The sequence below is a fragment of the Sceloporus occidentalis genome, unplaced genomic scaffold (assembly GCF_023333645.1).
Source record: "Sceloporus occidentalis isolate IW3139 unplaced genomic scaffold, rSceOcc1.0.p SCAF_2, whole genome shotgun sequence".
NCBI lineage: Eukaryota > Metazoa > Chordata > Lepidosauria > Squamata > Phrynosomatidae > Sceloporus > Sceloporus occidentalis.
The window spans coordinates 30,628,055-30,916,412 of NW_028316982.1; the positions used below are offsets into that span (position 1 = coordinate 30,628,055).

Genomic DNA, 288,358 nt, shown 5'->3' on the forward strand with positions numbered 1-288,358 from the left:
AGTAGTTGGTTGTGGCACCAGAGCGAAGCATCAACTACCATTCTCAGAATTCCGGAGCATGGAGCCAGGGCAGTTCAAGTGGAATCAAACCGGATCATTTCTGCAGTGCGGATGCAGCAGCGAGAGAAGCCAGCCGCCGCCTCTCCTCCTCCTCCTCCTCCTCCCTGACTCCTCCCTGACTCCTCCCTCCTGCAGTTTCTGAACAGCGCAGAGCGAACCCAAGAGCCGCTTCTGCCTTCTTTTTTCCCCCAAAGCCTGAGCGAGAGAGAGTTCATCCTCCTTTCCTCCCTTCTTTCCTTCTTTCTTCAGCCAGCAGCGTGAGCCAGAGCTGCTGCTGCTGCTGCTTTTTCTTCTTTGCGATCTGGCCGCCGCCTTGGACTTTCTTTACTTGGATCATCTCTGGAAGGATCAGCCAAAGAGAGACGAAAAGACATCATATTGGGCTGCTTCCTCTGGCTCAGGCATCTTTGGCTGGGTGTGTGTGTGTGTGTGTGTGTGGCATTTGTGGGGATGTGGGCGGGGGTTGTGTATGTGTGTGGGCTTTTTGTATACCTGCTCTTTCAAGGGCTGGGAAGACTTGAGTGTCTGCTGAGGAGGGTTCCAAGAAAAGAGGAGATCCCCCTTTAAGCCCAAGAATCAACTTGGGAAAGGAGATCAGAAATCCACTTTAGATGAACCTACTAAGGAAGATCAGAAATGAATATGAATATGTTGATGTTTATATGAACTTGGGAAAGGAGATCAGAAACCCACTTTGGATAAACCTGGTAAGGAAGACCAGAAACCCATTGTGGATAAACTTGGGAAAGGAGACCAGAACCCCACTGTGGGGCTACCACCAGATGAAAACTCCTCGCATTCAGCCACCAGATGAAAACTCCTGGAACTAAGGAGAAGGCAAACTAAGACCCATCTCCTTCACCTTGCCCAAGGATGGTCACTCAGAGCAATGCCTCACTAAATGGGACCAACCACCCCAACCAGGACGTCATGGACCTGCCCCAAGATCAACAGCCTCTCAACCTTTTCCTTTTCTGTGTGACCTTTGTCATCACCTTCACGGCCCTCCTGGGAGGCCTCTACTCCTTGGTATCTCTCCTGAGGATGCCAAACAAAAGCACCCTTTCCATGCTGGTGACTTCATTGACTGTGGATGACCTGATCAGCGTGGGGCCGGCGACCATCTTCATGTTCAAGCTGTGGTTGAACGAGATGCTCCCCCCGACTTTGTGCACTACTTCAGCACTGCTCTACTTGTTTCAGGGCTTTTCCAGCAATCTGATGGGCTCCTTGGTCATTTCATACAACTTCTACAGCCTCAACAAGATGGAAACCGGACACAGGGCAACCAAAAGGCCTGTGAGCATGATCTGGGCCGTTCTCACCATTTGGATGGTCAGTTTGCTGATCTGCATTTTGCCTCTCTGTGGCTGGGGCACTTATGGCTCGACCTCTTGGGGATGTTTTGCAGACTGCACCAGTTCTTACATCTTGTTTCTCTTCATCATCTACTCCTTCTGTTTCTTCCTTCTCCTTGTGCTCTCCATCCCGCTCATTTATCAGCTGTTGTGCTCAGATGAGCAACTGCATCTTTATGATGATTATCATCAAATCACCCGCGGATATTTCTCACCTGGGTCACCCCCAGTGGGTATCCACACCCTGCCCCTCTCTCCAGAGGATATGGAGAATAAAAGCTTGAAGCATTTTCAAAATGCTGGCCAGAACGCTGACCCCAGGATCCAGCAAGGTCCTGCAGATGACCGCTGTAGAGTGGACAGCTACGGCACACAAAACATACCATATCACAGCCGAAACTTCACTGTGGAATTTGCTCAGAAGCGCTTCTCGCTGATTCTGGCTCTGACCAAAGTAATTCTTTGGCTCCCAATGATGGTAAAAACAACCCACGTTTCTTTCTTTTCTCTGTTATGGTCTGGTTAGGAAGTGTCTAGTTAAATTTAGAATGATGAGCCCCCAAGCACAGAGTAAAGGAGGCACTGTGTTTCTCCATAGAGCTTAAAAACTTTTATCCTGTGTGTTGAACACTAGTTAGTTTAGATAAAAGTTACTTTCTCATTTGGTTTGTGTGTCTCTCTCTCCCCTATCCCTTTCTGTTAGCTACCAAGAGTTAAGCGGAATCTCCACCAGTGACTCATGACATGCATTATAGTAATTTTAATCTGATCTGTCTTTTTTAGCACACTGGGAAATCTAGTGATCAGGATGACCTCTTAAACATACTGTGGGCACGAACCCCCCATATCCTTGTATTCTGGTAGAAATGGCTAGGCTATTATGTGTGTGTCTTGATTATCTAAATTTGGCTGAACAGGTTTGTATGTATGAATGGATTTGTAAGATTTGTATTAAGTTTTCGTAGTTGTACTACTCCTGTACATGTGGTTTTTGTGACTGACACAGTGACACACAATCTTGGCTCTGGTTAATCAACATTGTGGTTCTGACTTTATGCTGTGATAATCATTCTACAAGTACACATTGCAGAATGATTCAAAGAGTGAAACTAGTTGGAAGGGTGGACTGGGGGCTTTTGCTCCAGGAAAATAGGCAGGAAGCAGGATTACTATATGGGCTTATTCAGAGCATCTGCCAAAGATTTTTTTTCCCCATTTACCAGTGGCAAAGCACACCCTTAGCCCCTAGGGTCATTGACTGGTTTATGGCTGTAAAATTGAAATGAAAGACCATGTTTGCTTATAAATTCTGTAAATAGCAAGCCTTGCTGAGAATCATCTTGATGAATATGCTGGTGCAGAGAACAGGTCAGGCAGTGTTTGCATGAATCTTTGAAAGTCCTCCTTTTATCTTGCATTCAGTGCTACACAGCACTTGTGAATCCACTGTTGCCTTGGACTTGAGCTTTCTCTGTTTCTTCAGATCCTTTCCTCAAACCCTCAAACGCTTATTTTTTTAAAGTTAAATCTGAAATCTTGAGCCCTTGAGTTAAATCTGAAATCTTACACCCAAGTGAGGCTGTGACTGCAATACTGTGCACACTTTCTTGAGAGTAAGGCCCATTAAATGTTGAATAAGTTGGGCTTACCTCTGAGCAGGTGTGCACAGGCTTCAGCTGCAAGTACATGTGATTTCACTAGTTCATAAACACTCTGTATTAACTTTCCCTCTTCTCCTTCTGTCATTTCCGTGCTGATGAAATTTAGATTGTAAGCTCCATGGGGGCAGGCACTTGCTTCTTCACTGATGAAATACAGTTCATTGAAGGCATTGTATAAATCATCAGTCATCACTCTCATCATCTCAAGGGTTTGTCTTTCTGTCTCCCAGCATTACCTCAAAAGACTTTTATTAATAGCTCGGGGTCAAAGCTACTTCTCTGCTACAGCTGAGGCATCAATATTTATTGTTTGGCTTGAAGCAACCAGCACTCTGAGAAGCACAGATGGGAGTTGTGTTAGAATATTTACTTTTCAGCATCTGTCAGGATTCAAAGTCACACAGCTCAGTTGGAATAGTTACCAGGAATGTTAGTTTACAGCTCTGCAAGCACCTGAGCGACTAAAAGGCTTACATATCTTTTTAGTAGGCATATATTTTTGGTCGGCATTTCTCTAATTGTTTATCTGCACAGTTAGTGCACAACACATACACACATACTTCTAAGCCTCTATTGGTTGTGGCATGCATTCTTTTCAACTGACACTCTAAATGCATTTTAATTGAAACCATTACATATTTAATAGGCAATGAGTGACTGGCAATTAAATAAAAGCTTAGAGCTTTTGTTCTCCATCAAAAAAAATGGGAGTTAATGAAGGCACAGGAAAAGCTGGATACTTGTCTCAAAGTGCTTAATAGATGAATGCTTGATTATAGAGAAAACCCAATACATCTATCCTTTGTATAGCTTTCTTGGGGGATGATTTGAAATCTTGACTGCAGAAATTTCTGAAGTGGAGAATATAATTCCCTTTGTTGGACAAAAAGAAAAATATCCAACAAATGAAATGGGCTTCTCTGCTTCAGAAATTTCTGCAGTCAGATTTCAAATCACCTATGTAGTAGACCACACAAATATATACAGGCAAAACCATGTTGGGCTTTCTCTATAATAAAGGAGCTATCTATTGAGCACTTTGAAACATGTCCTGTGGATTTTATTGGGTGCTCTTTGGAATTAATGAAAGCAGCCAGCATATTCCTAAGGCAAGGCTGGAAATCATAAACCTTTTCAGATGTTGTTGGATTCCAAGTCCCAGCAACCCTAGCCAGCATAGACAGTGGTGAAGAATGCTGGGTGTTACCGCTCAAAAACATCTGGAGAACCACATGAGTCACACTCCTGTTTTAAGGAGTAATATGTTAACAGCTTCAAAAATTTTAAATAAAAGAATGGTCATATAGAATTATGTTCCACTAGAAAGCATGATATAGTGCTTTCAGTGTTGGACTAGGACTCTGGAGAGCAGGGTTCAAATCTCCACTTGGGCACTGGGTGACCCTCAGCAAGCCAGACTGTCTCAGCCTCAGATGATAGCGATGGCAAACCTTCTCTGAATAAATTTGCCAAGAAAACCCTGTGATAGGTTTGCCTTAGAGTTGTAATAAGTTGGAAATGACTTGAAGGCACACAGAATGTGCATGCACATACACACACAACACAGCGTGCAGAGATTATAAAAAAGAAATGAAGGACCATCCCACCAGCTTCATTCAATCCCTGAACAAATATATGGCCATGCAATTCCACACAGTGGCTTCAACAGTCCTTATGCATTTTAAAAACACCACTTCACACATTACATTTTGAGGCAGACACTTACAAGGTGTTTACTTTATAGCAAGAGTAGTGAAGCGGCAGCTCAATTCAATTTCAGATAAATTCTCAGGGTCCACATTTCATTGATGAGCAGGCTCAAAGGCAGGATATTTAATCTTAAGGCCATTTTAGTCAGTAAGGCCTGTTACAGACAGCCAAAATAAAGCTGCTTCGAGTCACAGTGGAGCTATGCTGTTTCAATGATGCATGCGTCCTAAGAGTCCAGAAGCCACACCAAAGCCACGCTCCAGTCCTTAGGGCTGGAGCGTGGCTTTGGTGCGACTTCTGGACTCTTAGGACGCATGCATCATTGAAACAGCATAGCTCCACTGTGACTCGAAGCAGCTTTATTTTGGCTGTCTGTAACAGGCTGTAAGCTTCAGAAGAGGTGTAACTAAGCTTCAGAAGACTTTTAGAATGGGAAAAAAGACTTGTACTGTTAGAATGATGGGGAAATCTGGGAAAACCATTTACCAAGGGCATCATGGGGAAGGAGGCATGGAAGTTTCAAAAAACCCAGATATGCTCCTGGGAAGGCTGGATTCAAATGAAACACCTCAAGCTTCCCACCTTGCTTGGATATGGAATATATGCACTTGTGAACACTCCTCCTGGAGCTGCATCTCCCTTTTGAATGTATCATGAGGGCCAAAACTAGGTTTGCTTCCATACCACATATTAAATAACTCTCAGTTGCCAGAACATCGTAAAATGAAAAGTAACTAGTGCATGTTCCATATGGCCTATGGGGAGCTGTCTAAGAATGCTGGAAATAAAATAGTGACAAAACAGTTGCAGAGTTAGAAATTCTAGTTATATGTATCTTTTGCGTTCTCTTTGCACTCCCATTGTAACATTTATGGAAGGGATTTTCCAGGCCTTGATTGGGGGGGGGGGGTGATTTGGGGGGCTGTCTTAATTGCTGGAATGTAGTAATAGAGGAATATAAGTACAACCTATTTCAGAGAAACAGATGAAACAAGATAGGAGAAGTAGGGTTGACTCACAATTGAGATTGCAACATTTTTGGATTACACTGGACCAAAGCACCAGTGGTAATATTGTCTAGGAGATTATGGCAGTTGGGCCCCTCCAAAAATAACATTTTCAATTCACATGTCTGGATAGAGTCTGTAAAATCTTTATCCTGCCCACTGTAGTGGCTGTAAGAAACTGTAGAGCTCTGAATGAAAAGGATTGCAACCTGTTAATGAGTGGTGTAGTGCTGCAACCCTATACATATCTCAGATTAAGTCCCATTGAAGTCACTTACACTTACATGTGAGCAGACTTAATAATAATAATAATAATAATAATAATAATAATAATAATAATGTTTTATTTATATACTGCTATTCCAAAGATCATAGTGGTGAACAGCAAGTAAGCTAATTAGCAAGTAAGCTAATTTGCCCCCAACAGTCTGGGTACTCATTTTAGCGACCTCGGAAGGATGCAAGCCTGAGTCGAGCTTGGGCCCTTTTGCTGGTCTTGAACTCGCAACCTTGTGGTTTTGAGTGAATGGCTGCAGTACAGGCATTTAACCACTGTGCCACCAGGGCTCCTTAGAATTAGACTTAGACTTGCATAGAATTTGGCTGCATCGTGGCCTCAATCTCTGTTGTTACAGATGTTCTGTGGTCTTCATTGTTCCCAAATTTCAGAACAGATAGAGACTGTGCAAGTAATTGTGGGGTCTCTTTTGCTTTGCGAAATCCTAGCATTTTGATATGAATTTAATGGTCATAGCTCCATTTTATGGAACCCTGGTACATTTTGTTGGGATTATTTAGAATTCTCTGACAGATGAAGTGGAAATCCCAGGATTCTATAGGATGCAGCCATGGCAGTAAAACTGCTATCAAAGTGCTATGATAGGGTAATGTGAAAGAGACTCTGTCTCTCTGTGTGTGTAACATTTCTGTTTACCCTTTACAAGATTTATCATTGTCTTTACTCAAGATAGCTGCCTGCTACTTAATTTCTTTGAAATGCTTCTTTCTTTCAGATACAAATGGTGGTTCAACATACCATTGGGTTTCAAAGCCTCTCCTTTGAGATATTCAGCTTTCTCCTAACTTTGCTAGCTGTCACTGTCACTCCAGTGTTTGTCCTGTCAGAACACTGGAGTCACCTGCCTTGTGGCTGTATCATCAACTGCAAAAAGAACATCTATGCTGTCTCTTCAGAAGAAAGCAAGAGTAAGTACAGAAGGATCGGGGGGAAGGAGTCTAGGCTCTTAATTCTTCACGATTATGAACAGATTGAATCAGACTCGGTAGAATATACTGAAGCTACTGTGTTTGTGTTGTTGTTTGACTGTCTTTTCTATCATACTCTATAGCAATGCTGGAGAAAGTGCAGTCCCCTAAACCCACATTTGCAGTGATCAAAATCTTGTGGCAGTCTCCTCAAGTTCTTCAAAACATCCCCATTTTTTAAAAAATGTGCTTGATTTTCTGCCTGAAAAGTACCCCATACCACCTAAAACTATGTGTAGACCCAGTGGTTTCCCTCCCAGATGAATTCTCCACCCTAATTTTTAAAGATGGTTTTTGGCCAAAAATGGTGACCAGAGATGACATGACATCACCACTGCACCATGTTGTGCCAGTGCAGACCATGTGTTTATCTTCTCCTTTCTCATTTTCTCTGTGTGGTGTGGGCTCCACACTGTGTAAGACATGCATGTCTTCCTTGATTCCTCAAGTAAACTTTAAGACCAATTTTCCATCCGTGGGACTCCTGGAGGCTGTATTGTACCTTGTTAAAACTGAATGGAAGGTTGCTTCTCTTTTTTTTAAAAGATACTCTTTATTGATCATTAAAACAAGGGTCATACATCCTGTTTCTGGTACATCACACTTTCTGGCCATTCCTGTAAGTACGATCCATGTTGCAGGGAAGTTGTTTCTCAGTAGGGAGGCTGCTGCCTACAAGAAAAGTTAGAGTGTATGTTGTCCACAGGTCACATGTTCTTAACCCTTCATTTAGAGCTACAGCGAGTGTCGAGTGTTGTTATGGTGGAGATATTTAAATTTACTTGTGCTGAACTGCTTGCAACAAATGATGGAAAACTTGATTATTTTCTTGAAATGGGATGAAGTGTGAAAGTGGTATAAAAATTGCTTGCTTTTTGTATGGTGTTACATAAACTGTAAAACATAGTTTATGTTTATGTTTCTGTCTTATAATATTAATTAAGAGTGTGATTTATACATATAAACAATTTACACATATAATTAAGAGTGTGGATGAAGACTGAATGAAGGAGTGGAATGGTGGATGGAGTCAGATTGCATACACATAGTGATAGGGATGTACATCCTTGGGGATTTTGTCCTCCCACACAAGGACAAATAATTACTGTCATTTTTCTCCCCATTGAGAGAGAAAACAAAAATTTTAATGCAGTATTCTCTCTGTATTTGAGCATCCCAAAATATTCTGGATATTTGAATACTGGGGGAACAAACTGCACAAAAGTATTGCTGCTCTAATATTATTCTTCCAGACAGGGCTTCCAAAGTGTTGGATGTGCCATTATTATTATTATTATTATCATCATCATCATCATCATCATCATTATTATTATTATTATTTTGACCAGGAAATGAATAATAGGTTGAGAGAGGGAGATTGGGATGTTATGCTGGAAAGATGAGAGATAGGGGGAGAGTCTGGAAGAAGACAGAGAGGAGGAGGGTCTGAATGTAGAAGGAAGGAGACTGCTTGAGGGATTATTGTATTGGGAAACATGGATTTGGTTTGTGAGTAGTGTATAAAAAAACTGCACTTGCAAGGGTTGATGTGTTGGAGAATAAAGAGTGAAACTATATCCACAGTCAATTTTAAAATGTTTTTAGTAAAATTATATTTGTCATTCCTCATAACCAAACCTATATCCTGGTCATTATAACTAGGATTATAGTCTAGAGATGTATAAAAACCTCAGGACACACTTTTAACCAAACCAGATCCAGAATATCCTGGTAGCAGTAATTTCGCTTTCTATATATTTGCCTGCCTGAGGATTGAAGTCTTCTCAAAGGGCCCTTCTCTGTCACCCATCAGTGTAGCAATGCATTGTGAGAGGACATAGGAGAAGGTCTTCTCTATTGTGACACCCCATTTGTGCAATGCCCTTCTGCTGGCTCTGTTCTGGTGCCAAGTTATTACAGGCTTTGGTACCTACCCCCCCCCCCCACCCCCCGTATATGTACATGACTTTGAACTGTATTAACCCTTTAAGCAGTTTCTAATTATTTAATATGTTTTCACTCTGTTTAAACTATTTTTAAAAATCTGAATTGTTTTAAAATTCTATGATATTCATATGGTCCCCTTGAGATCCTAGGATAAAGAATGACATCTCAATCTGAAATAATTGCTAGGAAGAAAGTTAGAAGGTATTTTTGGATTTGTCACTCTGCAGGGTGAAGGAACATCTGTGGTGGGGATTTAAAGTGCAATGTCCACAGGAGATGGTTTATGATGAGATCACCATGGTAGTATGGCTGGACTCTTTGACACTCTTTTGTCCTGCTGGGCACTATATTGTCATTTCCCAGAATGTTGTTATATCAAGGTGAACATGAGTCAGCAGTGTGATGTGGCAGCCAAGAAAGCCAATGCGATTCTTGATTGCATCAATTGGAGTATAGTGTCAGGATCAAGGGAAGTGATAGTACCACTGTATTCTGTTTGGTTAGGCCTCACTTGGAATATTGTGCAGTTCTAGGCATCTCAGTTCAAGAAGGATATTGACAAGCTGGAAGGTGTCCGGAGGAGGGCGAAAAATCTGAAAACCATGCCTTATCCAGAGTGGGATTAGGGATCTGGGTATGTTTAACCTGAAGAAAAGACAGTTTAGAGGGGACATGATAGTCATGTTTAAATATTTGAAGGGATGTCATATCGAAGAGTGAACAGGCTTGTTTTCTATGGTTCCAGAGACTAGGAACTTTATCGCGCACTTTTTTTTTTGCTCGTTATGGGAACTGTAAGGCGACTCTCATGTGCATGTGCAACCAGCCAAAAACGGATTGTATCGCACACTAAAGCATTCTCCAAAAGGCCCTGTTCTGTCCCCTGGTGCCAAGCCGTCCCCATTCAGTGCTGATGGGCACCATTTTCCTCAGTCGGAAAACTTCCGACCAGAACATTTAGCACTCCTTAGCACTGAACGGGGACGGTTTGGCACCGGGGGACGGAACGGGGCCTTTTGGAGGATGCTTTGGTGTGTAATAAAATCTGTTTTTGGCTGGTTGCACACACACATGAGAGTCCCCTTCCAGTTCCCATAATGAGCAAAAAAAAGTGTGTGATAAAGTTCTAGGACAAGCAGCAATGGATTCAAACTATAGGAAAACAGATTCCACCTAAATCTCAGGAGGAACTTCTTAACAGTCAGAACTGTTTGACAGTGGACTATGCTGCCTGAGAGTGTGGTGGAGTTTCCATCTTTGGAGTTTTTTAAACAGAGGCTGGATGGCCATCTATTGGGGATGCTTTGATTGTGTCTTCCTGTATGCAGAGGGTTGGATTTGATGGCCCCCGTGGTCTCTTCCAAATCTATGATTCTGTGATTCTGTGAGGTAAATACTACAACATGACTGTTCTGAAGAGCATTTTTCTGGAAGGATGGGTGAAATAATTGCCTTTTTGCACATTTATTCACTTCATCTCCTGAACCTGAATATGGACATAATGCAGCTTGTTATTTATTATTATTATTTTGTTTGTTTGTTTATCCCCAAAGTGGGATACAAGGCGGCTAACAACATATATAAAACACAACAATTAAAATTGTACAATTAAAATCATAAAAATACAAAAAATTACAAATATAAAATTTAAAACATACCAAGTTAAAATTAATAAACTAAGACCAACCTTCCCGTCCCCCACTGTGGTCAGAAAACTGTACATTACTGGCTTACTCTACAAACGAAAAAATGTGTTTCATAACATGTGCATATATCAAAATTGCACAAATCTAAAATGCATAATATTATGCTTTAGTTAGTGGGTAGATGAGAGTTAACAGATGGATAGACTCAATCAAATAAGCCACTGTCCAGAGTTTGCAACTAGACCTGAGAAAGGCTGTTGATGACAGGGAGACTTGGAGATCTCCCATTTATAGGGTCACCCTAAGTTGAAATTGACTTGAAGGTAGTTAACAACAAAAATGAGGGTGTGTGTATGTAACTGCGTGAATTTCATAGGGTTTTTTTTTTTTAAGGCAGTGAATACTCAGTGGTGGTTTTGCCAGTTCCTCCCTCTGAAATATAGCTCACACCATCTGGTATTCATTGGTGGTCTCCCATTCAAATACTAACCAGGGTTGACCCTGCTCAGCTTCCAATAACAGAAGGTCCAACATTCACTTTAGTGGTGTCTACTACTATGTGACATTTCATCTAAAGTCATGCCACACCACAGCCACCAGAGATGTGTCGCTCTACCAAGCTTGCGGTTTGATTTCATAAAGCTTCTCATTTGTATTGGGGGATGATTTTTTCAAATATATACGTTTTTGGTGTGCATTTTTCAACTATGTGTATTTTGTTTATTTTCATTTTCATACCTAAATATATTTTGTGTACTAATCTACCCTGGTCCTAAATACCAATGTAGCTGTAGTTCTGTGTGGATTCTTTAACAAAATGTGGCGCTGCAGGATGAAAACATCCGATCCAACAGGATGAGGGTTAAACACTGGTGGAGTACGCTAACATAAGTTAATAGGTATGCCACTGAACAGCATGATATTCCAAGACAGCTGGAGTTTCCCTCCTCCCCATGCAGGCAGCCCACGTAGACTACATTACAGTTGTCATGGTTCTTAATAAAAAAAAATCATCTTGAGTCACCCCAGAGCAAAATGATTCGCACCAGGAAGAAGCTTTTCTCTCAAAGCTGAAACTTCCTCTGGATCTTTTAGAACCTATTTCCTAACTGCAGTATTTGCTGTGTATGAAGAAATGATTTGTTACAGATACCATGTGGCTCTCTGGCTCTGATACAATATTTGCAGAGTGAAATATGTGGCAGATGGTAAGGCAACAACTCTTGTCGTCATTCAAACAGGAACATTTTCTTTCATTTTGTTTATACTAAGGGCTATTCTGTTTCCCCACCACTGCCACCAAACAGAATGCTTACTCAGAGTTCATGATTCTCTGGCAAATTAAATAACTCAGACTTTAGTTAGTGTGTTTGATACCAAAGCAATACAGAAATGTGGTGCCTACATATGTTTAGAACCTGTATTTCTTTGAGTAGTCTTGTTAAAAACCATGTCTCCAATTATTTATATTTCTAGTTTGTTCCAAAGGACAAGAGCAGCAAGAAACAATTCAAAGCATGGGTGGATCTTGAGATGCTGTTGATCTCCAACTTCCATCAGCCCTAGCCAGGATGGCCAGTGGTCAGGGAAGCTGGGAGGTATAGCCTGAAAATATCTGGATTGCCCAATACTCCTAATCCCTGATTTAAAGTACAGGTTGAGTTTCCCTTATTGCTTGGCACCATAAGTATTTTGGATTTCAAAATTTTCAAACTTTTATTTTGGAATAGCTTTATTTGCATATATGTACATAAAGAGATAACTTGGAGATAGGACACAGGTCTACACACAATATTCATTTATATTGTATATGCACCTTATACACATAGCCTGAAGAGAATTTTATACAATTTTTAAAAAATTCATGTGAAATAAAGTTTCTGAACCTTCAGAAAGCAAAGATGTCACTGTCTCAGCTCCTTTTGAAAAATGTTTTGATTTTTGGAGTATTTCTGATTTCAGAATTTCAGATAAGGGAGACTCAACCTGTATTGATTTAGAGATCATCTACATTCAGAGTAGGGCTGCCTATGAGCTCTAATGTGCAACCTGTGTACCTCTCAACAAACAGATGGTGCTTTTAGCTTGGAGAGCACCACTCAAACTTGCTAGAACAGCTGGGATCTGGTTTCTCCATTTCCATTTTCCTTTGAGGAGAAGTAAAAAAGGAGAAAGTGACTAGCATTATCAAAATTGATGCAACTGACTAATACGTTCCTTAATGTGAGGTCAGGTCGGGGCCAAGGCAACCACATGCTGCGGCCCTGATCCAGGATTTTTCAGGTCCAAAAAGGAGCGGCAAAATGCCACTCCTTTTTGGGCCTGAAAAGAGGTGCTCTTCTGCACTCTTGCAGTGTACAGCGTCTGGTCACTGTGTCACAGGAATGCCCCAACTCTGCCTGACATCTGGTCAGTCATGTGGCATGATGCCGGACTGACGCAGAGTCAGGGTGTGCGGCATGCAGTCACCATGCCCCCACGCCACCGGGAAACTGGCTCAAACTGCTGGTCTGTTCAGCCCCTTACTTCCACCATTCCTGGTCCCAGGTCAGAAGTTATACATCTGAAACTGCTGGATGATGTGCTGGGGACCAAGCTTACATGCAACTTCACTGTGGTACATGCTGCTCTGAATTCTGTGCTCACTGTGCTTTCTGAATGAATCCCCAAATCCCCAAGAAAAGTTCAATTAAAATTAGACTGAAATGGTTTTAATGTAATAGATGCCAAACCCCAAACCATCTGCGGATTTAAATCATTCACCCAGAAAAAGTCAAAAGAAGACTGAGATTTCAAACATTGGATTGCATCTAGACTAAGGGTTTATTCAGAATGCTGAAAAGCCTTGGGAGTTGCGCCTGGGTATTGAGATTTTTTTTGCAACAGTCCAAATGATGCAGTTCCTGTTCTGGTCTATTTCTGGTGAATTCTTGGGGCTAACTGTGATATTTTAAACAGTGAGAAAAAAGTGTGTTTTTCCTTGCTTCCGGAACTTTCCAGTTTATTTAGGATTCATGTTCATTTCTGTCTCTATGATCTTGACTCCCCCATGTACTCTTGGGTGACAGCACTGATGACATTGTGAATGGGAGTGTGTCTATCACCAAGAAGATCTTCCTTCCCTGATGACACTTCCTGGGAGGAGAGAAGGGCCTGTCCACACCATAATTCAAGGAAAAGAAGAGAAAAGGACAAAATCCCAGGAATGAATGGATAAATGACTGGATGCAGGAATGAGAACAACATCTAACAATGGAAACAGAGTAGCCCAACAATTACAGTGGACCCTTGTTATATGATGGGGTTTGGTTCCAAGATCCCCCGTGTATAACAAAATCCATGGATACTCAAGTTCCATTAAATATAATGACATAGCAAAATGGTGTCCCTTATAAAAATGGAAAATCGTGGTTTGATATTTCAAATTTATACTTTTTTGGGAACATTTTCAAAATGTTGATGCTTGAATCCGTGTATAAAAAAATCCGTGTATAAGGGAATCTTGGCTGTCAGGAAGAGCCTTGAGTTAGTTGCACTTACTTCCCAGTGAAATCAGATTTAATTAACTTACAGAGCCATCCTGTGCATGTCTTGTGAATAATAAACCACATTGAGTGCAATGAGACCAATTCCCATTTACTTAGGTGGCAGGGCCATTGAAGTCAATGGGTATTACTTCAGAGTGGATGTACATATAAATGCACTGTGAATTTTCAAACCAATCCCACTAAAACAGTGATTCCCAAAATTTGGTCCTCTAAGTGTTTTGGACTTCAGCTCCCAGATGCCCCAGCTAGCTTGGCCAATAGTCAGGAATTCTGGGAGCTGAGGTCAAAAGCATCTGGAGAACCAAAGTTTGGGAAGCACTGCACTAACATTAAGCCATGATTAACTTTGTCCCATTGGGAAACAGGTGGATGGATAGATGCATGGATGGGTAGATTAGATTAGATTAGATTAGATTAGATTAGATTAGATTAATTAGATTAGATCTATAGAAGAATCTAAGAGGCCAGCCTTTCCTGTTCCATATCCTGTACAAAATGAAGATCAAACCTATTTCTGGTACCTGGGGAACTATTTATATTTTCTTCCTTAAAAATGAATTAGCTAATATTACTTGATTTCAAATGGAACTTTCATCCGTGGTGAAAGTGGTTTGGGGGAAAAAAATCAACCCTTTCCAAGGTATACAGTTCAGAGACAGAAAATATATGTATGAAACCACAACTGTATAATACTTTTAGGCTGTAACACAAATGTCACAGGACTTGCCCTCTCAGAAGTATCTCTGTCTTCAGCCTTGACATGTATGTGCCTTAAGTCAGTACCAACTGTGCTTTTGAATTTTTGGAACATGATTTGTTTCATTTATGTTGTGATAATGTGCACTAAACTTGTTCCGATAGCCAGCTTTTGAGGGATTTTTAAATTTTAAAATTTGCACATTTCTCCTGCTTATGTTTTTAATGGAAATGCCTGATTCCTTTCTTTAGCCAGAAGAAGAGGCTTTGAATTCAACCTGTCATTTCATCAAGGTTATGGAATCTATAAGATATCCCATGACAACCGTCACAGTGATGATAGCAATTCCATATCATACCACAGCTTGCTCAACTATGATTGTGACAACACAAAAGAAGCTCAAAAGGAAAGCAACAAAATTGAGTTCAGCACCATCTCTCTCGAGAACAGCTCCCTGCTTAAGGAGACAGTCAACAAGTGCAAGAAAACAGTTGGTACTGACACAAAACAAGACCTCAGCAAGGATAAGTTCATAGACTGCCTGCGTTCTGACAAAATAGGAACATATAAGAAAGAAGATATCAGGAATAATGAGAAATGTACTTTTTTTGAAGGACAGGAAAGAAGGCTTTCACATGAGGAGGGACGGAAACCAGAACTTTCAGACTGGGAATGGTGCAGAAGTAAGTCAGAACGGACTCCTCGACAGGTAGTGTCTTAATTTCATTTTGAAATCCTTTGTTATTTATATTTTCTTGATGGTCTCTTCTTTCTTCTAAGTCATCCAAGTTGTATCTGGAAAGAATCTAAGTATCTCTGTAACTGAGATGTATATAAAGCTCAATCAAAAGATTTATTTATAAGCCAGTCAAGCCAATGTACTTCAGTTTAATGGAGTGCATTTTTCTTTATTTCACTGGCAACAGGTAATCACCAAGTACATTGGTTCAACTGCATTGCAGATAAGAGACAGCCATGAATGTGTTTAACCTTAAGGTCTATTCCATAATATAGTTAGATTTTGGATTAATTAAATAAATTTTGTCAAAACCTAGCCAAGTTAGATTTGCTAAATTTATAAGCAGAATGAAATGTAATAGCACATCAAAATCCACATTTTTACAATGTGTTGTCTGTATTGCAGCCCAGGAAAGTGTGCACATTAAGGAATGATGTGCACAAAGATGCATGAGGGGTAGATTTGGAAAATCTTGCATGCAAAATGCTTATATTAGGGACATGTGCAGAAAAATGTGTACACATTTCACACTTTTCACACACTACATATATTGCACATTTGTGGGGCACAAAGACTTTTGGGTGGATGACCACAGATTTCACAAAATGGTGTAAATGTGGTCTAAAATAAGCATGCAGTCAGGGAAATGGGAAATCATCACAATTAACTTTAATTTATTTAAATTATCTATAAATTAGCTTCCCTTACACAATAAATCAATTTTCTTTCCATTTCAAGGACAGGAGTATTTCATATACCCAGAGGTATCTTGATTTCCAATTACTCCTAGTCATTTCCTACATTGTAGCAGCTCTTTCTTTTTCATATTCAAACTGCAATATTTCCTCACGATTTCTGTTGGTTTTTTTTTCAAGTTAGTGAATGAAGTTAACAGCAATTATATAAGCCCTATTCAAGTCTTCAATAAAAGGTTGAAAGTAAACAGAGAGAGGAGGGGGGAGGGAGCCAGCATGGTATAGTGGTTTAAGTATTGGACTAGGACTCTGGAGACCAGAGTTCAATTTCCAGCTTGGCCATGAAACCCACTGGGTGACTTTGGGCAAGTCACACCCTCTCAGTTTCAAGGAAAGGCAGTGGCAAACCTCCTTTGAACAAATCCATGGCAAGAAAGCCCCCCATGGGTTGCCAAGCTGGAAACTACTGGAAGGCTCACAACTACAAGTGTGTGTGTGCGTGCCCATGTGGACCCATGCCTTCAAGTCCTGTTGACTTATGTTGACCCCATAAAGTTCATAGGGTTTTCTTGGGCAAGGAATACTCAGAGGTGGCTTTGCCAGTTCCTTCCTCTGAAATATAGCCAACAGCATCTGATATTTATCAGTGGTCTCCCATCCAAATATTAGGCAGAGAACAAAGGGGAGGGCACATAAAGTCTGTTAAAAGATGCTTCTTTGTCAGAGGCTTTGTTAACTGAGGTATGCCTGGATACATCTATCTCTGTATAAAGACAGCTGCCATAATATAGTGGTTTGAGTGCTGGACTATAACTCTGGTCCCCCTCTTGGCCTTGGGTGAGTCACACTCAGTCCCAGGAAACCCCGTGATAGGATCCCCTTAGGGTTGTGACAAGTCAGAAATTACTTCAAGGCATACAATAACAATAAATGAAGAGAGGTGTGTAAACTAAGGCCCATTCCGCACGGGCCTTTGCAGCACCCCATCACGTGCTAGGGGATGGCCGAGGACCTAGCGTCCATACCGGCCTCACCCCTAGCACGTGACGGGGGCGTAAAAATGGCCACACCCTATACACACGGGTGCGGCCATTTTTACGTGCCAGACACTTAGTGTCCGCACGTAGCGTCACGAAAATGATGTGTCGAGTGCGCCATTGGCGCCTCGTCGCGTCATTTCCGCGATGCAAGAAGAAGCCCCATTTTGGCGCTTCTTTTTAGCTGCGCCGGGAAGCCTTGCGGTTTGGCCGCTGGGGCTTCTCAGTGTAACTAATGACAGCGCAGGCAGAGCGCTGCTTTTCGACGCTCTGTAACGCGCCTAAGAGAGACATATAAGCCTGCACTGGTCAGTCAGTCTGTTGCCATGTTAGTCAGAGTTTCTGAATGACTGAGTAATGAATGAACAAAACAGAACTTTAATTAGCTATGAAGATACAGAGAATAAACAGAGAGACACAGCTAGACAAAATGTATGAACACAGCTTGTAACATTTTGCATTCAGTCTTATCCAGAGAAGAAATTCTGGACTTTATTTTGTTGCTAAGCATCCTCACGCCATGTTCCTACCCGTGTCTTTTAATTAGCTCTGCACCTTGAATGACTTTTGAAGTGCAAAACTAAAAAAGTGTAAGAAATGATTAATGCTTTATGTGAAACTGTTCCATTGATCCACTGCTATTACCATACCAACATACCAGTCATTCTCTGCTGACTGTAAGATCAGTGTGGCACCCTTGATATGCAACTATAGTTTTGTGGTAGCCATTTTTCAGTCTTGGACTCATATATCTCCTGTGGGTCAGTAATGCAAATTTTCCATGCAAAAGACTTGTGTAGTTTGCCCTCCCAGGTTCTTGTATCAATCATGTAGGATTGTATCCTAGAAAAATGTCTTCCATGCCAATGCCACTCTGTGTGAGAAGCGTATGTGTGTTCATGACTAAGCCATTGATATTTCACTTATTTGAACAGGAGATGGAAGTGATGGAGGAACTAAAATCTGTGAGATACTGATGGAAAACTGGGAGATTTCCAGTTTTAGTTTGCTTCCCTTCAATTTTAATATTGTTTGTATCTGACAAAGGAGAGAAATTGGAGCTGAGCACTCAGTGAATTCATGGATATTCTACTGCTAACAATTAATGATTTAGAAGAAACACTTTACAGGAATATATTTTGTGTACTCACCTAGCTCTGCTATGAAAACTAAAGTGAACACCTGCTGTTTTTAAATCTCTGCTCCTTATTAAAAATGTTTGCATTCTGCTTTCCCAATGTTAAGCTGTGAAAGGGCATGCCAGGGCAGATATTCAGATTCAGCTCATGCCTATTCTTCTCAGTTATTTGAGACTCCATAATGCCTTGTCACCAATTCCTGGAAGTGAGAGGATGAGTCCCCTCTTTCTTTCTTTTTTTGGCTCCTAGCCTCACTTGTCCTTACCCCATCTTTAACCCTATTCACTGATTTAGTAGTAAATTCTGAAGTGCAGACATTTGTCATGAACTTTCTTATAGCTGTGCTTGCAAGGAAAATTCAAAAATCCAATGGTTGACTTGATTCATATCAACAAACATATTGCAGTAGTTTTCATTTCCACCAAGTGTGTGTCTTTTGCAAAGTAAAGAGTCCTAAGTACCCTTTCAGGACCAAGCAACTCCCAACTTATTTTCTATTACAATACGGGTGGCTCACAAAAATACATTTGCTAGTAAAATGTACCAGTCCCCACCATGCTCTGTGAAAACTGCAGCTGAACTCAAAGGTCATAGAAGGCCTGATGTGGAAAGAGTGTCTGCAAATTAAAAAGTCATGGTGCTTTGACCCTTTAAGCCCTGAATTTGCTACATCACTGCTCATAGGTCAGCTTGGTATGTGACCTTCACTCAAGGCCTAAGTTAATCAGCTCTGGTCCAATGCATGTTTTGTGGCGGGTTCTTAGAAATAAATCTCATTGCATTCAGCAAGGTTTACTCACTGTTGTATGAAAGACTGAAGCCTAAATAACTCTTTGGATCCTGACTCGTGCAGTAACCCAGCATTGTGCTAAACAGAGGCAAATTCCCCTCAAAGGCTCATAGACATGCCCAGATTTTTAACAAATATATGTTTATTATATTACAACAATAAAAAACAATAGTTAAAAACAACGTAACATTCACACAAAATCATCTTCTTGTGTTTTTACAGAAAAGTTAACTGACTTATTTGTTGATAAATTATACAATCTTTCCCCAATCATTACTTCCTTGAATTGCAACATATTCTGGTTCATTCTTGTACAGTCAGCCCTTCTTATACACGGATTTTTTATACACGGATTTAAGCATACACGGTTTGAAAATGTTCCAAAAAAGTATACATTTACCTTGATGTTCCATTTTTTATTAGGGACACCATTTTGCTATGTCATTATACTTAATGGGACTTGAGCATACACGGATTTTGTTATACACGGGGGATCTTGGAACCAAACCCCAGCGTATAACAAGGATCCACTGTATTCATAACCATCTTATCTTATAAATCCAGTTTTTTTTATAAGATAAAAATGACATATAGAGATATTTCTATATCATTATTCCAGTTCAACAAAATTTAAACATTATTCATTTTTCTCTTCTGCCCAGTATTCTTGAATGCATGGAAGAAAGGGGCAACAGCATGGTGATAGCACATGTTGTGCCACATAAAGTTCTCAGGTTCTATATGCAGCACCTCTATTTAAAAGTGTCTCATATCTCTAGAGAATTTGGAGAGCTGGTGCCAGTTTAAACAGATCAAGGCTAGACAATCTCTGTGGATCTGGAGGTTGCCATGCTCCAAAAACAAAACACAATGGTGGTGTTAAGGCATGCAGGAAGCATGTTATTATTTCAGTGATGCTCCCTGAATATATACAGACAAAAAGATAAATAAAGCCAAAAATATCCTTCTCCCCCCAAAAATTGCCCCACCCAGAGCAAACCAGTCTTCAGCTCTCACCAACAGGCAAAATGACTCACCTGAGGCTATCATGCTTTTGGACATATAAGATTACATGACTCATTGGGAATGATGATAATGCTTAATAAAGTGGAAGGCAGTAGAGAAAGAGGAAGATCAACTTCCTTTTCTTTAAATACTGGCACTGGCAGTATTCCAAAATGTCATATTAAATATAATTGGGAGATCATGGCATTGTGGTTCCATCACTATCTGTAAAAAGTCTTTGGATGTTTGGCAGAAAGATCCCACTGCCATAGCTTCCAGAGTGCTAGGAGGGCCAGCCACAAAAAGTACCTCTTGCCAAGATAGCTCTATGTAGTGATACTTAAGAACTACAACCTGCTGTCCATGTGATCAGTCTCTTTTATCCCAGAAACAGAGTTTATAATTTTCTAGTCCATGAGCAGTAAACTAATGACCTTCTAGATGATATTGGACTGTTAAGTCCAAACATCCCTAACCAGCACTGTCAGTAGCATGCAAGATGGAGGATCTGGGGCATTGTCATATGTAACTTTTCCAGACTATGCTGGCTAGGAGATTGTGCAAGATTTACTTTAAAAGTAACATTTCCAAATTCTGAATAGCCAGATGGCAGCTGCAAGTCAACAATATCTAGAGGGCAACAAGTAGCCCATCCCTGTCCTAAAGAGATATTTTCCTAGCTACTGATTGATGCCTGTACTTTCTCCCTTTCTCTGTGTTGCCTTTTATTCCTTTATTTTGTGATTCTCGCTCACACACTGCATGCATATATATATATATAGAGAGAGAGAGAGAGAGAGTCTTTGACATTTTGCAAATGTTGTCATGCCCCCATGCTCTGCTAGATCTAAAAACCCAAGGCTTCAGTCCACAAGGTCTATTTGCTTCCTGATTCCAGCAATAATGGGCAGACTGTCACAGTTCTGACATTCATTCTTTTGAATGAATGGGGCAAAGGAAGAAGAGAATTCTGGAGAGTGCAAAACAAAAAACCTAACAACCCCAGAACTGACTACTGTACCCTAGGGCAATGGCAAGATGGATGAACCAAGTATTTTGGTATGATTAATCACTGTTTTAGTACTCCAGTAAATTCCAAAGCATGTGGCATTTCCTTTCCTGACAGTTCCTAATAATCTTCTATTTTCAGCTTTTCAGTAAAGGCATGTCCGTGACATGCATCATAGAGAGAATTGAGTGATGCAACTATTGGTTATACGCACATACAGTATGCTCTTCTCTGTGATGCTTTGAAAATAAATACTCAAAAGAATAGCACAGTGATAATGTGCTTCAGAGGGAATTTTTAATATTTTCAAGGCAGTGCAGACATTAAGAAAGTATATCCCTGCCCCCCCCCCCAAAAAATCCACTTTTTCTTTTTGAGCCTACATGCAAAAATGGCCCATTCAATAATTTAATCAAACAAACCAGTAATTTAATCAAACAAGAGTGCAACAGTTTGATTTGTGTTCAAAATGCACCACACCTTGGGTTGCTAGAGTTGGAACACTACATCTGACCCTGAGATTTTGGCTCCAAACCCTGCAATCTAGGGATGATTCTTTGTGGTGTTCCAGGCAGCAGGTAATAGTGGCATTATTAAGCATGATATCTTAAATGGAGTGTGCCCACTGTATCATAGGGATTTGGTTCCATGGCCCCCTGTGGATACCAAAAACCACAGGTGCTCAAGTACTCTACCATTTTGTATGGCCCTCCACCATTTTATATACTGTACTTTATAAGGACTAGAGTCTACTTACTATTTTATATACAGTATAAGGACTCACCTGCTTAACTGAGCAGTCCCAGGGCAGAGGTGGAGGAAGCCTTTATGCACCAGCCTGAATATGGCACCTTTGAGCAACCCAGCCATCAGGCATGCATTCTTCAAACTACATCCCCCCCATGCATGAAATCATTGCAGTTGGGCAGCCATGCAGGCATGCAAAGGCCACCACTGCTGGGCGAAGACACTGCAACTAGGCAGCTATACTAAGATGCTGCAGCTGAGCAGCCATGCAAATGCTGCTGCCAGGCAGCCATGCAAAGGTGATACAGCCTGGTGAAGAGATCTCAGGATTTCTTTTTCTTTTTAATATTAAATTGTTTGAAGTTCATAGTGGATTAAATCTCCAGATCCAGAGCCTGTGGATAAGGCAAGCCCACTTCAGCCACCATTGCAGAGAATGTGGCATTCAAATTAGCAAACATCAAGTCTAACAAATGAAGAAAAATATACACACAGAGATTATTCTGTCACTTTGATGAATGGGGAAAAGGGGCCAGGCCCTGAGAGCTGGGACTCATAATCACACTTGAGTGGATATTGTAGTACTCCTTACAGCAAACCTATAACAAAGATCAAGGTTACTATCTTTGTCAAGTAGGACTTAAAACAAAATAACTGCATGTGTTTTCATTCAATAACAGCAATGCAATCAGGTTTCCCGCCAACCAACCATGACTTCCTCTAGGAACTGTAGTATTTATCTGTATGTTAAATTGTCAGGGTTCAATTGGTTATCCCCAACTACAGCTCTCTTTGTTGGCCTGGACAACTAATAACTGTATCCAGTCATCTCTGCTGTTCCCCAAGACTATGCCATTTCCTCTGCCATCCCATTTTTAAAGGACTGTATTTCTAGAAAACTTAAGGTTCCCCAGGCATGCTGACACTTTCTTCTAGTTTCTCATTTACTCCATTATCACACAGTTGCTCTCAGCAAAACCACCTGAGTTCACTATTAAAGGAAGTGATATAACAGCAGGGCAGCACACAGTGATCTACGTAAAGCCACCTAGTAGAATCATAGCAGAAATTATGTATAAGCCTAGGTGTCCTGATGTGTGGTTTAATCACTGTACTATACCAGCTCTCTTTATTTCTTTTCCTTCACCCAATAATTAGTTCTCACACTGTTATAACAGTGGCATGGCTTTATTTAGTTATTTATTAAAATAGTAATATGCTGCCTTTGGAAATACAATATATAACTACAAACATCAAAAGACAATACAGGCTGTGTATCCCTTAGCCAAAAATCCAGAATGTTCCAAACTGCAAAACTTTTTTTCATGGCTGGCTGAGATAGTGACACTTTTGCTTTCTGATGGTACCTTTTACATAAACCTTGCTTCGTGCACAAAATTATTTTAAGAATTATATAATAATAATAATAATAATAATAATAATAATAATTTGTTTTATTTATATACCGCTATTCCAAAGATCATAGCGGTGAACAGCAAGTAAGCTAATTAGCAAGTAAGCTAATTTGCCCCCAACAGTCTGGGTACTCATTTTAGCGACCTCGGAAGGATGCAAGCCTGAGTCGAGCTTGGGCCCTTTTGCTGGTCTTGAACTCGCAACCTTGTGGTTTCGAGTGAATGGCTGCAGTACAGGCATTTAACCACTGCGCCACCAGGGCTCCTATATAAAATATAAAATTACCTTCAAGCTATGTGTATAAGCTATATATGAAACATACATTAATTTTATGTTTAGACTTGGATTGCATCTCGAAGACATCATTCTAATGTATATGGAAATATTCCAAAATCTGGGAGGGGGAGGGAATCTGAAACATTTCTGATCCCACACATTTTGGATAAGGGATACTCAACTGGTAATACATTATTATAACAAGATTTCCTTTTTTAAAAAATCCACAAATGACCAATAACAATAACGCATCAGAAAATTTTCAAAGATTGTATTTCATTATTGTGACCTTAAGGAGAATGTATGCCAGGGTTTTCTTGGTAAGATTTGTTCTAAGAGCATTTTTTCATTGACCTGCTCTGAGGCTGAGAGTGTGTGACTTACACAAGGACACAAAGCGGTTTCCCATAGCCACCAAGTGGAGAGTTGAACATTGGTTTCCAGAACCCTAGGCAAACACCCAAATCACTACACCACACTGGTGGTCCTTTAAGTTTATAGAGGTAACTAAATCCTAGATCCAACATTCAACATTAATTAATTAATTAGTTTATGTATTATTTGTTACAGTTATATCTTGGCTTTCTTTCCAGGAGCCCTGGCGGCGTAGTGGTTAAATGCCTGTACTGCAGCCACTCACTCAAAACCATAAGGTTGCAAGTTCAAGACCAGAAAAAAGGGCTCAAGCTCAACTCAGGCTTGCATCCTTCCAAGGTTGCTAAAATGAGTATTCAGACTGTTGGGGGCAAATTAGCTTACAGTTGTAAACCGCTTAGACACTGCTTAGGCGGTATGAAGAGGTATATAAATGAAGCTTGTTTGTTGTTTGTTCTTTTAGTGAGCTCAAGGTGACTTACATCTCTCTCCTTTCCTCAGTTTTATCCTCACAACACTGAAAAGAAGGTCTATGTGAAAGTGAGTTACTGGGCCAAAGTCTTAAGTTCATGGCTCAGTGAGGATTTGAACTCTCAGTCTAACCGCTGCACCATGTTGGCACCATAGCAGAGATAGCGATTATGCAGACATGGGCTACATGCAGCTTGCCAGGATTACCCTTCATGCTGGAAAAACATACAGCCTAAAATGGTAGTTACATCAGTAAAAGCCTTCAGGATGCATGATTAGCCATTTAAGGGCTATTTTGCAACTGCCTTTGCCTGTGTTAGACTGGAAATTGTCTTTTTTCAAAGCTGGAAGCAATCTTCCGACTTTGAACAAACACAGGTGTAGCCAGCTGAGGTGGAGGTGGGGAATGAAAACTGAGCAGGTGCAGCCCTTGAATCCTGAATGCATGCATTTCTCAGCACTATATTATGAACTGTTTGCATAGTGGTATAGCAAATGGGTTTGGATTGCCAGCCTTTTTCCTCCATTTTCTCTTTAGTGTCATCTTGAGCTGGCAGAATCAGTGCAGTGTAATGTGCTCCTTATGTCATGATCATAAAGCATTTCTCTCTGATGGCAAACTCAGTCACTGCAATGCATTAGGTCAAATAAATTTGACTGAGCTTTGTTCTCTTACCCTTCCAAGCTACTTTGTACCATGGTAGTTTTCTGTTTTGTTTAGGGTTGCCAGATCTCAGGGCCTGGCCATTCTTCCCTGGTCCTCAGAGTGCAAGGGAAAAATCTCAGGGTGAGAGCACTCCTGTGAAAACTACCCAGAGCTCATTCTTGGATCATTATTGCTACAGGCTAAGCATGCCAGATCTCAGGGCCTGGCTCTATTGGTGCATCTACATGGTAGAAATGATGGAATTTGACCCTACTTTAATGCCATGGCTCCCTCCTATAATCCTGCGATTTTTAGTTTTGAGAGACACCGGGACTCTTTGGCAGAGAAGACTAAAGATCTTGTAAAGGTACAATTCCAAGATTCCATATGATGGAGCTGCAGCATTTAAAGTGGTGTCAAACTCCATTCTTTTTACAGTGTAGATGCACCCTCCCTCTCCAGTTTTTGTGGGTTATGTCCACGTGGGAGCCAGAGAGCAGATTCTCTAGTTCTGGTGGGCTCAGTTCAAGGCAAGAGGAAAGGGCCTTGTGCTAACCTTCTGTACATCTAGCAGAGTAACAGCTTGAAACAATGTGTAGGGCTTAATTGGTTTGTTGTTCCAGTTTCCAAACACTCCAGGGATTCTATGTTTTTACTTATTTTGCTTCATTCCCACCCCCCATTGTGGCACCAGAGCTTAGCCTCCACTATTCTTTGCATCCACCTTCTGGCTAGAGCAAGTAAAGGTAAAGTCTCCCCTTTACCATGGTGGGATACAAACCGCCGCTTTGCGGCGCTTCCCCGCCGCTGCCGTTTGCTCCGCGCGGGAGCTGCAGCAGTCAAACCGCGCGGCTCCCGCGCGGAGCAAAAAAGAAGCTCCATTTCGGAGCTTCTTCTTGCGGCGCCTCTATGACGTCGCGAGGCGCCTGGCGCGGACTCGCGACGTCATAGGCGCTGCGACACGTCTGGACGCTATGCGTCCAGTACGTAAAGATGGCGGCGCCCATGTAGAAGGGGCGCCGCCATCTTGTACGTATAGGATACGTACTAGGGTTAGGGGGGTGCGGAAGCACCGCCCCTTCCTAACCCTAGTACGTATCCTATACGTACTATATGGCGGTTTGTATCCCGCCCATGATTGTCAAGTTGTGTCCAACTGTAGGAGGTGGTGCTCATCTCTGTTACTAAGCCATTATCAAAGACGACTCTGTGATCATGTGGCCAGTATGACTGCACAGAATGTTGTTACCTTCGCACTGAAGTGGTACTTATTTATCTACTTGCGCTTTTACATGCTTTTCAACTGCTAGGTTGGCAGTAGCTGGGGCTAGTTTTGGGAGCTCATTCCATCACATAGCACTTGGGCCTCAAACTTCTGGCCTGCCGATCTCACAATCATCAGGGTCAGCATCTTAACTGCTGAGCCACCCATCCCTAGGTTGGATTAAATGTTCTTTATCACATCTCCCTAAGTAAGTGAGAAGCAATAATCCCTCCATTTCACCTTGATCTGGAAACAATCCCTTTAGCCAAGATTTCTGTCTTAATTTTCCAATAGCCAAATATATTCTGTGTGTGTGTGTGTGTGCTTGTGTATCTGTCTTTGAATGACAAACTGAGCAACTGCATCTCACATATAATGTATAGCACTTAGTGACATCACTAAGTTTTGGACTGGAAACTTTAGGCCCTAAAATGACCCTGAACCCTACTGCAGGCTGCCTGGGCTGCTATAGACAGTATAGTCTTGGCAGGATATTATAGACAATTTTCTGTTCAGAGCAAAGTCTAAGACCTTTTCATACTACACATGTATAGTGCTGTGATTCCACTGTTATGGTTCCATCCTATGGAATCCTGGGATTTGCACTTTAGAGAGGGATATTTACAAACCCCAAGATTCCATAGAAGGTAGATATGACACTTAAAAGTGAGATCATAGTGCTGTAATTGTGAATAGTGGCAAGGGTGCCTGAAAACTTTCTTTTCTTGAATGAGAACACTCAGGTGTTCATACAAACAGTGCTTCAAAGCAGTTAAAAACAGAGCTAGTGAGAGTGTTTCTGTTTTCTCCCCTGCCCAACACAGATCTTGGAAAACTTATTTCCATTCAAGGAAATATTTTTTTTAACTGCTAGATTTTTAATTATTGAAATTACATGCTCTGAGCAGCTATGTTCAATACTTAATGAATCAGGCTTAATGATATCAACATGTGCAGCCTGAATAAAATCAACTTGGCCCAAAGGCTTTAATAAAAAGCTAAATTTTTACTTGGCACCAAAATGATTCCAATCTTGAAGCTAGTTGGGACTCCAAGGAGAGGGAATTCCATAACCAAGGTGCCACAACAGAAAAGGCCCTCTCCTCTGTCTTCCCACAATGTATTTCCCCTACTGATGGGACCCCTCCAGTAGATCTCAATCCTCAGGCAGGGATATATATATAGAGGCACTCCTTCAAGTAGTGAGGTCTCAAGCTGTTTAGGGCTTTAAATGTTATTACCAGCACCTTGGCTCAGAATGGAAATGCTTGCTGAGACGCTGGAGATGTCAAAGTCCGTAGGCGGCTTCCCTGGGTCGGTGCGCAGTTGCGCAGGTGTCCACTTGAACCCAGGGAGCCGCCCGGCAGTAATAACAACAACAACACAGCCGCAAGCACAGTTCTTTGGAGGCAGACACGGAGGCGGGACAGGGGAGGAAGCCATGCAAGCCGGCTATATGCGTGCTGCTGCCACCAGATAGCAGTATTATTGTTGTTGTTGTTGCTATATTGATTTACATATTCATTTAAATATGAATTGCTTTTCCCAGTTTAAGAGCCAGCTTACAAAAGTTAAAACAGATATATCTTAAAATGTAGATTATACTAAAGTTAAAAATATAATGAAAGCATCAATAAAACTAAAAGCAGTGACAAACCACTAAAAAGAAGAACTTTAAACACAGCACATAAAAGACCCTTATCCCCTGAACTGTCAGCCTCAAAGATCTGCTAAAACAAAAATGTTTTCCACTGCCTATGGATGGACAGTAGCAAAGAGGTTGCCAGAAACTATAGGCAGGGCATTCTCAAACCTGAAAGCAGTCACCAAGAAGGCCTCCTTCCATGTTCCCACCAGATGTAACTGTGCGAGTGGTGAAGGAGATGTAAGGGCCTCCTCAGAAGATCTCAATCCACAGGCAGGCTCATATGTGGAGATGTTGTCCTTCAGATAACCTGGACTTGAGTGCTGATGCCTTCAGATAACCTGGACTTGAGTGCTGATAGCAAGTACATTTCACTTATCAATGCACTTAAGCACTCCCTAAGTAGTTTACAAAGTGTAAGCTAATTGCCCCCAACAAGCTGGGTACTCATTTTAGCGACCTCAGAAGGATGCAAGCCTGAGTTGAGCCTGAGCCCCTGGATGGTATTGAACTTGCAACCTTAGTGAGTGGCTACAGTACAGACATTTAACTACTGTGCCACCAGGGCTCCTCCAATAAGGGGAGATTATTCCATTATTTGGAAGGGAGAGCATATCAGGAAAGACCTCCTTCCACATCCTTTCACAATGCATTGCCCTGATTGATGAGACACACACAGAGGTGGTCCCCTCTATTGGAAAGCTGCACTTCTTTGCAGCTTCCACACCTTACATTAACCAAAAATATCCTTTTTTCAAAACATGAACAAAAAATTTAAACCAAAAGTGACTTTCTGGTGACTTCAAGTTTCAATTTGAAGACCCAATATGGCCCCTCGCAGAGGTGCATCTGTGTACCAAAGGTAACCTTTGGACCATTTGCACTAGTGTATACTAATGTTAACTGAGAGGACTCCAGATTTTGGATGAATTAAGAAGGTTTTATTTAGAAAAATGCAGAGTGCAATCACACACAGAAGATAGCAGTTCAAACAAACACATCGTACAGAGCTAACTGAAATGGAACTATGAAAGGAGATAGTGAGATTTGCAATGGTGTTATAATTCCCTGTCTGATTAGAAGATTGTGGGAAGCTGGAGTAGCTCAGACTGGGAGGTCTGAGAGCAACACGGAACATACAGAGCTGTGTATGAGGAATGGGCTGTATGCACAGAGGTTAGGTTTTGAAACCATATTTAAAACTTAAAACTAGCTCTAACTGATGGGTTATCTAGCCAGATAACAGAAGCTGAAAGACTTCTCCCAGGAATTGACAATGAGATTCCAGACTGATTGATGGCTTTAGTTTTGGGAGTTTGTTGCTTTGGCCAATAAGCCGACTTACCTCTTCCAGCTTCAATTCTGGGTCTAGGATGTAAAACCCGGGACAAAATGTAGGACAAAATCTAGACCAAACTGTAGGACAACTGCAGGACAAAACTCAGCCCAAAATGTAGGACATTTAAGAAAAATGGAGGGCCTTAAATGTCCTACATTTTGGGCTGAGTTTTGTCCTGCAGTTGTCCTACAGTTTGGTCTAGATTTTGTCCTACATTTTGTCCCGGGTTTTAGTGGACAATTATGGTAACCCTACCCTAGATGTTATCATAACTAAATCGCCACCAATCTATGCAGGATGCCACTGCCTAGATGCATCCTGGGTCGAAACCTTGCTCAGCCTGCACTTTTTCAAAGTCAGGGAGCTTCTGGGTTAAAAAAGTGAGACTTCAACCTGGAATGCATCTGGGCAGTAGGATCCTGCATAGATTGGTGGCAATTTAGTTATGATAACATCCGGGGGCATCCTGGATCCAGAATTGAAGCTGGAAGAGGTAAACCAGCTTATTGGCCAAAGCGATAAGCTCCTCAGTATAACAAAAACAGTGAATGGATCAGGATATCTCTGAGATAGATGGATCAAGAACTTTGTCTGGGGACACAATAAGAGGTAGGCATAGAGAGATTGGCTTACTGCTCTGAGTGTAAGGGGATCCTTTGTCTCAGGTTCTGAGAGTAAATGAAGATTACTTGGGGGAAGGAAGGAAGGAGTAGTTTAGATTTGATGGTTTTGATTATCTGGATGTACAAGTGCCTTGGGAAAAACAAGCCTTCTTTCCTGGGAACCTGACCTAGTGTTCCTGAAAGATCATCAATCTCTCAAAACATGCTATCTTCAGATATAAGGAATCCAAAATACAGTGTGGGGTATGCAGGAGTACTTAATAGTATCCACAGGGGATCGTGGAACCAAACCCCAGCAGATTCCAAGGGCCTACTGTATTTGCTGTGTTTGCCTTCCCTATTTATATAGGATGACTAAACTGCATTTCTAAATAGTTTTACATTACTGTAATATTAGAAATTTGGGGACTGATGAAAATTTCATTGGGAAAGCAGAATTCTTGAGTGGGGCCGTGCCTTCATTCCCCCCCACTCGGTTACTGCATTCCTGGCCCCTGAAGATTATTTGGTTGGAAAAATGGCCCCCTGATAACCCTGTACTTTTGCCTATCTCTGAACTGTGGGATAAATGTTCTACTGAGAATACAGACACTGACACATCTGAGCAAGAACACAAGTCCTCTGCCCTTTGACACTCCTTACATGCTTCCTTATAGCCTTGTTCTCCTACATCACCAGTAATAGCAAAACAGGAGGGATGCTGTGAGGTTCTTGTGCCAAGTAGGTTGTACCTTCCACATTTTGTTTCACCATGCTGGGGTTTGATGTGGGCTGCCCACAGTGCAGGTTTTTTTTTACAATAACAAGAAAATAGTAGTTAAAATTCTTTTTAATGTGTCGTCTTACCATGATCTAGAGCTCTCCATTGACAAATGCTGGAAAATTAATGAGACTCCCTGTCTCAGTTTCCAAAGCCTTAATGACTTCATGGTGAGAATCAGTGATTAGTTCCATTTCTGAAAAATGCACATATACCACACTTTTTGGAATGCAAAAGAATACAGAGGGCAAATCTTGAGGAGGATATGACTTCAAGTACATGTAAGTCACAGAACTGATTTTCTCTTAAATTAATTCTCAAGTGTCTGAGAAGGTGGTGTCTGATGAAAGGGGCGAGGGAAGCTTCTTCTCCAACAGAAGGACAGATGGTGGCACTCAGTGTAAACTTTCTAATCCTTCCCACTTTCTATTTTTAAAATTTTCTTTAAAAATCAAGTTTCACACTTTCAGTGTATTATCAGGTTTACATCTTATGGTTTATATTTTCAAAATCCTTACCCCCAGCCAGGAGTAATTCTGTCACTATCTTTGCATGAGGCAAAGATGACCTAGATAATTGATGACTGGCAGTGCAAGATCATATATAAGAGTGCATCTAGACTGCAGAAATTATGCAGCTTGACACCCCTTTAACTGCCATGGCTTCATCCTACAAAGCCTTGGGATGTGTAGTTTTGTGAAGCATCAGTACTCTGTGGCAGAAAAGGCTATATACCGTGCAAAACTGCAGATCCCATGATTCCATAGCATGGATGGATAGGATGGAGCTATGGCACTTAAAACAGTGTCAAATTGCATTGTTTCTACAGTGTAGATGATCCCACATCCTTTCATGCATTACTGTTGCATTGCTTCAGCTATCACTTGTACCAACAAGAACTCTTTGCAACTGGACATTGAGGATGTCCATATATTATAGGCACTGCATTACTGTTTAGGTTATTTTCATCTAACTACAGTGGAGTTGGAAGAGTGGGAGAATCAGTTCAGGGACAAACTGGTTTTCTGCTGAATTGATACTAGGCCAGCATGTTGGTCACTACCTGCCAGCAATAGATAGGACTATCCCACTACTGGCATGCTTCCTTCAATGTGATCACCCAGTTCTTGTAGTCTTCTTCTCTGAATCCTATTTTTAATTCTATTGGGCCAATACAGACAGAGCAAAATAAAGCTGCTTTGGGTCACTTTGGACAGATGCTGTTTAAATATGCATGTGTCCCAGGAGGCCAGAAGCTGTGCTAAAGCTGCGCTCCAGTCCTTAGAACTGGAGCATGGCTTTGGCATGACTTCTGGCTTCTTAGGACGCATGCATCATTGAAACAGCATACCTCCAAAGTGACCCGAAGCAGCTTTATTTTGCCCTGTCTGTACAGGTTTTATTGTTATCATTAAGCAATATTACCTTCTTTATTCATTACCTGTAACAAGTAAGACCTGCAACAAAACAGAGTGGAGAAGAATAATCCTATTCAGGATTACAGACAGACAAGTACTTTTAAAGTATACATCATTCACTTCCCCTTTGCTCTCTCCCATTCCCATTTTTCGTTTCTGCCAGTGAATATTTCATGTCATTTCAAGTTTGAGTTCCAAAGTGAAGCAGTTCCTCAGGCAATGGGCCAGTACACACCGCCATAAAGCAGCGTGTTCCTGGCAATACTAGGGTTAAGGAGTGCGCACCAACTGCACACTCCCTAACCCTAGTAGGAGTGAGGGGCACCATCGTTACACGGCGCCGTCCACATGGCATGCGTAACAATGATGTCACATATGCACCACGTCCAAACATCATGGAGTGCACATGACATGTCCACGCTGCCCCAGGCTGCTTATGGTGGCCTGGTGGCAGCATGGAAAGGTTCTCCAAAACAGAGCTCCTTTTGGGCTCCCGCATCGTTAGTGCGGCAACCAAATGCCCACACCAACAATGCAGAGGGGAAAGGGACCCCAGCGGCCAGCCCTTCTCCTCTTTAGCGCCAGGGTGCCATTGACGCCCAGGACAAAAGGGCATCCCTTTTTCAGGCCAAAGAGAAGTGGCATTTTGCTGCTTCTCTATGGCCTGGAAAAACAGCAGATTGGGGCCGCAGGGTTGCCGGTGAGGCTGCCCTGGCCCCAATCCACCGTGAAAAAGGGCGGTCTGTACCGCACCTTTGTTACCTCAATAGGTTCTGGGCCCTTTCACATCACATCATTATAACACTGTGTTCCACTTTAACTGCTGTGGTGGCATCCTATGGAATCCTAGGATTTATAGTTTGGTGAAGCAAGCTATAGAATTCTCTCTGGCAGAGAAGTCTAAGAACAAACCAACTGCAAGTCCTGGGATTCCATAAATTGTTTCCATGGCAGTTAAAGTGGAATATAATGCTATGATTGTGTAAGGGCCTCTATTCTCAAGAGGAAGGGATATATTCATTAAGAACTTCCTTTCTTTTAGAAACAATGCATAGTAGCACAACTATTTTACAATAATGCGCAACACCTCTTTTAGCCCTATACGTATTCCATCATGTATCTATGTAAAGTATGTCTTAGAATTTTGTCATGCCCGTGTCTAGTTTCTGCCTGACAGAAACAGAACAAAGGTGAGCCACTCGCAGTGCAAATAAACCACAATGAAAAAGCATCAAGGAGAAACCAGACAGTTGCATGACAGAATCCTAAGATATATTTAATATATCACAGTGATGCAATGTGAGAGAGAGGTTTGCAGAGAAATGTTCATTCTTTATTCTTGACTTTGGAATAAGTGGAAGGCCAGAAGCAGACTTCTTCAGCCTTACAGATGCTGTTACTACAATTTACTACATTATTGATCACTGGCCATGCTATCTGTGGGTGGAGGGTAGTGGGTTGGCTGCCCTAAAATATTTTTCTAATTCCATTTGGGAGGATGCTGCATAACCAACATATTGGGAACAGTAGAGAGTCAATTCCATTCATATCTCAGAAGCAACTGTCATATGGTATGAAGATTGGAGCTTCTGTTGGTTCACTGACTGGAAGACATCAGAATCATTGAGATAGAATGGTGTTGGCTGGGAGATTGTCATGCCATAGTATTCATGCTCTTTTAAAATGCTTACTGCCCTGCTAGACTCTGTCTTCATGGACCAAATAAAATAGGCTCCTCTCCCCCCATCCTTTTGGTGAGGAGGCCAGACGATGCACAGACCAAACCCTGGTTCTGGTAAGAACAGACTGGAAAACGGCTGGCCTGGTCAACATCAGAACTGGGATATAAATCCTTAATGTACATTAAAATAACTTACTGTTTGTTATGGATTTTCCCAGAAGAACTGGAGCTCTCCATTCCAGTGTGTCCTGCTCTGCTGCCTAGTGCATCTGTCACTGCTGCCAATCACTCTCTCTGAGGTCAGAACATGCTGGGTGCCTTGTTCTGACTTCAGAGTGAAGTGACCTGCAGTGGCAGCAGACATGGCAGGTGGCTGAGCATGAGAACAGAGAACCTTTGCAACAGGAGAGTATTGGAGCAACTCCAGGATACTCTGGGTTGCCTCATGCTAAGGCAAACAGCCGTAATTTTATTATCAGTCTTCCATTCTACACAAGTGTACTGAGAAGTAAATCTGACTGACGTCAGTTCAGTAACACTGAAGTAATTCCCCTGGAAGGAAGGCTTGCTACATTTGGAGCTTTTAAGCCTAGAAAAAAATGGTGAGTAATGGACAGCCAGTATATATGTGTGTGTGTGTGTGTGTGTGTGTGTGTGTGTGTGTGTGTGTGGGAGAGGGAGAGAGAGGAGAGAATTAGGTTTTAAACTTCAGCATTTGCTGCTGCAAAGTGTAATGAAGGTTAGGAACTCAATAGGCTTTAAAAGGGGATTGGACAACTTCATGGAGGGTGGGACTATTGATGGTAGTCCTTAGAGATACATGTTTCCTACAGTACAAAATGGAGTATGTCCCTTTATATTAATGGGGAGGGGGAGATTACAGATTGAAGTACATGGATGCTATCACACTCTTGTCCTGCTGGCATACCTCCTATGGGCAACTGGTTGGCCACTGTATGAACAAAGTCCTGGATTTGATAGGCCTTAGTTCTGATCAAGTATGTCTCTTCTTATGTTCTTATGGGACTTATTCCCAGCTCTAGATCTATTTCATTCTTGAGTCAAATTGCAAAAAAACAAAATAAAATAAAAATAAAAAACAAAAATGTGATTCCTAATCACAAACATTTATTTGTTATATGACAAACAGCTGCATAAATCAGGCAATTGTGAAATGCACCCCCCCCCCCTGCTTTTGTAGTACAACTCAAAACAAAACACTTATCATTGTCAGCAACTTTAATTTCCTTTGTGTTATGACTTTGAAGACCTTATTCTCAATACAGAATGCTGACTTATTCTAAGAGCAGAACTAAAACAACAACAACAACAATAAATACCTCTAACAAACAGTAACAGACAAACAATCTGACATTAAAACAGCCAAGATAATATGCTGTTGAGGCAGGAAATACATTGTGAGAAAGCTTTGAAGGTCATCACAACATATTAAATGTAGTGGTCCTTAATGGCATAAGCTCAGTATTTCAAGGTCGCTAAACTACTTCATGTGAAGTGGGTTTTGTTTTTGTTTTTTTGCTTTTTTGTTTTGTTTTGCTTTTTTTTTTTTTTTTTTTTTTGAAGTGGAAACTGTTCCTGAAATATTTAGCATTAAACCCAACAAATCATTTTTCTTTCTTTGTTTCTTTGTTAACTGCCATCAAGTTGACTTTGACATGACAGCTCTATGACTTATGTCAGCTCCTTCAGGTCACTCTCTCATCAGCAGTTCTGCTTTGGTCTTGCAGACTCAGCCTTGTGGCTTCCTTGATTGCCTTTATCCATCTGAAATGTAATCTTCCTCTTTTCCTATTGCCTTCTACCTTACCAAACATATTGTCTTTTCTAAGGAATCATGTCTTCGCATGATATGTCCAAAGGATGACAGTTTCAGTTCTAGTCATCTTGGCTTCAATCCCACCATTGTGGAAATGTAATGCCATTGCGGGCCAACAATCTTGCAACACCAAAGGTGCATCTACACTAGGAATAATGCACTTTGACAGCATTTTAACTGTGATGGCTCCATCCTACAGAATCCTCAGAGATGTAGTTTTGTAAGGCACCATAACTCTGTGGCAGAGAGGGCTAGAGACCTTGTAAAACTACAAATTGCAGGATTCCATAGGATGGAGTTACAGCACTTAAAGTAGTGTCAAACTGCATTATTTCTGCAGGGTAGATTCATCCCAACAACTGTAGAGACCATTAAAACTGTATATAGCAGTGCTTTTCTCTCCTTTTATTTATTTTGTTTTGACAGTGGACCAGAGCATAAGCCTTCTATTCCCACACAAGGCAACACAAAACAAGCAACTTGTGGCATTCCAACCTGATGTATTTGCTTGCTTGCTTGCTTGCTTGGTGTGGCTAATGCACTATATCTCCTTCTTTCTTTCTACCTCAGGAGCTCTATAGTACTCTGACTTGATGTCCTATTTATGACATGCAAACATTTATTTATTTATTTATTTATTTATTTATTTATTTATTTATTTTATATACCACCTTTCTCCAATGTCATTTAACTTAATTTAAAGCTGACCTTCTTTTAGTGAAATTGCTGGCATAATGTTGGTGTATGTCTTTTCTTGGTTATTGCAGAGGAAGGAATTCACCACATCTCTTGTGCATCCTCTTGATCAGACCATTTGATGGTGAGGAGAGAGGAATGATCATCAGAGAGGCATCCAGCTATGTCCCTGTAGTCAGATGCACAGTAACAGCATGATCCTCCAGGACCTCCAGAGGTTCCCTGCAAGGTCCCAGAGAATATCTTTGTCATTGTGCATCTTGCAATAGGATATAGCCAGATACTTCCCTACTGCCCCAAGCTCTCTATGGGCCACTAAATGGCCATGTTGCAGGCTGGGAGGCAGGCTACAGGTGAGCTCTGCAGGAGGAAACAGATTAGCAAGTGTGCTCCCCGAGTAGAATGTTGTGCTCCATCTTTTCACGCAGGCGCTTGGCCTGAACTGAGCTGAGATGCAGATTGGGAGAACATTGTTGGTCTGGTGGAACAGTTAGTACAGTACAGTAACTAAATTGCCTCTTCAAGGAACAACTGGGTGCTTTTTTCTCTACATCTGTAAAAGGACTGGCATGAAGAGATGGACAGATTAGCCTCTGTAAGCAGAGCAGCCATTTTAGTAAAAGGTTGAATTTATGGAAACAGAAGACAAAACCTCAGCTCTACTTATGCCTGATTGTTGTTCTTGTGTGCCTTCAGGGTTTTCCCCCTGCAACTTATGGCAAGTGGTTCGAGCACTAGGACTCTGGAGACCAGGGTTTAAATCCCGGTTTGGCCATGAAAACCCACTGGGTGACCTTGGGCAAGTCACATGCTCTCAGTCTCAGAGGAAGCAATGGCAAATCCCCTCTGAACAACTTGCCATCTGGGCAAGACATAGAAGATAGGGATTCTTGGAGATGTCTCATCCACAGAGTCTCCATGAGTTAGAACTGACTCAAGGGCAATAACAACAACAATAAGGTTTGTGTTGAGTCTGACCAAAGACCAGTGTAGTCCAGCATTTTATTTGAACAGTGGCCAACCAGATACTGTGGAATGCCCACAAGTACAGCATGAGTGCAGTAACAGCTGGCTGCACATGCTGCCTTCATCTGACACTGAGAAGAAGGCTACCTTTGATACCAGATGTAATATATATCCATTGGTACTTGTAGCTACTGATTACCTTGCCTGATTTTATCCCTGCCTGTTGAAGTGATATCAAAAGCACATCCTCCAGTAGTTCTTCCATCCACAGATGAAAATGAGGGCATGTGTGGCCACACTCCATCAGAATGTTGCCATGATTACCAAAGTTATTAATAAGAAAGAACACACAAACTAGAAGAGGCTACAGTGGTTTTCTGTTGCTGGAGCCTACTGAGAAGGTGAAGATTCAGCCCACTCTTTTCCCTTCTCCCTTCTGAATTGGGCACAAACTACTTTTGCATTCTGAACTCAGACATCAGCTATTGACATTAGCCTGGGACAAAAGGGAAAGGTGAGGAGGGAGGAGAGAAAAACTGGGACAATTTGAATAGGTCTGAAAAACTGGGTTGATAGAGGAATAATTGGGACTTTCCCTGCCAAATTGGGACAGTTGGGGAGCATAAAATGTGGTGGCATTGAGAAATACTATTATTTTCACTCAATGAGCATTATTTTCCCTGTGTAAAAGTGAATTCCCAGTCAAAAGTAAGTGAAGCAGATAGATGTAAAAAGCAATAATAATAATAATAATAATAATAATAATAATAACTCAGTGTGATTAATTATATATCTCACTGAGAAGCTCTTTATTTTCTAACCTTTGATGTAAGAGAAATGTTTCCAAAATTGGACAAGTTGACCATTCCTTCTCAGTTGAATGCTTTTGCTGAACCGAACTGGATGCAAATATATTACTGAAGGGCTTTAGTTGTGATGGGCTCCCTTGGCCTGACAGGACCATGGAGAATTCCACTCATTCTTTTAGGAGACTGTGCCAATTTTTCTCTTGATTTATAACTTCATTGGTCAACTGCTGCCAGTGATTTGCTTCAAGAGGATCTATTACGCACACAGAACCTATTTAGGTGCACAACATATGGAAGGGAACAAGATGGACTGAATGTTGTATGTTCTTCAATGAGATTTGCTGCTGCAAAGCCAGGTTGAGATAAATACGCAACAGCACAGTTCACCAGACTGTCAACAAAGACATCAGAGAATGACACTCTTTCAGCTGACATATAGATCTGGAGGCTGAAATAGCTCATTTCTTACACTATTGCTGAATGCTATATTCATTTGTTCATTCAACATAACATTTCAGTGTGGGCCTCCTACATTTCCTGAGAGGACAAGATCCCAAGGCCACTTCTGTAGCTTTAAAAACTCCATAGAAAGAAAAACTGCATCACATAAGTACAGCATTTCCCATAGTAAACTATTAAATCCTCCCCAAAACTGTTTGCAGCCCATTCCTGAAAGGCTTGGCAGTTTATCTTCCAGAATCATTGCCCATTTTCTCAGTATTTTTTTTAAAAAAAACTGGACATAGTGGTCTGTCTAAGATTAGAAGCATTTTAAGTACAATGTAGCACATTAAGAACAGACTAGAAACTATGGAAGCAAAAAATAAATAATCATTTATACAGCAGTCAAATCCATAAAAATATCACAGGAGGTAAATTTAGCTGTTACAGCTTGTCTTTTGGAATATCTCCAGCTTTCTTTTTTATGTGAATGTGCTTCCAGATATAAATGTGGACAGATTGTCATTGTTCTGCCTTTTTCATTGCTTTCCATACCATTTGGTGTGGCCTCGTATATTTCTGTCATTCCACAAGCAGCCCTGAATTTATTATTGGCTCTTTAGAGAAGACAACAATTGTGACTGCTCTCTCTCTGTCTCTCATTCTCTCTCTCATTCCACCTGGTTATTTTTTTAAAAAAATTTAAAAAATAATTTGGAATACTATTTATCGCAAAGGAAATAGGGAACAGGAAACATTTTCTATGCATTCTAAAAATATAGTTTGCATTCCTTTGAAATTATTGGGAGGTCCAAATCCATTTCTCTAGTTTTGTCTTATTTCCAGTGGTGTTATACTTTTGGTTAGGTTTCTTTGTGTGCTTTTTTTAATATTTTTATTAATTAACTGTTTTAATCCTTTTATTAATTAATTAATTCTTATGTATGGATACATATCCTTTTGTGTTCCCTGCAGATTTGTATCCTGTTTCTCCCCTTTACTCTCCTATTCCACCACCACTCCAACACCACAGTCCTATTGATCTGACATTCAGTGAACACATTGAAAAATGGGAGCAGGTTCCTTCAGTTCCACAAGTTCAGCCAAATGTCTGGATTCAGCCTACACAAATCCAGCTATGAGGACAAAGATCCTATCATTTGCAGGTTCCTTACTGCATGGAAAGAACCTATATGTGCAGAACTTGCACATACTCAAATTCTATTCAGAACATTATAGGTCATTTATTTGAGATACCAGCTCCCACTTTATTTATCAGGGTGACTTACTCACCTTCTTCAAAAAAATTTCTGAAGACAATTCCAAGTAGCCATTTCTATTTCTGTGTTCTGTCCCTAAAGAATGGACCACAAAGATTCCTCCCCTTCCACAAAAATAATTACCATCTACATTCATGTAGACCACTTCTAGTGAAAGCTTTTATGTGACACATACTTGCTGGCTGTGGATCAAATCAGGAAAACAGGTCACATTTTCCCTATTTTATCTTCTGCCTTGACCACATGCTTCCTATTGGTGATTGAAAGTGATGCCCCTTCTCTGGTGTTAGTGGACCATCACCTATGAGTCCTAATAGACGTATCTGGAAATGGAAATGATGGGTGGTAGCAGCAGTGACAGTGCTCCAAGGAGCATTAGGAAGGTTGGAGCCATGAATTAAGTAGCCTACTTTGTCCTGAAATAAACTCAGTATGCAGGTCTCTTCAAAGCATTGTGAGAAATTCACATGCTTGCTCCATGCCATCTATCATACATTGAAATGCTGGAATAATCAGTCTATAGTAGACATCTGCAGGGGTGCAGCTTATTGATACTGGTCCTGAGTCACAAGCTCACAGCCAGTGGGAAGCTGCAATAGGTACTATTCACGATTGCTAGATTTCACCTCCAGGATCAGAGTCAATATGCCTCTGAATGCAAAGCACTGGGAAACAGCAGCGAGACACCTATTGCCTTTATGTCAAACTTGGGGCTTTCCATGGGATCCAATTTGTCAGTCTGAGAAACAGGATGCTGGACGAGGAGTGCTGTATATCTACATGTTACTTTAATTGTCTGATTAGACCAAAGGCCTGTCTTGAGTGTGTCCACATTACGGTTAAAGCACTTTGACACTATTTTAATTGCTGTGGCTCCATCCTATAGAATCCTGGGAATTGTAGTTTGGGGAGGTACTTGGAATTCCTTGTTAGAGAGCTCTAATGTGGCAATTCAGGGGAAATAACTAGAAATCTCTATCAGGAAATTCTAATTACCTCCACAAACTACAAATGATACAACCTATAAGAAAGAGCCACAGGAATTAAAATGGTGTCACAGTGTTATGCATTATGTGGTCTTTGGTTTGAACTAGCAGGGCTCTTATTATCTTCCTATATGATGCTGCTGCACTGCTGCATCAGATAAGCTATTCAGAAACAGCAATGGTCAATGGTTGCTAGAGGACTTCATGGCAACTTTCCATTTGGAAACTACATGCACAAGAAGATTCTAAATACATTTAGGTTTGCCAGATGTCTACCTTCTGCTCAGCTTTCTTTCCTGAAAGCCATTACTTTGCATCCTGCACTCCTCTCCAAGACTGGCTTCAATGCTACAATTGTCAGATGCAATATAATACAGATACGTACAGTATTATATGAAAGGGTATTTAATGCATCCTTTGGTCTTGCTGTTCTCTTGCAGTAAATGCATTCAAACATGTCCACCCACAGATCAATGTCAGGAATGGAGTACTTGTAATTAATAAAAAGAAGGAAAGTATATGTGAGACTACTTCCAATATAGGACTATTTCTAACTCCAGTTTACCCTCAGTTGGTCTGGGAAGCTGCTGCTGTATGTTAAAATGACTCGTTCAATTGCCCATACTTTCACTGCCCAAACTTGCTCAAAGGCAGAATTTCTTTCCTAAAGTTCCATATAGTGAATATTGATTTAATATGGGAATTACTGTCCAAAAACATCTGGCGGCCAAATGTATCCAGTGGAACCTGCAGCTATGTTAGAAAATCTCCCCCCATAGCCAAGCCAGAGTGACTTGGCTGCATTTGCATTCCACCTCAAAATGCCATGGGTTCCCAATAGAAATTCATAGCCCACTACTTTATTCAGCTGGGACTTGCAGATGAAAGGAAGTCTGGAGGTAGCTAGTTCAAACTAATAGATTGAATTAGGGAAGCAAGGTAAAAATCCCAAGCTTGGAAACATTAGTATGTAAGTATGTATTTATTGGACCAGGGGTAGGCAACCTGCGGCCCGCGGGCCGGATGCGGCCCGGCGAGGCCTTGGGACCGGCCCCAGGCCGGTTCTGCCGCCGATTGCTGCCAGGGCCTTTGGCGTGTCGTGCAAGGGGCATGGTGGGGCAATTGTCTATAGAAGCCTCAGAAACATGCATTTATCTTAACATTTTTTTAAAAATCAGCAAATTTTTTCGCGTGTCCTCCATTTTTTATTTAAAAAGTGCCCTCCATTTGAAAATTTTGTCCTACACTTGTCCTGGTTTATTTATTTATTTAATTTTTTAAAAATTATTTAATTATTTATTTTTTGGCTTCGGCCCCCCAGTTGTCTGAGGGACAGCAACCCGGCCCCCAGCTCAAAAGGGTTGCCTACCCCTGTATTGGACTATGCCTCACTCTGCAACTCCCCCAGCTACCAGATCACTGCCTGAAGAATTCTGGGGTTTGTAGTCCAAAAAAGTAACATTCCAAGATCTGTTCCAGCCAATAAAATCCTGTCTGTAAGCAGAAGCCAGATGTGATCTAAGGCGGGTTACACACCGCCATTAAAGTACGAGCAGAGCGCGTACTAGGGTTAGGGAGGTGCGGTGCTTCCGCACCTCCCTAACCCTAATACGCGCTCTGCACGTAAAAAATGATGGCGGCCATTCCAGATGGCCGCCGCCATGAGGACATCACAGCTGCGCTGCCTCTATATGGGGCGGCGTGGACGTGACGTCCTCACTCCGCGCCAGGGCGCCTAGTGCGCCCTTAGCGCGGACCAGGAAGGAGCTCCATTTCGGAGCTCCTTCCTGGTTTGCGGCGCCGCTTTGCGTCACTGGGCTCAGCCTTCAGACGGCTGCGCCCAGCGAAGCAAGGGAGAAAGGGGCCAAGCGGCCCCTTTCTTCTCCTCCCCGCCGCCACGGGGTGTCCTTGGTGCTTGAAGCCCCAAGGACACCCCTTTTCAGGCTGCAGGGAAGCGGCATTTTGCCGCTTCCCCGCAGCCTGAAAAGCAGCGGATCGGGGCCTCAGCGGCTGCCGTTCTAACAGCTGAGGCCCCGATACACCGGGGGAAGGGGCGGGTACAGCCCGCCCCAAATGGGCAGTCTGTAACCCGCCAAAATTAGAGTCCCTATTCTGGTAATGTGTGTGTGGGGGGGGATGTCTCTTCCTCCACACAATGGTGGATCATGATTCTAGTGTCTGGGGAACAGTCAATTATCTCTTGATTTTAGTCTAGGGTTTAAAGGAGCTATACAAATACTGAACCTATTTTGGGAACAGGGTTTAGCATTTTGGATAGTACCTTTAAAGTTCAGACTAAAACCTGAATTCATTAGTCCTACTGACATAGAAGCTACCAGCCATCAGTGTTTCTTTCTCTCTTTTACTCACCACCTCACTATCTGTACTTGTACTATTGTATTTCCTGTCCTAATAGCATTAAATTCCAGTTGTTATAACACTTTTCTGAAGTCAGTCCTTTTGAAATCTGTTAGATTTACTCTAGAGTAAATATGCTCAGAAAATGGGGCTGATGCCTCACCAGCAGAGTAGAATTTGACATTCAGTTTCACAGTAATCATTTCAGGGACGTAGCCAAGGGGGAGGGTTCTTGGGGTCCGGACCCCCTCATTAGAAAAATGAATGGTGTGTGCTGCTGCCCCACCATGCCCAAGCTCCATTATAATGGTGGCACTTAGTCTGGACCCCCCCCCCTTCCTAAAATTCTGGCTACGTCCCTGATCATTTGCTGGCTAGAATTGTAATAATAGTTTCAGAACTCTTGCTAACTCTCAGATTGTAGACTAGTATGACTCGTGACAGATAAAATAACTGAAAATGATTTCTGCACTGCAGATTAGACTTCTCACTCTAAGACTGGCAGATGAGACCAATGATAATAATCTTAAACCAGGATGGTGCTAGACTACCCAAATAATAGAAAGACCAGGGGAATTGGTGACTAAAAAGATACTTTTCATGCCATAACTATGTTTAGAAAAGATTCTTCCCATTTAGAAAATTGCTTCATCCTCCTTTAATGGAAAAAAACATCTTTTACCTGGTGCATTTGAATTATTTTGCTCTTATCAAGAACTGAATAAACAGATTCTGCATTACTTACTTACTTTTCTCCTCTTCCTATTTTTTTTAAATGAATAATTACAATTATGCTTTTAAAGAAATAAATGTAGTGTATAATGTGTGGTAGGATAAATATGAACTTAAATGGAGTATGAGTTCCTAATACTTCTTAAGCTAGTCTTAACAAATACATTTTGTGGCATAATGTACAAAGACAGGAACATGCTAATGAGAAAATAATTGTTTTTCAGAGTATTTCAAATTAAGATGTGAACAAAAATCATTGGATTCTTTCCTTAAAAATAATAAGAAGAAAGGTACTTTCTCTTTTAGCTTCAGGTGCTTTCCTTTAAAATTCAGTCATATCTTCTTTACAAGCACCAAGATATTTCTTTTACATTTGTAGTAAAATCAAACTCTGTTCAAACAGTACCACTAGGTATCAAATTCAGAAAGGGGCTTCAGAGAACAGTGTTCATCACCCACTGGTTATATTGACTAGGGCTTCTGGGACTTCTAGTCTAAAAACATCTGGAGGCATACATGATTCCCATGTCATTGGAGTGCAGTTCCCAGCAGTCTTGAGCAATGTAGCCAGTAGTGATAGGAGATGTGGTCCAACAAAGTGGAGGGCTGCATGCTTCCAACCTTAGCTCCAATTTCTGGAGTGTAGATCAACCATTCCCCTGGACAATATGCCATCAGAGGCATGGGGACTCTGTTTTGTTGTTGTTTGTCTTCCAAGCCATTTCTGACTTATAACGACACTAAAGTGAACCTATCATGAGGTTTTCTTGGCAAGATTTGTTCAGAGGAGGCTTGCCACTGCCTTCCCCTCAGGCTGAGGATATGTGACTCTATAAACATACATAAAAGCAGAAGAACCCTGTTGCACCAGACCATAGCTCTATCTTCAATATCCTGCTTATCCAGTGGTTTACCAGTTGCCTGTGGGAACTGTCAGCAGGACATGTGTACAGCTGCCTTTCCCCCTCATGATCCCCAGCAAATGATTCCCAGACATAGGACTCTATCACACAGAGGAGGCAAGCATCATTCAAATGTGATTAAAACATAGTAAGGGCACAATCCAGGGGAAGATGATCACACCCCTGCATGCTTCTCCCATTCATGTCCTATGCCTAAACTGTAATGGATGTATCATTGGGTAATAACGGGAGTTTCCATTATTACCCAATGACGTGTCCATTACAATTTATGCACAGGACATAAATGGGAGGAGCACACAGGGTGTGTGATAATCTTCCCCCCGATTGCATTATTACCATGTTTTAATCATGTATTAATAATGTTTGCCTCCCGTGTAATAGAGTCCAGAGAGAAGTGATATGTAGCCATCACACCCAGTAGCCACTGATGGCCCTCTTACCTCAGTAAATTTCTCCAACCTCTTTCATCCAAGATGAAAGCAGCACTACAGCTTGCAACAGTTAATTCTACTGTTTAATTTAACAGTAACTAGGCGCAGCCTGAAGAGGTATTGTACTTTCTTATAGTTAGACTTATACCATTATTCAGCTCAAGCAGATGATTCTGGGGTTTAGTACTCTGGCAGAACAGGGAACAGCTTCTCCCTACCTACTTTCTCCACACCTAGATTTTACTAGGACAGTAGACAGCAGAAAGGTGGCAGTCTCTTCCAGCTCTATGATTCTATGAAAGGAAATGGAATAACATCAGAGAGTGGACACAATCCACCCTTAATTAGCTACTTGGCCTTCTCAGTCAGAACCAGTAGCAATGAACAAGAAGAAACTACTTCCATAGTGATTACAGATATCTATTCTATTCAGCAAGAATACACTCATATTGATGAAGCCCAAGAAATCTCATATGACCTATGGGATACAGTCCTGTTTTCCAGCAATCTAATTATACCAGCCTGAAGCTACCTCACTTTGGACTCGGTGTGTGTTAGAACAATCCATCTTCATTCATCTCCTTTTTCTGTGCACTTCAGAGGCACTAAATGGATTTTAGATAGAAACTCCAGGCTACACACATTCAGATGTAGTGAGGGCAGAAGAACTCCCATACGTTTACAGCAAGAGTCAGGATAGCAACAGGTGGCTGGCTACCAAACGCACTGCACCATTATGTACATTTCCTACCGATTATTTGGAAATGCATTCAAAAATGTCTTCTCTGTTTTGCCAGTCTCCATTGTGGAGCTGGAATGTTGTTTTCGGCTTTTTCCAGACAATCTAATTTTCGGTTCAAACTTAATTTCCACATCTTTTAAAAGAACAAAGAGAATAAAGGGCCTAGCCTCAGAATATAGACTAGACAGTGGTGTTTAATCTTTTATTGCCCCCTCCCAAATCATCTTTGAGAATCTGATGATTGCTAAGGACCTAACAGATAGTTCATGGACTCCCTGAAACCCACCCATGCCATGGCCCTCCTAGGAGTCCATGTTTCACAGGTTAAGAAACCATGTATTAGCATGATTAAGATGCATTTTGGAAAGTCCTTGTCCTTGACATTTATTTTCTTGCTGAAGAACTAGGGTCAGTCCTACTGTTAGATGATTAAAAAAAACTATTGTGTCATGGTTTGAGTTTGAACCCTGGTCTCCAAAGTCAAAGTCCCAAATCCCAGCTGAGTGGATGACACTGGCCAAGTCACATTCTCTCAGCCTCAGAGGAAGTCAATGGCAAACCTCCTCTGAACAAATCTTGCCAAGAAAGCCCCATGAGTCAGAAACAACATGAAGGCACACAATAAGAAGTTAGGTGGTAGACATAAGGAGCTAGCACTGACAACCTAAGAGAGTTACATCCTGACAACTTTGGTCATTTCCCTTTCTGTTTAAAAACTTTCCATGCCTCAAGCAGCAAAGTATAGTGAATCAGCCCCATGAATCTCTTACTAAGGCAACTAATGTATTGTCATTTACAGGCTGACTTTTTACTTTTTTCAAGCTAGACTTGGATATCAAATAGGCCTAACTATCCAAACCTTTCCTATGCTTGCACAGAGATAGTTCTCTCTGGCTTCATGGGGTTTACTTTAAAACAATCATGTATAGTAGTGGTTCCCAAACTCAGGTCTTCCAGGTGTTTTGGACTGCAGCACCAAGAAACTTCTGTCATTTTGACCAATGGTCTGGGATTTTGGGAGTTTTAAGTCCAAAAACTTAGAAAACCAGAGTTTGGGAATCCCTGGTGTACAGGATCATAGACTTGGCCTGCATCTGTACTCCAAAAATAATGCAGTTTTGACCCACTGCTTTAACTGCCTGGGATTTGTTGTGGCACCAAAGCTCTCTGAGAGAGGCTAAATATCTCACAAAACCAGAATACCATACCATTGAGCCAGGGTGGTTAAAGCAATGTTAAACTGCATTATTTTTGCAGTGCAGATGTAGCCCAGGGATATTCAGCACCCTTTTGTCTTCTTTTTTTAAGGGTTCTTTTACCTCTTGGACCAGGGCCATGCCATCCGATGGCCTCCAGCAGTTTTGGACTACAACTCTCACAGTCCCTAACCATTGGCCATGGCAGGATGGGAAAGATGTCAGGGATGATGGGAGTTGTAGCTCTTCACCTCTGGCTCGAACTCACCACCTTGTTACGCACCGGCGCTGACCAGTTTTGGCCAGAGCAGCAGAGTTACAGAGAATAGGCTGAAGACCCTGACAAACTCTCCAAGCCTTCTCACTCTTGCTTCCACAGAAGTCTTCCTACTTCTTCAGGATCCAGCTGGCTCTTGTATCTTGACTCAAGACACCAGACAACTCAGTAGTCTTATATAAAAGATCTACTTTATTCTACTATATACAGCTCCAAAACTATCCAATACTCCTCACTACTATCCACTACTACCCACAAAATACATTGGGATTCATAGCCATTATTATAGTCATTGCAAAATACCACCCACTGTTGTCTGTTTCCACCCAGTGGGCGTGTACATCCACTCTCATTGGTTTTCTTGGTTCAACCCATAATTAATGATTTCATCATTTCACCTTGTCCACTTAACAATTCTCAGGTGTGTTCAATTATCCACTTTGCATTTCTGTCCTTGGCATTTAGGACTTGTTAATTGCATTACCTTTTACACCTGTGTGGCTTCTAATTGCTTCTGCTGAGTCACCCTGACTCTTACATACATGTTTTATTTCATTCACTGTATATCCCATGTTGCATTTTCCTTAACAAAAGATGCAAGCTGTGAGACCAAATAACTGGAGCCCAGAGGTTCCTCACCCATTTTAAAACATAGTCTTATTGCCCTTAGGCAGCAGAGTCTGAAAAGCTGAAGGAATATAGGGAAAAGAAACAAAGAAGAGAAAGAAAACTTCCACAATTTATTTTGCTCATGATATAATTTTTTATGTACAGACACCAATAAATTGGTGCATTGGACCTTTGTGTACCTGTGGCAGCTGATGGAGGGACTTCCCTTTATCTTTTCTAGTCTCCCCGCTACCCCCACAACATTTCTTCTTCCCTTGTTGATTTGTTAGATTTATTAACTGGAATATATATGGTCTGGGCACCTTGGTCTTGGAGCAGTTTTTGAAGGTCCTGTAAGAAAGAAGAGCTACCATTTTATGTGGGTGGACTGGGTGGGTTAGGAAAAGGAAGTTTAAATTATATTACAGTCTGTTGCAGAAGGTCTTGTGCTGTGCTGTTATAATTCAGCACAAACAATTGTGGTTGTTGTTGTATCCAAAAGTGATGTATTTTATGCTGTTGATTAAATTAAAAGCATCCAAGAGAGGACACACTCGGTGCACAGCAACAAAAACAATAAGTGAGAAATAATTTTGTTTTTGACAATGGATTCTTGACTTGTGGAAGCAAGATTAAATAATAGCATTTTTTCTTTCTTTCCAGCGCTCTGGTGGTGCTTTAGCTCTTCCTTTGTGCGCATTTCAAGGGACTGTATCTCTCCATGCGCCCACAGGAAAAACCCTCTCTTTGTCAACATATGAGGTAAGCACAGAAGGACAGAAAATTACACCCACGTCAAAGAAAATTGAAGTATATCGCTCCAAAAGTGTGGGCCATGAGCCAAACCCCGAGGATTCTCCAACCACCTTTGCTGATACCAATGTGAAGATTCACTTAGAGGTGCTTGAAATCTGTGATAATGAAGAAGCCATGGACACTGTATCGATCATCAGTAATATCAGTCAGTCATCTACCCAAGTCCGGTCTCCATCGCTGCGTTATTCTCGGAAAGAAAACAGATTTGTCTCATGTGATTTAGGGGAAACAGCTTCCTATTCACTCTTCATACCATCGAACAATCCCAGCACTGATATTAACATATCCATTCCTGATACTGTGGAAGCTCACAGGCAGAATAGTAAAAAGCAACATCTGGAGAAAGAAGGTTATCAAGAAGAGATACAAATGTTAAACAAAGCATACAGGAGAAGAGAAGAAGATGGTGTCAACAACTAAAATACAAAATACAAAAAACAAAACAAAAAAAAAACAGTTTGAGAAATCAGACCTGAGTAACTGGAAGATCCTGGGATTTATAATCAAATCCTCCACCCCATTTCCATGCTCTCTTCACAATGTTATATTGTTGCTAAGAAAGGTCATCCCTCTCCCCTTATCTCTAGAATTGCTGCTAAACTCAGAGGGAACAAAGAAATCTGAGGGGAGTGGCAGGCAATGTTACCATCCCTGCTTATTGAAAGCTCCCAGTGCTTCACCCTACAACTCCCTGCCCTGACATGCCCCTGAAATGGACTATGAGCAATCTGAGTTATGGAGCTGGCTTAGTGGATTTCCTTCTTTCTATTGGAGTGAATTGGGGAGGGTGTGTGTGTTAAAAGATGAAAATTAAACCACTTGCCTACCCACCCATTCATTCTGGTTACAGTGAGCTGATATGATATTGAATGTGCAAGTGTCCTTACCTTGAATTACCCCTATCACAGCCTCCCTTTGATATCAGTGGGGTATAAGCAGCCTAACTGTGTGCAGGATTTCAGCCAAAGCTTTTAATGTATTTCTAATTTTGACAGCAGGGGAAAGATCATGCTTTTCTAAATCAATACTTACTACCATTTCTTCTGATTTTTAGTCTTGGGCTACCTACTTATGAGGCACATAAAAAAGAATTCCCATCTGGGTGTTTACTATACTTTAAATATATTTTGTTAACCATCATCTGTACAAATTAGACATTTTAAAATGAAAATGGTTGTAATGATACATGAAATCTGGCTGCATCTTTTGATGGATTTCTCTGCTTTTCTGCCTGATGTTCAGTGGTGCAGCTAGGTAATTTTAAACTTGGGCTTAATGGACGTACAGCCTGCTCTCTGGAAACCATGTTGTATGGCTTCAGTTGTTAGACATTCAGCTAATATTTCTCTTATCCATGACCCCATATGAGCACCATCATGTGAATAGAAATAAATGATACAGAAGACATCTTCAGCTACCCTGATATTAAACACATGTATAGGTATATCTGTTAATGAAGCTGGTGGATTCCTGGGCATTACTTCTTTAACAGAAAAGTTGGTACCAGAAGCAGAATAGGGCTATACACTACAAAAAAAGACAGTTCATCATGTTTCAGCAAATATTTTGTCCAAAACTAATATACACCTCTGAAATAATACTACCAGGTCAGGCAAGCTTTGTGTAAGTTAAAAAAATAGTTTTGAAACTTCTAGAGATCACTTGAAGGCTTCTTCAAAAATGCATCCAGGGACGACTTTTTATCTCCACAGCACTCCCACTTATGATATTCATTTTGGTAGGCTTTTCTACATGGGGCTGGAGGATGGGAGCTGGTGAGGCTTACCTGCTTTCCTCTTTTCTTTTTGTTTTGCTATTCATGCATACTCAGCAAGGGAATCTGAAGACAACTGTCCTTTACCTTGCCTGTTGTAGGCAGGCAAACACAAATAGAGTAGCCTTGGCTAGAGTACATTCCTATTCTTTCCCAGCTCAGGTTTCTATTGCATTATTTACTGCACACACACTGCTGTCACCTGACATCGAAAGTCTGCATTTCTCCAGCTCTCCTTCACCATCCTCTCAATGGTGGTGCAGCTAAAAAACCCAACTTCCAGCTATACAGAAGAAGGAAAGGTCCAAGTGCTGGGGGCATAAAAAGATTTTGTAAAAAAGCAGCTTGTCAGAAGCTTTGTTAACTGAGGTATGCCTGTACTTGGGAATGCGTACCATTTTGTTGTTGAAAAGGACACTAGGTCCTGTTACAAACTGCCAAAATGAAGCTGCTTTGGGTCTCTTTGGAAGTATGCTGTTTAAATTATGCATGCACTCTAAGAATCCGGAAGCTGCACCAAAGCTGCACTCCAGTGCTTAGCAATGGAGTGTGGCTTTGGCGCAACCTCCAGACTCTTAGGACCCATGCATCATTTAAATAGCATACCTCCAAAGAGACCCGAAGCAGCTTTATTTTGGCAGTCTGTAACAGGCCAATGTTGTTAAAGTAAAAATAAGTGAAATGGGTCCCTGATCTATAAATATACATCTGTTCAGCTGGATAACCCCAACTATAAAGTGGATTTAAATAGTTTTAAAAGTAAGAACACCTGTTTTGGTGAGTAGCATTGGTTCCAGCATGGTCACATAGGTCCCAGTGCTAAAGCCAAGCATGTTTTCCACTGTTTCTATCACCTATTGCATTCTGGATGGTCATGGGCACAGAGAGCTGGGCTGTGGAGCCCTGTAGTTAAGACCTGAGGTCCATTCCCTAGCTGCATCACTGCCCATGAGCTCAAATACCAACTGATATTTTCTCTGCACTCACATGTGCCATCTTTTATGAACTATGGATGTAAAGTGGGCTGTGCATTGAAAAAGATAGTACCGTTTATTTTAAAAAGTATTTGCAATGTAAATTCAATCCTTTGCTTTCAGTGGGCAATGCATTGGGATATACATCATCATTTGTAAATTCTTGGCTGGCTTGTAAATCAAGCCATCAATCAGAAAGAGAAAGAAAGTTGGATACAAATAACTGTCCATGGTAGCAGAACTACAGGAGCTGTGTCACAACCAGCCTAATTAATAATTTTGTGGCTCTGGAAAATCCAATGTACTTATCCAGTTCAATGGACGAGTGGCAGAGTATACACAGTGTTCAAGGAGTTCCAAGATAATACTGCAGGTATGTTGATTTTCCAGTTTTAATGCAAAATGCAACGTTAAACCTGGGTAACAAAATGCAAAGGTCTACATCTTGTAAATAAGGCCATGTGCCTTTTGACATAATTGCTTTGTGTTGCATTACACAATCTATAATTCAGGCTGAGCCACGTGTTGCTGTGTTTAGCCCTGACAATCCAGGCCAAAAAACTGCAGTTTGTAGACATTAGTCACCAATAGTCTTATGTTAATACAGTAACAAGACTTGTTTTCATCAAGTTTCATTATCACATAATCACAGAGCCAGAGAACTGGGGAGTAAGTAGTTAACTGCCGATGTTTTGTAGTATGAACAAAAAACTAATCCACCCATTACCCTTATAGATGCCCCAGTGTTCACACAACTCCTATAGGTATGAACAGGCTACCCACTGACTTCAGCAAAAGGGACATCGCTGTATATAAATCCATATGTGCATACTGAGTTATGTTCCCATTACAACAAATAGAGATACTATTGTATTTTGTTCAAATGGGGGATCTTCAAAGCTACAAGAAATATTTGAATGCACACAACACTGAATCACTCTGAAGGCTACATATCTGATCTCATTTAAGATGGAAAGCCAAGATGTGCCAAAACATTTTGTTGGAACCAACCTTGTTTCAGACTTTGTATCAGAAAGTGAACTCCTACTTTTGCCTGACTTGCATTGGCCTAGTCTTAAAGGTAACTCTTACATAGTCTTAACAGTAAAAGTAACAGCTACGGGTAACTCATCCCCAATACTTTCACAACCTCCTAGTAGGTATTGATTTATGTGGGAATAGTTCTCATAGTACATTGTGAAATTTTCCAATATACAATGCCCAGTTAAATCATGATTCCACTTTAACTGCCATGGTTCTATCTTGTGGAACCCTGGGACTTGCAGTTTAGAGAAGGGTGTTTAAAATTCTTATCTGGGCAGCTCCAGTGATGCACCAAATAACAAATCCCAGCATTCCATAGGAAGCAGCTATATTTAATGTGAAAGGACCCTAGATTAAGTAGTACACCAGACCAAGTAGTACATGTCTCTGGTGATTATTGAAAGTTTGAGACTACCTCAAACAACCTATTTCCATAGGAAACCCACAGGGCTATGACTGCAAAAAGAGCACCTTATGGAAAACATCTAGTTTCATGGACCAACTCATCCTTATTCCAGTCATGTTCTTATGATGGAAACAAAAAGAGGCTCAGGTGCCTGGCTATGATTCACTGGTACTCCATCTGCATTGAACCCAACAGGCTGTTAATCACAGTGATTTGTTTATCTTTCATTCTAACCTGATTTCCATCAACACAAAAGAGGATTTTCAATTTGGTCATTTTAAGGAAAAGTATTCTTCAGATTATTGATTCCAAACAGCTATGATCTGTTTTGTTTTTTGTTGTCACAAGCTGGAACTCAGAAATGCAAGAGAACATTTGGATTATGCTTCCCCCGAGCTGAAAAGTGACTTGCCAAAGTGTCAGAGCCCTGTTTGATCCTGTCTTAAAGCCGCCAGACTTTTCAGCCTAGCTAGATTAGCATTAGTGCTGCAATTTTTGTCTTGGTTGGCCAGCTGGGGGTCTGCTTTATAGTAATTTCTCAGTGATCTCAGAGCTTGGGGCAGGAGAATACTTTTTTGGACTAGAATTCCCGGAATCTCCCAGGCACCATGGTCCATGTTCCAAGCAGGATGGTGCATTACCCCACTTCTTTTCAAGTAGGCCTGTGATCTTCCCATTTCTTTTTCACATGGCTATAGCTGCTTCTGACCCATCCATCTCACTTCCATTTGTTTTCCCCCCATTTTGAATCCATCCCATTTTTTCCAAACTATCACACTTCTACTACTCCTACCCAATTTCAGGTACAGGCCCTTAAGGAGAAAGTTTTATAAAATAAATGAAATCAAACAATGAAAATTTTACCTTCCATCTAGTGATGGGTAACAATTTCGTGTATTACAATTTCATTATTACATTCAGTTTACCAAAGTTCAGAAACATTTTCATTTTTGTGATACAAAGAACTTGAGATTTGTTTGTTTTTGGGTGAAAACTAGAATCCCTAGAATTTACCAAGTAGATATAAATCCTTGAGTACTTAACCTTTGAAAGTTTTTGTTTCAGTCCCCATGTTAGTGCTGAATTAGTGTTGGTACCTCCTTTTTGTAAAAGGGGCTCCATTTTAACATGTAAATAGTAGGCAGATACAACATGGTCCTCTAAATGCCAGGAGTAGTTGTATCTCCTGAAAAGAGCTAATGCAAATGGGGGCAATTTAATTTCATCTCATTTTTGAAGAATGTGCCAAAATATCCATTTATTCATATTCAAAATGGAAAGAGGTTGAGGTTTGAATTCATCAGAAAAAGAAACTATTATATTTCTGCAAACGCTATTCTCATCTCAGCCCCATCCTTTGAAAGCGAGCCAGTTTTTCAGGACACTTCAGACCATCCTCTGAGGTTTTGTAATTCTTGGTAAACATGTAGACAAGTATGATAATTTGCAGGAGTTGACTCTGAGCCCTTGCAAAGCTTGTGATGGGCTTGGCTTTATATATTTATTTATTTTCCTTTTCTAAGGAGCAACAACGTGGAGAATTTAATGAAGAAATTGCCATGCTCATTGTAAGAAGCAATGATGTAGAAGCAGGAAATAGTTAATCCCACAAACTGTATTGATAGATGTATAAAAGAAATAAAGAATGGCATTTTTAGGTAGAAAAGCTTGGATGTAGAATAGTATAGCTGCATCCAGACCTCCCTTGAGAAATTTCACTAGGCTTACTGACAGTTTTCTGTGTTTTTCTTTTCTGTTTCTCCCAAGCAAAGTCTTTCAAATTTGCCTAAAGTACTCCTTTAGGTTAAGGGGGATGAAGTTCCTGGGGGCTGGGGGTAGCTTTAGTCTGTGAGATTCACCTCAGGCTACACACACCTCGAAATAAAACTGGAAGTGGCTGCAAGTTTAAATTGTAAAAACAGCTTTTTACAAAACCTGGTTTACAGTGCTCCTAAAATTTAGGCTAAACCTAGTTGCAAATGAAGCAGGTTGTATCCCATGGTACAAAAGAAACCCCTAAATTCATCCAGAGTTTTAAAAGACTCTAGCAGATTTGGTTGGACATGTGTCTGCAACACGGAGAAGGTGAAAGCCCAGTCAGATGATTCTGAATGTAGCCCACTGTGTTTGAATCTCCTTGTAGGGGGAGAATCACTGGTTTTCTTTTTCCACTGAAATTTCAGAAATGTTTCTTGCAAACATCCACCTTCAAATTAAGTTTCCACATTAGGTTTTGACAAGATTGTGGCTATCAGCATTGTACTAAGCCCAATATGACCAACTGTGGTTTCTTCAACTTTGCTCAAATGTCTCTCCTCAGGAGAATCTCTCAATGAATCTCCAAATGCTACAGCAGGCAAAAAGCCAAGGCATTCTCCAGTCCACATGGAAATCATGTGTTGCTTGCTATTTAAGATGACATGATATAATTAAGAGCCACCCATCCTGGGCTTATGGGACAAAAATATGAACTATGAAGTGGCAACAAGGCAGTAAAGGGGACATTTGGGATGTAAGGCATCAAATACTTCAGCCATCTTTGCTTTCAGAATCTTGCTTGTTTACTTTTTAGAGAGTTCAGTATTTTGTGTAGGAAACAATTTTACAGACAATATTTTAACACTGCTTAGTTGTATTTATCTTGGGTTAGAATTTAGATAATGCATTACAACAGAACATACAAGCAGTTCTCGACCCAACCTAATTGTAAAGTATCATAATACTGGTGTATCATAGAAAAAGAATAAATTTCCTTCTATGACAGTTCTGTACACTTCTCTTTGCTATGTGCCTGACTTGTTTGTGTTTCCTTTTCTAACCCCAGCTAAACATGGTCAAAATGTGAATGGCCAGACATTACCCATTTGTCTACTAAAAGCTACTCCTATTGTGCTCAAAGAGACAGGTTATTTCTCCCTTCTTCTGGATCATGAATTAGCCAGCGCTGGAAATGGTGCATCGTTTCTCATTTTTAGAAACCCAGCTGGATTTAAATTTTTAAAACTCTTAAATATCTAATGAGAAATGATTTCATCCTTTATTCCTTTGAATACACCCCCCCCCAATAACCTTTAATGTGTCTCAGAACACAGGCTTGACATTTGTGGGCAGAAGGTTGGCTGTCAAACTGACCTTTTTGAAGGTGACTTCAAAGTGATGAGATCTAGTCAGCCCAGCTACAGGGAAGACAAATCTTAGGAAAATATGAAAACCTGTTACATTTTACACCTGAGCTTACTGGATGGCAGTAGTTTTAGGCACTGAATAATACATTAAAAGTCATATTGAAAACATTGGGGAACTTAATCTTTAGAACAATCTCTATTACTTACAAAGATTCCACCATTCAATTTTTATTTAATTGGACTACATAGCTTAACAGAACGACCTACAATTTCTCTAAACATTTGGAATTCTGTCTCTGTCTTGATAAAACTAAACCCCACTGCCTAGCTGGCAATTCTATTATTGGTGTGTGTGTGTGTGTGTGTGTGTGTGTGTATTATGGCGGGTTACAAACCGCCATATAGTACGCGACGAGCGCGTACTAGGGTTAGGAAGGGGCGGTGCTTCTGCACCCCCTAACCCTAGTACGCGCTCCGCGTGCACAAAATGGCGGCGGGAGTTCCACACGGCCGCCGCCATCTTGACGTAGCGGACGCACTGCGTCCGCACGGCACCCCAGAAATGACGCCGCGAGCGCACGACTAGTGCCTTGCGGCGTCTCTTCCGGGGCCTGAGAAGGAGCGCGATTTCTGCACTCCTTCTCTGCAGCGTCCGGGAGCCACGTGGTTTAAAGGCTGCGGCTCCCGGACGCTGCAAGCGGAGGCGGAGCCAGACCGCTGCTTTTCGGCGGTCTGTAACCCGCCATTGTCTCCTGTTCAGTGACACATCCCAGACCTGGGATGGTAATCTAGCCACAACTCTATAAAGCACTTTGCTGTATCTCCTGTGTTACCTTTATTCAGTAACTACATAGCTCCAGTAGTTAAAATGATCCAAACTAACGGCATAGATATAGCAGCAAATTTCGATCACCTTAATAGAATATACTTCTATGTAACCATGTTCAGCGCCAAAAGTACAGCAACTGGATCATGGATTGCAAAACCCAGTATTACAGGACGTGGAATCAAATCTGTTTCCCATCTTGAAGAACCCTTGCAATGTAACATCAGTCTTCTATATTAGTCATTAATTCTTTAAGGTAAATCCCTCCTTGAGTATCTCTAATAGATTTTGTTATTGTGCTAATGGATTATTTCCATAAACACCTTGCAGGGCTTCAGAATTTAGCAGAATAATGAATACATGATTACTGTGGAGTGGCTTTTTGCTTCCCTGCCATGGCACATCGTATAATATTATACTGTGCTCATAAGTCAAAGAATAAACACATTTTCGATTCTCTTTTCTAGATGCATAAGTAGTGCTTCATCTACAATTCCCAAATCATAGAACCAGTGAAGGGTTTATGCAATGTTTGCATGCAATTTTTAAGTAATAACTTTGAAATTATAGGCTGCTCTGAGCACTGCTGACTGACTGAACAGGATACTAATATTTCTAATAAATACTAAATTATGCAGAGGGAATCTCTCTGCAGCAGCCACAAACGTAAATGCTATTTATTCTTATCCAAACTTAGTTGATTTTTCTGGCCATTATTCCCAAATAACTCACCAAATCACCCCCACACAAACACACAAACACCATAAAACTGAGTTTTAAAATTTTCATAGATTGCTTCTGATGTTGTTAACTACCTTCAAATCAAACTTGACTTATGACAACCCCATGAATGAGAAACCTCCAAGTCAATCATCAACAGCCCAGACCAAGTCTTGCTGACTTAGGGTCATGGCTTCCTTGATTAGGGAGTTTATCAGACAAGGAAAATTGGAAGTATAATCCAATGGCAATCCGAACGCAATCATGGGGTTTAACGTTATTGTGTGATAGACTACCACACGCAATTTCGGGGGATGGGAAGTCAGTCCGAACACAATCATGGGGTTTCACGTTATTGCATGATAGACTACCACACACAAATTCGGGCAATGGCAAGCTATTTTCGGGAAATTGGGAGTCAGTTTGAACACAATTAGAATTCATGTAAATTTACTGAACTAGCGAATTCACGTGAATGCATTCTGGCCCCACATTCTTTTCATTCGAAATTAAGAGAAATCCCTCCCGTGTGATAAACTCCTGAGTCTATTCATCTGGAATGTGGTCTTCTCTTTTCCTATTGTCTTCTGCCTTAGCGAGCATTATTGTATTTTGTGGCCAAAATATGCCAGCCTCAGTTTAGTAATCTTGGCTTCTAGGGAGAGTTCAGCTGCGTACATAGAAATGGGACAATCTTAACTTTCAATGATGTATCCTTACATTTCAGGATCTTGTCCTTCACAGTTGCCCTTCCAAGTCCTAATCTTCTTCTGATTCCTTGACTGCAGAATTCTGATTAATGACTGAGCCAAGGTTTGGAACATCTTGGACTATTTCAATGGTCCAAAACACACTCCAGAAATAATCCAGTTTGAGATCACTTGTAGTTTATTGTGGGACCAGAGCTTTTTGACAGAGAAGGCTAAATATCTCACAAAATTCTAGTTCCCATAATTCCCTAGTATTGAGTCAGGGCAGTTAAAGCGATCTCAAACTGGATTATTTCTGCAGTGTGTTTTAGACCAAGGTCTCTGCAACTGATGAAAGAAGCCTTTGCTGAAAATTACCCTCTTTCCCCCTTTGCTGAGCAATGTCTGCACATGGAGCAACCGCATGGCAGGATTAATGATCAAAAACAGGCAAACAACCCTCCCAGTGCGTCTTCTTTCAAAAACAAGGCAGCAGTCACAGTAGTTTGTGCAAAAGAAACACACACACAAAAAAACCCCCAGAATAAAACAAAAGCCCCTGTGCTGTTTGCAGGGGGGAGGGATGTTGAAGAACAAATCAAAGCTAGTGTTATCTCACCCAGCTTGGGAAAAACATTTTTGTTCCTTCTGCACAGGAATAAAAAGAACATCCTTATATCCCTAGGAAAGACAGCAGGATGCAATGATGTGCAGTAGGGCTATGCAGGCTATAGCATGGAGATCAAATACCCCCCCCCCCGCCCCCCAGTTCTGAAAATTATGGCATCAAACAATCACAGGGAAAACGAGGTGATATTTCAATGATGAACATCCTTGTTTTTACATTTTCCTGTAATTGTTCTTTATCACATTCTCTGTGATCACATTTGAATCTAACGATTTCTGGAACTTCCAACAATCAGAGAGCCTCAGTGTTCTATAGAGGTACACCTTAAATGCTTTTAATTGGATTCACTGAATTTGCTTCTCTGTTTGATGAGACTATCTTGCTTTGAGCGACTGAATGGAAAGCATTAATCTTTCATACAGTACTTTCAGAACACCATGTAACTACCTCATCATTTTACACCAGGACGAAAGGAAAGAATTATAATAATGAAAGATAACGTGTTATTGAGTTGGCTAATCAGAAAAAGGAAGAAAGAAGAAAGTAGGCAAGCAGAGGGAGAGAAGAAAAGCTATTCCGACACCTTTTTGAGCAGCTTTTAAAGTAAACCCTGAGGGAGAGCTGGAACAAGCTGGGGGCATCCGATTCAGCAAAATCATCCCTGTGGGATGAAGGGGAAATTGGTTTGGATTGCTTAAATGTAGATAGAATGGAAATAGGCCACAGAGATATAATAATATATGATAGCCAGACAAAGAGGCCAAATTGCCACAGGTGAAAACGCACAAGCCAAAGGCATCTGATGTGAGAAACAGTATGGTTCCCAACTGGCAAAGACGTCAGGCAAGGATGTGTTTCTATCATCCCATTATTATGCAAAAAAATCATACACAAAGCAGGTTTAAACTCAGGAGAAGGAGGAATGAAGCTAGGAGGAACATCAATGATCTAATGCAGATGATGACACCATATTCCTAGTGGAGACCCTCACAGATTTGGAACAATGATTAAGGAAAGTCAAAGAAGAAAGTGCCAAGGCAGGTTTAATGCTGAACACAGAGAAAAGAAAAATAATGACCACAAGGGAAATACAGGAATTCAACCTAGTCAATGAGGAAATTGAAATAGTTAAAGAATCCCCATACCTTGGCTCAAACATAGATCAGAATGGGGCCTGCGGTCAAGAAATCAGAAGATTAGGAATAGAGAGAATATGAAAGAACTAGACAAGATCGTAAAGTGTAAAGACATACAAGTGAGCACTACAGTGTGGACCGTCCAAGCCATCGTATTTCCTATTACCATGTATGCATGTGAGAGCTGGATGGTGAGGAAAGCAAACAGGGAGGAAATGAATTCATTTGAGATGTGGTGCTGGAGAAGAGTGCTGAGGATCCCATGGATGGCCAAAAGAGCAAACAAATGAGCCCTAGAGCAGACCAAGCCCAAAATCTCCCTGGAAGCCAAGATGACAAAACTGAGGCTGTCGTAGTTCGGACAGTCATGAGAAGGCATGACTCATTAGAAAAGACAACAATGCTAGGAAAGGTGGAGGTAGGACAAAGTCCAGATGCATGGTTATGGGTATGAGTTTACAGGACCTAAGCAGAGCAATGTAGGAAAGAGGGTTTTGGAGATGTCTCATCCACAGGGTTGCCTTGAGTCAGGTTGACTACCAGAAAAAAAGCTGTCTGTTCAACTTGCATGCAGAACATATTACAGTGGACCCTTGTTATACGCTGGGGTTTGGTTCCAAGATCCCCTGTGTATAACAAAATCATGTATGCTCAAGTCCCATTAAATATAATGACATAGCAAAATGATGTCCCTTATAAGAAATGGAAAATCAAGGTTTGATATTTGAAATTTATACTTTTTTGGAACATTTTCAAACCGTGTATGCTTGAATCTGTGTATAAAAAAATCTGTGTATAAGAAGGGCCCACTGTATAAGAAAAGCAGGCTGGACACAGAAGAAGGAGGAGTGAAAATAGGAGGAAGGAATATCAACAATCTAAGATAGGCAGATGACACCATACTACTAGCAGTAAACCTCAAATACTAAGGAAGATCAAAGAAGAAAGTGCAAAGGCAGGCTTAATGTTCAACATTTAGGCCCGTTACAGACGGGTGTAATAGTACGGACTGGGTCCATACTAGGGTTAGAAAGGGGTGTCCCTTCCGGACGCCCCTAACCCTAGTACGGATCGAGTCCGTACAAAATGGCGGCGCCTGTTCCACATGGGGGCCACCATTGCTACATCACCACCACGCCGCCTCCAAACGAGGTGGCACAGTTGTGACATACTGGCGCTGCGCCAGAAGGAGCTCCAAAACGGAGCTCCTTCCGGGATTTGCGTCATTGGCGCAGCCTTTAGATGGCTGTGGCAGTGACGCAAGGCAGAAAGGGGCCGAATGGCCCCTTTTTGCTTGTCCCCGCCACCGTCGAGTGTCCTTGGGGCATGAAGCCCCAAGGACACCCCTTTCCAGGCCATGGGGAAGCAGCCTGGAAAGCGGCAGATCGGGGCCCCAGAGGCTGCTGTTCTGGCAGCTGAGGCCCCGATCCGGCAGGGAAAGGAGCACCTACAGGCCGCCTGAAAGGGGCGGTCTGTAACACGCCATAGAAAACCAAAATAATGACCATTGAAGACTTTCACAAGTTCAAGCTAGACAATGAAGAAATAGAAACAGTAAAAGAATCCCCATACTTGGGATGAAACATTGATAGAAATGGGGACTGCAATCAGGAAATCAGAAGAAGATTAAGAATGGGGAGGGTGGCTATGAAAGAACTAGAAAGGAATCTAAAATGCAAAGACATACAACTCAGTACAACAGTTAGAATCATACAAGCCATGGACAGCCAAAAGCACAAACAAATAGGTTCTAGAGCAAATCAAGCCAGAAACCTCCCTGGAAGCCAAAATGGCCAAACTGAGGCTGTTGTATTTCGGTCACTTCATGAGAAGGAAGGACTCTTTGGAAAAGGCAATAATGCTGGGAAAGGTGGAGGGAGGAAGGAAGAGGGGAAGGCCTCATGCCAGATGGATGGACTCTATTAAGGAGGTCACTATGGGTTTTAGGGGTTGCAGGAATTAAGCAGAGCAGTGGAGGGCTGGGCAGGGGGTCTTGGATATGCCTCATCCATAGGGCCGCCATGAGCTGAGATAGACTCCAAGGCAGTTAACAAACAACAACAAACAAACAAAGTATGTATATGTCTTCATTCAATTAGAAGACTCTGGGCAAAGATGGGAGAGCTGGTGTCTTGCCTTTTAAAGCTGAATCTAGAGATAGGCTGCATCCACACAGCAGAAATAATCCGGTTTGAGGCCACTAACTGCCTCAGCTCAGTGCTAGGAATTCCTAGGGATTGTCCTTCATTGTGGCACCAGATACACAACTAAGCACAAAAGGTAGTCTACTCTGACAGAGAAGGCTCAATGTCCCACAAAACTCCCAATGCCCAGAATCCCCTAGCACTGAGCCAGGGCAGTTAAAGTGGTCTCAAACTGGATTATTGTCTGCAGGGTGCTCTGGACCGTAGGCTGCATCCACACAGCAGAAATAATCCAGTTTGACGCCACTTTATTTGCCATGGCTCAATGCTATGGAATTCTGGGAGTGGTAGCTCCTTGTGGCGCCAGAGCTTTGCTAAAGGCCTAGAAAAAACCCCAGGATTTCATAGGGACTAGCATTATTTCTATTATATATATTATTATGATGACATACTATTTGTGTTGTTTATACTATTGTTATACATTTGTTATTTATATTAATATAAACTTATACTATGACATATAGACTATTATTTCTAGTGTTGAAAATCTTCAAGAGGTTTACACATATATATATATAGATAGATAGTATATGCTATTTATATTATTATACTATATATAGATATAAATTATATTAATTATACTGTACTTTTATAAATAGCATAGACTATTATTTCTATCATCTTCAAGAGGCTCGATCGTCGGCGGAGGGAATCGAACCCAGGTCTCCGGAGCCGTAGCCCAACGCTCTAACCACTACGCTACACCGGCTCTGACGCAACGTTGAGGGAGGCAATCTTAAACGTGATGCGAGGTGGGCGGGGCTTCTGGAACCCCACCAACCAACGACCGTTCTCTGGCTGAGGCGGGGGTTTAGAGACGCGGCAGCCGCCTCCCTTAAGCCACTATTCCCCTTCTCCTCTTCTTCCATCAAGCGGCAGCCCCCCCTTCCCCTCCCTCTTGGAGCCGACGGGAGGGGGGCTGGGAAAACACAGAGAGAAAGGGAACGGGGGAAAAATGCCCTCATCGTCCTCATGTACGCATGCGCGGTAGCATCGGTTGTTTCCGGGGCGGAAGTGACGCGCATCTCTGGGGCCGGATTTGGAGTTCCGCTTCCGGTGCGCTCCTTGACCGGTTCTTTTTTCTCCTCAGTCTTTCCTTCGACGTTGAGAAGATGAGTTACGAACACCGCCGGGACTGGAGCCGCGGGGGCGGGCCTCGGGCCTCCCAGGCTGCCTCTTCCTCGTCCGCCGCTGCTACTTCTTCCTCTTCTGGCCGCGGAGGGAGAGGAGGAGGAGGAGGCCGGGGCCGCCCTCCTCCGCACCTGAAGGGCCGCGAGATCGGCCTGTGGTACGCGCGGCGGCAGGGCGAGAAGAGCAAGGAGGCCGAGAGGCAGCAGGTGGGGCTCTGGGGAGAGAGAGAGAGAGAGGCCCTTTTGCCAGACTGAGCTCCATGGATAATTCGGTTTTACTTACTGTGTATTTTATTTAATATTATTATGTATTTTATAACGTATTATATGCTATATATTGTTATTACCATATATATATATATATAAACAAACAAACATAATATGCTAATCAGCACAAATCCCCAACCCACAGTTTAAAACATGAGAGCATGAAAAACAGAACCAGTTATTAAAATCACAATAAAACTAAGCCCCATTAAAATGAGGCGTTTAAGGGAGAGTCAAGGAGGCATATGCTATGTAATATGTTATATACTATTATCATATGCTATTATTATTGTTTGTTTTATTTAGAGTGTGTATATATATATATATATACACACACACACACATTTTTTTATCGCTGGTCAAATTGTATTTTTTTGGGTAAGGCAGCAGAAAAACAACAAACAAAACCACAGCAGTGTTATTTATTTACTTTATTTATATTTCTTTAGGATATTTAATACCCCGCTCTTTGGCCACAAAGGCCCTCAGAGTGGCTTACAATTACTATTATTATTATTATTATTATTAGTTTTTTTATTGGACAGTTCCCTGCCCTCAGGCTTACAAAGCAAAGCTGTTTGCTTTCTGAAATTGTGAACATACTGTGTTGTTTCTCTTTTATTTTCATGTGCTATGATATTATTATTATTATTATTATTATTATATTTATTCATCAGTATCCCGCTCTTTTCCCAGAACTGGGGCTCAGAGCAGCTTCACAACATTAAAAACGGTACAATTTAAAACATGGGTGGGGGTGGGGATTACATTAAAAAGGAATTGAGTTGTTACAGCATTAAAACAGTTATTCAAAGAATAAAACACGTTTTAAAAAGATAAAACACACACACACTCTCTCTCTCTATAAAACTATATCAAATTTTTAAAATGATAGTATTTATAAAATTAAATTTTGTAAAAGGATACCAAAATGCAGCCACATAAATGCCACACACCAATATTGTAATAGGAGGAGCTGCAAAGAAGCCCTCATGAACCTGGCTAAGACTAGCTTCAACTTGGCTGGAGGTGAGGCATGATGTGAATGGTTGTTATGTCAGGACTTGGAGGGCCATAGGTTCCCCACCCCTGGCTTAAAGCAATTGTTCCACTCTGTTCCAACAGATATTTTGGCTTTCATGGTTTTTTTGTGGGTTTTTTGGGCTAACTGAAAAACCCACAAAAAACTATTGATATTTTGGACTTTCGGGTCCCAGAAGCTAGTGGTCTCAGAAGGCCAGAGTTTGGGAGTCACTGAAAGACACTGAAAGACACAACACTCAAAGAAAGGAGGAGAGGATTAAGTCCAGCAGAACCTGCCTCATCTGTTTATTTATTTATTGCATTTGTACCCTGCTCTTCAGCAATGAACACAGAGCAGCAGATTACCTTCGCTTTATGCGTATAAAGTTCATATGAAACATAAATTGATTTTGTGTTCAGACTTGGGTCCCATCCCCAAGACATCTCACTTTGCAAAACAGGTATTCCAAAATCCATAGAAAATCCTGAAATTTCGAATTCTCGCAGTCTGAAGCATTTTAGATAAGGGAGACTCAGCCTGTAGCACACTGTACAGCTTACGCCATAAAGTGGTTACATGGTTTGGAGGCCTGCAAAAAGAAGTGTGCTGTGTGTGTGCATAAGACGGAGGCTTCCGTTTTTAATCTGCACCTTCCACAGGATGGTACAGAATGTGAAGGCAATCCTTTTTCTGGCCTTATCTTCACAATCTATCCACTGCATTTCCTGTAATGTAGGAGGTGGTTAGGCTGAATGGTCAGGAGAGGGGCAAAGTGACACAGGGGAGCTTAATGGCTGCTTGGAGCCTGGAGTCTGCCTGTTCTTGCAGACACTCTCAGTGGATGGAGGGTGCTTGTTTCTGCTGGCTGCCTGTTGATCTGGATATTCAGCAAAACTGTAACATTGTTTCTTTCCCATGATACCATTAATTGCTAAAGCAGCTGAAATATTAATATAATTAAATCCTAACTCTGGAGAATGCTTTGTTGTCAAAATGCACTTTCTTTCTCCATACAGAGGGCTGTGGTGCGTATGGATGAGCGCAGGGAAGAACAGATTGTACAGTTGTTGAACACTGTCCAGAATAAAAATGAAAAAGAGCAAGAAGCCATATCTTGGTGGTCTGACGAAGAAGGGTAATAAGTCTGTTGCATCCTTTTTGTCTCTGGTCAAATTGTAATTTTATGTAAGGCAACAACAAACAGCTGTATTACAAAGCAAAGCAGTTTGCTTTCTCAAATTGTGAACATACTGTGCTATTTCAGCATAAAAAATTGAGGGAGTCCTGCAGCAGCTTTGAGGCTAGCTGAGAAAAATAAATTTCTACCATAATTTTCATTCCATTTAGTGTATTTAGACTTGCACTTAGGGCGGAAAAATGAAATGCACAGATATAGGATGGGGGATACCTGGCTGAATGAAACTACGTGTGAAAGGGATCAAAGCAGTCAGAGAAGATCAAAGTAGACCACAAGTTAAACATGAGTCAACAGTGCAATGCAGCAGCTAAAAAGGCCAATGCAATTTTAGGTTGCATCAATAAAAGTATAGTGTCTAGATCAGGGGAAGTAATAGTGCCACTATATTCTGCTTTGGTCAGACCCCACCTGGAATATTGTGTCCAGTTGCGGACACCACAATTTAAAAAGGACACTGAGAAATTGGAGCATGTCCAAAGGAGGGCGACTAAAATGGTGAAGGGCCTGGAAACCAAGCCCTATGAGGAACGACTTAGGGAGCCTGGAGAAGAGAAGGTTAAGGGGTGATATGATAGCCCTGTTTAAATATTTGAAGGAATGTCATATTGAGGAAGGAGCAAGCTTGTTTCTGCTGCTCCACAGAACAGGACCTGGAACAGTGGATGCAAGCTGCAGGAAAAGAGATTCCACCTCAACATTAAGAGGAACGTCCTTACGGGAAGGGCTGTTTGACAGTGGAACAAACTCCCTCAGAGTGTGGTGGAATCTACTTCTTTGGAGGTCTTTAAGTAGAGGCTGGATGGCCATCTATCGGGGATGGCTTGATTGAGAGTTCCTGCATGGCAGGGGCGTTGGACTGGATGGCCCTTGCAGGCTCTTCCAACTCTACGATTCTATGACTCTAGACCCCACTCTACAGCCACAAAATCTTTCAGAGAGACTTACAAATGGTTAATTAGACAGTTCCTTGTGCTCAGGCTTACAATCTAAAAAAGACATGATAAAAAAAGAAGAATGGCAGTGGGGAAAGGGACAATGTCCAGGAGATGCCATTTCTTCTCTTCCTCTCAGGCCAGAGTGGTGGCAATTTGAATGGAAGGCGGGCTTCCATTGGTCTCTGGAACTAGGCATGGTGGAACCGTGCCGGCTGGTTCTTGTCCATCACAGTTTCTTTTGTATGATATTTTTATGAAGCAGCACATTACAAAACTGTTGCTTAAATATTTGCCCCTGCAGTGCCTAGGGATATAAGTGGATAGTTCAGTTGACTGGGATTTAAATTTGCTTATGTTCTTACAAAGTTTATCATAACATGGTATGACAACTACCATATATACTCGACTGTAAGTCGACCTCATGTATACGTTCAGGGCAGGTTTTGGGAACAAAATTATGGATTTTGAAATGACCCTTGGATAAGTCAAGGATAACATTTCGGGACATGCAACAAAGGATCTAAATGATGAAGCCAAGGAAAACAATGCCAAAGAACCTACAAAATTATGGAGGCATAACTGTTTTGGCTCACACTAAAGGCTGGGTAGAAGAGTGAATAGAGGGAGTTTAATAAGAGTTCAAGTATAGTGTTAGGAAACCTGGGTTTTTGGGGTCAACTTTTTGACTAAAATTTGTAGACTTGTACATGAGTATATACAGTAAAAAAATGAGTGAATAATAGAATCGTGTAGTTCGGATAAATCACAAGGGTCATCCATTCCACCCCCATCCTGCAAGAATGCACAATATAGAATCATAGAGTGGAAGAGACCACAAGGATGATCTGGTCCAACTCCCTGTAGTCTACCTGCATAGTAGATTCTCCCCAAATAAACAGCTGTATTTGTTCTATCTTTCTGCTGCTGGTATTACTGTAGTGTTATTCCAGATGACTTGCTCAGATCTCTGTAGTTGTAGGTAGCACAGAAGAGAATAACCCTTTGCCCTCCAGTTACTTGGAGCAATCCATTGCCATTAAAGTCAGAGTTTTAACTTTAAAATAACAGGACATATTTTGGGATAGTGCTGAAAAATAAGCAGAAGGAAAATAGATGTGTGGTGCAGGAGAGAACAAAGGTCAGGCGGGCAGAACAGTGACTTAGCATCCCCATTTGAAAGAGCTTCCAAAACTAGTAGCACCAAATTAGTCATAACTAGACAGAGGTTTATAGGTCAAATATATTCAAGGTTTCTGTTATGTACTCATTTACTAGGAAGTAAAGTCTATTCAACTCAGTGAAATTTACTCCTGGGCTTCTGAGTAGACCAGTTTAGAATGACACATTAATGTTCATTTGACAAAAGTTGCATGACTTATATATAATTAAATCCTTTTCAGGTACACAAAAGAGATTCCTGCCAAACCAAAGCCTGTTGTGGAGAAACCAGTTGTGGAAAAGGCCCCTCAGAGAACTAGACCAACTTTTGAAAAAACATTCCTAGATCAAGATTCAGAATATCTCTTACAAGAAAGCAGGCCAGATAATGATTTAGATGAGCAACTTAAAGAAGAACTGAAAAAGAAAAGGAATGATTCCAGATATATTGAGATGCAGGTAGTAGGAACTTCTGAAATGGTGGACATGGCTCTTATAAGTCATGCAAATTCATTTTTTGTTAAATTTTTGAAATAATTATTTATATCTTGATAAAGAAGTGCTCTGTCACTTGATGTTGTGAACACTGCTAATTCTACTTTTCTATGCCTTCCTACCTTTGTTGGAAAAGGCATCAACATAGTTGGTGTGTTGCAGTTGATCTTTCAGATTGTGTACTCTATGTAGCTGCAAAAGAGAAAAGTAGTTCTCACAGATTCAATTACTACTTCAATATTGGATCGGTGTTTTCTGGTTATCATAGGTGATACCAATAAACTATATGATACTAAAAATACTTAGCCAACTTAGTTATAAACATGAGATACTTTTGTTAACCTTATTTTTATTTTTTGATTTGCAGAGATTTCGTGAGAAGCTGCCTTCTTACGGAATGAGAAAGGTAAGAACCTTGAAATGATGTACTTTATCTTTATAGTTGGGATGTCTAGGCTTAACATGAACTAATCTTAACCCAAATGAGTATTAAGAACTCAGAACTGAAATATTAAATCTGCATAAAATCTGTATTAAATCTGTAGGATAATTATTTCTGGGAAGGGATAAGAATTTAGTAGTATTATGTTACATTAAATTCATTTATTGAAGTGATTTAGATTTACAGAGCAATCTTGTGGATCTGAGTTGGGGAGAATCTGTGATAGAGCTATTGTCATTGCTTATACCCTGTTGGACTTGTGCTGGCTGGAGTAAAAAATGCTTTCTGCATGCGTGTTTTTGTTATTTTGTTATTTTTGTTTGTTTTCACATCCTTTCGTTCCTTCCAGATCGTGGGAAAACGTGCGAGGTCCAGCACTGATGTATTGTCCTCTCTTATATAGGGTGTTTTTGTGGCACTGAAGGACTTTGAATCCTTTTTCCTTTTAGACCTGCTCCTGACACATCCCTTCCACCCATTTGTCACTGGATCAATGCTCTGCTTTTGGAGCACTGGTGACAGTGGACGTTTCTATCACCACAACAAGGATACCTTTGGTGGTAAATCGTCTCCTCTGCCAGTACATTTCTAGGACCACCTATTGTATTTGGTCATCTTTGGACACTTTCTCACCAATGGGAAAGTGCCCTTAAGTGCTAATAACATGTTTGGTTTCTCTATTGCTATCTGAAATGTGCAGCAAGAACACCACACAAGCAGATCCAGGAAGCACAAGTTGACTATATGAAGCTTACATATTTATCTATTCATGGTTTTGGAAAATGTTCTGGTCTTTTCCACATTATTGTTCATAATGGACAGTTATAGGTATTTTAGTTTATCTTTTTAATAGTGAGGATGGTGATTAAAATGAAGGCCTCTAACCTGAACTTTGTAGCCATTTATGTTGGGCAAATTGATCTCTCTCATGCTGCTAGCCTACCTATGTTCTGGTCCAAGAAGAGATCTTGAGTTGATGGAAATTGTTTTAGAAAGAATCTGGTTCACTATGCAGATGCTTCTGCTTCATGTATTCCTTTCCATGAGACAATGAACAGCTTGCGTAGGCTGTTAGAGTGTGCAAGTTTCTGTCTCTGACAGGGTTGGTGAAATGGCAGTTTATAAACAAGATTTGAAGTTCTGGACTTTTATCTTTATTAGGATGAGGTTTTGAATCTGTTTCAAATCTTCATGAATGAATGAATACTTAAAGGCATATATGTGCATATCAAATTACACATGGTATACTTTTTGTCTTTTTAAAATAGGAGCTTGTAAACCTCATAAACAGCAGTCAGGTTACCGTTATAAGTGGTGAGACTGGGTGTGGAAAGACCACACAAGTTACCCAGTTCATTTTGGATGACTATATTGAAAGAGGGAAGGGATCTTCTTGCCGGATTGTATGTACTCAGCCTAGGAGGATCAGTGCTATTTCTGTAAGTTTTATTTGTTTCTCAGTGAAATAGTAATTAGGTTCATCAGCAAAAATACTGATTTTCAATGACATGATTATTTTAATATTAAGGTAGCAGAGAGAGTTGCAGCTGAAAGGGCTGAAGCATGTGGTAATGGAAGGAGCACTGGATATCAAATTCGTCTTGAAAGGTACTTGATTATTATTTTATACTTTGTATGTGTCAAGAAGAAAGTAGAACTTGGAACTTTTTTTTTAGAGGGGAATTTTTTAATATTTTAATGTCTATATTTCAATGTACTTGCTATAGATTAAATATTACTTGCCCTTGTGGCCTCCAGTGTCTAATCCTGGTGAAATAGGACACAGTTTTTTTTAACTGAGCCTTTGTAAGACACAAAAATAGTGTTTTTTCACAGCCTTGAGTGACTCAGTAGTTTTGAAGGTAATCATCATATGCACACTTTCCAGGCACCTACATGCGATAATGTAGGAACTCAAGATAATGTGGTTAAGCTTTTCAGTTCTTTACTAGTTTTACAAGGAGGCAGGTCTTCTCTTTATACAAGTACAGCACTCTTACATTGTCAAATGTTAAATAGTTACTGGTCCTATGAACTATTGAATCCACAGAAATATATTTGGATAACCAGTTTTTGCTAGATCAGTAAAAATATCTTTGGATAAGCTATTTTTCCTATTTTTTCTCATTAACCCCAGGTAAATTTGTATGTTTTATGCTCCTGGAAATATGGAAATAAATCTTTCACAGATATAAGATCATAGAGTTGGAAGAGACCGCAAGGGCCATCCAGTCCAACCCCCTGCCATGCAGGAAATCTAACTCAAAGCATCCCCGACAGATGGCCATCCAGTCTCTGTTTAAAGACCTCTAAGGAAGGAGACTCCATTACACTCTGAGGGAGTTGTTCCACTGTTCAACAAATGCAGCAAAGGTCTTTACCTTGCAGTACTACAGAGTAGCTGCTTGAGACAGATCTCCAACAATATAAGAACAAAGTTAAAAAGCAAAAATGGAAGCATTTACTTTGTTTTGGTATTAAAGAAACACAGATGAGCAACCGTTTCTGATTGTTCATAAGTATTTGGAAATAAAGTGGGGACACTCAAAGCAGAAAGGTTACAGTATGGGCTGTTCAGGTGCTGTTTCATTTTGCAGGTAAATCTTGAGGAGAGGATGGTTCAGAGGGACCATTCTGTCAGTACTGACAGAATTCCAGTGAGCATGTCTGAATGCATGCTTGTCTGCAGTAGAACTTATCCCCACCCCGATGTGTCTATAAAATTTCAGACTCTTAATTACACAATGACACATTGCATATTTGAATCTTACTAAGTGAGTGCTAGTGCTGAAGGCATAGCGACTGTCATTATAACACTTATAAGTATGTGTCCTTCTTCTAGCTTTTCAGTAATGTTTCAAGTGCAACAAAAAAGGGAACTGAAGTGTTCTTAATGAATCTCTTTTTCAGCCGGTTGCCAAGGAGACAAGGTTCAATTTTGTACTGCACAACAGGAATTGTCCTGCAGTGGCTCCAGTCAGACAAGTATGTACCTTCCTGTTTCAGAATAAGCTAGTAAATGCTTCAAGGATATATTCAATGAATTTTATCAAATGAGTGGTTGCTGCTTGTAGCATTAACTACTCCCATTTATTCTTAATTTATTCCTGTTTCTGATAAACATGATGACTATGAGCTCTTTTTTATTGTTGTAGGCTTTTGTCCAGTGTAAGTCATGTAATCCTTGATGAAATCCATGAGAGAAATCTACAATCAGATGTATTAATGACAATCATTAAAGATCTCCTGAGTATACGGCTAGACCTGAAAGTAATACTGATGAGTGCTACACTGAATGCTGAGAAGTTTTCAGAATATTTTGGTTTGTGAAATTATCTATACTTTGACATATGAAAAAAAAATCTTATTTTTGCCAGTATTCTGGACTTCATAGTATATAGTATATTTATAGAAATAAATGGTATATAGATTAATCATAATAGAGAAATTCAAATGTGCATGAAAACATTTAATAGTATTTGCATTCCATTATGTGTAGATGAGAATTCCTGAAGAAACATAAAGAGTTCTGTGGCCCATGCACAATTTTAAAGGGAATATTTTAGGAGGCAGCTCTTTTTTGGAATATGTTGTGCCACTGAACTGTAATCCTAAAATTCCATTGTATAAACCAATATTTTGATGTTGGAGAAACATAGCAGTTTCTATGATTTGTGTTATTTGTAGAAACACTTTGCAAACCACAATAACAGTATTACTCAGATATAAATGTTCATATGAGCAAACAACACCTTTCTATGAATGCAACCCTTCACAGTCCCACGTTGCTCACAGTGTGCCACTACCAGTGACAACTGGTCTTTAACTAACAAACATTTAAAGCCTAGGTGCAGGAAAAATGCTCCTTATTGTAGTCTTCTTTGTATGTGTGTTTGGGTATCTCTGTTTTCCTCAGGCAGTTTAAATCTCCACGAGTATCTAATTTGAAACGTCTTCATATATAAACAAGTGTGGTCTTCCTACTGAAAACAACAGGAAAAAAACATATTTCTTTCAGGGGGAGGGTTTTGTTTGTTTTTGACTCCAACTTGTGATGACCTTATAGGGTTTTCTTGGCCAGGTTTATTCAGAAGTTTGCCATTGCCTTCCTCTTAGACTGTGAGACTGACCTGCCCAGGGTCAGCCAGTGGGTTTCCACAGCTAAGCAAGTATTCAAAACCTGGTTTTGTTTTGTTTTTTGTTTTGTTTTGTTTTGTTTTGTTTTTTGCAGTACTAGTCCAACATTCAAAATACTACAACATGCTAGATCCTTGATTACTCCTTGATTGCCTTTGATTACTGGATCAATAAAACCTTTAGGAAATTTGTAAAAATGAAATGGTTCTAATAAATTCTTTTCTTACTTTTCTGTAACAGACAATTGTCCTATGATCCACATTCCTGGCTTCACGTATCCTGTCAAGGAGTACCTTTTAGAAGATGTAATAGAGATGCTTAGGTTAGTCTGAAAACAATATTTTGAGCTACTTCTTCTTCACTGTAGCAGTAAAAGTTATATCAATATGCAGTTATTTTTGCCTTGTATGGAATGATACTGATTTGCTAATACATATTCGCTAATACATCTGTAATTTTGTCTACTTCTCAAGGTACATTCCAGAAAACACAGATCACAGACCACACTGGAAGAAGAGGTTTATGCAAGGACATATAACCAGGCCAGAGAAAGAAGAAAAAGAAGAAATTTATCAAGAGCGCTGGCCAGATTACTTAAGGCAGATTAGAGGACGGTAGGGTTTTTAAAAAATTAATTGTTTGTTGGACAGTTAATTGTAAAATGATAACACTTCCTGGGCAGCAAGCTATATTGAACATAATGGAGTTTCCTTTTGAGAAAATATGTAAGGGATTTCATTGCATAAATATCAACATCCATTCAGAAATCTCAGACATCTCAGCAATATTTCAGTACTGGACAGAATTAAGTTATTTTATTCAGTGAAATGTACTGAATTATGAACAGTAGCATATGCCAGTACCTTGGATTAAGAAAGATACTCATGTGTCACAGACTAGAAAGTTTTTGCACTATTCTGAAAACAAATAGAATTTTTCTATTTCTGTTATGTTTTAGTAGATTTTGCTGTTAGCCTTGTCTGAATGTATATTGACATACTATTATTTTTCAAAGCTGTGTTCATGCCAGATTTAGTTGTTGTACATTAGTTTAATTGATGCTTTTAATTGATGCATAATTTCATAGGTATTCAGAAAGTACAGTTGATGCACTGGAAATGATGGATGATGATAAAATTGACCTTAATTTGATTGCTGCACTGATCAAATATATTGCTCTTGAGGAAGAGGTGAGTTTCAGGCTGTTAGCTGTTAGATTTAATTATTTTCCCCTGTAATTACGATGGCTGTAATCCATCTAAAACTATATCTAAATCTGGTTGATCTAGCTTCCTGAAGAGGAGGCTTTTCCTGCAACATTGTACATGTGTACTCAGAAAACACATTAAATGTAAGATTGTAGTCTTAAGCACATGGAGCCCTGGTGGTGCAGTGGTTAAATGCCTGTACTGCAGCCATTCACTCAAAACCACAAGGTTGTGAGTTCAAGACCAGCAAAAGGGCCCAAGCTCGACTCAGGCTTGCATCCTTCCGAGGTCGCTAAAATGAGTACCCAGACTGTTGGGGGCAAATTAGCTTACTTGCTAATTAGCTTACTTACTGTTCACCACTATGATCTTTGGAATAGCGGTATATAAATAAAACAAATTAAATTATTATTATGGTGAGCTCTGTGAAATCACTGACATTTACAAATGTTTACAATTGAATTGTCATAATTGGACATTAGAAAATAATTAGGTGTTAGTTCTATGATGTGCTTTTGGAAGAAAAGATTTTGTAACCAATTTACACTTGTCATTTTTCTGATCCTACTATGAGAGAGATGGAACCATTGTGATTGAGTTATTCTTCGTCATAGATACTAATGTTAATCTTAACTCTTTATTTTCTTTATTTTTCAGTCTTTGCTGTACTTTTGCAATCATGCACCTCATTGTTACTAAGTACTTGCTAAACTATCAGTGTCTAATGCTTTGATTATTTCAAATACTCAAGAGGCATTAAAAGAAGAAAATAGAAATAAATACCTGTTTACAAGCCAGTTCCACAAATACTTTTGGAGGTGTTCTGGTTTTAACAGGACACTTCAAATGATACATTCACATTATTTCTTCTTTAACTGCATGTTTTGACTTACATTTAAACAGGGAACCCCATTTTTAACATTTTTCTTTCTTGATCAGTGGAGAAGGCACAAACATCCACTGTAGTCTACCTCTAATGGTTTGGTGATTGTCAGAGGGGGAAAGGGGAACATGGCGAGTAAGCTGATCAATGTGAGTCAAAGATGTTGCTCAGACAACATGCAAGTGGGAACCTTGCTTTTTCATGAAATTGTTGGTGTGAATTATGGCTTACTTTTATGCCTGAATGCAGTCAAAGTGTGTGATATATTTGTTGGTTTAAATATATATTCATGTTTTCTTTATATTCATGCTTATGTAGGAAGGTGCAATACTGGTATTTCTTCCTGGATGGGACAACATTAGCACTCTACATGACCTTCTCACATCTCAACTTATGTTTAAGTCAGGTAAAATTTCATCACTGAATATGTTTTTTTAAAGTAAGAGCATGTTGCATTAGACTCTGTTTCCCAAATCTTCAAACATTTTTTCTTCTGATAGGCTTGCAGTGTCTTGATTGTTGACATTGTATTAACACAGCTATTTGTGTATCCTTGTTTAGCATACATAATCTGTAAAACCAAATCTGTAAGACTTGGCCTTAAGAATTCAAATAGTACTTCAAATGGACACTAAATTCTCTTAGGTTTGGCAGTGATCCTGTACACAAATTAAGACACACATATTAGGAAGAAAATCTACTGAGCTCTTTGGACTAATGTCTTTAAATGGTCTACTAAAAAGTACAGTGGACCCTTGTTATACACTAGGGTTTGGTTCCAAGATCCCCTGTGGATAACAAAATCTGTGGATGCTCAAGTCCCCATTAAATATAATGACAGAACAAAATGGTGTCCCTTATAAAAATGGAAAATCAAGGTTTGATGTTTGAAATTTATACTTTTTTAACATTTTCAAACTGCTTGAATCCATATATAAAAAATCCATGTATAAGAAGGGCTGTCTGTACTGGACATAGTTGTTAACAACATTAACATGTGAGGTCAAAGGCTTTCACAGCTGGCATCCATATTTTTTGTGGGTTTTTTGGGCTATAAGGCCATGTTCTAGAAGAGTTTATACATACCCCCACTCTCTTCCATGCCAGCATTCTCTGAAGATGCCATCCACAGCTGCTGGTGAAACATCAGGAATAAACTCTTCTAGAACACGGCCTCGTAGCCTGAAAAACCCACAAAAAAACCTGCATGCCATCTGTTAGAGCCTCCGACTTCACATGTTAATGTTGTTAAAGCTCCTGGACAAATTCAGGCAGGGTGATTTTACATCAGTGTGGAATTAGCGCAGAAGCCTTACCAGATTATTCTTCCAAAAGAATAAAAAAAAAAAATCTCACTTGCTTCTATATATGCTTTCCTAAACAGCACATGGTACCCTTCTATAAAACATGGTTTGGAAGGGAGCAATATTTTTCTACCCTTACTGTGACCTAACTTAGAAAAGCATTTGCAGCTTTACATTTCCAGTGTATGTCATCCACTTATTTGAAGGGGAGATACAATAACATTCCCGTGTCTCAAAAACCTTGCATCTGTGAGTGAGGGGAAGTGGAAGACATTTAACACTATCTACTGCAGTGTTCTTTATATCCAGCTCCTTGTCAAAAGTTCCTTAATTATATTCTCATTTCTAAGTGCCCTTCCCTTGAGCAGATCTGCATTTTGTTAGCCAATAATAATGTTCATATCACCATTATGGTTGCAAATATGCCCTGTTTGCTAATAAGCAATTATCTATGCATCAAAATCATTTGTAGGAACTATTTTCAAATGTTGCAGATAGCTGGTTTTCTATTCTGGATATTTAAACTTTAGTACAAATGTGATCTTTTAGTATGGTTATTATTGAATATACTTGACTATAAGTCAACCTCATGTATATGTTGGGGGCAGGTTGACAGGCCAAAATTATGCATTTTGATATGATCCGTGGTTAATTCAAGGATAACATTTAGGGACATGTAATAAAGGATCTAAAGTAGGCCTGCACAACAACTAAAGGATGAAGCAGAGGAAAACAATGCCAAAGAATTTACAGAAATCCATCAAGCATAACTGTTTGTGCTCACCCTAAAGGTTGGAGGGATGAAAGAGTAGGGGTGGGTCGGTGCTTCCAGGGCAGGTTGCGCTCTTGCCTTTCACCAGAGGATGGTTCTTCTGTAAAAAGTACAGCACTTAAATTGACCCATGGATAAGTTGACTCAGGTTTTTTGGGTCAATATTTTGACTAAAATTTCTAGACTTATACATGAGTATATACAGTATATCCTATCTAGTTCTTTGTTGGTATTTTATTTATTTTACTGATAGTAATGACTTTGAATTGTGATGGCTTAAAGCTTTTAGCAATAAAGATTCTACTACTGTTCATACAACTATGCCTCTCTTTTATTCTTCCTCATGTATTCATTTTTGTGAGATCTGCTTTCCAACTGAATTTTACATGGTGTTCTATGTCTTAATTTTCAGAAAGGTTCATCATCATACCTTTGCATTCACTGATGCCTACTGTTAACCAGACTGAAGTAAGTAGTGTAACTAGTAATCATAATTTTAATAACACTTTTTCTGCAGTAGAGAGTGTATTCTGCACAGCATTCTAAATTTTATTCAGTATTTAAACAATATCAAAATGAGTATTAAAGGTGAATTGTGTTTACTGTATGCTTCATTAAATTGAGTATTATTAGGAAAATGTAAAGCAGATTTCTTCCTTAACTGTTAATAAGATTACGATCAACTTCAGATAGTACTTACCCTGGAATCGGCACATAAATGCTTCTCATGAACTCACACATTCTGTTTTCCCTATGAACAAAGGGTGTGTTCATACTTTTGGCAATTATAGCTGCTGGATACAGTTTTAACTGTTGTGGCTGTGTCCTGTGGAATCTTAGAATTTGTAATTTGGTTAGGTTCTTAATAGTCTTGGCTAGAGAGCATGAATCCAATTCTCTCAGCTACAAAACTGTAGCTCTCTAGGAGAGAAGTATGGTGAAGTACTTAACTAAAATGCAAATCCTACAATTCTGTTGGGTGGTATCATTATTCTATAGGATGGGACCATCATGGTTAAAGTTATTATTATAATTCTTCTTATTATTATAGTTTATTTATATAGCGCCATAAGTTTACACAGCGCTTTACATAGTCATCAACCAAGATACAGATAAAACCTGCCTATGGTGTACAATCTAAAATCAAAAGCAGCAAAAATTAAAAAATAACAACTTATAGTAATACAATATGTAAAAATACATAGCAAATAACAATAAGAATCAAGTAACATGGCAGATCACACTAATGATAAAAAGTGAAGAAATAGATAGCAATTTACAGCAACAGTAAAAAATGGATAGCAATTAACATGGCAAAACAGATACAATAGGATATTAATCCCCATTCTCAACCCCCTGTCCTGGTCCTGAAAACCAATATTAAACAGCCTCAGCTGTTCCCTTGGTGGAAAAAGGCACAGGCAGCCTCCCAGTTTGGCTTGGAGCTGGATGGTGGTGTTGAAGGCAGGGCAGAAGACGCCTCAGAGAGCCTTAGTCCCGCTCCCTGTCCAAGTCCTTTGCCTCAGCTGTTGCCGGTGGAAAAAGGCATAGGCAGCCTCCCAGTTTGGCTTGGATAAAATGGTATCAAAGTACTGCATGAATACAAGCAAAGCCTATAATGGCCAAATTGGATAGAGTGATGTTGCTTTGTACACAATATCTGTCTGTCCACTTGCTTTTTAAGAGATTTAAGAGGTTAAAGCTTGTGGGTAGAGCCCAGACTTAATCATATGTAGACGAGATGTCCTGAAATCAATTTGTCATACTGTATAATGTTGTTTATATTTTTCTGTTATAATAATATGTTTCAAGGATCCATTAATGCAAGACTGGGGAATCTTTGCCCTGCAATGTTTATCTCTGTGCTGGCTAATGCTGTTGAAAATTGTATTATAACAATAACTGCAGGCTAGCCAGTTTTCCACCCTTGCATTACTTGCTCTGCTGTGTAAATGGTGTGTTTCAGATGAAACAGTTTTGAGTTTAGCAAAAGTTTTTAGCATGAGAAATAGATTCCTCATATGCCTTCTTTCTCTCTGACTTGGTTTTTGGCACACTTCCCTATAGGTGTTTAAGAAAACCCCTCCTGGAGTTCGTAAAATTGTAATTGCTACCAACATTGCTGAGACTAGGTAAATGTTTTTTTTTTTCTGCAACACTTTAAATAAATTTGTTGGTAGAATACCTTAACAACAAAAAGTGTAAGTTATTTAATTCCTTTGGGCAATATAAGTAGTAATAGAAAGTAAAATATATTCAGCAAAACTTCTTGTTCTGTTTTGAGTCATTATTAGAGAATTGAATTTCAAAGTTTGTTATAGGATTGCTATACAAATGGAGGATCCTTTTATGTATCTATTCAAAAATTGCAGTTCTGAACTTAAACCAGGTTCAAAAATAACCTTTATCTCAGTGCATACAATGCAAATCTAAATTGAACAATTAAATTCTAATTTATACAGAAAAAAATGACTGATGACTTGTGACTCGTCACTCAAGGATGCAAATCACTCTTTGCTACACTCCAGAAACTCCATCTAGGACACCCTGGGGGTGTGGCCACCCCACATTGGGAACTCTTGCTTTAATGCTCGATTTCCTAAACAATGATAGTCAATGTTCTTGATTGTATGGCCTCCTACAGAAAGATAATTTGTGCATATTGATTGTCTTAGTAACTTTTCAGTGCCAGCCATTTTTCACTGAGTAAAAACTAACAATTTATCTTCTCAATTCCGCAGCATTACCATAGATGATGTGGTGTATGTTATAGATGGAGGGAAGATAAAGGAAACTAATTTTGATACACAGAACAACATTAGCACGATGGCTGCTGAGTGGGTTAGCAAAGCAAATGCTAAGCAAAGGAAAGGTAGAGCAGGAAGGTAAGAGTGATAGCTATCCTTATAAAATTAATAGACACTTGGTTGCCATAATTGTATTCTTGTTAGAACATTTAACTCCACATCTTAATCCTTTCAGTGTTGTGACTCTTGGTTCTGAGGCTTTTCCTGTTGGAACTTTATTTGCTGGTTTGGTAGCACTAAATTTCAATACGTATTCATTTTGATAGGTTTTTATGGATGAAACACCTAATATAGTATAGCATCATCAGTATAATTTAAGAACAAATAGTATATAATTTGAGCTAATACCAATACGTACATCATTTTGTGTCTTTACCCACCTGAAAAAGTAGGTTTTAACCTATAGAAGTTATCTTTTAATTTGCATGCTGCCGCAGAGTGAACACAAGTAGAACTAATACAGAACTAGTAGAACTACTTTATACGTAAAGGTATTCCCCGTTAGAATAGCATGTAGAACTACAGGTCCTACCACCATCAGCTAATATCAATTAATATTCCTGTTCATTGCTATAAAATATAAAGCCTTGTAGCTATTATGGTAGAACTGTCCCACTTTGTTGCACAGGTTTGTTCCCCAAATTATTGTATACCTCTAAAATTTCTACCGTAAGACCATGCTAAAAGTATCTGTTTTCTAACTGTATCTATTTTAGTTTGTTTTCTTTTTTGTAAAAATGTTACTTCTCCATAGAATAAAAACAGTGCTTTAACAGCTGTACTTTTAAACAGTATCCTCATTACTATACTTCTGTTTGAGAAGAAAATACATGATAAAGAATACTTATTTTCTTACAGAGTCCAGCCAGGTCAGTGCTATCACTTGTACAATGGTCTTCGTGCAAGTCTGCTGGATGATTACCAGTTGCCAGAAATCTTGAGGACACCTTTGGAAGAACTTTGTTTGCAAATAAAGGTAATGCATATTATCAGCTGTAAGTTCTAGGAGAAACAAACCACTCTTAATAAACAATATTGCATTGTCTATCGCTAGGGAATTTACCAAAGTGTTTTTGATCCAGATTGGGTACATATTGGGGGCTTCTATTATCTATATCATCCGTACCTATGCGTTCATAATATACTAGCATTTTTTCTTAACTAACACTGCACTGCTTCTGCATCAATTTGCATTGCAACTCTCCTGCTACTCATTTTTGCAAATTAGCCATTGGACTTTTGTATGAAGTAACAACAATCTGGCAAGGTATAGAAATCTATTGCCATTATCTTGAGGGGGATGACCTTTCCAATGAAGTATGGTAATTGTCCTCTGTTTCAGCCTTTCAGGGGAGTCAGAAGCACTTGGCTGTTAGGTTTTTAGTGAGATTTCATTGTTTCTTCCTGTGAAATTTTACCATATGTACTCCTTTGTAGCCATTATTTGTGCTTCTGCAGTTCTGTTTTATTGTTTTCATACTGTAAGTGTATCAGACTTTGCAGAAAGAGGACTTAAAACTCTTTTTTAAAAACTGCAGTTTGTATGAGCTGGGTTGTTAAAGCTGCATAGTTGAGTGCTTTACCCTGGCAGTTTGGCAAGCTTGTTTTAAAATTAAAAAAATGCAATCAAGCACCTTTTAAAAAAAATAAAATGGGAAAGTTTAAATAATATCTGAAGTTAAATAATAAAGGCAAAATCCAATTGTTAATCCCAGCCAGAGCAGCACCATTTAAATGATGGGACTTATGTAAGTGAGCTGCCAGGTTCCTATTAATTCAGTAGGTCTACTCTAATTACAGCTAATTGCGTTTGCATTTATCTTTACATATATGTATGATAAACTCCATGAGCCTTCTGCATGAGAGCCTGGGATTCAAAGAACAAGCTTTGTTTGTTTGTTTGTTTGTTTGTTTTACTATCCCTGTCTTTGTACTAGCCATGTGGTGTGAACAACTAATCTTTATTCTATCACATTAGCTACTCCCCCTCTGTTTCAAATGATGCAACATGCAGCACTAAGATGAACATGTCCAGAGCCCTGTTGGACATACAGATTTAGGTTCAAAATATTAGTTCAGAGCTTGGATGTTTTGTTTCTTAACTACCAGACTACTTCTATAGTATGGCGTGTTATAGCCCGCCCATTTGGGGCGGGCTGCACCCGCCCCTTTCCCCGGTGTATCAGGGCCTCAGCTGCCAGAACGGCAGCCGCTGAGGCCCCGATCCGCCGCTTTTCAGGCTGCGGGGAAGCAGCAAAATGCCGCTTCCCCGCGGCCTGAAAAGGGGTGTCCCTGGGGCTTCAAGCCCCAAGGACACCCCGCGGCAGCGGGTAGAAGGAGAAAGGGGCCGCTTGGCCCCTTTCTCCATTGCTTCGCTGGGCGCAGCCGTCTGAAGGCTGCGCCCAGCGAAGCAAAGCGCCACCGCAAACCAGGAAGGAGCTCCAAAACGGAGCTCCTTCCTGGTCCGCGGAAAGGGCGCCCTAGGCGCCCTGGCGCGGAGTGAGGACGTCACGTCCGCGCTGCCCCATGTAGAGGAGGCGCGGCCGTGAAGTCCTCATGACGGCGGCCGTCTGGAACGGCCGCCGTCATTTTTTAAGCGCAGAGCGCGTATTAGGGTTAGGGAGGTGCGGAAGCACCGCACCTCCCTAACCCTAGTACGCGATCTGCGCGTACCTTCATGGCGGTTTGTAACCCGCCTTTGTTTTGTTTTGTTTTTATTTATATACTGCTATTCCAAAGATCATAGCGGTGAACAGCAAGTAAGCTAATTAGCAAGTAAGCTAATTTGCCCCCAACAGTCTGGGTACTCATTTTAGCGACCTCGGAAGGATGCAAGCCTGAGTCGAGCTTGGGCCCTTTTGCTGGTCTTGAACTCGCAACCTTGTGGTTTTGAGTGAATGGCTACAGTACAGGCATTTAACCACTGCGCCACCAGGGCTCTGGTTTAATACTGAAATAATAATAATAAGCAATAAATTGACTATATGAGAACAGGTCCTATGCCATCTGTCTTTCATATATTATTCTGAACTCTCAATAAATACAAACCATAGTTTGTTGGTTTAGATGCAGCTAAGCATGTTTGAGTAGAGCCTTTGACTGTGTAATAATTTTGTTTTTCACACAATTTCTGTTCTTGTAACTAGTCCATATCTTGAAGTGTTATGTAATTAAACAATTGTCAATGCCTAACAATTGTAAGTAGAAGTTTGTTGTTAATCAGCTCATGTCAGGGTCCTTTTTGGTGGTATGCAATTTAAATTCTGTAGTTAGCATTTTATGTTTGTTTAGCACTCAGTCTATGTAAAAAGAAATATTTCCATGTCTGGTAAGGAGATATCTGAAAACCTTTCAAGTCTTCCTGCCACCCAGGAAGTTGATGATCACATAACCATAACATTTGCATCTGATTTTGTTGACCTGGAGTCCTGTTTCAATTCTTCATATTTTTGCCTAGAAGAGAGCTCAGTCTGTCTGAGTTCAATATTATCTTCTTGGTCTAGCAGCTCGTCTTTTATTGTATTTTCAAAGATTATTATTTTGTATCTTCCTTTTTATTATCTACATCTTCTCTCCTCTCCCTGCCCATCTTCAACCCTCACATATCAATTTCAGCAATACCTGTCCCTTCACTAGGAGATTTTTTGCAATCACCTTTTCATTTCATTTCCTTCCTTCCTGGGGGAACAACCTGTGTCTGCCTGGGAGCGGGGCTTTTAATCTGGTTATCTTGGACCTGGACAGGCTCGGGGAAAAGGTTATATTATAGTAATGTGGTCCTTTCTTTTCTGGGTGGAAGGAGAAGCAAACGTATCCTTTTGAATACCTCATTGATACCAGACAGAGGAAGTTTCAAAGTAAGTACCAGTGTCCTGTTCCATGGTGATTGTCAGTCATAAAGATCACTTGTTTAAATGTAGTTCGCCTTAAATTATAAATGTATATGAACTTGGTTTTCTTTCAGATTTTAAAGCTTGGAGGAATTGCTCATTTTCTGAGTAAGGTAATGGATCCACCATCGAGGGATGCAGTGTTGCTGTCCATAAAACATCTCATGCAGCTGGTAACTTTCTACATATTCTACATATTATTAAACCTGTCCAGACTTGTGAATGTTCAGTCAATATAATTAACAAAAAAACAAACAAACCAAAAAATGAAAAAAGGCATTAAGACTACTCCCTGATACCCTCATTTCTCAGTACAGTGGTACCTCGGGATACGAAATACCCAGGTTACGAAATTTTCGGGATACGAAAAAATCCCATAGGGAATTATTGTTCCGCGTTACGAAAGTTTTTTCGGGTTACGAAAAAACTTTTGGTGCTTTTTTCGGCTTTTTCGCACGGAATCGCGGCTTTTCCCCATTAGCGCCTATGGCAATTCGGCTTACGAAGGCTTTTCGGGTTACGAAAGCGGCCGCGGAACGAATTAATTTCGTAACCCGAGGCACCACTGTACGAGGATTTTTATTATTTTTGTTTTGTTTTGTATCAAGGAACACTTTTTTACTGGATACATTTATAACTCAGCTTTCCTCCACTGAGCTCTCTTCATGAGGTTTTCTTCTAATCCACTTCATCCTTACACCTTGTAGCAACTGAAACTCAGAGAGTATGAATGACTCTGTGGGTATTGGAACCTGTATGTGTTAAGCATCACTCCAACATTCTGATCCCACACTATTTCTTGAATGAGCCTTTGTCCAAAATCCATTTGAAGACAGTGAACCTGAGAAGAAATTTATTTTATTTTATTTTTAAGAAGAATTTTAAATTAAGAATTTAAAAATTGATTTTTTGTTTTATTGTTGAGAAATTGTTTATAATTTACCAACAAAATTTTCTTACTGTGACCAGAAAGCATTCAGTCATGTTTCCTGATTATGTGTTATAGCTGTTAGCATTTGGAAGGTGTTGACTATGTTAACGTTCAGAAAAGCTTTAAAATAGTGGAAGGAAAGATGGAGTGTATTTTAAAAAGCAGGAGAAACTTGTTTGGAAAGTAACACTTTGTGAAAAGGTCTATACAAAGAAATAAAGAACAGATTCATCTATAAAGCTGACAAACAAATTTGTCAATACAGGAATTAACATAGAATATTAAAGACGCTAAAGCTTCAGTTTAATAAGATAGTTGTCGACAAATAAATTTCAGAGGTCCAGTACTTCTTGGCATTACTTTTTTATTGTTCTCCCTTATCACCACTATATCCTCTTCCTAACAGAATGCATTGGATAGGCAAGAAGAACTTACCCCCCTTGGAGTCCATTTGGCCAGGTTACCGGTGGAGCCTCACATAGGAAAGATGATTCTCTTCGGAGCTTTATTCTGTTGCTTAGATCCTGTTCTCACTATTGCAGCCAGCCTCAGCTTCAAGGATCCTTTTGTTATTCCTTTGGTAAAGTATTTAACAAGAGACTTAAAAAGAAATATAAAAACTTTAATACTTTGTTCTAAAACGTTAAGAAGTTGACTTACAGAACACTGGGTTTGTAATTTCAGCCTTCCCCCCCAAAAAAAAAAAACCCTTTCAGTTGCTTCAGTTTAAAGATTATTTTAATTTGTTATATTACTCATTTATTTCTTAAAACAAAAATACATAATTTAGCTCAACTCTTTTTATTATTTAAGGGTAAAGAAAAAGTAGCAGATGCAAGAAGAAAGGAACTATCAAAGAATTCTAAAAGTGATCACCTCACAGTTGTGAACGCTTTTCAGGTAGATATATTCTGAGTAAGATTATTCATATGTTACCAAGATTGACTTTCATTATACAGTTGGCCCTTCTTATACATGGATTTTTTTATACACAGATTCAAGCATCCATGGTTTGAAAATGTTAAAAAAAAAAAAGTATAAATTTCAAATATCAAACCTTGATTTTCCATTTTTTATAAGGGACACCATTTGGTATGTCATATTTAATGAGACTTGAGCAGCCACGGATTTTGTTATCTACAGCGAATCTTGGAACCAAACCCCAGCATATAACAAGGGTCCACTGTATACAGATGAATTCTTGAGGATGATTATTAGTTCAGTCTCTTTTTTTTTATAATAGTCTTTATTAAATTTTAGTAATAGCATAAAAACATACAACAACAGCACAACATAATATACATCATTACATATGACAGTTACAAACATACAAAGCAGATAAACCCCATCCAACCCACAATCTCCAAACATACCCACACAAATAGACAACAAATGACTTCCCTCGGAGGGACAGAAGGGATCTTTTGTTCCGCAAAGTTCCTTAATACAAAAAAAACCCTAAAAGAAGAAAATATCCCTTTCTTATGAAATAATACAGCAGTACAAATAAGCATTAATTTTAAACTCTGTGGTACTTTCCAGAGTTGCATTCATACATTTATAACTTATGTACTTATTTTTAGTTTAACAGTTCCACAATTAATGACAACAATCAGCATCGCTTAACTATACATCAAAAAAAGAAGAAAAAAAGAAAAACGTCAAACGATAATTATTTAGTTACCAAATAAAATTGTGGGTCTTGTTTTCAGACTCTAAAAAGATTACCATAGGCTGCCAATTCATTTTCCTCTTATCCCAACTCAGGTTCAGAACAAAGCATGTACGTTTATCCAATTCCATAAAGTCTAAAAGTTTAAGCAGCCAAGCATTCCAAGTAGGATGGACATCTCCTTTCCAACAAGAGGCAAAGACCAATCTAGCCGCCGAAATCATGTAAAATAATAATTTTCCATGTTTGTTTTCCAGCTTATCATCTGTAATCATATTCAATAGAAAGATTTTTGGATCAAATTTAAATTCGTAATTTATGATTTGTTGCATTTTGACATGAATCTGAACCCAATATTTCTTTGCATGTACACATTCCCACCACATATGTATAAACGATCCCAGACCTTTTTTACAGTCTCTTCTTGTTTTACTAATGGAGATGAACTTAATAGTTTTTTTCTATAAATAGTTTATTTTTATATTCCAAGAATTATTATGCCAATTTCTACTGTGATTTGCCCTAAATAATTACTGATTTCATTTTGTATATATGTCTCTTCCAACTTTAAATTTGTCTAGTGACTCTCTTTGTTTTTCAGTGCTACAATTGATTTTGCCATTGTGGAGCTTTAGAGATGTGAAAGCCTGAGAGGCAGGCAGGGGATAGTATAATTCAGAACCCCTCTGCCCCATTTTTTATATATATAATATTTCCCAAAGCCTGCTTTCTGGAAAAATTGAAAGAAAGGAAAATTGACTTTAGAATATTTTCTTTTGGAATAATTAATCAATGTTTAAACGAGGTGTTCATATATATTTGCTTTCCTAAAATTGTTTCTGAAAGCTGAATAACAAAGGCCTGTTACAGACTGCCAAAATAAAGCTGCTTCGGGTCTCTTTGGAGGCATGCTGTTTAAATGATGCATGCATCCTAAGAATCCGGAAACTGCACCAAAGCTGCTCTCCAGTGCTTAGGAATGGAGTATGGCTTTGGCGCGACCTCCGGACTCTTAGGACCCATGCATCATTTCAATATCATACCTCCAAAGAGACCCGAAGCAGCTTTATTTTGGCAGTCTGTAACAGGCCTAAAAGACTTATTTAAGACAGGGCACATCTTAAAGTATCTGAAAATTGCACTTGCTCTTCTTGGTTTCTTTTGTTTCTGTTTATGCAGATAAATTGTTTATGTCTCCTTGACATTATAGAAGACTAGAAGAGATGAAATGATTTTCTCTGTTTTATGTTGATAGTTTCTTCTATATTTTGTGTGTGTGTTTGAAAAGAGGAGTCATGTTTTTAATAAAGTGAACAAACCAAAGAGGTTCCTTTCAGTTTAGGACTTTGCAGCATGTACAAAACAAACGTTTTTAAAAAATGAATTCACTTTGTTACTACTAACAGATTGAATTAAAGTTCAGTATTTTAATATACCAAACACAATTTCATGCTAAATACAATTGTGTAATAGAATCATTAGGTATATGATACATCTTATGTTTCTAAAAGCAACTCAATCTGTCAAGGACACAAATACCATGCTTTCCCCCTGAGTTTTCTGAAAGTTTCCTTTTCTAGGAGAAAAAAATTGTTCTCCCTTCCCAAAATGGTTTCAAAATTCCCAGAAATTTTACATCAATATGGAGCTTACTCTTTCCCACATAATGGAATAAAAGAAATATAATAAAGGACTTTATATTATTTAACTGGATTAATACTAAACATACTGTGTTTTCAGGGTTGGGAAGAAGCTCGACGACGTGGCTTCAGGTGTGAGAAGGATTATTGCTGGGAGTATTTTCTTTCTCCAAATACTTTGCAGGTAATATTTTGTCTCTGGTTTTTTAAAAATTGTGTTTTTGAAACTTTTTGGACAGAGCTGTAAGATCTTATTGGTGAATTTGTTTTGTTCTTTTAGATGCTTAGTAACATGAAAGGGCAGTTTGCTGAGCATCTTCTTGCAGCTGGGTTTGTAAATAGCAGAAGTCCCAGAGATCCCAAATCCAACATTAACTCAGGTAAATTCTGAAAAAAGGAGCAATGAAGTAGGTCTACTCAGTTCTCCAATTGTTAATTCTGCTGCACTTCACTCCTTCAGTGAATTCTGTCTTCTTTTCCAGACAATGAGAAGGTATTGAAAGCTGTTATCTGTGCTGGCTTGTATCCAAAGGTTGCAAAAATTCGAGCAAACTTCAACAAAAAGAGGAAAATGTAAGGCTTTTGATAGTTTATGCTCAGATTCTTTACTGAGAATATATGGAGATTTGGGTGTTACGATATAATGTACATGTCACAAAATATGAAAATGCAGCAAATAGTTTTCAGTATATTGTGTACTGACTATTGTCAGAAGCAAATGTTTGAGTGAGCTTACCTGCTGAAATTTAGTTTGTGCAAAGACCATTTGAGATGGTTGAGGAAAGAAAATTAAGTTCAAAAAGTTTCAGTTCAGTAGAAAAGCATTTGTGAGGCAAAAAAGATAGTCCTGGGCCTGAAATACATGGGCCAAATAAAACGGCTTCCGACCACTGTGGCGGCATAGGATTCAAATAATACACACTCCAAAGCAATCAGAAACCACTCCAAGGACATGGTCTGGTCCTTTATCATTAAAAAAATCTAATATAATATTTTTGAAAGCCATTGTAAGTCATTTCTATCATGATTGAAAATGATTGGGTCTTCAGATAGGTACAAATAAAATTGACTTTTTAATTGAGCAGTTGCAGTAGTATCCTTTTGCCAGCAGAGGGAGCTGCAGAAAAGCTTCTGTTCTTCCCTTTCCACAATCAGATGATACCTGTATATTACCTGATGGAGGGTTAATAAAAAATAACACTAACTATATTTTATCTGGATTGTGTTGAATAAAAGTAAGCATAATGGAGGAAAATAGCTTTTCATTATGCTTTGTATTGTTTTCCTCTGTTGAAAGTGCACTAAATTTCTAAACAAAAATCTGAATAACGGATAATATGCTTATACAGTCTGTGCTCCACATTCACAGGGTTTAAAGGCGCAAGACCCCTGCAAAAGTGGAAAAAAACATGAATATGTGAGGGAAGGTGGGAGGGGCATGTGTATGTGCTCCTCTTACCCCTCATGCACACACACCACTCCCATCTTTCCCCGTGCTTTGGCTGGCTTCCCTCAGCTGTTCAAAGCATGGGGGAAGGTGGGAACCCTTCCTGGCTGCTCCCTCCCTCCTGGGCTTTTTTCCCTGAGGGGAAAAACCTGGGAGGAAGAGGAGGAGGAGCATGTGCTTGGCCTTCCCAGCCATGCCCTGGACAAACTCACAAATAATCAAGTCTATGAATGTTAAATCCACAAAAGTGGAGAGCCAACTGTATAGATAACATAGTCCCATATTATCTCCATTGCATTGTTGGGATTGCCATTATTATTTTCCTCATTTCAAGCAAAAAGGAAAATCAAATGTGTGTGTACAAGAGAGTTCAAAAGTGTTTTCTAATGGACATCTTCACAAAATCATTTTGTTGCTATTGGTTTGCATTTGGGAACTTTGAAAGAAACTGTTTAAAATATGTCTTTCAATTGTATTTTGTTCTTTCACGTGTAATATCTAATTTAGAGGATGGCTTTTAACACATGGATTGCAGCAACATGTTCTAGATTAGATCTAGACTTTGCTCCTCTGTAAACAGAAGGCGGCTTATGTTTATGGAGCTTTCATCTATTGGAAACTTCCCACTGGCAGAAGAGGAGGGGCTGGCAACTTTCTGTCCATCCATGTGAAGTTTCTGTGCAGTTCAGGACATTTCCCCCACAAAACCCAGAGTAGCATTGGAGGATGTGGGAAGGAAGTGGAGGGAAATAGCACCCATGGGACCCCAATGAGTTCAAGACAAGCTTACATCTTTCACCTCTTCTGTATCTAATTTACTTGTACCTGAATTCTGACACTTCTCTATATTTTAAGGGTTAAAGTATCCACTAAAACAGATCGAACAGTTAACATTCATCCCAAATCTGTGAACGTTGAGGAGACAGAATTCCATTACAGCTGGCTTGTTTACCATTTGAAAATGCGGACCAGTAGTGTGAGTTAATCTTTGTTTACTTCCTTTTAAATACACCTTGGTGTTGATTCTTTACTGTCCCTCATTGCTGTCCACAACCACCACCCCATACACACACTTTCTTCAGAGGCTGTGACTCTTTAGGGTGGTATTCCTTTGATTCTCGTGGTTCTGTTTTCCCCACTGATCCTCTGTAATTCACCTGGAAAATGGAAAAGTGCTGAATGAGAGACAGTTCATGGGATGGGTGTAGATTTTTTACAAGTCTCAGTCTTTTTCTCCTCCACCCCCCCCCCCCCACTTAATTTTACTTTACTAGAAAAAACACCTTATACAGCTCTTGCTCATGTGACATGCTGTTGTGTAAAGCAAAAAACCATGATAAACTTATTAGGTGATCAGTTTTTGGCTTCACAAAACCTTGTTTACAAAGTTTTCAATACTCAGCTCCCATGCAATCCATACTCTTTTCAGTATGGCTCTGATGAGATAAGAAGCTTTTACATCCATTTTATATACTTGGGCTGCATCTGCACTGTAGAAATAATGCAATTTGATACATCGTAATTGCCATGCCTCAAAGCTATGGGATTCTGGGATTTGTTGTTTTGTGAGATATTTAGCATTCTCTATGAGAGCACTCTGGTGCCATAACAAACTACATAGTCCATAGCATTGAGCAACGGCAGTTAAAGTGTTGTCAAATTGAAATATTCCTGCTGTGCAGATGCAGCCCAAAAATTCTCAACTTGCCTTTCTAAATTGAATCAGTTTATTGGTTCAGATCACACAAAAAGTCATAGTTGATCGAAAATTGAGGTAAATATTTTCATGTCCCAGTTTGTGGATGCTGGAAGAGAAGAAGGGTAAAACACTCATTTTGGAAGGGAGGCTTGCACCCACTACTTCCAAGCACAGCCACACCTATGTAAGATCAAGCAACCCAAGGTCTAATTCTGAGAGTGCTGCTGAGTATAGCCTACTATTCTTAATATACTGTGTGCTGCATGTTTTTCTTGTTACAGATATACCTGTATGATTGCACAGAGGTTTCGCCATATTGTCTTTTGTTCTTTGGAGGAGATATTTCCATACAGAAGGACAAAGATCAAGATACAATTGCTGTGGATGAATGGATTGTTTTTCAGTCTCCAGCAAGAATTGCTCATCTAGTCAAGGTGAGTGTACTGCTTATTTTCTTTTCACATTAGTGTTGACAGAAATTACACCTGATTTTTTTGAAAAAATTGTAGTTGTTTCAACTATAGTATCTTATGAATCTTTTTAAGAGTAGTACCGTTTGCATGTGTGGCATTTTCTAAAATGCATAAATATGAAATATATGTTCAGGCATATAGCTGCTTCAGACGTTTCATTCCATGATAGAAATGTCAGTCCAAGAGTTCATAAAATCATAGAGCTGGAAGAGACCACAAGGGCCATCCAGTCCAACTCCCTGCCATGCAGAAATTCACAATCAAAGCACTCCCGAGAGATGGTCATCCAGCCTCTGCTTAAAAACAGCCTCCAAAGAAGGAGACTCCATCACCCTCTGAGGTAACAAGTCTTACAGTCAGGAAGTTTCTCCTAATGTTTAGGTGGAATCTCTTTTCTGGAGTTTGAATCCATTGTTCCGGGTCCTGTTCTCTGGAGCAGCAGAAAACAATCTTGTTCCATCCCCAACATGACATCCTTTCAAATATTTAAACAAGGTTATCATATCACCTCTTAACCTTCTCTTCTTCAGGCTAAATCTCTCCTCATAGGGCATGGTTTCCAAACCTTTCATCATTTTAATCGTACTTGTTTGGACACGCTTCAGCTTGTCCATGTCCTTTTTGAATTGTGCTCAGAACTGGACACAGTATTCCAGTTGAGGCCTGACCAAAGCAGAATAGAGTGGCACTATTACTTCCCTTGAGATAGACATTATACTTCTGTTGATGCAGCTTAGAACCACATTAGCCTTTTTAGCTGCCGCATCACAAGCATCACTCTCATTCCTTCCTAACGTAGTGAGTGTGAAAGTAATGAGGAGGATTATATAGGTTAAATATCCCTTATCTGAAATACTTCAGACTAGAAGTGTTTTGGAGTTTGGATTTTTTCAGATTTTTCAATACTTGTATTTGCATATATGTACATAATTAGATATCTTGGAGATGAGACACAAATATAAACACAAAATTAATTTATGTTTCATAAACACCTTTTACACATAGCCTGCATGTAATATTATACCTAACATTTTAAATGATTTTGTGCATGAAGCACAGTTTGTGTACATTGCTCTCTCAGTCACCCTTGAAAAAATGTTTTGGGTTTTGGAGTATTTGGAATTTTGGTATTCCATGTAAGGGAGACTCAACCTGTATTAAATTAACTTCTGAATGGTATTGAAACAGGCATGGTTCTGCCATCCCATCTCCCAGTTGAAGAAATGAACCTGCTTTCAAAGGTCTCTTCCTAGGCACTTCACTCAATGAATCTGAGGAAGTAGACTTATGTCTACAAATCCTTATGCTACCAACTTCTTTCTTTCTGTAGTCTCAAAGCTGCTACAAAATCCCTTTGCATACTGAAGGACTGAATTTCTTTGTTTTATGTTTATTGACCTGTATCTACCTAGATTTTTTGGGTTTACCTTTTTGGTCACTTGTGCTCCCAAGGTTGTAAAAAACAGTATTGCCTAGTAGGCAGATGAATATTAATGTGTCTCTTAAGAATCTCAAAAGATGTGGGCTTTTAGAAAATAAATATAGAAGAACAATAGTCATGGACCTTTACAGTATGTCTTTTAAATATTATACTTTAAATATTTCTCATATAGAACAGTTAATGTGTGCGATCTGCACACTCCTGTGAAGTATCGTCACATCACTCAGACTCATACATTTTTTAAAAAAGACATTGCATTTCCTAGGCATATTGCTTCTGTAGACTATATGGTCTAGGCATCTTCTGCATGTTATCTTCTTATAAGGAACATTTCTTATAAAGCACACAGTACTTGTAGTATATTATGGTGATAAAGAACATCTTACACAATCTTGAGGCATCATATTCATATTTCATCTGTTGTAGATTTTTCAGATAGATATGTACATACATTGTATCATTTGGTAGCATTTCAACTACATGGTAGAGTGTGGAAAATGTGTAAGAGAGTGTGTAAGGCTACATGGCAGAGTGTGTAGGGCTTCTTGCATTGTAGTACATGTACAGGCTCTGCATTGTGTTTGTATATTCGTTGTTTTTATTTTATAAAGTTTTTAATAAAACATAAAAATGGAAAAAAGAATAACTATAACCATCTATGCAGGGAGGAGTCACTCCTGCTGTTAACTTGTAAGTAGCTACCTGCAAGGCCTAATATTGGTAAAATGTAACAGCTTGGGCTGTCAAAATATCTTCAATTTTCACTTAATCTGTTTCTAGAAAGAATAGAATTTTGGGGGTTTGAAATGGAACAGAGAGGAAGGTTCAGTTTCAGATACAAATGGTATAGTCCTGTGCCTATAACTTGGTACAGTTCATTTCATATGCACACCCACTATTGTTATGGCTTTTTTTCTGGAATGTAAAAACTGAAATTCTTATAATGTGGAGTGGATAACAAGTAGAGAAGGATTTAAAACATCCAATTTGCTTGTCAAAGACTCATTGTTTAATTCATTCCTCCCTCTGTCTAAATTCATCCAATTGCTCTTCAAACATTGTTGGTACCCTTTCACTGAAATCTCTTACTTAATACGTTTTTGGTCTGTTGTGCTATATTTATATTGTACTGAGAATATTAACACAAACTTGTTTTCTGCGCTGGTTAGCAATTGCCTTTTAAAGGTACATGAACTAAAAACTTGGGCCGGTTCCAAGGGTATGTTTACTTTTGGTTCTGCTTCTTTTGACCCTGATGGCACTGCTCCCTAAGAGCCATTGGAGAGTGGGAAACCCCTTGGAGCATTATTGATGCTATAAAGGTCTGCACCAAGAGTGGGAAGGAAAGAACATCCATTTTCCTGGGTTTAGATATGGAAATATAACATAGGAATCTGAAGCTTGAAAATTGGGTCCTTTGAATATCTTAACCTCATAGGAAGTTGTTCCTTTTTATAGTTGCCAGAACCCATTTAGCTTCATTACACAAAGTATGTTGTATAATTCAGTACTTGAATAATGTAAAAGATAAAGCTATTCCTGAAGAAGTTAAATTTACAAATATCTAGTGAAATTTTCAAAAGATTTGATACCTATTTTACTGGAACATAGAAAAAAAATCCTTTTTATTCTAAGTCACATTGTTATTACTACAGAAACTTCCTATTACAGTATTTGTCAAAACATGCAGCTTTTTGTGTCTGTCCTAACCAACATTCTTTTATCTACAGGATTTGAAAGAAGAATTGGATGACCTTCTACAAGAGAAAATAGAAAACCCCCAGCCTGTGGACTGGAACAATACTAAATCAAGGGACACTGCAGTGCTGACAGCTATTATAGACTTAATCACAACACAGGAGAATGAAACTGCCAGAAACTTTGCCCCTCGTTTCCAGAATGAACAGTACAGTTAACATTGTTCCTTCACTGCTGTAGAGGTGACAACTGTGCTGGATTTTTTGTTGTTGTTGTTTTTGCTACCTTTGGACATCTTGGAATTTCATTTTTAGTGTCAGTAATTTATTATTTCTTTGTGTATTGCATGCAGTGTATAAAAGTAACTGTTTACATAGCTGCCATTGCTGCACAGACTATTGTATTTGTGTGTATGTGGTGAATCTGTACACTGCTGCTTGAGGACTGTAATCTTTATCAGGTAAAAGCTGGATGAAATGGAAAATGGTCTGAATAGTTTTTGCATTCCATTTTTACACTGTTTTGCTATTGACCATGGAATTGCCATTTTTGAAAATTAGTTATTAGCATTACCAATGAACCACACATACCTTTTAAGCCATCAGCCTTCTATTTACATTCTCTTTGGAATTCTTAAGTGAGCAATTGTTACAACTAAAGTATCCATTGCTGGGAGTATTGTAAATTGAATTAAAGCCAGCCCCCAAAGAGATGGAAGGACTACTGTGAGAAGGGCTTCTGCTGAGTATTTGAGCAAACACGTGTACTTCAGTCCTGAAACAGCCATTTATTATCACAGTGAGAAACAACATGTGCTGATGCAGCAACTAGGACTGTCCTTGAATACAGAGCTCTAGTAAAGTACTGTAAATACCACCAGTTGGCTGTTTGGGATGCGGAGTGGGATTTACTTTCTGCCCAGAGCTTGAGCAAAACGAATTCCAACAAGAATCAAATGCACACTGACTGTACAATAGGTAGCAGCCTGAGTCCTGTTTCAATGAAGTGAATACAGCTTTTTAAAAATTAAAAGATCTTTTAAAAAACAAATAACAAATGCATCTGTCCCGTAATTTTAAATTCCTGTGTCTTTGCCAATATGCTAGTTATTTTTATATGTGCCATGTTATTAAGAATGTTGATGTACTAAGTGTATTGATTTCATCAATAGAGTGCACAGAGGATTCCTGTAATTTCAGTAGGTTCATGTCGCTGTGAAAGTTGGTATGTGCCACTTCCCCGATCATTCTTTGTAGTCTTTGTGTCTCCTACTAGCCTTTTTTCTGCTGTTATTTTAAATTGTAGTCATTCACAACTGCCAGATTGTACTGGCTAACTTGGCCTTTTCCAAAATCACTTACAGTAGTAATTGTCATAATTGATGTTAGCATACATGGCCTCCCCAGGTTTTGCATAATTCATTTTCAAGATTGAGCTTGCATTTTAATATATTAAATAAGTCTTTAAACAATTAGGATTTAATTGCTGAGGGTTGCCTCACAGGATATTCTAACACAGGGATTAATCAGTTAGGAATAGGATGTCCCTTCTCAAATGCTAAGGGTTTGTGCCAACAGGGTTATTTTTATTAGGTGGTAACATTCCGATGTCAGTACAGGTATCAGTTTTCAAAATATACATGTGATTTGGACCATCTACCAGCAACATAACAGATGATAGTACATTAACTGCTATACTCTAATGAATCGTGTTATTTCCAGAGGTCCAGTATCCTCAGACTGTTTACCTGGACAACATTTACTATACTTCAGACTAAATTCTGCAGCAGTGCTTCTTGTATTTAATCTGCTTCATAATTTTTGCAGTTTCTTGTTGCATTATGCTTAAGGAGACAAGATTTGCTAGATTCACAAATAAGTTGTCTTGCTCCTGCACATTCCTGTGACCATGAAATAAGTAGCACCCTGGGCAATGTGCATGCTCATCTTCCCCACTGTCATGTTTGGGCCTTGCAGGGTTTGGGGGCTGCTATTTGTACTCTAAATGTACAAAAGCTAGAGTCTACATGCAAGAATAATTGCATTTGCACCACATTTACCAATTCTTGGTGCAGCACCTTAGATCTGCGATCAAGCAGATTAGCTTCAGTTTTGCTTATTTGAGGAATTGGAAATGGGGTCAGGTTGTGCTTCTGAGTACCTCCTCCAATTTCCAACTGCTTTCTGGCAGAGTTTCTTCATGGTTCCTGCATTGGTCTCATTGGGCTTCTGGTTGTTGTTTGCGCCAGTCTTTCCAACTATCCACTTAGGAAGTAATCTCTTAAGGCCTATCCTCAATCCCCTGTGATACCTATTCCATAGTAAATACAAGGGGAAATCATTTTCTGGTGGCACCTTACCTAGAAATCTTCAGCAGATTTTAGTTACTTGTTACTTAAAATCTTTCCCAAGTGAACCTGGAGTAGGGAAGTAATAAATATTTGAACATATTTAAATAATAGGGAGAATATGGGTTTCCTGAGTGTTAGCAGAGCATGATCAGGAGAATACTGCAAGGACAAGGATCTTTGTCATTTGGGAGATATAGGCAGGTTATAGACTGCCAAAAAATACGTATTCAATACGTATTAGGGTTAGGAAGGGGCGGTGCTTCCGCACCCCCTAACCCTAATACGTATTCAATACGTACAATATGGCGGCGGCCGTTCCACACGGCTGCCACCATATTGATGTAACGGATGCTCTGTGTCCGCATGTGGCGCACCGGAAGTGATGCCGCGAGTGCGCCCTTTGGCACTTGTGGCGCATCTTCCGGGGCCCGAGAAGGAGCGCGATTTCCGCGCTCCTTCCTCTGAGCGTCCGGGAGCCCCACGGTGTGGCAGCTGCGGCTCCCGGACGCCGCAAGCGGCGGCGGCGGGACAGCGCTGCTTCTCGGCGGTGTGTAACCCACCATACTTCACAAAAAACATACATGGGGTTATTTTTTTAGACAGCAGTATTTTTCATCACAAAAAAACAAGTTTCCCATGCAGAAAAAGATTCAGGCACAGAAAAAGCACTATTTTGTACAAAAATGCCTTTATGTGGTAACAGACCTCAGCTGTGCTGTTTTCTGTGCAACTTTCTCACAGGAGAAACACAGAATTCTTGCTTGTAAAAATGAAATCTATAAATATTTACATCTCCAGCAGGAGTTCTTTTTGTGATGAGAACAGTGAGCTCTGCCATAGAATTCCCTCAGTAAAACCTTCTCTGTTCCTTCTCTCTTTACAACAAGCTTGGCCTGAGCTATATTGGATGAAACCTGGCTCAGTTGCAATCCAGATGTCAACATTTCACTGTCATTAGTTTAGTTTCTCTTAGCATTGTACTGGAAAGCCAGAAAACAAGACCTTCCTTCCAGCCTCGAAAGGCTCTATTTTGTTGCTAGCTTAAGCATTACTGAAAGAGTTAAAACAGTTCTTTTAACCTGTGTTTTATCAGTGCTTGAAACTGATGAACCACAAATTAGCATCAATTTTGTTCCATACATAACTGTGTAAGTTTCATACGTCATGGAGAGAAATTCCATTATATCTCATTTACATGTTAATATTCAACGTCTTGTTACACTAATATGGCACTTCCTGATTTTATGAAAACATGAAAGAAAATACTGTCTGCTGCACAATGTGCTGTGTCAAGCTAACTGCCAATGGTGTATAGAGGAATGGAAGTAGGGGTCCTGGGCACATTACTCTAGTTGACCTCTGGGGAGACCTGCAAGTGTTAGCGAGTTGTGTATATTGTACAGGATTGAAAAGTCTAGCATGTAAAAGATCCTGCTCTTCTTGGGCTTTACCTACTGCGAGTGTGTATTCAGTGCTCTGTGATCAATGCTTTTCTCCTCCAGATTGTTACTTCCCATACTGATACCATCTTTTGAAAATTAAGACTTCATCTGTACCAAGTTTCTTGGCTTAGATCTATAATTCATATTTTCTGCATTATTAAACAACGTATTTGCATGATCTGTTGCATGTATGTAGAAACAGGTTTATTACATGCACAATTATACATGTATTGTTTACAGTATTGCACAGGCAGCAACATAACAATTTTAATTGTACAACCTTTTCTTAAAAAAAAATTTCCTGTACACTTAGATGCCTCAGTTGCCTTATGACAGGGACTTTAGCACCTGCATTATAACTACTATGTGCAAGGTGAATGTATAGGTGTAACTACTCGGATGTTCATTGTCTGCTACACTATATAAACATTACAGTACACATATTTTCATCCACTTGGAAAAAGTCAAAGAAAGTTGATCACATTTTACTTTTTTCCTGTTTTTCTATTAAGTGACAAGCAGTGCAAAGAAAGGACAAAGTTATTTATAATACAAGGTGTAGAAAATGTCATGCCTATTTACATAAAAAGGAAATGCAATGCAAATTAATTGCTATTTATAAATTAATTACAAATGCAATTACAAATTAATTCCTATTTACATCTTCACCTGACAATATAAATTGCTATCAGACTCCAAAGTAGATATTTATAATGAGACATTCAGCAGGCAATGTAATCATTAACAAGTCTCCCCCGCCTGATGAAAGGGAAGACAGCACACTTTGGCCCCAGACCAATATCCTCATTTGATAGAAAGTTATGCTAAAAACCCATTAAAATTAATGGGGCAAGGTATCACATCTAACATCTGCCTTAAACCACATCTCTGTGCTCAGGAAACCTAGTGTGCTTTGTACTGCAACCTGTCTGATAAGAGTAATACAGGTCCTTCTGAACCCATTAAAATGAATTCCTGGTCTGTTTTAGGTCCTTCCAGATCTCTGCTCAGTATAAGTGAACAAGTTATCAATTTGATAACAGCACATTTTTGAATTGTTAAATACAGACCTGGCAAATGCTGAGAACACAGTGCTTCAAGACAGCCAAATAAGCAAACTAGTTACCCTGTGATAGCTTTTTGTTTCCATGGGAAGCGGAATCTAGCTAAAGTTCCAAAGCATTGAAGGGAACAGTATGTTTCTTGACTCATTTTTGGTACTGACATACCTTACATATTGGTCACTTACACCTAACCTTATTGAATTTAATGACATTTAAGGCCTTGAAAATATACTTTCCAAGAGGGCCACTGTGGTGATGTGGTTTGAGTGTTGGAATCACCACTCAAATATGGAAACCCTCTGAGGGACCTTGGGCAAGTCTCAGACATTCAGCAGAAGGTAAAGGCAAACCCCTGCTGAACAAATCTTGCCAAGAAAACTGAATAGGTTCACTGGAGGGTCTCCCTAACTTGGAAACAGCTTGAAGGAACACAACTATACATTTATATATATGTTTGTATGTATGCACACACACACACACAAACATGCCATACTTTACATGGATGATGTACTATCTCCTAATAGCTAGTTCAAGGACTGACGGCCTTTTTTTATGACCCCACCACCAGCAGTGTACTTTATGTAATTGAATGTAATAAGCTCTGAGAAATAAAGCACATTCTCCTATTCTGTCAATCTTAATAATGAAGCACTAAACGACTCTAAGTGTTATAAGGAAGACATTTATGTATGAAGAATGGAGGAGATCTGCTTCTTCTATGGTCCATGTGATGTTAATATTGTAAAATGAGTAGCTATGTTAGTCTCTTGCACCATCAAAAGGAAAATTGGAGGAAAATGTAGAAGCATCTTGAAGACTAACTGATTATTTTTGCATGAGCTTTTGTGGATATAAACCCACTTCTTTGGATTTGGTACACAGAATGAGACCCAGCGTAGTTTGATGTGATGGACAATGACTCTGGAGACCAGGGTTCAGTTTTGAGCTCAGCCATGAAACCCACTGGGTGACCTTGGGCCAGTCACTCAGCCACAGGCGAAAGCAGTAGCAAACCTCATCAAAGCAAATCTTGCCAAGAAAACCCCACGATGGGTGTGCCTTAGACTGAGTCAGAGATGACTTGAAGGCACACAACAATACAGAATGATAATAAATGTTCAGGTATAAAGCATATTTACACAGCTGTGAGTGGAATGGATGAGAGCCAGACAGATGCAAATCATGATCCTTGCCCTAAATTTTCAAAAGGCTATTTAATGTGTTACAGACCTTTCAGATCTTTACATTGGTCAGTGCTGATGAGTGACACTTGCCAAAAGTCAGTTTCCCTGGGTTCAAAACCTTTTTCCATCCCACTCCCACAACTGTATGAGTATACTTTATACCTGAACATTTATTATTCCTCTTTACTGAATCCTAAGAAGCAGGTTTATATCTGTGAAAAATGTGAAAATAAACATTCCTAAAGGTGCTGCCACATTATTTCTCTCCCCCTTTCTTTAACGTCACTTTCCCCTCTTGCATTTATTTAAAGAATCATCTTTGTTAATTAAAAAAAATGCCAATAAAAATGCCTTGGAGTATCTAAAGGTCATATGATGAATTTTACACCTTTTGGTTGGCCTAACAAAGGTATCACCACTGTATGGGTGTTGGATTTTATTTTATGGTTAAGACAGCTACTACCTTTTCCCAATTTTAGTAGCTTCAGCAGAAATGCTGATCTGAAAATTCCCCATATATGAGGGCAACTCTACTAATTCTTGGTATATTACATGAGCTTCAAGAAGGTCTCTGGTGGTCTGCTATCATGTCCACAGCCAAACTGATGATTTAGGTGTCCAAAGGAGAGCGACTAAAATGGTGAAAGGTCTGGAAACCATGCCCTATGAGGAACAACTTAGGGAGCTGGGGATGTTTAGCCTGGAGAAGAGAAGGTTAAGAGGTGATATGATAGCCCTGTTTAAATACTTGAAGGCATGTCATATTGAGGAGGGAGCTAGCTTGTTTTCTGCTGCTCCAGAGAACAGGTCCCGGAACAATGGATGCAAGCTACAGGAAAAGAGATTCCACCCAATATTAGGAGGAACTTCCTGACAGTAAGGGCTGTTTGACAGTGGAACCCACTCCCTCGGAGTGTAGTGGACTCTCCTTCCTTGGAGGTCTTTAAACAGAGGTTGGATTGCCATCTGTCAGATATGCTTTGACTGAGAGTTCCTGGATGGCAGGGGGTTGGACTGGATGGCCCTTGTGGTCTCCAACTCTATGATTCTATGATCAAACTCAGTTACTGCTCGGTTCATTCACTGGATCACTTCTGATTCTGTTATACCGATTGAAAGAGGAAAAAGCTGATATATTCAAGAATCATGGTCACACACTTTCCTGACTGCAAAGTGTGTGACCAAGATTTGGCAATGAGACCAATCTTGCTGATTGTGAGTTCATTTAAGGAGGTTCAGTGAAGCTGAGAGAAACATGCAAAACACCTGAAACCAGATTAGCTGGATTTGCAGCAGAATATAATTTTACCACAACTGTGATGGCTCTTACCTGTTTTGTTCACAATATTTTAAGGATTCTTCAATAACAAACAAAACAGCAATAAGAGCTATGACTATTCTGAAGCTAATTAACTGGGATGACCAATATAAGCCTAATGACTGAACAAATCTTGCCAAGAAAACTACTAGGTGTACCTTAGCATCTCTCTAAGGCAGAAATGACTAGAAGTCATACAACAAGATCATCTAAGCTCAGGTAACAATAGCCAATGCAAAACATGCATACTGACTGCCCAAAGGCAGACAATGGTAGACACTTCTGATTTTCTGTGGTGGTGTTTTAATATTTTTATATATGTAAAGGTTCCAGACCTGTATTTGAGTCTTGTGATCTAGCTGACTAAGGGGTCTCCCTTCACATCCTACTGACTAGGCTGGGTTTTCTTCCTCACCCTTTTGTTGAATTGAAAGGGAAGGGTTTACTTCTGAGCAGTCCACTGTTTGCTAGTATGATTAAAACGAAACAAGCCCACCTCACAACAAGATACGTGTACCAGGTGTCTTGTCACTTCAATCTGAACTCTGTATATACCATCAAACAAACTGATATTTTGTCAACTTTATGAAGTGATTGACTACTCCATTTTAGGTGGCTGCTTCCTTCTCCCCCACCTCCAACCTCCTTTTCCTGTTGGATGTACTCATCCTCTGTCCATGGCAGGTGTTAAGATGGAGGTGGCTGAAACATATGGTGGAAAGCTAGGACTTCAGTAGGATATAATTTTAATTAATGCTGACTATGTCCTATTTGATAGCCATGCTGCAGCTCTAGTTACGAATCAAAAGATGTGATGTGCGCACACTGCTAGTTTGATCACAATGTGCATCCAGAACAGCTCCATGCATCTGTCAGGAAATGACATAGGTGTGGCGACTAGGGGGAGCTGTTGTGCAGATAATTTGGAGCTCCAGTGGCAGCTAATGTGTCAGCATTCAAAAAAGTGCATAATCGGAATGTTGATGCAACTGTCAGTTCTCAACTGTCACAGAGAGACAGTTGGTGCCTCAGAGAGTGGGCTGTATCTGTTACAGTGAGACAGTTGGTGCCTGAGAGTGGGCTGTGTCTGTTACTGAGAGGCAGTGAGATGGTTGTGTGTCACTGTGGCTGCCTCAGAGGTTGTGTTATTGTTGGTTGGTGTAAATAGTGTGTATTAGAGACGGATGTCCAATACACTGTGTATATCTATGTTGTAAATACTGCAAAGGAAGATTAAAGCCCTCGTTTAGAGTGAAGACTTGTAAGAGTCATGATTAGTTGAAGACATCTTCACAGATTCCTTCTTCTTGGCGTCCTGTCGATGTGGTTGAACTCTGCAGGTGGTCGTGGTGGACAATGCGCGTCATTTCCATAGGTCCCAACAAGGGTTATGGGAGCAGCACACGAGCCGCAACAGCATCACCGTCCCTTGCTGGGTTGAGACACTTGCTGCACAATGAACAGGTCTAGTAAACTAAAATAGATGGTGAAACAAGAAAACTCTAGAACAGAGGTGTGCCTGAATTAAGATTTAAGAGTCACTTGGCCAATGTAGAAATCCAAGGTGTCATTCTGTTTTGAAATTTACAAATGTGAAATTAATTTTTAATTGAAAGAGATTGTTGCTTTTTTAAAAAAAACAACAACTTTATTCTGCTACTGACTTGTATTAAAAAGTACTTATTTGCATGCAATCTCTTTATGGTTCCTTTCACATTTAATGAGTGCAGATATATGTGACACCTTTACATGCTACAGCTGCAAACTGACCATCTGGAGGAGATCAAGATGTTGCAGACTTCATTGGGTGCAAATCCCTAGAGTATGCATAATGGAGCACGAGTCTATACATTTGTTTCCAAGCCTAGCAAGCGTCCCATCCTTTCCATATTCTTCTCAATGGTGGCTTGACAGGTGATCTCCTTGGCACATTCCCTTGGGAACCAGCCTCTTTCTCCATCGCGCAATCGCTCTCCTTCATACCAACCTGCAAATGACACATATTTGGGGGGGGGGAGTAATAAAAATCTTGAGATTGAAAGAAGAATGCTACTAAACTAAGGCTAGCAAACTGAATCACTTGGTGAACTAAATGCTTTTGAGATTATCAAAATCAAACCATGAAGGCAGTAAGCTTCTTTTGCTCTGTAGCAAGTTGTGTTCAGTGATATCCTTAAGACTATAGGTTAATGTTTGTACTGAACCATGACTAGTGCAAGTTCTGTCAATGAATTTCATGAATCTTCTAAGATCCAGATTATCTGAAGGACAGTATCTCCACGCAGAAACCTTCCGGATTTCCAAGCTCTACACAGGAAGGCTTTCTCTCGGTCCTGCCATCATCACAGTCCCTTGGTGAGGACACAGGAGAGAGCCTTCTCAGTGGCAGCTCCCACCCACTGAATTCCCTTCCATAAAAGGCTAGGCTGGCTCATTCCCTGGTTTTTGTTCAAACAGGATTTTAACGTGTATGCAGGGGAGTTTCTTATTGAGATGTTTTGGTTCTTAAAATTTTTTGCATGCCTTCTAAATGATTTTATACTGTGATTTTAATTTATTGTGAATTTTTAGTGAACATTTTTAATTCACTCTGTCTGGGAGCTGCCTTCAATCCTACATTGGAAAAAAAGAAAACATACAAATGAAATGAAATACCTAAATCTAGATCTTCCAAATTCTGGTCCAGTACTAACCTATATGCAATATTAACCACTATACAACCATCTCCTTGCTAATAAACTGCCTTGTCAATGCATAAGCCAGAATGACTTCTGCTATGAAAGTGAATTATAAGAACACCTATGCATCAAAGGTACTACTACTAGTATTAAAAGATATGCTTTAAGTCACAGAAGTATTCGTAATGGTGGGTATGTCTGAAATATTTTTCTTCTTTTCTTTTTTTGAAAATAGAGAGTAAGTCAAACCAGGCAAATTGTCTTCCTCATGGTTACTTGCTGCTTTCTCTACTCTAATAGCAGGTGAACGACAGCTGATAATAAAAGATCCAATAAAGGAAAACCAATGGTTCTATCAAGCTAGCATGCTTAGAGGAGAGTACTCATTATGAGGACAACTCAGGCAACTACTTGTTGAAACAAAGAAACAAGTTTTATTTACATGAAAGGTTAAATACAGTATCTTTCTTGTAGGATGCTATTCCAGTTTGATACAGTGTATAAATTGCTTCAGTAATTACAGTGTGTCCACATTTTATGTGGGTATGGCATATGCGGCTTTCAGCATGTGCTGAAAGCTGCGCTGGAAAAGCCCCTTGTGTGCCCTGGAAGAAGTAATGGGGTGCGCGCCACCATGCACCATGGATGTGAGCCCCATTATTTCTAATGGGGCTCCAGGATACACAGAATTCCCCTTACGTGGAAGGATCCGAAATGGATCCCCACATAAGGGGTGGGCCCACTGTACAAGATTTAACAATTTATTTCATTTGACTTTATAAAAGTTTCCTTATAGACAAATGGGCAAAACAGGCCAGCCAACAAAACTGGCTTCTAGCTGGCTTAGAGGCATGGTGTGCAGACAACGCATGTCTCCAAGACACCCAGAGGCTGGCTTCACACCACCCAGCTGCCCAGATATGGGCAGCTTTTGGGCACTCTGTCGTGAAGTGTTTACACGCTGCACACCACAGGAGTGTCATAAAGCTGCTGTAGAGTGAGACTTAGAAGTACAGTTGGCCCTTGGAACTTCTGGGGGATCCCTTCCAGACTTCCCCCCACAAGTTCCAAAACCTGCACATATTCAAGCCCCATAGGCTTGAATGGGTCGCGTGCATGCGGGGTGTACGCCACAGCCGCACACCCCATTGGCATTAATGGCAGTTGCCCCTCCATGGATTTTCAAGTCCGTGGACTTGGAGGGGCGCCTGTATTACTGGGGGATATCTGGTGTATTTTCATTTGTAAATACAGTTGGCCTTCCTTATCCACGTTTTTTTATACATGAATCCAAGCATCCACGGCTTGAAAATATTTTTTAAAAGTATAAATTTCAAGTATGTTATATAAGGGACATCATTTTGCTACGCCTCTGTATTTAATGGGACTTGAGCATACATGGATTTTGTTATTCATGGGGGTTCCTGAAACCAAACCCCAGCGGATAACAAGAGTCCACTGTATCTAATGTAAGTATAAACCTTATTCAAAGGGTTTACTCTCAGGGAAAGGGATAAAAAGGGATGGGCAAAGTCCAAAGCCTTTTTTTAAAAAAGCAAACAAACCCAAGATCAAGTAAATCGAAGTATGTCACCAAATTCAGGAGTGCCATCTGGTGATACGGTGTTTTGCCACCGAAATTCAATGGCAGATCATGGCTAGAATATGTGAAAGTAGTTTCCCATCCCAGTCTAAGAAGGTGAAGGTGAGAACAGTAGAACCCTCTGCACTACTGCCAATTTTGCTGTATCAAACTGGTTGTTTCCTAAGGAGAGGTGAAAGAGGAAACTACTTATGCTGCAACCTAGCACCAGGACATTAGACATGTAGGCTCAGTGTCATGGCTAGAATCTTCTCCTCACTGGAGTCCTTAAATCCACCTTAAAATCCAGCCAGCTGCACCAAGAGATGAACTTCTATGGTACTGGCGAGCACAGTGCTGGAGAATTATTCATACAACCCCCTCCTGTTAGCTAAGGATACCACTGCTTGCTTGCAAATCGGTTGAATTTGTGGGATTTGAGTGTTTGGATTAGGGTTAGGAGCAAGATCTATAATTAGATTTGTGGTTGGATTACTGTTGGTTTATGGGTAAGGTGTTAGGGTTAGTAATGAGTTAGGGTTATGAAACGTCAGATTAATACCTCACTTGCCAGTGTCATAGAACCCTGTCCCTTGGTGCAGTTTATTGGATTTTAAGGGTAGTTTTGTGTGCATTTATGGTTGTGGCTATGATTGTAAATGTAAACAGGAAATAGTTACAAGGTCATAAGCCTAGGTTATGACATTATAAGTGACCAACACAGTAATTCCCAACCTTTGGTCTTCCAGATGTTTTTTTTTACTTCAGCTCCTAGAATTCCTGACTGTTGGCCAAGCTGGTTGGGGCTTCTGGGAGTTTAAGTCCAAAACAGCTTGAAGGATAAAAGTTTAGGTACCACTGGACTATGAAACCCATATGTTTAATATGATGGCTTCATATATTAATAACTTGAATAAACACATCTTTCTCTTTAACAAATGAATACTGCTTTTCGATTACAGTTCTCTGTGGTACATGTCTGAGGCAGATGCAAAACAGTCCTGCAATGGGCTTGAAAGCAGCCGTGGATGTTAAGCAGTAAGAAAATTCTGCTCACCATCATTCACTTTCTGATAGACGAGAACTACGTCAGCTACTTGAAGGGAGAGTTCATCTGACTGCTTGGAAGTATATGATCTGATGACTTCTACTTGGGTCAGCGCTAAAAAAGAGGAGACAGTGTGCTTACTGATCCGCATAGCCAATCCAACAGAAAGTTCAAGTGTGCAGTTCACATGACTACAAACATATGACAAGAATATTGCCCACCAGCTTAATTTGATAACTGAAAAATGATACCGCATCTACATTTATTATATGGAAAATAAAATATAAATAAACAGAAAAACAAACATCCGTCTGTTTTCAAAGGGATTTGGAAACAGAGGGAGGTATCGCTGGTTATAAAGCTTTAAAACTTCTTCTGAAATGATGTTCACATCTTTCTTGTCTCTTTCTGTTTCAGAATATATAGGCAGAAAATTCAAGAAAGTATTTTCAAAGGTGGTAAGACATCACAATGTGCATGTAAGCACTTTTTAAGATGGTTGTTTCTATCATCTTCTCAGTTATGACAGAAATACAATGTAATTGTTCTTACATTTTACATGATGTTTCAAGAAAACCAAAAGAGTTACAAATTTCCATTTTTGTTGATATTAATAAGGAAGTTCAGAATGAGGGTCTTTCCTACCCTACCTCCAAAAAACAGAGAGGAAGGCATAGAATGAAGGCATTCAACCTTTATTCAAATATTCCACAAGAGGTCACTGTGGAGCACAGTATGGAATGTCAAACCCCTGAAGAACCTTCTGAGGTCTCACTTACTTGTCCTATCCATAGTCAGTCTATCACTGCTCTGCCCAAGTGCAGTAATCCAGCGAGCCCGTTCATTCCTGGAGAAAGGGGGGGGGGGGGGGAAATGAGCCATTGTTTTATTTAACTGCTGTCATCTTTTAATGGGTTCCCTGAATCAAAATCTCCCATCACTTTTATGGAAATACATTTATCTTTCTTTTTGTTGGGCTATCAAGTTAAAAGGTCAAAAATCAAATCCATGCAAATCACTAATCAAGGTATTTTCTCCTTCCACATACTCCTGACACAGTCCTTATCAAAATGAAGAAACTATGCAGTTAGGCAGTGTACCAGTTCATGTATCAAAATACAAAATAATCTGGGGAAACTTAGCTTGTTCGTCGTGGTCTCTATGGATCATACAAATGAATCACTACTGAAAGCTGGAGAGCTAAATAAATCACAGTCTCCATTCAGTTTATCATGGCATCTGAAGTGAGAATTTTTTTCATAAAGCCAGAGTTGAAATCTATGTACAGTTGTACCTCTTTATCCATGGCAGAATCCATTTCGCCGCCCCCATCCCCCTGTGGATAACAAAAAACGCAAGACCTTGAGTCCCATTCTGTCCTATGGCCACATGATCTTGATAGGTTGCCATAAGTCAGAAACAACCTTTAGGCACACAACAACCCCCTCTCCCCTCCCAAGCTCTGGCCGTGTAGTGGTGGTGGACAGGCATCCCCCAGGGTCAATTTTTATGATGGACAGGAGCTTGGACCGGGGGGGGGGGGGCTTGGTAAGCAGGCAGGAATATTGCCACAGCTGAGGAGGAGGCAAGGGTGACATGTTGGCTTCAAAATCCACCAAAGTGGAGGAAGGGCCCCTCGGGACAGTTGCCTGCCTTGCTTGCAAGCTCCCCGGTGTCTTCCAGCTCCAGGTGATGGTGGCACTCTGTGCTCTCCTCCTGACCTGGCTCCTCTCCCCTCAGCCAGTCATGGGGCAGCATCCACTCTGTCTGCCAAAATCAAAACAGTTCTGCCCCCTCCCGGTATTGTCACTGCTCTTCCTCCTCTTCCTCAGCAGAAGAAAGCAAGGGAAGAGAAGAGAAAGGCTGCTCTAAGGCGGGCGAGAAGGGAAGCTGAGGCGGCTCCCACTCCTGGTGGTGAGAAGCCATGGCTCCATGCACTGGAATTCTGGGAAATGTAGTTTGTGTACACTGATTTAAAACAACGGGGCTTGACCTGTGTGGAAACTCAAATCCACAGCTGGCAAGTCTGCAGATAAGAAGGGCCCACTGTATTCTTGTTGTCTTGCTTGGCACTACCCAAAAAGTGGGGGGGGGGGATGTTTAAATATTGAGGAAATTAGCTTAAGCTTTGCAAGAGGCTGGGTAACTTTTAGGACCACTGGCGCCTGTGTAAGCTGGTAGTAACTGTAGACTCCTGGTTTGAGTGAATTAAGAGAGTTTTATTAAGAAAAATACAGTGCAATCATACACACACAAAATAGCAATATTCAGAGATAACCAAAATGGAAATACGGAACTGGGTAGTAGAGTTTGAGCGGTCTAAAGAGGGTGATTTTTACATGCCTGAAGAGTAGACTATGGAAAGCTGGAGTGGCTTAGACTAAGGTCTGAGAGCAACACAGCTCAAACATGGAACACAGCCTGGGATAACTGTATGATTACTGTGTGCAGAGAGGCTGGGTTTCTGGGACCAGTCTTTATAGTTGAAAACTAGTTTCTTGGGATGTGTTTTCTTGCAAGGTAACCAAGACTTGATGGCTTTCTCGGGAATTCACAATGAAATTCTGGACTGTTTAATGGCTCTAGGGTAACAAAAAAGCACTGGCTTGGCTGAGAATAACCCCAGGGTGAATGCATTGGGAGGGCAACTGGAAGCATGGCAGAGGGTAGGTAGCGAGAACTGGGTTACTGCTCTGATGCAATGAGACCTCCTTTGTTTGGCAGTGGAAGAGGAACTGCAGAGGACTTCGAGGAAGGAAGGTGTGATTAGTACACCCATTTAACCTTGATTGTATAGTTACCTGGACCATGACCATGCCCTTGGGTCTTCACTCCTTTTCTAATGGGAACTTCACTAGTGTTCCAAAGGGTCATTGTGACCTCTTAAGAACATGTTAGCTCCAGATGTGAAATAAGAAAATACCGAGATGCCAAATACAGATTGGGGTATACACGATGCACTAATATTGAGGAGAAAAAAATCCAGAGTTCCCAGTTTGGATGTCACAATAAACCCAGGCATGAGAAACTGTATTTTGCTTACTTGCTTTCATTTCCATGAAGAGCCTAGTGGAAGCAATCTGGAAGCAGGCGCATGTACACTGGTTCTAAAGATGAAAACAGGATTCTTCACAACTCTGGCTTATTAGCTTTCCAGGGAACCACTTTTCCTAGGTCATCCTGTAAACTTATAACTGATCCACAATTAACATTGTTGTCACGGTGATAATGTGGCACTGCCAAAATTCCTTAAAACCTTTCACTCCTTTTCACTATGTGCCACCGCAGCCACCAATATGTGAAGGTGAGGTGACTCTTCCCCACCCAACTACTTTCCTCAGGTGCCAGCACTTGGCACCATTAGGTGATAGCTAAACACCCACTATCTGAAGTGTCCTAAATAACAAATGGTCTCTCTTGGTAGCCTTTATATATGTTTGGTATTTGTAAGCACACCTCAGGCAACTACTTGTTGAAACAAAGAAACAACTTTTATTTACATGCAAGGTTAAATACAGTATCTTTTTTGTAGGATATTATTCCAGTTTGATACAGTGTAAAAATTGCTTCAGTAATTACAGTGTGCCCATATTTTACGTGGGCATGGCATACGCGGCTTTCAGCATGCATTGAAAGCTGTGCCAGAAAAGCCCCTTGCGTGCCCTGGAAGAAGTAATGAGGTGCATGCTGCTGCGCACCATGGGCATGAGACCCATTATTTCTAATGGAGCTCCAGCATAAGCGGAATTCCCCTTACGCAGAAGGATCCGGAACAGATCCCCACATAAGGGGAGGGCCCACTGTACAAGATTTAACAATTTCTTTTACTTGTCTTTATAAACGTTTCCTTATATATGTTAAACTAACAAGCATTTTAACTAAACTTCCTCATTTTTCTAATATTGATTTTATCTGTTCTCCAGATGACTTAATTATCTCCACCCCCTCCTAGTAGTGTAACTTATGTATCTAAACCCCTTCTAACTGCACCTCACAGCAGTCTCCCTCAGCCTCCCTGGCTGCTATCCCCTCAGACACACTGTTTAACACTGAACTTCTCTGTCCCTTTTATACTCTGTTCCTTGTTCTGAGAGTCTGAATCTCGTTCAGGCTGAACCCCATCCCCCCACTGCACCTTTTGGCAGTCTGAAAAACAGCCCCTGCTTCCACAGGCTTGACACACTCTCCCAACACATGGCTCTGCCTCTCTACTTATACCAGCTCCTGGGAGCAGCCCCCACCTTTTCTAGCTTCACTACCATTTGCTGTTCTCATCAGTCTAAACCAGGGGTAGGCAACCTTTTTGACCCGGGGGCCGGATGCTGTCCCTCAGACAACTGGGGGGCCGAAGCCAATAAATAAATAAATAAATAATTTTAAAAATAAGATTAAATAAATAAATAAACCGGGACAAATGTAGGATAAAATTTTCAAATGGAGGACACTTTTATAAAACTGGAGGACACGCAAAAAAAACTGCTCATTTTTTAACAAATGTTAATATAAATGCATGTTTCTGAGGCTTCTATAGAAAATTGCCCCCCCCTTGCCCCCCTTGCCCGCCGCTTGCCCCCCAAAGGCCCTGCGCCCTTCCCATGGGCCACTCGCGCGAGAGGCCAAAGGCCCCACGCCCTCGCCATGGGCCTCTCGTGCAAGCGGCCCTTGGCCTCTCGCATGAGGGCACGGGGCCAAAGGCTGTTCACGCGAGAGGCCAAAGGCCCTGCACCTTCGCCATGGGCCTCTCGTGCAAGGGCGTGAAGCCAAAGGCCGCTTGTGTGAGAGGCCAAAAGCCCTACGCAAGAGGTCCTGCCGCCAATTGCCCCGCGCCGGCAGCAATCTGTGGCAGGACCAGGCTGGGGCCGGTCCCACGGCCTTGCCGGGCCAGATCCGGCCCATGGACCGGGGTTGCCGACCCCTGGTCTAAACTGCCTGTGTTTTCCACAATTCTCCTCTCAGATTGATAGTTCAATTGACACATTTGCCCTTCTTCATCTTCTATGACTAGCCACCATTTTGCCAACTGTGCATGCACAGGACAGGAAGCAACAAGTGTACAGCAAAATAAAACAACTAGCAGATTTGATCTAATGGCCATTTTGGGATACCAGCACATCAAGGAGAGAAGGGTCAGCCCTCTCCCTACAATGTTATTTTGGGCTTACAGTGAGGATTTTTTTTAAGTATATTAAAAATGTGACTTCTCAGTTTGTAAGGTGAAGGGGGAAACCCATTTTACCATTGCACACAGTCCATAATACTCTGAGAACAGTTTACAGTATTCTGACCCCGGACTTGTCCCAATGTTCCTGCCCCTTACCTGCGGCATTCTGGAGCAATGCTGGGCAACTGTTCACACGTGTCCCACTGTGCCACCCACCACTACTGGTGCAGGTCATTCCTTCTGAGGACAGGAATGAGGTGCACAACATCAATGACATGTTTGATCCCCTCGTTCTGACCTCAGAGGAACGACTCGCGTCCGTGGTGGTGGGTGGCACAATGGGACACACTGTAAACAGCCACCTAGTATCACTACAGAGGGCTCTGTATTTTCCTAGATGATCCAGATCAAAAGGTGAGTTACTTTAAATTCTTCTAGCAGATGTCAATGACAAACCCTCTCTGAAGAAACTTGCCAAGAAAAACCTGTGATAGGTCTGCCTTAGGGTCACCATTAGTTGGAAACAACATGAATGTATGAAACAACAAGAACAATAACAAAAGGGTGGCACCTGCACAGTTCACACCACGTCCAAACTGACTGCCATGGGGAGGTTGTGTTATTTAGCCCATTCAGGCAGGGCCCCAGAGCATAGCTTTTTGAATTAGAATCCTTAGCGTTCACAATTTTTTTAAAGTTCTGTTCTCATATACGTTATTAGGAAATACGTTGTTGAACTAACTGCTGCAAATGTTGGGAAAGATTTCTTGCATCCTGTGTTTTCAGCTATGGAGCTTAATGAAACAAGTAGAACTTTCCAGATGTACTGACATACAGTTCTCTATGTAAACAGAAGCTTCCTCCATGATAGATCTGTCATTTTGCCAAGTAGGCAAAATATTAACCAGTGCCGAAGGTGGAAGTCTTTTCTTATGTGTAAGATGGCAGCTTCTGCCTACAGAGTAATAGTGTTCCCCAAAAGTGTTCCAGCTATAGCCAAACCAGTGGAAAGAACACATTGTTAAAAGAACAATGGCTTGGGAAAGTCAGAGGTGAAATCATTACATTAATTTAATTTAATACATTTTCACCCTACTAAATTAAATAAAATGCTCTAGGCAGCATTTTGATAACTGATGGAATGGCCAAGAATAATCTCCCTCCAAATCATTCATATGAATAGCTAAGCTACACCCATTTTAAAAAAAGAACAGATTTAAGACCTGAGCCTGTCATTATGCCTTCATACTGTACAAAGAGTATTTCAGTTAAACATGATCTTCTATGTGACCTTTGTCAGAGAGATTCTCATTTATTCACATGGGTCATGGAAGAAAGAAATATATTTTAGGAAAACGTTATACTTGCTCTTTAAATACCGATTATATCAAAGGCGATTTATTACATATTTAAGACAGCTGGAAGTTTCCCCCCACATCACAAAGAGTATGTATGAAGCAAGCTCAGAAGAAAAACGGACTAATATGATGGAAGCTGAATTAGTCTAGTTTAAAAAAAATGCAATGAAAACTTCATAAATACCTTTTGTACAGCTTGGTGGTAGATAGTTTAAAATGACCAGCTGCTTGTAATTAATTCTTTTCCCCGATAATAACATTATTATTATAGTTACTAAAATAAGTTACTATTACAACTGTAACATAACGAATGACTTTTGTCATGTGTATTGTTACAGGACTTTATCATGTGGTGGTGGAGGAACATCAGTCCTGACTCTCATGCTTTGTCATCTCCGTTGGTTGTTGAGGCAATTACAAGGTGGATGGTAGGACAATTTTCAGGGGCTTGTAGCATTCATTTTTAAAGTAACCATTTTGGCTACTTTTGAGAATGGGCCAAATTCAGACTTGAGCCAGCATGGTCTGAGCATTGTACTATGACTCTGGAGGCCATGTTCAAATTCCAACTCAGCCATGGAAACCCATTGGGTGACCTCAGGCAAGTCACATTCTCCCAGCCTCAGGGGAAGGCAATGACAAACCTCCTCCCAACAAATCTTGCCAAGAAAAGCCCATGATAGATTGGCATTCAGATAGCCATAAGTCAGAAATGACCTGAAGGCACACAACAACAACAACAACAACAACAACAACAACAAGTGTAGACATAACTTTTAAAACTACAACTATAATAAATTATTGTGCAGAGTTGTGTTTTAACTGTAATTAATTCCCTTTAAACATTATTTTACCAGGTTCTGGAATTGTAGCTCATCACATTTTGAAAAAAGTATCCTGGCTAATATGAAACAGGTCCTAATAGCTAAGCTAGTGATCAATGTTACATTGTTCACAATGCTTTCTCGCTTTCACTCTCTCTCTCTCGCGCACACACACACACACCTGGACTAATAGCCCTGAGAAATACTAAACTAATCAAGATCATTTGGAGCCATGTTACAAAAGGGAATCAAGATTCTCAGATAATCAGTGCCAGCCAAAGATTCTGCTGCCTGGAGGGAAGAAAAAAGATGTAACTCCACTCATTACAAGTTTTTTAAAAAAAGCAAATTGAAATGGCACTTCAACTTTTCTTCATCTTCCGCAATGGGAAAACACTGCACTACTCACTGAAGCAAAGGGATCTTGTAGTACCTTTGAGGCTGAGAGAAAAACGTTTGTAGCATCAACTTTCGTAAACAAAGTAGACTTCACCAGATGCAGCCATGCTACCAACTTCTTCTCTCAGTTAGCCTCAAAGGTGCTACAAGATCACTTATCATCACAGTGATCCAGATTAAAACAACCATGTCTATGAATTCTACCACTCATGGAACTCACTTAGAGAAAGACATGAAACCAGGAGCCCTTTCACACTATGCAGTTATAGTGCAATGTCTCCACTTTAACTGCCATGGTTCCATTCTACAGAAGTCTAGGATTTGCAGTTCAGGGAGGGGTAGAATTTGTATCATTTGTAGTTTTTCCTTTGGTTAACAATAACTTCTGTTCAAAAGGAAGTGCCTTTTTAAAATGACACATTCTGACATTCTAGGATTTTTTAAAAAAAATTTGGTGTAAATTTGGGAGGGGAGATTAAATATAGGCTAGAGATAACCCCCTTTAGCCCTCCAGTATCCATGGAAACATAGCATCTTTTGAGTTTTACAGAAAGCTAGTTGCATGCTAAAGGCATCCCAAGTAAAAGAATTTTCTCTCATTGGAATTTGCACCAGTGAGAACAAGATGTTTATTGTTGCTGTTGTTTGAAGCTGAAACACTCCTTGACACTGGTCCAGAAAAAGAAAGCTGATCATACCCCTCAGAACTTCACACTCACTGGAAACTCCTAGGACATTTCCATGGCTTCACTTAATCCAGAACTGAATAAGTGAATCCCATTGCTTAGTTAACAGAAAATGTATTGTGCACCACATAGTCCCAGAACGGAGATAACAAAATCTTCTATATATTAGCAGTTTTACCAGTAAATTAGTGAATGTTTTTGCTTATAATGACCCTGTGCTGAACCCCATGAAGGACCTCTATAAGGAATAGTTAATTTAATTTGCCACTACTACAAGACTTCATATAACAATTTTTCATCAAAGAAACAGCAGATAACAGCCAGTGTAACATAGAAGTTCAGATCCCTACTTGGCCATAGAAAGCCACTGGGTGGGCAAGTCACACACTCTCAGCCCCAGGAAAAAACTGTGATACAGTTGCATTAGGAGTACCTGAAGTCAGAAACAACTTAAAGGCACACAACAACAACAACAAACCAGAAGTGGACACTTTCCAGGCTTTCAACTCACTGTAGATTGGCAATAACTGGCAGAGGATTTTTTTTTTTTTTTTGAGGGGGGGGAGGTGTATCTAAAACAAGAAAAAAAAATTACTAGTCCTAACTAATGGGACTTTAAAAATCATTTGCTTTGTTTAAATTGCTAAAGTTTGATTTTATTCTATACTGCCCTTTAATATTTAGATAGAGGGATATAAATATTTAAGTAAATAAATAAAGCAAATCCACTGAATAATTGAAGTTATATAACTATTGACTTACTCTTCAGTAATTGATTCAGTAAATCTAACTCCCATTGGAACTAGCAACTGGATTTAGGCCAAATACAAAAATGTCCTCTGTAGATGTGTATGCCCTTTGACTTACAAATAGTAGTACTAAAGCTTTCAGAATTAGCAGAACTTTTTATTAACTAAAACAAACTAAGAGTCATGCAAATTAAAGTGCAGCTCAGGGGTGGGAACTATATTGCCCTCTAGTTGTTGTTGTAGTACAGTACTACAATTCCCAGCAGTCCTACTCAGCATAGTTGATGGTAATGAATAGAGGACTTGTGCCGCTCAACTTTTAGAGGGCCACAAAATTCCTATATTTTGTCTGCTTTTATGAAACAGAATCCCAAAAAAGAATTAACTCTAAAGCACCGCAAGAACAAAACGTATTATCATTGTCATGCTCATCCTTTTGTTTGTTTCATTCAGTCATACATTTTCTGAGTTACATTTGTTTCATTTAGCACTCATTACTGTTTTATACGTTTTGTTTCTTTTATGTTACAAATTCATCATGCTTTCATTTCTACACTGACTACAGCGGAGTTGAAATAGCCAACAACAATATGCCATCTATGGGCTTCATTTTCAAACAAAGTATTTTATGACTTTTTTTCTAAGAAGCATATGGAATCTAGTGTTAAAAATTAACACAACAGCAACTCATTGCCCCTCTCATTCCAGTGTTATAATGGATTAGAGCTTTGGCTTCACTAATGATTAATGTAGCCTTTTCTACTAAGGTTTCAATCTCAGTTAGAAACTAATACACTTCCTTACATATCAGAAAACCACCTGACACTTGGAAGTGTCCTGATTAGAGAACCTCTCCTCTCAGTCATTTTCTGAGATTTTTTTTACAGGTACCAATAATCTATAGACTAAAACTAAAAAACAAACTGAGAGTCCCACACATTTTGGTTTGAATATTAACTAAGCTGGTGGGAGAAAGGTGGGATATACAGATAGTGAGATAGTCAATCAATCAATCAATCAATCAATCAATCAAGGTCACTATTGAGTCTTCCCTTCCCATGGGCCCTGTGGTGTGTTGAGAGAACTAATTAAAAGGGTGGGTGGGTATTTGCTTTTGTTTTAGGATTTTGCAGCAAACACCAGCAGCATATTGCTGCTGCTTTCTTCTGCAAATGCTCTGTATAATAACAAGAAATATCTCCTCATTCCTCCCAGGTTCTCTGTGGAGGAAAAGAGCAGCAGTTTTCTTGGCAGCAATTCACCGAAGCTGCCAGTTCTGAGTAAGGCCCAGTGGGACAGAATAGAAAGCAGGCTTTTTCAACCCTCATCCACAAAGTAGAAAGGAAAACAGTTTCTCTTCTGTAAACTAGATCTTTAGAAGCTATGAACACCACTCCTATGGGATTGGGGAAGAGAAAGTCCTTACCCTTGCTTCTCCAACCCCCATAATCTCTGTATTCTCCAGGAAGGGGGCCAGCCTACCTCTAGGACAGTAGGTACACAAATTCCTTTACTTAGCCTACCATTTCATTTGTAGAGCCCTTACAAATATATATATTCAAAAAATGAGGCCATGGCATAACACAACCCTTTCTGTCCCAGATACAGCAGCATCACAGATTATAGCAATGTCGTCCACAGTGGGATGCAGTTCAGTGAACCAAACAAAACTGAGAACTCTACTGCCTCATAGCTTCAAGCCATAATATTAACATGAAGATATGACAAAAACATAGCTGTGTCAACCTATTTCAGCATGAAAAGATATAAAGGAATCTTTAGCCCTTATGAGACTGAGAAAAAGAAATGCCTAGCATAAGGGTTTTGAAGACTTCATTCCACTGATGCAGCTGATGAAGTGGACTGTAATCCATGTAAATTTATGCCAGAAATTCCGTTCTAATTTCTACTTAACCTTTTAGAATGATTTTTTTAAATGAACATCTGATGTTGGTCATGATTTAGAATAAGCTTAGTAAACTTTATTTGTTTGTTTGTGTGTTTATTTGATTTATATCCCACCTTTCTCCCAAAATGGGATTGAAGGTGGCTAAAATCAATTCAATACAATAGTCGTCACTGACTTTAGTCTCATTTATTTCAGTGGGTCTACCAAAGGCATAGCAAAATCTGAACCCAATCCACAGTAATCACCTGGCTTTGTTTTCTTATGAACATTTTATAGGGTTAATCTGCATTCAGGTAAATTAGTATGTAGTGTGATAAAATTCTAGAATTTATTTCCAAGTCTTGATATTTTTAACATTTATAATAATTGTAACCCAATAGCAGACTTCTTCCTCCTGATACCACTTTTTGATAGAACTACAAGCCACCCATGTACCTCACATATGGAGAGGATGTGGGAAAAGACCACAAAGTGAAAAACAAAACAAATCCCAACTGTGTGCATTTATTTCCATTTTCTTGGTCTCCCTTATGGTTAGGTTCTCTAGTCTATGTAAACAGCTCTGTAACATGGCTCCCAGATGCTCCATACAGTCTGACCTGAAAAATGCAACCCTGATTAAAAATAGGTATGAAAGAAGATAATAATTGGTCCCCCTATCCACTGAATAATTTGACTTCATATGAAAATAAATGTTCACAAGATAGTTCCTAGTAACCTGGTATTTCCCTCTAGTTTTTTCTGCAACAGCCTCAAAAGATTTTCCACTGCCTGCCTCCTTCGCTTGCCATTCGTGAAAACTTTTATGCCATGAAATGCCTGATTCACACAACCTTTCTCAGTTTGGAAGGCCAATGCCAAGGTGAGCTTTGTACACAGTATTCCTGTGGAAAACTGTTCTTCTGAAATCACCAAGATGGAGAACACAGTTTTCAAAATATGAGGACCTCTATGATTTCACCATGTAGCAAAACTCTATACGATTCAGTGGTCAAATGTCAGTTGGACTTGGACTGGAAAGGTCTATATTCAAATCCCTGTTCAGACCAATGGTTAATGAGAGACAGCTCCTCACTGTCTCTCAAGCTTCACAATGCTCTTGAAGGATAAAATACAGCGGACCCTTCCCTTACACAGGGGATCTAATCCAGACCCCCCCCCCCACATAAGGGGAAATCTTATGCTTGCATCCCATTGCAAACAATGGGATGTGTGCTCGTGCCACGGAGCAGTGCAAGCGCCATTTCTATAAATATCACAGGGCTTCAGGGAAAGCTCAAAGTTGTGCATAATGTGCCTGCACATGGCAGGAGCACTGTAGATATACTACCTTTGACGTATTCAGAAGAATGAGCTAAAGAGCTAACAGATGCTCTTTTGAAAGAGTTATACTACAGTATACACTGAAAGCCGTGCGGGGAGAAGGGGTGGTGCGTCCCATAAGGATGGATAGGATGCGCGTGTGCCACTGCGCCGCCACATGCATGAGCTCCATTCATTTAAATGGGGCTCGAGCACAGGCAGTATTTGCTTTACACGGGGTAGTCTGGAACGGATGCCCCGTGTAAAGCAAGGGTGCACTGTACAAGGAAATATATTGCAGTATGTGTATCAGGATTTTTTAAAACAACTATTAATGTGTTATACTCATGACAAAAATTACACACCTCAACCAAAGTCATCTGCTTTGTGTATCTATTCCTGTTTTATCATTTCGATGGGACTGACAGGCTTGTTACAACATACCAAACTCATGCTTTACATCAGAGGTGAGAAACTATCAGGAGCTAGTGGACAAGACCTCTGAAGGAGAACATCCATCATTTTCAATTTCCATGCTTCTGCTCTGAAACCCCAAATTTCACCCACAAAATTTTTCATTCCAAACTGACTAACTCTGCTACCAAATCTTTTGTGAAGAATAATTAGCCATTTCACCCCATTTTTATTCTCCTCTCACTTAGGCTAGGCCTGTACATGTCTTTAGATCCTAAATGCCCCGAAGACATTAGATCTCATCTGATCTTGGAAGATAGGGTCAGGCCTGGTCAGTACTTGTACAGGGGACCACCAAAGAAAACTACATGCTGTAGGCTAAATTACAGAGGAAGACAATGGCAAACTACTTCTGAGTATTCCCTGTCTAAGAAAGATAAATCAACAAGAGACTTGAAGGCATGGGTATGCATGCACACACATGTCTTTACTCAGAAGTAGTCACTAGAATTAATACTTGGAATCCTGTTATTAAAACTTAAGACTAAACCAGCCCCAAACTAAAACAGGCTAGAGAGAATGGCTGATCATGACTTTGGGAGGATGATTTGCCACTTTCTTTGTGAAAAAACACTGGAAGAGTGACTAAAAATAGGGCAGAGAAGCAGGAAGGGTACAAAGACCTAGGGAGCTGTATGTAGCTCAAAGACCATAGTGCCTCTGTAGTGCCTAACCCTGCACTACAGAGACACCATATACCTATCTACACCAAAAAAACTGTTAATGACAATACTTGACTTTTTTTAAAATCAACACAGATCATGTTTAGACAGTTATATAGCAGTTCATTAAGCTAAGCTGTACACATGCCTTTTGCATAGAATTTTCACCAATGCCATGATTATAACAGAAAGCCTTTAATTAAACATATGGCAGCATCCTGTTAGTGCTATAAGCATACAAGTGTGTGCATATGTCTCTGAGATGCAAGAGTGTGCCATCCAAAATCTCAACACTTGGGAATGAGTGCTGCTTACCTGTGAGGAGAGGATGGAAAGGAAGGGGGAGACACTTCAGCTAATGGAGATGCAGCTGATCTTGACTCTGAGAGGTAGGAAAAGGAGGGTGCACTCCACTTGTGACTGCATTCCAATTTCCTTCCCCTCTGATCCAGGATCAAATGTTTCTGGATCATTTGAATTGCCTTCCCACCAGTAAGCAGCAGCAGTAATCGTCTCTCCTAGGGCCTGACAAATGCTGGGGTGGTTAGGGGACACAGAATTGTGCAGACAGAACATTACACTCTGCCTGCTTGAAGTGGGACCTCTGCCATAGCTTCATCAGTTGTTCCAGGGAGGAAACTGTCTCACAACATTTGGATGCCTTGTGTGAAATAAAGAGTTTGTTTGTTGCTAAGTATGACATATATTTCTCGGGTCACTTAATAATCAGGCACATTTCACTGTTTCACATTAGCTGGATATAGACCAACAGATTCTGGAAAGTATATAGTCTAGCCCAGCCCAATGAATAGATGAAAAGATGAATAGAGTATCAGAAGCCTGGATGTAACAGGCAAATTGAGAAAGCTGTGTTATTTACTTACTGAGTTTCAGTTCCCAGCAGTAGTTCAATCTTCTCTCCTGCATGGTTACTTAGGACATTTAATCTGAAGAGATGATTTGCAGAACTCTGCCGAGAGTAAAGAATAGGTGTGCTGTTTTTTATAGGAGAGGAATGTAGTTCTTCGCTGTCACACTGTTCAACTAACAGCTGATCCCTTAAGGAATAGTCTGTGACATTGTAGCTCTCTTCACTGCAAATACAAAAGCCAGACAGAGAGGAGAGAGACAATTGCTTAGAGTCAAATCATTACTAAATGCATCAGGAGTCACATTCAGCAGTACAGCCAGTTTTTGAGAATAGTCCATTGCACATAATTATTTGGACATTTTCAGCCTTTCAGCAAAGTAGAGAGAGAGAAAAAAAGAACATTTACATATCAGCTGCTTGTCAAGAAGACAAATGAAGTTAATCTTTGAGCCCCAAGGAATTCTGTTCAGTGCTGAAGTTTACATGTCTTTGATGTTCTTTTGATAATCTAACTGTTCTTAACTTTGTTGCATTTATAGAAAGGGATAAACTAGGCCATGAGCTCCTCCAATGTTGTTGAGCTGTAACACCCAGCACCCCAAACCAGGACAGCTAATAATGAAGAATGCTGTGAGTTACAGTGAAATAACATCTGGATGGGTGCATAGTTCCCAACCCTAGCATAGGCTAATGTCAACCAAAGGAAAATTGGCAACAAGTTTTTCTAATTTATTATTTTATAGCCTTTTCCATGTACCTGTTCATTCCGAAGTGCAATGTTTGCTAAAAAGGAAAAGTAGTTGGCCCTCCTTATCCACGGATTTTTTTATACATGGATTCAAGCATCCACAGCTTGAAAATATTCCCCCAAAAAGTATAAATTTCAAGTATTAAACCTTGATTTTTCCATTTTATATAAGGGACACCGTTTTGCTATGGCATTGTATTTAATGGGACTGGAGCATACACGGATTTTGTTATTCACAAGGGTTCCTGGAACCAAACTTCAGCGGATAACAAGGTTCCACTGTATCAGGGTGGGGGGAGTGGCACACTAGTGGCTCACCTAATTATATTAATCTGATTCCAATAGTGATATTTTTAATGAGACAAGAAACAAAATGATTTTTTAGAAAAAAATTACTGGCATTTTAGTTGATTTTAATTAACTAAGGAGTTCCTTGATTTTCTTAAGGTCTCATCTATTTAACCTTCTAATTTTGTGTTCTATTGGATTGTTCTTTTATGTTTGTACATCATCTGGAAATCAAATGACAAAAGAATATAAAGTAAGGAATATCAACACTCTAAGATATGCAGATGACATCATACTACTAGCAGAAAACATCGGAAACCTACAACAACTATTAAGGAAAAGGCAGACTTACTGTTGAATATAAAAGAAACAAATATAATGACCATGGAGAATATACACAAATTCAACCCAAACAATGAGAAAATAGAAATAGTGAAAGAATTTTCATACCTGGGATAAAACACTGATCAGAACGGGGACTGCTGCCAAGAAATCAGAAGAAGATTAAGAATGGGGAAGGCAGCTATAAAAGAACTAGAAAAGATCCTAAAATGTAAAGATATACAACTGAGCACAGAAGTTAGAATCATACACTATTCCTACTACCACGTAAAAGTTGGACAATTAAGAAAGCGGACAGGAAAAAAATAAATTCATTTGAGATGTGATGCTGGAGAAGACAGACAAAAAGACAAACAAATGGGTCCTAAAACAGATCAAGCTGGGTATCTCCCTGGAAGCCAACATGACTTGTCATATCATGAGAAGGCATGATAATACTAGGAAAGGTGAAGAGAAGTAGAAAGAGAGGAAGTCTGCATGCTAGATGGATGGAGTCTATTAAGGAGGTCATGTGTATGAAGTTTCAGGAACTAAGCAGACCACTGGAAGACAGGGAGTCTTGGAGATGTCTCATCCACAGGGTCGCCATGGGTCAAGACCGACTCAAAGGCAGTTAACAACAACAACAAAATGCACTCTACATGGGGCTGCCTTCAAAAAGTGCTCAGAAACAATTGGTCTCAAAGAGCCACAGCCAGATTTCTAATTGAAGTTGGCTACAGGGAGCACACAACTCCCTTGTTGCAACAGCTTCACTTGCTGCTGGTCCATTTCCAGGCACTATTCAAAGTGCTGATGAAGACTTATGAAGTTCTGTACTACTTGAGTCCAGGATATCTGAAGGACTATATCTTCCTTTATGAACCTATTTGAGCTCTGAGATCTTCTTAAGAAGCCCCTGTCCCAGTGCCTTCTTCCACCTTGTTTGGTGGGAAATTTGCAGACGACACCAGTAGCTAATACCCCAGAGGACAGGATCAAAATTCAAAATGAGCTTAATAGATTAGAAATCTGGGCCAAAGCTAACAAAATGAATTTCAACACAGAGAAATGTAAAATACTGCACTTCGGGTGGAAAAATGAAATGCACAGATGGGTGACACCTGGCTGAACGAGACTATATGTGAAAGGGATCTGGGAATCCAAGTAGACCACTGTTGAACATGAGTCAACAGTGCGATGTGGCAGCTAAAAAGGCCAATGTGATTTTAGGCTGCATTAGCAGAAGTATAGTATCTAGATCAAGGGAAGTTATAGTGCCACTCCATTCTGCTTTGGTCAGGTCCCACCTGGTATATTGTGTCCAGTTCCACCACAATTTACAAAGGATGTCGAGAAACTGGAGTGTGTCCAGAGGAGGGCGACTAAAATGGTGAAGGGTCTGGAAACCATGCCCTATGAGGAGAGACTTAGGGAGCTGGGGATGTTTAGCCTGGAGAAGAGAAGGTTAAGAGGGGATATGACAGTCCTGTTTAAATATTTGAAGGGATGTCATATTGAGGAGGGCGCAAGCTTGTTTTCTGCTTCTCCAAAGACTAGGACCTGGAGCAATGGATGCAAGCTCCAGGAAAAGAGATTCCACCTCAACATTAGGAGGAACTTCCTGACAGTTAGGGCTGTTCGACAGTGGAACAAACTCCGTCAGAGTGCAGTGGAGTCTCCTTCCTAAGAGGTCTTCAAACAGAGGCTGGATGGCCATCTGTTGGGGGTGCTTTGATTGAGATTTCCTGCATGGCAGGGGATTGGACTGGATGGCCCTTGCGGTCTCTTCCAACTATATGATTCTATGAATAAGGGAGAGGGCCCTTTCAGTGGCAGCTTCCAGTTTTTGAAACTCACTCCTTAGGAAGGCTAAGTTAACTCCCTCCTTGCTCTCCTTCCATGAGCAAGTTCAAACATTATTGCACCACTAGGCTCTTGGAATAATGAGATGGGCTTTTAATGATGTGTTGTGTTGTTTTATGGTTTGTATAGCCTTTTAATTAATTTAAAATTTTCTAATGTTTAATAGTTATATTGTTTAATTTTAAAATAACTTTTATATTTATAGTTTTATCAAAGTTTTTTGTAGTTTTTAATTTATTGTTTTAAAATATGTTGTTAGCCACTTTGATTACCATTATTAGGAGAAAGGTGGGAGGAGGAGGAGGAGATCTTATCAGAAACAATTCCCATTGTGTATCATTAGTACATGCTGATTGTTTATACCCGCCTTTCTCAATCTTTTTACCCTGTAAGAATGCTTGAAATAATTTCCAGTTCTCAGGGAACTCCTGTGTGAAAATTATAGAGAACCACTGCATAAAAATTATTATATGCATAGATTTAAAATATTTATTTATTTTAAAATGACACTTTCTCATAGAATCTCTAGCAACCTCTAGTGGTTCAGGGAACCCTAGTTGAGAAACCCTGATTTTTGCAATCTCATATGCAGTGAGATTCCCTAAAGAGCCTTCACCATCACACCAGACACTGCCTCCATGATGCCCCTTCCAATATGACTACTGCAGAATGAGGAAGGTCTCAAATCTCATGCCTATCAAGAAGGTATCAAATCTGATGTCGATCTACCCCCTGATAGGCCCCTGTACCTGGTGATCCTTAAATCAGGTGAATCTATTCTAGAGCTTAAAAATTTTAAGCTGCAGAATTTTGGTTTTATTGCAAACCAGAAGTTTCTGGGAAAGGTTGATAGATTACAGTAGGGAACAGGCTGTTCATTTTCAAACCCATGAATTCACATATTTAGAGTAGGCTGTGTAATGCCATGAAGTTCCTCTCCCAAAACTGAAAGAAATGATTTGTCATAATGCCTCTTTTTGAACCATATAGACAAGAATTCAATCACAATATTCTATTTTGTACAAAAATCTGGGACTTGCTATTTGGAAGTGACTAACAGTGGCATCCTTATTTAGCTCTTACTGGGGGGTGGGGACTGATGGATGAAAAAAATGAAGCAATTTCAAAATGGGTAGTAAACAGTGAAAAGATGACAAAAGAATGGTGTTTTTCTTGGATTAAAGAGTGCAAAGGTCTTGCCAAATTCATACACAGATTGGAAACTGCCTTGGCTTGGTAACAAACATTACAATGATAATTCCCACACTGAATTATCTCAGCCATTCACATGGTCTTCCATTTGTTACTTGTATCATAAGCCCTTAATCCTTAAGGAATGAACATCAACCACATTTACACATCCATTTCCAGAATTCTACAGTACTTACTCTTTACTGTGTACTACCCCCTTCAAAGTATATCCATATATTCTTCATCTAAATGCCTTTACATATGCTAATGACTGAGAAAGTGTATGTATCTCACATGCCTAAGTGTCCATAGTTACATCTCTTAATGCTACTCTCCCTTAACCACTTGTAAACCATGCAGACCCTCCTCCAATACAGCCATTTCTGGCTTGTCAGAGAGCATAGCACATTCCCATAACTGATTACAACCCACACAGCAAACTATTCCGTCTCTACCACAAATGATTGCAAATCACTTCATCAGTTCTGATATAGTCTATGAGGCTTTGTGGAGTATTCATTCCAAGAAAAATAATATAGAAACAAATGACATAAATAACCAGTTTCCTGGATTTTCTAAGTCAGTATGTTGGAATGCTTTGGGATAAGATAGCCTTGTGTGTGTGTGCGTGTATAGAAAAATATTTGTTTAAATGCACATAGAATCTATATAATCAATTCCAAGTTCTCACCCCCCACCTTCTCAATAACCACTCCAGCTTTTTAAAGTTTCTGGTAGGCAGCCAGAACAGTGCTGTTCAGCATGGCTTTTAATGTTTGAAACTGCTTTTCTTTAAAATAGCATTTTAGGATTGTTTTTAAACTGTTTTAGATTTTAAACAGTATTTTACTGTATTCTAAAATGTTTTTTTTAATTTATTCACCATCTTGGAAGCCCTTTTGGAAACCAGAAATAGCTTAAATAAATATATAAAATGAGTGTACCTCTAGAGAACATGACTAGCAGATGCTGTACGAAAAAGCAAATACAACTGCTGAATTGGTAAAGATAAATAACCCATCAGACCATAAGTAGAGGCCTCTTTCACATGTACTGTCTATATTCTAAATTTAATGTCAAACAATGCAGGCACAGTTTCTTCTCATGTATGTCCTCCGCCCCCATTTTTTATTTTCTTGTGAGCTGAAAAGTTTTTTTATTATTATTAAAATGCTAGGAGGTGCAACACATTTCAATACAATTTTGTTGTGTTTTAATAGTATATACTGTCTTCTGTACAGACAGACAGCATGGTTTGAGTGTTGGACTGCAACTCTGGAGATCAGGGTTCAATTTGTCACTTGGCCATGGAATGCAATGGGTGTCTTTGAGCAAGTCACATGCTCTCAGTCTCAGGGGAAGGCAATGGTAAAACTCCTCTCAATCTTGCCCAGAAAACCCCATGATAGGTTTGCCTTAGGGTCGCAGTAATTTGGAAATGACTTGAAGGCACACAACAGCTGTCCTCTGTAAGCTTTACAGATCAATTAAAGAATTTTAGTATCAGTTTAATTAAGAAAGTACTTTTTAAAAACTATTTTGAAATTTCTTCCTGGTGAGTGTAGCACAATTTCACTTTTAGCCAGCAGCTGTGGACAGGTAACATTCCAAAGTATTACTTGACCTTTGGCTGGCTTCATATTTAAGAAGTCCAGCTGCATTCCACAGCCAGGATTATCTCAGGAGCTGACAAGCCATGAGAGAGAGGAGAGAATGAGAGAATTTTAGTGATCTCCTCAGGGGATTGTAGACCATAAAGTAAAAATATTTAATAACCCAAGTGTCAAAAAAATATAGGACTTCTTGAAATGTGTGCAAACCACTTTGACAGGTATCTGTATTTCTGTTAATGAGCATTCAGAGCAGTCTGGAATAAAAAAAAGTGATAACAACGTAATTACTGTAAAAGAAGCAAAGTGTAATTGAGTACATGGGGAGGGGGCACACATGGTGAACCAGGTCAACGTAAGTACAGTATGTTGAATTTTAAGGAACAAATTTCAGTCATATTTCTCTACGTCTGAAAAAAAAATCAGTGTATATGTATCGTTCTTCATCCAACATAGCCCTCCCAGAGAAACTATGTTTTTCCCTTTCATCAGACAAGTTTACAAATTTTTAGAATCCTTTTAAAGGATATTTCTCTTGAATTTCAGATTCCTTTTGATAACATACTGAGGAAAGTAAAAAACACAGAGTGAATAGGGGAAATGTGCTATTATTTCTACCCAAATCTCTAAGAACTTAAAACCTGCCAAGTTTCATCCCTGCATATTTTGTAATGACCAATTAAGCATCCATATTCCTGGAAAGAGTAAATGAGAAGCAGTAAATACTTTTCTATGTCTTTCTAAGAAGAGAAAGGTGGCTTTGATAGCTTCACAGCCTCCTTTTTCTTGGCCAAGAAGAGACAATGCCATCATTTCTGTTGCTTCCCCTGCTTTCTGAAGGCAAAGGAAGACTGACACAGTAAAGCCCTGGCACTTTTTCCAGTTGGAAATCTGTACTTCACTGCCAGAGCCAAAACATACAATGGAACGCTACTCTTGTAAGATTGATGTGATGGCTGAGAGATGTTGGTGCTCACTTTCATGACATGACTAATTGCTACTAACCCCAGGCAAGTAGCTAATTGCACTTAATGGCTACAGTTCTCCAAAAATATGAAATCATTGTATGAGTTGGATACAGAAGGGAGTGAGCTGATTTTCCCTTGGCAACAAGACTTTTCTCCCTCTTCTCTCTCTCTGTTACCATACAGGTTGGGGGACCCTATAGAACACACTGGGATGAGGAATGGAGGCTATAGCAGAATGGGAAAACCAGAAAAAAATTGGCAAAGCTGCCTTGAGCAAGTGGAAGTACTTTTATAACTGGTCCTGTATCAAGCTCTGAACCAAGCATAGTGATTTAATAATCTTTAATATAAACCAGATGTGAGCCACTGTAATGAAGCAATCTGGATGCTGGACTAGTACTCCAGGAGACCAGGGATCAAATCCATGCTTAGCCAATGAAACCACTTGGCAACCCTGGGCAAGTCACACACACTCTGTCTCAGAAGAAGGCAATGGCAAACAACCTTTGAATAAATCTTGTGCAGAAAAACTTATGATAGGGTTATCATAAATTGGTATCAACTTTAACAACATCTACAACACACCAGAACGAGTCCAGATTACAAAATTATCAGTGAAATCAGTAACTTTTTTAAAAGTTAAAGTTAGCCTCTTTAAGGATAACTGGGGATGTTACTCTTGTCTTCTAAGAGTATTCCTGGGCAGAAGAGCTCAAGGGAGACTGGAATACAGGAACACAGCTTCTCCTCTGTCTTTCCATCCAATTAAGGCTCAGATTGGACACTCCATGATTAATTTGAACAGGAGAGCTTAACTAAATTTTGGAGATTAGGTTTATTCTCTGAATGTCATGGTGCAGCTCATGCTGAAATAAATGCAGGGTTTCTTGAACTGGGTTCTTTCTTGCCTTGAATCTTCTCTGTTGAAATGGGAGCATGGCTAGGAGCATGCGATCATGATACAGATTAGGTGAGAGAAGTAACATTTACGGCAGGAGTGGGCAGTCAGCATTGTTAACAGAGAGAGATGGGGGGTAGTTCAGCTACATCTGGCTAAAGGAGGACCATCACTGATTTAAAGAGTTATGCTTTTACATGTTTGATTTACATGTTGTGTGTGTCTGTGTGTGCTGTGTGCGCCCTTTCAAGACATTTCTGACTTGTGACAATCCTATGGTGAACCTATCATGGGGTTTTCATGGCAAGATTTGTTCAGAAAAAGTTTACTATTGCCTTCCCCTGAGGTTGTGAGCATGTGACTAGCCCAAGGTCATCCAGTGGGTTTCATGGCAGAACTGTTCACAAAGGTTATCTTGGTGGTTCAGGTGAGATCAAATTAAAAACTCAGATAGTAAAGATTTTATCATAAGATAAAATAAAAAAAATTAACTCGCACATATGAAATATCCCATTAAATTCAAGTAACAGAGAAAGCACAGTGTAAAAATAACAACCACATATTTAACTGATTATGACAACACCTATTCTTCAAAATGTTCTTAAAATTGTTTGAATTGGGCTTTACCAACAGACAAGGAAAAGCGGCAATGACCTGTGTTTTAATTCTATCAGAGAATTGGACTCATATACTTTTGACACAGTGAAGGATGGAAAAAGCCCTTCATCGTGTAATCCATCTAGGAACATATTGGGACCCAGCTATGTGAAGAAATGAACTAAAAAGTAGTACATGTAATGCCAAGAGACTTATTGTACTTTATCTTCTTACTACTTTTTATAACTATGCTTAGGTTTTGTCCCATTGCTCAGATGTCTTTATGCTTTTTTGCACAATATAAGAGTTATATGTAATTATTTGGATGATATTTCTGGTATGTAAAGCATTTGCAAAAGCTTTCTTTAAGATGTACATGCAATGTTAAATCAATGCAAAAAGTAGTCTAAAACACAAATTTGGCATGCACTAGCAATCTTTGATTGGATTAATTTTAGATCTGATCACTGATTATTTGTGCAAATGTACATGTAAGACCAGATAAATGCTTGGCCTGATTAAGCCGATAAAATATTTTACAAGACAGCAGGGAAGCTCTCAAATCTGTATAATTGAAGACATATAGTAGAATATATTTTGTAAAAGCCAAAGCCATATTCAGCCATTAGGAACCTAGCTTTCTTTAGTATGCAAGGAGAGGAGTGCCTAGCCCCATTGACTTTCTTTATAGCTTTCTTCATGGAGGAAGTGAGACACCTGAAAAGAAGTGACCACCACACATCTGTTTCCATCGTCTCCATTCCTCTCACTATATCTTTTGAGGGGACAGTCCAACTGATGACATTTCAAATGGAGGCATGATGTTTCCAACAGAGGTTTTATGCTGACTTTCATTCTTGGTTTTTTTCCTTGCCCCTTATTTTTAGACAGGGAGGCAGAGAATATAGATGCTGGAGGAAAATCATATGGAAGAGATGTTAAGTGCACCAAAGGGATAGTAGGGATGGCAAGAAATCACATCCACACAACACCTCAAGTAAGAGATAAAATTATTGAAAAGAAATGTACAGAATGGGGGGTAGTGCTACAACTAGCAAAAAACCTGGGCTGAAAGTAGAGTATATCTAGGGGACAACTAGATATGGATGGGGAAACAACTATTACTAGGCATGAAACTCCACAACAGAGTGCCCTGAGATTTCCTGGAATTATTCAACAGTCTGGAGGAGCCCAGTATTTGTCTTACTATTATCCCTGCTATCCTTTTATGTAAATGATCCATCAGGGGACTTGCATAAGTTGCTTTGGTATTCCAGAATTTACATATTCAGCCTCAAATGGTCTTTAGAATTTTGTGCTAAATCAATATCCAAAGAGGAAGGCAAGGCAGCTATTTAATTATTGTAATTCACCAGTACAACACGGTATGTATTCACTTTGGCTCTTACCTTTTCTTTTTTGTGATAATGAGGACATCATTAAAGAGGAAGAAGTAAACTTGTTGCTTAGAGGTTCTTTTAGAGAAAAGTCCTGTGTCTTCCACATAGGCTGCTAATTCACCACGCTTCACTAGCCATCGAGAAGAGGAAACCAACGGAAATGGCTACAAAGAAAGAATACTGATATTTCACTCTTAGGGGGGAAAAAATCTGTATTTTTCTGGAGAAACACAGACATGCTAACAATAAAATCTGAGTTCTTTCCAAGTCTACAAGTTAAACACATAAGGAGAAAAGATACTCTCTAATATTTCTGTAATAACTTGCTTCTTAACTTTTGAAACTCCACCATAAAAACAGTATTCTGTAAACCATATAATCTGATTTATATTAAGAATGAAAGACAATATCATAATTGCAGGCAGCCCTGAGGGCCTTGTGGAGTTCTGCAGTAAGGGGAATATTGCAAAAATAAATTTAAAAATATATAAATATTATTAAAACCTAAAAGTTTTTCTTTGCCTATCATAGGCAAATGCCTCTAAGCTTTCTTACATATCAAATGAAAGCATCTTATTTTGAATGCAAATCCATACATTTACTTAAATTCTGACGTCTTCTTTTTTTAGGTTTTATTTTGAATAAATAAATAAAAACTCCTGCCACAACCTTCCAAAAATTCCCCAATAACCTTCCAATTCCCTCTTAATAAAATGGCCCAAAACCTGAGCCACAAATACTTTTAATCTTTCCAATCCATTTGGAAGCTCTCATCTCATGAGTAAAATTAAGAGCACAAAACCAGATTCTTATGGGACAATGAAAGGAGACTTTGGCCCGGTACACATGGGCGGGGAAACGCCACCCCTCTTTGTTGAGGATCACTGCCGCAGCAACCAAACCAGCAGGAAGAAGCTGCCTAGAGCGGCTTCTTCCTCAGGACGTCATAAGGGCTGAGACGCAGCCCTATTACGGGCCTTCCTGGCACTGATGTTTGGGCGCTCAGATGCCCATACGTCATGGATATGTTCCCCATGTGGGCAGTGCCAGTCAATAATGGTACCACACATACTAGGGCTCAGGAGCATGTGGTTGCTGCACTCTCCCGAGCTCTAGTTTTGGGCCCATGACAGTGCTTCCTGCCCATCTTTACTGGGCCTTTGTAACACTTTCAGGGCTTAGTGCCAGTGATAGCTTTATGCCAGTGGAGATTTCCATGAATGTAATAGGAGAACTGAGGTGGAAAATTTGCCATCCCTTCAGATGACAGAATTCCTCTCCATACATGGAGGGGGCTAACCACTTCATCCTAAACCTAGGAGGTTCCATGACCTTTTAAATGAAATATTTGATTCTTGATGCATCTCTTCCAGCTTCCTTAATCCTTTTCCCCACAGTATGGTTTGCTTTATCATAATTAAGCTGTATTTTAATACTGTAACCTAAAGTAAGCAAGGAACTGTATAAGGAATAAGATAAGGGCTCAGAAGACACAACAACCTTAGATTCCCCCCCCCCCCCCCCATATTGTTAAAGAAAAATTAAGGCTGGAATTAAAATGGCCTAAGAAATTGCCTATATTTAGTAGAATGTAATCCAAAATGTGCTTATCTGAAGTATGTGGAAGAGGGAAAAACAACTCCACCTTTAAAAATGAAAAAAGGAGGATAACATGACAAATATTGGTAATGTGAGAAGTCAAGGGAGATAAATGCAGCAAGACAACACTGAGTTATTTTTTCAGCTTTGCATGTTGAAACATTCTGCAGAGGAAGTATGCTATGATTATCTGGGATATATGTCTAGGTAATGTATGTCAACTGGATGGCATAGCTTTTTTAAAGAACACAACCTAACCAAAAGCTTTTTTCTGCTTGGTTTGAGGGAACTAGACTCCCATCAGCAATTATGTCAATTGAGTATGCTTCAAGCATCACAGCTGCTTTCAAGATATGAACTTCGTTTGCCTTCTCCTAGAACATCAGCTCAATAACCCTTCATTCCCCAGATAACTATATTTACTCTAGCTATGATAACGTATCATTAAAAATAAGCAAAGATTAAAGTTTGCACAATAAAAGCATGAAGGAAAATATCAAACCTTGATTTTGAATTCTAGCTGAGAGTTGATAGTGTACATCATTTCAGTCCTTTCCATTTTTCGAGCACCTTCATTGCAGAGGCGAACCAACTAGAAAGAAGACATTTTATTCATCCTGACGTATTTGTACTCAGTATTGAAAGTATTTTTCAAAGGTTAATAGTACAGAGAAATGGGTGAAAGAAACTTATTTTATAGACACCTTACAATGAACCAGCTCCTTCTACAAAGAATTTATATTTTGTTCAGAACTGATGGTCACATTAATTTTTTGAAAAAAACAGGAGTTCTCAGGGTTGAGAGTAGTCACTTTTGTTTTCCAACTAAAAATACAGCATTTGAAAATTTAAGACATATACGAGTCAACTTCCGGTTAGGAACGGCTGCTCGCCAGATGCATCTGAGAGAGGCTCTCAAGGACGTCTTCCAACTCAGCATTTTCCCTATCCGCAAAACCATCGCAGTGCAGGAAAAACCCCAGCTACGGCATTAGCTGGATGAAGGAACCTGTCCGGGATTGCTGCCAGCAATCTCTGACTTATGCTGATAACCAAGCCTGCAACCAACACGTGTAGGCAAAACAAACCTTGTGGAGAAGCAGTCAAGGAGCAAGCCGAGAAAACAAGCCGGTGTCGGGGTTGCAGAAAGTCAAGCATGCCGAAAGACGAGCCGAAGTCAGGAAGCCAGAAAGCAGCGTGGTCAAAACAGTCCGAGGTCACAATAGCCAAGAGATAACAAAGGTCCGGTCCGAGGTCAAGGTAGCAAGATAACAAGATGTCAGGAGCTAGAGCGACAGCAATCACACCAAGGGCTCATGCAATAAACTCTAGCAACAAACTCAAGCCTCTCTCCCACTTAAATCAGGGAAGCTCTCCCTCGAGCCACCTGAGGCTGGTTTGCCGATTGTCTTTCTGCAATCCTCCTGGATCTGCGCCTGCAAGCACTCTCGGCCCTTCTCTCTTGATAAGAAGGCACTTGCAGGCACGCCTCGTCTCCTGAATCACCACTAGGCTGTGGCACCATAGAAGGCCTTTCCTCAGCACTAGGACCTGGTTGGACCTCCTGCTCTGGGGCTGGGGAAACACAGCTGGGACCTGGCAGAGCAGAACTAACACCTGGCGTAGCCTCAATCAGCCCTTGCTCTGGAGGAGGCTCATCCTCCTCCTCATCCTCCGAGAGCTCATCTTGGCTGGCCATGACAGAACCCCAGCAGAGGTTAGTCCTCTCTCGGAACGACTCACCCCGGTGGGAGGCCATGAGGGTCCCCCCCTTGCGGACCCCCCCCCCAGGAGCGGCGACATGACAGTGAGACCTCAGAGGTAACCGGCGCTTGGTTGGGAAGCCGAAAACGGCACTAGAGTAGCCACCAACTTTTTAAAAGAAGAGAGGAGACAAGAAATAAACAGAAAGTAAGCAGGATTGCCTGGAAACTAGTGGACTAACACATCTTGAGAAAAAACTTTACAACAGACTAGAAACAGTACCGTGGGAGATGAGACAAACTGTGAGTAAGGAGTAAAGAGAGAAGGTAAAAAGGAATACTTAGGGGCTCTATCTCCTAAAAGGGGAAATATCGCAAGAAGAAGAGACTGTATATGTGTGTGTGTGTGTGTGTATGTGTGTGTGTGTGTATATATATATATATATATATATATATTCTTTTTCTTTCAATTAATGGAAGAAAGCTCTCCTTGGAGTTATTTAAAATAAATTAAAGAAGAAAATAAGAAGACGCTAAAGAGCAAGCAGAGAAACCCAGGTGTCACTAAGCAGATTTCAATTAAAGCTTTGACCATAAACAGCTGTGAGGAGAAAGATCCAAGACGCGTAAGCAAGAGAGAGAAGGGTCTGGATCAGAAAATAGGAGGTGGAAAAGGGAGGAGAGATTGGAAGAGGAGAGAAAGCCAAGGCTAACAGGAGAAAGAGAACTTCAGAGCCAAAGGAGGACGCGGCTTAGCAAATAGAGGACAGACAACTGAAGAAACAGAGGAAAGACACAAAAGGAGTAAAGAAGGCGAAAGTAGAGGCAAGAAACCGCGGTCCCAATGTGGTGGAAATATTCGTTGTTGAAATAAAAACTATAGAAAGATGGAGTCACCTTTGTCAGCCAGAGAGATGGTTTTTGAAATAAAGGCTTGGAGTTTAGAAAAACTAGAGCAAAAAAATAATGAGTGCATCTTGACCTGGATGGAAGCTGGCACCAGTAAAAAGACATAACATAAACTATTGAGATAAGGACATTCAGGAGCAAGGTTAGGAGGAAAGCCACTGAATTCCTACAGGAGGGGGTAAGGAGTGATGATGCAGTTTTAATGTATGCATGTATTTCTGTTCTGATTGTAAGAATTCTGTATGTTTAAATTGTAATTAGCCAATCAGGTGTATTGAAGAAGCTTCTTTGTCTTGAATAATATAAAAAGAGCCATTTTGTCTTGTTCGGGGTCTCAGCTTTTGGAACTTGAATTCCACTGAGTTCATTGTTTTCCTTTGTCGACAATTGGAAATAAATTTATGGATTTTCAATTACTAGGTCCTCTTGCCAATCCTATTGCTCTGCCAATCCTAGAAATTTAAGTTTCCTGAAATTTCTGTTACACCAAAAGAGTGGTAAAAGGAAGGAGGAGGAGAAAAAGCCAAGGCTAACAGGAGAAAGAGAACTTCAGAGCCAAAGGAGGACGCGGCTTAGCAAATAGAGGATAGACAACTGAAGGGAGAGAGGAAAGACACGAGAGGAGTAAAGAAGGCGATAGTAAAGGCAAGAAACCACAGTCTCTAAAGAGTGGTGAAAGGAAGGAGGAGGAGAGAAAGCCAAGGCTAACAGGAGAAAAAGAACTTCGGAGCCAAAGGAGGACGTGGCTTAGCAAATAGAGGACAGATAACTGAAGGGACAGAGGAAAGACGTCACAGAAGCAAAGAAGGTGATAGTAAAGACAAGAAACCGCGGTCCCTAAAGAGTGGTGAAAGGAAAGAGGAGAAGAGAAAGCCAAGGCTAACAGGAGAAAGAGAATTTCAGAGCCAAAGGAGGACGCAGCTTAGCAAATAGAGGATAGACAACTGAAGGGAGAGAGGAAAGACGTGAAAGGAGTAAAGGCGGCGATACAGGAGAAAAAGAACTCTGGAGCCAAAGGAAGACGTGGCTCAGCAAACAGAGGACAGACATTTGAAGGGACAGAGGAAAGACACGAGAGGAGCAAAGAAGGTGAGAGTAAAGGCAAGAAACGTGGTCCCAAAAGAGTGGTGAGAAGAAGGAGGAGGAGAGAAGGCCAAGGCTAACAGGAGAAAAGAGAACTCCGGAGTCAAAGGAGGACGCGATTCAGCAAAGAGAGAAAGCCAAGGCTAGTAAGAGAAAGGAAGGTGACAGTAAAGGGACAGAGGAAAGAAGTAAAAGGAGCAAAGAAGGTGATAGAAAAGGCAAGAAACCGCGGTCCTATAAGAGTGGTAAGAGGGAGAAAAGAAAGACAAGGCTAATAGGAGAAAGAGAACTCCGAAGCTAAAGGAGAATGTGGTCTAGTAAACAGAGGACAAACAACTGAAGGGACAGAGAAAAGACGTGAGAGGAAAGCCAAGACTAGCAGGAGAAAGAAAACTCTGGATCCAAAGGAGGACGAGAAATCCTATAAAAATGAATACCAGAAAAACAAAACAAGAAGCATCACAACATAGGAGACCATCTTTAGAAGTAAATCCAAAACCATCAGACCAAACAGCTATTTTGGAGGAACTAAAAGCCATGTATATTGATATGAAGGAAGATATGCAAGCCATGAAAAGAGACATGACAGCAATGAGAAAAGAGATAAAACAAGAAATTAGACAAGAAATAAGAGCTGAATTAAAAGGAATTAAGGAAATTCTAGGTAAGGCTACAGAAGACATAAAACATTTAGAATTTTTTTGGAAAGAATCAAAAACAAAACAAATAAAATAAATAAAAAGGTCCTTGATATAGAAGAGAAGCAGGAAAAAGAACTTGACGAGAGAGCACTACAAGATATGAAACAACGCGAAAACTATATCAAAATCAGAGGTCTAAAAGAAAAAGAGAAGGAAGATTTGTACGAGGAATTAACTCCAATTCTAGCAGAATTCATAGGGATAGATGCTGAAAAATTCCAAGGAGAAATAAACAAAATGTACAGGATTAATTCGAAGATAGCAAAAATGAAAAAACTACCCAGGGACAGAGGCGGGTTATAGACCGCCATGAAAGTACACCCGGAGCGCGTACTAGGGTTAGGGAGGTGCGGTGCTTCCGCACCTCCCTAACCCTAATACGCATTCTGCGCGTAAAAAATGACGGCGGCCGTTCCAGACGGCCGCCGTCATGAGGACGTCACGGCCGCGCCGCCTCTACACGGGGCCGCGTGGACGTGACGTCCTCGCTCCGCGCCAGGGTGCCTAGGGTGCCCTTTGCGCGAACCAGGAAGGAGCTCCGTTTCGGAGCTCCTTCCTGGTTTGAGGCGCCGCTTTGCTTCGCTGGGCGCAGCCTTCAGACGGCTGCGCCCAGCGAAGCAAGGGAGAAAGGGGCCAAGCGGCCCCTTTCTCCCCCTCCCCACCGCCATGGGGTGTCCTTGGGGCTTGAAGCCCCAAGGACACCCCTTTTCAGGCTGCGGGGAAGTGGCATTTTGCCGCTTCCCTGCAGCCTGAAAAACGGCGGATCGGGGCCTCAGCAGCTGCCGTTCTGGCCACTGAGGCCCCGATACACCGGGGAAAGGGGCGGGTACAGCCCGCCCCAAATAGGCGGTCTGTAACCCGCCAGAGTGATTTATTTTACTAGGAAAAAGATGCGAGACGATATTCTAGTGTTAAACTACGATCAAAAGTTAGAAATAGAAGGGGTGGAACTAACAATCTTTAATGACATTCCAATGAGGATTCTGAAGAAGAGAAACAACTACAGACCATTGACAACATTATTCAAGCAAAACAACATAAATTATAGATGGGAAAGACTTGAGGGAGTGTCCTTTAAAACAAAACGGAAATATACAGGATCACCGCCACTATGAAGATGAACGATTTTCTAAAATTTTTTTAAAAAGAACTAGACATAGGAAAATCACCAGTGAGTGAAGAAGAAGAAACAGATAATGAAGAAGAGAAAGAAAACAACAACAGGCCAGAAGAACCAGTAGAACTAAAAGAGGGAGCAAAAACAGACTAAAGATCAAAAGAACAATGCATAAAATCAAATTTTTGTCTTGGAACGTAAAAGGCCTAAACTCATCACAGAAACGGAAAAAAGTATTTCACTTTTTGAACAAACAACATGCAGATGTAATATGTTTACAAGAAACACACATCAATGAGAAAGACAAGAGACTATTGAAAAATAGAAAAATGGGAAATGAATTTATATCATCAGATCAAAAGAGAAAAAGGGGGATAGTAATCTACATTAACAACAAATACGACACCAAAACTTTATTTAAAGATAGTGAAGGGAGACTCTTGGGTCTAGAAATTACATTTTTAGGTGGCAAATATCTTTTAGTAGGGATATATGCACCATAGGAAAAATGAGAAAAATTTTATGAGAATTTATCAGAAATGTTGGCAAAATATAACTATGAAAAAACACTCATAATGGGAGATTGGAATGGGGTAATCTCCCCGGAGTGGGATAGAAAATCAACAAAGAAAATAAAGAGATCGCAGGGAAAACTCCCGAGAGCCTTTTTTGACCTAGTAGAAGAACAAGCCCTAATAGATGTGTGGAGAGCAAAATACAAAAATGCAAAGGAATACACATTTTATTCGGAAAGCCACAACTCACTCTCCAGAATTGACATGTTTCTCTCGAATAAAGCTTTAAGATGTGACAAGAATGGACTGTGAGGTAAGATCAATATCAGATCACAACCCAATAACCTTAATTAAGAAAACAGTATACAGTGAATATTCTTGGAAATTATGCAATTATCTGTTACAAAAAGAAGACATAATCAAACAAGGAAAAGAAACATTACATCTATACTTTAAAGAAAACTTAAAGGAGGATATAGGCATTACAACAGTCTGGGAAGCCTCGAAAGTGGTTGTGCAGGGCTTTTTCATTCAACAAAATTTCAGAATTCAAAGAGAAAAAAATCAAAATGAACACAATTCACAACAATTTAAGAGATAAAGAAAAAGAACTAGAAAAAGATACCACAAATAAGAAGACTCTGAATATAATAAAAATACTTAAAAAGCAGATTGAAGTAGAAGAAACAGCAGAAACGCAAAGGAAATTGAAATCCCTCAAACAAAGATACTTCGAACAGGGAAATAAACCAGGCAGATGGTTGTCATATCAATTAAGAAAACAAAGAGAAAGGAACTACATAACAGAAATAAAAGATAGAGATTTGAAGGTGACTAACAACCAGAACACCATCAAAAATCTGTTCCATAATTACTTTGCTAAGCTACACAAAGGAAACTACATACCTAAACAGAAAATTACAGAATTTATTAACAAAGCGGAGATAACACTATTTCTGAAGGAACAACAAGAGAAATTAAACGGGCCAATCACAGCAGTGGAAATATCGGAGGCCATAAGGAAATGTGGGAATGATAAAGCGCCAGGTCCAGATGGCTTCACTGCTGAATTTTTTTTTTTGAAGTTTTTGAAGAGCAACTTTTGTTACCTTTGAAACAAACATTTAATGCCATAAAAGGTAACAACTTTCCAGAAACATGGAGACATGCCAACATCACTTTGACATTGAAGGAAAACAAAGAAGCTGCAGATATGAAGAACTATAGACCAATCTCATTACTCAATGTGGACTACAAACTATTTAGTGCAATATTGGCAGAAAGGCTTAAAAAGGTGCTTAGAGAATGGATCAACGAAGATCAAGCAGGCTTTCTGTCAAAGAGACAAGATAGCTTGATATGATATAAATTATTTTAAAGATAACATTGCACATGGTAGATCTTCACAGTTTCAGAATTGGTATGTTCTTGTTCTAATATGATCTCACAGTAACTTTGCTGACATTATATTTATACATCTTAATATACTAGTGTTTCTGCAATTCACTTGCATCTTATAAATGTAATACAGAAACCAGCCCCATGAAAGTTGTCCATTCTTTCCAACTAAAGGTTTAAGACAGCAGTAGCTTAATGGTTGTTCTCCAGCCATCATTGTGAGTTATGCAGTACCTTGGCATAATACAAAGTACAAATATTAGGTGGGGTGTGAGGGGTCAAAGAGATGGCAGCGGGGGGGGGGTTCCTTTCCCAGCAATGTCCTCCCCTGATCATCTTTTCCTCCACCTAAGTTTTACTTCTAATATGAGAGCTCAGCCAGGAAAAAGACAGCCTATCTGCAAGACAGACATTATGGGTAGGATTTAAATGTTTTCTTCCAACTTCTTAATTGCCTTAACAAAAGCTGCCAGGCCTTCCTTAAGCCACCATATAAGCACTACAAAACAGAATATTTGTCTTGTAACAAATCTATCTTCCCAATGGGAAAAAATAGAAAGAAAATCAAATTTAGACCTTGGTCATTTAATGTGTTGATGTTTTAAGAAAAGATTTCTAGGCCCAATGGAAGTTGGCCATAATGTGGTTCTTTCATGCTTTGCCTAACTAAAGGCCGGAACAGATCAGCAACAAAAGCTGGCTTCTCTGCAGCTTGGGGGCATGGTATATGCACGGCACATGTCCCCAAGCTGGCAGGAAGCCGCCCGGTCGTTTACATGGCAGCAGCTTTTCGGGGCTCGGGCAATGGTGGCGTTGAGACATTGCATGCCGCAGGAGTGCCAAAAATCCACGGCAGCAGTGGAAATGGTGCCTTTTTTTCTGGCACAAAAGGCTGGAAAAACACCAGATTGGGGGCAGTGGCATGTGGTTGACGTGGTCCTGACCTGGTGATCAAAGTGACCATCTGTTTTGGCCCTAAGTTCATCAGCAAATTCTTTATTCCACAACAATAATTGGTTATTTTATTTTTCTATTTGGACAGTCTTGCAGTGGGAGATCCGGGCCAGTCAAACAAGCATAAACAAATATATCCCTGTTATACAGGAATCACCATGGATATATTCCAGATATGTTTAAGTATCCCACTGAATTAACTGCAACTGGACTGCAGTCTAAATAAGGAGACATAATGAGTTCTGTAACAACTGCTTTTGAAAGCTTAGTGCACTTGTGCCATCTGTATTTCAGTAACAAACCATGTTCAAAAATCACGGGCAAGCATGTTTATCTTTCAGAATCAGTTAGGTAAAAATATTTTGGTATGCAAAACAATCAAATAATGGAATGGAAACCAAAACCATAATAATCTTGTGAAAAATAGCATAGTAAGACTTTCTATTTCCAATTTTACCAAAAGAAATGCCAAAGGTTTTCCCCCCTCTTTTTCCTGTAACAAAGATAACAACAGAAGAACCTTAATAGCATGCTATATTTATTTTGTTTATTTCCCAGCCATATTATGTGGCAGAATAGTTCATCAAAAACATTTCAAATATGTTAATAGGAGCACCTTTGTTAATGGCTGTGAAAATAGAAACAGAGACCAAATATTTTCTATATATGTCCCATCTAAACTCTTGGATAGGGGTAAAAAAAGGATGCAGTAAAACACAACCTCCCATCGTCCCAGCCAGTTTCCTAGAGGGGGAAATTCATGTGGATTTACTAAGAGAGAAACAGTTATATATGAGCAATTTCTATTTCTAGAGATGTTGTGTGTAGGAGGCATATTAAGCTATTTTCTCCCTTCAGTAGCAATGAATGCAGTGCAAGTAATGAGTAATTTGGAGAAGATAAAGACTTTTAAAAAGACCCAAGGGATATCTTTTGCCTGGAAACTATTTTGCAAACTGTTAGCAAGCCATCAAAAGCATTTTTATGAGCTAAAGATAAAAGTCATGCTTATTACTGATAATTTGGTGGCATCCATACAGGGCAAAACTGTACTAGTCAGAAAAACTGCATTTCTTCTTCTTTCTGCAGTTCAAATAGTGTGTGGCTCACTCTACTGTTCCCAGGGGAACCACTAACAATATTGACTAGATAATGTAACACTGTAATATTAGTAAGCAAAGCCAATCTTTTGAATTAATCCATTTTCTTCCCCCCACTTATTCTCAGTTGTTTTGGGGTAAAAAATTAAATATGACCTACAGATGAATAATTTACGGTATCAGCAAAGTCTACAGTGCCATTTTTGAAAATGAGAGGCCCAATTGGAAATAGCAGAGAAGTGATCCTAGAGTTACTTCCATTCTCCTATCATTCAACACACTGGGGAAAGAGCTGATCAACTAATCATATATAAAAGAGAGGAGATAATGTCAACACACATCTCACAATTCTCAGAATCAATTTCACAGAATAAGGCATCTTTCAGCAGAGTACAGTTGGCCCTCCATTGTTGCAGGGGATCCGTTCCAGACCCCCTCCCATGCAAATGGAGGCTTGTGCATATTCAAGCCTCATAGGCTTGAATAGGGTGCACCCCCAGGTATGCACACCACTGAAGACAGTGGAGGCCGCCCCTCTGCAGGGTAATCGAGTGTGTGGATCCCAGATCTGTGAGACTGTACATTGCAAGTTTGCCCCATGTAGAAAGTTACATCCAGACTGCAGGGGGGTTAAATATTTAGACTTGTCATTATGGACAACTAGTTTGATTAGAGAGATATAGATGGTGACATTTCAAGGGAACAGGAAACACAACAAAATTTATTGAGTAGGTTCAAAAAGTCATCGTCTGGTGTTCAAGGGCAAGAAGGTTGGCTTTCAAACATCAAGTCTGAAAGTGAATTAATCCTTCTTTACTGTTAGTAGCAGTTTCCTATACACAATCATGACTTTGTCCAAATACAGAGATTCAAATTGAAGAATAGTTTCAAGTGCACAGATTCCCTCAACTGGTTCCCCAGTTTCATAAGACGTTAGCTCCCAAAGGTTCACAGCCATTATAGGCAATGTTGAAGGATTTTGAAAGTGATGGTTCATTAACTCTAGGCAATCAAAGGTTGAGTCTAGATTCACCAAATGCAACACACTAGATACACCATGGGCGTTTACCACTGTTTCCTTTTAGAACTTCATGTTACTTCAAATTATACAAACATGTCTTGTCCCAAATTAAGCACAATGCAAAACACTGAAGACTAAAACAATGGTATATTAACATAAGGCCTGAGCAGAAGGGCCAAGATAGCATGCACTGGGCCTATGCTATCCTGGTCCTAGTGTTCATTGAGTAGTCACCTTGGATTGGCATGGGGATGGGTGGGTGTTCAGACACCCATCCCTGTGCCAAACCAAGACCCAGGACTTTTATCTTTCCAGTGGTGGATCCAGATGTGAAGCTCTGCCAGTCACCCCATCTGACACAGAAAGGGGGCATTTGACCAGATGTCCCATTTCCATGTTAGATGGGCCAACTAGAAGATTCTCATTTAGATCCACCACCAGAAAGGAAGGAAAATCAAATTGCTGACCACTGACTTCACCACAGTTTATTGTATTGTTTTTAAGTATGCTTTATGTTTTAAATTATACATTGTTTAATTGTATTTTAAGAGAGGGTTGAGGTTTCAGACTGTATATTTTAATCTTGTAAGCCGCCCCGATTGCATTTTGTAAAGAGGTGGGATATAAATAAATTTTATTATTATTATTATTATTATTATTGGTAAGGAGCATTGGGGGTGGGGTATTTGTCTTAAAAGCCCAGCTTTGCTGCTGAGTTTAGAAAACCAGGGCTATTTTACCCTGGTGTAAATGCTTGCTACCCCAGAGTCAGACCAGATCCTTTGCAAGTTTTGGCATGCATCATCTAAACTAGACACATGAGGCTCGGGGGGGGGGGGGGGGTGATGGACAACTCTTCAGTAAGTATTTCATCCCAGTCATTGTAAGTAAGACCTAAGAACTAAGTGTGCATGATAGCATTGCAGCCCAATCATCAGAACAACAGCAAGAGCCCTTTGATAAATAGAATTTAAACATACCTTGCTAACTTCTTTTAAAGCTCGTTTGCAAACTTCATATTTTGGTGAGTCTTTGGGTGTTTTCTGGCAAATAGTCTGAAAGAAAGAGTGAGACCATTTAAAATTATGCAGAAAATTTAGATAAATCAATGAAAAAATGGCAAATACAATATTTCCTATGACAAATTTAAAATATATCACAGTTCTTCTAAGTTCTACGTTGGTGTTCTATGAAAGCATTATATTTTGGTACCTTCCAAGCACACATGCTGATTTTCTCCAGGAATGCTATGCATTTGAATGATAAATGAAAGCTCTAAATCAATGGTTCTCAGCCTCTGACCCTCTAAATGTTTGGACTTCATTCCCAGAATCCCTAACCTTCTGGGAGTTGAAGTTCAAAACATTTGGAGGATCAGAAATTGAGAACCATTTCTCTAGATGCAAAGGAGGAACAATTAACTTTGATCTACTACTTCTAATAAGTCATTCCTTAAATCTATTTTCAGTTATACTTGGATATTTCCTTTCCCTCTTTTCTGTTTCCAGGTGGAAATATTCTTTCCATCTGTTTTTTTAAAAACTGATCCTCATGATTTTGTTAGTAAAGTATCCTGAAGACTTTTTTTTAGCTATTTAGATCAAACAGAAGATGAAATTCAACATTTTGGAGAAACACCATAAAAGTAAAAGTAGTCTGATCATTAAATCAAGATTTTTTGACTTGCTTTCATAAGAAAACTATGAAAACAAAGCAATACCAAAACAAACATCCTGAACTGATAGGTTTCTAATGACAAGGGGGGTGTATTATGCTTTTTTGTGAAAGAAGCCAAAACACCATAAAACTGTTCTCTGGCAATATGTTATTTTAGCAATCTGAATGTAATAAAGACAATCATTATTCCTGAATTGCTGGCCAAAAAACATGATCAAAATTAATTACAACAAAATGGCCTTAATGAATAACAGAACTAGGGTAGTTCAGAGGCAGACAACCCAAATCCATCTCCAAAAAATAAAAAATTCTCTGGGTGGTCCGGAGTAACCTGGAATATCTCACTTTAGACTGTGCCATTGTTTCTTACTGTATAGTTTCATTAATTAGGTTGCTGATTCATTACCTTATTAAATATTAAGCATAAGCAGTAATAATAATCTACCTGAACTAGGCTTTAAGGAAAAACAACCATATTCTGATAAAACCTGAGATACACACACACAAAATTAAATTATGTCTAATGATTTTGTAGACCAATTTGTTAGTCTTCACAATACCACATTTTTTTTTTTTTTTGCAGCAACAAACTAACAGCCACCTCTCCTTCTTTTCTTTATTTATGTATCTTCTAACATCCCCCTTTCTTACTCTGGTTATCTGACATTCCCTTTTCCCTCTTCCTGAATATTAATAATGAATTGCAACAGCAATACAATCAAGATGCAGGAACTTTTCCCAGAACAAAAGGTATGTTGCAAGCAAAAGGTCTATCAATCTCTGCCCATGCTCTCTCAGCCTTTTCCCTCCACCATTTTCCTTTTCCCAAATGCTTCAACAGTGTGAGGCATGCAGTGTAGAATGGTGTAGGAAGACTCAGTGCTATCAGAGCATAGGCAAACCCTACAGTCATTCTGCCCGCAACACCATACACTGGGGAACTTCTAAAGGAAGGCAATTGTAGCAGGCTCTGGAAAGCCATTTTTCTGCGGCAGAATTAGCACAACAGGAAAGCAGCTGGTATACCTTCCCAGAGCAAGCCAGTGCCACACTCTGAAGAGACTACTCATCTACTTATTCATTCAAATGCCTAGATTTCTGAAGTTAAACTAGACTTCTCAAATTTATGTCTTCATAAAGCTAAACTAGTGTTTTATTTTTAGCCTAGTAAATTACTGAAAGAGTACACCAATTTACCTATAGACCATAACTATTATAACTTCTCCTTCCATATGTTGCATTCTGAATGTCAGCTATTGCAAATATTACAGGAGTGTTTTCGGAAGCAAATATAATAATCTCACATAGAAGAATCAAATTCAACAAAAAAGGAAAACTAGATATAGGAATAAAGTCAAAATGTAGGCAGGGGGAGGGGGGGGGGAAGAGGCTGCAATTCTGTCCTCAGCTAGGATCAATGCTAACTAAGCTGCTTAACAGCAGGTCTGTCTCCTTCCAGCAATACCTCCCTCCAGAACTGAACAGGCATGGAATACATCAGTTTAAGCCTTTCCAAATGAATGTGCACAGTGTAATTTACACTGGTGCCAAAAATGCCTTAACATTGTAATAGAAAAATTACACATTTCTCCTTAACAAAGAAGTTCACCTGAACTCCAGCCAACTCAAAGCAAAACATCAGTTGAGACAGGATGGAATGGAACTAAAGAGTGATTTCTAAAACCACTTTTATAAATAAGTAAAAATGGATACAATTATAGCAGACAAAGAGTCACAAGTACTTACATCCATCAGCAGTGGAAGTCGTGTAACCCTTTGCATTGGGAGGATAAGGAAAGAAATCATAGGTAAATTCTTACATGCTTCTTGGGACTCAATCCGCGACAGCACTTCCTTGAAGCCTGGATTAGTAGTTCTGTGAAAAATAATAGCAATAATAATGCTAAAGACAGTCTTAATTATGAATTTAATAATATTTTTGTCTGAAACATGCTAATACTTTCCTATAAACTTGTATTTTCCTATTAACTGTGCCTATATTTTTAAGTGCACAAAACCAGAAAGGAAAAATATGAACAACCACATCTCAGCTTAATAAGCTAAAATACAAATCTTTGTTCCACAAGCACAGTTTCTTTAAGCAAACAAACTAGGAACCATCAATACATATACTGGTTCCACATTTTCCCAGTTGAGACAGAACAGCAGACTATAGTGGATGGGAGACTTCATGGCAAGTTCCTTCTCATTAAAAAAATCTTGTTCATATATTGTATTATGCTGAAATGTGATTATCTAAATGCAGGCACTGTACCCACTTTTGCTTCTATCTCATTTATCCATCAGTCCTCCAGACTATCCCTTCTCTCCTGCTGTTGGACAAATCAGTTGTATCATTGGTGAGAAGGTAGATAAGAGCCTGTGAAGGAATTAGTAGATGGTGCAACAGCTGCAGTTTTATTTTTTTGTCTTAGAGCAATTAAATACACAGGCACTGTATGAAGATAAGTAACTCTCAACTTTATACAACCACTCCCTCCAACACTCAGCCCTTTTCCTAATGCCTTTTGGGAATGAGGTGCCACATGTATTTACTAAAAGGGCATTTTCTATGTAGAATCACAATTTTTGAATACCTTCAAAATATGTCTGGCAAGAACAATACAGTCATCTCGCGCCATACACAGGCTTATGCTGAAGCTGTAGTACAATTAAATAAATGGCGCTCGTGCCGCATACACACGCCCCATTGTTTTCAACGGGGTGCAAGCATACGTGGTTTCCCCCTTATGCATGGGGTGTGTGTGTGTCCGGAACAGATCCCCCGCATAAGGGGAGGGCTGACTGTACAATATTTTCAGCATGAGTTAAGACTTCTTATGGGCCAAATTATCTCTGATTTGTTTTAAATGATGCTGATGTCTAGTTGTACTGTATTTATATTAACATGATTCATTTTCTTCATGCCTTTTATATGACACCTTGGAATCAATTTGGCTGAATGGTGGTTCAGAAATATTTTAAATAATACCACTGAATACATCATAGAATCAAGGTCTCAGTCTGAAATTAGTGTAAACAATCTCTCTTGGTTACTTTCAATGAATTAAGGATGATATGAAGAAGCAGATATGTGTATAATTATTTACATAGATCTGAAATCAACCAACTTGTTGCAGAAAGTCCATCTAGTATTAAAATAGCTATTTTCAAATATAAATGGCAACTTTCATCACTTACAGTAATTTCTGGAGTGTTCGCTGTTGGTAGACTTCATTTGTACAATACTTCACATAAGGATCAAAGGTTGATGTAGTATGTTTTTCTACAATATCACTGATGTCATCTATGAATATATTGTTCTGATGTCTTGCTTCAAGCTCTCTAAAGAACCTAGAAGATAACAAATTGACAAGACATTTCATTGTGGTCTGTTTATATGAAAGGTGTTACAGGTCTTTAAATGGATGTATAACCAAACAAAAATGTAGGGGTAACTTGGAATTATCTATGTAGAGGTAACCTGGAATTATCATATCAGAGAAGAGCCTCACCTGTCTCTTTGTTAGACACTTATACAGTATATATATATGCTTGTATTCCAACAAAAATGATTGGATGTTGATGTTGTTGTTGTATGCCTTCAAGACATTTCTGACTTATGTGATCCTAATATGAACCTAGCACAGGGTTTTCTTGGCAAGTTTCTTCAGAGGGGGGTTGCCATTGTCATCCTCTCAGGCTGAAAGAGTATGACTTGCCCAGTTCACCCAGCTGGTTTCATGGCTGAGTGGGATAGTGCAATGTATTAATTTTGTATTAGAAAAAATGTTGGCATTTTTACACATACATGCAATGTGGAATCTAATGGAAGATCAATGTAGTTGGATCCTGTATGATTTTACTGTAACAAAAAAGACTTATACTTCAAGATTTGAAAGATAAACATTCACTATTTATTATTCAGTGGTCAGATCTTACTGCTTTAGCCACACATGAACATGTATTTTATAGGTGCCAGCTTGGAAATATGGTCAACTTATTTAACTATATACTGCCAGCCCATATTCATATCTTATATGTCTGCCCTCCTCTTTTTTTCGTGCCTTCTCTTCCCTTTTTTAATATTATTTATAATTTCACACTTAAAATCCAGTTTTAAAAAATTAAAAATGCATATGCTTTTTTTTCAATAGACACCATTCAAGCATAGCCTAGGCAATTTCATTTGGGACCTTCCATGGGTTCCACAGACTGCAAAAAATACTAAACAATGGCAACTGGAGTGGTTAGGGCCTAAAACAGACAGGCCAAAAGGACCACGGTGGGACTGCTGTGGGACTGTGCCATTGCTGCAGTGACTGCATGCGCCCAGCCTCGATCCAGGCTGCTGCAGCAGTCCTAAACCGGACCACAGAAAAGGAGCTGATTTTTCCATTCCTTTTTTGGCATGGTTCGTTGGCTGCGTTTGGGGCGAGCATAATCTAAATGCTATGCCCCAAATGTGGCTGAAAACTGAGTCATTTGGCCCAACTGTTTTGGGCCCAGAAGTCTACTTCTAGGGGGGAAATGACTTTTAATTGTTATATGCAGTCACCCCTTGAAGAAATGTCAAGGAGAGGCAGTTCATCTTCTTTTTTTCTTTTTCTTTCTTTTACAGAAAAAGGGTGAGGAGGGGAATCAAGGGCCACAAAATCAGCCAATAAAACCATTTGGTCCTAAGGCAACACTTTGCCCATCCTTGGTTTAGACAGATGGCAGATGGATGATCAGCCAACCATAAACCAGACTGCATTCAGAGGGTAAACCAGTATGTTTCATTTACTACCTCACAAAAACTAAAACCAAAGAACCCTGTGAGTATACATTTGTTTTGGAACAAAGGGAAACTAAATCAAAATGGGTTCCATTTGTTGGTCATTTGCACCACCGGAGCTGGAAGATTACTTGTTTCTGGTGGCAGCAGAAACTAAATTCAGTGATCATTCCTGAACTGTCATCCCTCACCTCCAGGCATTTTAGAAAAAGTGTACTAGCTACAAGAAAAAAGTGAGAGTCACCAGTGGAGGATGCTTCATTGTGTGTTTATATGATGGCTGCTACTTGCTTAAAGAACACGCCAATGTGTTAAAGAGATGGTCTGTAAGCGTTTAGAAAGGAATGGACTCTTTTACACAGCAAAAAGTGATGGGAGCATAGCGGGATGCTCCAATCACTATCACACAATTGCTTGAAAATTATCAGATGACATTGTGTGACATCACCATAATCGCGGCATTATCCCATGAATAAAGAGTAATTTTAGCACTGCTTTTCATTCACGAGAAAGTACTGTGAATGAAAAGCAGTGCTAAAATTACTCTTTATTCACAGGATAATGCCATGATTATGGCAACACCATCTGATAATCTTCGAGCAATTGCACTATAGTGATAGGAACATCCCACTATGCTCCTGATGCTTTTTGCTGTATGAAAGAGTCCATTCCTTTCTAAATGCTTACATACCATTTCTTAAATGATCTACTCTAGAATCTTCCCTGGTATTGATGTCAAGCTGACTGGGCAGTAATTTTTTGGGTCCTCTTTCTTTCACTTGTGAAAATGGGGACATTTGCCCTCCTCCAGTGGGTTGGGACTTCTGTTCTCCAGGAATTTGTCAAAGCTTATTGTCAGCAGTTCTGATATTACATTTGCCAGTTAACCTCTCTAGCAACACTGAGCTTGTTGTACACTTTAGCTTTACTGACTTTACTCCTACATGTGCTAGCTATTTGTTTGAATTCCTATTTGTTGATTCCTCCCTTTTCCATTTCTTATACATGCTCCTTTTAAAACTTAGATCAGTTAAAAGTTCTTTAGCCATTCATCCTGGTTTCTTGAGGCACCTCCCATTTTTCTTCCTAATTGGAACCACTCATGTGTAATAACCTTAATGTTTTTCTAAAGAACAGCGGGATGGTTTGGATTCAAAATCAAACCATATCTTAGCATAACAAAAACATAAACCAAGCGCATTATACAAAATATAACTTCATTTCCTTTGTGATATAACTTTATTTTTTTAGTTTCTCTTATTGTTAGGAGAAGGTAGTCCCAGTAAACGGTGATGAAGGAATACCACACAGTTCAAATTGTGTCTTCTGCTGAGGCCATAATATGGGAAGAGGAAAGTGTATTTTGTATTATATGCTAGAAATTTGTACCATCCACATTTTTCTAAAAATAAGAACTTTAGTTATGTTTGAAAAGTAGAAAAGGAAGATTACATTTATAAAATGTTAACTAATTTTTCCAGGCATTGAGGATATAACTGTACACAATTACTGTTAAACCAACTTTCCAGGTTCTTCAAAGGTTCAGATGCGTATTTTAAATGAAAACAACTGTTGGTATAGAATTTCTTACTTGCTGAGCTCCTGCCCTAAGTCTTGCAACATGTCCATAGAGTTTCAACCAGCACTCCAGACAATAACTTTCCTGCACTGAAATATAGAACATCAATGAGCAGAAACTTGTTTCTGCATGTAAGTGGTGTCTGCAGGATTGGAGCAAATAACAAAAGGTTTTCAACTAACCCCTGGAAATTACTGCATTGGCCAAAACTTGCTAATGCTAAAGAATAAATTAGTTTCTTCTGGAAAAGGGAGAGCTCTTAGATTACTTGACCTTTTAATATTGTAAAGTTAATGTAGAGTGCGCCCATGTCATACACAGGTGCACCTTACACAGCTTCCAACATACGCTGGAAGCTGTGCTGGAAAGACTTCTCCTGTGCCCTGGAAGAAGCAATGGGGTGCACTGAGTGTGCACCATGAGAACAAGCACCATTGTTTCTAATGGGGCTTGACTTTATGTGGTTTTTCCCTTACGCGGTGGGGTCCAGAACGGATCCCCCGCATAAGGAAAGGGCCAACTGTATAACTATGCCCATTAAATTGTGTGATATCGTCAGGGACTTATGCAATGTCTCCTGAAGTACATGTGAATATTTCTACAAAATTCTGTTTACATAAGTGCAAATATATTTATGTTTCTATCATCTGAATGTTTATCCTGATGCTTCAAACAAACAAACAGTTTCCTTTATATACCACTTCATACTGAACTAACAGTGTCTAAGTGGTTTACAACTGTAAGCTAATTGCCCCCAACAATCTGGGTCCTCATTTTAGTGACCTCAAAAGGATGCAAGCCTGAGTTGAGCTCGAGACCTTTTGCTGGTATTGAACTCGCAACCTTATGATTTGTGAGTGAGTGGCTGCAGTACAGGCATTTAACTACTGCACCACTATAATAATTTAAATATTATTTTGATATCTTAATTAGGTCTCAAGTTTCTTTAACAACCCCAAACAGTTCCTTTCAGTACAGGGTGCAGCAGATGGGCCAAAAGGAGGGGCCAGAGACTGCTCCACCCCCAATCACTCCAAGACTGTGGCTACAGGATGGCTTGCTCCCAAAACAGGCCACCACTACGGTCCCAAATGGGCTGCTGGCAGGAGCAGCTTTTTGCCATTCCTTTTGCCAGTGGCTTCAGGGCAGCTTCTGGCTGAATCAGGGCATGCAACGTCTAATTGCAACACCCCCACAGCAGCCGGAAGCTGCTCTATTTGGCCTGTCTGTTTTGAGCCTAGGTTTCACTTGAAATTAAGGAGACTATGGAGTTTATCACACAGGGCACTTACAGCTGCCCAAGTGTTAGCCAAACATTTCAGGAGCATCGGAAGTGGGATCATCCATCATGCTTCTGAAATGTCATAGAGGCTTCCCGTTTCCCTTCCATTGCGGAAGTGTTCGTGGGGAAGCCTCAGAAAAGCCATTTTTATTAACAGGATCTTTCATTAATAAAAATGGTTTTTCTGAGGTTTCCCCCCTGAATGCTTCTGTGATGGAAGGGAAGCAGGAAGCCACTATGACGTTTCAGAAGTGCGATGGATGATCACACCTCCAGCGCTCCTGAAATGTTTGAGTAACACTTGGGCAGCATTTGCGCAGTGGTAAATGCCCTGTGTGATAAACTCCTATGAAATGTTTCTTTATATCTAATTTCAGTATAAGCTAAACCTGTTGGGAATTTATTCTTTACCCCTTTATCTCCTTGTTAAAATAAACATTTGAATGGTAACAATGAAACTAACTCATTCAGCCCATGCCCAAGAGGCTCCATTAACCAATCTAAAATGCACACACACCTCCTTTACTCCAGCTAGTTAGAGAAAATAACTGAATCTTAATCAATCCTTCTTACCCACTGACATGATGGTATTAAATGTAACTGTCTGCAACAGCTTCTATACAAGAGCAGAGCACCATGAGGTCTCACTGAAAATATTCTCTTTTAAATTTGGTTTCTCTTGCTGAAGGGCCTTTCTACAATCAATATGTTGAATTGCAAATTCTTTTCAATTAGAAATGAAGCAAAGATCTTGCTATTTCAGTCTCTGACAGAAATGTAAATGCATTTTTTCAAGTACATGTTCCCAATCCTTTTAGGGAAGGAGTTTAGGTACAGGTATAAAAATGTCTTCACAACCACAAACTATTTCCTACAGTGTCCAACCAAGAGCACATAATGTTCCACTCTTGTATAGAAGTTGTTGCAGTCTGTTACATTTAACACCATTATCATTTCGTAGTACGTCAAGTAGGCTGTTAGATAATTAAATTTCAGGTAACTGTCTTTTCTTGCACTGGTGCTAAAGGTAGTTGAGTCATTGAGGGATCCTGAACTTAGCACTCCTTCAGATGATCAAATGAATGTGCTAATGTAGTCTTCTTTTGGTTTTTTGTGGGTTTTTCAGGCTATGTGGCCATGCTCTAGAAGATTTTCTTCCTGACGTTTCACCAGAATCTGTGGCTGCCATCTAGAACATGGTGTTGGTCATTACCTATAAAGCCCTAAATGGCTTGGGCCCAGGATACCTTGAGGACCGCCTCTCCCCATACATTCCGCCCCACACACTCAGAACATCTGGGCAGCAGCTACTAAGGACTCCCGGGGCAAGATTAACCTCCACATCGAGGAGGTCTTTTTCCATCTCGGCCCCGACCCTTTGGAATTCGCTGCCCATAGAGCTCCGCACAATTACCTCCCTGGCCCAGTTCAAGAAGGAACTAAAAACCTTCTTGTTCAAGTTAGCATTCCTGGATGTAGGTTCTTGTTAGTCTCCCCCCCCTCTGTCAGCAGTGGCAAGCTGGCCAGAATTGGTTTTTAATGTAATTTCATTAATGTAATTTTTTCTATTGTATGTGTATTTTATTGTATGTATGGAATTGGTTGTACACCGCCATGATCATAGGAAGGGCGGTATAGAAATAAAAGTTTTATTATTATTATTTATTATCTAGAACATGGCCACATAGCCTGAAAAACCCACCCAAAAAATGGATACCAGCCATGAAAGCATTCAACTTCACATTAGTCTTCTTTTCTTTTATAATCTTACAAGATTCCTCTTTTACCTCTGCTAGAAACATTAATATGCATTTCATTTTATTTTGAGTCAGTGCTCCTAGCTCCTTTCTGACCATAAAACCTCTGTAGAGGATCAAAAGGCTCAACTGAATATGTACAGGAGAAGATGAGCAGCTAGAGATGTTGTCCCTCAGGTAATAGGACCTTCTATGATAACAATAAAATCCTGAATATGGCTTGGGGCTGGCAACCCTATATGACTGTTTCTATTGATCCATGACAGTTGGGAGAGCAAGACTAGGCTCTATCTTCTAGGACTAACAACATTTTTAGCAGAGCTTTCTATAGGGAATTTAGGTTTATCAAAACATTGTATTGCCACCAAACACATTATTTGCTGATATGATTACTTTGAAAGTGTCTTTGCTCCTACTACTGGTAGACAAAGGGCACAGACTAAAGTTGTTAGGTGATGACGTACATATGATGTATATTTTAGAGGAAAAACCCACCACTTTTTGCCATCAGCCCTATGTTTCTGGGACTCAGTTGTCTCAGAAAAAATATGTACATTTGCAAAATTTGTTTGTGTGCACAATTACACAAAAATTGAAAATATGATGACTGCTGCCTTGTTGCATGGACTTTTAAAATGTAATAGTACTCGGTGGATTGTTTGCAATCTTTTCAATAATAAGTTGCTATGTTGGCTGGCTATGGGTACTTAGGAAAAAGGCACTAGTTCTTTGTTCTTTTATTTTGCACAAAAAGTGGGAAATGTGACTACAAAAGAATTATTTTCTACAGCAGTCTAAGAATGGAGGTGGGAACTGCTATCAAGACTGGTGAACTCTCAAAAGGATTAGCACAATGTCAGTGAGATTTCTTCACTTCCTTCCAAGACTCACCAGACCCAATACTAAGGGAGGTTCTTCTTGCACCCTTATCAGATGATGTGGAACTCCCAGGAACGTAGATTACTCCCAGGAATTCTCTACTAGCCGTGAAGAAATTAAGGAAAGTAAAGGGTGTCTAACATGCTTAGGTGATCAGGAGAAGATGGTTGCCAAAAAGTATCTGTGGTCTCTGTGTGCCGTTTTACAATTACATTTCTGGATTCCGGATTCAAGATCAGAATCGAATTTTATCATGCCTTTCTTTCAGTATTTCTTAATGTGTAGGAAATGTTCTCTTATGGTTCACAGTCTACTCATGAACAGTCTACTCATGAAAATGCCTAGAAGCTTTTATTTAATGAAATTCTGCATTTATTCCCAAATGAGAAAACTTCATGAATCTCTTAAGGATGCTTGAAAAAATGAAGCAGCACACATTCACGACACAAGAAAGCAAATCTGAAATGCTCACTGTTTTAAGAATAAATTTTTGGCTCAGCAGGAATTAAAATGGATTCACATTCTTTGTAACTGCATATGCTTATAACTCCCTATATTGGATTAAATGATTAAATAAACTAACTTCCAAGACCTTTGGTGAATTGCTATTTCCTTTTAAAATCCTTTTTCTCCTCTCACTTTCATGATTTTTATTGTTGCTGCTGCTGCAACACTCAGAGAAAAGCTCAGATAAAATTGCCTCATGAAACATTCACAATTAATACTGAACCATGATGTTCTACAAAACAAACACAAATTGCTTCTTCTTGACAAATTAAAATCAAAGATCTCAGTCCCTAGATTGAAGGAGTCTGCATTCATGGAAACTCTTTTTCTAAATGCATTTGGTGAATCAAGGAAAATGAATGTTTTTTTAAAGATAGAAATAAATAAAGTGGAAAAGCAACAATTGCCCAGGAATAGAAGAATGGATACTTAAATTATACGAAGCTGTGATGATGGATAGATTAACTCAAGCAATAAGAAATGAGGACAAGAAGCAGACGGAGGATGAATGGTTAATGGTAATTAAATACATAGAGGCAAAATGGGGAGATGTAGCGGTAGTATCATTTAAATAGCTGGGACAGAGAACTCAGAAAACCCAGTCAATTTCATGGTTTATACACAATGGTTTTTATTTTAGAACTAAAGGGAAACAGGATCCACTAATAAAATAGAGAAATTTGGAAAGTCAAATATTATGGTGATTTATAATACGAAGAAGGTAGGAGGAAGTCAATAGATGTATGTGTCCGAGAGTGAAAGGGAAGGATGAATGAGAGTTAAGGCGTTGTTAGTAGAGATGTACAAGGAAGATAACTTGAGAGATATTAGAAGAACATTGTAAGTGTGAAGGTAAGAGAAAGTTGTTAGCCAGAAGGTATTAAGGAAGAATAAAGAAGAGTAGGAGATAGGGAAAAAGAAAGGAAGGCCGAGGAAGAAGAAAACATTTAAGGAAGGAATTAGGAAGATAGGTTAGAAGATAAAGGAAGGGTAGGTTAGGAGATAAGATGAAGACAAGACAAGGGATGGACACAGCAATATTAAACATTAAATAACGAAATAAATATTATATATGTATACTTACCTATATTTGATTTTTTAGTAATAGGTAGGATTTTATGTGTTATTAGTCGTGTATTTCAATGTGTATGTATGGATATTGGTATAAATCAGTATTGTATTGTTGTATTGTGGTATATATATTTTAATCAATAAAATTTTATTTAAAAAAAAAAAGAAATAAATAAATCCTGGACTCCATAAAATTACATCCAAGGAAAAATATGAGAACTTCTCATGCAGCCAAAATAAATAAATAAATCTAAACCATCTTGGCAAAGTTCCATAACAAACTGCATACTTTCAAATATAATTGACATTATCAGCCCATTATCAGCAAATTACCAGCCAACGTAATATGTTGAGGAAGATTTTTCCCCAACAACCACTTGATTCTGAATGGCAGATTTGAGTGTCCAAACAGACATTTCTTTCTAAAACCTAGAAAGAGTCTTTGATATCTCCCCCACCCCAGCCCCAATATATGCTGCTTTTTACCATCTGCATAATTTTTGTATTTGCCAATAATAATGCACTGGAGATAATGCCTCACTGAGATAAAAAAAAGGTCCCATGATATAAACCAGCAGAATTAAGTGTACATCTTCTATAACTGTGGTTTTCTTCTCAGTGCACTTTACTATGCTAAGATATACTTGAATGTAGTGGCAGCTGCGGGTTCCCATGTTAGCAGCGATAAATCTACCGAGGGTCTTATTCCAAACATTAAATGAGCTACTCATGGTGGTCCATCTATTGGGGGGGTTGGGTTTTGACTCCTTGAACAGCTCCTTTAAAGTTCAGAATTAAGCTCAGAGAGGATTCACCTCCCCACTGACATGGAAACTGTAAGCTATTACAGTTTTAATGTAGCTTGGAGCTGGAAAATACCCTGTGTCATGTCAGTTTCTTCTGTTGAGTGCCAGAAGGATTTATTGCACATTAATATGTACAGGTTAAAATTGTGGTGGGAACACATCACCCACCAAATGTTGTTGGATTTCAACTGCATCATCCCTGCCCATTGGTTATGCTTGCTGAAGCTGATAAGAGTTACAGCATCTGATAAGCTACATGTTATCTGCCTTTACATTAAAATGCAATCCAACAAAAAATAAGATTAGTAACAGCTGCATGAAGAGAACAGGGCTGGAGACTCCCTAAACTCCTCTGTACACATTTTACACATTGAACATAAAAAGGCAAGAGGTTTTCTGAACTTTGTTCCCGGTAGCTGAGTAGAGGTGGAGCTGGTTTCCATAACAACCTTTCCATTGCCATGAGACAAAGGCTTTTATTTTATTTTATTTTTTGTCATGCGTTCATATTTGAAGTCTTATTTTTACTGAAGTCACCTTGATAAGACATAACAACCTTCCCGCCTCAATACGAGTAACACACTCCTCAAAATATTTTCAAGGGAGGCTCTAAATTAAAAGTCAGGAAAAGCCAGAAACAACTGAAATAATAGTTTAATATTATTCCTAAGGCAGCCAGTTACTTTATTTCATATGCCATACATTACACACATACCTAACTCTTCCCTAACTTAATACCCTAAATTGTATATAAAATATATGTGCATTCTAACATATCTCTTCAAAAGTACTGCTAATACTTACCAAGTGGCATTCAGCATGAATAAGTAACCTATTAGTACTCACTGAAACTGCTAACATACCCAACAGGCAAACAAATAAAAATCTCAACAGGGTCCAAGGAGCTGTCAGCAGTTATGGGATGGCAGTTTTAAAACTGCCTCTACTATGTGAGTCTGTATTTGTATTGAGAGAGTTTTCAAAACAGCAGTAAAGGAGAGTCAACATCCATGACATGTAGAGTTTACTGTGAAGAAGTAGGTATTAACAAGTTTGTGTTCTGCCTAAATAACAAATGAAAATACTGTTTTCAGTTAACCTTGCCATGTATTTCTTTGTAAAATTAACATACTGTCCACATTCATAAATTACAGGAAATACACATTTTGGGCATTATGTTGGGCCTACACCCACAAATATTGGGATTTTTGGCATCTCATTTAGTCTACATAAATGGAACTACTTTCCAGCCCCGAAATAGTGGATATCATTTATAAAAGATACAACTGCCAGTGATATAAGGGAGGAGTCACTTGGCTCGGAAATAAGGGACATCCCTTATAAAAGGGACTACTGGCAACCCTAGTCTGCCCTGATGCATTCTGACACACGCACATGTCCTTCCCAGTGATATTCAGAAACCTATTCTGATCACAACAATGTTCAGATATCTGAAGTGTTGATTTTCACATCCCAAATGACAAAACTAGACCTAATGAATCAAAGGTACAAGGGATCGACATCTATTAAACACCAATTTTATTACAGTAGTTTAGCACTGGATCAATTATTGGAGGATTCATTGGAATATAATAATATAATAAATAAACATTTATTTATGTCCCGCCTCTTCTGATTGAGGATTGAGGCGGGTAACAACAAAGAAAATACAATATACAACAATAAAAACAACAAGCCCCACAAAACCCCGACCCAACCCTCCCTCCCAACTATAAAATTAAACAGTAAAAAAATGTTTAAAAAATACATAACACATCAAAGTTAAAAACAAATCACAAATAATAAAAATAATAAAAATAACAAAAGGGGGATTCAATTGGTTCTGGACATTATCAATCAGGGAAGACCTGCCGGAAGAGAAAGGTTTTTATCGCCTTTTTAAAAGCCTCAAGTGAGGATAACTGGCGAATCTCTTCCGGCAGGTCATTCCAAGTTTTTGGAGCGGTGACAGAAAAGGACCTCCGGGAGGTCACCACCAGTCTGGTCTTTCTAGATTGTAAGAGGTTTTTCCTGGAGGATCGGAGTGTACAGGAAGGATTGTATGGGATTGTATGGAACACTAACAACTATCTGTTAAGGCTACTTTAGCTCTGATCTTTCAATAGTGAAAAAGCACCTTCTAGTTCTAAGATTCTACCCTTCAGATTGTTATCTGGATCAGACATGTGTGGTGTACCTTTCCTAAAAATAAGGTAAATTATTGCCTAAGCAAAGAAATCAAGTATAGCTGCTAAAATAGCCCCCCCCCCTCAGTTCCCCCAAGTTTAATTTAGATTTCCTTGCTCCAACAACTGCATTTTCTTGTTAACAACTGCTCAACTGCCTGTGAAAGCTTCATTATTCCTAGATGCTTTGGTGCAGCTTCCAGACTCTTGGGATGCATGCATCATTGAAACACCATACCTCCAAAGTGACCTGAAGCAGCTTTATTTTGGCCTGTCTGTATAGGGCCTAAGATGACAAAACTGAAGCTGTTATACTTTGGCCACATCATAAGAAGACAGGGCTCACCAGAAAAAAACAAACAATAATACTAGGAAAGGTGGAAGATGGTAGAAAGAGAAGAAAACTGCATGCCAGACACAATCAGGGAGGTCACAGACCTGAACCTATAAGATGTGTTGAAGATAGAGGGTCTTGAGAGATGTCTCATTGACAGGGATGCCATGAGTTAAAGTTGACTCGAGGGCAACTAACACAAACAAAAACCACACTAATTTCAGTGGGGCTTTCTCCCTACAACAGGGGTGAAGGTTAAACAAGACTAAACATCAGTATATCTCTGCCCATGAAAAAAAAATGGATTAAAGAAGATCAGAAATTCATGGGACTAATACATACTCGCTTCAGATCATAATCTAAAGAATCAACAGATTATTCTCCAAAACAGTGCTGAAACAAAATTATCAGAACATAAGAACATTTCACAACCACCAGTTTTAAAGTTGTGAAACACAACAAAATCACTGAATGTCACACATCCAACTTGGATGCATCTTGTTCCCACACATCTCTAATTTTGGAAAAAGCTTTTTTCTTGGTTTGAAACCACAAGAGAAATGCAGATTTCAAACCAGAAATGCCTTAATTAAAGAAATCTGTCAAATCTTATAACATTGTTAATATTTTACTCTACACTGTCTGCCAACACTTGTCTACCAACACTTATAACAACATACCAGTAAATTTGTTATTAATTGACCTATGTCACAGTGTTTTGTGCAAAAGCAATCTCAAAAGATATCTCTTGGGATAGAGATATCAATCACAATGTAAGTTCAAGCAGTAATCACTAAAAAGGAAAACATTTTTTTGAAAAAACAGCTTTAAATAGCAATCCTACAGCCAATCATGCATGCCCTCTTGGAATCAATAGGACTTAAACAGGATTTAAAAGCAGGCAGCTCTTAGTAATTAAAGGCTGCCACCCCAGAAATATAGTTTGTGCTCATGAGGGGAAACAACAGATTCATCTCATACAGCAGAAGAGAAAAGCTACATTTCAAAACCAGCTCAGGTTGTGTCTTTATAAAAAGAAGAGGAAGAGGAAGAAGGAGGAGGAGGAGACCACAATACCTCCATCTACACATACAGAGCATGAACCTCTACCTTTCAGGCATAGCACATGTACATATAGGAATCCCAACAGGATGTACACATCCCTCTCCCAGCCGAAGCCACACACACAGTCATTGGGGACACTTTGGGAAGTGGAAGTATGTGCATATTTGCCTGGTCCACATCCAGTCTTCTTTGGCTCTGCTCAGTCAAATTACTCAAGCTTTTATACTTCAAGTAAAACAGCAAGGCTGTATGAGTACACAGGAAGTGCTCAGAAGCATTACTATCTTCATAACAGTTACATTAGTTTCTTACCTAAACACACATCTTTACAATTTGTTACTTAAACACACACCTTTACAATTCAAGATCATTGTGGGGTGCACTGGAGTGGAAAGGAGATGTGGGTTCTGTTAAACATTACAAAGAATAATCTGGATTAAAGATGGATTACACCCATGAGTTTTCATCTATATACACACATCATTTGCTTACTCCATGACCATATGGATTACATTTTATTTATCTAGTTAGTACATCAAAACAGTGACTCTGTAGAATAAATACAAGTACACCACTCTGAAATGTCCTATGAGATACTTTATTTTATAAGGAAAAGACAAAACACCAAATTTTATCATGATGACTTGATTTCACAGCACATTTGCAAGTTTTAATTTCATTAACTTGGATCTAATTAAACATGCTACCTAAGGAGTTACCAATGATGCAAACATTAAAGCATATAAGAGTTTTTGGAAACAAAAAAAGCTGAAATAGATCTCTACTTACTTCTTACTTGCTTCACAGACATCCACAATATTGGAAAAGAGGTGATGGCTTTCTGTCTTTGTCATCGTAGAAGCTAATTCCTTAGAGTTTTTAAACATCCGAATCAGAATCTCCAGACTAAGTAAGTATGAATGTTCTGAAGATATTACTTCAAATATAGCCTGCATGTGGGAAGTGTGAAAGAAAAAAGAAACAAAATTATTTTACTTAAAAGAGACAAGGTAATACACAGCAGCATCTCTTCACAATTGACATTTTGAACTGTCCTAAAAGAACTCTTTGGGCATTTTTCAGTGGATTGTACTGCAAATCACTCCAAGTTTAATATTTTCAAAACATATTCCAAAGAAGCATGAAATATATATTTGAAGACCATTTCATATTTAGCATTCACCTTGGTAAAAATCTAGTAGCATAAACATATTTTAAAGTAAGATCACGTTGAGCCAAGGTCAACAAAATTGCAGGTCGATGAAATGTCTTTTCATAATGACATACACGCATGCTTTTGATTTCCCCATTTAAGGGTTGAGTACAGAGGCATGCTAAATTTGTAACATGAGATGAAGGCCTTACCCATCCCAGTCGTTAAAGGGTCAGAACTAGATCTGTAATGTAAGTTTCAAAGCCCTACTCAGCCAAAAAGCTCACTACATAGCCATAGGTAGGGCATAATAGCCCAGTTTAGATACACATTTATGAGTATCTTCTGAGTAAACAAACATTTATGGCAGTGCTGCTCAAAGTGGGGGTCCCTGGGTTGGTGGAAGTTCCTGAGCCACTGACTACGATGCCGTGGCACATTGGGGAAAAATAATTGTCAATCTGCCACATCAGTCAGCTTCAGAGCACTGGTTTATGGGACTGAGAACTAGGACTGTACTTGTGTAATCAAATCCTGGTTTAAAATCTAGTTTGTAATCTGTGCCCAAACCAGATTTTCTTGGTTAAAATACAGCAATATATAAAAAGCCTCAGAAGTCTCACAATACAGCATGCATAAGAATGAGGAAGTTCATGGACGTATGTTGCTTATTCTTGGTCCAGTAAAGCATTTCTTTAATCACATCAAGTTAAATTCATTTTAACTGTACCAATTTCTTAAGCTAAATCCTCTTACAAGTTTGCTGTAAGAATAAAACTGATAATAATTTTAAAGCTTTTTTAAAAAATGGGAAATTAGTAATAGACACATACGTTACGGCTGTTCTAGTTTTTGGAGGAGACAACAGTGTCATTTTTAAAAGATGTGTCTGTTTCTGGTATGTCAGTAGCATGTTAATATATATATATATATATATATATATTTAGAAATACAAAATAAATAAAGAAAATATAATTCTTGTTAGGAAATGCAATTAGGATAAGCAATTCAAGCGCACTCCCTGCCCTCCTCTCTGAAAGAAAAGTCTTTGAGGGCATGAAAAATTCTGGATACTTAAAGATTTAACTTCTTAAAAGCAGTGGAAACTGAGAAGCATCTGTGCCAGATGCTTTTACAAAAGGTCAGATGGCTGAAAAGGAAAAGGGTAGGACTCTAGAATGTACATGAAGCCTCCCACGCATGCCTTCCAACCCAGCCTATTTCTTCTTTTTCACTCTGCCAAATCCTTCACAATGATCAATCCTGCTCCCCTCTTCCTTCAGCTCATTAACATGTGAGGTAGAACCCGATGGTGAAGTCTGATCCAAGTATTATTCACTTGATTTTGTAGTCTCTGCACAGTCCTTTAAAGAATACAAGAAGAGAGATCCCTGCCCTGAGTAGCTTACAATCCAAAATTCAACATGGAGGAAACAAAGGATGAAGAAGGTATTAAGAAAAGGAGAATGTATGACTGTTTCAATTATACCAACCTATGTTTGGTTACAGGCTCATTAAGTAGCACAATAATGCTAATGCAAAAATATATATCTAATTCTTACATATACAGCATGTTTGCTGTTTGCAATGCAAGGATGTTTTGACATACCAGTTAGGATCACGTTGTGTTTTTTTATTGCCATTGTCTTTCAAATTATGTTAGCCAGGAGTCTGAAATATGCTACACTGTAATGATGAACTGGATAAGCAGCTGGGTTTGTTGCTTAAAATGTCCTCAAGCTATAAGGAGGCACATACAAAGATACATACTTTACATAAAATGACTGGAGGGGGCAAGAGAAGTCCTACTGTTATAATTCAGATTTCTTGCCCTCGATTTCTTTTTGCCTTAGCCACTGCAATCATGAGAAAAAGATTTGCCTAAAGAGAAAAGCAGTGTTCTCTGACTTGTTTGTTCCAATCTGTGCATTTTTGTTCAGCTAAAGGACATTGGAGCCCACATCTTCAATACTATTTAAGGATTCTTTGTTCCCAGTTTTTATGACAGTTCTCATTGATTCCTTCCAAGCTATGACAGTCTAAGGCTAGGCAAACCAGTTCTGAAAGTGGAAATGCAATATGAATTGGCCATGTAAATCTGCAGGGAGTTAAACATATAATAAAAATTGGTTTTCAAAGGGATTTCTGAGAATTTCAAAATGTTTGTTTCCCAAAAATGAAACAAGGAATGTTTGTGCTCGTGTACATTAAAATGATGCTAACTGGAGATGAAGAATGGTAACATATTTGTCAATTACTTTTTCTCACTCAAGGCAAGTGATAGTCCCCTGAGTGACAGTGTGAAATGCAGTTCATTTGCATGGCATAAATGCAAACAGATGTCTGAAGCTTGATAGCTTATAAATACTTGGTAAAAGTCTTCAGAGATGCAACATTACTGAATCTTTGGATATGGCTCTGGATGAAGCAAACACATTCAAAACTTGAATCTGATAATGATTTAAAGAGATCATTTTTTTAAAAAAAGATTATTTTAGTGTTTAGACTAGCCTGTTTATTTTTTCTTGACCAAATGTATTAATAAATTGTGCAGCAATAGATATTGCCACAGGTGGGCAATTATATATATTAGAAAATTAGACAGACATTGAAATTATTATTTTTATTTAAATAAAGTTTAATAGCTTCTGGAATGTATATAAACCATCTGGAATTTAAATAAACCAGCTTTTTTTTTTAGTTCTTTGGAGAACTGAGCCTTGAAGGAGCTTTCCACATTTAGCAAGAAGGAATGCCTTTATTTCTCACTGACCTGTATTCCACCTTTAGGAGAAACAGGCTTTTTAGCATTCATCCACTGTCACCTCCATGTACTCCTGACACACAATCTCACAACCTAGCATTTTCTCAGTTTCTTTCAAATGCCAATTTGTTCCCATCACTACTCATCAGACAGTCTTCCAAACACTTTTCAAGCTACTTTCTCTGCTCATATTTATCCTGGGATACATTTTGCAAGTCTCGTATCTCCTCCATCCAACATTCCTTCCCACTTGAATCATTACCCAGCTTTACATGACCTCACACTACTTTGCCCTGGATTGTAGCTGAGGAGAACTGCTCCAGCCTCCAGCACTTCCCTTGACAGAAACATAGACTCTTAACTGTGCAATCATAAGCACAGACTCTCTGCAATCAATGGGCCATAGTACCTAAGCATGTTTTACAATGTGCATTTTCCTCTTGGTGTTTCCTACACTGACTATTCAGCTTAAAAATCTGACTTGACTTACACTCAAAAGCCTCTTTTGGTCCTTCTTTATGGACTTTCACTGAATTGGCAGGACTGATCTGAGGGAGAGCTCTCTTCAGGTGCTGTTCAAACCCAAAGGAGCTTGATGATATTATCCACATTCATCAAGAGTACAGCAGAAGACTCTAGAGGACTGAGGAGGAGAAAACAGGAGACTTTTAGAGTCACTCCTCATGTTATAAAAATATAAGGTTTTAGCCATTGCTCCCATTAGTGGAACTCTGACCCCATTCACAAAACGGGAGAGGTGATTTTCCCAATTTTCCCCTACTCCCTACAGATCCTCACATTAACACTGTGCATAAAATGTTTGTGCTGAAGGATTGAAATATTTCCTGGAACAACATATGAACATCACGGAGGAGCAATCAGCAAAAATCATCTTAGTTTTTTATGGATTTTTCAGGCTATGTGGCCATGTTCTAGAAGAGTTTGTTCTTGATGTTTCATCAGCATCTGTGGCTGGTATCTTCCAAAAATGCCTTCATAGCCTGAAAAACCCACAAAAAAATTATGGATGCCGGCCATGAAAGCCTTTGACTTCACATTAAAAATCACCTTCTCTCTCATTTCTCTGGGCAGCTTCCTCCACTGGTTAGCGAGTCCTTTTTGCAAATGGAAGGAAACTTTCTTTTCATAGGGAGGTTACTGTGCATCCAGTCCACAGTTGCTATCTTACAGTCACTTCCATACTTGAACAGATGTAACATAAACACAACTGGTTCCAAAGGAAAAGTGGAAATTACAGAAATTGGGGTGGCTGTTACTTCAAATATCAAGCTTTTCATGCATTTATAGGAGCTAGGAAAAAGCCTTAAAGGAGTCAGCAGATTATTTTTATCTGGGCCTCTCATCAGACACATCACTATTTATGATACATGTTGCATATTTATTTTCATATACCCCCTCTCTGTAGATAATCAACCTTTATTCTACACAAGATGCAAACCTCAGAAAAACCAAATTAAAAGACAGAACTCTATTGGTAGTTTAGAGATATAAAAGAAAAAAAAGGAGAACCAGAATTCATTGAGCTTGGCCACCCTGAAAGCAAGTGTATAAAAAGCTTATTCTAATAATTCTAATTAATGAGCTAAGCATAGAATTATTAAGTTACCTCTTGCCTTTTTCTTTCTTCTTGGCTGATGGTCTGGGATAAGCCATTTCTCTTCACCTGAAATAAATTGTGAATGATGAATCTATTTCTGTCACCTCTTTTTTATAATCAATAATTCATTAAGTTTTTAATAGGCTTGGTTGAAATTAACAACAATTGTTTCTAGCTTTAGCATAGAACCGTTGCAAACAACAAAGTTATTGCAATACAATAAAACATATAGTACTGTAAGATCAAACATATCCACCTACAGTATGCACAGTATATTAAAACATGACCAAGATTCTGCATCATAGGCTGCAATGCATAACTTTATGATGATGGAGCCATGACATGCACCACGTTAGCAAACTGAAATGATGTACAGTGGGACACCATGCAATCGGGCTCCCATTGCACAGCATGGCACTGTGAAAAGCAGGAGCATTCTTCCAGGCACAGGACTTTCCACTGCCCCCCATTCCAGATTAAACGTGATCTGTGGTTCTGTTGGGGGCCATTGTCCCCTCTCATTGTGCTGACAATATACAAGAGCAGCTTGTCCTGCAATGTGCCATACTGCTGCATATCGCAACCATTGTGAAATATTGCTTTTCACTCATTAAACTGTCCCGATGGCACAGTTATGACAGCATTCCCCTCCTGGAAATACAACTGTTGCACAACACCACAGTTCTAAACTGTACCATTGTTAAGCTGGTTCAAAACATAAATTCCCAACAGGATAATATCCCACATCTTAAAACAATAAAGAATAAACAAAAACATCATCCAGTTATCTAATAGAAATAGAAATGTTTATTGATTAGCCCTTAGGCCATTTCAAAATAACACAAAATAACGCTAAAACAGGTAAAACACACAGAGTGAAATGTTTCGTGTCAGTGTGGTCTGTCACAAAAAAAAAAAAAAAAGAAAAAGAAAAAGAAAAAGAAAGAAATGGAAAAAGAGAAAGAAAAGTAAAAAAAAGGCTTAAACTTTGACTAAGTGGCAAACCTTGACATTTAGAATGTGAAAAAAAAATTATTCTTGTCTGATAATATCATCAATTTGTCCTGATCTGTTCTTCCTTGAAGTTGTTCTAAAAAGGCTGCAGAAGTCTTTCCTGCTTACTCAAAAATATAGGACACCAAAGTATTACATGTGCCAATTCCTCAACATACTTTTGGAAATCCCATTATAGTGGTCTTCTAGTTCAGCAAGAGGTAATATGCTGAGATGAGCCTTCATTAAGATCTTTCTATAATCAAAGGATGCATTGGCACTGCAGAATGCCATTTCACACCACTGAAAACTAAAAATTGCAGAATTTCATAGCACTGAGCCATGACAGTTAAGTGGTGTCAAATTGTTTTATTTTTGCAGTGCAGACAAAACAAATGTTGGTAATATCAGTAGAATAGGAAGGTCAGAAGAATGGGGCAATTCATTTAGAGTTTCACTATCTTATGGTACATAGTGTTTTAACCTGCCATGACACTCTTTCTCCTTTTCATAATTCTACTGTCTGATCCAGTTTGGACCAAGTAAGAAAAGTCAGATATTTTAAAAATCTGTAGTTGTTGTACCTTCAAGTCGTTTCCAGTGTATGGTAACCCTAAGACGAACCTATCATGGGGTTTTCTGGGTAACTTTCCAAGGTCACCCCAATGGGTTTCAATGCCCAAGTGGGAACTGAAACTTTATCACCATCCTGATCTACAACTCAAGCATAAATTTTAGTTCTCAAAAAAGAGGGGGGGACATATCCTGGAAACTGATGATATATAGTATGGCTTTAATGTGTCAAAAGCATATGTTTATTTATAGCCGCAGCTTAAAAAGCTAATATGATCCCAGGCTGCATTAATAGGAATATAGTGCCCAGATTCATGCAAGTAATAGTACCACTCTATTCTGCTTTGGTCAGACCTCACCTGGAATACTGTGTCCAGTACTGGGCACTAAAATTCAAGACGGATATTGACCAATTGGAACGTGTCCAGAAAAGGGTGACCAAAATGGTGGAGAGTCTGGAAACCATGCCCTATGAGGAGCAACTTAGGGAAGGGAAGTTTAGCCTGTGGAAGAGAAGGTTAAGAGGTAACATGATTGCCATGTTTAAATATTTGAAGGGATGTCACATTGAGGATGAAGCAAGCTTGTTTTTTGCTACTTCAGAGACTAGGACTTGGAGCAATGGATTCAAACTATAAGAAAAGAGCTTCCACCTAAACATTAGGAAGACCATGTTCCAATGTTTGATACTTGGGCTATGCTGTTAGACTCTGGTGGAGTCTCCTTCTTTCAAGTTTTTTAAACAGAGGCTGGATGACCATCTGTTGGGAGTGCTTTAATTGTGGGTTCCGGCATGGCAGGGGGTTGGACTGGATGGCCCTTGTGTTCTCTTCTATATCTAAGGTTCTATGATTCTATTTTGGATCTCTCCTTTTCCCCAAGACTTGGACTCAACAACATGGACTCACAACTCACAACTTGGACTCACTACAAAACCAGATACAACTAAAAAGACAATTTTTAAAATAACATTAATACAACATTTATATTAAATATTAATAGTGCATTACAGTGAACCCTTGGTAACTGCTGGGGTTGGATTCCAGGACCCCTTATGGATACAAAAGTCCATGGATGCCCACCTCTCATTAAATAGAATGGCACAGTAAAATATGTCCCTTGTATTAAATGGTAAAATCAAGGTTTGCTTTTTGGAATTTATTTATTTTTCAAATGTGTTCAAGCCATGGATGGTTGAATTTGTGGATGGTTGAATCCATGGATACAGAGGGATAACTGTAATAATACCCTGGCTTTAGGTGAACCTATCACATGGTTTTCTTGGAAATATTTGTTCTAGAGGGTTTGCCTTCCTCTGAGGCTGAAAGAGAATGATGTCCAAGGTCACCCAGCAAGTTTCCATGGTGGAGTGAGGATTTGAAGCCTGGTCTCCAGAATCATAGTCCAGCACTCAAACCACACCATGCTGGCCTTCCTCAGTATACAGTCATCCCTCCATATTTGCGGATTTGATTATTTACAGATTTCATTAATATGTTCTCTCTAGGACTGTCTAGGTTCTCCAGTGAAACTCTGTGGTCAACTTTAACTAAAGGTTGCACTGAAAGACCATTTGTAGCTACTCCAGTGCCATTCTATGGTCAGTGTATGTTGGACATTGACCACAGAGTTGCACTGGAGGACCTAGAGATTCCTAGAGAGGTGTCCTCTCAGGTAAAAACAGTGTTTTTGTTATTTGCGTTTTTTCCATATTCATGGGGGTCTTGTTCCCCTAACCCTAGTGAATATGGAGGGACAACTGTAATAGCAAATCCATGTCCTGCACCTATCATATGGTTTTCTTGGAAATATTTGTCCGAGGGGGTTTGGCTTCCTCTGAGGCTGAGAGATTGGGGCTCCTCTAGTAATAACTGGGCAAGTCATTGATGGATACAAAGGAAATAGAGAGGGCACGCTTAAGCTATCCCAAGCTTTGTCCAGCAGATCCTTCAAATGGGTTTGTTTCCATGTCTATTAGCCTTGATGGGAAAAACTAAAGGTACACAATATGCATGTCAAAAGACATACACCTGTCTAAAATAACATTCACGTTTACATCACTTTAAAAACCAAAGCCTTAGAACATCTTGATACTCCACTCTGTTTAATGGCCAAACAGCTTTCATCCAGGATTTAAACTTGGATGAATATGATCATCTGTAAGTTGTCATTAAGACATGGTTGGATGAAGTATAGGAGCTTTTTCAGTGGTGCCATCTAAGCTCTGTAAATCTGTTCCATAGAACCCTAGTCTCACTTCCTCATTCATAACTTTCCAGAACAGGACAAAAACTTTCCAGTTCAGGACGATTTTCATATGCAATTTTCTGTTTCCAATCTCCCTGTTGTTGTTTTTTTGTTTTGTTTTTTAAATTTAAATGCTGTTGTGTTTTTCTCTCCCTTCCCCAGTTACTGCTGCTCTTTTCAGATTGGCGTTTACTGAAAAAATGACCTAAATGGCACCCCAGTACTGGGACTGGTGGGTTAAGATGTTTTCTTTTTTTCTTTTGTACAAGAACAATAAGAAGGCATATTAATTTTTCAGAATTTCATGTGGGAAATGTTTAGAGCCTAGAAAAGTATGTCTTTTTTATAGCAAGAAAAACACATCATCCCCAAAGTACTCTCTCCAAAGTTCAGTAAATGGTTTAGGGGTGTTGGTTTAGACTTTAACAGCTTAAATTTAAATACCTCCTAACTTATGGCTCTGTCAATAAAAACCATATTCAATATCCCCAGGGAGATTAGGTCAACAACCAGGAAGTAACAGAGCTTTTTTAGTTGTGGTTCCATACCTTGGGAATGAGCTTCATACAGAGCAAAGATAAGTAACTTTCACGAGTGATCCTTCCCTACAGCTTGTTTTATAACATATCTTGAGATGTGTATGTGTTACTAAGAAATTATAAATTTGGGAGCAAAAATAGAACTGTGAACTTCTAAGATCACTGAACATCTATACATGCCTACTCAAAATAAAGTTCCACAGCATCTCCACTGAGCTAACTCCCAGGTAAATGACCATAGGATTGCAGCTTAAATCGTAGAAACATGCATTTGAATTCTATTCCTTATCTCACTCACATGAATCATTTCCATTTAAATTATGGGGAAAAAATGTAATTTCAGCTTCACATTTGCAATGTAAACATCACAAACAGTTTTCACCACCCCAGCTGGTCTAATGAGAGCCTTCATGCTCAATCTAAGTTTTTCTCATCATTATAGCTAGATCATTTCCCCTTCACTTCCTTGTGTGCTTACAGCTCAAGTAATCTGTCATATACGTATTATCTTCTCATTCCTACATACTGAATGGGACACCACAGCATTTACTTCCTCAATAAAAGCCACAGAACTGTAAACAAAGAGCCTTTTAAAAAACAAAACAAAACAAAAACCTTACTAATTGTATTACATCTCAGAGGGCCTCAGAATTGTTTTCAAAAGACTTTCTGTTCCCATCTTTTTTTTAATAATGGAGGCAATTAAGTAGAGATAAGTAAACAACAAGATAAAATATCTTACATGAAAGCAACAGCAACATGGAAAAAAACATAAAAAATGTATTAACAGGAATGTAACCATCCCACACACATTGCACCAAAACTGTATATATGCTATACAATTATAACAAAGACACAAATATAGAGAGTATGGCCCTAAGGGATTTTTCCTTGTTTGCCCGTCTGAAAAGGCATACTCCAACAACTGGAAGGAATAGAGTCCTGGGCTGTTTGATACTACACAATTATAGCACTATAATTCTACTTTAATTGACATGGTTCGATCTGGTGCAATAACAGGACTTGTAGTTTGGTGAGGCACTAGAGGTCTCAGGGAGAGATTTCCAAGAACTGCAAATAGCAAATCCAGGATTCCATAGGATGGAACCATGTCATTTAAAGTGGAATCATAGTGCAATAATTGTGTGATATAATGAGTCCCAAGCTTTCTCCCCCCCAAAAAACCTAAAGCCCCTATCCCACCCCTGGATCCCTTAATATGTGCAAGGGCTGGAAAAATGTTTCACATATAGAAGCACACTTGCAGTTGTGAGGATCTGCTACATATAAGCTTGGATGTCATATTTTCAGTACTGTATCATAGTTTATATGAATGAATAAATGAAAGAATGAACAACAGCTTGTTTTTATCATTCATTCACACTATAAATAAACTGTTCAAAACAAGAGCTGCCCTTCCACCATTACTTTTAATTGAGAACAGATAAAACAATCCATAAGGCTTGTATTAACTATCAATACTTAGTGTTTTGAAAATGCCTGGGCACAGGTGAGGTTTGTTTTTCTACTGCAAGAGTGTCATGGACCTTACAGCTCTAGGGAAAGAAACAAAATGCCATATTATTTATGTGTGTGTGTGCGTGTGTGTGTGTGTGTGTGTATATATATATATATTATTTAATTAATTGATAGCCAATATTTAAGCCAGGGGTAGGCAACCTTTTTGAGCTGGGGGCCGGGTTGCTGTCCCTCAGACAACTGGGGGGGCCGAAGCTGGGGGGTGGAGCTTCTATCCTCCGGGGGTGGAGCCGCACACAGGGGGTGGAGCTTCCACCCTCTGGGGCGGAGCCGCATGCCAGGGCGGAGCTTCCACTATCTGCGGCGGAGCCACATGTCAGGGGCGGAGTTTCCACCCTCCAGGGGCGGAGCCACATAATAATAACAATATTTGCAAAAAGCTACTAGGCAATGCCATAACACAGGAAAAATGCATGCACACCGTCTCAACCCAGAAAAGAGCAAGCAAGTCCATGTGGGGGGATTTTGCAAAGAGAATACCAAGGATAACAACAATAGCAATATTTGCAACATGGAAGCGAATAGGCAAGGCCACAAAACAGCAAAAAATGCGTGCCACTGTCTCAACCCAGAAAAGAGCAAGCAAGTCCATGTGGGGGGATTTTGCAAAGAGAATACCAAAGGATAACAACAAGAATAATAGCAATATTTGCAACATGGAAGTGACTAGGCAAGGCCACAAAACAGCAAAAAATGCATGCCACTGTCTCAAACCACAAAGGCACAGGTAGTATAACCCCCCTCCCCCAATGACCAAACCTCTCACCTGGCTCAGTGGCTGTGGCTCTCTCTCTCTCTCTCTCTCTCCTCGCTCTCTTTCTCTCCCTTCCTCCCTCCCTCTCACTCCCACCCTCCTACCCTCTCTCTCTCCCCTCCCCTCCCTCCCTCTCCCTCCCACCCTTTCTCTCTCTCCTCCTCCTCCTCTCCCTCCCTCCCCCTCCCTCCCTCTCTCTCCTCCCTCCCTCCCTCCTCCTCCTTCCCCCCCGCTCCTCCATTTATAGGAGGGAGGAGGGAGGAGGGAGGGCGGAGCCAGGAGGGAGGTGGGCGGAGCCAGGATGGAGGCCCGCTGCGGCCGCCGGAGCGCCGTTTCAGGGCTCCAGAGGCCGCAGTGGGCCTCCTAATGGGTGCCGCCGTTTTGAAGGACAAAATGGCGGCCGGAGCGGCCGAAATCGGCGGCGATTTCGGTGGCAGGAGGGACCGGGGGCCGGCGCAAAGGCGCTCGCGGGCTGGATCTGGCCCACGGGGCGGAGGTTGCCGACCCCTGGTTTAAGCAAAAAAGTGCTCAAGGTGACTAGCAATAACAAAATGCAGATTAAAGATAAAATATTGATTTGAAACATAAAACAAAAGTAAACATCAAAGAAACACAACATCAGCAACCAGCAAACTAGCCTACATGCCAAAGGCCTGCCTCAATAAAAAGATATTTGCATTCTGATGTAAGGACAATAGCAGTGAGCCAACCTAGTTTCCTTTGGCAGAGATTTCCAGAGCCTGGGAGCAGCCAATGAGAATAATAATAATAATGATGATGATGATTTTTTTCTAGCCCACCCAATCACAGAGAAGATCCTCTGACACCTAGAAGATGTGCCTCCTGGGACATAGCCAGGATTTTGAGAAGGGGGAGGGGGTCCAGACTAAGTGCCACCATTATAATGGGGCTTAGGTGCAGCGGCGCTGCGGCGTGCACCATTCATTGTATCTAATGGAACAGAGGGGGAGGTCCAGACTAGCCCCCCTTAGCTACATCCCTGGTGCCTCCAACATTGGGTTCACCAAGAGAAGAGTCTTTTCTGAGGATCTGAAAAACTGGGCAAGCTGGCATGACAGAATCTTTCAGATAAACTAGTCCAGACTGTTGGGGGCAAATTAGCTTACTTGCTAATTAGCTTACTTGCTGTTCACCGCTATGATCTTTGGAATAGCGGTATATAAATAAAACAAATTATTAAATTATTATTATTATATATAAATGTGGTTTACATATTAGAATCAGCACTCCAAACATTGTGTTTATGAACACCATTGCTACACATTTCAGCAATACTTCTGGTTATACCTTCATTTTAAAGGCTAGTACAAAACAACTTGACTATAGGGCAAAACAGACGGCAGGTAAGGGGCGGCTTAACACTGCCCCTTTGAGTACTGCATTGGGGCTGCAGCAATCACATGCCACAGCTCCAAACTGGCATTTTCCACCGCAAAAGAAGCCTTTTGGCCTGTTTGTTTAGCCTCTAAAAAAGAAAAATGCAGACCAAGAGCTATGGTGCTCAGCAAATCTCCTGGCTTTGATAGTCACTTGAGACTGGAAGAGCAGGAAAATTACTTTTTAGCCTAGCCAATTATTTGGCTTTGTGACTCACAACTTCATACCATTTCCAAAGATATGATGTAATTGATCCATAGGTAATATATTTACCACTAAATACCTTCCAAAGGATTCACATCACTATACTTGAAAAGTATTTTCATTTTTTATGTCCAATTTTTCTTTCCAGCCATTGTTATATGTACACATTCAAATATGATATACTACAATATAGCCATATATTATAATTTTTAAAAATCCGTTCATTTACAAAAAAAGGGAGGGAGAATTAATTTAAAAATTCGTCTTCCATTTATTGTTGTAAAAAGGGATAATATGGAAAGCTACAGCAAAGTATTAAAATCATATAAGCAGCCAACCACAAAATTCTGAAGTATTTAATTAAATAATAATTGTAACCATGGCTCATTACAATAAGCAAACAAGAAAGTGGACCTTGACCCCTTAGAACTTAAGGAGATTTGCTCAGCTGTTTCTGTATCTCTGAAACTACAGGGACGCTGGTATCTGCACGATATCCTAGATTTTAAAGTACATGGTTTGGTTCAATCACTGATCTAGTAATGCTGAGACTGGTGATCAGATAGGAAGAGGTTGATGATATATAGATTTTTCTGACAATTCTGCCCAGTCTCGAATCGATGGAACAGGATAGGAATCATCTACATGAAATTGGCAATCATGCTAGTATGGTTACAAACCAGATTAAATGTTAGTGGTTCAAAACCATTTGAATTATTTTTTTATGGCTGCTTACCAGCCTCCTTGATACTGACAACCCGTGCCCAGCCCTCTGCAATACACACCACAGGAGAAGATCAGAAATATCCATGGCTGCTTTCAAAGTCTGAACTAATCAAAACATGAGTAATCTTTTTTTTATCAAAATAACGAAAGATCAAATTAGTTTCTGACAGATCATGGAAAGGTTTCTCTTTTTTTTACTATCACTCCCAGAATCCCCTAGTAGACTAAATCAGAATAATCAGACTAAAATATAATTTGGCATTAAATCAAAACTAGGCTGCCTACCTTCAATTAAACTTTTCTGTGCGATTTACAATACAAAAACCAAATCATTAAACATAAGCATTCTAAAAATACCAGAGAAGATATTTTGCTTTAACAAATGAGGCTGCCAACTTACTGGGCTGGCCTTACTGTCACTGGAGGGCAAGCTGCAAGCCGGTGCATCCATCCCCAGCTGGCCATGTCCAAAGGGGCACTGTGCCAGAGTTGCAGGGCTGTGATTTGCTGGCAGGGTGATGTGAGGGCAGTACATCCAGCTCTGACATCAAGACTACAACTCCTTGACATGCATCAGGGCTGGAGGTGCTCCCCATTGGACAGTGGCTGGAGAAAGATTGCTGCGGGGGCCTCCGGCCTTCGGCGCAGGCATGCGGGGGCCTCCGGCGCGCGGGGCCTCTGGCCTCCGGAGCAGGCACGCGGGGCCTCTGGCGTGGGGCAAGGAGGAACAAGTGGGGGCAAGGAGGAGCAAGTGGGGGCAAGGGGGTCAATTGTCTATAGAAGCCTCAGAAACATGCATTTATATTAACATTTTTAAAAAAATCAGCAGATTTTTTTGCGTGTCATCCATTTTTTTTATGTAAAAAGTGTCCTCCATTTTCAATGTTTGTCCTACATTTGTCCTGGTTTATTTATTTATTTATTTATTTTTTAAAAAATATTTAATTATTTTTTTAGCTTCGGCCCCCCGAGTTGTCTGCGGGACAGCAACCCGCCCCCCGGGTCAAAAAGATTGCCTACCCCTGGCTTAGACTATATTAGTACCTCCCTGATGAATTCCTCCTTGGCTTCCACATTAAATTCTACAAGGAAGGCATGACGATCAAGAAGGTTCTTTTGTCTACTACCACCAGTCTCAACTCCAATGGTGAAGCCACACAGAGATAAATCTTAGAACAAGATCTTAGTGTAAAGGCAGATGGATGTGGAAGAAGGCATTCCTTCTGGTACCTGAGTCCCAGGCTCCTTGGAGCTTTAAGAATAATCATCAGCACTACGTGCGTACATATGTATGCATTCACTCAGACTCAAACACACTACAAGCCATGATTTGCACAAAGACAGTGTTTTGCCTGCATTGGCATATTTTGAGTCCAAAATATACTTCCTGTAGTATAGTGTTAATATAAATAAATTCTTTGCTCATCCTCCCCATTTTCATGGTGCATATTTTCATTAACTCTTTCCATATGGCTGTTTTATTTCAGATGTTCTGAGGTCTCCCTTTCACTCCAATAAAATCCCAAAGGCAAATGGTTCCTTAATTATTAGTACAGTTGACTTGTGTGCATTGTTTGCCTAAAAGCTATGAGTCAAACTATGAGATTTGAAGGATCTCTTCAACCTCTGGGAATAAGATTTCAATATTTTTAAGAAAAATGAAAATGTTGTGAGCAAATAAATTAATTTAAAAAACCCCAAAAACTATGAGTCAAACAAATGTACCTCTTAACTGCATGCACATAACACTTCACTTTGGGAGGTAGTTTGAGGGCCAAGGAAAGGCTATAAAATCTCAAGTTGAAAAGGACCCTAACGGATAAAGGGACTTGCTTACAGGCACTGCTGCACTCCAACTTGGATTTGGGCTGTGTAAAACCATGACACTTACCGCAGACAACTGACTCCATGTTGATCTCAGGGGTTTATATTCAATAACGATCTTCTCATTTGACTTATGTTCTTTCAATTCTAACTCTTCATCAGAATCTATATCCAGAGCTTTTTCCTTGTAGTTCTGATATAACACAGCATTTTCTGAAACAACACAAAAAGAAAACTGGTTTCAGAAGAGTTTCTAAATAACATAATTATGCATCTCACTCTCAAACTCTGCAGACAAAGATAGAGTGTTGTTCAAGACAGACAATGGGCTAGCATACTACGTATTACAGTAACAATAGATCACTGTACCACCAAAAAAGATGCCTTCCACCCCAATTCAATAACAGCTTGTGTTCTTTGTTAAGGGAAAACCAAAACCAGTTTTATTCTCTCTAAGTCTGTGCTTACTAGAATATTGGGGTGAAAGACATTTGACTTCACTAGTTAATATGAAAGGTTATGTGCTGTCCCAGCAAGCACATAATTAAGCTTCTTCAGATTATGACAAGTTTCTAGCTCTTATGACTGCAAAATTAGGGTTGAATGGGCAGTGCCTGGTAAATCTCAGGAGGATTCCGAGAGCACAGACTTGTATTATACACAGGCCATTCTACCTCCCAGGTGGAAATATGATAAATTATACACAATTGTTTGTGTCTTCTTTGAGTTTCTCAATTTGTACAGGCTGCTATATTCAGCTTTCCTCGATTTTTTGAATATAGAGTGAGTACAAATTTTCTTAATGAAAAAAAAATAGTGATCCAGAATAACCTGACAAGCTACAAAAGCACAACACTGCAGAAGGAGCATAGTTACTACAAAAGTCTAAGGCCCAAGTATCCAACATTCCCCACCAGTAAATCCAAGATCAGAAGTTTAAAAAATCTCCATATTTTTGCACTGGACTAAATGATTAAGCAAAATTAACACATATTAATTTAACATAGGCCCACTGATTTTGACTGCAAATTCAAAGCAGTTTTAATTTTATTTTAAAAAATATGTTCTCATTCTCTATTAGATAACAATGATATTTAGGAGATAATGATAAGGAGCCCTGGTGGCGCAGTGGTTAAATGCCTGTACTGCAGCCATTCACTCAAAACTACAAGGTTGCGAGTTCAAGACCAGCAAAAGGGCCCAAGCTCGACTCAGGCTTGCATCCTTCCGAGGTCGCTAAAATGAGTACCCAGACTGTTGGGGGCAAATTAGCTTACTTGCTAATTAGCTTACTTGATGTTCACCGCTATGATCTTTGGAATAGTGGTATATAAATAAAACAAATTATTATTATTTTTATTAATGTTGCAGGAGCACTTGGTTTGGAAAATGCCTTGACAAATAAGGCATTCCTCTGCCCTGCACCATGGAAGCCACTGTCAAGCCCTCTCAACTCCCACCACTACCAATAATGCAATGTGCGCAAAGAATCCCTGCTCCCTCCCCAGGACTTCTCCAGCTCTGCAGTATGCAAATGGATGCATATATTGATCAGTTTCTTCTAATGAAGTGAACAGGGAACACCACACAATTCCATGCATGGCTGACCACTGCTTCACCGAAAGCTTGTTTGGTGAAACTGTCCACGATTTCCAAGCTCTCCACCAAACCATGAGGGCAGTGGGTAGAAGACAGAACTGGCCATAGTGGCAGAATAAACCCAAGTTCAAATGGCAGCCAATAGCCATTACGCCCATTGACTAGTCATGAGTCATGGCCCGATCACATTCTCTCAGTCACAGCACTGCAGCGAGGACAAAATTGGATGACGGAAGAACCGTGTACATGAATAACAATAATACAGTAAAAAGGATGAATTGAAAGGGTTCAGATTTTTGCTGCTGAGTAGGCAGAAGAGGCCCATCATGCTAATGAGACAGAAATAAATTATTCCAGCTCTAAGAATAATGTAACTCTCTCTCCTTCCTTCCACTATTTTCACAGTATAGAAGATTATCTTGATTTACTTCCATGGATCACTTCCATGGATCACTTCCATGTCTGGTTTTTTTCTACCTCTACACCTATACTGGAGCTTAAGTAGAGAGGTAAGGGATGCACCAGCAAGCACTACAAAGGGCACCCAACACTAATAATAATAATAATAATAATAATAATAATTTTATTTATATACCGCTTTTCCAAAAGATCAAAGCGGTTTACATAGAGTTTAAAACCAATTACAAAACACATCAAAAATAGATAAAACCAAGAGCACTAAATACAATATACAAATCTAAAAACAATCATTCAATCAATCAATAGGGTGAGGTAGAGAGTCAATGGGATCGGAGTACACAACTTCCTTTTCCAGGGGGGAAGGCTTGACAGAAGAGGAAGGTTTTAAGCCTCTTTTTAAATGTTTCCAGGGGGGTGATAATAATAATAATAATAATAATAATAATTAATTTTATTTGTATACCACTTTTCCATAGATCAAAGCCGTTTACAGACCATATAAAAACCATTAAAAACATCTCATAAAAATAGATAAAAATAGATAAAATTCACTAATACAAATTATATAAAATCTAAACACAATCATTCAACAGGGTAAGGCAGAGAATCGATGGGAACGGGAATACACAGCTTTATTTTCCAGGGGGGAAGGCTTGACAGAAGAGGAAGGTTCTGAGCCTCTTTTTAAATGTTACCAGGGAGACTAGATCTTCCCCTCCAAGAACAGATCTCTCTCCCCACTCATCAGGGGAAGATCTGAAAAATCCTCCAACCTCTCAAATGGACCTTTGGATTGAAGCCTAAACATGTTTTATTACTTATTTGCCTTTCCATAAAATCATGTGCCAGGCAATTTATAGCCCATAACAAAAAAATATCCAATAAAGTCATGTGTTTAAGCACTGAAACAACCATTTTTAAAAATCATAACCGAAAACTCCCATACTGACCTATAGGAAAATTAAGATTTCAGTACATGACAATTTTCTTTGTTAATTTTCTACATACTTCTTAAAATCAAGAATGTAATGATAGCTTCTTATATTACAGAAGTCAGCACGGCTTGCAAGGAACTTTTATTGCAAATGCCTGTTGTGGTCTTAGACCCTTACCACTAATGTACTGCTCTGCTCATGGAAACAACCCTTTGTATCAGTGACTGCCATAGCTAAACAAGTCAAGGAAACTAACCAAGAGTGCCTTAGGTTAGACTACTGCCAAATTTAAAAAAGAAAATTCCTTTGAGACTATGGTTTGATTCCAGATGCTGGTTACAAAATGACTCAATATGGCAAAATATATTCCCCCCATGCTTTGTGATGTAGCTTATCAGCTACAAGCAGCAAGCTGGTATACATTGCTTGTCACTTCTGTTTCAACCTGTAGTTTGTTTACTATTGTCAGAATGCAAGTACAATTAGTGCTCTGGCTTATTTCTCTGCAACAAGTCAGACAAAGAATTCAGGGTTTGTTTTAAGGATTTATTTATTTATTTATTTATTTTGGTCTGGCTTTTCGCAAGGGAAGCACTAGCAGCTGTATTTGTGTTCAGACCAAATGAAAAAAGACATGCTTCTGTACATGTTTTATGTGAGCCAGTGTGGCATAATGGTTTGAGCATTGGACTTTGACTCTGAAGACCAGGGTTCAAATCCCAGTTCAGCCATGAAAACCCACTGGCTGTCTTTGGACAAACAGCACTCTCTCAGAGGATGGCAATGGTAAACCTCCTCTGAAGAAACTTGCCAAGAAAACCCTGAGATAGGCTTGCCTTATGATTGTCATAGGTCAGAAACAACTTGAAGGCAAACAACACACACAACATGCATGTTCTGTGTAGTCGTTGTTTCTCCTCTATTAATTTTCTTTGCTGAATGGGGACAAAACTTGAATACTATCTGCTCAGTAGGCACTCATGCATTCCTTTTAATTTCTTATGTCAGAGCTCAGTTGTTAACACCCTTTACAACTTGAGCTAAAAGTCTAGAGTCTATAAACTGTAGGAAAATATGTACTGTATGTAAATATGTAATGTTGGTAACACCACATCACTTAAGGACTGTGCCAAGCAACTAAATGTTTTGGCAACCCAACAAAGAATTAACAAATATAATACACCATGCAAACTCTGCATGTACATCATAGTTACAAGAACATGATGTAGTTTCAGACTAAGAGAAATTAAGCTTTTAAAGAAGAAACTAAATCAAAATTGGCATTAAGAAGTGGCCAAAAGGAAACGTAAGGTTGTGAGAGTAGTAAAGTACAGTACAGCAAAGACAAAGGAGTGGTGTTTTTTTTAATGTTTCTGAAAGAGAAAAAAGTACTCATAAAGTTTTTTTGGCAGGACAGTCTAGTTGGTAAACAATAAACAAAATATTGCTTGGAAAATTCATCATCAAAGGAGTATGGAAACATAGTGATTACAAACAGATCGTCTTGATGGACTGGAGAGCAGATACAAAACAAAGGAGATACAAAGCAGAGGAGGGGGAAGGGAGTGAATAGAAAGATAATCCACTATAGCCAAGACTGATAACTTTCAATAGACATAAAGAACCAAACAGCTATGCTATCTGTCAAGAGAATAAACAGTAACTCGGGGGGGGGGGGGGGGGGGGGAGGACCAGCAACACAAAATCACTCTGCATTTCTGAAATAATTTACTGTATTTTGTGAACAGCATTTTAACACCCATAGTCTTCTTATATCAAGGCGGGGGGGGGGGGGGACTTGTGAGCCTTCAGGCATTGCTGAACAGAACTCCAAGTATGCCTGACCACTGGTTAGGGTGACTAAAAATAGTGGGAAATGAAATCAAACAGCTTGAGGACCACAGCTTCCCTAGTCTCCAGGTTTCCCCTACCTACTAGTAGTCTGGTTCAGTCCCCAAAAATGAATATTTATACCTAAATAAATACACACAAAGAAATCCATTTAGTTATGTCCTACTACAAACCTTTGTTTGCCAAGTACATCTTATTTGTTTCTTTCTGTGTCTTTTCTGCAGCTATCACATCAAATTGCCCAAAAGCCCTAAAGAAACAACCTGAAACCATTCTTACCTTCTCCATCAAAGGTCCCTTGTCCTTTCAGCATTTTCTTCTAAGACGAAGAGAAAGGGTGGAAAACTAGTGAATATAAGACTATGTATCAAATACCATAAGAAAAAGAAATGTCACATTCTGTGCTACAAACAAACGTGAATAAATATTTTGCCATTAGCAAGACATGCTTGTAACCGCTACCACAAAATATCTGTAACTGGAAAAGCTGAGAGTACTTCAGATCCCACCAAAATTACCACAAAAAGATGCACACATGAACTTGCTGCCTCTATTAAAATTAATAGAATAGAAATCAGCAAATGGAGGAGTTCCACATGCATATCAGTTGCATCACATGGTACATTTGGGTTGTGAATAATTTTTACTTCTGAATAGAATAAGTTCTTTTAAAGGAAAAAGACAAATGGTTCATTTTTGTAGTATTCATAAATATGCAAGTGATTTCATTAATCTATTATCATTTTTAAAAGTCCACAGCATTTGTATGAAACAGACATGCTTTGATTCTAGCTTCTATAGAACAGCTTCCCGTTCTATAAAATAGCATTAATGTCTAAACTGTGTACTGGGGACTCCTTCACAAGAGACAATTTATTCAAATGAGTGTACAGTAGTATAACAAACAAGCCATGAAAAATCACACATGTACTTACTTTATGTCACTGACATGTGTTTGAATACAGCAGTAATAATTATGGTTAGTCCTGGAGTGCTTCACTACACAATTTTAAGTCATCCTGTTGATTTTTAATCCAATATGTTTTAAAGTACCCCTAGCCTAGAGGATGAGACCCAGCATGGTGTATTGTTTTGAGCATTAGTCTATGGCTCTGGAGATCAAGGTTCAAATTCCTACTCATCCATGGAAACCCACTGGGTGGCTTTGGATAAGTCACCATGAACTTTATCACAGTGGTCCTGGAACAGGCCTGTAGCATGCCAAAAGGGAACGTTCTGGGAATGCTTGGCAGAGGGGAACGAATTTTACTGCACAGCGGGAATGCTGCCGCCACTGCTGATTGTCCCCATCCTGTTCCGGATGCATTCCCGAAAATCGCCCCCTCTGGGACGCATCTGGAATGGGATGGGGATGCTCGGTGGCAGCAACAGTGTTCCCGCTGTGCGGTAAAATCTGTTCCCCACCAACGAGCATCCCCAGAATGTTCCTTTTTGGAACGCTACAGGCCCGTTCCAGGACCACTGCAATAAACTTCCATCTCTCAGCCTCAGAGGAAGGCAAAGCTAAAGCTCCCCTGAACAAATCTTGCCAAGAAAATCCCATGGTTCATCTTAGAGTCACCATAAGCCAGAAACAACCTAAACACACACAGCAACAAAAACAACAAGCCTAGAGTGTAGGTTACAAATAAAATGCATCACAGCTATGAGAAATTCAAACAATCAAACGGTTAAGTCCTCCTCTGAAGTATCTTATTACATCATTGTTTAGGCAATATAATTAAAGACTGAAATCTTCCATTTATTTGGAAATAATTTAAAATAAATGCCATTAATTTATTAATCAGCTGTGTGATCATACTGTAAATCTATTGCATGAAACTTAAACTTGGCATTAATATAAGTACTATACGTACTTTTAGCAACGACAATACTGTACAAGAAAAATCTCGGTTATGCATCTCAACTTTCAAATATGTTTATTTAAACTTTCCTTTATTGAGCTTACAAGGGAGGCAGCTAGATGCAGAAGGAATGTTTAGGTTAGGTAGAGATGCTGCTTTCACAATAAATTACATAGTTTGTGGACCTGAAAGGTCTTTGGGAACAGCAAAGAGGAATCTGATATTTAGAACAATGCTAATTCTGTAAATGCCATTAAGTAAAAAGTAAGGAACCAGAAGCAGCTTCTCCTGTGCCATTTTTGTACACTTGTCTATAGGATGGGGTTGGAAGGCCAGAAATGTTTATCTGTGCATATCTATAGCCAAAAATTAGCAACTCCAGATATCCTTATCAGTACACACTCTGGGATCAGCACATGGTACATACTTATCACAAAATGTTGATGCAAAAGGAATCTTTCTGTCCATGGCAGAAAGAATGGAAGGTACCTGCATCCTACTTCTCATACTTGCAGCTCAGCACACACAACCCCCTGAAGTTAGGTTGATTTTAGAAAGATGGTTTAGAGTATGTCCATGTATTTATCGATCTGGTTCAAAGTTGGTAGTACGGTTCACAGTGAGCAATAACTAAACAAAAGTAATATTGATAATACTCCCACAAAGGTCTGCTGTTTGTAATAGAACATATAATGTGCAAAGACTAGATGTGAATTTCAAGCCTCGAGCGCTTACAGGAAACTATATTTATTTATTTATTTTCAAAATTTATATCCCACCATTCTCCCACAGTGTGATTCATGCAAAAGGAATCTTTCTGTCCATTTTAGTATACAGTAAATGACTAGAGATGAGCTATATAAATAAAAGTCTGTTAATTTTGCTTGACCCACTCACCATGGCAGGAAGTCAGACAGGCCTTGGCACACAATAACCTGGAAGTATAAAGGAAGGGAGAAGGATAGCAAAGTCTCCCCAGCCTCAGTGTTTGGCTGAACAAATGTCTAGTGCTTGTCTTGGCTCTGTACCCTGACAGACTGAAGAGTGAAGGTGCATGGGTTTGTCTGTACATTTGACTGGCATTCCAAGCACAAGCTGCCAGTTAAGCACAGAGACAGAGCAAGCCAACACACACTGTATCTTCTCTCCTGGTCCAAGCTAGGGACAAGAAGAGATATATAGCTTGCCTTTGTTCCCAAGAGGAGTTTTAAGTGCTGACAAACAGAAAGCCAAAACAATCTTCTGTCCCTGCCCCATCCCTAGCTTGGTTCTGTATTGGGTAGAAATTGCCCTTCCCTTTCCAGCTCTGAGCAGATGGAGAAAGCCCTACTGAGTTTTCTTTGTCTTACACTAGATTTGAAAGACACCTTTTGGGTACAAGACCTCTGGAAAAGGAAATTGTGTAGGACACTAATCGATCAGCTAAAGTTTGACAATCCATGTGTGTGTGTGTAACATCTCCCTATGACAGTCTGAAGATGGCTTCCTATCTCACATCATAGTTTGAATAGCAAATGTATAGTTAAAAGAACACTGAAATATAACATACTGTCCTTTAGTGAAGCTTTTAAATAGACTAGCCACAGAGCAGCAAAGATTCCTTTTTGGAGATAAGGAATCTTCTTGGGTGAGCAGTTAACAATAATTAGCCTGTTTTACCTTTAATGAACACCTGGCCTCTCACCCTTCTGATTCTTGGGTGTTTTCTAGCTGTTCTGAATACTTTCCACCGAAAACATGAGTCAGTGTAATTCAGGGAGAGGCACAAGCTGTACAAATAGCTTTGTATCTGTATTTGTTCCAATCATCACTGTCCTATCATTAGCTGTCCTTCATAACTGCATGTCTGCAGTCATGCATCTTTTCATTATACCTGACATTATTTACCACAACAAGCATAACACAGATTACAGTATGAACTATCACTTAGCTTAGAAGGTGGTTTTTAGCAAGTTGCTATCTTTGACTGTTTCTGAGACTATTCTGAACTCCTTGCAAAGGCAGCATAAAAATATATATATTTTTAAAAAATCCAAATGACAAATCATTAACAAATTAAGATGAATCTATTTACATACCTTTATTCTTCCTAAACTGGAGAATTTCTCCTTGTCTTCTACAACTGCCTTCAGCACTGGCTGAGACATCCTGTTTTTCATTTTAAAGTTGGCAGTACTATCAAAATCAACTCCACTCACAACAGCTCGCCGGTATGAAGTGGACCGCAAACTACGTCTCAGCATCCCTGGGCTTTCCACATCACCTTCTGTCTCTTCATCTCCACCAGCTACCAAAGGCACACCAAGGGCCTCCACCATACTACGGACCTTCAGAACCCTTTTGCTCGGTTCCACATTTTGATTATTGGCTTTGCTGGTTATTTTTATTTCAGAAGCTAAACTCTTAGGGATGATTTGCTGCTTCCCCACTTTTAAAGCAACAGGACTATTTGTACTCAGCACAACAGGTGGTGTTTCTATGATCTCATTCTGATTTGATGGTATTCTTTGGAGAGGCAGATGCTGTTGTTCCAAGGGAGCAGGTAGACAGGCAGATGTCTTCTCTGAGTTTTTAGAAAGTTGGCTAGGTTGTAACACTAATGCAGCCATTGTGTTGTTATTTGGTGAATACATGACTTCTGTAAGTGACAATCCAAGACCTGATGTAAAAGCAGTTTCAGTCTGTTCAGGAGTCTGTGCTGTTTGATTGCAAACCCTCCCTCGGTTAACCAGCTTACTGCCTGCTGAACCATTGGCTGTAAAAGGTATAGACTTATTTGAAACCATTTTCAATGCTTGAGGTGATTGCTCACAATGCCTTGGGGAGAAAGTTTTACATTCTGGAAACTGAACCTTGCCATTTGGTACAGAGCCAAGGCTGCAGCCAAAAGGTAGAGGACTCCTTTGAATGGGTGTACTGTCCGGAGAAGTAATTATTGTTTCAGCAGGCTGAGTTAAAGTGAACGTGTCTCTATCTTCTACAGGAAAATCTGTGAAGAGGACTCCAGTGGAACTCTGGTAGGACTGGGGCCTAGGCTTGTTCTTTGTATGCAAATGGACTTGGTGAGCAGACCTTCTCCTCCACAATGGTGCGATGTTGTTATTGGAAAAATCCACTTCATTTTGCCCATCCATACCAAGAGCTAAAGTCAACTGAACATCAGGAGTGCAGTCTGTCCTTTTAAACAAGAAAAGAGCAATAAAGCGAATAAGTCTGGATCAATGTTAAAGGATGGTTTCTAATGGGGAAAGGCAGCACACCATTTCCAAAAACCTTGTGGCTAGGATAACAGGGAGGATATGGCAAAACTCAGCAGATCCTTCTCAATCCTGGGCCCTTTCATGTTACAAAGATGTTTGGAATCTGAATCCAAAGCTTCTCCACAATGCCTTAATTGGGAGCCTATCTTTGGCAGGAACACTACTAGCATTAAATCTATGCCCATGAAACTCTTCAGAAAACTAACAGGACCTTTGGAGTAGATGTCCCTCGTCTGTCCTATTCTAACATCACTAGTCAGCAGATCTAGTGCTTTATGACTACATTGTTATATGTATTACTGCAAAGGCAATATGGAAAAAAAATAGCTAAACTGAATCTTTTAAAGGAAGTTGTGTGTTTAATCCAGAAGAATAGGTGTTTTTCTTATCCCATATGCACATATATTAGTGGTTAAACAACAAAGCAGAGGAAAAGCTGTCTTTTTAAGTAAAGGAACTACTGAATTGTAACCTAGAATGTTTGCCAAGAATAATTTTGCAAAAGTGGTTGTTGCCATGGTGGCTTTCAGTAAAGATGTAAAGCAGGTAAAGTAGTAGTTTTTATTGGAACAGCTTGTATTGGTGGGAAAGCATATTATGTACATTTTTTCCCCAATCAGAATATGAAGATTCCTTTAGATTTCCCGCAGTAATGAATTCACTAAGAGAATTTTATAAGGTTTGAAAGGCATAGTGAGATTACAGTAGTGATATATTTACTACAGGATCCCGCCTTCTTGCAATCCTCCTATTGTCTAATGCATCATTGGGAAGGGGTCCACCTAAGGAAAAATTTGGAACTGAGCCCATGATGCAAAATGAATCTAGCACTCAGAGTACCTCTACCACCAATGCATACTTCAGCTTTTTAAAGGATCATTCAAAATTTGCTCATGGCAAATCCAATACACACAAAGTATACTAATGATTCTGGGAACATAAGAAGGAGAAATAATTTTTTTAAAAAAAATGGAGCTGTGGTCCAGAGATATACTGTTAAGCTGTGCTTTTAACCAATATGACTTTTTAAAGAACTCTTTGAGAAACAGAGCACTGTGCCTTATCATAAATAATTAATTTCCAAACTCCTCTCAGTTTCAAAACAAAAATATTTTCCCATACTGTAAAAAGATGCATTAGAACAGCACAAGATCCGTATCCTTACTCTTGAGTTGAAAATGGATTTGATTCTCTATCAACTCACCAATGAACCGGAGCACCAGAAGTCAATAGTATTAACTTCTGAGTGGACATGCAGACCATTGCACTGTTCACTGGAGCCTGAGCAAGGTCAAAGCCATCTTATCCCATACAATCCCTTATAGTACAAAGTCTGAACAGGAGAGTCCTGCGTCACAGTAAAGACTTTGAGATTTGTTACAGCATGAGCTTTAATAAACTGGCCCACTTCATCTGACACCTTCACACTTAAAACATTTATCAGAGCCCAGGCAAAAATTCTCTGATGAATCTAATTAACTAAGCTGTTCTTTTCAAGCAGGTAACCACAACAGCCTGCACTGAGTCAATGCTTTTTCCTCCAATGCACCAAGGGGGCAATCCTGTGCATGTTCACTTAGAAATAAAGGTATAGCCATGCTAGTCTGTAGAATCAGTATGTAGAGAGTTCCAGAACATCTTTGAGACTAACTGAAAGAAGTTGGCAGCATGAGTTTTCGTAGACTTACATCTACTTCTTCAGTATGCTCCAAATGCATCTGAGGAAGAAGACTTCTGACTTCTGCCAGCTTCTTTTTTTTTCAGTTCGTCTCAAAGAAGCTATGCAGTGGTCCCCAAACTGTGCTCTTTAAGGGATTTTGGCCTTCACCTCCCAGAATCCCAGACTATTGGCTAATATGGCTGAAGTCCAAAATCTCTGAAAGGGCACAGTTTGGTGGCCACTGAGCTACAAGATCTCTCTACATACTATTTAGAAATAAGTCCACTGAACCCTCATGCAGCCAGGACTAAGCACTTTTAAATATGTTGGGACATGCACAGAATTTGAGTGTTGCAGTGGCTCAGCAGTTAAGTCACTCTGACCATGGCAAGGTTGGCAGTTTGAGACCCAAGCACCATATGATGGAGTGAAATCCCGTCATTAGTCCCAGCTTCTGCCAATGTAGCTGTCTGAAGCATGTAAAGGTGCAAGTAGATCATGACCATGGATTCATTTTCGACAACACTGGTTCTTCAGCTTAGTAACAGATACGAGCACCACCCCCTACAATCAGATACAACTAGACAACCTTGTCAAAGGGGAATACCATAATCTTTATCATTAGACAGCATGGTGTAGTGGTTTAAGTGATGGATTATGACTCAGGAGTTCAAATTCCTTCTCAGCCATTGAAATCCATTGGGTGACCTTCAGCAAGTCACACTTGCACAGCCTCAGAGGAAAGCAACAACAAACCCACTCTGAACAAAGCTTGACCAGAAAACCCCCTAACAGATTCACCTTAGGAATGCCATAAGTCCACAATGATGTGAAGGCACACAACAACAACATCAAAACGACCATAAATAAGACCTTACTCCTCACAGTCCTTTAGAGGACGGAGTGTTTCAGTTTTTGCTTCTAATTCTTTGTGATTGCATATGCTTTCTTCCCAGCAGGATTCTTTTCAATGGTATTTCCACGCCCTCCTCTGTGTTGTTATCAGGTGATGCCTTAGAGATTAAATTTGTTGTTGTTGTTATTATTCTTGTGTGCCTTCAAGTCCTTTCCGACTTCTGGTGACCCTATAAGCAGGCTGTGTATGTAGGTTTTCTTGGCAGATTTCTTCAGAAGGGGTTTGCCATTGCCCATCCTCTAAGGCTGAGAGAAGGTGACTTGCCCAAAGTCAGCCAGGGAGTTTACATGGCTGAGCCAGTCTCCAGAGTCACAGTCCAATACGTCAGCCACTACACCAGCTCCAGCCCTAGCTCTGAAGTAGCTAACTCCACTTTGTGTCCTCCTCCTGACTCCAGCCCCGGGGGGGACTTTTCCAGTGTTCCCCTTAGAATTATGAAATGTATTTTATTATGTACAGAGCGCCGTAGATTTGCCTTTCTACTGCCTTGTTGTGGTCTATTCCCCACAGCTGTCCTCCTCAGAGACTCCCTTTGAGTGGGAAGAGTTGAGGAAAGTTTACCCAACAACGCCTTCCCTTCCCTTTTCTTCCGAAGTGACTTTGTCAGCAGGAGCTGCTGGCGGCAAACCTTTTCCAGGAGAGAAAAGCAGAGAAGAAAGACTTCCAGTGAGAGTCCATGGTCCCCAGGCGCCCTCCTTTTCCAGGACCTGTCCTACATTTTGAGCTTCTGTCCAGCAGGAATTCCCAAAGGTCCTCCATTTTGATCATGGCTAAGAAGCGTGCGTGTATCTTTCTGTGAGTGTTTCTAGTTCAGAGTTACCAGAGGTCCTCCTTTTCCAGGACCTGTCCTACATTTTGAGTTTCTTGTCCAAGAGGCATTCCCAAAGGTCCTCCATTCTGAGCACAGCTAAGAAGCAGGCGCTTAGCTTTCTTTCGAGGAGAGTTTTTAGCTTTGATTTGGACATGTCCTCCCTTTTTCTTGAAGGTCCTCCATTTTGCGATTCCCAAAGGTCCTCCTTTGGGGTTGGGACACCTGAGGGAGAACCAGAGCCAGGGGAACCGGGTGTCCTCGCTGCCAAGGAGGACAAGGCACCGCAAAATGGGGGACATCGAAGAAAAAATGTAGGGACGGGACCGAACAAAGGCTCAAAACACTCATATGCATGTAAACCCATGCTCCAAAAGGAGGACCTTGGGGAATCCCTCCTGGGCAGAAGGCTGAATTGGAGGACAGCTCCTGGAAAAGGAGGACGCCTGGCACACACAGAAATGCAAACCCATGTTCAAAAAGGAGGACCTTTGGGGTTTCCTCCGGGGCAGAAGGCTGGGGTGGAGGACATGCCCTGGAAAAGGAGGACGCCTGGCCAGCCTGGCCTAAAAACACTCTCAGAAATGTAAAGCCATGCTCCGGGCAGAAGGCTGGAATGGAGGACGCGTCCGGGGAAAGGAGGACGGCCCGCCCCTCCCCGAGGGCCCCCAAGGCAGCCTCTCCCGCTCACCTCATGGCCCTGGCCCTGGCCCCGGGGGCGCCGGACCTCCCCACCTGATGCTGCTGCTGCTGCTGCTGCTGCTGCTGCCGCCCAGACTCCCGCAGCTCCCGCCGGGCTCGGCCTCGCTAGTCTGCCTGGCCCTCAGCCGGGAGCCGGCTGTCCCTCCCTTTCTCCCGGCCCTGGCACCGCCTTCCCCCCCAAACCAAGCCCCCTTCTCCTCCGCCCAGGAGGCCAGAGGAGAGGCTGCCTCCAGGCCTTGGTCCCCAGCATGGGCCCTGAGGCGCCCTCCCTTGCCAGCCCTGCCTTCTGTCCAGGAGGGAATTTCCACATTTGGAGTAAGAAGCATGGCTTTCCATATAGACCTAGCCGTCATGGTCAGTAGAATCAGTGTCTGAACTGAGAGGACTTGTAGCACAGTGTCCCCCCTCCCCTCCAAGTGTGCTCTTTAAGGGAATTCTAAATCCCAGAATCCCAGAGGATTGGCCAACATGGGCCCCACAACAAACTCCAACTCCCAGAATTCCATAGCCTCGAGCCTAAAAGAATTAAAGCGGTGCCAAACCTATGGGCCCCACAACAAACTCCATCTCCCAGAATTCTAAACTGCCAAACCGCAAAGGAGGACAAGGCACCTCCAAATATAGGCCATTCAAGAAAAAATATAGGACATTACAAAAGAGAAGCTAAACACACTAATGTTAATATAAAATCATTTCTTATGGTTTATTTACGGCTACGTTGCATATGTATTTTATTATGTACGTATTTTATTAATTAACTGTATTTTTCAAGTAGAGTCTGAAAACCAAGATGAACTTAATCTTTGTTAAAATGCCTTGCTGGCTTGCAATATATCAGAACTCTGACAAGTGCTTAAAATTGCACTTCAGTAGCAACAAACCCTTGATTGAATCTACATTTAAATCGTTCCTTTCATTTGTCCTTTGTGCTGAAATTAAGGGGGGGAGAAATCCTTTCAACATTTGCATTGTCCCCTGAAGCAACCCATTTCTAACAGCTTTGCTGTCCTTCTCCTGTCCAAGGAACCAATGTGCTCTGAGCTCTGGGGACAACTCTTGTCTGTGGCTTCTGCTCCTAGGAAAAAAGAACTTTAGAAGGATCCATCCTATCGCCCTATTTGTAGTGAGGAAAGGCTGCCAAGTGGACACATTTCTCAAAGGGGAACAGCAAACATGGTACCACTCGATGTACTTCGTAGACTGCATCCGCACTGCAAAAATAATCCACTTTGACACTACCTTAACTGCCATGGTTATGGAAGTCTGGGAATTGTAGTTTGTTGTGGCACCAAAACTCTGACAGAGAAGACAAAATGTCTCACAAAACTACAACTCCCAGAATTCCATGTCATTGAGCTGTGGCAGTTAAAGTGATGTCAAACAAGATTATTGCTGTAGTATGGATGAAGCCTCAGACATGTGCAAAATGAAAGATATTTTGGAAGAAGGTTGACACATAGGAAATGTCCAGGAAAAGGAGCATGTCTAGTTATCCTGCATACATGAGCAATGCTTTGGGGAATGAGTAAAATCTGAAAGGGACAGAGCAAAGGAGCCATATTATACATGGAAGCTGAGAAGTGGTCTGTTACTTTTGGGGGGCCAAGGACAAATTGACCTAAATTTTTCCTCCTGCAAAGGCCACAAGGCTTGGCGACAACACATGCAAAAACATCTGGAACCCTTAAACTGAAATGTCCCAAAAAAGGAGGATGGACTGGATTAAAACACGAGGCAGAGGCAATTGCAATTTTCTACAAAGGCTTGGGCAATGGCACTTGGAGTGCTAGTGTGGTGTAATGGATAAGAGTACTGAAAGTGGGATTTTGCAGATCCAGGTTCAAATTCTCAATCAGCCATAAAACACACAACTTTGGGATGGCTATGCATTGCACAAAGTGGTGGTTTGTGAGGATAAAATGGGTCAGTGGCCTTGAGCTTACTGGAGAATAGGTATCATTTAAATGTAATAAATAACTGCACTCCATCACATCCCACTTTGCTCAATAGGATTTAACTCCTGTGTAATGCATCCATGATCGGTTTAAAACCTTAAAGCCTAAATTTAATTATCTGCCAAAATCCTCCCCTATTCCTTTTATCGGCCAACTTTTTGTCTCTTGTTGGTCTTTCCCTCCATACCAGGCATCAGCAGTTTTTGTCTCTCAGGGTTGTCACCATCTAGTTCCCCACATTAATGCAGCCGAATCTGCATATTGTGTGAATTATTTGCTCATTATGCAAATATGTGGGTCATGAACAGATTGACCAGCACATGCTACTCCCCCACTCAGAAGCCCTCTTTTCTAAGTTCTTTTACAGAAAAAAGATTTAGTGTTCTCAGATTGATTGTAGGTAATGGCGGAGTGTACAATCTGAAGCACATTTTGTTTTCTTAATCCCCATGATCCCTTTCCTTTCTCTGTTCACAAAAATACTGTACCTTTAACAGTTGCAAGAGATGCAAATATCCAGCAGGTATAATTTTTCCCATGGTTGGAGCTGGGAAATATCACAATTCTCTCTGCAACATCTAAAATTAACTGATGGCAAATGATCAGCATTTTTACAGCATCATGTTTCTTTGTATATAGCTTTTGCATGTTAAAACCATGTTCAGAGTGGATTACAGCAACATCAGAAGAGCTGAATACAGAAAAATTCAATTTCCAGATAATGCAATAATAATTACTATTAAAGATTTAATCACACAACAGTCTTTACATCTCACTGCTGAAAATCTGTACTAAACTTTTTTTTTAAAATCCCTGAATAGTTCACATTAGGGGCTCATTCCCACTATAATTTAAAGCAAATCGTTGATCCATTTATATGACCGTCATTCCAATCTGAAACCAGTTCTGATCCTACTTTGATCGATTTCTGTTGTGATAGAGGCAGGATACAGACTGCCCAAAAGGGTGGTCTGCCGCTGCCCTAGTTTGCTGCGTGAGGGAGCCGCAGTGGACAAACCGCACGGCTCCCTTGTGCAACAAAAAGAAGCCGCAAAAAGCAGCTTCTTTCTGCCGTGCCATTATGATGCCGCAAGGCACCAATGGCGCACTTGCGGTATCATCAAGGCACCGAGACGTGCAGATGCTACGCGCCCGTCACATCAAAATGGTGGCACCCATGTGTATAGGGCACCGCCATTTTTACGCCTCCATCACGTGTGAGGGGCGAGGGACGTTTGAAAGCACCGCCCCTCGCACATGACGGGAGCGTGTCATAGCACCTGTTTAAATAGCGCCAAAGTGAGGCAAACACAAAAAAACCTGGGTTTTCCAGGTACTAGTTTCCTAGTGGTTCTTTTGAAAAGAATTGATTGCAAAGTGTGTTCAACAAATGGGAATGACGGATCTGAATCACATTATTCCAGAGGTGAGGAATTAATGGCAGAGGGGTGTTTACCATCTCTCCTCAGTTTTTGGTAGATACACCATCCCCCCTCCCCTCAGCACTGTCTTTCTGTTTGTGGTGTGACTTATGGGCACATGATTTTTTTAAAAATAAAATTGATAAAAGATTCAATTCATTAATTTTTGCAACTACAGTGTGCCCGTGTTATACACGGCTTTCAGCATACACTGAAAGCCGAGTGAGGAGGAAGGGGTGGCGCGTCCCATAGGGACAAATGGGTCGCGCACCTGTGGCACATGTGCACCGCCTCACCACCGCATGCGCAAGCCCCATTCATTTAAATGGGGCTCGTGCATAGGCGTTTTTTGTTTTACTTGGGGTGTCCAGAATGGATCCTCCATGTAATAAAAGGGTGCACTGTACTTGCAAAAAGTGAAACAAGTAGTTGCAAAACCAATTAATCTAATCCTCTATTAATTTTTAAAAAGTAGAATTGATAGAAGATTTGATTCATTGGTTTTGCAACTACTTGTCTCACTGATTGCAAGTAGTTGCAAAATCAATCAATCGAATCTTCTATTAATTTATTTTTAAAAATATAGTTCTCAAGCCGGGCTGTCCAGGCTGCCACTTACATCACTGATGATGCACAGATGATTGTCTTGCATTTTGAAGCAGTGCACATAGTGGGGATGACAATCATGCCAAAAAAGAAGTGATTACAAGGGGATAATGAAAAGATCCACTTTCATTGTGGGAACTTTTCATTATCCCCTTCTGGAATCGATTTACCAACATGGAGCGAAGGCGAATCGCACACAAGTGTAAGTGGGAATGACAATGCACTATATTTAAAAGAGAAATAACAAACGAAATCCAAACAGCAACAAAAATGTTGTCCAAAACTAAATGTTGGTGCAGTCACAACCCCACTCCCAAAGAATCCCATCACCACCCTCTCAAGATTCTGAGAGCTGTAGTCCAAAACTTTTCAGGTATGTGAAATAAGTGCTTTTTGGTAGATGCTTGCAATTCATTCTTACATTTTTATTGGTCCTGGCCAAAAACAAAAAATCATGCAAGATAGACTGACAGAAGGCTTCTGTCTTCAAGTAATAGTGGATTAATGCCAAGCTAGCATTCATCTCTCTGGCTGATTTTGGCAAGGTTTTTAGATGTTTAATACACAGCAGGGCAACAGGACACTAGCGTTACTGAGACCTTGCATCACCTGCCACTGTTTGCTGTTCTTGATTTAGCTGCTCAAACCCCAGGATAAGGCATGATGGAAAAGTCTCCATACAAGAGGGATGATTATCTGTAGTGATCTGAACTGGGTGCAGTCTCTGTGGTTCAAATAAAGACAGCTGAGTGGAGATAAGCAAGAAACCACTTCTTGGGTGTGGAAGGTGGCATATCTAATTTGTCTCACACACACCTTTCCTCTAAGAATTCATCAAGGAAACTGCTAAATAAGAGGATTTTTCTCATCTTCCCATAATATTTCTGCTCACAGTGATAATTTTAATACATTGACCTAACTCTCATTCTACTGTATCTGGCTGCTGTTGTGTTCCCTTGCACTCCAAATGAACTTTAAGGTACAGACTAAAGAAGAAACAGTCATAATTTTTTATCCTAAGACCAAAGGATACAAAGAAAAGGAAAACTGGCAATTGTTCATAAATTATGTAAGCACATAAAACTGTGGCTTGAAGGATGTCGCAATTTTTATAAATCTTTGGTACACAATGTAACTCCAAGGAAAAGAAAAACATATTCTAGGTAGCAAATGCAATGATCAAGCCTTCTGTTCCACACATGTTCTCGGAAAGCCTTTCACTTGCCAATTGCAGTCATTAACACATGCATAAGATTTGCCAGCTCCTCTTTCACAGGACTCTTGTGCCTTTCTTTGCATGACAGACAGAATCCAGCAAGTAATTGTTTCTCTCATAAGGGTGGTGAATTTCTGCATGCTACACCAATGTTAAAGGTACTAAAATACTGCCAAAGTTGGAAACTCCAAAGTAGGATTCCTTTTTTTGTTTTTACCATCTCCTATACTTCTAGCAATTTCACATTCTGGCATCAAATGGTAAACCTTATGCTTTCTTACAGAGTAAGCTTCCTTTAAATGTGTAGAATTAAGTCAAGTCTGGTCAGCTGCCAACCCTAAGGGTTGCTGTCAAAAAGGATAGCTTGCTGTTAAACCTCAACCAACATATTTCCTGTTGCAGAACAAACAAATCTGTTGACCTCCAAATATGATTGGATTACAGTTCTCATTATTCCCCACCAGTGTTTTTGTGGACTGGAGCTGGCAGGAATCGAAGACCTACAACCTCTAAAAGCCACATGTTCCCCACCTCTTCTGGATGGTGATGCTCTCTTGTGTGCCTTCAAGTCATTTCTGGTGGTAACCCTAAGGTGACCCTATCATGAAGTCTTCTTGGCAGGATTTGTTTAAAGAGATTTGTCATTACTTTCCTCCGAGGCTGAGAGAGCATAAAATCAAAGAGCTGGAACAGACCTCAAGGGCCATCCAGTCCAACCCCCAGCCATGCAGGAATACACAATCGAATCTCCCCCGACAAATGGCTATCCAGCCTCTGTTTAAAAACCTCCAAAGAAGAAGACTCCACCACTCTCTGAGGGCATTTATCCCACTGTTTAACAGCTCTTATTGTCAGGAAGTTCTTCCTAATATTTAGGTAGAACAATTTGCCCAAAATCACCAGCTGGGTTTCCAGGGCTGGTCTTGAGAAGTCCAGTCCAAAACTCAAGCCACTACACAGTACTGACTTTTGAGCATGTAAAGCAAGTTTATAGTTTTATAAACTGTTATTTTGGAAGACAAACCATTAAGCACTTTAGTGGAATCACTTTATTAATATTAATTCTTGACCCTTTAACCATAGCATTTAATGCTTTAAGACAGTTGGCAAGTTTTTTTCACAATTAGCAGCGTAACAAGAAGTCTCATCAAAACTGGATATAATTTAGAACTCCTGAATATATTTCCCTATTGACTTTTGATATTTTACTGCTTTTGCATTCATTAGTTCCTACCCATGGCTGGATCAGCACATAATGTTTTTGTAACACACTGATTACTTTTTACATTTTCTTTATATAATTTATGTCTGTAGCCATGCTTTTGATACATTCAGATGCCTAGTGGGCTTGACATTTAGTTCACCAATTTCCTTCTATAATCATGTTTCTGTAATTGTATTGGTTTTTGTCATATGTTTTGCAATTGTGTGCTCCTTAAGCATTTTTATGTTGTTTTGATCTGATGGCATGTTAATTTGCATAGCTTCAGTCTGACCAACATTTGGGAGAAAGACAGGCAAATGCAGCCCTTCAAATATGCAGATATTTTTGAACTACAGTTTTCATCAGCCCAGATCAGTAGAGAGAATGGTCAAGATTCTATGAGTTATAGCCCAGCAACTTGTGAAGACCACCACTTCCACCAGGCAGCAATTTACTTGAGTGATTCACATAGTGTTCCATCCTTGTAAAAAAGCCCACAAAAGTTGCTAGCTAGCTGAGAACTCTGATTTCCTCCTATTGCAGTCTGCCTAGTTTCTATGCTTGCCATAGAGAGGTGACAGAGTGCTCCATTCCTCCTCCAATAGTCACCCAAGTACCTGTGTGCAGTTTCTTGCCAATTATATCGACAGTACCAGACTTTGCGCTTAAACACAAGGTATCATTATGAAGTAACAAACCTGGGTTTGCCCCTGAGTGAAAACATGACTACCTAGCTCTCTCACAATAGCACATACATCTTGGCAAACACATCTGTATAACATTCATATTTTACATTAAGAATATCCAAAAATGTGCCAAGTTCCACTGCAACAGAAACAAACAAACAAACAAACAAACAAAACATAGCCCAAAAAACCCACAAAAAAAACATGGATGCTGGCCATGAAAGCTTTCGACTTCACAAACAAAAATCAATAAACCATTACATTTAAATTATCAGTTCCTTTTTGAACTTCTAAATGCTCAGTTTAAATTATTCTGGAGTATATATTCTGGTTTGCATTTGATTTTAATTTAAGTCCTCAGCTTTCATGCAAGGAACATTCTTTTGGAGCGTGTAGTACATGCCTTCTGTTTATTGCTATTAATCTTGGCTCACACCTTTAACTTTCCTGCCACCTAAATTCATTCTGAAATATTTAGGTCATCGTTTCTGAAACTGAACTTAAAAGGAAACAACTGAAGAGTGCAAGCTACCCAGTCCTTTGGCATTCTTAAAGCCAATTTCCTATTGCCTGGGCAAAGCCTACTTTGCTTTCATTACCTGTGAGAAGAAGTAGCCTTTTTTTTATTCTGAATTTTAGTCCACCCACACACACTGCTTTGAAACTAAAATACCTGGGAACACAGCCAGCCAGTCCTGCAACACATAATAGTAATTCAATATCAGACATTCTGTGGGAAGTGAAAATGTGATGCCTAGAAACCTGGAGAATGTTTCTTCAGAGAAACTGAACAGGCTATAATGTATGGTGGACATATTAGCTCTCTACCTTCACTGTGTAGCATTAATATAGGTAACTGTTGAGCACATATATGGCTGGGAACAATGGAAGAAGAAATGTCAGGGCAGGAACTGATCTTCTTTGGTCAGAAGAGTACACATCTAAGGGCTGGTCTATATGTGTGTTATGTGAACTGGTGCAGATTTTCGCATCAGCATTCTTTTGCCTACACTTCTCTGAGCATACCTACCTACCTATTCAGTTGTAGACTGATGTATTGAGGCAAGGTTTTAATGGCCTGTTACAGACTGCCAAAATAAAGCTGCTTCGGGTCTCTTTGGAGGTATGCTATTTAAATGATGCATGGGTCCTAAGAGTCCGGAGGTCGTGCCAAAGCCACACTCCATTCCTAAGCACCGGAGTGCAGCTTTGGTGCAGCTTCCGGATTCTTAGGATGCATGCATCATTTAAACAGCATACCTCCAAAGAGACCCGAAGCCGCTTTATTTTGGCAGTCTGTAACAGGCCAATGTAATTAGTTCTCCCTTCTCCCACTTGGTGGGTGAGAGGAGAAGAAACAATGGTCACCAGGAAACCTCCCCAAGATAGCTTCCAAGTCAGCGGGATATATGTATGTAGGCAGTAGTCACTCCCCCTCTACCCAGCCATAACATGGGGAGGGGAGGGTATTGGGAAAAGGCAAACATTTATTTCTCTTTGCTGCTCAGGCAAAGAAGCATATCAAGAAGTTTAATGAGGGTGGAAAGAGTTAATAACTGGAGGAAGGGAGGAGGAGGCAGATGCAGAGCCAAAGAACTATTTGCATATTTCTTCTCAGGCTTTATTTAAATACCCATTGCCTTCCAAAGTGGGATAAAGAAATGCCCATCCACCTGCCCTCTGACAAAATGTGCTGCCATGTAATCTGACATAAACATGTTCAGTAATGTGCATCCTTCCGTTTTTCTTGCGTCCCTCTCAAAAAAGGACAAATGTGTTTGAATCACATATGGGAAAATAACAGGACTATTTTTATCATGTAGAATGGCTCCAAAAGTATTTTTCTGAGACTGTTGAGTTTATCAGACAAGGGAAATTGGAAGTATAATCCAATGGCAATCTGAACGCAATCATGGGGTTTAATGTTATTGCGTGATAGACTACCACATGCAATTTTGGGCAATGGGAAGTTAGTCCGAGCGCAGTCATGGGGTTTCATGTTATTGTGTGAGAGGTGATCACATGCAATTTCGAGCAATGGCAGGCTATTTTTGGGCAATGGGAAGTCAGTTTGAACACAATTTGAATTCACGAAAATTTGATGAACTAGCGAATTCACGTGAATGTGTACTGGCCCCATTTTCTTTTCATTCGAAATTAAGACAAATTCATCCCGTGTGATAAACACCATTCACTGTGTTACACTGAAATATTTAAAAGCAGCATTAAAAAATATGTCAGTACTAGAGTTTTTTGTGGGTTTTTCGGGCTTTGTGAGTTCCCTTTCATTTCTGTCCTCATCTACCCTTGTTATATAGTGTATCATACACTTAGGGTTGCCATAACCCGGCGGCCCCCGTGCCAATCACGGTTTCGGGGGGCCCCTCCCGGTCCCGGTCCGGTCCGGGGGCCCGCTCCGGCCATTGCTGCTGCCGCTAATGCGGCTGCTGCGGCGCCAACCCACCTCCTCCTCGTCATCTTCGCGGTGGGCAGCGCCAACCCACCTCCTCCTCCGGCTCTGCCTTCCTCCTCCTCCTTGGCAGCAGAAGCGCCGCCGCCACCGCGCCTCCAGTGTGAGGGCTTGCGCGCGCGCGGGGCTCCAAAACAGGAGCTCGTCCCTTGCTTTGGCCAGCCAGCCATTGGCCAGCTGGCCAAAGAGGACGGGCTCCTCGGCGCACGCCTCCCAGGCCTCAGCAGGGGCCAGTGGCAGTGCGCGCGCCTGCCCCACTTCCATCTGCGCGTGCGCGCGCCTGCCCTGCTTCCCTCCGCGCGCGCCAGCCATCGTGAGGAGGAGGAGGAGGAGGAGGAGGAGGAGGAGGAGGAGGAGGAAGGATCCGGAGGAAGGGTGCCTTGAAGGGGCCAGGGCAGAATTGGGGTAGAGGAGGAGGAGGAGGAGGGATCCGGAGGAAGGGTGCCTTGAAGGGGCCAGGGCAGAATTGGGGCAGAGGAGGAGGAGGAGGAGGAAAGCTGAGTCAGTGGCCATTAGGTCTGCCTTGGTATTTTGGGGTTTTTAAATTATTTTTAAAAATATAAAATACTTATTTTATTTAATTTTTTAATTTTTATTATTGCTTTTAATTTTATTAATTTTTATTATTGCTTGTTTTTATTTTATTTCATTAATTTTATTATTGCTTGTTTTTATTTTATTTTATTAAATTTTATTATTGCTTGTTTTTATTTTATTTTATTAATTTTTATTATTGCTTGTTTTTATTTTATTTCATTAATTTTATTATTGCTTGTTTTTATTTTATTTTATTAAATTTTATTATAGCTTGTTTTTATTTTATTTCATTAATTTTTATTATTGCTTGTTTTTATTTTATTTTATTAATTTTTATTATTGCTTGTTTTTATTTTATTTCATTAATTTTTATTATTGCTTGTTTTATTTTATTTTATTAATTTTTATTATTGCTTGTTTTTTATTTTATTACAATTTTTATTATCAAATATATACACCCCTGCCTTGTTTTTTTTTTCATTATTTTTTATTATTAAATATATGCAAGTGCATTTTCTGTGTATTTATGGCACTTTGAATGCTAACAAGTCTGCCTTTTCTGGACAATTATAGTGATGATGATGATGGTGATGATGGTGATATTGATATCAACAAGCCTCTAAGGCATGACCAATGTAACTTGCTGTGATTTTTACAAACTCATGCGCAATGAAGAAAAACCACAGTCCCTTGACCAAGTACACTCTTCTGAGAAGTACAGTTGAACCTGAGGACAAGTACATTTCTGCCATCTGTCTAAGAATAATGCCAAAATGTCCTCCATTTTGATCGTGCCTAAAAAACATGCATTTATATTAACATTTAAAAAAAACTCAATTTTTTGCGCGTCCTCCATTTTTATGAAAACGTGTCCTACATTTGAAAATGTTGCCCTACATTTGTCCTACATTTGTCCCGGTTTGGAGGTCCTCACTTATGGCAACCCTACATACACTGAAAGAATATGAATAGGATCTTATCAGCTTGCTCCTTAAATCCTGGATACATCCATTAGTTTATGCATATCACAAAAAACCAAGGTGGGAATTGTGTAATTCTCCAGATGTCATTGGACTGTGACTTGCAGCAGCCCTCGCAAGCACAGCCAATGGTGAGGAATACTGGGAGTTTCAGCTCAACATTTGGTGGTCCACTCAATTCCTATCCATGAACTAAACAAATGCCACAAGAAATTCCATGCATACCACTGAAATAAGATTATGAAGATCTACTGCAGGCCCCACAATAAGAAGTTGTTGCTAGTGGAAGGAATCAAGAAGCTCACACAATCCATTTGGAGATCAAAAAGCCACATGAGACTGAATGTCAGGAGGGTGTGTATCCTCTCTGGGTGGAACTACAATTTCACTTCTGCCTGGTAAAAGATCCACAGCACAGAGCAGCCTGGTTGGTCCTCCCAAAGCCCATTAAAAGCATGAAATCATTTGGGAGAGAGACTGAAACCCAGAGGAAGAAGATAATGGCTCCCTGCTGCACTGCCCTGTCCTGCAGCCCTGCAAACTGGCTATTCAGGTATGTTTGAGGCCAGGACATTTTACACATAGTAAAATAACCTGACAGATGATGCAGCTTGGAGTGGCGTCAGATATGCACTTTTCATCTATGAAGCTGTAACATTATAAATAGATACATTTTGCCAAGTTCATCTGTAATGTGCATTTCATGTTCATAGCAACACTAAAAGATAATGTACCACTCAAACAATAAGTGTCCCTTACAAAGATTTTGAACATGGTTTTCTTTTTCTTTTGTTTATTGTCCAGTTAAAAATATTCCTGATCCAATTCCACAGATTCCTGATGCTTCTTTCTGCTTTTGCCACTGCATTAGTGAAATGGTAACTAGTCTGGGCCAGTCCTAGAATAATGCACAGTGAGGCAACCATTCCAAGTAGCAAATCCAGAAGTGGCAGACCCCCGGCCATTCTTCCTGACCTTCTATTTTCTGCAGTGCGAAGCTCTGTGTGCTGCAGGGCCTTACAACACACCTTTAATTAGGCTAGGATTCAGAGACATAGCTGTGTTAGTCTGGAATATCAGTATGCAACAGGCTCTTGCAGTACCTTTGAAACTAACTATGAGAAAGAAGTTGGAGCATAATGTTTCATAGACATCTGAGGAAGTAGACCAAGTCTGTGAAAAATTATGCTACAACTTCTTTCACAGTTAGTCTCAAAGGCAGCTCACAATTGACCATTTTATTTCCCTCACTCCTGGCATTTTTTCTCTTACTTGAAAATGAGCGGTATGCTCTACTGCCCTGTCACCAGCCTGCATCTGAGAACCCATGAATGTATACACACATAAACACACAGTATATCACAATTATTCACAGTCATCTTCAGCAGGGTATGCTCAAAACTGAAAGTTGGAATTTGTTGAAAAAACACAGCAAGCCCATCTGAATAAATGGAGTAAATAATTGTCTTGAAACCAATTCAAAAGCTAATGAACATGAGTACTGTACTTGGGATATTCTTATAACAGAAATGCTTAGCTGTGTCCCTGGAGTCAATCCAAGGCTTTTTTAAAAAGCTCTTGATAGGGGAGATTTTTTTTTTGCTTTTATGTTGACTTTGTTATTTTAGATTAAAGATAATATGTTGTTACTTTAAATTAGCACTGGTATATATTGCTATTTTACCTTCAAAATTCCCTTGGAAAGAAAATAGCTAATTATGTCTGCAGTTATATTTGTAAATGCTGATTTTCATCTTTGGAATTACATTACTTTATTTACTTAGGATAAAATCTATGCTCCACCAGAGTAAACAACCAGTATCTGAAAAGTCATCAGTCTGAGCACAAACCCACCATGGATCACATTTAGGAGCTTATCCCATGGCTTAATAAATCGATTTACCTCTATCTGGCTTAAATCTTAATTTGGGTGGCATCCTGATATTATCACAAGGTTTGTGCCACCTAATTTGCCACCTGAATACTGCCTGGGTCTATTCCCACTTCCAGGAGCACTCCATGAGGCTTGTTTCAGATCCAGGAGTTTTCTGAGTTAAGAAAATGGCTGCCGGAGTGCTCCTGGAAGCAGGGATGGACCCAGGCTGTATTCAGTCGGCAAATTAGGTGTCAAACACCTTGCAATAATATCAGGATGCTGCCCAAATTAAGATTTAAGCTGGGTAGAGGTAAATTGACTTACTAAGCCATGAGATAAATTCCTTAGACTGCTGTCACACTGCAGAGTTAATTCTATGAAATCCTGGGATTTGTAGTGTGTTGTGGCAATGGAGCTCTCTGCTACAGAAGGATAAGTATCTCACAAGACTATAAATCCCGGAATTCCATAGTATTGACCCATGGCATTTAAAGCAGTGCCAAAATGCATTAATTTTTGCAGTGTAGATTTAGCCTTTGTATTGAAATTTCTTTCAGCAGCAAGAAAGGAACGGTGGTAATTATCTGAAGATGCCAGCCACAGATGCTGGCGAAACGTCAGGAAGAAACTCTTCTAGAATATGGCCACATAGCCTGAAAAACCCACAAAAAACTATGGATGCTGGCCATGAAAGCCTTTGACTTCGCAGAACGGTGGTAAGTTATTGAATATGGTGGGACTATATCACTTTGTTTCATAACAATCAAGAGTAGATTATTTTTAAAATGTCTCCTTAGATTTCCACCCTCACTACTTTTCTGTTTATTCTCTTTTCTTCCCCTTAACAATCTAGATTCCAAAACTTACAACATTTTTTTTCTGTTCTCGGAAATGTTGAGCTAATTACCTGAACAAGAACAAAATCATAGAAGATCCAATCAATAGTTTCTTGTTGTCAGGTTGACTCATAATTCAGGTTGAATTATGGAGACTGTGTCCTAGGGTTTTCTTACCAAGAGTTTTCCAAAGGAGGTTAGCCACTGCCTTCTTTTTAACCTAGGGCCATCTTATACGTTTCCATGGCTGAGCAGAGTCCTAGTCAAACAATCAATATTTTAGAAATAAATAGCTGGATCTAGACCAAGTTAGCCTTGCTTTATTGGATATGGAACCATGTGAAAAGTTAGTCATGACTAGTCCAGTTCATCTCATGGGTACCTAAGTACACCTAACTTGATCTATTAGCAGGATCAGTGCCAAGGTTTGATATCAGGAGGCATCTGCACAGCTAAGCGTCTCTGCTTACCTTGAAATCTGTTGATCCTGTGTTCTTCCTCTCTGCATCCTTTGTATTTCCTCTCAAAGCAAACATTCCCTCTTGAAGGCTTTACTTCTCTATTCGAAGTGTACCCTCCAACATTTGACAGATGAAAGCTGGTACACATGTGACCATACAACATCAGGGTGTGGTCAAAATGGGAAAAAGTGATTATTGAGGAAGAACACACAAGATGGGAGATGCTGCAGCAGCTTACTTTTGCCTGAACCTACTGGGAAGGGCAAGATTCTACCTGTTCCTCTCCTCTCCCCACTGCTGTGTTAAATGAGTACAAATTACAGTAGACCCTCCGTTTTTGAGGGGATCTGTTCTGGACCCCCTGTGAAAATGGAGAATCACATGTATTCAAGACCGATAGGTTTGAATGGGGTGCACACCACGAGCACTCAGGGGCACGCACCATGGGAATGTGCCCCATTGGGGTTAATGGAGGTTGCCCCTCCATGTATAAGCAAGAATATGGATCTCAAGTCCTCACGAAAGGAGAGGTGACTGTACTTTTGTACTTCAAACTTAGTTTTAAGCAACTGAGCAAGCCAAGAGAAAAAGGGGGAAGAGGAGAGAGAAACTGGGGACATTTTAAAAGCAGCTGAAAAAGTGGACTGACAGAGCAGTAATCAGGACTGTTTCTGCCAAACTGGAGGATATTGGAATGGGGAAGGAGTGAAGCCACATATTAGCTTGTTTTTCTGGGTTGTAACTGCAAGTGATTAGTTGACAGTTCCTTGAAGCAACTAGCTGTTAGGTCTTTGGTCCTATCATTCTTTGAAGAAAGGGGGAAAGCAGGCCATTCTCTGACCATTGGAAATGTCCCAGCTGCCCACACCCCCTAATGTCATGTATGTGCCATGGTGGTGGTGAGGGGACTGCTTCCTGCACTGCAAAATGGTTTCCAGTGATGTGGATCTAATCATCAATGCATTGTTTCAAGCTACCATTGGAAAGGACAGAGTGTGTTCCACACTGTTAGGAAGAAGGCACTGACACAGCTTAAAAAAATTTTTTTTTAAGATAAGGTGGTGTTAGTCTATGAGATTAAAAAGCAAAATACAACAAAACTGGAAAACTGGAGCACTGTCTTACATCATTTGCCACATATATAGAGATGCTATACTGCCACCATGTCTGGTCTTAAATACAAATTAAGCAACCAGCAATACAACAAGCTTAAACAAAGGCACCCAAAGAATCTAAATGATGCTAATCAAGCTTCCATTTTTAAAGCAGGCATGCCTTTCATGGGATCAAGAGCAAAGGGGCCTAGACAAATGTTGTTTGGTACTGCTTTTGAGCAAATATGCATAGCATCCTAGTAAAACTATCCCACATACACAAGTGACTGTATTTTTCATTTCTAAAATGTTGAGTATTTTGAGAATAGTTTCTGATTGGGAAATATTTAAAAATTAATAACACAAATACTTTCATTTATTATGGACTATTGCTAATTTTGCTTTTTAATATAACTTATTGCTAAATTCACAGAGCAAACAACAAAGAAAGAAGGTGGTTGTGAAACAGGGCCTCACATAGTCTGAGAGTGTTTGTGGTTGCTATTGGAGACTGAAGAAAGCTTGGAAGTGGGCAGAACAATGAATGTACTTAAAGCGTTGTCTTGCCATTGAGGGCTGTCATTTTCTGGGCTTGGTCTCTCCATCCCTACTACTGTCTCTCTTTGTATGCAGAAAGCACACAGAGTGCCTATGCAAGTGAGAAAAGGTGGTGAGAAGAAATGGAAAAACATTGTTCATGACACCAGGTCTTAAGAAGCACAGTTTTTCTTAGCATTTCAATGTGAGCTCTTGTGTGTACACAGTAAAACAGACAGGCAGACAGGCAGGCAGGCAGGCAGGCAGGCAGGCAGACAGACAGACAGACAGACAGATAACAGATGCCTTGGTTATATCCCATTTGGATTACTGTAACATACATGGAGTTGCCTTTGGAAACTGTTTGAAAACTTTGGGGCACTCAAAATGTTGCAGCCACACTGCTGACTGGGGTTGGCTGAATATACTGTATTGCTGAAATGGCTTCTCTGATTATTTATTTGGACTGCTGCTTTCATATTCCCTTATAGCATCTGAAGACTGAATCCAGCCACATAACATTTAATAAGGTTTATTTCTTTTGAAAGTGTATTGTGTTTTGGATATTATTGTATTTATTTTGACTGAATATGAATTTATTTCAAACCTTAAGGAAAGTTCCAAGTAGCAGCAAAGATTTTATGGGGAAGGTTCATATTTCATATGTAGAAACCCAGCTTATTAGTGAATGTTTTAAGCACGCAGGAGATTATCACACAGGGGTAAGAAACACAAGAGAAACGCTATGCCCCTGTCATGTTTGCGCAACCACAGAAAGATTTTCACACAATGTTGTGCACATACCATACTTGTCATATCATGGAAGTGTCATGCTAGTGCAGTGTCTCGTTAATGACAAAAAAGTATTAATGGCTTGGCAATAGTGCTTCATTAGTGCTATTGCAAATCTGTGAAAGGAAATCACATAGCGCTGTTGAAAATCCATCATTAAACCTTCCGGAAATAAATTCTACAGTGCTATATAAATAAAGCATAATAATAATAATAATAATAATAATAATAAATGTGGTGTGCCATTCGGCAGAATCACTTCCTTTGTCATGCTTGTGAGCCACAGGAAAGTTGCTTAGCAGTGAGAGATGACCCATTTTCCCCCCTCTCCGATCACAACCCCTTCTGCCGAATGTAAAAACGATATTTTGCTGCTCATGCCCCATTACTGCAACACGTGTGAAAGTAAGTGTTTCAATATCGCCATTATATTATTCTTGTTATATAACATTACAATAGCACTATTCAAGTGCAAATGGCCTTTGTGTGATAATCTCCACATGTGCAGAGTGCCAGAATTCTCCCTTTTCTGTAAATGGAACACTCACCCATTGGAGGGCGATTGCTGCACATGTCTTAGAATAATAATAATAAAAAAATTGCATACAGGAGCCCTTCAATCTTTCCATACATGTCTATGTACACACATACAAGCTAATGGTTTCTGTTAACTTTTTGGAACAATTTATATTAACCAAGGATAGAGCCAGGTTGACTGTCCTAAGGAGGGAGCTAAAGTTTTTGTTACAGAAGTAAAGCCCAGGAACACATCTACTGTTGAGGAAGATCTGCTTCTTATACTCACAAACCTAGCATCTCTGGGTGGTGGAACATTCAGCTGGTCTATCCTGAGCTAGATGGTATGGAAAAGATTGTAAGAGGGCACAAAGGAAACAGTCTTCCTACTCAGTACTGTTATTAGGGTTGGTGTTACACACACCCTATTGACCCCCTCCCATAACACACCATACAGAATAATTAGTATTTTTTTTGTACTAATGCTACTCATAAATCATAATTCCTGTATATCACTGAATGTAATGGCGATAATTGTGACATAAACAACTACCAAAGTTAAAATTATATCTTTAAATTTTAATGTCATATACACATCCTAAATGTATTTACATGTACATTGTTTCATATGGCTAAAGTAAAAATTTGGTAAGATGTGATGTTTTATTTATTTATGTATATATTTTACAAATATTACTTTAATTTTAAAATTTTAAATTTATTCAAAAAGTAAATTCATTTAAAAAACTCCTTTCTCTTCCCACTTAACTTTGCCCCTACTCACACCATCTCTTCAGTGTTTTAAAGGGACAGAGGCTAACACCACAGCACATTTGTGTGCAAAGGCAGGTGTTTGGGGAGCAGTGATGTCACCCTCCTTTGATGTTTCACCTGGTGATGCCCCTATGCCTACCTTGGGTTGCAAGATCAGCAACATCCTATCCTTTGAAATTTCAGGACCATAACCTGAGAACCAAGGATAGTCACAAGCAGTGTTGCCAACAAGCCTCGAAGATAATTCCCGAAAATGTTTGTCCAAAACACGCTGAATCCCCCCACATCACACGGAATATTCAGTCACAATTCCCAGAAAATTCCCATAATGTTAAAATGGCAAATGTTTTGCAAATAAATGTAAACATAATTGAATACAAATAATTGTAACTTATTTCAACTCTCAAAAGCACCATTGAACCAAACAAAGAATCTTTCAGTCCTTTTAAGATATTTATTTTGACATGAAGGGGGTCTAGGGAGCTTTGTGCCAAATAGAAACGTGTTCGGCTGCAACCGCACTGCAGAAATAAATCCAGTTTGAAACCCTTTTAATTGCCCTGGCTCAGTGCTAGGGAATCCTGGGAATTCTAGTTTTGGGAGACATTTACCCTTTTCTCTCAGCAAACTCTGGTGTGACAACAAACTACAATTCCCAGGATTTCATAACACTGGGCCATGGCAGTAAAAACGGTATGAAAGTGGATTGTCTCTGGAGTCTGGAGTGAAGATGCAGACTGAGTTGGGTCCAAGACACACTGCAGAAATAATCCAGTTTGAGAATGCTTTAACTGCCCTGGCTCAGTGCTAGGGAACCCTGGGAATTGTAGTTTTGTGAGAAAGAGCTCTGGTGCCACAATGAACTACAGTTCCCATGCATCTGAGGAAATATGCTTAAGTCTAGGAAAGCTCATGCTGCCAACTTTTTTTTTCAGTGAGACTCAAAGGTGCTACAAGATCTCTCTATCATCATCACCATTATTATTATTATTATTATTATTAAATCCAAATGCAGCTGAAGAAGTGGACTTAAACTGGCAACACTGATATCCTGTAGACTCATTCTCTGGGGCTGGGATCTGGAAGCGTGGAGGCAATTCCCTTGTCAAACCAGGGAATCCTGGGAATTGTAGTTTGTTGTGACATGTTGAGACACTGCTTTTAACGGCAGCCAGGGCTCCATGCATGAAATTCTGGGCTTGGTGGTTTGTTGTGCCCAGAATCCCATCATTGCAGGGAGCCTTGCAGTTAGAAGCAGTGCCAAACTGGATTATTTCTGCAGTATGGATGGCAATGGAAAAGAGAACGAAAAAGAGATCCACAAAACAAAATTCTTGGAAGACAGGGCAGCAGGGGTGCCAACTGACCAGGTGCTCTGCCCATGCTCAGAGGCATATTTAATCACTAACACACACACACACACACACTCTCAGGGACATCACATTCACATGATCACACAGCAGCCACTTTGCTTTCCCTTGGAGCCTGAGAATGCCTGAGGGGGGGGGGCAATCACTGTCCTCTCTCTGATTGGCTGAAAACTGTTAGTGTGATTCCTCCAAACAGTTGGTTGGTTTGCTCTTGCTCCGTCCTCGCTCTCAGAGGGAGTCATTGAGAGAGAGAGAGAGAGAGAGAGAGAGAGAGAGTTTTTTCTCCAGCCCTCTCTGTGATTGGCTGAAAACTGTTACACTCCAAAGGGTTTGTTGCTCTGCAGCAGTCTGGAGCTGAAACGGGGCAAAGTCGTGGAAAAGGCACTGAATTAGAGCAAGGCACGAAAATCACACGAAAAGCTCTGAAAAGTCCCCGTTTTCGTGTGAAAGTCGCGAAATTGGCAACACTGGACAAGGCAGGCAAGGGTTGAGACAGAACTACTGCTGGGCCTCTTTACTGAGAAGTGGGGATGAGGGGGATCCGGGTATAATCTGACTGAGCAGGTAATAGGGTACAATGATGGTACTTAATTTCTTGTCTTGCTCTAATGGGCAAATGGGCTCAAATGCAACTTTCATCAGCATTCTTCCCAGTTCTCTCCCGTCACTTCTCTCTTTGTGTTTCACAAGTCAAAACATATACAAACACCTTTGCCTGGAGTCTCTGAGCTGTGGTACCACTAGGAATGGGTTTCCAGGCTTTAAAGCCACCATAAGCAGAAAAACAAAACTTTATCCTCTGCTTAGAGCCTGAGGAAGCATAGAACCAAAGCAATTCATGGAGATTTCAGCAAGAGTACCAAGATGTGTCAAATCTATGGCAACCATTGATTGAGCTATATTCTATGTATTCCTCTAATCCCTGTTTAAAGCCATCAAAGTCAATGGATACCATCACTTCTTGTGCAAGTGTATTTCATTGTAGTTAAATTTGTGTGTCATCTTGTATTTTATCACACAAATGTGCCTTGGGTGTGGGTGTGGGTGTGTCCCTTCAAGTTGTTCCTGGTGACCCAGGGGTTTTCTTGGCAAGTTCCATCAGAGGGGGATTTCCATTGCCATCCTCTGAGGTTGAGAGAGCATGACTCATGTGTGGTGCCATCAAGTTGTTTTTGACTTATGGCAACCCTAAGCAGGTTTCTGGGGTCCGGACCCCCCCCCTTCAGCAGGAGGAGAAAAAAGGGCGCTAGTTGGAGCGCGTGCATGCATGCACGCAGCCCCAACAAACACCAGGGTGCCACTTGCTCTCCTCTAGGCTTCAGGAGGAGCAGAAGTGGCGCCCTGGCGTTTGTTTGGGGCTGCGCGCATGCACACGCGTGCTCCAACAAGTGCCCTTTTCTCTCCTCCTGGCCCTGGCTCCTTTCTGCAAAGCCAGGAGGAGCGCAACTTTTTGCGGGGCCTCAAGGGGAGGCGCCAAAAAGCCCTGGAAGAGAGGGAGGGAGGGACAAGAGGCTGCATCAGGCTGCATCCACACTGAAGAAATAACCAGGTTTGGCAGCGCTTTAACTCTTTTCTAGCTCATGGCTATGAAATTCTGGGAGTTAGAGTATGTTCTGGGGTCCAGATATCGAGGCTTAACTCTTTTCTGGCTCACGGCTGTGGAATTCTGGGAGTTAGAGTATGTTCTGGGGTCCAGATATCAAAGCTTGGCTCTTTTCTGGTTCATGGCTATGGAATTCTGGGAGTTAGAGTATGTTTTGGGGTCCAGATATCGAGGCTTGGCTCTTTTCTGGCTCATGGCTATGGAATTCTGGGAGTTAGAGTATGTTCTGGGGTCCAGATTGTCAGCAACTCATCTGAGCCATATAACCAATGCTGGCATATAGCAGAGTATAACTGGCAAATTCAGAAACATGGTTCACAGCCCTCAGTAGAGATAACAGCAACTGGATGTCTTCCAGGAACTGAAAGAATGCAGGAATCTACGGGGACTCTCAGCAACCGATGCCAAGCTTCAGCTGATTAACGACCAGACAAACCAAGTCTCCCAAAATGCTATCTTTATTTACAGAATGCTATCAAAACCACCAACGTTATAATACAGACACACGAATACCAACTCCTACTACAACCCACAAAGCAATCACTGGAAGCTCCTGAGCTTATATAGCCTTGAGACCATGTGGTCTCCCAAATAAATAAATAAATAAATAAATAAATAAATAAATAAATAATACTTTTATTTATAGACCGCCTTTCCTCCAGATCAAAGCTGTTTACATATCAAATTATAACATAGTACAATAAATTACTATACAATGTATCAAAATTTCATACAGATTAAAAACCTTAAAAGCAATATATCAACAGTCACACTATCAGTTTTGGTTAGGCATACTGGTCTTATCAGGGTGTAATATCTCTATATAGAGTTGGAAGGATATGCTAACTGAAAAAGATGGGTTTTCAGTGCCTTCTTAAAGGCTTCCAATGTAGGGCTGAGTCTAATTCCTTCTGGGAGTATATTTCAATAGTTGGAGCTATTGCCGTGTAGGCTCACTGGTGAGTTGTTGACAATCTCACTCTGGGGTATTCGAGTAAGTATTTCCCCATTGTTCTGAGAGTGCGGGGCGGATTATGTAGGGAGAGGCGCTCCTTCAAGTAACTCGGGCCTGAGCCATACAGGGCTTTATAGGTAATGACCAACACTTTGTATTGTGCCCGGAAGCTAATTGGCAGCCAGTGGAGAGATTTCAGTACAGGTGTTATATGGTCGGATCTTGAAGTTCCCGCGACCAGTCTGGCTGCAGCATTTTGAACGAGTTGAAGCTTCTGAACCTGGTATAAAGGTAGCCCCATGTAGAGCGTGTTACAGAAATCCAAGCGAGAGGTTACCAGTGCGTGTACTACTGTTTCAAGGTCCTTTCGGTCCAGACAGGGACGCAGTTGGCATATCAGGCGAAGCTGAAACCAAGCACTCCTGGCCATCACATCCATGTGAGATGATAACTGCAGAGATGAGTCCAGGAGTACTCCCAAACTGTGAACTTTATCCTTTAGGGGGAGCGTGACCCCGTCAAGGATAGGATGGCAAATTTCTCTGTCTGGACTTGGGGTACCTATCACGAGTACCTCTGTTTTCTCTGGATTCAACTTGAGTTTGTTTTCCCTCATCCAGCCCATTACTGACCTCAGGCAGGCATCCAGAGGGGAGGTGCCATCCTTAGTCACTGTATCAGTCGGAGCCATGGAGAGATAGATCTGGGTGTCACCAGCGTACTGATAACACCAAGCTCCATGTCTCCAGATGATCTCTCCCAGCGGCTTCATGTAAATGTTAAACAGCATGGGGGACAGGATGGTGCCTTGAGGAATGCCAGATGTAAGCTCTCTTTTCCGAGAGCAGCTGTCCCCCAGCCTCACCATCTGGAACCTTCCCAAGAGGTAGGATCGGAACCACTGGAGCGCAGTGCCCCTGATACCCAACTCTCCCAGGCGTTCCAGAAGGATACCATGGTCAATGGTATCGAAAGCCACTGAGATGTCCAAGAGCACTAGCAGGGTTATGCTTCCCCTGTCAATGCCCAGACGAAGATCATCGACTAAGGCGACCATAGCAGTCTCGACTCCATGTCCCGCTCTGAAGCCAGTTTGAAATGGGTCCAGATAATCAGCTTCATCCAAGACTGCTTGGAGTTGAAAGGTGACTGCCCTCTCAATCACCTTGCCCATGAAAGGTAGTAAAGAGACCGGTCTATAATTACACATCAACAGGAGATCAAGGGAGGGTTTCTTTAAAAGTGGTTTGACTATTGCCTGTTTTAAGGCCGATGGAAATTTACCCTCCCGAAGAGATGTATTTTCTATAAGATGTAATGCAATTTTTATAACATCTCCTCCCTGAACGGTCAACCAAGAAGGGCAGGGGGCGAGAGGACAAGTCGTCCTTTTCACCCGACCAAGAAGCTTGTCCATGTCCTCGGTATTAACAAACTCAAAACGATCCAGAATAACCTTGTTTCCAGAGTCACTAGATGCCTCTACTATAGGTTCTGTCAAAAAAATGGCGTCAAGATTAGCCCTTATCTGAGAGATTTTATTGGCAAAAAAGTCATTAAAAGCGTCACAACAGGCTGCAGTTGGCTCTAATAAAGGGTTCAGGGTGGCCGGGGGTTGGGTTAATTCCCTAACCACCCTGAACAGCTCTGCTGGACGAGACTCTGCCGATGCAATCTGTGCAGCACAGAACGAGTTCTTTGCTGCATTCATTGCCACTCCATAGGAACGTAACATCTTCTCATGGAGTGTCTTGTCAGATATGTTCTGATGTTTCCGCCAGTGGCGCTCTAGTCGTTGCACAGCCCGCTTCATCTGGCGAAGATCTTTAGTGTACCAGGGTCTTTTATTTGAAGTGGGCTGGTAAGGATGCTCGGGAGCGATACTGTCTATTGCCCCGGTGAGGTTCGTATTCCAATTGTCAACCAGGGTTTCGACAGTGTTGCCATCGTTCCCAAACATAGCACCCTCTAGGGCTTCTTGGAACCTTTTGGGTTCCATCAGCCTTTGAGGCGGACCATTGTAATGGGTCCTCCACCCCCAGGGGTTTTTGGGTCGTGGCTTTCACTCATACCTTGACCAGAGAATGATCCGTCCATGACGGGGGGAAATATTGTTTATTTCCACCCACGGATGTTCACGGTCCGTGCTGAAAACCACATCGAGTGTATTACCAGCATTATGTGTGGGACCCGAGACCAGTTGGGACAGGCCCATGGCTGTCATGGAATCCATGAACAACCGAGCCGCACCTGTTAGCTCTGATGCGCCAGCCTCAAAGGGGATGTTGAGGTCCCCCAGGACAAGAAGCCTGGGGGACTCCAACACCAGCTCTGAGACCAGCTGTGTCAGCTCAGCCAGGGAGTCTGTTAGGCTATGGGGTGGACGATAGACCAACAGAATCCCCAGACTGTCCTTGGCCTTCAGGGTCAGGTAAATACATTTGATGTGTTTCAGTTTCGGAACCAGATTCTTGGTCAAGGTAATATGGCTTTTATGGACCATGGCCACGCCTCTCCCTCGCCCACTTTTCCTAACCTGCTCCTTCACTGTATACCCAGCTAGAAGGGCTTTTGCCCAGGTCACACTGCTATCTTCCTCCAGCCAGGTTTCCGTGATGCAAACCAGGTCGGCATCCTGTTCATCCAATAGATCATATATAATGTGGGATTTGTTTTTCACCAACCTGGCATTGCATAGGAGCAAGATAAGGGACAGTGGTATGTTTGGGACGATCCTCGGTTCTTTCAGGTTAACAGGGTGATTGGAAGATGGGATAGATATTAAGCATTTCTCTCGTCTTCCTTTAACTACACTATTCAGCCTGTTAACGCCATATCTCCCCATGCCCCGCACCACTCTTATCGGAGCTCCCAGATCGATTTTGATCTTTATCAGTGCAAACTCAGTTACTTCCTGTGCCACAGTGTAAAGTGTCCCACTGTGCAATATAGCTAGATGTTTCATCATCCAGGCACAAGTGCACACAGGCATCAGAGTGTCCTTGAGGCTATGAGCATCAGCTGTGCTTGATCAGCCTTGTCCTTCCAGTGCTGGATGCTCATGGTCAGACACACACACATCCAAGCATTTCCCAGTGTGCTGACTTTAACCCCTGACACAGATATCGAGGCTTAACTCTCTTCTAGCTCATGGCTATGGAATTCTGGGAGTTAGAGTATGCTCTGGGGTCCAGATATTGAGGCTTGACTCTTTTCTGGCCTCCTTTTATAGGACACATCCTACATTTCAGACTTCTGCCCAGGAGGAATTTCCAAAGTCCTCATTTTTTGTAAGATGAGCAGATGTCCTCCTTTTCTAGGATGTGTCCTATGTTTCAACCTTTTGGCCTGGATGAATGTAAAAATGTCTTCCATTTTCGGTAGGATGACACATGTCCTCCTTTATCCAGGATATGGCACACATTTCAGTCCTGCCCAGGAGAAATGTCAAAACATCCTCCATTTTATTAGACGTCATCCTTTATCCAGGACACGTCCTACATTTCTGCCCAGGAGGAATTTCAAAACATCCTGGTTTGTTCAGGGAGTGTGCCTTTGCCAGCCTTTCCTTGAGGCTGAGAGTGTGTGACTTACTTGCCTAGTGGGTTTTCTTGGTTTGTTCAGAGAGTCTGCCTTTGGTGACTTGGGTGTGTGCGAGTGTGCGCCTTCAAGAGGTTTTCTTGGGAGGTTTGTTCAGAGAGGGTTTGACTTTGCTATCCTCTGAGGCTGAGAGAGTGTGACTTGCCCAATTGTCCGGGATTGCTGCCAGCAATCTCTGACTTATGCTGATACGTGTAGGCAAAACAAACCTTGTGGAGAAGCAGTCAAAGAGCAAGCCGAGGAAACAAGCCGGTGTCGGGGTTGCAGAAAGTCAAGCGTGCCGAAAGACGAGCCGAGGTCAGGAAGCCAGAAAGCAGCGTGGTCAAAACAGTCCGAGGTCACAATAGCCAAGAGATAACAAAGGTCCGGTCCGAGGTCAAGGTAGCAAGGAAGCAAGGTAACAAGATGTCTGGAGCTAGAGCGACAGCAATCACACCAAGGGCTCATGCAATAAACTCTAGCAACAAACTCAAGCCTCTCTTCCACTTAAATCAGGGAAGCTCTCCCTCGAGCCACCTGAGGCTGATTTGCTAACTGTCTTTCTGCAATCCTCCTGGATCTGCGCCTGCAAGCACTCTCGGCCCTTCTCTCTTGATAGGAAGGCACCTGCAGGCAAGCTTCGTCTCCAGACTCACCACTAGGCTGTGGTACCGAAGGAAGCCTCTCTGTGGCACTAGGACCTGGTTGAATCTCCTCCTCTGGGACTGGAGGATCACAGCTGGGACCTGGCAGGGCAGGAACAGCACCTGGCGTTGCCTCAATCAGCCCTTGCTCTGGAGGAGGCTCATCCTCCTCCTCATCCTCCGAGAGCTGATCTTGGCTGGCCATGACACCAATGTTTTTCTTGGAAGATTTGTTCAGAGGGGATTTGCCTTCACCTTCCCTTAAGGCTGAGAGAGTGTGACAAGCGCTGTGATTTCCCTTGTGCGCTGCACCATTTGGACATGGTGCATGAGCCACGTCATCGACACGTGCCCCATAGAAGCCCTGGTGGCGCAGTGGTTAAATGCCTGTACTGCAGCCATTCACTCAAAACCACAAGGTTGCGAGTTCAAGACCAGCAAAAGGGCCCAAGCTTGACTCAGGCTTGCATCCTTCCAAGGTCGCTAAAATGAGTACCCAGACTGTTGGGTGCAAATTAGCTTACAAATTATTATTATTATTATTATTATTATTATTATGTAAGCTATTTAGCCTTCTCTGTTGGAGAGAATCAGATTTTCATCGAATCCTGGTCTCCAGGGTCATAGAATCGTAGAGTTGGAAGAGACTGCAAGGGCCACCCAGTCCAACCCCTTTATTCTGCCATGCAGGAACTCTCAATCAAAACATCCCCATTGACAGATGGCCATCCAGCCTCTGCTTAAAGACCTCCAAAGAAGGAGACTCCGCTGCACTCCGAGGAAAGAGTGTGTTCCACTGTTGAACAGCCCTTACTCTCAGAAAGTTCCTCCTAGTCTAACTCACAAAGCTATATCCCAACCTCCTATCCAGGAAAAATGTCAAAATGTTCTCCATTTTGAGCATGACTGAGACACATGAATTTATATTGTTTTTTATTAATGTTTTTGGCTTTTAGTTGGGTGTGTTCTCCATTTTTGAACGGAAGTTAAAGTTGTGCCATTCTGAGGTAAACGCTCAACCCTCGGGTGGGGGGCTCTTAGCCTTTCAAAATGGTGCCACTTAGTCTGGACCCCCCCTTCCCAAAATCCTGGCTACGTCCCTGCCCTAAGGGGAAACATTCTTGGCAACTTTTATCAGAGGGGGGTTTCCTATTGCTAGCCTGAGGCTCAGAGACTGCACTATGTCCCCCCCCCCCAGCACTGGGTGATATCTTGTGTGGGAACACCACTGAGTTTGGGCACTCGGTCTCGAAAAGGTTCGCCATTACATTCCACACAATTAGTAAACAGGGGCTAAACTCAATATATAAATTAAAACATGAAAAATGGGCTCAGCCTTATTGCAGACCAAATGATGCAACAGATTATACTTAGGTTTTAAGATATGAAAGAAAAACTGAGGTTTTGTTTGTAGCTCTTGGCTGCTTTCTTGAGAGTGTGCAAAACATGCCTAATAAAGTCAGAAAGTTATGGACAAAGCATTTTATATATATTCTTTTGCTAACATCTGTTTTCTCTTCCAATTGTTTTAGCAAGCTTGAAAGGATATAGGCCTTAACATGAAAGGAATTCAGAACAATAGTATAGAAAGATACCTTACCATAATAAGGAATTTTCTTGATTTTGTTCGTTTTATGCAGGGATGCTTGCAAATAACCCTCTTGCTTTTTTAAAAAAAATAGTATGGGCATGCTGTGTTATTGAGAATTGTGAATGTTATGTCTGATAGTAAGAGGAAAAGAGGCATGTGATACAGCCTTTCAACTGCAATTGTCCTACACAGCAAGTCTAGAATAATCTCTACCTTGAACCTCTGGTGCAAAAAAGAGAATATAGCAAGATGACTAAACCCATCGAGTTGTTTTGTTGGTCTTCCTCAGTAGAATTATTTTCAATGACCAATATTCCAGTTTCCAATAGCTACAAATATTTTTAAAATTTATTTTTTTAAAAATGCAACCTATACAAATAGTGTCTGCAATAATAATAGGATTGAAAATCTGTTATAAGTCATAACTACTATATTTTGTTGTTGTTCTGAGTCTTCAAGTTGTTTCTGAGTTATGATGACCCTATAACAGGGTTTTCCTGGCTAGATTTATTCAGAGGGAGTTTTCCATTGCATTCCTCCCAGACTGAGAAAGTCTGACTTGGCCAAGGTCAGTCAGTGGGTTTCCATGGCCAAGTAGGGATTTGAACCTGGAATCCTAATCCTGCAGTCAAACTATACCATGCTAACTCTAGTAACTGCTATGGTATTTACTGCATAAGTTCACCTTTTATTTGCATAAATCCAGTATGTTAGCTTTTTCTACGGATGCACGTGCTTGTTAAGTAATCATGAATGACTCTATGTAGACACAGAACAGTAAATTCAAGGAGGCATGATTTTATCTACATTCCCATTATCAAAAGCTTCGCAACTGGGATAAAAATATCGCCCAGAGAAATTCCTGTGTCAGATCATCTAAATACAACAATTAGCTCACAAGTCATAAATTCAGAGAAGATCTGAGAACGTCCACAAAACACCAAATGAAAACAAAAACAGTTTACTTAAAAATGTGTAAATGGTCCACAGAGAACCCTAACTTCTGGGCATAATGCTGAAAGACTTTGAGAGAAACTTTTAAAGACATAAATAGCAGAATTACAAAATACCCTGGATGGCATTTAAAGCAGGACACAGGATAAAAGTAATACAAGGCAGAGCACATAATTTTACAAAGAGAGACAACAGAGCAGTAGAACAACACACACTATTTGCTAGCCACTCAGATGGCAAAAGTGAGCAGAAATGTCAGTAGGAGCCTAGTCTGCCTGCTAGCCTGTACTGGAGGAATGGCATAATTACACTTAAAAGAATCCATGTATCTGGAAACAGAGTGATAGTAAAAATTAACCCCCCCCCCATTTTTTTTTTGTTTTGGTCATTTTATTTTTAAATATATTTTGAAGACTAAATTATAATCTAGTGAGTGGGTACAAGCTGGATACATAATAGCCTCTGTTCCAGCAAAATAAAAACTCAGCATGGTATTCGTTTAGTGCTGAATTTATGAAAATATGCCATGAAGAGCAATTTTCCAAGCCAAGAAAGGCAGCAGCTACACTGGGGGTTTGCATTTCCAACCAATCAAGTGAGCCTCTTTTGGATCAAAAACAGCACAGAAAGACCTTAAAGTCTCTTTTAAACATAAATACACTGTTTCCCATAAAGTATTGGTAACCCATCATGTCACTTATGTAAGCTTTGCTTTTTGCCCATTTGATATCCTTTCAGTTCAATAGCCTGCTTCTTACAGAACAACATGGAACTGAGTAACTGAAGAAGTGATGTTTAGAATGGATTGGCAAAAGAAAAGCAAATACATTTAAAATGAGAGCCATGCTGAGAAATGGAAAGGGACAAGGAAAGGAAAAGAAAAAAGAGAACTGAAAGGCCATTTGCATGGGGAAGAAATAATAAAATTATTGGCACATATTTATAAAGCTAAAATAATGTCAGTGATCTCTGGTCAGACTTGTAGACTGGACTTCTAATAGCTTGGAAGAGTTTTTGGCCAGGTTCCAAATAGTTATTTCTGGCAGATCTGAAATATTAGGAAAACCTCTTGAATATTAGACTCTCTTTCCACAATACCATATCCATAATAGATTAATACTGCTTTTCAGACTGCATTGTTGTTGCTCTTCTGTGATCTCAAGTCATTTCTGACTTATGGTGACCCTAAAGTGAACCTATCATGGGGTTTTCACGGTCAGTTTCTTCAGAAGTTTGTCATTGCCATCCTATGAGGCTGAGATAGTGTGACTTGCCCAAGGTCACTCAATGGGTTTACATGACCAAGCCTTCATAATCCCCAACATTTCATTGACAAAAACCAGGACATGTGGCAGAACAACATCAGAATATGGTTAAAATGGTGTGTCTGGGCAAAATTAACCAGGAAGATTACAGCTTTCTCTCAGATCTGCTGTGTGAATTCTATGTTCATACCTATAGCTCTTTCTCAATATACATCACAGATCAGATTAAATACAGCATTCTTATAACACAACACTCATGTGGTCACCTGGAGCCAATTGCATCCTTTCAGCCTAGCCTACATCATAGGATTGTTCTTAGGAAATAAGAACAGGTAGGAAATATAATGAATGAATGAATGAATAAAATTTTATTTCTAGACCGCTATTCCTTGTAGATCACAGCGGTTTACAAAAACACCATCAAAACCAATACATAGCGCAACAATACAAAAACCCACCCATACAATTTAAAAACAATACAAGGGAGGACTTTTCTTCTTCAGGCAGGCAGTTGGAGCCAGCCTGCCTCTCTCCCCCCAAGATGGTGCAATACTTTTAGACTAAGGTAGGAAAAATAATGTGCAATACCTTTAGACTCAGGGGATAAATGTAATGTAATTAATTAATAAAATTATAGATGAAAAAAAAACCATGATTGTCATAAAGAAGTGTATGTGCTCCAATGACTGTTAGAATAGCTAAGGCCACAACCCTGTACATATTTATCTAGAAGTGAGTCTCACTTAGGCTTGCCATATCCCGCCTGGGGGCGGGACTTTCCCGGTTTGGGGTGGGTCCACACGGTCCCGCCCCGGTTTGGCCCCACCCCCGGGACACCCCCCTCCCAGCGAGGGCCTGGAGGCTGGGGCTTGGGAGAAGCTGTCCCCAGGCCCCTTTGGAGGCCTTGGAAACGGCTCCGCGATTGTGGAGCACTCCTCCAAGGCCTCTGGGGCTTGGGAGAAGCTGTCCCCAGGCCCCAGGGAGGCCTTGGAAGCTTCTGCACGGTTCCCGCCCGCCTAGCTCCGCCCCCATTCAAGGTCCCGGTTTGGGCTTCCCTCAGGCCCTGCCTTCCTCTCCTGTGTGCTGGGAGGTGGTGGACTGCTCAGCTCCTCAGTCCCCATTGGCCAGATTCACAATAAGGGGGAGGAGCTGCAGCCTGCAGCAGTCTATTCAGGCCCCTGCAGCACTCGCGCGCGCAATTTAAACCTAGGAGAGAGAAGGAGCGGGGAGTGAGAGACACAGAAGAAAGAAGGAGAGAGGAGCAGAGCAGCAGCAGAGGAAACAGGAGGACGGAGTGGAGGCAAGAGCAGAGCAGGCAGAAGAAAGAAAGAGCAGAGAAGATGGAGAGCAGAGAGGAGACGGAAGGAAGAAGGAGCAGAGAGAGGAGGAGGAGACACAGAAGAAAGAAGGATTAGAGAATAAGGAGAGCCCAGAGCAGAGGAGGCAGAAGAAGGTGGGCTGGGCTGAGGGGTGGCTGGTCCTGGGTCTTGCTGCCACTTGGCAGCATCTGTTGAGGGTAGGGGAGGGGCCCATTCCCACCGAGGAACGCCACCATTTCAGGCTTTCTAAGCCTCTGCTCAGACTAAATCAAGCTGTGGCAACATGGAAAATCTGGTCTGGATGGGGCAGGGGCTGTTGCTTTAAATGCTCATGGCTGCAGGGATGTGGGGAATCTGGTCTGGATGGGGCAGGGGCTGTTGCTTTAAATGCTCATGGCTGCAGGGATGTGGGGAATCTGGTCTGGATGGGGCAGGGGCTGTTGCTTTAAATGCTCATGGCTGCAGGGATGTGGGGAATCTGGTTTGGATGGGGCAGGGGCTGTTGCTTTAAATGATGATACCTTTATAGCACCAACCAAAATGCACAAAACATATGATGCAAGCTTTCAAAGCGCCACTGACTTCTTCATCAGGCAAAAGTGTTAAAAATCCAACAGGAGAAACAAAGCAATGATGTTGTTGGAATCATAGGCCTACATTATGTGAAGATATTGTTAGTTGTTCTTAGTGTAGATAGTAGAGACAGAGGGATAGCCAGAGGCCTTTCCTCCTTTTTTTGCAAAATCTGAAACTGAGAGCCAGTCCACTTCCACTACTTGTTAAATCACCTTGATATGTTAAATATGCATAGCCATGTTAAATCATGTTAAGAGTTAAACCCAAAGAGTTTGGTTATGCAATAAGCTTCTGAAATATGCAAGAGGCCATGTTAAATAAAGCCATGTTCAATGCCCAAATGTGCTGTCGTGTGTGTTTTGGAATGGAGGTTGGGGGTGTTTGGCCAGAAAGGGAAGTACATTTCTGCCATCTGTCTAGAAATAATGCCAAAATGTCCTCCATTTTGATCATGCCTAAGAAACATGCATTTATATTTAAAAAAAATTTAAATCAGCAATTTTTTTCGCGTGTCCTCCATTTTTAGAAAAACGTGCCCTACATTTGAAAATTTTGTCCTACATTTGTCCTACATTTGTCCTGGTTTGGAGGTCCTGACTTATGGCAACCCTAGTCTCACTGGACTTCTAGGGACTCCAGAGGAGATTTGTGTATGATTGCATTGTTAATGTAAATAGAACATTATTCTGCAGAAAAACAACTAGACAGTAAAATCTCTTCCATTGCTCAGTATGGTGCAGTTCTGGCACACACAGAGAGGATTAGACAATCAAAATATTGGGAAGTGGGAAGAGAGAAGAAAACTAGTAGAGCTAAGTCTTAAAATATAAGATTTGTGCAAATCTCAAAAACAAACACACATCGAAATTGAAGGGAGGAGAAACACATTCAAATCAGGAATACTTTTCTGCAATATGGATCCTATTTTAGGGAAATCATGTGTTTGTGAGAAAGAGAGACTGAGGGCGGATCTACACTGGCCAGAATACTCCATGCTGTTCCTGGAGTATTTTGACCCCAGGACTGCCCTGAATTTCCCTTGTTCCCTCTGCAATCTGGAGGACACCCGGCAGCTGTCTACACAGATGTCCTGCTGTGCCACTCAGTGCTGCTGCTGGTGCAAGTTACTCTGGCTTGGTCTGGAAAATCTGGCACAGAAAGAAAATCTTTTTAATGCAGTTTAAGGCAGGCATGTCCTGGGTTCAGTGCAGAATTGGTCTCATGTAATGACACTTTGCAGTGGAATTGCAGCTTTGGCTCTGCATTATGAAGACATGTTGCAGTGAGGAGGAAACCAGTTGGCCCATATGGACATGTTCTGAGAGAGTGCCTGGTGGGCTATAATTCAGAGGTGATTTCCTCAAGGAAAACAAAAAAGCTCTCTTCTTCTCCTACTTTTCACAAGTTATGTTTATTATTTTACTTACTTCAAGAAGCAAGAACTATATAGGAACAAAATATTCTGTTCCAAAGCTAGGAGAGACCTCAGCAATTTGCATTCACCTGAGTCTACTAGGAAGGAAAAGACATCACCCCCTCTTCTCTTCTCTTTCCTCCAGAGTACAAATTACATTTGCATTTTGAACTCTGCAGTAACTGAAAGAAGCTGAGGATAAGGGGGAAAACTGGAAGGAATAGAGAGGAAGTGGGACAGCTTAGAAAGTGGTATGGCGGAGGTTGAAGCAACACCATTCCTGCCAAACTGGGACAGTTGGAGAGTATAAGGCCTTTCCAACTTAGTTACCCTCCCCAGATATAGAGATATTTGTCCCCTCATCTGTCTATTTCCCCCCGCCAATGTTTCTGCCTATTTTTTGGTTGTTCAATGTTTTTAATGTTTTTAATGTTTTAATATTATTATTGTTTAATTCTGTTTTAGTACTGGGAATGGGGGGGTAAGTCTAGGGTTTGATTTTTTAACTCTATTCTTCGTGATTGGGCGGGCTAGAGATAAATCTATTATTATTATTATTATTATTATTATTAAACCTCAAAGTGGTTTTCAATAAAAACAGATACAATAAAACCATTTACTTATAAGAATAAAAACAATTCTTCCATTAAAACCAGTTAAGTACAGTGGACCCTTGTTATACGCTGGTGTTTGGTACCAAGTTCCCCTGTGGATAACAAAATCCGTGGATGCTCAAGTCCCATTAAATATAATGACATAGCAAGATGGTGTCCCTTATAAAAATGGAAAATCAAGGTTTGATATTTGAAATTTATACTTTTTTTGAACATTTTCAAACCATGGATGCTTGATTCCATGTATAAAAAAATCCGTGTATAAGAAGGGCTGACTGTAATTTTAAAGAAAAAAGAAAAAGCCATGTGAGCCATGTGTAGAACAAGATCACTAAAATATCAGAAATGACAAGCTTTTGGATTCATCAGAACACTGCTTCACATTGGATGGTTAATGATGATACAAAATTTGAATCGTGGGAGAGAAAAAAGGAGCTGAATACCCCCTTCAAACTGTCACCTAGACTTCAGGTAAAATGTTAACATTTGGCAAATTACTTGGCCAAGGAATAAGTCTTCAATGGACAACAAATACTAATACTGGGAGCCCACTTTGTACATTTCTTTTAAGTAACAAAAAGCAGTTTGCATAGTGAAACATCCTGGCAGGAGACGACCATCTAAGGGAAACAAATCTGTTCCTCCATCTTCAGAATCAATCTACTTGTAGAAAGATCTGTTAAAGAGAATGTAATTGTGTCCAGCACAGTACAACCAGTGTTGCCAACAAAGATAATTCCCCAAAATGTTTGTCCAAAACACACTGAATCCCCCCACATCACACGGAATATTCAGTCACAATTCCCGGAAAATTCCCATAATGTTAAAATGGCGGATGTTTTGCAAATAAATGTAAACATAATTGAATACAAATAATTGTAACTTATTTCAACTCTCAAAATCACCATTGAACCAAACAAAGAATCTTTCAGTCCTTTTAAGATATTTATTTTGACATGAAGGGGGTTCAGGAAGCTTTGTGCCAAATAGAAATGTGTTAGGCTGCAACCGCACTGCAGAAATAAATCCAGTTTGACACCCTTTTAATTGCCATGGCTCAGTGCTAGGGAATCCTGGGAATTCTAGTTTTCAGAGACATTTAACCTTCTCTCTCAGCAAACTCTGGTGTGACAACAAACTGCAATTCCCAGGATTTCATAGCACTGAGCCATGGCAGTTAAAACGGTATGAAACTCTCTGTAGTGAAGATGCAGCCTGAGTTAGGTCCAAGACAGACTGCAGAAATAATCCAGTTCAAGACCACTTTAGGTGCCCTGGCTCAGTGCTATGGAATCCTGGGAATTATCTCTGGAGTCTGGAGTGAAGATGCAGCCTGAGTTGGGTCCAAGACACACTGCAGAAATAATCCAGTTTGAGACTGCTTTAACTGCCCTGGCTCAGTGCTAGGGAACCCTGGGAAGTGTAGTTTTGTGAGACATTGAGCCTTCGTTGAGTCTGTAAGTACCGAGGATGTGGACAAGATCCTTAGAAGCATTAGGAAGACAACCTGCTCTCTCGATCTCTGTCTCTCATGGCTAGTGGCTCAGGGGGGAGTGGGTGTAACCACCTTGTTACACCGAATTATTAATACATCACTCAGGGATGGGCAATTTCCAACCAGCTTGAAATTGGCCATAGTGAAACCGCTGATTAAAAAGCCCTCCCTTGACCCCCTGATGCATAGTAATTATCGGCCCGTTTCGCTACTGCCATTTTTGGGGAAGGTGATCGAGAGGGAGGTTGCACTCCAGCTTCAATCGATCTTGGATGATACTGATTATCTAGACCCATTTCAAACTAGGTTCCGGGTGGGCTATGGAGTTGAGACTGCCATAGTCGCCTTGGTCGATGATCTCCGTCTGGGCATGGACAGGGGTAGCGTGTCCCTGTTAGTGCTCTTGGACATCTCAGCGGCTTTCGATACCATCGACCATGGTATCCTTCTGGAACGCCTGAGAGAGTTGGGAATTGGGGGCACTGCGCTCCAGTGGTTCCGTTCCTACCTCTCGGGTAGGTTCCAGATGGTGCAGCTGGGAGACGTGTGCTCCGACAAGAGGGCACTTACATCTGGTGTCCCTCAAGGAGCCATTCTGTCTCTCATGCTATTTAACATTTACATGAAACCGCTGGGAGAGATCATCCGGAGACACGGGGCGCGGTGTTATCAGTATGCTGATGACACTCAAATATATTTCTCTGTGTCCGACTGATGCAGTGACCAGGGATGGCATCTCTCCTCTTGATGCTTGTCTGGACTCGGTAATGGGCTGGATGAGGGAAAACAGACTCAGACTGAATCCAGAGAAAACGGAAGTACTTGTGATAGGTTCCCCAGGTCCGGGTTTGGAGATTTGCCCACCTGTCCTTGACGGGGTCACGCTTCCCCTGAAGGACGCTGTTCGCAGTCTGGGGGTGCTCCTGGACTCGTCGCTTCACCTTACATCTCAGGTGGATGCGACGGTGAGGAGTACCTGTTATCAGCTTCGGTTGATACGCCAGCTGCGACCCTACCTGGGCCGTGGGACCTTGAAACAGTGGTACATGTTCTGGTAACCTCTCGTTTGGATTTCTGTAATGCGCTTTACATGGGGCAACCCTTGTACCAAACCCGGAAGCTTCAACTGGTTCAGAATATGGCAGCAAGGCTGGTCACTGGATCTTCCAGGGCCAGTCATATAACACCGGTACTTAAAGATCTACATTGGCTGCCTATTCGCTTCCGGGTGCAATACAAGGTGTTGGTTATTACCTATAAAGCCTTAAATGGCTTGGGCCCAGGGTACTTGGAGGACCGCCTCTCCCCATACAGTCCGCCCCGCACTCTCAGATCGGGCGGAAAACATCTTTTAAGAGTTCCCAAGGCAAGGTTTGTGTCTTCTTCACAAAGGGCATTCTCCATCGTGGCCCCGCAGATCTGGAACTCTTTGCCCGACGAGCTCCGCTCAGCAACCTCTCTAGATCTTTTTAGGAAGAATCTGAAGACCTTTTTCTTCCGTCAAGCCTTCCCCCATGTGCTTTGATGTTATCCCTTTCTCTCTATGCATTTTGTTTGATCCAGCTAATTTGTTATATGTGTTTTAATGGGTTTTAATTGGTTTTTATATATCCCGCCTCTCTCCATATAATCCGCCCCGCACTCTCAGATCGGGTGATAAACATCTTTTAAGAGTTCCAGATGCTAGACGAGCCATTACTACACAAAGGGCCTTTTCCACTGCGGCCCCTAAGCTCTGGAACTCGATCTCCGACGAGCTCCGCTCGACCCCCTCCCTAGCCCAATTTAAAAAAGGGCTGAAAACGTATCTTTTCAAACAGGCTTACCCCCAATAGCCCTGTTGCGATTCCTCTCCCCCCCACTGTTGTTACAACCGTTATTACATCGCCGCTAGCTTGGAATTGTTATTGTTGTTGTTGTTTTATATAGTGTAATTGTAATTTTTGATAATGTTTTTATTGTAACTTGTGAGTTGTTGGATTGCTAAATCCACCATTGTTACCCGCCTTGATCTTTGGAAAGGCGGGCTAGAAATAAAGCTTTTATTTATTTTATTATTCTTTATCAAAAAGAGCTCTGGTGCCACAACAAACTACAATTCCCAGGATTTCCTAGCACTGAGCCAGGAGAGTTTCTGCAGTGTTTTGGACCTTCGTTATTAAAAATGCTCAAGGTCCAATCCATACTGCAGCAATAATCCAGTTTGAGACCGCTTTAACTGCCCTGGCTCAGTGCTAGGGAACCCTGGGAATTGTAGTTTTGTGAGAAAGAGCTCTGGTGCCACAATGAACTACAATTCCCATGCATCTGAGGAAATACGCTTAAGTCTAGAAAAGCTCATGCTGCCAACTTTTCTTTCAGTGAGTCTCAAAGGTGCTACAAGATCTATCTCTCTGTCATCATCACCGTTATTATCATTATTAAATCCAAATGCAGCTGAAGAAGTGGACTTAAATTGGCAACACTGATATCCTGTAGACTCATTCTCTGAGGCTGTGATCTGGAAGCGTGGAGGCAATTCCCTTGTCAAACCAGGGAATCCTGGGAATTGTAGTTTGTTGTGACATGTTGAGACACTGCTTTTACCAGCCAGGGCTCCATGCATGAAATTCTGGGCTTGGTGGTTTGTTGTGCCCAGAATCCCATCGCAGGGAGCCTTGCAGTTAGAAGCAGTGCCAAACTGGATTATTTCTGCAGTATGGATGGCAATGGAAAAGAGAACGAAAAAGAGAGCCACAAAACAAAATTCTTGGAAGACAGGGCAGGGATGCCAACTTACCAGGTGCTCTGCCCATGCTCAGAGGCATATTTAATCACTAACACACACACACACTCTCAGGGACATCACATTCACATCACACAACTAGTAGGGCAGCCCATGGAAGGGAGGGAAGATGGAGATAAACATCTATTTTTCTACCCAGGTGCTCTGCCCATGCTCAGAAGCACCTTTCCACCTCTTTTTCTCACATCTCCTCTATTCTTCTACTTTTCCCCTCCACTAGGATTCTCCTCCCGTCAACTCAAATGGTCCACCTCACAGTACAACAACGACCCTGAGAGGTAGGCTTTGGGCACTCTGCCCAAGCTCAGGAATTCAGAAATTCAAATGTCACTCTAAGGCACACACAGAAGTCCACAACATCAAGCCATGATACCATTATCAACTATTGCCTTTCTTTGTGTGCCTTAAAACTTATTTCTTACTTGGAAATCCAAGGCAATTGGGAAGCCAGCCAAGATCCCTCACTCCTCCTGGGCAACACTTTGTGCCTGGTTGCCTGCCTCCTTGTCTCCCTTCCCACCACTTTGCTTTGCCCTGGTACAACTCAAATCCAGATCAGTTTTCTTGGTTAAACCTAAATTCATCAGCCTACATGCATTTTAGCACCCCACCCAGACAATTATCTCAACAACTTACTTGGAATTAACAACAGTGGTGCAGGTCTTAGCATCTTTCACTACTGTCCTTGCATGTTAGGGCTGTGGGGAATAGCAGTCTATCAGCAATTGGAGGTGGGCCCAATTGGAGGTGGGCACATGATTCCTATCCTTGCATCAGAAATAAACACAATGATTTATTAAGGTAATATTTCAGGTAAGAGAGATAAAATACAGCCAATCAGCTTTATATTATTACAGCCTTTGTATCTGCATCCATAGCATCAACTTGAAAATATTCAACAACAAAAATTATTCAAAAAAGAAAGATGAGTTTTGCTATTTATATAAGAGGCACCATTTTTCTATGGCATTGTATATAATATCCATGGGGGGTGGTGGTTGCTGAACCAAAACTAGAGGATACCAACGGCCACTGTATTACAGAATTTACACATCATTTCTTTGGCTGATGCTAATATACTTTGACTGAAGGGTGGGGAGAGCTTAACTCGTGGTACCTACAATCCTTAGAATTAGTTTTACACCAAGTGCCATGCGGAATGGACTCAAACCAGCATTTCTTTTTAAGCCAATGTTTTCTGTTGATTCCAAATTTGTGTCCTAGGAGAAAGGACATGTTCTGGGATTATGAAATTAAATAAATAAATAGGAACACCAACCTGTAAATATCATGGAAAAAAAGAGAAAAGAAACCTAATCAGAAAATTTGAATAATTTGCTTGGAAAGTACCAAAATTAGTTGATGGATCAGGTCTAAACATCTTCTGCCTTCATATTGGTTCCATTCAATAACACATCAAATGTGTTTGTGATCAAGCACAAGGATTTGTATTGCATACCAGACAGACCAATGGATTATTGTGCTACCTATTGTTATTATATATAGCTGCCTAAAAAATCCGATCGCAGTTTAATTTTTAGTTCTAAACTACTGAATATTCAATTCATGTCATGACACAAGGCATTGCTGTACATTTATTATGAGGGTTATTGTGAGAATATGCATACCAATTGAGTTCATAATAAATCTGCATCTTCCTTTGACATGGAAGAGTAGGAGCAGATGCTTAATGAAAACCTGCTTGAATAATTACTGCTGATTACATGTAAGTGATATTAATGAAAATGACTAGAAGACAATAAGAGTCTTTCAGTGATCCTGTTGCCATAACCTTTGTAAGGGAAACTTACAGTCAGATTTTGAGCCACCTGGAATTTCCCCCCAGATAGAGAACATGAAATTGATGCTTAAAATATGAAAATGTTGATTGTTTTCACGATCCCTTGATACATAGTTTTGTTTATATCAGGGAATAAGGATCAAACTACATACAGTATTGTATTAAAGGCATAGCTTGCTTGGGGCTGATTTTGCTTGAAATAAATGAAGATTCCTGATTTGGATCATGACCATGGATTGTGGAAAGGGGAAATTTAATTCTTCACATTTCCCCCTGTTCCCATATTACTATTCTGTTCATGAAAGATACACATCTTTTGCTACCAGTTGATTTTCTTTTTCTTTCTTTCTTTCTTTCTTTCTTTCTTTCTTTCTGCTGCAAAGGAGAGGAAATTTTCCTTGTTAGCGTAAACATGCTTTACTGCATAAAAAAATAAATAAAATAGAATTATAGATTTGGAAGAGAAAACAAGGGCCATCCATTCCACTCCCCTGCCATGCAGGAATACACAATCAAAACATCCCCAAGAGATGGCCATCCAGCCTCTGTTTAAAAACATCCAAAGAAGGAGACACTGGTCAACAATGCACTGCAGAAATAATCCACTTTGAGACTCAGTGCTAGCGAATCTTGGGAATTGTAGTTTATTGTGGCATCAGACCTCTGACACATAAGGCTAAATGACTTACAAAACTGCAGTTCCCAGAATTCCCTAGCATTGAGCCATGGCAGTTAAAGCAGTCTCAGACTGGATTATTTCTGTAGTGTTTTGGACCATTGTTGAACATCCCTTACTGTCTGGAAGATCTCCCTGATGTTTAGGTGGAATCTCTTTTCCTGTAGCTTGAATCTATTGTTCTGTGTGTCTCTAGAGCAGCAAAAAACAAGCTTGTTGCATCCTCAATATGACATCCCTTCAAATATTTAAACATGGGTTTTATATCATTGCTTAACCTTCTCTTCTCCAGGTTAAACGTACCCAGGTCCCCAAGCCACTCAGAATAAGACAATAAAAAAATGATGAGCTGTATACTACATTTAAAATAGCCTTCCTCAAACCTGAAGGTCTCCAGGTGTTTTGGACATCAACTCCAGCCAGCATGGGCAGTGGCCAAGAATGATGAGAGCTGCAGTTCAAAACAACTAGAAAAGCACTAGGTAGGGCAAGTCTGAGATACATGAAGTAGTGTTGTTTCCTTGGCTATCCTTTTATAGTTGCTTGCGTGCACGGGAGGGGGAAGATAAAAACAACTGAGATCTATTTTATATTGCAAGATTAAACTACTGGAGTGTTCCTACAATAAAATGACTACATGACATGGAAATCCATAATGTTCAGCTGAAACTGATGGCAAATATACATTTAAATGGAATCTTTTAAAAATACTGGTGAAATTTGAAATTTTCCTTTTGGATTTGTTTGAAGTCCTTTTGGATTTTGTGTTTTAATCTATACTCCAGCCTAGATGTTACATAAAATTATTAATGATGAGCTTTCCTTCTAATTATATCTTGGTTGAGAGACATGTCTGCAGGAAAGAACAGGTATGGGTCAGCTTGTATGAAGAAAACGAAGGAGATTATCAAATGGAAAAGGACGTCCTTTTTCTGTCCTTGTCCTGTCCTTTCTGTGCGATCATGGGAAGGATGTTCACATGACGTCGTGCTAATGCGGACATTGTCCCATCGTTAAAGTGGAATTGTCCTGGCATTTTGTATTAATTGGCGTTCGTGCTAATACAATTCTACTTCAATGACAAGATAATGACAGGATCAGTACTACGTTATGAAAGGCTTTTGCACCATCACAGTTACAGATGGGATAGGGACAGGACCTGTCCTGTCCCCATCTGATAATCCCCTACATCAAATAGCCTAACAAAATCCTTATGTGTTCTTTGAATTAATGGGATTGTTGTTTGGCGGGAGGGGAAAACAACAGTGATAAATGACATTAAAGCTTATTCTCAATTGAGTAACAGTTCAATCTTTGCATGCCTGCTCAGAATTAGCCCTTACTGAATCAATGGGATGTACTTTCATGTAAATATAGATGGTTCTGAAGTCTGATCTACATGTTTTCACATTTAAAAGAAATGATTCTCTTTGTCTCAAAATGCATCACTAATAAGTAATATGTACATATGCTTCAAACTGACTGACTCAAGCTGACTGATGTATGCTCAAATTGATTGATTTATCATACTAAAATCAGATGATCTATCAAGTAAAACATTAGTCAATTGTGAGTCTAAATATCCATTGTTTTGTGTAGATATTCAAAATTCTGTAGCTGAATCCCAGTGAGAGGCAGACTCTGTGGACTGGAGGTTCTTGGGTCCAGCAACAGGTGCCCCACCATCTGAGCAAAGCATTTTTGTTGTTTTGTGCCTTCAAGTCATTTCCAGCTTATGGTTACCATAAGGTGAACATATCATGGGGTTTTCTTGGCAAGATTTATTCAGAGGAGGATTGCCATTGGTCTCTCCTGAGGCTGAGAGTATGTGACTTGCCCAAGGTCACCCAAAGGATTTCATGGCTGAGCTGGGAATTGAACCCTGGTCTCCAGAGTTGTAGTCGAACATTCAAACCAGAACACCACGCAGTATGCATTTTTATGGTTTTATACACAATCTCTATTTTTATGGTTTTATTGCTGTATTTGAAATCATTACACATCAGTTTCATAGTATTATTTTTTTAGCAAAAAGGTACTGTCTATAAACATAAATAAATAGATGTATTCTAAATGGCTTGGGTCACTGAGAACATCTCTTACTAGTGCTGAAATAAGTCCCCTGACTTTCTGAGTGCCATTCAGGGTGCTGACATTGTCTACTTGTAAAGCAGAGATGGGGACCATGTGATCCTCTAGATGCTGTAATACTTCAATACCCATCAGTTCTCACAATTGGCCATGCTGACTAGGTCTCATGGATGTTAGTGTTCATCAACAACTGGAAGGTTGCAGCTTGCCCACCCTTGCTGTAAAAGCTGAATGCAATTTATTTACTGAAATTCAAGATATTAAAATTGTACAGAAAATGCAGCTTCCTTTCCTTTCCTTTTATTAATTGTAAGCTAGAAAGAAAAATAAAGGTGATAATAATAGAGGCATTTTTATTCTGTCTGTTATGATAGGTTAGAAGTATTGTTGTTAAACATTTTTGGGGTTATTTGAATGTTTTCTGCCATGAAAATCCTGTGATAGGTTCCCCTTAGGTTTGTCATAAGTTGGAAACTAATGGAAGGCACACAGAAACAATTACAATTAGCTCAAGTCTGCACAACACATTCGGCTCTTTGAATTTATACTGAAAATAAAATTATGGGGCCATGAAAATGAAAAATGTTTGTTCTTTTCCTGTCTTGTTTGTTTTCCAGACAACTTTTACCTGGAGCTGGAAATGAAACTGATACAATCTATTCCCTTTTACCGATAGCTGCCTAAAACATCAAAGCAGACCAAATCCCTAATCATTTCACCTACTACAGATTATCAGCAAACACGTTCTACTCTGATATGACTGGCATGTCTTCATAGCTGTCACTGAGGTTATCGGGCAAAAGCTGCAGATGAAATGCAGTGGAAGATCTCTAGATTCAGATGCCTTTGGGAACACACATGCACATCTCTTTACAATGTTTTCTAAAACTGGTCAGATTTTAGAAAAGTAAATAAAACAAGACTATTCTATATTTTAAGAGACAGATGCACAGGTTTTGTTCAGAGAGGAAAGGCAATGCTCCATTTCATACCAAATGCAATTACTCTTTGGAAACATCCATAATTGTGATCCAACACACCTATAGCCCAAGAACCAGCCCTCTGTCACCTCTCTGTCAATCTGATATCAAATTGATATTAAAAAGGATGTCTTAGGCAAGTAGCCCAAACCAGGGCTCCCCAGCACAGGAAACCTGCTATACCAGGCTGATCTGGATAGCTCAGCATGGGAGAAGCCCAAGGCACTCAGACATGATGGGATCTCTTAAGATCAGAATCAGCATAATCCCTAGAATATGGGAAGGTGGTAGTGAGCTGGATTGGGAGATTGCTTGCATGTAGCAAAGGGAGTTTCCTTCTGGGAATGAAACTCTTTTCATCTGAGAACATTTTCACTGATTGTCCAGTCATTACTGCATATCACACCCGATTCTTCTCCCCTTGGAAAGTCATTTAAACCAATCAGCTCCTAACATCCTGCCCTTAGGAGCCATTTCTGAGTATCAAACAGAACCTCTGTCCAATTTCAACTTGGCATCTCAGTAAACTGGCCACCCCATGTGCTGTGGTAGCTTCTGAGTTATCTTCATCCTGGCATCCCCACATATCAGAGCTACTTTTCAGGATAGGTATGGTATTGCATCTTCACCACCCCACAGTTTGCTACCCTCTATTATCTTTGCTTCATTAGTTCTAGAGTATATGTGTGTGAGAGAGAGTTTGTGTATGTGCATGTTGATTTCTCTTTTTAATAATAACATTAATCTGGAAACTGCCTTTGGAGCTCTCTGGGGTTTTGAACTGTTAGACATACCATATATATTTGTCTTTAAATTGGAAAAAAATGCCCCAAAATTGAGCCCAAAATCCCAAGTCAACTTATTTATGGGTCAGTATGATAACGTGATAACAGCTCTTTCAGATTTCCCCATCCAGTCAGGAGAGCAGTTTCTTTCTCTCTTGAGCCAAGCAGAGAGAGTCCTGGGTGACTGATTGCTGTTAAACAGAGTTCCTCTCCCTCAGGTGCTGCCACTGTGAAGGGAGTAAAATGAAGGCTGAAATGTTGAAGCAAAAAGCTTTAGTTAGAGTCCTTCTTGCTTCCTGCACACATACACACACTGAAGAAGCCTCCAAGTTTTACCTTTGACTTATCCACAGGTCATGGCAAAATCCATAATTTTGGCCCCAAAACCTGCCCTTGACTTATACATGAGGTCAAATTATGGTCGAGTATATATGGTAGGTGAGGTTCCCACTTTCTGTTACCAAAAGCCTTCTCGCTGCTCCCCATTGAGCTAAACTAATCTCCCCATTGAATACAGTTAGTGGGTGCCCCTTCAGAATCCCATGCAATTTCAATAACACACTCATTCGGCACATAAATAACTATTGCCATTTTATTTTGTGCATTTTTAAACAGAATAGTTTAAACACACACATCACAGATGTACAGGTACATTATTATACAAGTCTCTTAACTGAATGATGTATGACTTAATCCATTACAGTGATAATTATATATAGGGGATTGTCATGCCACCCAATGGTGCCTTTGCACTAGCAGAAAACACTTTCTTTTGCACAGGTGAGGACATGTGATTTGTTGGCTCCCCTCCCCACTAGAGTGGCTTTTAAAGCAGTTTTTTAAACTGCAAAAATGCTATTTCAGACACCTGACAATAAGAAGGAAATGAGAATGAGGGTATGTGAATGTGGATTGCTACTTCCTTATACCCTGTATCAATGATGGGCAACTTTGAGGTCCTTTTTTCTTTCTTTGATGACCCTTATTCTTTTTTTCTCTCCACAGGAGCCAGCAGTTCTCTGATTACAGATCACTTATTTCTTTCTCAATCTGTATTAGTTCAGTAACAAAGATATCTGTTTATTCATGCTGCCTCACCAAACCTGTGCTGCTGAAACATATTTATATACAGCAGTCCTGGGCTGCATGCAGCTGGGAAGGGGTTTTCCTGTGTGACTCTTAGACCTTGTACACACACACACACACACACACACACACACACATACACACACACACACAATTTTTTAAAAAACGAACCCTCAAAATATTATTTTTGGAGAAAATGTTCCAAAGTGTTGAACTTTGTTCACATACACACACACACACACACAATGATTTTTTTTTTTAAATGAACCCTCAAAATATTGTTTTTGGAGAAAATGTTCCAAATTGTTGAACCCTATCTCCCAATAGATTTAGCACCTCAGATAACATCTTTAAAGTTTATACTAAGACCCAGAGCAGAATCTTAGATTTATGAACATGGGAATCACCAGACATCACTGGTTTGGAGGACCTCCCAAAGCCCCCCCCCCCCCCCCCCAGCATCCTTTATATAAAACAATGTTGGTGTTTCACCCTTCCAAGTTCACACTAATGTTTTAATATTTTTCAAGTTTTTATATAGCTTTCTGTACACTGAGATTGTTATAGCTGTTTACTCTAGGGCATAATACGCATCTAATTTTTTCTCATTTTTGGTGAAGAAAGATACAGCCAAGATTGAACAAGTAAATGTGTGCCACTAGGGGCAACAAAGGTAGAAACAGCACATCAAAATTTCTTTGAGTATTTATTTTCTCGTTGCCTTGTCTGCAATGTTTCGTCTTTATTTTGAAGACTGATACTCTCAAGTATGGCTTCATTTCATTCCTCCACCTCTTCTTTCTCTTAGGGGATTATCACACCCAAGCTTACCATGGTTAAAACACTGGTATAATTCTCCAGAAGCATGGAGATGTGGTAGCTTGTTAGAAGTGTGAAGCATCACTGAGGCATCCCCTCTCCTCTCCCATCATCAAAGCATTTGCGGAGCAGCCATTTCTTCGTAACAGGAACTTCCAGAGGTGCAGACGTGAGGATTCAGTTATTATGAAAGGATAGCATCTGATTTGAACATACGCCTTCATGCAATACAGTGTAACATAATGTGATGCATGGAAAGTCTGATTTTCTCTCTATATGTTTATATATCTGTAAATGCATATAATAAATTACCAAAGAGTATGCTTATTTTCTCATATAAATATCCTGAGATTCCAGTACTTAAGAATTCTTAAGTGGAGTGTTGATGTTACCTCCACCTTTTTGGGTTTCTCCACCATCACAAGATGGACATTCAGGTGGCAAGAAGTTGATACCAAGATCCCAGACAAAATCCAGATTAGTTTATAAATGACTAAGGACCCCTAGTCCCTCAGTCTAAAGAAACAGGAGTGGACAATCATTAAATAATCTTTTTAGAACATCTCCATGGCAATAGTACAAATCCCTCTGTAAAAAGAGATAGATAGATAGATAGATAGATAGATAGATAGATAGATAGATAGATAGATGGTCTTAACTTAAATCTGTGTTGATACACCAGTGCTTTAACTACTATGTAGCATTTTAAAAGTTCCAAAATATGTATCTTGAGGTGACTTGTTTTGTTTTTGCATTTTAAATCTCATACTACATTCCCATTAGCAGTTGGATACCATTTTAACTTCTGTGGCTCCATTCTACAAAATCCGTGGATTTGTAGTTTATTGAATTACTTGAAATTCACTGTAAGAGAGCCCAAGTCCAAATCTTCTGCACTGCATCACTAGAACCCGCAAGCAGAAAATTCTAAATACCTCACCAAATTACAAATCCCAGGATTCTATAGGATGCAGCCATAATACTTCAAATAGTATCAAATTGCAATTCCTGAATGGTGTAGAAACAGTCTGAATATTATTAAGAGCAGGTATTTAAAACACCCTGAGATCCTCACCTTTCATTTGTACCTCTTATTCTGCCCAACTGGTTAAAACAGGGATGGTTGTATGTGGGTAAAGAATAAACTGGGATCCAAAGTCCACTGTCTTGAAAGGAAATTCCACTGAAATAAATAAGGCTGCTTCCACATCATGTGCTAAACACTTGGGTGAAAGAAAGAAAGAAAGAAAGAAAGAAAGAAAGAAAGAAAGAAATCCTTATTGAGAAAGGGGACTGGAAAATGTTAAAGGCTGAGAATTGTCTGCTGGCCAAAAAAGCATACCAAGTGGAAAAACAGACATAGGGATTTGCTAGGAGTTGGCAGACACTTGCTTGAGGAGATGCCAAGAGAGAACACACAAAGTGACTGAAATGAGTCAGGGCTTATAAAAGGAGATAGAAGAAAGAAAAGCCAGTGCAAGGGTGGACAGAGAAAAGCAAGATAGCTCCAAGACTTGAGGCGTTTTAAAAATGCAAGATAAAAATAGACAGCAAGCCCAGCATACCAATATCCATTTGACCCACCAAAGACGGAGAAAGAGACTGAGAAGCCCAACTTTGTCTTCAGTTGGATTGGTCCAGACTCTGTCCAACTCTTCTGGCAACTCAGTCCTTGGGCATTGAAAGATGTGCTGCTGACTGAAGACATTTCCCAGACATGAAAAACAGAGATCAGTTCTTGCATTCTTTGACACATTGATTCATGTGAGTAACAGTATCAATGAAGATCTTGGATATAAATGTAAAATTCAGGACCCTTAGAAAGTTCTTCAGGATGTAACTGTTTCCCAAAAACAATACAACATTTTTCTTCTTTGTCTCTACCTTCTGGCAACATCTTTAATGTTCAGTCTTTGAAAATTAGCCTAGCAAGAAAATGACTCAATCACTTTAGGGGGCTTGGGATAATATCAACATCATGCAAAAACCCTATGATTAGGAATCTTTTGATGGCTCAGTAGACTGAAATAGTTAAATAAAACTTGATGAAATTGAAAACAATATATCGCAGAAGAGTCTGGCATCATAATAATTGTTTATTCATTGCATTCACACCCCATGCTATGGCATCATAGGTCGTTGTGACAACTCATAAAGAAAATTATAAATGCAATCTTAAATAAAATGATCCAACTAAAAATATAGTAACATTTAGTGGAAACAGATGATGCTCATTCAATAGTCTTGTTCTAGTACATCATATGTGGCTTCCAGAAACATGTCCTGAAGAAAGAGAGACTTAAATATTATTAAATGTAGGCTGAGATGGTACATTGGGAGATGTATATCTGGCACATAGCTATAGAATCATAGAATTACAGATTTGGAAGAGACTGCAAGGGCCACTCAGTCCAACCCCCTCCATGCAGGAATACAGTGTCAAAGCACCCTCGACAGATGGCCACCCAGCCTCTGTTTAAAAACCTCCTAAGAAGAAGACTCCACCACATTCTGATGGAGTGTGTTCCACTGGCGAACAGCCCTTACTGTCAGGAAGTTCTTCCTCATGTTGAGGTGGAATTTCTTTTCCTGCATTTGAAGTCTATTGCTCCAGGTCCTATTCTCTGGAGCAGTAGAAAACAAGCTTGCTCCTACCTCAGTATAATATCACATCCTAACCTTCTGTCATATCACTTCTTAATCTTCTCTTCTTCAAGCTAAACAAACCCAGTTCCCTAAGTCTCTTCCCATAGGAGTCCGGGTGGCACAGTGGTTAAAGCAGCCACTCACTCAAAACCACAAGGTTGCGAGTTCAAAACCAGCAAAAGGGCTCAAGCTTGACTCAGGCTTGCGTCCTTCCGAGGTCACTAAAATGAGTACCCAGATTGTTGGAGGCAAATTAGCTTACAGTCGTAAACCGCTTAGACACTGCTTAGGCAGTATGAAGCAGTATATAAATGAATCTTGTTTGTTTGTTTAGGGCATGGTTTCCAGACCTTTATCATTTTAGTCACTCTCTTCTGAACAGGCTCCAGTTTCTCAACCTCCTTTTTGAACTATGGTGTCCAGAACTGGACACAGTATTCCATGTGAGATCTGAACAAAGCAGAATAAAGTGGCACTAATACTTACCTTGATCTAGACACTATGATCAACTATGTCTCCATAGTTACATTTCCTGGTGCATTCCCCCTAAAGCCATATTTTAAGTGAAATGACCCCCTCAACAATTCCATGTTGTTGGAAAACAGGTAGGTCAGTGAAGATGCATCCATTTATTTCCCTGTAGCTGGATGTGCTGCAGAAGGTTTGAAGAGAAACCTCTGGGGGGGCTCACCAGAACTCTACAAATGACATCTTTGACATGTGCTCAGTTACAGAAAAATTCAAATAACTTGGACTTATGCTGTCATCACTAACAGGATGCCAGCCAAACTTTATCAGGTGGTCACTTGTTTTCTGGTCCATCAGTTTCATCCATTTCTGTAGTGATGCCTATCTATCTCAAATTATGGTTGCCATAAATCAGGACCTCCAAACCGGGAAAAATGTAGGACAAAATTATGAAATATAGGACACTAAAAAGTGTCCTACATTTCAGAATTAAATTGCTGGCGGCCCGCACGCTCCTTCCCGGCCTCTGCGGAGGCCTTGGCCTCCAGAGAGGCCGGGAAAGAGGGCGCTGGGCTGCTGGCGATCGCCAGGGCCACCCCTCCTTCTCAGCCTCTGGGGAGGCCGGGAAAGAGGGCGCGGAGCCGCTGGCGATCGCCAGGGCCACCCCTCCTTCTCGGCCTCCGAGGAGGCCGGGAAAGAGGGCGCGGAGCCGCTGGCGATCGCCAGGGCCTCCCTTCCTTCTCGGCTTCCGAGGAGGCCGGGAAAGAGGGCACGGAGCCACAGGGAGGCAGGGAGTGTGGGGCGGCCGCGTGCAGGAGGCGCCGTCTCCCCCTTCGCCTCCTCCGCCCCAGGCCTCACTGCCCTCCTTTTCCTCCACGCAGCCATGCGAGGTGGAGGAGGAGGAGGGCAGCGAGGCCCCGTGGGTTGCAGAGCAACCCCGCTGCAACCGGGGTTGTCCCAGTTTTTGGCGGCACCCGTGACGGGAGCAGGCAGGTGCCGCCAAAACCGGGAAAATCCAGGTTGGAGTCTGGTTATGGCAACCCTGTCTTAAATGTGTGTGTGTGTGTATCTATGATCTTAAAACTATAATCACTAGTTGTTGCATAAGTAATCACAGCAGAGTTCTCCTAAAGACTTGTTCATGTGCACAATAGAAGAAGTTGCCTTTCACTGAGTCTTGATCCATCTAGCTCAGTATTGTCTGTTTTGGAAAGCACCCCTCTAAGATATTAATTGGATGTTTTTCCCCACTCCAACTCAGTTCAATATTCTTTTTTGGTTCAAAACACACTGCAGAAATAATCCAGTTTGAGGCCGCTTTAACTGCCCTGGCTCAGTGCTATGGAATCCTGGGAATTGTAGGTTTTTTGTGGCAGCAGAGCTCTCTCACACAGAAGGCTAAAGACTCACAAAACTACAGTTCCTAGAATCCCCTAGCACTGAGCCAGGGCAGTTAAAGTGGTATCAAGTTGTATTATTTCTTCAGTTTGTTTTGGACCACAGTTTTTACTCCTTCTGTTAGAAACTGAAACTAAGACTTTCTATATGCACATCTTAATTACTGAAGGTGACCCATTACCCATTACCAAAGTAAGATGAAATTTTAGTTCTTTGTTAGAAGGAAAAGAGATGTCATTGAATTTCACTGGTAGGTCTTGCTGCAATTTTCTAATGTGGTGGCTTTCCACTGGTAAAGGGAGAACTGAAAAACATATATGTATACAGCAGTAAATAGAAAGGAGACAAGTTCCACGTTAGATGGTCGGCTGTTATTCTTTTTTTAAAAAGCTCTAGATATTTTGGCCTTAAAGAAACAGACCATCTTCATGGGCATTCAGCAAAAATCACTGGAAGTGTTGACAACACACTCTAAAGGGCTGGACAATTGAGTATTAGTATAAATATCCCTTTTAATTATCTTTATAATTTGTTTTACCAATAAACACCCAGTCCTGCTTTACTCACTGTAATAACTGCAGAATAAACATAATTACTTCTCATTGCAGGCAAATGAACGTGCTTTTTTTATTGCTGGCTCAGTAGAGAACACAACTGAAGCTGAAATTGCAAAGCAGAGCAAAGGAAAGCCTGAGGGATTGAAGCATGTAATACAAAGTTTTAATATTTTACTCTTCAAGGATCACTTTGCAATATCAGTTGTTTTTTCAGATTCACGTAAATAATTCTGGTGATTATAATAATGAGAAATCCACCCTCAGAGAAAGTATTGAGTGAGTAGACTTTATGGGACCTATTTCACATTAGGCTCTTGCTGAGCATTCACCCCTAGCTTATTCTATAAATTTTACAGAGGCTCCTGTTCTGAAATAATCTCTTTTCTTAAAGCAAGTGGTTTTCTTTAAATAGTGACTGCCATGATCTGTCATGTGAGAAATGTGGGATGTGGTGGCTTAGTAGTTAAGACACCAGTTCTGATGATTGGAAGATCAGAAAGTTGGCAATTTGAGGCCTGAGTGCTGCATGATGGAATAAGCTCCTGTCACTAGAACCAGCTTCTGCCAACCTAGCAGTTTGAAAGAATGCAAATGCAAGTAGATAAATAGGTACCATTTTGGTGGGAAGATAACCGCATTTGGTGCAATCATGCTGGCCACATGACCACCGGATCCATCTTCAGACAATGCTGGCTCTTCGGCTTAGTAACAGAGATGAGTTCCACCCCCTATAGTCGGTTAGAACTAGACATTCACAACTCCCTTTACCTTTACCCTTACAGAAATGCAAAAGGCAAACTTCTTTAAAAAAAGATCCTAGGGGAGAAGCACACTCGTTTTCCCCAAAGAGATTACAGGCTTCAGGCTTGACCCACTACTAGAATCATACACCACTTCTCCCTTCCCTTGATGAACATTTTTGAGAATGAATATTCAACATGTGTACAGATGTACAAGTGAAGACTACCTAGATTTGAGTTGTTTTTGTTGTGTGCCTTCAAAGTCAATTCTGACTTATAGTGACCCTGGTGCAGGGTTATCTTGGCAAGATTTGCTCAGCGAGGGCTTCATTTTTGCCTCCATCTGAAACTGAGAGAGTGTGACTTGCCCAAGGTCACCCAATGGGTTTTCATGGTCAAGTGGGGATTCTGATCTCTGGAGTCCTCAGCTGCATCTACACTGCAGAATTAATGCAATTTGACACCACTTTAATTGCCATGGATCAAAGCAGTGGAATTCTGGGATTTATAGTTTTGTGAGATATTAATAATAATAATAATATATTTATTTATTTATACCCCACTCTTCAGCCAAAAGGCTATCAGAGCAGCTTCTCTGTTGTTGTTGTTGTTGTTGTTGTTATTATTATTATTATTATTAACCTTTATTTATAAAGCACTGTAAATTTACGCAGCGCTGTACACACAATCTTTTAATTAGGCAGTTCCCTGCCCTCAGGCTTACAATCTAAAAAGACATGACACAAAAGGAGAAGGGAGTGGTGGTGGGGAAGGGGATGAGGGCCAGCAGTTCTTCTCTACCTCCGAGGCCTGGACCAAGGCAGATGGACTGGAGGGAGGGCTTGGCTTCTTAATGGATGGGTAAACTTCTTCCAGGGAGGCCTGTTGGAGTTAGCCTGCCTCTCTAGTAGGATAATACATATAAAATACATAGCAATACAGGAAATGATTCAATAAAACAGGCAACAAAAGAACAAATAGCAAGTGACAGTTATGCAATGCCTGGGAACGCTTCTCTGAACAGGATGGTCTTGAACTAAGTTTTGAAGCTGGTTAAAGAAGTGATGGCTCTTGCTCGCGGGGGAAGAAGGTTCCAGGAGTGAGGGGCAGCGAGTGAAAAGGGGCGAATCCAAGATGGGGCAGAGGAAATCCTGGGCTGGGACAGAGCCCTGACAGAGAACCTGAGTGCCACAACAAACTACAAATCCCAGTATTCCATAGGATGAAGCCATGAAAAATAAAGTGGTGTCAAATTGCATGAATTTTGCAGTGCGGGCAACAGCCATAGTCCAGCACTAAAACCACCACACCACACTATCTTGAGTAGGTTGTGGCAAACTGGGAAAAGTCTGGTGTTCCAACATGTGATGTGTGAGTGCTTTCCACTGGGGCAAATTTATGTCTCTTCACAATCTGTATGTGCCATATTATCTTTTGAAGGTTATTTTATATTTATTCAAGGCTACAAAAACTGGGAATGATATATCTGAAAAAAAAAATTATTGGCAAGACTTGAATATTAGAGGAACTTCTTGAGGCTACATATTACTGTTGCATGTTAATTGTCAAATATTTTAAAAATAATAATTGCAATTGCATGTTAGGTATCAATTCTGTCAAATATCATATAACAGTATTCTGAAAACATTTCTTTTCTTATTTATTTAATGTATACTCCACCTTTCTCAAAACAAGGGACTCAAAATGGCTTACCAAAAAATTTAAAACAAGTCTTGATAAAATCATATTTACAAAAGTTAAAAAGCTATGAAGCCAACAATTCTATTAAAAAGCGTATGGGTAAAACATATTTAAAAGATGAAAAGATGTAACCACAGTGCACCACATTAAAAAAAATCTTCCTCCTCATAATTTAAACACCAAAAGCCTGTCTAATTTAAAAGGTCTTTGCTTGTTGACTGGAGAGCAGAGGTGGGCTAACTGAATATCTTATGGAAGGGAGTTCCATAGCTTGGGAGAAGTCACAAAGAAGGATCTCTCCCATGCAGCGGCACCACTAGGTGGGTGCAGGAGGTGTTGCTGGTACCAGGTGATACCCTAATAGGAGGTGATACCAAGGTTCTTCAAACATCAGAAACAGGCTGTGGCATTCACCTGTGTCCCATTAAAATGTTGAAGAAATGGATTGAAAGGGGCAAGGCTCAGTGAGAGAAGAAAGGAGAGGCCTCAGGTTTTTTGAATTAAAATTTCAAATTTCAAAAAAATAATTTTTATTTTTAATATATATATATATTTATTTTTTAAAAAAATTAAAAACACCACATTTTAACAAATTTTCACTTTAAGCACATGAAACTATGTATATGTAAACACATTTAGGCTGTGCGTATGGTATTGTAATTTAAAAGTATAATCTTTTATACTTTTAAATTATAAAAATTGTGCTAGTTGTTCATGTCACAACTATTATCTTTATATTCAGTAATATATGGGGATTATGATGTATGAGCAACATTAGTACAGACAACATTACTAAGGATTCTGTATGGTGTTATATGGGAGGAGGAGGTCAAGGGGGGGAGGTGACATCATGAGTTACTGCACCAGGTAACATCAACACTAGTGACACCACTGCTTTCTGTTCTTCACCAAATATGCCTATGATGTTGGTAGGACTAACAGAAAACCCTTCCACAAATATCTTAAAACTTGGACTGGCTTATAGAGTGGCACCACCAAGTGGGGACAGGCCAGTGGGATGGTGCAGCAAGTGTGGATGCATGAATAGTTGGGTCATTCTGAATCCAGACTGATTTAGCAGTCCTTATGTCCAACACACCCAGGTTCACTCCAAAATTTCATGGAAACTCCCGAGTAAATTGTGGGTTCTCTTAAACTGTATTAACATCTTAAAACTGCAGGTGTGTCCATACATCATCTGGACAGAGGTTACTGGGACTGGGGTGAATCTGATGTATAATTGTAGTGAAGACAAGCCCACAGTGAATACTTCCAGGATTCAAGTTCAGCAGGGATCAAGCAAGGGAAAGACGAATGCTAGCACTAAAAGAAAATGACTCTAACATTTTACTAGTGTAATATTGCTAAAGCAGCTCCATCTTTTAATATAATTCCTGAAAAATAATTAAAAAGAGTTCAGTAAAAATTGATGAAATTCAATTCCATTGCTTGTGACATGTGATCACTAAGAGGGGGAGGAGGAAGAACCCAAAGGAGGGAGAATGAGGGAAACCTGGGATATTTGAAGTAAGGGTTTGGATGGAAGAGCATGGCTATTTATTTTTAAGTGATATCACTATTGCTGACATGATGTATTAGATTGGAAATTACTGTATTTTATTGATTGTTTCTGTATGTTTTTATTGGGTTGTAACCCCACCTCGATTCATAGGGAGAGGTGGGGAAATATAAATAAATTTATTATTTATTATTTATTATTATGCAAGTCTAATCAAAACAGGAAAGACCAAGAAAATCTCAATACTTCCAGGGACTCCATCCCTCCCCCCCCCCCTTTCAGGCTAAGGGCTGAATCACATTGGCCTGTTACAGACAGCCAAAATAAAGCTGCTTCGAGTCACAGTGGAGGTATGGTGTTTCAATGATGCATGCGTCCTTAAGAGTCCAGAAGCCACACCAAAGCCATGCTCCAGTCCTTAGGGCTGGAGCGTGGCTTTGGTGCGACTTCTGGACTCTTAGGACGCATGCATCATTGAAACACCATACCTCCACTGTGACTCGAAGCAGCTTTATTTTGGCTGTCTGTAACAGGCCAAAGTTTCAGTAGTTCAGCACAGTAAATTACACCACAGATTTATCCATTATGTTAGATAATGATACATTCTATTGAAGAATGTATTTCAAATACTTCAGTGTATTCCTTCAGGTAATATACAGTAAAGGCATAAAATATTCACTGTGTGTGGAGATGTTTCTATATTATTTAACTGCTTAGCCCCCAACCAAGAATTCCCTGTAGGAATAGTCTCAAGTATTCCCCTTAGGAATGGCTTTTTTCTGTTGCTGGTGTAATTATTTCCATTGCCACTAGAAAGAGCTGTTTATCTTGTTTTTAAGTACTGAAAATGTGTAAGATTCACAGCTAGAGAGGTGTTAATAGGCTGATAATTATAAGGAATGTTTGTAGCAAGAATATTTTTTTCTTCAAAGGGAAGAAAATCCCCCGAAAGTGGTAAAAATGTTGAAAGGTGTAAGAAGGTTTTTTAAAAAGAAACAAACACCCAGCATTATTATTGCAGTTGCCTCTTGAGAATTCTAAACATGTAGGGCAGCAGAGAGATTCAGGAAGAGTGGGCTGACAGATAAAAACTGTTCCTCTTATCCTAAAAGCACAGGATAAGTTCTTAGAGACCATCTAGAGGAAGAGAAATAATGGCGGGATACAGACCGCCCCTTTGGGGCGCCCTGCAGCGGTGCCAAGACATCAAGTCCACGCTGTGCAGTTTGGCTGCAGCGCAACCGTGACATCGTAATGGCGGCGCCCATGTAGATAGGGCACCGCCATTACAATGCCACAGTTATGTGCTAGTGTTGCGGGGCATCTGGAAAGGACACCCTGAGGCAACCCTAGCACGTATCCAGGCCAGTCTGGATACTGCCACTGTCAGTCTTCCATATTCATGGATTCCTTATCTATGGATTCAACCACACTGCTTCAAAATATTCCAAAAATATATACATTCCAAAAAGTAATTACCTCTTGATCTACTTCCTGCCCTGATTCCTGACACTGGTTCAGCAAACAGCGTGGTTCCCACTATGTTTGCACCAGTTTCAAGAATTGGAGCAGGAAGCGACAGTCGCAGCTTCCTCACCATGTCTCCCTCTGTCCTTCCTGGCCATACCAGGAGCGGAGGAGAGGATGGGGCAGAAGGAGAGAGGCAGGCCAGGGGTATGGAGGACTGAGGACGGAGAATGGAGGTATGGCTGGGAAAGTCACTGCCATTGGGAACCAAGGTAGAATCGAATCTGATTCGATTCCACTTGGTTCCCACTTGGGCTGAATCAATTTATTTCCAAATTTCCAAATAAATTGATTCAGCCCAAAAATCACCCCATTTTACCAGCGTCTTTTTGACACGGGTTAAATGGGTAAAAATGGGTAAAAACCATGGCTCCCCTTTCCGAATCGCTTCAGGGATTTGAATTTAGTGGGAACCATTGTGGCTTAAACTGGATTGAGATCCAGTTTAAGCCATAGTGGGAACAACTCCCTTGATTTTGCAATTTAATATAATGGACACAATTTTTATATTGTATTGAAATGAGACTTGAACATGGATGGATTTTGGTATCCATAGGTGGTCCTAGAACCAAACCCCAGTGGATTCCCAGGGCCCACTGTAGTCTAAAATTAATCCAGATGGATGGGTTAATAATAATAACCCATCCATTTGTAATAATGGATGGGTTAATAATAATAGCCCATCCATTTGTAATAATAAGGAAAATGATGTCCTCAGCATATTTGCCGCAGTTTTATTGGAGGCTTCACTGAGCTTTTCTTAAGAGGTTCTCATCAAAGACAGTTGTGGGGATCATTGTTCTACTCAAGTGGAGGACCTTTGTCCAGTGGCATCCCCAGAGTAGGTTTCACCCAGTGTGGTAACTGATCGTGTCACCTCCCCCCCCCCCCACTGGATTGCAAAACAGATGCAAATGGACTTTAAATTTCTTGGACTTTTAAAATCTCCCTATTTCCCCATGGCCAGAAGGAGGAGGAGCCTGCCTGCAAAAGATATCCTCCACAGCATGCCATCTTTACTAAGGACTGAAACAACATGCAGGCATCTGACTAACATCTCCAATTGTCTCTCTCCCCCCCCCCCCCCCGTCCTGTTTGGTTTGTAACATCTTGCCTGATGAAGAAGCCCATGGAACTTCGAAAACTTGCAACAAGTATATTATACATTTCGGTTGGCCAATAAAGGTATCACCAATGGATTTTTGTTTTTATTTGTGAAATGGCGAACACAGCTATCCCTGCATGTTTTCTGTACTGTGAGATGCTGCATTGTAGCTGCAAAAGGGGAACCATGACGAGCAGCCTGTGGACAGGGACTTCAACCAAGATAAAACAATCTTTTTCTCCTTAAATTTGGACTGAATTCGCATGTTTTACCTTTACATCACCCAAATGTTCCTGATGCAGAAACTTGGACACTACTTGAGGAATCCATTGTTCTCTGCCTACAAAGAGGCCTGTACCTCACTCGAATGGAGACATATTAGATTGCAAAAGAGGGGTCGCTGTTGAGATGCAAATGGACTTTAAATTTCCTGGACTTTGAAAATCTCCTTATTGCCGCATGGCCAGATGGAGGAGGAGCCTGCCTACACAAAGATATCCTCCCCATCATAACATCTTTACTAAGGACTGAAACAACATATAGGCACCTGACTAATATCTCCAATTGTTTTTTCCTCTTCTCCTGTTTGGTTTGTAACATCTTGCCTGATGAAGAAGTCCATGGAGCTTCGAAAGTTCGCAACAAGTATATTGTGCATTTTGGTTGGCCAAGAAAGGAGTTATTATTATTATTTATTGTTATTAACCTTTATTTATGAAGCGCTGTAAATTTACACAGTGCTGTACATACAATATTTTTAGTTAGATGGTTCCCTGCCCCCGGGCTTACAATCTAAAAAGACATGACACAGAAAGAGAAAGGAGTGGTGGAGGGAAAGGGTAAGAGGTCCAGCAGTTCCTCTCTATCTCCAAGGTCTGGACCAAGGCAGATGGAATGGAGGGAGGGCTTGGCTTCATAATGGATGGTTAAACTTCTTCCAGAGTTACATTGCTAAAAACAGTGTACTGAGCAATACCAGCGCTATCTATCTGGTGTAACAATATTTGCTGTATCTGGTGTAACAGTAACATATTGTAAATATTTAGAATAATTTTTATTTTATTCTTTAAAATATAGGCACATTTTCTAGTTTGGTGCAACAGTTACATATTGTAGTTATTTTTGAAAGTGAATTTAATTTTTTTAAAAAACCTAGAGACATTTTTGAAGCATTTTGATAGGAACTGTCTACGTTTTATGCCATTTTTTCAACAGTCATGCTGACTGAACAGCACACAAGTTTCCAGAACAGATGGGCATAGAAAGTGAGGTGAAGGGGTGCAGTGCATCAGTTGCCAAACTTAATTATCAACTTTTAGTTACTATGCTTTAAAGACAGCTTCCCCCAGACAGGCAGTTTTCCAAAGCTCTTGGATGACAGATCCCACCATCCCCAGCCAGCAATCGGATTATAGGTGTTATACAACCTGGAAAGAGTCCCAGCAATGAAGACAACACAGAGTGCTTCTACAATGATGAAATAAATCGACTTCACCTTGCATTTTTCTGTTCCACAGAGACACCACAGCAACCCTGTTAAGTTCACACACTCAAAGCACTTCAAAGTGACACTGGTACAATTGGTCACACATTTGCTCTGGCAAACTCAAAGTTTTTACCCTTCTCAACAGAATACTCCAGTGGGTAAGTGGGGGAATGCTAAATGCACACACACACACACTGGCTGGAAAGCAGTATATATTTTAGAAATAAAAAAATACATTGGCATGGGACTCCAGTAAATACTGTGACTCCAATTAAAGACAGCTTATTGAATATCAGGAGGAGTAGGGTATGTATGTAAATTGTATTCAGTTGCCGTTAGGCAAGAAATCTAAATAGGACAACTGGGAATATTTTTGAGAGAATGATGTGGTGACTCACTTTAAATTTCTGTTTATGGCAGCACAGATAAGCCATAGTGAGCAGGTATTTTGAAAAAAAAAGTCAGGATGATATTGATTCCATTTTACTTATTTTCTCCACTTCTACTCCATTGGGGCCATCAGCAGACAGCGAAGTGCCTCCAAGTGCCTAATGAGTCCAGTGCTGATTGCTTTTTTAAAAAATGCCAGACTTTTTGTAATCATGTGGAAACTAACCAGCTCTCACAGCTCCGTGGGCTGTCAGATGGTGAGCCCTGAAGAGACAGTGTAAAATCAGACATGGCAGATGATTCTCCACATTGTAGTTTGAAACGGCCCAGTCGTTCAGTGGCTGGGCTGAAATGTCTAGCAAGAAAAGCAAAGCAAACAAAAGCAACCGAAAGACTTCCTAGCACAAGACTTCCTAGCTACTAGAAAGATGGTCCATTGCAAGATATTTTGCTGCCTGACACAAAGGACAAAATTGTAGCCCCTCCATGCCATGTACAAAACCCAACTAAATTAACACTTGAATTTTTCTTTGGTATTAGTTGTTAGATAGTGTTCTGTGCTGCTTCTGAGGGCAGCAGGATAGTTTATAGTGTACATAGCAGCCTGTGCATCCCTTTTCCCTCCCCCAACTTGCAGCCCCCAATAATTGTCATCTGAGGCAACTGCTTCACTTTGCTTAATGGCCATAGGAACATAGGAAGCTGCCTTGTAATAGGCTAGCCGGTTTGCCCATTTACACCAGTATAGTCAGCCTTCTGTATTCTGCATCCACAGATTCAACTAGTCATGGCTTGAAAGTTTTTTAAAAAAGATCCAAAGCTTGATTTTGCCTTTTTATGTAAGGGATATACAATAGGATGTTGCTATTCCATATAATGGGACTTGAGCATCCACAGATTTTGGAGGGGAGAATGAGGTCCTGGAACCAGATCCCAGCAGATACTAAGGGTCCACTGTACTATCTTCTTGGAGTGATAGTGGCTTTCTAGGGACTCAATCCTGAAACCATTTAATCACTGTTTGACTAACACTTTTAAGAAGAGTTGCCAAGGACTGAACTGGGGACTAGCCCTGAATTTGGTTCAGAGCTAAGTTTGGTGCTTTGGATCTAGTCATAATTTAATTCAGATTGATTCAAACCCAATCTGATCTGATTCAGAATCCATACTGAGTTTTGATAATCTGGATTACTAGTTGTCTCCAATGATTTACACTGGGGAATCACCATGAGTGACAGATGTCTTTTCTTCTATCAATAAGGATTGACATTTCCACTCCATACTTCTTGCAAGTGATCTCCAATGCAAGGAGGAATTATGACAGGAATCCAGAGATCAATCATGAGAGCACAGTGGAAACATTTGTCACCTGCATCCTAGCCAAACAGAACAGACTTGTGCTGTTTACAGTGGCTGTCACTTGGTAAATCCAGATGGTGGGTGGGCGGGCCAGGAGATGCTGCTTAGCTATGTGACAAAAGTAGTTACATAACTAACTAGCTGATCTAGAATCACAGCCATTATCTCAGTTTTCCTCTATATCCAATCTTACACTGGGGTAGGAACTTTATAGGTTCCAAGCTGCATAAATCTGGGAGAGGGTCTTGGAACTCCCATTGATTGTGGTACCCCCTCCCCTTAAATATTTTCTTGACTAAAGGACATGTGGTTTTTTTGACACTTCCTATATGTTCAAATACATTAAAATGCTGTTTGGGTGATTGGGACTGATGTGTCATCACATCTATTTGTCCCAAATGGCAGCTGTGATGAGGTGCTGCGGCTTTCTGGAGGAGATGAAAAGAAGCCTTAAAACTCCAGTGTCTTCATTCTGGCTTACACCCCTATTGGGTTTTTATCTGACGAGATGTTACCTTGCTCTTGCAAAAAGGAGCAATATCATTAAGATCAGCTTAGCAAAAGCTTTATACATCAGTGCCCCCCCCCCAAAAAAAAAAAAAAAAAAAAAAGGCCAGGCAATACTGCCTGAGCCTATGTAAACATGGTTGCTGATCAGGGCATCCATAATGGGGAAGGCAACATCTGCTGTATTGGACTCTCTTAAAACCACCATGAGAAGCACAAACTGCAACACTGATGAATTTCATTTAATATTACTGTACCAGATTTTGTTGGCTGTCACTTAAGGGTCCCACTGCCGCACTTGCCAATGAAATTTGCTGGCAACTGTAGTTGCGCTCTGTGACAGAGGACCATTCCTTACCATAGAGCCCAGCTAATCCACAGGGTAGACTGTCTCCTACTTTTCTTTGGCTCTTCCTGTTTCATTTGCTTTTCCTTCAGTCTCTTTCCCAGCCTTGGAGCTGTGGCTTCAAGGGCAATATACACTGATTCCCCTCAAAAGTCTTTTCATGAATAAGCTCACAATATGGATCTGTATGGAAGATGTACATTAGCTCCTTGTACAGAGAGAATTTCTTCTGCAAACTGATCTTTCTTGTTGGATTAGGGTGTCTGTGTGGGAAGTGACATAATTCAGATCTTGTGAGGAGTCAACATTATACAGCAACATGTTAAGAGATGTAGAGTTCATTTGCTTTATTCCCTTCCTATCAATAGTCTTACAAACAACAGATGGTTAAAAAAATATGTACAAGATCAAATACCACCCACATCCTAAAGCTGCTTCCTTTGAAACATGTTGCAGTAGAGCACTAGGATATGAATGGAATAAGCCATTCCCAGTGGAGAGCTCCAAATAAAAACCAGGATGTGACTGACTAATAGTTTTTACCCTTTAAGAAAAAAATGTAACATGCAAAAAATAAGAGTAGTATGCAAATCCAAATTCTGTTTCATCTACTCTTTCTTCTACTTTAGAAACTGAACATTCAGATAGAACAGTCCTCATGAATTCATTGAATATTGGGCACTTGTGGCTGGAACTTGAGAGCCGGTGTGATGTTGTGGTTTGATTGCTGAATTATGACTCCCATAGGCCAGCATTGAAATTCCAACTCAGACATGGAATCTATTGGGTGACCACAGCCTTAAAGGAAAATAAAGAAAAATATCTAAATACGTCTTGCCAGGAAAATCCTAGGATAGTGTTGTCAGAAGTTGGAGTCAACTAGAAGACAGATAACAACAAGTGGGTAACACAGAAGTTCTTGAATTTTAGGATTCCTTATTTGGGATTCCATATTTGATACCATTTAACACCCTCTCCATGTTTAGAAGTGTTTAACATCTAGCTATATGGAGAGGTCTCCACTGGAAATCAAGTGAAGCAATGCTAATGTGATTATGATGAAAGATTCAAAGTTGAAAAAAGCCTTAAATTCTAGAATCTGCTTGAGAGATATGCCACGTAACATTTAACAGGGGAAAAATGTCAATTCTGTTATTTTTTAAATGATTAGTATTAGCTTTGTTTATAAAATCCAAGCAGAAAATGAGCAACTACATGGAGAAATATGAGTCCCTAACAGATGGCATCAAGCACATCTGTGTGAATCAGGCCATGGAAATAAGAATAGTGAACATTTAAAAATATATTCTATTGCAGAGATGGGGAACTTTAGACTTCGAATGTCTTTGACTGCAACTTGTATAACTCATTGTGTGATATTTAGCCTTCTCCATCAGAGAGCTCTGATGCCACAACAAGCTACAAATCCCAGGATTCCATAGCAGTAAGTCTTGGCAGTTAAAGCAGTGTCAAACTGCACTAATTCTGCAGTGCAGATACAGCCTTAGTTTCATTTTCTCCTTCATTCAAATGATTTAAATCACAACTTTTTTCTATCAGTACTGATAAAAAATGAAACCAAACCAAATGAAATTCTCAACCAACATTACCGACTGATTTCAATAAGCAGAATTATTCTCAGTATCTGGACAAACATGTACCTACCTGCCAGCTCATGCTATAATTGTCACTGCTAAAGAACCTTCTGGGGAAAAAGAGGTGGAGATCACAAATTATCTTCACCATTACAATTAAATTCAAAGCCAATCTTTTGGGAACCGAGGTCTCAAAAGTCTTCTTCTGGGGTAAGAAAATCTGTTTCATTTTCTCTCACTTTCAATGTTTTTCAAATCTCAAGCTCTTCCCACTACATTTCTTAAGGACTGTTGAAATTTTGGAAAGTTCTAGTGTGTGTGTGTGTGTGTGTGTGTTTTGTTTTTAAACCCACATAATTCTTGCCTGTCTATTACTATGATCCCTTGCAAGTGTAAATCTACTTATTTGCCACAAATAGAGTCATAATATTACTGACACTGAATAAAAGTAGTTACATTAGGAGAAAGGATTATTCCCACTGCCATAGTCTTGTGCTCCAACCCTCATGCTTTCCATAACTGTCTTACCCCTGGCTTTGGCCAAAGGTCTGGAATGTCTTGAAAATCAAAATTTCCTATAGGATAGATTTTTTAAAATTGATATTTCAGAATCAGAGTTTTTGCAAAACACATTGTAGGCATTTTCAGATATTTCACAAACTGTTCTACAGATAAAAAAATCTACAAACATGGAATTTTAAACATGCTAACTTCAGGATTCTTGTAGTCATAGACAGAAAAAGTAACCTTTCCAAACTCTGATGTGAGTTTTCCCCATATCCATCCATGGCACAAATCTGAACTATCACCTAGGAAGCCATGCTACATAACAAAATGCAGGTTGGTTCAGGTCAGTCTTCGCTAGACAAATGCTAATAGTCCAGATCCATTCTGACTTGGACATTACAGTTGACATAAGCCCAGTGAATATAATTTTGACCCTTTCTATCCCATGTTAATGGAGGCTTTTCAATTTAAAGAGTCTGAGGATACAAACAGAATCTTTGGAGAACGGAGAGCCCCCAAGTGTATGTCTCAGACCCCTGTCCTCCTTGGCTCATTAAAAAGTCTGGCATTAAAAAAATTGACTGTATATAAAACTTCATAAGGAAAGGATTGCACTATTTCTTTTTCTTGTGTATATCTTAAAATGAATATATTCTAATGGCTTTATAGCTAGTTTAATTACATTTTAATAACAACATTTATTTTGTTTTTAACTTTTCTCTCTCTCTGTTTTAATTTTAATAAGCGTCCTTTAGTAAGCCTCCTTGAGCCCTGGAACAGGAGCAAAGGTAGGGTGTAAATAAATAAATAAATAAATAAATAAATAAATAAATTTGCCAATAATTTAATTTGGCCCTAGAATTTAATTTGTATTTTAGTGATTTAGTGACACTTTTGAATCAGGTATCCTCAATCTGATTGTTCAAATGTATTGAAATACTGTATGGTGGCCCTCATCTTCAGCAAACATGGAAACTCTAGTTCAACACATTTTAAGGGTGTGAGTCTGCAGAAAATTTATTTCAAGTACTATTATGCCACTTTTCTGTATCATTACATACCCATGTGTTTTTTTATATATATGTTGTTTTAACATTGTTGTTGTGTGCCCTCAAATTGTATCACTTTGTAAATTCAGACGTTGGTATATTTTTTAATTTCACCACTCTGTGAAATTGTCTGTTTCTTAATTTCACCACAATGTGGCACTAAAGCAATTTTATTTGCATACTTCACTCGAATATGAGATTGCAAATTTTGTGACAGCTAGCTATTTGTTGCCTTGTTTTACAAAGTCTTAGTCACTACTGTTATAATAACTTACTGAATGGAGAGTAATGGCCTGACTAAGGCATCAGTGATCCATTTCCATGCAGTGAGCCAATGCCCCCAACACCAGACTACTGTACTCGACAAAAGAGGTTTTTATAATGTACATCTCCTTTTTGCAAAGCCTTCTCCCCAAACTGGAGGAGATGAAAGTAAACATAACACAGCTTGTATCTAAATAACGAAGCAGCAATTGTTTGCTATACCAGGCAAACAGAGGAGTGGAAACTGAGTTAAGTTTTCCTAGAATGAGTCTACTAGGATGCTTTCTTCGAATCTAAAATCTTATCTAGGGCGGGATACAGACGGGCAAAAAGGGGTGCGTTTATGACATCATGAAGGTATAGCCTTCAGACGGCCCTTACCTGAATGCCGCCATGAACACGCCGCCCGCACGCCCCAAGTGGGAAGAAGTGGCATTAAAAAGGTGCTGCTTTTCCCCGCTTCTTTTCTATATACTGCGCAGCTGCGCATCTCCGTCTATAAGCTGCTGCACCGGTACGCCAGAATTGTTACACCGCTAATTTAAGTTGCCCATTTAAAAGCTCCGTGTCTGCTGCGTCGCATAATGAGTCGGGGTCCTGGAACATGCGCAGTTTGCACCGAGGCTCTAATTAGAGCGTCAGATGTCATGCAGATGTGGAAGCTGCAGCACAGCTGCACTCTATTTTAATGCTCGTAACCCTAAACCTAACCCTAACCCTAACCCTAGAGCAACATGTATGCATGCGCTGCTAGAATTGGGGAGAGTTTGGAATTTAAAGTGAACCCCTACACACATTCCTGTGCCATTTTCACCTAACAATAAAAAACCCCTAAAACTTTAAATATTTACATATGTACAAGGGAGGTGATGGGGGATGGCAGGGGGACAGCGGTGGCAGCGGCGACAACTGTGGCTGTGCATTGCAGATTCAGTAAGAGTGTGGGGACCAAAGGAGAGAAGGCATCCATGATGCTGGTGACACTACCAACGTGCAAGCGGACAAGGATGCCAACACCAGCTGATCACCAGCTGGCAGGAGACCACCATTGTTCTTCGGCAGGGCGAGGGAAAAAGTTTAAAGGGGCCTGGGCGCTTTAAATGTGCACATAGGCTTTCTGCCGCCGGTGCTGACCGCCGCAGCTGCGCATCCGCCAGCCGGCAAAAGAAAAAAAAAGCCCCGTTTTTGGCCGCCCGTGCAGAAGCTGCCTCTCTCTTTGCAGCGTCCTCCGAGGCGGCGGTATGGAAACTGCGGGTCAGAAACGGCCCCAGGTGAGGCGTCTTCACTGCCCCCCATGTGGAAGCCCCATACACCTGAGCCACGCCCCCGGGGCGGGCGGTCTGGAGGCTCCGTATTCAGCTGAATACACCTCCAAGATGTCTTCCCCTGCCCGTCTGTACCCCGCCTAGAAGTCTTAACAGATATGAAGTTGAAGGCTTTCATGGCTGGCATCCATATTTTTTTGTGGGTTTTTCGGGCTATGTGGCTATGTTCTAGCAGAGTTTCCAGGTGAAACGTCAGGAAGAAACTCTGCTAGAGTATGGCCACATAGCCCGAAAAACCCACAAAAAACTATCTTAACAGATAGTTGACACACATGCCCTCAACATGGACATGTCACATTAGAACTCCAACAAGAGATTCAAAGCCACTTTTTCTTTTTAGTGTTTAGTACACTCAGGAGTTTATCACATGAGGCAGGTAAAGTGCAATTACAGTAGGATAGTAGTGTCTTTTGCACGTACTTATCATGTGATGTTATGTCTCTCCTGTTACTGGTTTGCATTTCAATCACTGGTAGAACACACTTTTTCATTGATGGGAAAAACCCATCAATGGCTTCCAATATTGCTGCTTTTCCACTACTGCCTCTGTTACAATAGGTCCCTTCTGCCACGGTTCTGATATTTTGCCAGTCACATGGTGTGAGTGGGCATGGTTCTTGGGCTGTCTCTTAACTGCAATCAGAAGAATGGGAATTATTCCTGAGCCAATGCAGAAGATTTTAGAAACCTGCCCATGTTCTGAGATCTCATAGGGAGGCCTTTCTCATCCTCAAAGGTACATCTGGTGGAAACACCAAAGAGGGTTTTTTCATAGGCTGCCGCAAGGCTCTGGAACTCTCTTTCCCAGAGAATTTACATTGATGCCCTCCCTTTCTTTTTACAGACAAGTAAACACTTTTCTGTTTTGAGAGGCATTCAATGGCTGATTGTATAGAGCATGTCTCACCCGAACAATGCATTGGATAATGCTATTTTTGTTCTGCTGTTTTTGTTTCCTGGAATTTTCTGCCCTGTGTGTGTGTGTGTGTTTTCTGATGTATGCTTTAATCTGATTTTTATTTTTTTATTGTTTAATATCTTTTCAACTTTTTAGTATATTGTGAATTTTTAACAATGTGCTTTTTAATTTGTTCTAAATCTGTTTGAGTCACAAACTGGGGAAAAGGCATGCCAGAAATAATAATAATAATAATAATAATAATAATAATAATAATAATAGCAGCAGCAACATAATTTATACACATAAAGTGTATTTCTTTCCAGAAAATATGTTTTCTTTACAGAAAAATGTTTCTGAACAGAAAAAAGTGTACATTTCTGCACAGATGAATGTGTTTTCAAGCACAAAATAGCAATTGGAAATTGCACAGGAATATTCATGATCTCATGCAGCAGGGAGAATACTGCATTCTTGGCTGCAGGATGAAGAACATGATACACATCCTTAGAATAGCTGATATGTTTAAGCCCCTGAAATCATTTGAACACAAACAGCTCTGTGAAACTCTGGTTTCTTGAAGTAACTTTTTTATTTACCCTGCTGGGTAAATATCAAATGTAAGGCAGACTATATTATATGCACAGAATTTCCTTTGTGTTTTTCTACTGAAAAAAAATCATCTAAGAAGATACAGGTTGTGTGTGTGTGTGTGTGTGTGTGTGTGTGTGTGTGTGTGTGTGTATGACTTCCTAGGATTCAGTGATAGAGATTTCGAGTTCAAAGGGTCCTCAAATATCATCTAATCTAGCCCCATCCTAATAGAGGGAAGGGGTAGCCAGAACTAACCTGTCACCATTGATCTCATTTGTGCAGAGATTTAATGCACCCTCTCCCCCATATTCCCATTCATATATTGCAGATCTCTGTATGAGAGTGTGAGCAAATGATGTGTGTGTGTGTGTTGGGGGAAGGAGCACATAAGATTTCCATACAAGTAAGAAAGTGAATGATGTGTGTGTGTGTGTCTTTGCTCCATTCACTGAAATAAAAACAAAGATGACTGAATGCTGATCAGATGTGGAGGAGAGGATCGGAGTTGGGGGAAGAGTAAAAAGAATGAAAACAAGTGCAACACTTGGGCTGATGGGAAGAAAGAGGGAAGGAGTAGCCAAATCTAATCCCTCACCATTGACCTCATGACTGAACATACATTGAAGTAGAAAAACATAGTGACACACACCAGACGTATCAGACACAACCAGTTCTGCCCACCAGAAACTTTTCAGTTCCACACCAAAGCCACCTCAGAGTGCCAGCCACTCTGGATTTTTTTGGAAAAAGTTCAGGGCAAAAGATAAGAAAAAATTCAGGGCAAAAGATTTTAGATATCAGATTAAAGTCCTTTGAACAGCATTTCCTGTGAATACACAGCAACGTCCCTGCAAATTGTCAAGAATGTCATGTGCCTGATCCATGGGGTCAGTACAGGTTTTTTTGTCAGTGTAGACAAGTCCTACGTCTATTTCACACTCCATAGTTTCCATAGGATTCCATAGTATGAGACCATGACCATTAAAGTTATATCAATGTGCTATAATTCCCATGGCACCATCCAATGGAATCATGGGATTTATACTTTGCTGAGATACTTAGAAATCTTTGCCAGAGGGCTTTTATGCCTTAACAAGCTGCAAGTCTCAGGATTCTATAGTATGCAGCCATGACAGTTAAAATAGTATGAAAGTGCTATCGTTTGTACAGCACGCAAGAGACTGGGTTTGGCCACAGTATGAATCAGGATGCTCAGTTATGGTCCATTAGTCTGAAGTAGCAGGATTCTTATGTTCTGAATACATCATGGCCAAGATCCTGCACACCAGAGTGTAGTGCAAAAGTTCTACAGCCATAACTATGCTACATAGTGGCTAAATGGTGAGCTGGGGCAGGGGATTTGGCAGAAGGAAGAAGAGACTACCAATCTTCACAATGACAAAGAAAGACATACACACGCCTGCATTGGATTTATGCCTTTATATGTCACTGGCAGGATGCTGTCCACTATTCCAACAGAGCCTGAGTCAGCTGACCCATCTATAGCACAACAAACATTTTATATCTTATATTTCCTCATAATTTCACAATAATTGGGGCACTGGTGAGAGATGAGATAATAATGATCTGTGTTTAGTTAGCTCTATAAGCATACATGCAGTGATATATGATCTGTTATGTACTCTGGTGTGTAAATGAAACATTATTTTTTGTAGTTTTTCTTCCTCTTTTTTTTAAACAAATGTTTTTGTTGGAAAATGTATTTATTTTGTTTGCAGACCCATGGCTCACCATAGACATTTCATTATCATGTCACTTAACAGAGCCTTTGCTTCAGTACTGATTGGTCTGAGGCCATTGTGAGTTCAGGGTTTCCGATATTAGATAGTTTGACAGTAGCATATTCCTGACAATCTACTGTACTTAAGAGGCTGAAGATGATGCTTTCAAGTTTCCCAGAAACATACACTTAACAAAATTAATGTTTTAGCTAAAATGCTGTTAGGAAAACAGTCATTGAGAGCATTGGAATGTAAGGTTATAACCATAATGCATCCATCTACATTTCATTAATTGTTTCCTTCCAGAGAAAGTAAATGATTATGTTGCTATTGCTATTGATGATAATGATTTAATCATGCATTCATCCCCAGATAAGTGCTTACAAATCTCATACTTGATGGTGATAGATCTGAGGGCTCTGGTGACAATAATTCAACGTTTCATTCATCAAGTTCTCTTTCATCAGCTTTCATCAACCTCCTCAGTATTGTGAGGCATGGGTTTCTATAGAGGATTGAACCCATGGGGCATGGTTTTACCCCAATCTTTTATTTATTAATAATGTACACAGACAGATGAGATACAGTGTTGTGTAGTGGCTTGAATATTGAACTAGGACTCCAAGAGATAAAGGGCAGATCCCTGGTTAGCTACTGAAATCCAGTGGGTGACCTTAAGTCATACTCTCCCAGCCTCAGAGGAAGGCGATGACAAATATATTATTATTATTATTATTATTATTATTATTATTATTATTATTATTATTTCTATACCACTTTTCCACATTGATCAAAGTGGTGTACAAAGCAAAGAATACAACAATACACCAATACAGAATAAAATTACAATATATAAACATACAATAAAACAGTGTAAAAAAATTTCAAGTGCAATTTAAAAACTACTATATATATATGATAGCTGCTATAAAAAATGGTTACTCCATATAAACTTTTGTTGCAGTTCATGATGCTCCTTCTGTTCTGCTTTAGTGCCGCCTAATTCTAGGGTCTGAGGATAGTTCTCCCACTATCTGTAGGTTTCTTTATGTCATAGAATGTAAGAGAAATGACCAAAGTATGTATGCACATGTACGCACACGCACACACACAAGGGAAATGTGTCAATGTGTTGTAGTAGGATGTACAATCAACTGGATGTACAATCAACTAGTATGCAGTTTTGCTCTTCCTCTAGAAAAATTCTTCTGAACACTCCAGGATGAGGTGTTCTGTTCCATTCTGTTCTTCTGAAATATTGTTGTCTTGTGAACAAAGGGCTGGTTTTATTTTGGGACTTCCCCTTTGCACTCTTTGCTCCTTCTTTATTGCTGAAGTCTTTCCCTGTAGCAATTCAGCAACCAGAGCCATGAAGGTTTCCCTCTAGCAATTTGGCAACCTGAGCCATAAAGTCAATTATTTGTGCCACTTCCTTATTTATTTACTGCTAGTCCAATCGTTTGTGTATCATTTTCTGATGTGAACAGATTGCCATTCTAATTGAGAGATTGCTTACATTTGAACAATGCACTTCTGCCTTGATTTACACCAGGCCTTGTTTTGCACTTATTCGACTCTCCAGAGGTTTTTGGACATTGGCTAGTGTCCTGTTAATTACATTGTTGTTATTGTTGCATGTCTCCAAGTCATTTTCGACTTATGGTAACCCTAACATGAACCTATCACAGAGGGTTCTTGGCAAAATTTGTTCAGAGAAGGTTTGCCATTGTCTTCTCCTAAGGCTGAGAGTGTGTGATTTGCCCAGGTCACATAGTGGGTGTTAATGACATATCAAAGCATAAACCCTCCTTATATTTCACTATGTATTTTTGAACATCTGTTGGTATTCTCTTCTGCCAGCCTCAATGACCACATCCCCCCCCCCCCCACCCAGACTCACCACTGCACTGTAATAGCCCTCCCCATGGTTATTTCAATGCTGGTGAAGAGGAAAGGAAATCAATGAAATATATGGCTATCAACCCTTTGGCTGCCATATCTGCATTACACTCCTAGGACATTACCACAAAATTACCTTGTGAGCATATAATGTGAGCAGTGGAACTAGAAGGGAGAAAGAAAAATGGGGAAGCTGTCATTGACGTGAGGCTAACATTCACATGAAAGTGGAGGCAGGCTCCCTTCTTGCCCCTGGAAGTGCAAAGGTTCAGGATGCCTTCAGGGCCCCACTGGGCATGTGCAAGGGTCCCAATTCAAATCGTTGGAACCCCCATGTTATGCACCAGTGTGGAAGTACCATTTGCACTCATTCCGCTTTCCCTGAATCGGCATCACGTGACTTCCTTCAATTCGATTCCCCCCCCAAGTTTGGAAGGGTAACGTAACAGTGACCAGGTATGAAAATATATTCTCATTATCATGTCAATGCGAATGGCCCAATTTGCAGAAGCCACTGCAGAAACCTCGTCTGATAAACACCTATGATTTTTAAAAGGAGAAGACAAGGAGACTTTTTTTGTATTTTTCTGCTACATCTCAACATTAAAAGGAAACTCATTTGAGAGTGAAAGTCAAACCTTGCAGCTACTACTTTGATTTACCAAAAAAACCAGGACAACAGAAATATCATTTTGATATATTAAAAACACCCAACAACCACAACAACAAATACTGCAACCTCCCAACACACTTGCTCCATCTGGAGAACCCTGTAAGTCTATCAGACAGATGTTCTGTTCTCCTGTTGTAAATGGGAAATATAACAAGAGACAATGAGGAAACAATCAGTTTAAGAGAGAGGAAAACTTGCATCAAATGATCAGCCTGCACATATGGAAGAATCAATTATGAAAGAAAAGAACACAATAAAATACATTCAAGGAGTGGAAGAGCAATAGATTCAAGGTATTTGCCAGTGCTTTCCTCTTCATGTGATTAATTCTTACCACCAGTATTTTAGACCATTTTCCTTTTCTATTTTGTTTAAAGAGCTAATTAATATGAACTGCTTTGCTCTGTATAAATGGATTTAGAGAGGATAGGCTGGAAATGATGGCAACTGCAGTCCAAAATGTCATAACATTTCTTGCAGTGCTGGTTATCCGCATGATTCTTTCATTGCCTGCATTTAGGAGGTCAATTCATTTAAACAAATATTCATGCTTTTGAGCCCTCCTGGGTTCACTGACTGCTGTGAGTTTCACTGCTTGTTATAGTGTTTTACTGTTTTTCAGATTGCATCACTCTAATCTAATCTAATCTAATCTAATCTAAGGATATACATATAAATAATAAAAAGAGATGTATATTTTTAGTCAATGTTGATAATGTAGCCAGTCAGCCCTGGTTAGTACTGGGATGGGAGACCACCAATGATACCAGGTGTTGTGGGCTATATTTGAGAGGAAGGAACTAGAAAAACCATCTCTGAGTGTTCCTTGCCTAAGAATAATCTATGAAATTGATGGGATTGCCATAAATCAACAGGCAACTTGAAGGCACAGACACACTAGAGCAAGATAAGCTGGTGCTGCTTCTTCAGGTTAATGAGCAGGCTACTGGTGCTATTGTCCCACCAATTTGCCATGCTAAATTTCTGCCTACAGTAAAGCAAACAGCAACCCTAGGATCGACTCCTATTGCAAAGTGATCCCAGGTAAAGCTCTGCCTTTTCTGTGGTGACTTGCCTGCCTTCTGTCTGAGGGTTCCCTCTGTCATTGTTTCTGATTCCTGCCAACCTCTCATATTCAGGCTCAAAGAGAGTCTTCCTGATGGTAGAAGATTTGCTCTCACTACCACCATTCTGAGCCCTTTAACATTTTACTGGGGATGAGGCATGTTTGTTCCTGCTACCAGTCAAGCATCTGCCAATTTCAAGTTTTATTGTGTGTGAAGCCAAACCAGTCTGCCTTCCTCTGTCTCTAGGGCACAGTGTGGATCTGTAAGACTGCTTTGGAAATACCTCTGATTGACTGATTAAAGTTATCATCAGATGTAATAGCAATAATAATTGTTAAAGCTATAAATTATGTATAGGTTTAACTAATGAGATCAAGTTTGCATCCACACTGTAGAAATACTGCCACTTGACACCATTTTAAGTGCTGTAGCTCTATTCTATGGAATCCTGGCATTTGTACTTTGAAAAGCTTTCCATGCCAAAGAGTGCTGGTGCCTTACAAAACCATGCATCCCAGGATTTGTATGGTAGTTAGAGTGGTGCCAAACTGTATTATTTCTACAGAGTAGATGCACCCCAAAGGAAATTAAATTTAATAGTTTTCTTACTCAACCAAAACGGGCAATAAATAACTGTGTTTATTTTGCTTCAAAATATAAATCAGACTTATGCAATAACTATACATACTTTACAAAATAAATTAAGGTATTTGTTGGCAGACTAAAATTGTGTACATTTGCATGTATGGACACATGCATGTGCATAAGCACGCACACACACACACACACACAGAACTAAAGACACAAAATATTTTAAAAAGTGAATCACACTGAAAAAAAGTCCCCAGACATTTAACAAGAAGTAGAGACAATTGGGATGAAAGAGTGGGGGTACATTTCACTATGTAAAGCAGACAGAGACTAATAGGATTACTACTCAATATAACAAAAAAGGTAAACAGAAGATTGACCTAAGCTCTTCAATAAGACAAATAATTAAGAAATATATAGAGAAGGACCTAGAGACCAATATCTGATGACAATCAACAACTGCCTTAACCTTCAACTCAGTTACAGTGATCTGCTACTATCAGTTTAATCTAGTAAATGAACAAACAGATGCAGGATAATTGACTATAGGACTTCAATGATTTTATGCAATCCCTCCGCATAAACATTATGATTGAAGAGTGCTGGCAATATTCTTGCCTCAGATTAAAAATTATAGTTGTTAATTAGCAAAGCCCAGCTCCCTCTGCACTGTTCACATTAACAGCTTAGCATTTTGTTATATGGTCATGTTAGAAACATGTTAACTTGGTTTTCCCCACTTATTTTAGACATCTGGATCTCCAGATTGCTCTGAATCACTTTGGTGCTTCTCCACTCTAGACATGAACTGGGCCAATTAAATCCGATCTGGAGCTGTTACAAATTGGTTGGAATTGACCCAATTCCAACCAATTTGGGTTTCAGCCAAATCAGTTTGCACAGCTCTAATGTACACATGTAGAAATCTGTATTGTATTTCAGCTATGTTAAAAGACATGAGCTATGACATATTTTCTTTTTCCTTGAAAGTAAAGAAGAGATGTCATAGCTCCATGGGAGGAGAGATCAAAATTTTTAACTTCTTTCTGTGGTTGAATTTCAGATACTTGCTGTTATTTTTACCCTTTTGCAATTTTAGATACATTATAAACATCTGTGTGGCATGTATAGTAATTGTGGCCTTGCTGAGATAATTATGTGTGACTGTTAGTAATTATAAGTGTACACTCCAAGTATAGTTCTTTTGAATGTCTTCTAGACTATCTTCTTTAAGCTTTCAGCCACGCACTACTCTCATGTACCCATTGAAGCAAAGCACTCTTCCTTCCCATTTCTGCCAGCCTTTTTCTGTCATCACTTTCATACAATGCAAGGAAATGGTAATGAAACTCAGTATGCACCTATTTCTGATAATTAGGGTTGCCATAACCCGGCTGCAACCGGGTTTTCCCCGGTTTTGGCGGCACCTGTCTGCTCACATCACAGGTGCCGCCAAAAACCAGGAAAAACCCGATTGCAGCCGGGTTGCTCCGCAACCCGCGGGGCCTCGCTGGCCTCCTCCTCCTCCACTGCGCATGGCCGCACGGAGGAAGAGGAGGGCAGCAAGGCCTGGGGCGGAGGAGGTGAAGGGGGAGGCGGCGCCTCCTGCGCGCAGCCGTGCCAACCTCCCCGCCTCCCTGCAGCCTCCTCCCTCCTTCCTGGCCTCCGGAGGCCAAGAAGGAAGGGAGGCCCCGGCGATCGCCGGCGGCCCCGCGCCTTCCTTCCTGGCCTCTGTGGAGGCCAAGAAGGAGGACAGGCCCTGGCGATCGCCGGCGGCCCCGCGCCTTCCTTCCAGGCCTCTGCGGAGGCCAAGAAGGAGGACAGGCCCCAGCAATCACCGGCGGCCCCACGCCTTCCTTCCTGGCCTCTGCGGAGGCCAAGAAGGAGGACAGGCCCCGGCGATCGCCGGCGGCCCCACGCCTTCCTTCCTGGTCTCCGAGGAGACCAAGGCCTCCGCAGAGGCTGGAAAGGAGGGCGCTGGGCTGCCAGCATTTTAATTCTGAAATGTAGGACACTTTGTTTTAGTGTCCTGCATTTCAGAATTTTGTCCTACATTTTCCCGGTTTGGAGGTCCTCATTTATGGCAACCCTACTGATAATGTAATTATTTATGTAAATAATGTTGGTATGGAAAGCCAGCATGACATAGTGGTCTGAGTATGGAGGCCAGGATTCAAATCCTTGTTCAGTTACAGAAACTGACTTGGGCGAGTCATATTCTCTCAGCCTCTTAGGAAAACAAAGGCAAAGTCTCTCTGAACTAAACTAAACCAGTATCCCCACAATGTATTTTTGATTATTCTGTATTTTTATATTGAACCTTTGGGTGCCAGCATTGGAGGTTGTGATGACCTTTGAAACACCAAAAAGATAGTATTCAAATGAAACATAGAATCCCAACACATACAGACAGCTTAAACACAAGAATAAAAAGGGTTTTCTAAAAGAGGCAATCCTATCAGAAGGCAAAGGATGGGTCCTCACCAACAGATCAAAGAAGATTGCATTTCCTATATTCCCTGCTGTGTTCCCATGTATCCTGTTCACACATTTTGCCTTATTCTAGCATGTGTGTTCTTTCATGGATCTTCCAAATAAAAGTTTTCTTAGTTCACCCATGCCTGGAGTCTCTATCAGCTAGTACTGTTATAAAAAGGTGATTCTGGTCCTAAAGCTATCCACCCACTTGCAAGCCAAAATAGCATTCCTCAACATATTAAAGATATACTGCTATTATTAGTGGAGGCACTCTGAGCCCCACACCTTTCTAGGTAGCAAACTTTCCAAGAAAACCCTGTGATAAGGTCACCTTAGGGTCGCTATACATTGGAAATGACTTGAAGGCATACAACAATATCAGCAACATTAAAAAAATTGGAAAGAAATTTTGATGTAACTTGAGTGGTTTCATGCAATGCTCCCCTCCTCCAACTCCCTTCATCCCCTTTTGTGTGATATCAACAAATTTGGTAACCATAATCCTCCAAATACTGTTGGACTGACATCCTCATCATACCTTTCCATTGGCTATAGACAGCCACAGTTGACTACCTGAAGAGAAACATAAAACACAGTTATAATAAATGATGACTGGCTTTCTTCTCATGGGACTGAATTGTTTTTCTGTCTCCTGCCCTACAGTTTCTACAGTCATGACCTCATCTATCATTTTTAAATAGTTCGTTTAGAATCTTTTAAAAGAAAGGAAACAGTGATTGAAAAAGTTAGATTCCACAAACATTTCAAATTGCAAATAGTGAACTGTGGATCAAAACTGAAAATATTTCATTTTGCTTGGTTGTGTGAAGGAGAAGGGAAAGCAAATATTTCTTCATTGGTTGGTTACTGGTGTTTTGTTTCTTGGTTTTAATTGATCAGATAAACCAAAGACAACCAGTTAGCTTTTGGGTGCATTTCTTTCGAGGAGTAATTAACTTGGAGATTTCCAGGTTGCTATCAGTTCTGGACCCTGATGAAGAAGCCAGTGGAGCTTTGAAAGCTTGCAACAAGTATAATGTGCATATTGGTTGGCCAGTAAAGGTATCATTGTTTGGTGGGTTTTTGTTTGAATTTACTAAATGGCTAACACAACTACCCCTGCATGTTTTTTTATTGTGAGATACCACATTGTAGCTGCAACAGGGGAACCCTGAAAAGTGAGTGATTGGACTGGGACCTTCAACTAAGGTAAAACAATTTTTCTTCTTCTAGAATTTGGACTGGATTAGCATGTTTTACCTCAACATCTACCAAATTATTCCTGATACAAAACATGGGGACTTCTTGGGAAATCCTCTGCCTACAAAGAATCCTTGTTGAGATGCAAATGGGCTTTAAATTTCCTGGACTTTGAAAATTTCCCAATTGCCACATGGCCAGAAGGAGGAGGAGCCAGCCTGAAAAATACCGCCCCTCTACTATCTTAACTAAGGACAGAAACAACAGAATGCAGGCATCTTACTAATATCTCCAATTTTTCTCCTGTTTGGTTCATAACATCTTGCCTGATGAAGAAGCCAGTGGAGCTTCAGAAACTTGCAAGTATATTGTGCATTTGGGTTGGCCATTAAAAAATTTACTGTTTGGTGGATTTTTGTTTGAATTTACTAAATGGCCAGCACAGCTACCCTGCACAGTAGTTCTGAAGGTTAAACTTCGACACTTGGGAAATTACAGTCAGCCCTCCTTATCCATGGATTATTTATCCACTGATTCAAGCATCCACAGTTTGAAAATATTCAAAAATTATATAAATTCTAGAAAGCAAACCTTGAATTTACCATTTTATATAAAGGACATCATTTTACTATCCATTGTATTTAATGGGAGTTGAACATCCATGGATTTTGGTATACACGGGGCGTTCTGGAACCAAATCTCAGCGGCTACCAAGGTCCCACTGTAGTTAGAATCACCCAGTGACAGGGCGGCGGCGGTTTTGGCAGCGGCGTGAGGGAGGAGGCGGAGCCGGAACACCAGGGGCATAAAGCCCCCAACGTTCCCCAGCCCAAGCGGCGGCAGCGGTCTCGGCGGCAGCATGAGGGAAGAGGCAGAGCCGGAACACCAGGGGCATAAAGCCCCCAATGTTCCCCAGCCCAAGTGGCGGCGGTGGTCTTGGCGGCAGTGCGAGGGAGGAGGCAGAGCTGGAACACCAGGGGCATAAAGCCCCCACCGTTCCCCAGCCCAATCGGCGGCGGCGGTCCCGGCAGCAGCACAAGGGAGGAGGTGGAGTCGGAACACCAGGGGCATAAAGCCCCCAACGCTCCCCAGCTCAAGCAGCCGGCCCTGAACCAGTGTAGTTTAAATAAGGGTAAATAAATAAGAAATAAACATTGGGGACCATTTGGAGGTGACAACAGCAGAGCAGCGTGCAGTAAAGAGGAGGAGTAAAGAGGGTCTCCGGGAGGGAAGCTTCCTAAACCCCCTCTACACCACACCTAATAATAGCAGATTAAGAGCTGCCAGAAATTTAAGAAAAATCTAAGTAAGACAATCCATGAGAATATAGGATAAATAGGAGTAACGAGTAAAAGAAAGGAAAGTGGCTGAGTCCGCAGTGCAGCCTGGAGAAGGTGTAACACTTACCAGGTTGTAGACCAGTCAAGGGTGTACTGGCTGAGAAGAGAAAGATCAAAACAGCCAGTCGTAGATCTCTCCAGGGAAGGGGGGGGGACAAAGAAGGTACTAGCAAGGGACTCTATGGGAGGAAATGAAGTAATAGTGGAGATTATAGAGGTGAAAGAAGATAAAAGAAAAGAACGAGTCAGGAGTAGTGCCCTTTATTAGGTTAATTGGAACAGAACGTAGATTCTGTTCAAAATTGCGGAGAAAGCAAGAAACATATATAGAGAACGGAACTCCGGAGAATAAAGGAGGGACAAAAAGGAATAAACATATAAGGAAAAGTAGAATGAGTAGAAGACCAGCTACTAGGCAGTTTAAGCAGACACAAAAAATGTCACAAACACATGAAAGGTCACCATCAGTATCGCCAGAAAGACAAATAGATGTGGGGATACAAATAGCTAATTTGTTGGAGGAATTTAAGGATATGAAAAAGGAAATGAAGGAAAACAGGGAGGAAATTAAGGAGGAAGTTAGAAAAGAAGTGGATAAGATAGGCAGTAAAATAGAAAAAATATTGGAAGAAATTATACAAGTAAAGAAAGAAGTAAAAGAAATTAGAGTAAGAACACACGATTTAGAAAGAACATCAAAGTCTGTTAAAGAGAGGTTGCAACAGGAAGAATGGAGAGCGACACAGTTAGAGATAAAATATAGAGAGAAATGTATAAAACTTAGAGGACTACCAGAAGATACCAATGAAAACCTAGAAGAGAGGATAGTCCCCGCCCTGGAAAAATTTCTGGAGATAGAGGAAGGGAAATTGGAACTAGAAATTGATAGAAAGTTTAGGATTAATTCTATAGTGGCCAGAGAGAGGAAAGTGCCAAGAGATATTGTAATATACCTGCTGAGAACAAAGATAAAGGATTTAATAATCCAAAAAAGCTATTCTAAGAAATTACTAATAGACAATGAAGAAATAAGAGTATTTAAAGATATCCTGACCCAAATTTTAAAGAGGAGACAAGAGTATAAATTCTTGACAAGGTTATTGCTAAAAGCAGAAATAGAATTTAGATGGGACAGAGTAGAAGGTATCTCTTTCAATTATAAGCAAAAACGATATAGAGTAGATACAACAGAAAAAGCAAAGGAGATTTATGAAAAAATTAAGCAAGAGGCTGGTGAAGAAAAGTAAGTAAGAAAGACAGAAAAGGGAAAAAATTAAAAAAATTAAAAATAAATAAATAAATAAATAGAAAAGTAACAGAGTGAGAAACCAGAGAGATAGGATAAAACAAGAAATTAGAGCCAGAAATTGTCTAGTGGCGTTGTTAATCCTCCCTTGGAAAGACTTTGAAATATTGAACATACTAATAGAAACCTAAGAAGAGGTGGTATTTGTTTTAAGAGTAAGAAGAGCATATGTAAAGTAAAGATGGGGATTAAATGTTTAATTTGGAATGTGAAAGGTTTAAACTCAGGTGCAAAAAGAAAACGTCTTTCATTTTGTAGAAAAACAGAAAGCGGACATTATTTGTTTACAAGAAACTCACATAAATAAAAGAGACATAAAATATTTAAAAAATGTAAAATTAGGAGTGCAATATGTATCAGCACATGAGAAAAGAAAAAGAGGAGTAGTTATATATGTTGTAAAGGATGCTCAAAGTAAAGAGGTAATGATAGATCATAAGGGAAGGATTGTGGTAGTAGAAGTAAAAATTAGAGACACAAGAATGCTAATTATAGGAATGTATGCTCCTTTTAAGGAGAAGGAGGATTTTTTTAGAAAAATACAAGATATAATTCTGGAACAGAAAGTGGATAAAGTAATCATAATGGGAGATGGGGTATTTGACCCAAAAGAGGATAGATCGACAACAAGGGAAAGCAGGAAAAATAAAAAGAAAGGATTACATGGGAAATTACCGAAAATGGTGTGGAACTTAAAAAACAATTGTGCATTAGAAGAAGCATGGAGGTATAAATACGGTAAAGAAAAAGGATTTACCTTCTATTCTAAAAGACATAAATCTATGTCAAGAATAGATATGTTTGTCTTATCTAAAGTGATGCTACCAGATATTAATAAAATAGAGATATTACCAAAAATAGCATCAGACCATAATCCGGTGGCGCTAAGCCTAAATGAAAAAAATAAAGAGTGGGCATGGAGATTAAATGAATCCTTGTTGGAAGACAAAAATAATGTAGAATATGTAAAGACAGAGTTAATGTGGTTTTTTAAAGAAAATGACATGAATGGTATAAAACCAAGAGTACTATGGGATACATGTAAAGCAGTCACAAGGGGACTATTTCTTAAATTAGGATTTGAAAAAAAGAAAAAAAGAGGAGGAAAAATGGAAAATATAATGCAAAACCTTAAAGAGAAAGAAAGGGAGCTAAGAGAAAACCCAAAGAATCATAAAGTAAGGCAGGAGGTAAAATTAATACAGAAACAGCTTAATGAAGAGCTGAATAAAGAAGTAGAATGGCAACTAAAAAGGAGTAGACAAAATTTTTTTGAAGAAGCAAATAAACCGGGAAAGTGGCTTGCACAAAGAATAAGAAAGATGCAAGACAAAAAGCTGATCATAGAACTAAGAATAGGAGACAAGGTTTATAAAGAACAAAAAGATTTAAAGAGTGCCTTTAAAGAATTTTATGAGGATTTATATAAAGAAAGAAAAACTGGAAAGAATGAGCAAGAGAAGATAGTAAAGTATTTAGAGAGGCAAAGAGTAACACTGTTAGGAAAAGAGGAACAAGACAAGTTAAATGCTCCAATTTCAGAAAGAGAAATAAAAGAGGCAATTAAGAGAGCCAAAAGCGGAACATCACCAGGACCAGATGGGTTACCAGGATGCTTCTATAAAAAATTTGAAGGAGAAATAACACCACACTTGATGAAAGTATATAATAAAATAGGAGAAGAAGGAAAACCGGATTCATGGAAAAACAATAATATAGTTGTGATATTACAGGAAGGAAAAGATGCAAAGGAACCCAAAAATTATAGGCCGATATCACTTATAAATAACGATTATAAAATATTAACTTCAATACTAGCAGAAAGATTAAAAACAATTCTAGAAGAGAGAATCCACACAGACCAAAATGGGTTTCTAGTAGGGAGACAAATAAATGAAAATATAAGAACAGTAATAGACATACTAGAATACTATAAGGTCAATAGAGAGAAGAAGGTTGCTATGCTGTTTATTGACTCAGAGAAAGCATATGACAATATAAGCTGGGAATTTATGTATGCTCTGTTAGAAAAAATACAAGTTGGAGAAAATTTCTTAAAATGGATAAAAGAACTGTATAAAGATCAAAGAGCTAGGGTGATAGTAAATGGGGGGAAATCTGAGGAACTGGTGATCCAGAAGGGAACAAGGCAGGGATGCCCGCTGTCCCCATTACTATACATTATGATAATTGAGGTTCTATTGCAAAGTATAAGACAAAATGAGTAAATTCAAGGAGTAAGAATAAAAGACCAATGCTATAAGGTTAAGGCTTACGCGGATGATGTTGTAGTATATTTGGAAAATCCATTATCTAACATAGAAGAATTAAAGAAAACCATAAAAGAATTTGGAGAAGTAGCAGGTCTGAAGGTTAATGAGGAGAAAACAGTTATAATCACAAAAAATATGACAAAACAAGAAGAGAAAGAGTTAGAGAAAATTACAAGATTTAAAATTCAAAACAAAGTTAAATATTTGGGAGTGTGGATAACAAAGAGTTGGAGACTTGTATGTAAATAACTATCAGAAAACATGGAAGGAAATAAAGGAGGACTTAGGGAGATAGACAAGGTTACGCCTTTCTTTGCTTGGAAGAATGGCGGCAATAAAAATGAGTGTGCTGCCCAAACTCCTGTATATATTTCAGAACCTCCCGATCATCAACACAGACAAGTGCTTTAAAGAATGGAGAAAGGAATTAACAAAATTCATTTGGGCGGGCAGAAAAGCACAGATAAAATGGGACAATTTGATAGATAACAAAATTAGAGGTGGTTTAGGGGTACCAGAATTACAAAAATATTATTATGCATGTGGAATTATGTGGGTGGAAGATTGGATCGCATTGAAAAATGAGAGACTATTATGTTTAGAAGGACACAACAACAAGCATGGTTGGCATGCATATTTAATGTATAAGAAATGGAAAGAGGATAAGGAATTCAAAAACCATATTATAAGAAAAGGAGTATTAAGAATATGGGAACATTATAAGAACAAATTCTATACGAAAATACCTCGGTGGACATCACCCCAGGAGGCGCATTTTGGGAAATTTAAAAGGAGTAAAGAACAATGGATAACATATGAACAACTATTGAAGGAGGATGAGAAGAAAAATTTAAAAATAAAATCCAGAGAGAAACTAGAAAAGGAAAATATGAGGATAGAATGGTTCCCATACAAACAATTGGAGGAAAGATTTAAGAGAGATTTGAAGCAAGAGGGAATAGAAAAATCCAAAAATGAGTTAGATAAGATAATCTTAGAAAACAGAAAAAGAAGAAAATATCAAAATACTACGTGGAGTTATTAAAAAGAGATCTAGAAAAAGAAAGGATAAAAGAAAATATGATAAAAGGGAGTCGAATGGTACAACACAGTATAAGTTTGGACGATTGGGAAAAAAGTGGGAGAAAATGAATAAATTTACCTTAGCCCAGAATTTAAAAGAGAATTATTATAAAATGTTTTATTTGTGGTGTATCACACCAGTTAAGATCTCTAAAATATACAAAAACACAAATAAGACATGTTGGAAGTGTAAAAAAACAGATGAGACTTTTTACCACATGTGGTGGTCTTGCATAAAGGCCAGACAATTTTGGAGTGGGATACATTGGTGGATAAAAGAAATAACAGGGGGTAAGTTTCCAAAAAATCCGGAATTGCACTTGTTAAATATGACATATAAGACAGAAGAAGAAATAGAGAGAAAATATTGGAAAATAATTTTATATATGGTTACCTCAGCTAGATTATTGTATGCACAAAGATAGAAAATGATGCAAATTCCAACAATAGAGGAATGGTTTAATAAAGTGCTAGACATGAGAGACGCGGATAAACTCTCTCGTAGTATAAGAGGAAAAGAAGAGGAAGAAGAAGAGAATGAAGGAGAAAAAGTATGGAACATAATAACACAGCATTGGAATAAGACTATGAGAAAAGGAGAGGAAAAAGAAAGATAAATGGAATGGAGGGGAAAGGAAGAGAAGGAGAGAAAGGTAATATAGACTTAGATAAGGAGATAGAGGAAATGGGTTGGAAGAGGGAGACGGGGGGAGGGGAGGGAGGGAGAGGAGAAATAGGTAAGGGGAGAGGGGAAGGGGAAAAAAGGAGATGGAATGTAATGGAGAAATAAATAAAAGATATGTCAGAGTAAAGTAATAGAGAGGGGATATGTTTGATGAAATGTATGTATCTAAGCGATATGCTTTACTTTGTACATTCAAGTGTAATTATATTTGTCGAATAAAAAAATTAAAAAAAGAATCACCCAGTGACAGAGTAGTCTGGATGTTAAGCAACCATGGACACCATCAGTGCCTGGGTGACAGCATATCTATCATCTGTCAGTTCAGTAACAAATATCCAGGGCCTTTGAATACTGAAAAGACATACCATAAAATTCTGCCCAGGTGGAACTATGCACCATCTCCCTTCTCTTGCCTTCAGGACCCACCTTATTCCCATGGAAGCTGTTCCTTTACACTCATTTCATGGTCAGTGGAGAGTAGTTATAATGGAAAAGTCCTGAAGGATGTCGCCCTCATTGCCAGATGTTTTTCTGCCTTCCCGAAATGGCCATGGGGGCAGTTTGAGACAAGTGGCTTTTAATAATAATAATAATAATAGTTTTTATTTATATCCCGCCTTTCCAATTGCATGATCAAGGCGGCTTACAAGACAAGAAACAATAAAATACAAGTAAAACATCACAATATAAAAAGTTTAAAAACATCATTACTAGGGGTAGGAATGGGAATCTATACAAATCACAATTCACTAGGGGCAAGAAAAAGACAATATATTGCACTAATCCGGGGTCGAAAAACAGAGGGCAAGGAGCAGAGAAAAAACACTATTACCTAAAGTGAAAAAGCCAACTGGAATAGATGCGTTTTTAATTGTTTCTTAAAAGAAACTAAAGATGCAGAGGAACGGAGCTCTACAGGGAGCTTATTCCACAATGAGGGGGCGGCGATAGTGAAAGCCCTCTGTGAGGTCCTCACCAAATGGGATTTAGGGACCTCTAACAAATTGGTCCCAGATGTTCTGAGTGTGCGGGGCGGATTGTGTGGGTTGAAGTTTATTACTTGAGAGAGATAGTGATTTCCTCCCTCTGCAATGAAAAAAGAAGACATACATCAATATTAGATTGGTCTATGTCACTATGAGGATTCCAGCCAAAAATAGCCATAGTTCCAGCAAAGGCTAGGATAATGTTGTTGTTGGTAAAGTACAATAAATAATAATAAATAAATCTTTTATTTATACCCTCCTTTTTGTTAAAACAATTAAAGCAGCTTACAACAGTTAAAATAGTACCTCCATATAAACAAAGTATCCCCCCTTAAAAAAAGATTAAAATATAAGATTTAAGATTACATAGCTATTAAAAACCAGTAACAGTGGCACAGTCATAAATAACAATAACATCCCAAATCCACAGTGATACTTTTACTGGGCCAACCAACGCATGTTGCAAGCTTTTGAAGTACTTTGCTATATGGCAACCAACATGGCTTCCCCTGGATATGTTTTCTGGTTGCTCTTGTAGGTGGGAGACATAATTGGTTGCATAGAACATGATCTGTTTACTCAACAGAGGGATTAACAAACTAGGCATATCAGCATGGGGGAGGACTATATATATATATATATATATATATAGAGAGAGAGAGAGAGAGAGAGAGAGAGAGACAGAGTTTTGGCTGATTTTTAAAAAAGAAATTGTATCTGGCACTGCTGTTTTGTTTTGTGGATTTGTGGATTTTTTTGCATTTTGCTGCATGGCCAACACAGGTTCCCCTGAATATGTTATAGTGGGAATGATTTTGGGGGGCAAGATTCACTTACTTGCCTGGTTTGTACCTCAATCCCTTTCACTAAGGGTCAAAATGAATGCTTTTCATTTTCCCTCCTATAATGGGATTTCTATAAGTATATGTGACTCAAGAATCAGACATACACATTAAGTTCAAGTTTGCCTTCCAATGACTAGTCACAAAACAAATACTCTACTTTGATCAAGTCTCACCTGGAATAATGTGTCCAAGACTGGGCACCACAATCCAGAAAGGATAGTGACAAGCTGGGACATATCCAGAGTAGAGTAACCAAAATGGTGAAGGATCTGGAAACCATGCGCTATGAGAAGTGATTTAGGGAGCTGGGTAGAGGTTATATTATTATTATTATTAACCTTTATTTATAAAGCGCTGTAAATTTACACAGCACTGTACATACAATCTTTTTAATTGGATGGTTCCCTGCCCTCAGGCTTACAATCTAAAAAGACACGACACAAAAGGAGTGGTGGTGGGGAAGGGGCCTTTCTAGTAGGATAATACATATAAAATACATAGCAATACAGGAAATGATTCAATAAAACAGGCAACAAAAGAACATCAAATAGCAAGTGACAATTATGCAATGCCTGGGAACGCTGCCCTGAAAAGGATGGTCTTCAACTCCATTCTGAAGCTGGTTAAAGAGGTGATGGCTCTTGCTCGTGGAGGAAGAAGGTTCCAGGAGTGAGGGGCAGCGAGTGAACAGGGGCGAATCCGAGATGGGGCAGAGGAAATCCTGGGCTGAGACAGCAGACCTTGACTACCAGAACGGAGGGTCCTAGTGGGAAGGTGAGGAAAAATAAGGTCTGATAAGTAAGGAGGGGCCAGTCCATGGAGGGCTTTAAATGTCTTGGATGATGCGATCTTTACATATTGGCTTGGCGTTGGTCTAATGATGTAACACTTTCAGACACTCCTATGAAACAGAAATCCAGTGCTTGTTAACATTATGGAACCCATTTTTCAAGATCATCGTCACTAGCATAACATTTTCTTTTGCAACAAATCAGCCGCACATATATTTTAATATTTATTGTTATGCAGCTGCTAGTATACTGTAAATGTACGAACATGCACCATTTTATATTGCTCATCAACAGAGACATCACTGAATCATCCTTACTGTCTTGGAAATCTTGGATAGTTACTTCTTAAATTCAAACTCAAACCTGGAGCAGATGCACCACTCACAAACTTACATTGGGAGAAGGCTGCATACATATTCTTATGCTAAAGAGAAAAATATTCATAAATGCCTTCAGGATTCAACATGGGTTTTCTATAAGAAGCAGAAATGCACGGACTGATGAAGATCTTTTGAAACAGTTGTAAAGACTTCCGAAAATAGCTCTCTTCGGTTCCTTGATGCCATAAATTTTAATTTTATGTTCTACATAGTCATTGTCAAGATTTTCCAATCCTATTATCTCCAAATCTCAAGTTCCTCACAATTTACAGGATTCTACATTTCATATCCTTTACCTTCAGGATTCTGGTTTTATAAACTGTGAATTGATTTTTGTAAAGGACATTTATAATTTGGATTGCCCTTTTGGTGTCTTGTTTTACTTCGTAGTTACTGTATAACCATTTTCATATGCCCTAGTCACAATACAGTAAACATATGCTATTCTTGGTTCACATGTGTATAGCAGTATTATTCAGTACCTGACCTTCCTGGTTGCTCTGATGCACCACTCCATGGATATAATAGCTGCTAGCTGCTAGCTGCTACTGCTCTAATGCCTGATGTGTGGTTACTTATTCAGTATGCTAAGTGCCACAGGGCTTACTGTTGGAGAAATAGCTAGACATTGTACTGCCAAGGGCAGGCTGTAGAGAGCTGTTGACAATCTGAATAAAAAACCTATGGACTAAAATAATGCTCAGTGGGCTTCAAAGTGGATTCAGACTGATGTAGTTCAATTTGTTATGAGGTCACTAATTCAATTAGACAGAGCCCTCTTTGTTGAAATAACTAGTAATTTAATAGAGACCATTTCCAAGGTCCATTTGGGGGGCTATAGCTCCCAGGAAACCCTCCAACCAGCAAACGGGTTCTACAAGTTAAAAAAACTAAAATTTCCAAGACTTGATTGTTCTTAGACTTTTCACAATCACCCAACCTATTAGAGAGGCCAGTTTTAAACTCAGATAAAGCTAAAAAAAATGTCCTGCTGTCATTGCCACTGCTGAACATTGTTCCTTGGTATCCACACCAGAAAAAAACACTTGCTAGGCATTATGGTCTTTCTCTCTTTTTACCAACAATTGTTCAAATCCTTGCACTGCTTGTGATGATTAACACAAAGTTGAATCCAGCTGTGATTTTCTACTGAGGTAAAATAGTCTTTAATATATTTCCAGATACTAATTTCTAAACCTTATTGTGGAGAAGACGCTGAAACCTTACAAAGCCATTTAATATAATAATAATAATAATAATAATAATAATAATAATAATAATAATGCCCATTTCACAGGGTGCAGCTGTTCATGATATTGCTGTTTTCATTTCTGCTGTTATAGAAAAGTTATGATTACTAACCACCAAAAATGGAAAATTGTTACTGCTTTTGTCATCATAGATTAATGCCCAGAGTTCAAAACACCAAAATTCTACAGAAATTATACACACACACATACACACGAGATAGATAGAAATAGAGAGAGAGAGAGAGAGAGAGAGAGAGAGAGAGAGAGAGAGAGAGAGAGGTACCTACATAACATTTGAATTTGGCTCCAGTGGAGCAGATGAATTTCAGAGGTGATGGAGAAAGGCAAGATCATCTTGTTCTGTTTTTTCAATATATGCCAAATGCAGGTCTGACATCTGGTGTTGAGCTGTAAGGGGTCAATTTATGTGCTAATTCAGTTACACTCTGCAGAACCAGGGGTGCAATGGCTAGCATTAGAACTTTATTTAATTTTCATTAGCTTTTGTGGAGGAAAACAGGTCCTTATGCATGTGCACTTTGTCATCACAGTTTTCAGTTCCAATGTTTATCCAAGTTCCATAAATTTATCAGCAGAAATGAAATGAATTTTTGTGCCTTTTTATTTTTTAAAATTATGTTTGGAAAAGAATGTCTCTAACTTCTGCTAGACTCTATTCCTGGTTCATTAATGGTCTGCTCTTTGAATATGAAAATGTCATTTAGCTTTGCTTACCTTCTTTGTGCTCTTGGATCAAGAGATGACTTCCTGAACATTTCATTACTATAGAAGGATTGCCATCTCAGCAGGCTTTAAATGTTCTGGATCTTTTTTTCCAAAAAATCTAGATTTCTCTCCCCCTTGAATACTGAACTCTCAGACATTCATATTTCCCCCCTTTTCTTTCTCTCTGAATGTTATCGTCTGCTCTGCTTTGATCCCAATGTGAAGCTTATCAAGTGGAAGTATCATATATCCCTCTGCATGGCACCACTTTACTAACCCTGATGTCACTGAGGACCAGGTCAAACTGATGTCAAGGGGTTCTCTAAGACTTTAGAATTTAAAATCCAGGGTCTCTGCCAGTTTCTTCTGTCACTTTTTCTTAAGGCTGTAGGCTTAATGTTGCTATTGTGCATCTTTAAGTCATTTCTGACTTATGGCAATCTTAAAATGAACTTGAGAACCAGAGCAGTGTAGTGGTTTGTGTGTGGGACTATCATTCTGGAGACCATGGTTTGAATCCCTGCTTAGCCATGCAAACTGACTGGGTGACCTTCGGCAAGTCATACTCTTTCAGCTTCAGAAGAGCACAATAGCAACCCTTCTGAACAAATCTTACCAATAAAACTCCATGATAGGTTTGTGTTGTTATTGCTGCTGCTGCTGCTGCTGCTGTGTGCCTTCAAGTCAGTTCTGACTTATCTAAGGTAAGCCTATCATGGAATTTCCTTGGCAAAATTTGTTCGGAATGGGTTTGCCATTGCCTTCCAGCAGCTTTCCATGACTGAGTGGAGATTTGAATCTTGGCCTCCAAGGTCATAGTCCAGTGCTCAAACCACTACACCCCACCGGTTCTTCATAGGCTTAATACTGTACAAATATAATCTGAGCTATTTCTTGTATCATATCTATTAATTTATATGGACTTGAAATATGTGGCATTAAGTCACAGAACATAAACAAGAATCGTTGCAATATTCCTCCTTATTTTCTCCTTGTTCTTTGATCTTTATGTATCTGTTGCTCCGCTTTCTACCATTTACAGGTCAATGTTGCCATAGGATCTTACAGAATATTTCTGATATCATCCTAGGAGTTCAGTTACAAACCTCTGATTATCATAAGTATAAATGCTCTGATGTTACAGATTTTTTAGAGAGGCCCACCACCTTCTCAGGCTTGTTTGGTGACAACACAAGAGATGGCCGTGTCAGTGGCTGCTCCCAGTCTTTGGAATTCCCTCCTCAGGGAAGCCAGGATGGCTTCCTCCTTGCTGTCCTTTCATCAGCAACTAAAAACATTATTGTGCTATCAGGCTTTTGGAACCTGAATGAGCTGGGATTTTAATGGTGTGCTGTGCTGTTTTATGGTTTGTATAGTCCTTTAATTAATTTCAGTGTTTTAATATTTAATGTTTTAAATTTGTAAATTATTTAATTGCTATTTAAATAATTTATATTTATACTTTTACTGAAGTTTTGTATAGTTTTTAATCTGTACTGTTTGAAAATATGTTGTTAGCTGCCTTGAGTCCCATTCCTGGGAGAAAGATGAGAATAAATAAAAGCATTACCACCACTAGCAGCAGCCATCATCACCACCATCTATACAGTGATAAAGACTGAATCAATATTTATCCATATTGAAAACATGTGTTGTAATTTGGTCTGCCCATGGGGCCATTTGTTCAAATAATAAATATTAATGGTGGATTTGAACATTTAAAAAATATAATTAACCACCACAGCTGAAAGAATTATAATTATAGGCTCTTTTGACCAACAAAGCAAGTGATCTTTCTGAAACGATGACTCATTTAAGATCTGGCACAGATTCTTTATGATATGTTTTAAATATATGTAACTCAATAAAACAAAGTCGAGACCAGCATCACATGTTGGCATTGCTGGGAATCTGCCAAGGCCCACATTCCAATAGGGCCTTCTTGGCAATCTCTTGAACCTCCTGGTCCTAACATGCCTCCTGATTAGCATTTCTTCCTGTTTTCCTCAACCAGCAATCTGGAAATGAAAAAGAAAGGCAAAACAGCAAAACATTGGTATACCTTGTCTTCTATGCTTGGAATAAAGTCCCATTTGAATCAAAGGAAAGGCCAGCAAGTTTCTCTCACTAAAAGTGGTTAGCCAAGATTGGAAAGGTTATTTTTCTGCCCATGGTAGCTTGGGGGTTCTGTCAGCTGTAGTAAATAAAATACACCTCTAACATTCTAAGCTGTCACAAACCTGGAAACAGGTCTGATTATACCTTTTTAAAAAGTAACTTGTGAAGTGATGATGCTCTTATTTGTCTATCAGAAACTAGTGCAGGTTGACTCTCCCTTAACCAAAATGCTTGGGACCAGAGTTGTTTTGGATTTTGGAATATATACGTACATAATGTGATATCTTGGAGATTATAATTTTATACAATAATTTTTAATAATATTGTGCATGAAACAAAGTTTGTGTACACTGAACCATCAGAAAGCAAAGTTGTCATCCATGCAAAAAGTTCATGGGTGTATGTAACCTGTACATGGTTTTCTGCCTCTTCTCAGGCTTATGTCAGATCCTAAAATTATGAGTTAAAAGTAAAGGTAAAGGTTTCCCTTTTGACAATGTTGTCAAGTCATGTCCAACTGTAGGGGGTAGTGCTCATCTCCATTACTAAGCCAAAGAGCCAGCATTGTGAAAGACTACTCCGCAGTCATGTGACCAGCATGGCTACATAGAATGCTGTTAATGTATGAGTTACTTAAGCAGAAAACACTACTTTTTAATTGAATCAGTTCACATGTTTTCCATTCAAGCATCAAGTAGTACCCATCCTAATACCCCTTTACATTAGGAAAGAAAAATGCAAGGCCCAGTTCCTATCTTCCCCAATGTTTCTTGGTTCATTTGTTGTTGTTGTTATTCATCCTCAAGACAATCTCAACCCATGGAGACACTGTAGATAAGATATCTCCAAAACTTCTTATCTCCCACGGCTCTGCTCAGGTTCTGCAAATTCATACCTGTGCCCTCTTTATAGAATCCATCCTCTTTTTCTGCTTCTCTCCACCTTTCTTAGCATTATTGTTTTTTTCCAGTGAATTGTGCCTTCTCATGATATGGCCAGAGTACAACAGCCCCAGTCTAGTCATCTTGGCTTCCAGAGAGATTTCTGGTTTCATCTGCAATAGGTCCCATTTGTTTGACTCCTTGGCTGTCCATGGTATCCTCAGCATTCTTCTCCGGCACCACATCTCAAATGAATTAATTTTCTTCCTATCCACACACTGATACTACAATCCAGAAATGCTGCCAGAGTATAAATTAAGTTTTCTTGGCTTCCTTTGTAATAGACAAAAATACAGTGGTGAGAACTGCACAACAAATCTGGTCAGACCAATAAGGTACTGGCTGATAGGCAACATTTGCCTAGCAAGGCATTTTAATTTATCAGGTCCTTTGGGGTTTAATTATTCTGTCCAATTTTATACAGGCACAAGGTTTTAAATTGTTTAATTTATTTTAACCACTAAATTGTTTAATGTGCTTTTAGACTGTTTAAATTATTCCTTTGCTTTATTAATTTTTAATAGTGTTCTCAATTTATTTAAATTTACCTGTATGTTGCTCTAGAGCTTGTGATATAGAGATGGATATAAATATTGTAAATAAATGAATAATCCTGAAATATATGCTTGGCATCAAAGTAAATGTAATGCTAACTTTATAGTCATCTTTAGGGGCAAATTAAAATATAAATCTATACACATTTCAATAAATAAGTCAGTCAATCAATTTTACAAAGATAGACCTTGAGCTGACTGTTGCATTTCAACATTTTTTTAAAATACTGGGGTTTCTGATTGTGTTCATCTGCTTTTCTTTTCTTTCATTGTTTTTCAGCTTTGAAAACATGGACGTAATTTGCAAGTCTGGTTGCTGAGGCACATCTTTAAGGATATGTAGATTTAAGGAATTTACCACTGGCATTTATGGAAAATCCACTGTGGGAGAGACGAAAAGGTTAATTGTAGGAAATACACATTTCCCTCCATGTCTAGAGATATGCCTACACGGGCCAATTTCCCCCAGCCTCACCATGACCCATTTACATGATGCAGGGCCAAACCCCCAATTTGAGTGTGGACTGTCTTCATGAGGGATGTCCAGTTTCATACCAAACCCACCTTATTCTTGCCTAAATCAGACTTTTAAAATGCACATTTTGCTCCAAATTTTGCAGGAAAATCCAGAGCACTCTGTAGGAATGCTGGGTAGCCATTTTCACACACGTCCCATTGCTGCCAGTGGTGCAAGTCATTCCCTCTGAGGTCACAATGATATGCCCAGCCACATGATCAATATTGGGTGTCTCATTTCTGACCTCAGAGGAACAATTTGTACCATTCACAGTGGCACCGGCTGGCACAGCTTTGCTATGAGTATGGAAGTAATGCCAGGATACTCCTAGAACAGCATTGAGTATTCTGGTTGGTTTAGATGAGTCCTAGTTTAACTTCAAATTAAATCAAATTTAGTAAGAAACAAATAGTCCTAAAACTGGTCCTGATTGTTTTGTTTCAGCTCTTTATGCTGTTCATGCATTGGATTGAATTTTGTACTGTTTGTTTTGTTAGTTATCCAAGGAAATATTCATCACCTATGCTACAAATACTGATGTGAATATATATTTATTTATATATATATAAATGAATGAATGAATGAATGAATGAATGATGCTTTATTTGTGTGAATTCATTTATAAATCTGACATATTCAGAAGCACTCAACAGAGATGAAAAGGACTTTTTTAAATCATACACAATTTAGGTCTCACAAATTACTACACATAAACACATCTTTCTCTTTCTGATTCACCTCATCAGTGTCATGGATAGTTAATATTTAATATGCTATATTTTCTTGAAAACATTGGAAAGTTATGAAAGGAAACTGGGACCTAGTGGTTTATTTACTCCCACAAATACTCATGAATGTTTCATGAGTAGGCTTGACATATCACCTGGATAGCTGGGTTTTCCCTGGACTCATTGCCAGTTTGGGCTATCATTTGGCCCAGATCCCAAGCTTTAATTTCAAAAGGCTTTAGCCCCTGTAGAAGCTCAGATATGGAGCAAAATGTGGAGGCCTTATTCTGTCAAGATATTCTGCAAGAAACCATTCAACAGAGGAATTTCAAACATGAGGGAAATGAGAGCAAGCAGTGTGAGTGACAACATTCAAGAAGCAAGGGAACATTAGTATTTTAGTGTAGTGTACTGTTTGTATTTTAATGTATTTAATATACTGTATGTTATAAAACAATAAAATGTATTATTTAAAAAAGAAGCAAAGGAGGGCTCACTGTGAGGGCACTGAAATGAAGCACAACTAGGAGAGACAATCGAGTAAGTGGTGTGAGTGGAGATCTTTAAAAAGCAAGGAAATGGTGCATTGCAAGGGCATAAAGTGAGGCAAGGGAGGGAGTTGGATAGTGAGATCCAAAACAGCCGGAGACAGCTTCTGGCCACTCCAGGGACATGGCTTTCCAAAATGCACAACCCTGGAGTGCCCCAAAGCTGCCCTGGGGCCATCTAAGGTGGTCCAATAAGGAGCAGATCTTTTCTGCTCTTTTTGCAACAGTGGCAGGAGGCAACTTTGGGGCCATAGCATGTGTTTGCCAAGGCCCCGGGGCAGTTGGACTGGGAGCAGCTTCTCACCACTCCTGGATGCTCATCTGCATGTGCCCCTAAGTAAGGTTAGAGTTAGCTGCCTTTGTGTACTTACACGCACTGCTATGCAAAGAGATCTTGTAGCACCTTTGCGACTGAGGGAAATAAGTTGGTAGCATAAGTTTGCTTCATCAGATGCACTAACTGCTAGTGTCACACTAAACCATGGCAAAGAAACAGAAAATAAGACTTGCTGCCATACTGCAGGGGAAAAAAAGTTTGATACCACTTTAACTGCCATGACTCTATCCTACAGAATCCTGGGATTTTTTGTTTGGTTAAGCACCAGAGCTTTGTGACAGACCAGACAGAATACCTCACCAAACTACCAATCCCAGGATTCTATAGCTAAAGTGGTGTCAAACTGCTTTAATTCTGTAGTATGGATACAGTCTCTTCCTGCATCACTC

General features: G+C 40.1%; 3 protein-coding genes across 7 annotated transcripts; 2 read left to right on the top strand and 1 right to left on the bottom strand.

Annotated features, from left to right (window-relative positions):
* The first annotated feature begins 730 nt into the window (after window positions 1-730).
* GPR149 (G protein-coupled receptor 149) lies at window positions 731-51,264 on the top strand. The gene is made up of 4 exons (XM_089507715.1): window positions 731-1,896; window positions 6,810-7,002; window positions 15,152-15,609; window positions 48,922-51,264. Exons 1-4 carry the CDS (start codon window positions 934-936, stop codon window positions 49,492-49,494), a joined length of 2,187 nt encoding a protein of 728 aa, XP_089363841.1. The 5' UTR covers window positions 731-933; the 3' UTR covers window positions 49,495-51,264.
* Window positions 51,265-63,401: 12,137 nt separating this feature from the next.
* DHX36 (DEAH-box helicase 36) lies at window positions 63,402-99,213 on the top strand. Of its 4 annotated transcripts, XM_089509013.1 has the most exons (26): window positions 63,409-63,574; window positions 63,691-63,937; window positions 66,038-66,156; window positions 68,555-68,771; window positions 69,175-69,213; window positions 70,518-70,688; window positions 70,778-70,857; window positions 72,160-72,234; window positions 72,405-72,571; window positions 73,627-73,708; window positions 73,860-74,000; window positions 74,474-74,576; window positions 75,796-75,883; window positions 77,966-78,021; window positions 79,621-79,685; window positions 80,295-80,438; window positions 81,219-81,336; window positions 84,325-84,423; window positions 85,588-85,761; window positions 85,995-86,081; window positions 88,594-88,677; window positions 88,774-88,873; window positions 88,976-89,066; window positions 90,796-90,916; window positions 91,921-92,073; window positions 95,284-99,213. In XM_089509013.1, the coding sequence occupies exons 2-26, from the start codon at window positions 63,713-63,715 to the stop codon at window positions 95,467-95,469; spliced, it is 2,985 nt and encodes a 994-aa protein (XP_089365139.1). In that variant the 5' UTR covers window positions 63,409-63,574; window positions 63,691-63,712; the 3' UTR covers window positions 95,470-99,213. The 4 variants fall into 4 exon arrangements, with proteins under 4 accessions (XP_089365141.1, XP_089365139.1, XP_089365138.1 ...); XM_089509012.1 differs by having other exon boundaries at window positions 63,409-63,937; XM_089509014.1 differs by lacking the exons at window positions 63,409-63,574; window positions 63,691-63,937 and adding an exon at window positions 63,977-64,016 and having other exon boundaries at window positions 95,284-99,212.
* A 28-nt stretch (window positions 99,214-99,241) lies between these two features.
* Window positions 99,242-192,597, bottom strand: ARHGEF26 (Rho guanine nucleotide exchange factor 26). Of its 2 annotated transcripts, none has more exons than XM_089509017.1 (15): window positions 192,557-192,597; window positions 187,300-188,398; window positions 183,636-183,675; window positions 178,619-178,764; window positions 167,764-167,820; window positions 163,009-163,169; window positions 149,178-149,330; window positions 147,723-147,852; window positions 145,280-145,354; window positions 134,301-134,390; window positions 132,209-132,363; window positions 122,326-122,535; window positions 108,697-108,764; window positions 107,927-108,031; window positions 99,242-104,596 (listed from the first exon to the last, which is right to left on the bottom strand). In XM_089509017.1, exons 1-15 carry the CDS (start codon window positions 192,559-192,561, stop codon window positions 104,454-104,456), a joined length of 2,637 nt encoding a protein of 878 aa, XP_089365143.1. In that variant the 5' UTR covers window positions 192,562-192,597; the 3' UTR covers window positions 99,242-104,453. The 2 variants fall into 2 exon arrangements, with proteins under 2 accessions (XP_089365143.1, XP_089365144.1); XM_089509018.1 differs by lacking the exon at window positions 192,557-192,597 and adding an exon at window positions 191,020-191,072.
* Between the last annotated feature and the right edge of the window lie 95,761 nt (window positions 192,598-288,358).

Bases quoted from the DNA above. Each gene is read 5' to 3' on its own strand.
- DHX36 (XM_089509012.1), top strand. From the start codon at position 63,581: ATGCGCGGTAGCATCGGTTGTTTCCGGGGCGGAAGTGACGCGCATCTC. The intron at 78,022-79,620 runs GTAAGTAGTGTA...ACTTCCCTATAG, and splicing joins CTACTGTTAACCAGACTGAA to GTGTTTAAGAAAACCCCTCC. The intron at 84,424-85,587 runs GTAACTTTCTAC...TCTTCCTAACAG, and splicing joins TAAAACATCTCATGCAGCTG to AATGCATTGGATAGGCAAGA.
- ARHGEF26 (XM_089509017.1), bottom strand. The intron at 167,821-178,618 runs GTAAGTGTCATG...AATTTATTTCAG, and splicing joins CATGGAGTCAGTTGTCTGCG to GTGAAGAGAAATGGCTTATC. The intron at 104,597-107,926 runs GTGAGCAGAATT...TGTCATTTGCAG, and splicing joins CTATCAGAAAGTGAATGATG to GTTGGTATGAAGGAGAGCGA.
- GPR149 (XM_089507715.1), top strand. From the start codon at position 934: ATGGTCACTCAGAGCAATGCCTCACTAAATGGGACCAACCACCCCAAC. The intron at 1,897-6,809 runs GTAAAAACAACC...TCTTTCTTTCAG, and splicing joins TTCTTTGGCTCCCAATGATG to ATACAAATGGTGGTTCAACA. The intron at 15,610-48,921 runs GTAGTGTCTTAA...CTTTCTTTCCAG, and splicing joins CAGAACGGACTCCTCGACAG to CGCTCTGGTGGTGCTTTAGC.